At 47.2% G+C, this 288,358-nt stretch overlaps 2 protein-coding genes and 1 long non-coding RNA gene across 4 annotated transcripts; 1 reads left to right on the forward strand and 2 right to left on the reverse strand.

The window, feature by feature from the left end:
- The first annotated feature begins 14,842 nt into the window (after positions 1-14,842).
- ZNHIT2 (zinc finger HIT-type containing 2) lies at positions 14,843-17,037 on the forward strand. Its single transcript, XM_063944849.1, has one exon. The coding sequence runs from the start codon at positions 15,031-15,033 to the stop codon at positions 16,678-16,680; it is 1,650 nt and encodes a 549-aa protein (XP_063800919.1). The 5' UTR covers positions 14,843-15,030; the 3' UTR covers positions 16,681-17,037.
- A 48,205-nt stretch (positions 17,038-65,242) lies between these two features.
- On the reverse strand, positions 65,243-187,307 carry TM7SF2 (transmembrane 7 superfamily member 2). Of its 2 annotated transcripts, none has more exons than XM_063944851.1 (11): positions 187,157-187,307; positions 160,114-160,185; positions 159,836-160,032; positions 157,513-157,567; positions 156,248-156,442; positions 127,160-127,263; positions 120,504-120,623; positions 113,775-113,943; positions 113,102-113,182; positions 74,709-74,831; positions 65,243-65,460 (listed from the first exon to the last, which is right to left on the reverse strand). In XM_063944851.1, the coding sequence occupies exons 2-11, from the start codon at positions 160,169-160,171 to the stop codon at positions 65,300-65,302; spliced, it is 1,263 nt and encodes a 420-aa protein (XP_063800921.1). In that variant the 5' UTR covers positions 160,172-160,185; positions 187,157-187,307; the 3' UTR covers positions 65,243-65,299. The 2 variants fall into 2 exon arrangements, with proteins under 2 accessions (XP_063800921.1, XP_063800920.1); XM_063944850.1 differs by having other exon boundaries at positions 187,117-187,305.
- A 36,231-nt stretch (positions 187,308-223,538) lies between these two features.
- On the reverse strand, positions 223,539-226,793 carry LOC134970023 (uncharacterized). The gene is made up of 3 exons (XR_010189617.1): positions 226,714-226,793; positions 224,848-225,420; positions 223,539-223,718 (listed from the first exon to the last, which is right to left on the reverse strand). It is a non-coding gene; the product is annotated as an uncharacterized LOC134970023 (long non-coding RNA).
- Between the last annotated feature and the right edge of the window lie 61,565 nt (positions 226,794-288,358).

Raw genomic sequence — 288,358 nt, forward strand, 5'->3', positions numbered from 1 at the left:
ATCAACAAATCCAACTGTTCATCATACACAGAGTTTACATGACACCAGTGCGCTTGCGACATATGGGGGGTACCCACTCCTCCAGGTGTCCTAAGTGCGATAGCCTGGACGCAGACTTTTGGCACATTATCTGGCTATGCCCCAAGGTAGCCGTATTCTGGTCGGGTGTTATTGACGCCCTGGTGTCAACGGGTATTCCCTCGTCAATATGCTCCCCGACGACATGTGTGTTATCTGCTGTGGAGGAGGGTGCCCTGGACCCCCCTGCCAAAAGATATATAATCAATCTGTGCGGCCTGGCCAAGGTGTGTATCGCCAGGCTTTGGCTAGCCAAAGATGCGCCCACAATGCGATCTTGGGTCTCACTTGTAAATGATACGGCCTCTCATGAGAAATATGTATACTTAGCTAGAAAAGCGGGGGGAAAATATCAGGACCTGTGGGGTAGATGGCTTGAGTCTCCGCGCTCTGGAATCCACAATGTCTGAGCACCCGCTACTGAGGGCTCCGTGTCTGACTGAGTGGAAATTGTGACATGCATCGGGGGGTTAGACTGGGTGTGTGATTCTAGATCTACATCAGGTGAGCTGCCTCTCTTTGTATATGGGGTCCCCTGGCGCCCGCGGTCGGCCATTCCTTTGCCAATGTTACTGCTGTGTGATCTGATTATTGATTATGTTGTGTTGCCATAGACGACTATGTACAATATACATTGTTCTGTAAGATCCATGCTGACGTGCGATATTAATTCTAATTTATAATCTATGTCTCGGAATTTAAGCCTGCACTTGTTTTACTGTGTTAGTTGAACCCTAATTGAACTGGGAATCTGCGTATTCCCTGAATCGGGGTTGTGTTTTAGTTTGTTTTGTTTATGTTTGCTGTATGTTTTTGGTTTTGTTTTTTCGTATTTGTGTTTTAGTGAAAATCTGAAAACCAATAAAAAAGTATTGAATTTAAAAAAAAAAAGAGGGTGGGGGGCACAGAATTGGCGGATAAAGTATAATACAGCGCTGCTGGGCAAAAGCATTCTATGTTGGTCTCCAGGTTGTTGCGCTGGGGTGTGTGCTGGCATATTCTCTCTCTGTCTCTCCAAAGGGCCTTTCAGGGGATACTGTCTTCAGAAAAAGTTTCCCTGGGTGTGTGCAGTGTGTCGGTACGTGTGTGTCGACATGTTTGATGAGGAAGGCTCGCTTAATGTGGAGGGGGAGTGCTTGAATGTATCACCACAAATACCGTTTAGTACGTATACACAACCGCCCCACACCAACGCGTGTGGACAGGTGTGTATACCCTTAGGCGCTGGTATCTACCAGAAAGATGGAGATCAAATAATAGTGCGGACTGCTGCTCCTAATTAAAGGATAATTGCAATCCTTATATAGAACAAAGAAAAACACATTTACTACAGGGATATAACCTCCTGTAGAAAATCAGGAGCGCTGTCCGCACCAATTAAAGAGACAATTAAGAATACAATTGAAAATGATAATAATTAAAAAAGTATAAATAAAATTTATTAATCTACAATGCTGCAGCATAAATAGCATTCAATCAACACATGGTATGCATATTTGACAAACAATCCACATATACTGATATTTTTGGCTATACTTTACTAAGATTCTGAGGCTTGGACTTTGATATTTGATATATTTCACAGTGTCCACTCATTAATTGATGAACAGGCTATTAGTGGCTTTTCAAACACTCAATGTGTTCAGAAGTCCTTAGTTCCTTGGTGTTCCAATTAAACATGTGTGCACACATACAATAGATTAAAATGGGTAATTACCATCCACTCGTAGCATTTAGATCACCTCCAAAATTAAATATACTGAGACAGTCCCAATTCCGAAGCTCCCTCTGCTGGTACTTATCCGTTTATTGCAGAATATCTGGAGAAGATGTCATGGGGACTTGTCCACAGTGCTCCAGCTCCCTCTGCTGGTGGTTAGCCGTAATTGCAGATGCACTGATTAATGATCATACCACAAGGCGATGTTCATGTCAGTGAATGGAAGGTGAACGTCCTTGGTATCGGTCACTTCAAAAACGCGTTTCTCCGCCTTCTGGATACACTCAGCGGCTTCCTCAGTTTGAATGACCATACTCCCTGAGTTCAGTTTATATAGCCACCCTGATTTGTAATTCCCGCGGCCGTTCGCGCATGCGCACTCCGGCGTGCGTTCCAAGCCTCATTTTCACTCTGCATCTTAAATAGACTCCAGTGGCCATTTTGTAGCCTCATACCAAGCCTCTCTTTCATATGGAAATAGATGTTTCTACCATTCAATCCAAGCCTCGTTTTGAATCCAGGAAGTTTTATTAAGCTTCTCTTTCATAAGCTATACAATCTTACTAATAATATAACCAAGCCTCGTTTTTAACCCAATTTTTTGTCTTTAACATACATAATTACTAATATTGGACTCCAATAGCTATTTTCTCACATTATCCAGTATCACTTTATTAAAGGACTAATTATAAATATCAAACTATCTATACCTCATTTTTATTGCCGCATTATCAGTCGCAAAATTGCATACTCTCACATACTAATAAACCACACTTAATAAAAAACATTTTTATATGTACACATATCTATCCAAATGGTGGGGGGAAGGGATGGTTCCATTATCAAATGCCCTCATATTGTGGTCCATCTGCATATCCACAATCCCCTCCTATCACCATATAAAATACACATACATAGTCTCCATCTCCATCTCTCGGTATCACAAGGAACCGCGGTTGATCCCTATTTTTTGTCTATAAATATATATATATATAATTTAACATTTTTTCCAAAATATTAGATATTGTTTAACTCAACTGAATCGTTAAGGCCCTGAGGAATTAAGGTTTTGAGATTGAAAATCCAGAAGGCTTCCTTCTTACACAACCTCCTGAACCTATCCCCCCCCCCTATTGGTTAACGCCACCTGTTCGATGGCCATGATATTTATATTCTCACTCTTCCCCTCCCCACATTCCAACATATGGCGATAAAGGTGAGTACTTCCAGCTCTTTTATCTATCTGTCGTTTATGCTCCATAAACCTAATGTGGAGAGCCCGAGTGGTGCGCCCCACATATTGTGCTCCACATCCGCACTGCAATACATAAATAACGTATGTGGACCTGCAGTTCAAAAATTGGATGAAGTGTTGAATTCCAATTTAGAGCTCAGTGAACAGGTTATATTTCGAAAATCAGATAGTTTGAAATCTGCATTAGCACACAGTTTTTTTAATAGACCATGTGATAAATCCGCACCATTAGGGGCACAAGGGGGACAAATAAATACATGGTTACCCAAACCACCAATAGGATTTCATAAGTGTGGTAGAACTAATTGTGTATCATGTAAATATACAGTAAAGAAAATGACACAATTCTCCTCAACTGTATCAGGTGAAAATTTTAATATAAAAAGTTTTTTGAACTGCAGGTCCACATACGTTATTTATGTATTGCAGTGCGGATGTGGAGCACAATATGTGGGGCGCACCACTCGGGCTCTCCACATTAGGTTTATGGAGCATAAACGACAGATAGATAAAAGAGCTGGAAGTACTCACCTTTATCGCCATATGTTGGAATGTGGGGAGGGGAAGATTGAGAATATAAATATCATGGCCATCGAACAGGTGGCGTTAACCAATAGGGGGGGGGGATAGGTTCAGGAGGTTGTGTAAGAAGGAAGCCTTCTGGATTTTCAATCTCAAAACCTTGATTCCTCAGGGCCTTAACGATTCAGTTGAGTTAAACAATATCTAATATTTTGGAAAAAATGTTAAATTATATATATATATTTATAGACAAAAAATAGGGATCAACCACGGTTCCTTGTGATACCGAGAGATGGAGATGGAGACTATGTATGTGTATTTTATATGGTGATAGGAGGGGATTGTGGATATGCAGATGGACCACAATATGAGGGCATTTGATAATGGAACCATCCCTTCCCCCCACCATTTGGATAGATATGTGTATATATAAAAATGTTTTTTATTAAGTGTGGTTTATTAGTATGTGAGAGTATGCAATTTTGCGACTGATAATGCGGCAATAAAAATGAGGTATAGATAGTTTGATATTTATAATTAGTCCTTTAATAAAGTGATACTGGATAATGTGAGAAAATAGCTATTGGAGTCCAATATTAGTAATTATGTATGTTAAAGACAAAAAATTGGGTTAAAAACGAGACTTGGTTATATTATTAGTAAGATTGTATAGCTTATGAAAGAGAAGCTTAATAAAACTTCCTGGATTCAAAACGAGGCTTGGATTGAATGGTAGAAACATCTATTTCCATATGAAAGAGAGGCTTGGTATGAGGCTACAAAATGGCCACTGGAGTCTATTTAAGATGCAGAGTGAAAATGAGGCTTGGAACGCACGCCGGAGTGCGCATGCGCGAACGGCTGCGGGAATTACAAATCAGGGTGGCTATATAAACTGAACTCAGGGAGTATGGTCATTCAAACTGAGGAAGCCGCTGAGTGTATCCAGAAGGCGGAGAAACGCGTTTTTGAAGTGACCGATACCAAGGACGTTCACCTTCCATTCACTGACATGAACATCGCCTTGTGGTATGATCATTAATCAGTGCATCTGCAATTACGGCTAACCACCAGCAGAGGGAGCCGGAGCACTGTGGACAAGTCCCCATGACATCTTCTCCAGATATTCTGCAATAAACGGATAAGTACCAGCAGAGGGAGCTTCGGAATTGGGACTGTCTCAGTATATTTAATTTTGGAGGTGATCTAAATGCTACGAGTGGATGGTAATTACCCATTTTAATCTATTGTATGTGTGCACACATGTTTAATTGGAACACCAAGGAACTAAGGACTTCTGAACACATTGAGTGTTTGAAAAGCCACTAATAGCCTGTTCATCAATTAATGAGTGGACACTGTGAAATATATCAAATATCAAAGTCCAAGCCTCAGAATCTTAGTGAAGTATAGCCAAAAATATCAGTATATGTGGATTGTTTGTCAAATATGCATACCATGTGTTGATTGAATGTTATTTATGCTGCAGCATTGTAGATTAATAAATTTTATTTATACTTTTTTAATTATTATCATTTTCAATTGTATTCTTAATTGTCTCTTTAATTGGTGCGGACAGCGCTCCTGATTTTCTACAGGGGGTTATATCCCTGTAGTAAATGTGTTTTTCTGAGTGCTTGAATGTCAGGTCGCCGTCGGCAACGCCGACACCGGACTGGGTGGATATGCTGAATGTATTGAATGCAAATGTAAATCTCCTGCATAAAAGATTAGACAAGGCTGAAGCTAGGGATCAGTCAGGTAGCCAGTCCGTGCCTGTCCCTGTGGTGCCAGGACCTTCAGGGTCTCAAAAGCGCCCCATATCCCAGGTCGCTGACACAGATACCGAAACAGATACTGACTCTAGTGTCGACTATGAGGATGCAAAATTACAGCCGAATGTGGCAAAGGGTATTAGGTACATGATTATTGCCATAAAAGGTTTTGCATATCACGAGGGTTCACATGTATAAAGGGAAAAAGCCTAAGGTCACATTTCCGTCCTAATTTGAGCTAAGCGAATTATGCGAAAAGGCTTGGGAATCTCTGGATAGGAGGCTCCATGTTCCCAAAAGGATTCTCATGGCATATCCGTTTCCACAGAAGGATCGGATACGATGATAATCTCCACCTAAAGTAGACAAGGCGCTGACATGCTTATCCAAGAAGGTGGCACTGCCTTCTCCGGATACTGCTTCCCTCAAGGATCCTGCTGATCGCAAGCAGGAAATTACCATGAAGCACATTTACACACATTCAGGAACTATAGTTAGGCCGGCGATGGCGTTGGCCTGGGTTTGTAGTGCTGTCGTGGCATGGGTAGACTCATTATCTACGGAGAGGGACACCTTAGATAGGGATACCATTCTAATGACCATGGAGCAAATCAGAGATGCTGCCCTGTATATGAGGGATGCTCAGAGAGACATTTGTTTACTAAGCTCTAGAATAAACGCTATGTCTATTTCTGCTAGGCGGCTCTTGTGGACCCGACAGTGGACGGGAGACGCCGACTCGAAGCGGCAAATGGAGTCATTGCCTTATAAGGGGGAGGAGTTGTTTGGAGAACGCCTCTCGGACCTTGTCTCTACTGCTACGGCCGGTAAATCAAATTTTTTACCTTATGTTCCCCCGCAGCATTCTAAGAAGGTACCACATTATCAAATGCAGTCCTTTCGTTCCAATAAAAACAAGAAGGTACGAGGATCGTTCTTTGTTGCCAGAGGTAAAGGCAAGGGAAAAAAGCTGCACTCAGCTAGTTCCCAGGAGCAGAAGTCCTCCCCTACTTCCGCAAAGTCCACAGCATGACGCTGGGGCTTTCCGGGGGGTGGGGGGGGGCAGATCAATTGTTTCCCAGGGATACAGACTGGAATTCGAAGACATGCCCCCTCGCCGGTTTTTCAAATCTGCTCTGCCGGCTTCCCCGTCAGAGAGGGTGCTAGTGTTAGCGGCAATTCACAAATTGTACATTCAACAGGTGATAATCAAGGTTCCTCATTTCCAGCAAGGAGAGAGTTATTATTCATCCCTGTTTGTGGTACCGAAGCCGGACGGTTCGGTCAGACCCATTCTAAATCTAAAATCCCTGAACCTGTACTTGAAGAGGTTCAAGTTCAAAATGGAATCGCTCAGAAAGGTCATCGCCAGCCTGGAGGGAAGGGATTGAATGGTGTCCCTGGACATAATGGATGCGAACCTTCCATGTTCCGATTTCCCCCCCTCACCAGGCGTTTCTGAGATTTGCAGTAGAGGATTGTCACTACCAATTTCAGACGCCGTTTGGTCTTTCCACGGCCCCGAGGATTTTCACCAAGGTAATGGCGGAAATGATGGTGCTCCTGCGCAAGCAGGTAGTCACAATTATCCCGTACCTGGACGATCTCCTTATAAAGGCGAGATCTCGGGAGAAGTTACTGGACAGCGTGTCTCGGTCCGTGAAGACGTTGCAGATGCACGGCTTGATTCTCAATTTACCGAAATCCTAGCTAGTACCTGCAACACGTCTGACCTTTTTGGGCCTGATTCTAGACACAGACCAAAAAAGAGTTTTTCTTCCGGTGGAGAAGGCTCAGGAGCTCATAGCCCTGGTCAGGAACCTTTTAAAGCCAAAAAAGGTTTCAGTGCATCATTGCACAAAGGTTCTGGGGAAGAGGGTGGCTTCATACGAGGCCATCCCCTTCGGCAGGTTCCATGCAAGGACTTTCCAATGGGACCTATTGGACAAATGGTCCGGGTCCCATCTACATATAGTCAGAAACGGATCAGCCTGTTGATAAAGTCAAATCTATCCTTTAAACGTAAAGCTATGTACTGATACCGTGGAGCCGTTATGGCCGCTAGACCACGTGCACGTGCTGCGCACTTGGCACGCTATTTGCATACAGAGTACCGTACGTGGTACGCACGTTGCGTACACACACTGCGCTGAGTGTACGGAATACACACAGCGAGCGCACACACTGTCGATAACCTTTAAACCTTTTAAATAAACACAGTAAGAATATGCTTATACTGTAAACCTTGGCAATGTAATACCACAATGATGTAACGCTTAAACCTTTAACAATGTGAATACTGTATGAGCGGTTAATGCTAAGAGAGACCCTTTGTAGTAAATAGTGAATAGACAAGATCTAATATGGATCTAAAAACCACTCCGGCTCTAACATCTTCGTGGATGATTCTTTTAGTGTAAAAAGGGGAAAACAATACAGCTTATACACTACAAAACTAACATCAAAATCTAAACGGAATAACAAGGAATAATGTGAACAATAGCGAACGATCGCAATCACAAGCAAACAGAATGAGAATAAATGGCAAACACTAAGGATAACAAAATGGCTACAGAGAACTTACACACGTGGGAATGATTCGCAAGCGCGTCCTGGATCCAGCCCTCAGCCTTCAATGTGAAAACCTTGCAGAGAGTGAGTGACTGGCCCAGCAATGGTGGTCTTTATATAAACAGCATACAGTAACAATACAATGGTACCTATAATCTCATTGTTCATTGGACACAGGAATGTGTCTCTGCATTATAACAAAAGGTCATAGGTGGGTTCGAACAGGTGGGTTGTGTCTTTCTCCAACTGCTCAGGTGGGAGGTATCCTCAGGATTCCCGCCGCATGGATAATAAACAGCAAATACAGTAAATGTCTATAAACTACTTTTGTACATAACTATACGCAGGAGCGAGCAATCTCTTCCTAACCAACACCGAAATGTTACTATTAAAATACTCTACAGCTGGATACTAGACACCACCGTTCAACCTTTATCTGACCCTTCCTATCATGCAAAGAGGAATCACTCTGTCCACGAACCGTTTACACTAAACATACTTGCTGACATTGTTTATGGGAATATTATCTATAAAACACACTATTTAGGTTAAATATGTTATGAACGAGTCGCCCGCTACACGCTCACAAACTCTACCGTAAATGCGCATATCGCGTGTAATCGCCGGACTGGATCCTGTTGACCACGGACGCGAGCCTCCGAGGTTGGGGGGCTGTCGCACTGGGAGGAAATTTCCAAGGTATCTGGTCAAGCCTAGAGACTTGTCTCCACATCAATGTCCTGGAGTTAAGGGCCATTTACAACGCCCTACGTTGCTTCAGAACAAACCGGTTCTGATTCAGTCGGACAATATCACGGCAGTGGCTCATGTAAACCGCCAAGGCGGCACAATGAGCAGATTGGCCATGGCAGAGGCGACCAGGATTCTGCGCTGGGCGGAAGGCCATGTAAGCGCACTATCAGCAGTGTTCATCCCGGGGGTGGACAACTGGGAGGCGGACTTCCTCAGCAGGCACGACCTGCATATCCGGGAGAGTGGGGACTTCATCAAGAAGTCTTCACACAGATTGTGGATCGGTGGGGACTGCCTCAAATAGACATGATGGCGTCCCGTCTCAACAAAAAGCTAAAGAGGTATTGCGCCAGGTCAAGAGACCCTCAGGTGGTAGCGGTAGACGCTCTGGTGATACCATGGGTGTTCAGATCGGTCTATGTGTTTCCTCCTCTGCCTCTCATACCCAAGGTGTTGAGATTAATAAGACTAAGAAGGGTCAGAACAATTCTCATTGTTCCAGATTGGCCAAGGAGGACTTGGTATCCGGATCTGCAAGAGTTGCTCACAGAAGATCCGTGGCCTCTTCCTCTAAGGCAGGACCTGCTGCAGCAGGGGCCCTGTCTGTTCCAAGACTTACCGCGGCTGCGTTTGATGGCATGGCGGTTGAACGCCGGATCCTAGCTGGAAAAGGGATTCCGGAGGAGGTCATTCCTACCCTGATCAAGGCTAGAAAGGATGTGACATCGAAACATTATCACCGTATATGGCAGAAATATGTTTCTTGGTGTGAGGCCAGAGCTGCTCCTACGGAGGAGTTCCATTTGGGCCGTCTGCTTCACTTCCTTCAAACGGGAGTGAATTTGGGCCTAAAATTAGGATCCATAAAGGTCCAAATTTCGGCCTTATCCATTTTCTTTCAAAAAGAATTGGCTTCTCTTCCTGAAGTACAGACTTTTGTGAAGGGAGTGCTGCATATTCAGCCTCCCTTTGTACCTCCGGTGGTGCCTTGGGATCTTAACGTGGTATTAAGTTTCCTCAAGTCACCTTTGTTTGAACCACTCAAAACAGTGGAGTTGAAATACCTCACTTGGAAAGTGGTCATGTTGTTGGCCTTAGCTTCTGCAATGCGTGTTTCGGAATTAGCGGCTTTATCATATAAAAGCCCATACCTGATTTTTCACGTGGATGGGGCAGAGTTGAGGACTCGTCCTCAATTTCTGCCCAACGTGGTCTCATCTTTTCATATGAACCAACCTATTGTCGTGCCTGTGGCTACAAGGGACTTGGGGGACTCCGAGTCCCTGGATGGGGTCAGTGCTTTGAAGATTTACGTGACCAGAACAGCTAGGATCAGGGAGACTGAAGCTCTGTTTGTTCTGTATGCGGCCAACAAGGTTGGCGCTCCTGCTTCAAAGCAGACAATTGCTCGCTGGATCTGTAACACGATTCAGCAGGCACATTCTACGGCAGAATTGCCATTGCCTAAATCGGTTAAGGCCCATTCCACTAGGAAGGTGGGCTCTTCTTGGGCGGCTGCCCGAGGGGTCTCGGCACTACAAGTGTGCCGAGCTGCTACTTGGTCGGGGGTCAAACACCTTTGCAAAGTTCTATAAGTTTGATACCCTGGCTGAGGAGGCCCTCCTGTTTGCTCAATCGGTGCTGCAGAGTCATCCGCACTCTCCCGCCCGTTTGGGAGCTTTGGTATAATCCCCATGGTCCTTACGGAGTTCCCAGCATCCTCTAGGACGTTAGAGAAAATGGGATTTTACTTACCGGTAAATCTATTTCTCGTAGTGCGTAGAGGATGCTGGGCGCCCGTCCCAAGTGCGGACTTCTTCTGCAAGACTTGTATATAGTTATTGCTTACATAAGGGTTATGTTATAGTTGGTCGGTCTTGAACCGAGGCTATGTTACTTGTTCATACTGTTAACTGGGTAGTTTATCACAAGTTATACGGTGTGATTGGTGCGGCTGGTATGAATCTCGCCCTTAGGTTACATAAATCCTTTCCTCGTACTGTTCATATCCTCTGGGCACAGTTTCTCTAACTGAGGTCTGGAGGAGGGGCATAGAGGGAGGAGCCAGTGCACACCCAGAATCCAAAGCTTTCTTAAAGTGCCCTATCTCCCGCGGATCCCGTCTATTCCCCATGGTCCTTACGGAGTCCCCAGCATCCTCTACGGCACAGGTTCTCAAACTCGGTCCTCAGGACCCCACACGGTGCATGTTTTGCAGGTCTCCCCACAGAATCGCAAGTGAAATAATTAGCTCCACCTGTGGACCTTTTAAAGTGTGTCAGTGAGTAATTAATACACCTGTGAACCTGCTGGGTTACCTGCAAAACATGCACTGTGTGGGGTCCTGAGGACCGAGTTTGAGAACCCCTGGTTTAGAGCATAGGTTCTCAAACTCGGTCCTCAGGACCCCACACGGTGCATGTTTTGCAGGTCTCCTCACAGAATCACAAGTGACATAATTAACTCCACCTGTGGACCTTTTAAAATGTGTCAGTGATTAATTAATACACCTGCTGGGTTACCTGCAAAACATGCACTGTGTGGGGTCCTGAGGACCGAGTTTGAGAACCACTGGTTTAGAGCATTTGCTAAATATGTTCATTTTCTAATTTTATCATGCCATTGTGGGTGCGAGCGAGGATCTGGACAAGGGGTGTGAAGGTAAATAAGGCATGAGCATGTCACAGGAAAACAAAATAAAAATAAATTCCCAAACACATATTTTGTTGTACACTCAATTGATGCTCATCCAGGGCCGGTTCTAGCCCTTTTTGCGCCCCTGACGGAAATAGGGGCATGTCTTCATACAGGGGGCGCGGTCAGTTACGCCCCCTGTACAGTAGAGTAGCGCCGCTGAAATGCTGTGCAGTGCGCAATTACATCATCGCGCACCGCACAGCAAAAGTCCTCTCCACGAAGGGAAACTAGACGCGTAGCGTCTAGTTCCCTTCACAGTGGGACCAGCGCGGGGCACAGTGGGTAGCGGATCTTGCCATGGTGCGGCGCCCCGGGCAAAAGTCCTGCTTGCCCGTGGCAAGATCCGCTACTGTGCTCATCACGTGATCGGTCAGATACCACGCCGCTATAGGCAGGAGATGCAGAACTCTTTGTTCTAGGTGCAGACAGGGGTCACAGAAAGCTCCAACATTCTACATGAGATTTTCTGAGCATATGAACCATGTTCTGTTGTGGCCCTCACTCATTAATTATGAATGGTGCCACAGAACTGGATCTACTTGTAGCGCGGGATTTAGTGGCTGCCTAGCTGTGCCGTAGCGTTAGCGTCTAGTTACCAGTGGTTAAAGTGGGCCGGAACGGGACGGAACTGCGTTCCGTCACCTCTAATTGCAGGCGGAACCAGTTCCGCCTCCGCCCGGCCACAGCATCATGTCCCTGTTCCATTATAAAGGTGGCAGCAGCCGCCAGCCAATCACGGCTCGCGGACCGGCTGCAGCACCAATTAGAAGTAGATGAGGCTTTTTCAAAATCTGGCGTGAGCCAATCACGGCTCGCAGACCGCCAGCCAATGAAAAGCTGCCAAGTGGCAGCTTCTCATTAGCTGACGGTCCAGGAGCCGTGAATGGCGCTCAGCCGGCGCCAGGTTCAAAGTGCCCTCACTCCCCCCCTCTGCCACAGCCACAGCCGCCGGAGTGTGACTGAGCCGCGGGCTGTAACGCCCGATCCCCCTCCCGCAAATAGACTGTGCGGTGCGGCTGTCGGCAGCTGCCTCCACTAACTGAGGAGAGGACGGAGGCAGGCTGGCTGAATGTACGGGGAGCAACAGTAGCTGCAGAGAAAGTTGCAGCTCCTCCCAGGCAGACCTCCCATGTGACAGAGCTGGCCGGCCGGGTGAGGCAGGACGGAAATGTTTACAGTGAACTGTACTGCAGTTGAGCACAGGTATTTGTTTTAAGTGTAGGTGGGGGCTTAGTTGGCCGGGTGAGGAACCCACTGCCCTGGTGTTTGGAAGGAAGAGGGGGGGGTGCTATGTGTTTATAAGCTACGTGTGTATCATGTGCTGTGTGCATGTATCCTATGTGTGTATCATGTGCTGTGTGCATGTATCCTATGTGTGTATCATGTGCTGTGTGCATGTATCCTATGTGTGTATCATGTGCTGTGTTCATGTATCCTATGTGTGTATCATGTGCTGTGTGCATGTATCCAGTGTGTATCATGTGCTGTGTGTATGTATCCTGTATGTGTATCATGTGCTGTGTGTATGTATCCTGTATGTGTATCATGTGCTGTGTGTATGTATCCTGTATGTGTATCATGTGCTGTGTATGTATCCTGTGTGTGTATCATGTGCTGTGTGTATGTATCCTATGTGTGTATCATGTGCTGTGTTCATGTATCCTATGTGTGTATCATGTGCTGTGTTCATGTATCCTGTGTGTGTATCATGTGCTGTGTTCATATATCCTATGTGTGTATCATGTGCTGTGTTCATGTATCCTATGTGTGTATCATGTGCTGCGTTCATGTATCCTATGTGTGTATCATGTGCTGCGTTCATGTATCCTATGTGTGTATCATGTGCTGCGTTCATGTATCCTATGTGTGTATCATGTGCTGCGTTCATGTATCCTGTGTGTGTATCATGTGCTGCGTTCATGTATCCTGTGTGTGTATCATGGCCTTTGTTCATGTATCCTGTGTGTATCATGTGCTGTGTTCATGTATCCTGTGTGTATCATGTGCTGTGTTCATGTATCCTGTGTGTGTATCATGTGCTGTGTTCATGTATCCTGTGTGTGTATCATGTGCCGTGTGTATGTATCCTATGTGTGTGTATGTGCTGTGTGTGTATGCATGCTATGTGTGTATGTGTATATGCTGTGTGTATGTATGCTCTGTGTGTATATGTATGCATGCTCTGTGTGTATGCATGCATGTATGCTCCGTGTGTGTGTCTGCAGTGTGTATGTTTGATCCGAGTAGTTATATATTGTATATATGTTTTTGAAAGTACGCCATGAATGTATGTATGCTGTGTGTAAGTATGTATGTATATGTACAGAAGTGTATGTATGTGTGTGTATATATATATATCTATCACAACATATGTACATGCATACGTGAACGGAACCTCCCCCCCCCCCCCCAAGAAAATCCTGCGTTTGCCCCTGCCTGGGTGTCTGGTAGGAGAGTCAACTCTCCCTCCTCATGAAGACCTCCAGGTAACTGCTGCCACAATTCACAGCTCTGGGTGCCCAGTCTTTCTGCTGCTGATATTCTCTCTCTCTCCATGTCACTCTATTTTGCCATGTCTCCTCTTCATCTCTCTCTCTTTTGCCATGTCTCTCTCTCTCTCTTGCAATGTCTCTATCTCCATGTCTCTCTCACCCTCTCTTGCCATGTCACTCTTTTTGTCTGTTTTTGCACTTTCAAGACTCTGAGTATGTGTGTGTGTGTGTATATATATATATATATATATATATATATATATATAACACCCTCATAAAATCCTGCGTTTGCCCCTGGAAGGGGCTCTACCTGTCGTACTGTGTAAAAGGGGACGCTGTCTGCCGTACTGTGTAAAAGGGGGGACTCTGATAATTGTGGGCATTGTGTGTAAAGGGCACTAGTATGTGGGGCGGGCAATGTGAATAAGATTGTGCTACTGTGAAGCATTATTTTGAATTGGTGGTACTTTTGTGTGGCCACGCTCCTTCCTTGTGAGGCCACACCCTTTCTGTGGCATTGCAGGTGAGGTGAGTTCCCCCACCTCTCCAAGACCACTTTAAGCCCTGCTAGTTACCCTTTGTGAAGAGGACCCTTCTCATTAGCTCCTGGGTCAATGTCACAAACTATTTGGAATATTAACCTGTGGTGAGCGAAGCGAGACACCGAGCCCGAAGCGTGGCAAGCTAAGTGATCCCGCAAGGGGACAATGGTGCAGAGATAAAGCAAAATAACCTCAGATGAACGGAGAATGGATAAAATATTAAAAAAATAAAAATATTTAGGTGCTGTAAGGGCGGAAGTTATCTACTGCCCTCTCGTGCTATCACTTCCTGGTGAGATCACATAGACACAACCATCCTATAGCGCAGCGATTCAGTTGCTGGCACTTCCCCCTCAATCACCGGCCACGCTCACGTCTCATCATGTGACTAATAAATATTTGACAAAAAAAAGGTTATGTTGCATATGGCTTCCTGTTTCTATAGGGTGACGCCCATTCATCACGTGTCTATAGCAGGTCATCAACATCGTGGGTCAGAGGTCAGCAGAGCACGTGGTCAGCGCTCTGACTGTGATTGGACGAGGATTGGGGCCAGAGAGCGTCCAGTGTTTGGCTTTGTTTCGTACTTCCCGCATGCGGGTGGTTACTAGGGTAACACGGCAAGATGGAGGTACCGGGACAGCATGAGATCATCATCCCAGCCCGCAGCACATCCCCCACCCCTGCCATACAGCCGCCGCGGGGGAGAGAGGGATCGGGCTGCGTTCTGTGCTCTCTCTGCTTGTCCGGCCCCGGGAAATACACGTGCCCGCGGTGCAACGCTCCCTATTGCAGCCTGGCATGTTACACGGGGGCGCGGCACACCGCCTGCTCCGAGCTCTTCTACCGGGAGTCGGTGCTGCAAGCGCTGCGGGAGGAGAAGGCCGATCCCCGGGAGAGGAGGCAGATGGAGGAGATGCTGCTTACACTGCGGGAGAGAGTGGCTGCTGTGGAAACTGCGCCCGAGCTACGAGGGGTGATTGCTGGAGAGGAGGCAGACTTGTGGGATAGCCTCACCCCCCAGGAGAAGGAGGACTTCCGCCGGCTGGTACATAGCGGGGACATCGGCTGTCTGGTTCCTGAATGGAAGCCGTGGTGGGACAGTAAGGAGAGGCATGGGAAGATAACGGAGCTGCCAGAGCCTGCAGGGAGCCCACAGACGCCGATGGGAGACCAGATGGTCCCTAGTGATGCTGATATAGTTCAGGGCGATCAGCCAGTCTCCTCTCAGCAGCAGTGGGCCACTGATCATCGGCTCCGGAGGGGGCCCCTGAAACACGGGTTAGTGCCAAGCTGTGACCCTGAGAAGTCAGGCGCACCCACCTGTGCCGCTGAGCCCGCCACTGTCCCTCTGTCTAACCCAAATACAGGCTGCCCTGGTGCCCTCCATGTTACAGCGCTCCCTGAGCATGTGTCCTGTTACCTGGAGGATGCCCAGACTGGCTCTTCCAACCACACGGGCAGTGATAGTAATGATGCTACTAATAAGCCCTGCACCCATCAGCAGGGTGTCATTAAGAGTGGGGTTCCAGAACGGACCACAAATAGCGATAAGATACAAGATGTATCCGCAAGAGCGTGCCCAAGGGTTGTGGACCAGTCCAAAGTCTCTCGGGTTCCTCCTCTTTTACGCTCCATTCCACCACTGAGCTCGCTCAGTCGTAATCCTTCACCATTAGTGCGTTACAGCCTTGTCAATGTGTTATACAGCTATGCCTTTTCCCTTCTGCAGCACAATGGGGATCTGAGTGACAATAGTATTTTGTTAAATTTCACAGGAACCTTGCTGTGTGTGTCTGCTGCTCTCACCACCACCATTGTGTACAACTCCACAGCTCATGCTATAAAGAGCGCTGTGCGTGCTGCCTCAGACCCGCTATTGGGAGGGGATGAAAGTGGAGCCTGTCTAGCAATAGCAGCCACATCTAATATTCTACGAGGTGATGGGAGCAAAAGGTATTCACTTGCTGCTCTCTCCCACCTGTCCCGTCTGCTGGGAAAAACGCGCAAGCTTGAGGCGGAAGAGAAAGATATGAAGACAGCGTCATTTAATGCCAAGAAAAAATGTTTGTTTCTAGCAGCGTGGGTAAATGAGAATGAGACATATCTACCCAGTCTGTCTGCAGAGGTCATGACAGAGTCCAAACAGTATCTTAAAGACCTCAGTGAAGTGGCTGAGATATCAAAACAGCTTCAGAAGGCCTGGGGTGGAAAAAGACCACCAGAGAGAAAGAAACTCATACAAGTAGTTAACTCACCTGGAAGTGAACTCTGACTTGTCAATGCTAAGCCCTGAGTTATAGGCAGCTTTGTAACATCATAGTAAATGGTTATAAAGAATGGCTTGCCTGGTTGCCACGTAGACAAAAAAAAAAAATGCACACCCTTTTGCGTGTGTGTTTTTGTTTTTACAGTTAAGATGCTCCTGTATCCTGGATGTCACATTTTATAGTTGAACATTTAAATATTTCTTCCAGCTATACATATGTATATTTTCATTGATACTCTTCTCATATCATTTGTATCAGTTGATTTCTTATATCTTAATGGAATGGAAATCTGGCATTTGAAGGGTGAGTTCCCTTGTCACATTATGAAATTTTGTGCTCCTAATAAAATTATTCAAAACTTATTTTTCTACTTAAAATTTCCTTCGGTCCCTTCTTCATGTTTCTACTGGGTAACTAATAACTACCTTTTTAGTGCCTCCCTATGGTCACTTTACAGGTAGGCATGTACAGCTGTATTGTACAGGAGCAGTCATGTGGGACTCCACTACTGATGCCTTGCATAAGTACAAGGGCTTACCATCACAGTTTCTCTGACGTCCTAGTGGATGCTGGGACTTCCGTAAGGACCATGGGGAATAGCGGCTCCGCAGGAGACTGGGCACAAAAGTAAAAGCTTTAGACTAGCTGGTGTGCACTGGCTCCTCCCCCTATGACCCTCCTCCAAGCCTCAGTTAGATTTTTGTGCCCGAACGAGAAGGGTGCATGCTAGGTGGCTCTCCTGAGCTGCTTAGAAGTAAAAGTTTAAATAGGTTTTTTATTTTCAGTGAGTCCTGCTGGCAACAGGCTCACTGCATCGTGGGACTAAGGGGAGAAGAAGCGAACTCACCTGCGTGCAGAGTGGATTGGGCTTCTTGGCTACTGGACATTAGCTCCAGAGGGACGATCACAGGTTCAGCCTGGATGGGTCCCGGAGCCGCGCCGCCGGCCCCCTTACAGAGCCAGAAGAGCGAAGAGGTCCGGAGAAATCGGCGGCAGAAGACGTTCCTGTCTTCAGATAAGGTAGCGCACAGCACTGCAGCTGTGCGCCATTGCTCTCAGCACACTTCACACTCCGGTCACTGAGGGTGCAGGGCGCTGGGGGGGAGCGCCCTGAGACGCAATAAACCACTATAAAAACCTTATATGGCTAAAGAAATGCATCACATATAGCTCCTGGGCTATATGGATGCATTTAACCCCTGCCAGTTTTCCTGAAAAAAGCGGGAGAAAAGGCCGCCGTGAAGGGGGCGGAGCCTTTCTCCTCAGCACACAAGCGCCATTTCTCTGACGTCCTAGTGGATGCTGGGACTCCGTCAGGACCATGGGGAATAGCGGCTCCGCAGGAGACAGGGCACAAAATTTAAAAGTTTGACCACTAGGTGGTGTGTACTGGCTCCTCCCCCTATGACCCTCCTCCAAGCCTCAGTTAGGTTTTTGTGCCCGTCCGAGCAGGGTGCAATCTAAGTGGCTCTCCTAAAGAGCTGCTTAGAAAAAGTTTGTTAGGTTTTTTATTTTCAGTGAGTCCTGCTGGCAACAGGCTCACTGCAACGAGGGACTTAGGGGAGAAGAAGTGAACTCACCTGCGTGCAGGATGGATTTGCTTCTTAGGCTACTGGACACTAGCTCCAGAGGGACGATCACAGGTACAGCCTGGATGGGTCACCGGAGCCGCGCCGCCGACCCCCTTGCAGATGCCGAATAGAGAAGAGGTCCAGAAACCGGCGGCAGAAGACGTCTCAGTCTTCATGAGGTAGCGCACAGCACTGCAGCTGTGCGCCATTGCTCTCCGCACACTTCACACCAGCGGTCACTGAGGGTGCAGGGCGCTGGGGGGGGGCGCCCTGGGCAGCAATGTAATATACCTATTCTGGCTAAAATATATCACATATAGCCCCTGGGGCTATATGGATGTATTTAACCCCTGCCAGGTTCCAAAAAAACCGGGAGAAGAAGCCCGCCGAAAAGGGGGCGGGGCCTATTCTCCTCAGCACACAGCGCCATTTTCCTGCCCAGCTCCGCTGCGAGGAAGGCTCCCAGGACTCTCCCCTGCACTGCACTACAGAAACAGGGTAAAAACAGAGAGGGGGGGCACTTATTGGCGATATTTATAATATTTGAGCTGCTATAAAGGGAACACACTTATTAAGGTTGTCCCTATATATATTTATAGCGCTTGGGTGTGTGCTGGCAAACTCTCCCTCTGTCTCCCCAAAGGGCTAGTGGGGTCCTGTCTTCTATCAGAGCATTCCCTGTGTGTCTGCTGTGTGTCGGTACGTGTGTGTCGACATGTATGAGGACGATGTTGGCGTGGAGGCGGAGCAATTGCCTGTAATGGTGATGTCACCCCCTAGGGAGTCGACACCAGAATGGATGGCTTTGTTTATGGAATTACGGGATAGTGTCAGCACGCTACAAAAGTCTGTTGACGACATGAGACAGCCGGCAAACCAGTTAGTACCTGTCCAGGCGTCTCAGACACCGTCAGGGGCTGTAAAACGCCCTTTACCTCAGTCGGTCGACACAGACCCTGACACTGAATCCAGTGTCGACGGTGAAGAAACAAACGTATTTTCCAGTAGGGCCACACGTTATATGATCACGGCAATGAAGGAGGCTTTGCATATCTCTGATACTGCAAGTACCACAAAAAGGGGTATTATGTGGGGTGTGAAAAAACTACCGATAGTTTTTCCTGAATCAGAGGAACTGAATGAAGTGTGTGATGAAGCGTGGGTTACCCCAGATAGAAAACTGCTAATTTCAAAGAAGTTATTGGCATTATACCCTTTCCCGCCAGAGGTTAGGGCGCGCTGGGAAACACCTAGGGTGGATAAGGCGCTCACACGCTTATCAAAGCAAGTGGCGTTACCGTCTCCTGATACGGCCGCCCTCAAGGATCCAGCTGATAGGAGGCTGGAGAATACATTAAAAAGTATATACACACATACGGGTGTTATACTGAGACCAGCAATCGCCTCAGCCTGGATGTGCAGTGCTGGCGTGGCTTGGTCGGAGTCACTGTCTGAAAATATTGATACCCTGGATAGGGACAGTATTTTACTGACTATACCCGGCTTCTACAAAGGCGTCAGCATGACGCTGGGACCTTACAAGCAGACTCAGGGGCGGTGGGGGGTCGCCTCAAACATTTCAGCGCAGTGGGCTCACTTGCAGGTGGATCCCTGGATCCTGCAGGTAGTATCTCAGGGTTACAGGTTGGAATTCGAGAAGTCCCCTCCTCGCCGTTTCCTAAAGTCTGCTTTGCCAACGTCTCCCTCCGACAGGGCGACGGTATTGGAGGCCATTCAAAAGCTGTATTCTCAGCAGGTGATAGTCAAGGTACCCCTCCTACAACAGGGACAGGGGTATTACTCCACGCTATTTGTGGTACCGAAGCCGGACGGCTCGGTAAGACCGATTCTAAATCTAAAATCTCTGAACCTGTACATACAAAAATTCAAGTTCAAGATGGAGTCACTCAGAGCAGTGATAGCGAATCTGGAAGAAGGGGATTTTATGGTGTCCTTGGACATCAAGGATGCTTACCTTAAATGATGATCCTTCTTCGAAGAGAAGGCGTCTTAATTATCCCTTACTTGGACGATCTCCTGATAAGGGCAAGATCCAGAGAACAGCTGGAGGTCGGAGTAGCACTAACCCAAGTAGTGCTCCAACAACACGGGTGGATTCTGAATTTTCCAAAATCCCAACTGATCCTGACGACACGTCTGTTGTTCCTAGGGATGATTCTGGACACTGTTCAGAAAAAGGTATTTCTTCCGGAGGAGAAAGCCAGGGAGTTATCCGATCTAGTCAGGAACCTCCTAAAACCAGGAAAAGTATCTGTGCATCAATGCACAAGAGTCCTGGGAAAAATGGTAGCTTCTTACGAAGCGATTCCATTCGGCAGATTCCATGCACGAACTTTTCAGTGGGATCTGCTGGACAAATGGTCCGGATCGCATCTGCAGATGCATCAGCGAATAAAATTGTCCACAAGGACAAGAGTGTCTCTGCTATGGTGGTTGCAGAGTGCTCATCTGTTAGAGGGCCGCAGATTCGGCATACAGAACTGGGTCCTAGTGACCACGGATGCCAGCCTGAGAGGCTGGGGAGCGGTCACACAGGGAAGAAACTTCCAGGGCGTGTGGTCAAGCCTGGAGACGTCTCTTCACATAAATATACTGGAGCTAAGAGCAATCTACAATGCTCTAAGCCTGGCAAAACCTCTGCTTCAGGGTCAGCCGGTGTTGATTCAGTCGGACAACATCACGGCAGTCGCCCACGTAAACAGACAGGGCGGCACAAGAAGCAGGAGGGCAATGGCAGAAGCTGCAAGGATTCTCCGCTGGGCAGAAAATCATGTGTTAGCACTGTCAGCTGTGTTCATCCCGGGAGTGGACAACTGGGAAGCAGACTTCCTCAGCAGACACGATCTGCACCCGGGAGAGTGGGGACTTCATCCAGAAGTCTTCCACATGATTGTGGTCCATTGGGAAAGACCAAGGGTGGACATGATGGCGTCCCGCCTCAACAAAAAACTGGACAGGTATTGCGCCAGGTCAAGAGACCCTCAGGCAATAGCTGTAGACGCTCTGGTAACACCATGGGTGTACCAGTCAGTGTATGTGTTTCCTCCTCTGCCTCTCATACCAAAAGTACTGAGAATTATACGGCAAAGGGGAGTAAGAACGATACTCGTGGCTCCGGATTGGCCAAGAAGAACTTGGTACCCGGAACTTCAGGAGATGCTCAGGGAAGATCCGTGGCCTCTACCTCTAAGACGGGACCTGCTTCAGCAGGGACCGTGTCTACTCCAAGACTTACCGCGGCTGCGTTTGACGGCATGGCGGTTGAACGCCGAATCCTAAGGGAAAAAGGCATTCCGGAAGAGGTCATCCCTACCCTGGTAAAAGCCAGGAAGGAGGTGACTGCACAACATTATCACCGCATTTGGAGAAAATATGTTGCGTGGTGTGAGGTCAGGAAGGCCCCGACGGAGGAATTTTAACTGGGTCGATTCCTACATTTCCTGCAAACAGGATTGTCTATGGGCCTCAAATTAGGGTCCATTAAGGTTCAAATTTCGGCCCTGTCGATTTTCTTCCAGAAAGAATTGGCTTCAGTTCCTGAAGTCCAGACTTTTGTAAAAGGAGTACTACATATACAGCCCCCGGTTGTGCCCCCAGTGGCACCGTGGGATCTTAATGTAGTTTTGGATTTTCTCAAATCCCATTGGTTTGAGCCACTCAAATCGGTGGATTTGAAATATCTTACATGGAAAGTAACCATGCTACTGGCCCTGGCTTCAGCCAGGAGAGTGTCAGAATTGGCGGCTTTATCGTATAAAAGCCCATATCTGATTTTCCATTCGGACAGGGCAGAACTGCGGACGCGTCCTCACTTTCTGCCTAAGGTGGTTTCAGCGTTTCACCTGAACCAGCCTATTGTGGTGCCTGCGGCTACTAGCGATTTGGAGGATTCCAAGTTGCTGGACGTTGTCAGAGCATTGATAATATATATTTCAAGGACGGCTGGAGTCAGAAAATCTGACTCGCTGTTTATACTGTATGCACCCAACAAGCTGGGTGCTCCTGCTTCTAAGCAGACGATTGCTCGTTGGATTTGTAGCACAATTCAACTTGCACATTCTGTGGCAGGCCTGCCACAGCCTAAATCTGTCAAGGCCCATTCCACAAGGAAGGTGGGCTCATCTTGGGCGGCTGCCCGAGGGGTCTCGGCATTACAACTCTGCCGAGCAGCTACGTGGTCAGGGGAGAACACGTTTGTAAAATTCTACAAATTTGATACCCTGGCTAAGGAGGACCTGGAGTTCTCTCATTCGGTTCTGCAGAGTCATCCGCACTCTCCCGCCCGTTTGGGAGCTTTGGTATAATCCCCATGGTCCTGACGGAGTCCCAGCATCCACTAGGACGTCAGAGAAAATAAGATTTTACTTACCGATAAATCTATTTCTCGTAGTCCGTAGTGGATGCTGGGCGCCCATCCCAAGTGCGGATTGTCTGCAATACTTGTACATAGTTATTGTTACAAAAAAATCGGGTTGTTATTGTTGTGAGCCGTCTGTTCAGAGGCTCCTACGTTTGTCATACTGTTAACTGGGTTCAGATCACAAGTTGTACGTTGTGATTGGTGTGGCTGGTATGAGTCTTACCCGGGATTCAAAATCCTTCCTTATTGTGTACGCTCGTCCGGGCACAGTATCCTAACTGAGGCTTGGAGGAGGGTCATAGGGGGAGGAGCCAGTACACACCACCTAGTGGTCAAACTTTTAAATTTTGTGCCCTGTCTCCTGCGGAGTCGCTATTCCCCATGGTCCTGACGGAGTCCCAGCATCCACTACGGACTACGAGAAATAGATTTATCGGTAAGTAAAATCTTATTTTTCTTTCACAGCTCCGCTGGAAGGACGGCTCCCTGACTCTCCCCTGCAGTCCTGCTACAAGAATCGGGGTAAAACAAGAGAGGGGGGGGCACTATTGGCAGCTAATATAAAACAGCAGCTATAAAGGGAGAAACACTTACATAAGGTTATCCCTGTATATATATATATATAGCGCTCTGGTGTGTGCTGGCAAACTCTCCCTCTGTCTCCCCAAAGGGCTCGTGGGGTCCTGTCCTCTTTCAGAGCATTCCCTGTGTGTGCTGGGTGTCGGTACGATTGTGTCGACATGTATAAGGAGGAAAATGATGTTGAAGCAGAGCAATTGCCTGTGTTAGTGATGTCACCCCCTAGGGAGTCGACACCTGACTGGATGGTCGTATTTAAAGAATTACGTGACAATGTCAGCACTTTGCAAAAAACTGTTGACGACATGAGACAGCCGGCAAATCAATTAGTGCCTGTTCAGGCGTCTCAGACACCGTCAGGGGCGCTAAAACGCCCGTTACCTCAGATGGTCGACACAGACCCAGACACGGATACTGAATCCAGTGTCGACGGTGAGGAGACAAACGTAATGTCCAGTAGGGCCACACGTTACATGATCACGGCAATGAAGGAGGCATTGAATATTTCTGACACTACAAGTACCACAAAAAAGGGTATTATGTGGGGTGTGAAAAAACTACCAGTAGTTTTTCCTGAATCAGATGAATTAAATGAGGTGTGTGATAAAGCGTGGTTTTCCCCCGATAAAAAACTGCTGATTTCTAATAAATTATTGGCACTATACCCTTTCCTGCCAGAGGTTAGGGCACGTTGGGAAACACCTCCTAGGGTAGATAAGGCGCTCACACGCTTATCAAAACAAGTGGCGTTACCGTCTCCCGATACGGCTGCCCTCAAGGAACCAGCTGATAGAAGGCTGGAAAATATCCTAAAAGGTATATACACACATACTGGTGTTATACTGCGACCAGCAATCGCCTCAGCCTGGATGTGCAGCGCTGGAGTGGCTTGGTCGGGTTCCCTGACTGAAAATATTGATACCCTGGATAGGGACGGTATATTATTAACTATAGAGCATTTAAAGGATGCATTACTATATATGCGAGATGCACAGAGGGATATTTGCACCCTGGCATCTAGAGTGAGTGCGATGTCCATTTCTGCCAGAAGAGCGTTATGGACGCGACAGTGGTCAGGTGATGCGGATTCCAAACGACATATGGAAGTATTGCCGTATAAAGGGGAGGAGTTATTTGGGGTCGGTCTATCGGACCTGGTGGCCACGGCAACGGCTGGAAAATCCACCTTTTTACCCCAGCTCACCTCTCAGCAGAAAAAGACACCGTCTTTTCAAACTGTCCTTTCGTCCCCATAAGGGCAAGCGGGCAAAAGGCCACTCATTTCTGCCCCGGGGCAGAGGAAGGGGAAAAAGACTGCACCAGGCAGCCTCTTCCCAGGAGCAGAAGCCCTCCCCCGCTTCTGCCAAGTCTTCAGCATGACGCTGGGGCTCTACAAGCGGACTCAGGCACGGTGGGGGGCCGTCTCAAGAATTTCAGCGCGCAGTGGGCTCACTCGCAAGTGGACCCCTGGATCCTGCAGGTAGTATCACAGGGGTACAAATTGGAATTCGAGACGTCTCCCCCTCGCCGGTTCCTGAAGTCTGCTCTACCAACGTCTCCCTCCGACAGGGAGGCGGTAGTGGAAGCTATTCACAAGCTGTATTCCCAGCAGGTGATAATCAAGGTACCCCTCCTACAACAGGGAAAGGGGTATTATTCCACGCTGTTTGTGGTACCGAAGCCGGACGGCTCGGTGAGACCAATTTTAAATCTAAAATCCTTGAACACTTACATAAAAAGGTTCAAATTCAAGATGGAGTCACTCAGAGCAGTGATAGCGAACCTGGAAGAAGGGGACTATATGGTATCTCTAGACATCAAAGATGCTTATCTCCATGTCCCAATCTACCCTTCTCACCAAGGGTACCTCAGGTTTGTGGTACAAAACGGTCATTATCAGTTTCAGACGCTGCCGTTTGGATTGTCCACGGCACCACGGGTCTTTACCAAGGTAATGGCCGAAATGATGATTCTTCTTCGAAGAAAAGGCGTCTTAATTATCCCTTACTTGGACGATCTCCTGATAAGGGCAAGGTCCAGGGAACAGTTAGAGGTCGGAGTAGCACTATCTCAGGTAGTGCTACGTCAGCACGGGTGGATCCTAAATATCCCATAATCACAGCTGATTCCAACAACACGTCTACTGTTCCTGGGGATGATTCTGGACACAGTCCAGAAAAAGGTGTTTCTCCCGGAGGAGAAGGCCAGGGAGTTATCCGAGCTAGTCAGGAAACTCCTAAAACCAGGCCAAGTGTCAGTGCATCAATGCACGAGAGTCCTGGGAAAAATGGTGGCTTCTTACGAAGCGATTCCATTCGGAAGATTCCATGCAAGAACTTTTCAGTGGGATCTGCTGGACAAATGGTCCGGATCGCATCTTCAGATGCATCAGCGGATAACCCTATCTCCAAGGACAAGGGTGTCTCTCCTGTGGTGGTTACAGAGTGCTCATCTTCTAGAGGGCCGCAGATTCGGCATTCAGGATTGGATGCTGGTGACCACCGATGCCAGCCTGAGAGGCTGGGGAGCAGTCACACAGGGAAGAAATTTCCAGGGCTTGTGGTCAAGCATGGAAACGTCTCTTCACATAAATATCCTGGAACTAAGGGCCATTTACAATGCCCTAAGTCAAGCAAGGCCTCTGCTTCAGGGTCAGTCGGTATTGATCCAATCGGACAACATTACGGCAGTCGCCCACGTCAACAGACAGGGCGGCACAAGAAGCAGGAGGGCAATGGCAGAAGCTGCAAGGATTCTTCGCTGGGCGGAAAATCATGTGGTGACACTGTCAGCAGTGTTCATTCCGGGAGTGGACAACTGGGAAGCAGACTTTCTCAGCAGACACGACCTCCACCCGGGGGAGTGGGGACTTCACCCAGAAGTCTTTCAAGTGATTGTAAACCGTTGGGAAAAACCAAAAGGTGGACATGATGGCGTCCCGTCTCAACAAAAAACTGGACAGATATTGCGCCAGGTCAAGGGACCCTCAGGCAATAGAGGTGGACGCTCTGGTAACACCGTGGGTGTACCAGTCGGTGTATGTGTTCCCTCCTCTGCCTCTCATACCCAAAGTACTGAGAATCATAAGAAGGAGAGGAGTAAGAACTATACTCGTGGCTCCGGATTGGCCAAGAAGAACTTGGTACCTGGAACTGCAAGAGATGCTCACGGAGGACCCGTGGCCTCTACCTCTAAGAAAGGACCTGCTCCAGCAGGGACCTTGTCTGTTCCAAGACTTACCGCGGCTGCGTTTGACGGCATGGCGGTTGAACGCCGGATCCTGATGGAAAAAGGCATTCCAGATGAAGTCATCCCTACCCTGATCAAAGCCAGGAAGGATGTAACCGCGAAACATTATCACCGCATTTGGCGAAAATATGTTGCGTGGTGTGAGGCCAAGAAGGCCCCCACAGAGGAATTTTAACTGGGTCGTTTCCTGCATTTCCTGCAAGCAGGACTGTCTATGGGCCTAAAATTAGGATCCATTAAGGTTCAAATTTCGGCCCTGTCGATCTTCTTCCAGAAAGAACTGGCTTCAGTGCCTGAAGTTCAGACGTTTGTCAAGGGGGTACTGCATATACAGCCTCCTTTTGTGCCACCAGTGGCACCTTGGGATCTCAATGTAGTTTTAGGGTTCCTAAAATCACATTGGTTTGAACCACTCACCACTGTGGAATTAAAATATCTCACATGGAAGGTGGTCATGCTGTTAGCTCTGGCGTCAGCCAGGCGTGTCTCAGAATTGGCGGCTTTGTCATATAAAAGCCCTTACCTAATTTTTCATTCAGACAGGGCAGAATTGAGGACTCGTCCTCAATTTCTCCCTAAGGTGGTTTCAGCGTTTCACATGAACCAACCTATTGTGGTGCCTGCGGCTACTAGGGACTTGGAGGACTCCAAGTTGTTGGACGTAGTCAGGGCCCTGAAAATATATGTTTCCAGGACGGCTGGAGTCAGAAAATCTGACTCGCTGTTTATCCTGTATGCACCCAACAAGCTGGGTGCTCCTGCTTCTAAGCAGACGATTGCTCGTTGGATTTGTAGTACAATTCAGCTTGCACATTCTGTGGCAGGACTGCCACAGCCAAAATCTGTTAAAGCCCATTCCACAAGGAAAGTGGGCTCATCTTGGGCGGCTGCCCGAGGGGTCTCGGCTTTACAACTTTGCCGAGCAGCTACTTGGTCAGGGGCAAACACGTTTGCAAAATTTTACAAATTCGATACCCTGGCTGAGGAGGACCTGGAGTTCTCTCATTCGGTGCTGCAGAGTCATCCGCACTCTCCCGCCCGTTTGGGAGCTTTGGTATAATCCCCATGGTCCTTACGGAAGTCCCAGCATCCACTAGGACGTCAGAGAAAATAAGAATTTACTTACCGATAATTCTATTTCTCATAGTCCGTAGTGGATGCTGGGCGCCCATCCCAAGTGCGGATTGTCTGCAATACTTGTATATAGTTATTGTTACAAAAAAAAAAATCGGGTTGTTTATTGTTGTGAGCCATCTTTTCAGAGGCTCCTACGTTTATCATACTGTTAACTGGGTTCAGATCACAGGTTGTACAGTGTGATTGGTGTGGCTGGTATGAGTCTTACCCGGGATTCAAAATCCTTCCTTATTATGTACGCTCGTCCGGGCACAGTATCCTAACTGAGGCTTGGGGGAGGGTCATAGGGGGAGGAGCCAGTGCACACCAGCTAGTCTAAAGCTTTTACTTTTGTGCCCAGTCTCCTGCGGAGCCGCTATTCCCCATGGTCCTTACGGAAGTCCCAGCATCCACTACGGACTATGAGAAATAGAATTATCGGTAAGTAAATTCTTATTTTTACTTCATGAATTACTGACCTTTCTATATTTCTGCTCGTCTCACCCTTATTTATTTTATCAACTCATAGTTAGAGAATTGTTAGCTGCCTTATTTCAAGTGAGAAGTATCTGAAGTTATTTTTGTTAAAGGCATTGCTTTACACTGGGGCTATGTGACATCAGGACCATCTTCATAGGTCCAACCACATCCCTTCCCAGCAAACGGGCTTCCCCCCCCCCAAAAAAAAGAGGCACCAGTCAAAGTACTGAGTCACTGCGCAGTGAGGCCCCACATACAGTTAATATGGGCAGTGTTAGGATGAAGAGAAAACCCTCCTCCCTCACCACAGCTTCTCAGTCAGCCTCCAGGGTCCTACTCCCATACAGCACCCAGCTCCAACCCCTACAGTGTGTGGCTAGTTACTGTTGGCTGGCCCCTCCTCTGGGACTATGTGCCCTTCTTACCTCTCACTACATATGTTCCTCTCCTTCTTTCACAGCTCCCCTTTGTCCTCCCACCCCCCATTTCCAACCAGGTTCAGCTGAAAATATACCCTGTAACCTTCCATGCACAGGCAGTGTGAACTATGCGTGGATCCAGTCTCTGTTTTCTACATAAAGTCACTTACATGTTAGTTATGATTTGGAGGCATATTTAATATACATATTTTGGAAATGACACAAAAAAAAATCAGGATACCCTTAAAATGTAAGTATCCCTTAAAGTATTACAGGGGTTCTTCTGCGCTTTACCTGTTTATGGCATTGGCCATTGTAGTCCTTGTGCTACATATCTCACAATTTGTCCAGATGCCTCTCCGGTAACAGCCACTGGTGCATGTGCTGTCTAAATTCTATTGAGTCAAAATCTCGAACAGTAACTGGGCCCCTAAATGTTGTATTTATCTAGCATCCATAAGGGATATTGGGGACACATTAGTACAATGGGGTATAAACGAATCCAATGGAGCCAGTACACTTTTTAATTTCTTCAACTGGGTGTGCTGGCTCCTCCTCTCTATGCCTCCTTCCACTGGCAGTTAACGGTAAAACAGTGCCCGAAGGAGAAATTACATACTTGAGAGAGGGAACATAACAATAAGTGTGGCAAGATTTATGCTAGAGGGTTCCCCGATTCATGGTGCGATTGTCACACAGGTGAGGCATACGGGTCCCTCCTGGGGGGGACCCGCTATAGCCCCTGTGTAAAACAGGATAGCGGTGGGCTGAACTAAGCATTCATGTGAGGTTACAGCATGTTTTGGAGACATGGCCAGTATAAATATATTCAGTAGCTCTGGCGCCATTACGGAGGGCGGATCTACATCTGTGCGGGCTCAGCAGCATTTTGGCGCCTTCCTCTGCATAAGCAGCAGCATCAGCCTCATAGAGCTCCTCCGGACTCTGCAGTTTTCAGTGATATAAAAAAAAAACGCTGACAGCCTCACTGGGGTTCTTTAGTGTTGGTTGTGCTGGTGCCTTCTCCCTCTGTGTCTCTCACATGCACTAGGGCTGGCTTGCATTGAAAAACAGTCTGTGTTGTATGTGTATTGTGTTACTTTACATCCTGGTAAAACACAAGTTATACAGAATGTGTAACACCAGATTCTCCCCACTCTCATCTGGTTTCATTTCATGTGAGCAGTGTAGTCAGTCCTCACAAAATGTTGAGGAGAATGTGGGGGAGGTTCACGAGCCTTCCTGGCTGGGTGCAATCAAAACTATGATGTCTGATATGTCATCTCAGCTCAGTGCAAACACCCACAAAACACAAGAACTGCAACAAGCAGTAGCAGATCTAGCTGCCAGGGCTTATATTCCCCATCCCCCCTACTGCACTTCTATCAGATACTGATGATGACATACAGGATGATGGGGACAATGTGGATCCCATAGGTGGGGATTCCACTCCTTATAACTAAAATAAGCGGTATTGAACCCCTTATTTCTCTAACGTCCTAGTGGATGCTGGGGACTCCGTAAGGACCATGGGGAATAGACGGGCTACGCAGGAGACAGGGCACTTTAAGAAAGAATTAGGATACTGGTGTACACTGTCTCCTCCCTCTATGTCCCTCCTCCAGACCTCAGTTTGAATCTGGGCCCGGACAAGCTGGGTGCACCTTAGTGAGCTCTCCTGAGCTTGCTAGGAAAGAAAGTATTTTGTTAGAATTTTTTTATTTTCAGAGAGATCTGCTGGCAACAGACTCTCTGCTACGTGGGACTGAGGGGAGAGAAGCAGCCCTACTCACTAGAAGATAGGTCCTGCTTCTTAGGCTACTGGACACCATTAGCTCCAGAGGGATCGTACACTTGGTCGTCCGATCCCGGAGCCGCGCCGCCGGCCCCCTCGCAGAGCCAGAAGCCAGCGTGAGAAGCAAGAAGACTTCGAAATCGGCAGCAGAAGACTCCAGTCTTCGTATGAGGTAGCGCACTGCAGCTGTGCGCCATTGCTCCCACACTAAACCCACACACTCCGGTCACTGTAGGGTGCAAAAGCACAGGATACGGCCACCCTAAAAGATGCTGCAGATAGAAAGCAGGAGGGTATCCTGAAGTCCATTTATACACATTCAGGTACCCTACTAAGGCCGGCGATTGCGTCGGCCTGGATGTGTAGTGCTGTAGCAGCATGGACAGATACCTTATCTGAGGAACTTGATACCTTGGACAAGGATACTACAGTACTGACCCTGGGGCATATAAAAGACGCTGTCCTGTATATAAGAGATGCCCAAAGAGACATTAGCCTACTGGGCTCTAGAATAAATGCAATGTCGATTTCTGCCAGAAGGGTCCTGAGGACTCGGCAATGGACAGGCGATGCCGACTCAAAAAGGCACATGGAGGTTTTACCTTACAGGGGTAAGGAGTTGTTTGAGGACGGTCTCACGGACCTGGTCTCCACAGCTACGGCTGGAAAGTCAGATTTTTTGCCATATATTCCCTCACAACCTAAGAAAGCACCGTATTACCAAATGCAGTCCTTTCGATCACATAGAGGCAAGAAAGTCCGAGGTGCGTCCTTTCTTGCCAGAGGCAGGGGTAGAGGAAAGAAGCTGCACAATACAGCTAGTTCCCAGGAACAGAAGTCCTCCCCGGCTTCCTCTAAATCCGCTGCATGACGCTGGGGCTCCACAGGCGGAGCCAGGCACGGTGGGGGCGCGTCTCCGAAATTTCAGCCACAAGTGGGTTTACTCACAGGTGGATCCCTGGGCTATAGAGATTGTGTCTCAGGGATACAAGCTGGAATTCGAAGTGATGCCCCCTCACCGTTACCTCAAATCGGCCTGCCAGCTTCCCCCATAGAGAGGGAAAATAAGATTTTACTTACCGATAAATCTATTTCTCGTAGTCCGTAGTGGATGCTGGGACTCCGTTAGGACCATGGGGATTAGCGGCTCCGCAGGAGACAGGGCACAAAAATAAAGCTTTAGGATCAGGTGGTGTGCACTGGCTCCTCCCCCTATGACCCTCCTCCAAGCCTCAGTTAGGATACTGTGCCCGGACGAGCGTACACAATAAGGAAGGATTTTGAATCCCGGGTAAGACTCATACCAGCCACACCAATCACACCGTACAACTTGTGATCTGAACCCAGTTAACAGTATGACAAACGTAGGAGCCTCTGAACAGACGGCTCACAACAATAACAACCCGATTTTTTTGTAACAATAACTATGTACAAGTATTGCAGACAATCCGCACTTGGGATGGGCGCCCAGCATCCACTACGGACTACGAGAAATAGATTTATCGGTAAGTAAAATCTTATTTTCTCTGACGTCCTAGTGGATGCTGGGACTCCGTCAGGACCATGGGGATTATACCAAAGCTCCCAAACGGGCGGGAGAGTGCGGATGACTCTGCAGCACCGAATGAGAGAACTCCAGGTCCTCTTTAGCCAGGGTATCAAATTTGTAGAATTTTACAAACGTGTTCTCCCCCGACCACGTAGCTGCTCGGCAGAGTTGTAATGCCGAGACCCCTCGGGCAGCCGCCCAGGATGAGCCCACCTTCCTTGTGGAATGGGCCTTGACAGATTTAGGCTGTGGCAGGCCTGCCACAGAATGTGCAAGTTGAATTGTGCTACAAATCCAACGAGCAATCGTCTGCTTAGAAGCAGGAGCACCCAGCTTGTTGGGTGCATACAGTATAAACAGCGAGTCAGATTTTCTGACTCCAGCCGTCCTTGAAATATATATTTTCAATGCCCGGACAACGTCCAGCAACTTGGAATCCTCCAAATCGCTAGTAGCCGCAGGCACCACAATAGGCTGGTTCAGGTGAAACGCTGACACCACCTTAGGCAGAAAGTGAGGACGCGTCCGCAGTTCTGCCCTGTCCGAATGGAAAATCAGATATGGGCTTTTATACGATAAAGCCGCCAATTCTGATACTCTCCTGGCTGAAGCCAGGGCCAGTAGCATGGTTACTTTCCACGTAAGATATTTCAAATCCACCGATTTGAGTGGCTCAAACCAATGGGATTTGAGAAAATCCAAAACTACATTAAGGTCCCACGGAGCCACTGGGGGCACAACCGGGGGCTGTATATGTAGTACTCCTTTTACAAAAGTCTGGACTTCAGGAACTGAAGCCAATTCTTTCTGGAAGAAAATCGACAGGGCCGAAATTTGAACCTTAATGGACCCCAATTTGAGGCCCATAGACAATCCTGTTTGCAGGAAATGTAGGAATCGACCCAGTTGAAATTCCTCCGTGGGGGCCTTCCTGGCCTCACACCACGCAACATATTTTCTCCAAATGCGGTGATAATGTTGTGCAGTCACCTCCTTCCTGGCTTTTACCAGTGTAGGAATGACCTCTTCCGGAATGCCTTTTTCCCTTAGAATTCGGCGTTCAACCGCCATGCCGTCAAACGCAGCCGCGGTAAGTCTTGGAATAGACACGGTCCCTGCTGAAGCAGGTCCCGTCTTAGAGGTAGAGGCCACGGATCTTCCGTGAGCATCTACTGAAGTTCCGGGTACCAAGTTCTTCTTGGCCAATCCGGAGCCACGAGTATCGTTCTTACTCCCCTTTGCCGTATAATTCTCAGTACTTTTGGTATGAGAGGCAGAGGAGGAAACACATACACTGACTGGAACACCCACGGTGTTACCAGAGCGTCCACAGCTATTGCCTGAGGGTCTCTTGACCTGGCGCAATACCTGTTTAGTTTTTTGTTGAGGCGAGACGCCATCATATCCACCTTTGGTTTTTCCCAACGGTTCACAATCATGTGGAAGACTTCTGGATGAAGTCCCCACTCTCCCGGGTGTAGATCGTGTCTGCTGAGGAAGTCTGCTTCCCAGTTGTCCACTCCCGGAATGAACACTGCTGACAGTGCTATCACATGATCTTCCACCCAGCGAAGAATCCTTGCAGCTTCTGCCATTGCTCTCCTGCTTCTTGTGCCGCCCTGTCTGTTTACGTGGGCGACTGCCGTGATGTTGTCCGACTGGATCAACACCGGCTGACCCTGAAGCAGGGGTTTTGCCAGGTTTAGAGCATTGTAAATCGCTCTTAGCTCCAGTATATTTATGTGAAGAGACATCTCCAGGCTTGACCATACTCCCTGGAAGTTTCTTCCCTGTGTGACCGCTCCCCAGCCTCTCAGACTGGCATCCGTGGTCACCAGGACCCAGTCCTGTATGCCGAATCTGCGGCCCTCTAACAGATGAGCACTCTGCAACCACCACAGAAGAGACACCCTTGTCCGTGGCGATAAGGTTATCCGCTGATGCATCTGCAGATGCGATCCGGACCATTTGTCCAGCAGATCCCACTGAAAAGTTTGTGCGTGGAATCTGCCGAATGGAATCGCTTCGTAAGAAGCCACCATCTTTCCCAGGACTCTTGTGCATTGATGCACAGACACTTTTCCTGGTTTTAGGAGGTTCCTGACAAGTTCGGATAACTCCCTGGCTTTCTCCTCCGGAAGAAACACCTTTTTCTGAACCGTGTCCAGAATCATTCCCAGGAACAGCAGACGTGTCGTCGGGTTCAATTGAGATTTTGGAAAATTCAGAATCCACCCGTGCTGTTGCAGCACTACTTGGGTTAGTGCTACTACGTCTTCCAGCTGTTCTCTGGACCTTGCCCTTATCAGGAGATCGTCCAAGTAAGGGATAATTAATACGCCTTTTCTTCGCAGAAGAAACATCATCTCGGCCATTACCTTGGTAAAGACCCGAGGTGCCGTGGACAATCCAAACGGCAGCGTCTGAAACTGATAATGACAGTTTTGCACCACGAACCTGAGGTACCCTTGGTGTGAAGGGCAAATTGGGACATGCAGGTAAGCATCCTTGATGTCCAGGGACACCATAAAGTCCCCTTCTTCCAGATTCGCTATCACTGCTCTGAGTGACTCCATCTTGAACTTGAATTTTTGTATGTACAGGTTCAAAGATTTCAGATTTAGAATAGGTCTTACCGAGCCGTCCGGCTTCGGTACCACAAATAGCGTGGAGTAATACCCCTTTCCCTGTTGTAGGAGGGGGTACCTTGACTATCACCTGCTGAGAAACCAGCTTGTGAATGGCTTCCAATACCGTCGCCCTGTCTGAGGGAGACGTTGGCAAAGCAGACTTTAGGAACCGGCGAGGGGGAGACTTCTCGAATTCCAACCTGTAACCCTGCGATACTACCTGCAGGATCCAGGGGTCCACCTGTGAGCAAGCCCACTGCGCGCTGAAATTCTTGAGTCGACCCCCCACCGCTCCTGAGTCCGCTTGTAAAGCCCCAGCGTCATGCTGAGGGCTTTGCAGAACCCGGGGAGGGCTTCTGTTCCTGGGAAGGAGCTGCTTGCTGCCCTCTCTTACCCTTTCCTCTGCCTCGGGGCAGATATGACTGTCCTTTTGCCCGCTTGTTCTTATAGGACCGAAAGGACTGCGGCTGAAAAGACTGTCTTTTTCTGTTGGGAGGGGGTCTGAGGTAAAAAGGTGGATTTCCCGGCAGTTGCCGTGGCCACCAGATCCGATAGACCCACGCCAAATAATTCCTCCCCTTTATACGGCAATACTTCCATATGCCGTTTGGAATCCGCATCACCTGACCACTGTCGCGTCCATAAACTTCTTCTGGCAGATATGGACATCGCACTTACTCTCGATGCCAGAGTGCAAATATCCCTCTGAGCATCTCGCATATAAAGAAAAGCATCCTTTAATTGCTCTAAAGTCAATAAAATACTGTCCCTATCCAGGGTATCAATATTTTCAGTCAGGGAATCCGACCAGACCACCCCAGCACTGCACATCCAGGCTGAGGCGATGGCTGGTCGTAGTATAACACCAGTATGTGTGTATATACTTTTTAGGGTAGTTTCCAGCCTCCCATCAGCTGGATCCTTGAGGGCGGCCGTATCAGGAGACGGTAACGCCACTTGTTTTGATAAGCGTGTGAGCGCCTTATCCACCCTAGGGGGTGTTTCCCAGCGCGCCCTAACCTCTGGCGGGAAAGGGTATAATGCCAATAACTTTTTTGAAATTAGCACTTTTCTATCTGGGTTAACCCACGCTTCATCACATACATCATTCAATTCCTCTGATTCAGGAAAAACTACAGGTAGTTTTTTCACACCCCACATAATACCCCTTTTTGTGGTACTTGCAGTATCAGAGATATGTAAAGCCTCCTTCATTGCCGTGATCATATAACGTGTGGCCCTACTGGAAAATACGTTTGTTTCTTCACCGTCGACACTAGATTCAGTGTCCGTGTCTGGGTCTGTGTCGACCGACTGAGGTAAAGGGCGTTTTACAGCCCCTGACGGTGTCTGAGACGCCTGGGCAGGTACTAACTGGTTTGCCGGCCGTCTCATGTCGTCAACTGATTTTTGTAATGTGCTGACATTATCACGTAATTCCATAAACAAAGCCATCCATTCCGGTGTCGACTCCCTGGGGGGCGACATCACCATTACCGGCAATTGCTCTGCCTCCACACCAACATCGTCCTCATACATGTCGACACACACGTACCGACACACAGCAGACACACAGGGAATGCTCTATTGAAGACAGGACCCCACTAGCCCTTTGGGGAGACAGAGGGAGAGTTTGCCAGCACACACCCAAGCGCTATAATATATATGGGAACAACCCTATATAAGTGTTGTATCCTTATAGCAGCTTAAATATATAATATCGCCAAAAAAAGTGCCCCCCCTCTCTGTTTTACCCTGTTTCTGTAGTGCAGTGCAGGGGAGAGTCCTGGGAGCCTTCCTCACAGCGGAGCTGAGCAGGAAAATGGCGCTGTGTGCTGAGGAGAATAAGCCCCGCCCCCTATTTCGGCGGGCTCTTCTCCCGGAGTTTGTGAGATCTGGCAGGGGTTAAATACATCCATATAGCCTCAAGGGCTATATGTGATGTATTTTTAGCCATAAGAAAGGTATTATACATTGCTGCCCAGGGCGCCCCCCCCAGCGCCCTGCACCCTCAGTGACCGCTGTGTGAAGTGTGCTGACAACAATGGCGCACAGCTGCAGTGCTGTGCGCTACCTCATGAAGACTGAAAAGTCTTCTGCCGCCTGTTTCTGGACCTCTTCAATCTTCGGCATCTGCAAGGGGGGTCGGCGGCGCGGCTCCGGGACCGGACTCCATGGCTGGGCCTGTGTTCGATCCCTCTGGAGCTAATGGTGTCCAGTAGCCTAAGAAGCCAATCCATCCTGCACGCAGGTGAGTTCACTTCTCTCCCCTAAGTCCCTCGATGCAGTGAGCCTGTTGCCAGCAGGACTCACTGAAAATAAAAAACCTAAAAACTTTTTCTAAGCAGCTCTTTAGGAGAGCCACCTAGATTGCACCCTGCTCGGACGGGCACAAAAACCTAACTGAGGCTTGGAGGAGGGTCATAGGGGGAGGAGCCAGTGCACACCACCTGATCCTAAAGCTTTATTTTTGTGCCCTGTCTCCTGCGGAGCCGCTAATCCCCATGGTCCTGACGGAGTCCCAGCATCCACTAGGACGTCAGAGAAATAGTGTTAGCAGCAATTCACAAATTGTATCTCCAGCAGGTGGTGGTAAAGGTTCCCCTCCTTCAACAGGGAAGGGGTAACTATTCGACAATGTTTGTGGTAGCGAAACCGGACGGTTCGGTCAGACCCATATTGAATTTAAAATCCCTGAACATATACCTGAAAAGGTTCAAGTTCAAGATGGAATCGCTCAGAGCAGTTATCGCAAGTCTGGAGGAAGGGGATTTTATGGTGTCTCTGGACATAAAGGATGCTTACCTTCATGTCCCCGTTTATCCACCTCATCAGGAGTACCTCAGATTTGTGGTAGAGGATTGTCATTACCAATTCCAGACGTTGCCGTTTTGGTCCACGGCACCGAAAATATTTACCAAGGTAATGGCAGAAATGATGGTGCTCCTGCGAAAGCAGGTTGTCACAATTATCCCATTCTTGGACGATCTCCTCATAAAGGCGAGGTCCAGAGAGCAGTTGCTGATCAGCGTAGCACGCTCTCGAGAAGTGTTACAACAGCACGGCTGGATTCTGAATATTCCAAAGTCGCAGCTGATTCCTACGACGCGTCTGCCCTTCCTGGGCATGATTCTGGACACAGACCAGAAGAAGGTTTTTTCTCCCGACAGAGAAGGCTCAGGAACTCATGACACTGGTCAGAGACCTCTTAAAACCAAAACAGGTGTCGGTGCATCACTGCACGCGAGTCCTGGGAAAGATGGTGGCGTCATAAGAGGCCATTCCCTTCGGCAGGTTCCATGCGAGGACCTTTCAATGGGATCTGTTGGACAAGTGGTCCGGATCGCATCTACAGATGCATCGGTTGATCACCCTATCCCCCAGGGACAGGGCGTCTCTTCTGTGGTGTCTGCAGTATGCTCACCTTCTCGAGGGCCGCAGATTCAGCATTCAGGACTGGGTCCTGGTGACCACGGATGCAAGCCTCCGAGGGTGGGGGGCAGTTACACAGGGAAAAAATTTCCAGGGTCTGTGGTCAAGTCAGGAGACTTGCCTTCACATCAATATCCTGGAACTAATGGCCATATACAACGCCCTAAGTCAAGCGGAGACCCTGCTTCGCAACCAATCGGTGCTGATTCAATCAGACAACATCACCGCAGTGGCTCATGTAAACCGCCAAGGCGGCACAAGGAGCAGGGTGGCGATGGCGGAAGCCACCAGAATTATTCGATGGGCGGAGAATCACGTACGAGCACTGTCAGCAGTGTTCATTCCGGGAGTGGACAACTGGGAAGCAGACTTCCTCAGCAGGCACGACCTCCACCCGGGAGAGTGGGGACTTCATCAAGAAGTCTTCACGCAGATTGCAAGGCGATGGGAACTGCCACAGGTGGACATGATGGCATCCCGCATCAACAAAAAGCTACAGAGCTATTGCGCCAGGTCAAGAGACCCTCAGGCGATAGCTGTAGACGCACTAGTGACACCGTGGGTGTTCCAGTTGGTTTATGTGTTTCCTCCTCTTCCTCTCATACCCAAGGTGCTGAGAATCATAAGAAAGAGGAGTGAGAACAATACTCATTGTTCCGGATTGGCCAAGAAGGACTTGGTATCCAGAGCTACAAGAAATGCTCACAGAGGACCCATGGCCTCTACCTCTAAGACAGGATCTGTTACAACAGGGGCCCTGTCTATTCCAATACTTACCGCGGCTGCGTTTGACGGCATGGCGGTTGAACGCCGGATCCTAGCAGAAAAAGGCATTCCGGATGAGGTTATTCCTACGCTGATAAAGGCTAGGAAGGACGTGACGGCTAAACATTATCACCGTATATGGAGAAAATATGTTTCTTGGTGTGAGGCCAGGAATGCCCCTACAGAGGAATTCCAGCTGGGCCGTTTCCTTCACTTCCTACAGTCGGGAGTGACTTTGGGCCTAAAATTGGGATCCATTAAGGTCCAGATTTCGTCCCTATCCATTTTCTTTCAAAAAGAACTGGCTTCTCTTCCTGAAGTTCAGACGTTTGTAAAGGGAGTGCTGCATATTCAGCCCCCGTTTGTGCCTCCAGTGGCACCTTGGGATCTTAACGTGGTATTGAGTTTCCTGAAATCACACTGGTTTGAGCCACTTAAAACCGTGGAGTTAAAATATCTCACGTGGAAGGTGGTCATGCTATTAGCCTTGGCTTCGGCTAGGCGTGTGTCAGAATTGGCGGCTTTGTCACATAAAAGCCCCTATCTGGTTTTCCATATGGACAGGGCAGAATTGCGGACTCGTCCACAATTTCTGCCAAAAGTGGTGTCATCTTTTCATATGAACTAACCTATTGTGGTGCCTGTGGCTACTCGTGACTTGGAGGATTCAGAGTTACTGGATGTAGTCAGGGCTTTGAAGATTTATGTAGCCAGAACGGCTGGAGTTAGGAAAACTGACTCGCTGTTTATCCTGTATGCATCCAACAAGCTGGATGCTCCTGCTTCAAAGCAAACTATTGCTCGCTGGATCTGTAACACGATTCAGCAGGCTCATTCTGCGGCTGGATTGCCGCTTCCAAAATCAGTAAAAGCCCACTCCACAAGGAAGGTGGGCTCTTCTTGGGCGGCTGCCCGAGGGGTCTCGGCCTTACAGCTTTGCCGAGCGGCTACTTGGTCAGGTTCAAACACTTTTGCAAAGTTCTACAAGTTTGATACCCTGGCTGAGGAGGACCTTGTGTTTGCTCATTCGGTGCTGCAGAGTTATCCGCACTCTCCCGCCCGTTTGGGAGCTTTGGTATAATCCCCATGGTCCTTACGGAGTCCCCAGCATCCACTAGGACGTTAGAGAAAATAAGATTTTACTTACCGATAAATCTATTTCTTGTAGTCCGTAGTGGATGCTGGGCGCCCGTCCCAAGTGCAGACTTCTTCTGCAGTACTTGTATATAGTTATTGCTTAAAATAAGAATTTACTTACCGATAATTCTATTTCTCGGAGTCCGTAGTGGATGCTGGGGTTCCTGAAAGGACCATGGGGAATAGCGGCTCCGCAGGAGACAGGGCACAAAAAGTAAAGCTTTAGGATCAGGTGGTGTGCACTGGCTCCTCCCCCTATGACCCTCCTCCAAGCCTCAGTTAGGATACTGTGCCCGGACGAGCGTACACAATAAGGAAGGATTTTGAATCCCGGGTAAGACTCATACCAGCCACACCAATCACACTGTACAACCTGTGATCTGAACCCAGTTAACAGTATGATAACAGCGGAGCCTCTGAAAAGATGGCTCACAACAATAATAACCCGATTTTTGTAACTATGTACAAGTATTGCAGATAATCCGCACTTGGGATGGGCGCCCAGCATCCACTACGGACTCCGAGAAATAGAATTATCGGTAAGTAAATTCTTATTTTCTCTATCGTCCTAGTGGATGCTGGGGTTCCTGAAAGGACCATGGGGATTATACCAAAGCTCCCAAACGGGCGGGAGAGTGCGGATGACTCTGCAGCACCGAATGAGAGAACTCCAGGTCCTCCTCAGCCAGGGTATCAAATTTGTAGAATTTAGCAAACGTGTTTGCCCCTGACCAAGTAGCTGCTCGGCAAAGTTGTAAAGCCGAGACCCCTCGGGCAGCCGCCCAAGATGAGCCCACTTTCCTTGTGGAATGGGCTTTTACTGATTTTGGCTGTGGCAATCCTGCCACAGAAAGTGCAAGCTGAATTGTACTACAAATCCAACGAGCAATCGTCTGCTTAGAAGCAGGAACACCCAGCTTGTTGGGTGCATACAGGATAAACAGCGAGTCAGATTTTCTGACTCCAGCCGTCCTGGAAACATATATTTTCAAGGCCCTGACAACGTCAAGCAACTTAGAGTCCTCTAAGTCCCTGGTAGCCGCAGGTACCACAATAGGTTGGTTCATGTGAAATGCAGAAACCACCTTAGGTAGAAATTGAGGACGAGTCCTCAATTCCGCCCTGTCAGAATGAAAAATTAAGTAAGGGCTTTTATATGATAAAGCCGCCAATTCTGACACACGCCTGGCTGAAGCCAAGGCTAACAGCATCGACACCTTCCATGTGAGATATTTTAAGTCCACAGTGGAAAGTGGTTCAAACCAATGTGACTTTAGAAAACTCAACACCACATTGAGATCCCAAGGTGCCACTGGAGGCACAAAAGGAGGCTGTATGTGCAGGACCCCTTTTACAAATGTCTGAACTTCAGGTACTGAAGCCAGTTCTTTCTGGAAGAAAATCGACAAGGCCGAAATTTGAACCTTAATGGACCCTAATTTTAGGCCCATAGACAGTCCTGTTTGCAGGAAATGAAGGAAACGACCCAGTTGAAATTCCTCTGTAGGGGCCTTCTTGGCCTCACACCACGCAACATATTTACGCCAAATGCGGTGATAATGTTTTGCGGTTACGTCCTTCCTGGCTTTGACCAGAGTAGGGATGACTTCTTCTGGAATGCCTTTTTCCCTCAGGATCCGGCGTTCAACCGCCATGCCGTCAAACGCAGCCACGGTAAGTCTTGGAACAGACAAGGCTCCTGCAGTAGCAGGTCCTTTCTTAGAGGTAGAGGCCACGGTTCGTCCGTGAGCATCTCTTGAAGTTCCGGGTACCAAGTCCGTCTTGGTCAATCCGGAACCACGAGTATAGTTCTTACTCCTCTCCTTCTTATGATTCTCAGTACTTTTGGTATGAGAGGCAGAGGAGGGAACACATACACTGACTGGTACACCCACGGCGTTACCAGAGCGTCCACTGCTATTGCCTGAGGGTCCCTTGACCTGGCGCAATATCTGTCCAGTTTTTTGTTGAGGCGGGACGCCATCATGTCCACCTTTGGTTTTTCCCAACGGTTTACAATCAGGTGGAAGACTTCTGGGTGAAGTCCCCACTCTCCCGGGTGAAGGTCGTGTCTGCTGAGGAAGTCTGCTTCCCAGTTGTCCACTCCCGGAATGAATACTGCTGACAGTGCTATCACATGATTTTCCGCCCAGCGAAGAATCCTTGCAGCTTCTGCCATTGCCCTCCTGCTTCTCGTGCCGCCCTGTCTGTTTACGTGGGCGACTGACGTGATGTTGTCCGATTGGATCAACACCGCCTGACCCTGAAGCAGAGGTTTTGCTTGACTTAGGGCATTGTAAATGGCCCTTAGTTCCAGAATGTTTATATGAAGAGACGTTTCCAGGCTTGACCACAGGCCCTGGAAATTCCTTCCCTGTGTGACTGCTCCCCAGCCTCTCAGGCTGGCATCCGTGGTTACCAGGATCCAATCCTGAATGCCAAATCTGCGGCCCTCTAGTAGATGAGCACTCTGCAGCCACCACAGGAGAGACACCCTTGTCCTTGGCGACAGGGTTATCCGCTGATGCATCTGCAGATGCGATCCGGACCATTTGTCCAGTAGATCCCACTGAAATGTTCTTGCATGGAATCTTCCGAATGGAATCGCTTCGTAAGAAGCCACCATTTTCCCCAGGACCCTCGTGCACTGATGCACTGAGACCTGTCCTGGTTTTAGGAGGTTCCTGACTAGCTCAGATAACTCCCTGGCCTTCTCCTCCGGGAGAAACACCTTCTTCTGGACTGTGTCCAGAATCATTCCTAGGAACAGTAGACGTGTCGTTGGAATCAGCTGCGATTTTGGAATATTTAGAATCCACCCGTGCTGACGTAACACTACCTGAGATAGTGCTACTCCGACTTCTAACTGTTCCCTGGATCTTGCCCTTATCAGGAGATCGTCCAAGTAAGGGATAATTAAAATGTCTTTTCTTCTTAGAAGAATCATCATTTCGGCCATTACCTTGGTAAAGACCCGAGGTGCCGTGGACAATCCAAACGGCAGCGTCTGAAACTGATAATGACAGTTTTGTACTACAAACCTGAGGTACCCTTGGTGAGAAGGGTATATCGGGACGTGGAGATAAGCATCCTTGATGTCCAGAGACACCATATAGTCCCCTTCTTCCAGGTTTGCTATCACTGCTCTGAGTGACTCCATCTTGAATTTGAACCTTTTTATGTAAGTGTTCAAGGATTTCAGATTTAAAATTGGTCTCACCGAGCCGTCCGGCTTCGGTACCACAAACAGCGTGGAATAATACCCCTTTCCTTGTTGCAGGAGGGGTACCTTGATTATCACCTGCTGGGAATACAGCTTGTGAATGGCTGCCAAAACTGCCTCCCTGTCGGAGGGAGACTTTGGTAAAGCAGACTTCAGGAAACGACGAGGGGGAAACGCCTCGAATTCCAGTTTGTACCCCTGCGATACTACCTGTAGAATCCAGGGATCCACTTGCGAGTGAGCCCACTGCGCGTTGAAATTCTTGAGACGGGCCCCCACCATATCTGAGTCTGCTTGTAAAGCCCCAGCGTCATGCTGAAGACTTGGCAGAAGCAGGGGAGGGCTTCTGCTCTGTGAAGCGGCTGCATGGTGCAGTCTTTTTCCTCTTCCTCTGCCCCGGGGCAGAAAAGAGTGGCCTTTTGCTCGCTTGTACTTATGGGAACGAAAGGACTGAGTTTGAAAAGACGGTGTCTTTTTCTGCTGATGTGGAGTGACCTGGGGTAAAAAGGTGGATTTTCCAGCCGTTGCCGTGGCCACCAGGTCCGATAGACCAGCCCCAAATAACTCCTCCCCTTTATACGGCAATACTTCCATGTGCCGTTTGGAATCCGCATCCCCTGACCACTGTCGCGTCCATAACGCTCTTCTGGCAGAGATGGACATAGCACTTATTCTTGATGCCAGGGTGCAAATATCCCTCTGTGCATCACGCATATATAGTAGTGCATCCTTTAAATGTTCTATAGTTAACAAAATATTGTCCCTATCCAGGGTATCAATATTCTCGGTCAGGGAATCCGACCATGCGACTCCAGCACTGCACATCCAGGCTGAGGCGATTGCTGGTCGCAGTATAACACCAGTATGTGTGTATATACTTTTTAGGATATTTTCCAGCCTTCTATCAGCTGGTTCTTTGAGGGTAGCCCTATCAGGAGACGGTAACGCTACTTGTTTTGATAAACGTGTGAGCGCCTTATCTACCCTAGGGGGTGTTTCCCAACGCGCCCTAACCTCTGGCGGGAAAGGATATAATGCTAATAATTTTTTAGAAATTAGCTGTTTTTTATCGGGGGAAACCCACGCTTTTTCACACACCTCATTTATTTCCTCTGACTCAGGAAAAAATATTGGTAGTTTTTTCTCTCCCCACATAATACCCTTCTTTGTGGTACTTGTAGTGTCAGAAAGGTTCAATGCCTCTTTCATTGCCGTGATCATGTAACGTGTGGCCCTACTGGACATTACGTTTGTCTCGTCACCGTCGACACTAGACTCAGTATCTGTGTCAGGGTCTGTGTCGACCCACTGAGGTAACGGGCGTTTTAGCGCCCCTGACGGTGTCTGAGACGCCTGGACAGGCACTAATTGATTTGCCGGCTGTCTCATGTCGTCAACAGTTTTCTGCAAATTGCTGACATTATCACTTAATTCTTTAAATACAATCATCCAGTCAGGTGTCGACTCCCTAGGGGGTGACATCACCAACACAGGCAACTGCTCCGCCTCCACATAATTTTCCTCCTCATACATGTCGACACACGCGTACCGACACACAGCACACACACCGGGAATGCTCTGATAGAGGACAGGACCCCACTTAGCCCTTTGGAGAGACAGAGGGAGAGTCTGCCAGCACACACCCAGCGCTATATATATATATATATATATATATATATATATACAGGGATAACCTTATATAAGTGTTATTCCCTTATAGCTGCTGTTATTATCGTTATTTGCTGCCAAAAATGCCCCCCCTTCTCTTTTTTACCCTGATTCTGAAGCAGGACTGCAGGGGAGAGTCAGGGAGCCGTCCTTCCAGCGGAGCTGTGAGGGAAAATGGCGCTTGTGTGCTGAGGAGATAGGCTCCGCCCCTTCACGACGTCCTTATCTCCCGCTTTTCTGTGTAAAATGGCAGGGGATTAAAATACATCCATATAGCCCAGGAGCTATATGTGATGTATTCTGTTTTGCCACCTAAGGTATTCCGTTATATTGCGTCTCAGGGCGCTCCCCCCCCAGCGCCCTGCACCCTCAGTGACCGGAGTGTGAAGTGTGCTGAGAGCAATGGCGCACAGCTGCGGTGCTGTGCGCTACCTTAGTCTGAAGACAGGATGTCTTCTGCCGCCGATTTCACCGGACCTCTTCGTCTCTTCTGGCTCTGTAAGGGGGACGGCGGCGCGGCTCCGGTGACCCATCCAGGCTGAACCTGTGATCGTCCCTCTGGAGCTAGTGTCCAGTAGCCTAAGAAACCCGATCCACTCTGCACTCAGGTGAGTCCGTTTCTTCTCCCCTTAGTCCCACGATGCAGTGAGCCTGTTGCCAGCAGGACTCACTGAAAATAAAAAAACCTAACTAAACTTTTATTCTAAGCAGCTCAGGAGAGCCACCTAGATTGCACCCTTCTCGGCCGGGCACAAAAATCTAACTGAGGCTTGGAGGAGGGTCATAGGGGGAGGAGCCAGTGCACATCACCTGATCCTAAAGCTTTACTTTTTGTGCCCTGTCTCCTGCGGAGCCGCTATTCCCCATGGTCCTTTCAGGAACCCCAGCATCCACTAGGACGATAGAGAAATAAGGGTTATGTTATGGTTGCATCAGGGTTATCTGATGCTCTTTTGTTGTTCATACTGTTAACTGGGTAAGTTTATCACGAGTTGTACGGTGTGATTGTTGTGGCTGGTATGAGTCTTACCCAGGATTCCAAAATCCTTTCCTTGTACTGTCAGCTCTTCCGGGCACAGTTTCCTTAACTGAGGTCTGGAGGAGGGACATAGAGGGAGGAGCCAGTGCACACCAGTATCCTAATTCTTTCTTAAAGTGCCCTGTCCCCTGCGGAGCCCGTCTATTCCCCATGGTCCTTACAGAGTCCCCAGCATCCACTACAGACTACGAGAAATAGATTTACCGGTAAGTAAAATCTTATTTTTAGCTATAAGGGATCTGCTAAAGCTCCCCCTAGAGGACTCTGCAAATCAGCAATCTTTTTCCTCCCTCAAGACAAACTGTCACATTTCCTGATTCTAAAGAATTAGAGGATTTATTTAAGCTAGCCTGGAAAAATCCAGATAAGAAATATCAGGTGTCAAAACGGGTTTTGCATACATTCCCCTTTGCCCCTGAAGGCAGAAAGTTCTGGGACGAATCTCCAGCTGTAGACGTCTGAGTCTCTCGCCTCTCAAAGAAGGCAGTACTCCCGGCTCCTTTAGAGTAAAGGACCCGGAGGATAGAAAAATTGAGACCACACTGAAATCTATCTACATTGCTGCAGGTATATCTCAAAGACCGGTCATTGCAGGTTGCTGGATGACACATGCAATTCATTTCTGGGCTACTCAAATTCAGGAGGGTCTCTCGGGGGACATGACCCTGGTTACTACGGTAACTTTCCTAAAACACATTCAGGACACGGTAAGAGTCCTCTGTGACTCCCTAAAAGAGATTGGCAATATTAATGCTAGGACCACTGCTACAGAGCTATATGGTTGCGTCAGTGGATTGCTGACTCCAAACGCAATGTGGAATCTCTTCTCTTTACAGGTGAATGACTCTTCGGAGGCGAATTGGACGCATGGATCTCCAAAAGATACTGCTGGGAAATCCACGTTTCTTTCCTCGGGGGACTCCGCGTGCTAGACGTAGCGACCCGGGACCATCTACTCAGTCCTTTTTGGTCCACCACATTTCGATCTAGGGCCAGAGGTGCATCCAATGCAGCTAGAGGCACTGGAGGTAAACCTAAGAAACCAGCTGTTGCCGCCTCTCAGGAACAGAGCATTAGTTCAGCTTCTTCAAAAACCTCAGGATGACGGTGCCTGCCCACCCCGGGAGGATCTCAAGGTGGGAGCACAGTTATGGCACTTCAGCCACATCTGGCACAGTTCCTGCCAGGATGCCTAGGTAAGGGACTGTCACAACTGAGGGTCTGGGCTGACAGGAGGAAGCCTCAGTTGTAGGGGCTGAGATGAAAATAAACTTGGGAGGTTTAATCAGACCCCTAGACATTTCAGCAACATGTAAGAAGGTTGCCCGAAGGCGTGACCACAACAACCAAGATAAAAGTCAATGATGTTTATTTGACAAACTCCATGCAACACAGCAGTAATAAAGGAGAAACGTAAAATCAGCAGTAACATAACACAGTTCCTGGGTACTACAGGATGGCAATGGCCACAGGGCTCTGGTAGTATGAGACAGTTCTTATTATCTTCTAGTTGGAAAGTCCTTACCAGGCCCGACTGTAGTAATGGAGATAGCCCAGGGTCGTACCAGCTGGTGTTCCAGGAAAAGCTGGGCTGCTGTGGATAAAATGGCTGCTGTGAGTACTGGTTGGAACCAGACAGTTGTAGGCACGGAGTGGAAACTGGCTGGAACCAGTCAAATGATAAATGAAGCTTGAGAGCGATGAAATACAGATGGTAAATGAAGCTCGAGAGCGGTGAAATATTAGTACCGGTGGTAAATGGAAATCTGCAGAAAAGGTACCAGCACTTTAAGAAGAGCTGATCTCTGCTGGAAGCTAAATGCTGGAAGCAGGTGAATCTGTAGCTGGAAACAGATGAGTCCCAAAGGACTGGAGAGTCAGGCTGCACCGCAGGTGGTAGACTGGAGCGGGTCTCTTTAATGGAAGTTTGGAGATAGGAACTGGAACCTGGAAAACAACCACAGGAGAGAGACAAACTGGAACTAGGTTTGACAACCAAAGCACCGACGCCTTCCTTGCTCAGGCACAGAATACTTATACCTGCAGCAAGGAAGGGATTGGCTAGGCAATTATGCAGATTTCAGTGGAAACAACAGTTTGGTGGAAATTGAGCAGGTGACAGAATCCAACATGGCTGCGCCCATGCAGACACTTGGAGGGAAGGTTGGTTTGGTAATCCATGTGGGAACTTAGCAGCAATGGCGGCGCCGGCCACAGCAGACAGGAGACGCCAGACTGATGAGTGCACACTAGAACCACGCGGGCAACAGCGGAGGCCGCGGCTGATGTAAGCGCCACTCTGACATCCTGTATGCAGAAACTCAGGGACGGCGGCGGAGGCCGCGGGAGATGCCATTCAGGAGGTAAACATGGCGCCGCTGTGACAGCGTCTCAGAGTGACAGGAGAGGAGGCAGGAATGTGGACATCAGTATCACAGATGAGATCCGGTCCTGTAGCGCTGAGCCAGCCTTAGGAGGCATCTGAAATGCAAGTAATGGCGTCCGGATACCCGGATCGTGACAGGGACCTTATTTCTCAGGGTTACAAGCTGGAGTTAAACGGTGCTCCTCCCCAACGATTTTTAAAATCCAGCTTACCATCTTTGGAAAATGTGTGTTACGCTACTGCTGACCATCACAAAGTTGGTCCAGTCCCAAGTCATTGTTCCAGTACCCCTGCAACACCAAGGACCTGGTTACTACTCCAGTCTGTTCGTAGTGCCAAAACCAGACTTGTCTGTGAGGCCAATTTTGAATCTGAAGTCCTTGAATCCTTAAAAGGTTTTCAAAGTCACACTGGAATCTTTGACAGCAGTGATCGCAGGCCTGGAACAACAGGAATTCCTAGTGTCCCTGGATATCAAGGACGCCTACCTCCATATCCCAATTTGGCCACCTCCTCAGGCCTATGTGCTGTTCGCCCTGCTGAACGATCACTACCAGTTCTAAGCGTTACCCTTCAGCCTGTCTACAGCTCAGAGAGTGTTCACGAAGGTGATGGCGGAAATGATGTTCCAGCTCAGAGTCCAGGGGGTTAACGTAGTCCCTTACCTGGATGATCTCCTGATAAAAGCGAGTTCCAGGGAGCTTCTACTGCTCCATATAGATCACTCTATCCACCGTCTGTCATACCATGGATGGATCCTCAATCTACAGAAGTCCCACCTGGAGCCATCTCAGCAGCTTCTGTTTCTGGGAATGCTACTGGATATTGTAGCGCAGAAAGTATTCCTCCCAGAGGACAAAGTGAGAACTCTCCAGAAAATGAAAAAAAGGGGGGTGAAATCCTTAATGGCGCTTCTAGTGGACCGATTGCTGCCTTCTTAGTCCAACGGTGGACTTATCCCAGGTAGTCCAAAATATAGAGCAGAGAGAGTTGTGGTGGTGTGGACTAGATGGCGCTATCGCTCAAGCAGTGATGGTGAATATGAGAGTGCTAAACAAATACTTAGCTGTGCCGTATCCTGAAGAATAGTCAAAGATATTCTGTGTCCAATTTTTGATGGAGAGCTCAACCATATGCAAAAAATGAGAAATGAGACAGAAGTACACAATGTGTAGTAATGTCGCGTTGAACACATGAAAAAGTACGTGGTCTAGGGTCTTTTGCCGATATAAGCTGACGTATTTCACTAGGCAATGTGAGTGGCCAGAAAATACTTGTAAGGTGATCTTTTTAAACCAAAATATGGAAACAATATTCTCCTATGAACACACCTGACTTACACAAAGACAGGTGTTGACATGCCCATAAAGGTATCTTTTCAAGATGTGGCATGCTCTTTATCAATCAGTGGTGGAAGACCAGAATCTAATTGGTATCTGCTATCGTGAGAGAGGGACGTACCTAACACTCGCGTGAGAGACAGTAGATATCCTCATATAGCGGTTTCTTTTAAGGACATCGCTCCAAAGGGGTTACCAAAGTTCTACATCCGATGATAGAGGACTCGACCGTATATGAAATATGAGACAGAAGTACACAATGTGTAGTATAGTCGTATTCAAAGGAAAAACATGTGGTATCTTTACCACTGTTTGTGAGCGTATCTAATTTAAAAAATAAACGTTATGGTAAGAACTTACCGTTGATAACGTGATTTCTCTTATGTCCACAGGTATCCACAGGATAACATTGGGATATTGTTGAGCGACAGCGAAAATGGCACCAACACGGTCACAAGCTTTCTGGCCTCCCAGGATGCATTGGGGCCTCCACTGTATAGTCCCGCCCACTGACTCAGTCAGATCAGTTCTTTCCACAGCGATTATAGGCAGGAACATTAGGTAGAGACCTGTACAGGCGATAAGAACACACATGCACACCCTTCCATACAAGAAGGAAGAGGTTTTTAGTGTTTGTCTAGATCCTCAAATCAGATGCGTCCGGGTGGGATCCCTGTGGACATAAGAGAAATCACGTTATCAACGGTAAATTCTTACCATAACGTTCATTTCTCTGGCTGGGTCCACAGGATTATCCACAGGATAACATTGGGATTCCCAAAGCCATTTTAGTGGTGGGGACGCTCCTGATTGCACAGGAGGACCTTTCGCCCGAAGTCTGCGTCATGAGAGGCAAAAGTATCCAAGGCATAATGTCTGATGAATGTGTTTATGGAAGACCATGTGGCTGCCTTACATATCTGTTCTGCTGATGCACCCTGTTGTGCTGCCCAAGAAGGACCTACCTTACGTGTAGAGTGTGCAGAGACATTAGCCGGAATAGGGAGATCTGCATGAGAATAAGATTCAGATATTACCATTCGGAGCCATCTCGCCAGCGTCTGTTTACTAGCAGGCCAACCTCTCCTATGGAATCCGTAGAGGATGAAGAGGGAATCTGTTTTCCTGATGGCACTAGTACGATCTATGTAGATTTTTAAAGACCGGACCACGTCCAGTGACGCTTCTCCCGCAGATAGTCCCGATACCTGAAAAGCTGGGACTACAATCTCTTCATTCAGGTGAAACTTTGACACCACCTTTGGAAGATAACTAGATCTCGTTCTGAGAACTGCTCTGTCTGGAAAAAACTTAGGAAAGGAGACTTACATGATAATGCTCCTAAATCTGACACTCTTCTGGCTGACGCCATTGCCAGTAAAAAAAGAACTTTAACAGTTAACCACTTAAGATCTGCTCTCTCAAGTGGTTCAAACAAAGGACCCTGGAGAAATTTAAGAACTAAATTAAAATCCCAGGGAGCTGCAGGAGGAACAAATGGAGGTTGAATATGTACTACTCCTTGGAAAAACGTACGTACATCCTGTAGGTCAGCAATCTTCTGCTGAAACCATACAGTCAACGCTGAGACTTGCACCCTCAAGGAAGCAACCTTCAACCCCTTATCCAATCCTGCCTGCAGAAAATCCAAAATTCTAGCTACTTTAAAGGCTCTTGGATTGTCATTTTTTCCAGAACACCAATGAATATAGGCTTGCCATATTCTATGATATACACGGGCCGAAGAAGGCTTTCTTGCTCTAAGCATGGTTTGGATTACTTGCTTTGAAAATCCTTTAGCCTCTAAGATAGAGGTTTCAACAGCCACGCCGTCAAAGACAGGCGATCCAGATGACTGTGACAACAAGGACCCTGCATTAACAGATCTGGACGTTGAGGGAGCAGTATCGGTGCTTCCACTGACATTCTCAACAGATCTGTGTACCAATGCCTTCTTGGCCAAGCTGGAGCTATTAGAATGATTGCTGCTTTTGCCTAAAGATAAACTTTCTCACTACTCTGGGTAACAGAGATATTGGAGGGAACAGATATGCCAGCTGAAACCTCCATTCCACTGACAGTGCGTCTACCAGGACCGCTCCTGGGTCCCTTGTTCTTGATCCGTACCTCGGAACTTTGTTGTTTAGACGAGACGCCATAAGGTCTATCTCCGGTAGACCCCATCTGTTCACCAGTGTCTGAAACACTTCTGGGTGTAGTGCCCATTCGGTTTCCTGAATGGTGTGCCGACTGAGAAAATCCGCTTCTCAATTTAGTACACCCGGGACAAATGCTGCTGACAATGCTGGGAGATGGAGTTCCGCCCATTTTAGAATGGGAGTTACTTCTTCCATCAGACTCTTGCTGTGAGTTCCTCCTTGATGATTTAGGTATGCTACTGCCGTCGCATTGTCTGAGCGGATCTGGACTGGTCTTCCTTGTAGATTGTCCTTTGCCTGAACTAGGGCCAAGTAAATGGCTCTTATTTCTAACAGATTTATCGGCAGGCGACTTTCCCTTGCGGTCCATTTTCCCTGGAACCATAGGCTTCCGAGTACCGCCCCCCAGCCTTGCAGGCTGGCATCTGTCGTCAGGACTTGCCACTCTTTTATCCAAAAGGGTCTCCCCTTGTTTAAATGGTCTGTCTGTAGCCACCATGCTAGAGACCTTTCTACATTTACTGGAATCTTTATCATCTGCTTCTTTATTGTTTGATGATTTTCGTTCCATTATGTCAAAATGAGATGCTGCAACGGTCTGGAGTGGAATTGCGCATATTCCACCATGTCGAACGTTGATACCATCAGACCCAACAGTCGCATTGCTGCATGAACTGACATTGTCTGGGCTTGCAACGCTTCCTGAGCCATGACCTGCACCTTGACTATTTTCTTCTCTGGTAAGAGAACTCTCTGTAGGTCTGAATCCAATATGGCTCCCAAATGAACCATCCGCTGTGACGGATTCAGAGACGACTTCTCCCAATTTATGAGCCACCCGTGTCTCTGTAAACAAACTATCGTCTGTTGGAGATGGCTCAACAGTAAATCTTGCGACTGTGCTAAGATTAATAGGTCGTTAAGGTATGGGAATATCCTTATACCTTGTTTGCGCAGACAAGCTGCCATAACCACCATGATCTTGGTAAACACGCTGGGTGCTGTAGCTAGCCCGAAGGGCAGAGCTTGGAACTGGAAGTGTTCCTTGAGGATGGCAAACCTGAGGTAACACTGATGTGATAGTGCTATAGGCACATGTAGGTAAGCATCCCGTACATCCAGAGATACCATATAGTCTCCCGGTTCCATAGCCAACATTATGGAGCGTAACGTCTCCATGTGGAACTTCGGGACCCATATGTAATTGTTCAACATCTTCAGATTTAGAATTTGTCGATATGACCCATTTGGTTTCTGAATTAGAAACAGATTGGAGTAATACCCCTGTCCCTTTTGTGATGGAGGTACTGGGACAATCACACCTGACTGCAGTAATTTTTGAACTGCTTCTTGCAGGGCATTGGCCTTCGACTCTATACGAGACGGGCTGGTGCAAAAAAATCTTTGAGGAGGCTGCCTCCTGAATGGGAACCCATACCCCTGAGATACTACCTTCTGCACCCAGGCATCTGTTGTTGACTGTTGCCATGTGTGTGCAATTTGCAGGAGTCGGCCCCCAACCCTGGAATCCTCCAGGCGGAGGCCCGTCTCTTCAGGCTGAGGGCTTCTGTTCAGGTTTGGAAGCTGGCTTTTTGCTAGCCCACTGCTTCCTACCCCTGGATTTAAACTGGGGTTGTTTAGGCTCCTCTTTCCTTTCGCTTTGCCAGCGAAATGAGCGAAATTTTAAACCCTTGGATTTAGAGTTGTAGGTAGCCGGAAATCTGACCTTCTTCGATTCAGCCTCTGACTCTAGGATATCCGATTAAAGGTTTTCCAAATAATATATTACCCCCAAAAGGCAATGCTTCCAATTCCTTCTTGGACTCCGCATCTGCCTTCCAGGTCCGTAGCCAGACTGCTCTGCGAGCGACTACTGCCAGGGCTGAAGCTTTAGAAGCAACAGTGCCTACATCAATGGCTGCTTCTTCTAAATACTGGGCAGATTGTCTTAAACGGCAAAGACGATCCTCTTGCTCCCTAGTAGGAGAGGGGATGTCATTCTCTAGTTCCTCTATCCATTCGCCCATTGCCTTTGCTACCCAGGCCGAAGCCATAGCAGGTCTTACCACTGCACCCACAAGAGAAAAAATATTTTTCAATAGGCTCTCTACCCTCCTGTCTGTGACATCATTCAAAGAGGTAGATGACAGTGGCAAAGCAGATTTGTGCACGAGTCGCAGAACATGTGCATCTACTTTTGGAGGAACTTCTCTCTTCGAACAATCTCCAGCAGGAAATGGATAATAAGAATCCCATCTCCTAGGAATCTTATACTTTTTACCGGGCGCTGCCCAAGACTCATCCATCATTTCCGTCAACTCCTCTGACGCTGGAAATTCAGCTTTCACTGACTTTGTTCGTTTGAATACAGGTGCCTTTGCTTTTAACGCTGTCTTGGCTGGTTCTTCCAGAGAAAGCACAGCATTTACTGCATTAATGAGTTCAGCTACATCATCTAAACTAAAGCTCTGCGACTGATCATCATACGGAGTTGAATCTATTGTTTCCGCATCATCATCCGATGTATCCTCTTGTGTAGTCTGCCATACAGACGTATCTGTCTTAGTCTTACCTACCCCTTGGTTGCTTGTAGAGGCTACTGGAACCAAACCATAGGAAGGGAGCTGCATGTATGGGTTCATAGTGTAACCTAACCCTTGAGGTGGTGCTACTGGAGCTAACCTGTCCGCTATTGAAGACAGAGTCTTTGCGAACATATTCCATGGTGGCTCTACTGGAGGTTGAACTAACTCCTGTTTTTTACTTCGCTGAAAAGCGAAACAGTTTGCACACAAACCGTCATAAGTGACCAATTGAATCATATCAATTACCCCTGACTTACAAGATAAGCATGTTAGGGCTGTGGGAGTGCTTGACAAATTCTCCTCATCACTTTTGCCGCTCACAGACATTTTTTCTGATATTGACTACACAATTTTGTGACTGAACAACACCCTATAATCAGTATATAGAGGTGAAATCAATCTGACCACAGTGCACCTGATTTGAGGGTCAGAACAGGACTGACATTACACAGAAAAGTCAGCACACATACTAGCAGTCAGTCACATGTTAAAGCATTAGACATTGTCATATGAGAATACAACCTCCATAATAACTTATACATAAGTAGGAAAATTGTACTTCTGTTTAACTGGTTCTTTTTCAACATAACATGCAGAAAACACAGTAATATACAGGTCTCATATGCAATAGGTACTAAAAATTAACAGTGCACACTAAGAAGTAGAAAGAATTTTTAGTACTGTATACCCTGCCTCCAGGGAGCGGGATACAGGGAGACTCACCACACTTCCATATCCAAGCAAAGACGCTCGTAAGACGCTGAGTGGATTCAGACGCTACTGGTGTACACTGCCGCTCTTGGTAACTGATAACGGACACGGACGCTCACCAACGGCACGGATGCTGAGCGACTCCACGTGCATGCAGACACTAAAGGCCTGCGACTCGGTCTGGGCGGGTTTATATCCAGTGTACACAACCGCAGCGTCTAAGCTGCGACCGAGTACCCTCGTGGTTCATGAAACGAGAGACCCGCGGGAACTGACCATGAACTCGGAGGAGGGACGGCCAGGAGAGCGTCAGGATCCCCCTGTTGACTTAAACTCCCGGGATCGCGGCCTCTACCTAGTCCTGGCGCCTATGATCCCCGGAGCGTAGCGCTGTCACACTCGAGATGTTCGGCGCATCAACACGCTGTTTGTAGTCTCCACCAAATCAGCGTAGCTGTGTCCTGACCCCTCTAGTAAGAGGAAGTCCATATACTCACTGTCTCCCCATGCTCCGGCCACAGCCTGGTAACGTCTGCTGGACCTGCTAGAACATCCGACACAGACGCCCGTCGGGACAGCACTGTACCACGAAGGTAAGCGTTGTTGCGACCCGGTGGGGAGTTGTTGGAGCGACTCTTTCTAATATGCGTTTAAGACGCTGTTAAGAGAAGTCGCTCAAAAACCAAAACAGTAAGTCTATAAAAATATTAATGAAAACTTAAGGCTGCTTTCACAGCAGCCCTGTGACCATGCGGCTTCCTGCCGCACCAAGCAAAAAACTGATCTGACTGAGTCAGTGGACGGGACTATATAGTGGAGGCCCCAATGCATCCTGGGAGGCCAGAAAGCTTGTGACCGTGTTGGTGCCATTTTCGCTGTTGCTCGACAATATCCCAATGTTATCCTGTGGATAATCCTGTGGACTCAGCCAGAGAAAATATATGTATCTTTCTATGCTGTTGGTGAGACCATAGAATTCCTGTAAACACACCTGACTTACATAGAGACAGATGTCTGAACGCCCATAACTGTATCGGTCACAAAATAGTGTGTTCTCTATCAGTCAATGATGGATAGCCAAAACCTATAATGGTGAGGGAGGCGTACCTAACACTTGCGTGCAAAACGGTTGGTGTCCTCATGTAGTGGTTTCTTTCAAGGACCTCAATCCAGGAGTAGTAAAAAGTGAAGTTTATTCAGAGTGCATAACATAAAAAAACAGGCTGATCACAGCGTAAGAGTCCGGCTCTGATGGAAGTGAGAACTGTCTTGGAACAATAAGTGGCCAACTTTGCGGTTCCAAAAAAATAAGTAAGTATGACAAGGTCCTACCTTCCTTCAGAGTCCAAATAGACAGGTCCGCTGTTGAAGAGCCCCCTCTAAGCCAACGCGTTTCGAGTCAAAAGACTTTTGAAAAAGTCTTGACTCGAAACGCGTTGGAGTCTCGCCTCAACAAGAAACTTTGCTGCTATTGCTCGCAAACCAGAGACCTTCAGGCGTGCGCAGTGGATGCACTGACGTCGCCTTGGCCTTACCAGCTGATCTAGATATTTCCTCCAATTCCGTTGATCCCAAAGGTGCTCGAGGATCCGGCGTCAAGGTGTACAAGCAATTCTGCATGCCCCGGAGAGCGTTGTATGCAGATCTTCTGGGCATGTCCATACTAGACCCTTGGCTTCAGCCAGTAAGAAGGGATCTTCTTGAGCAAGGTCCGTTCGTCAACCTGGACTTACGGCGGCTTCGTTTGATGGCATGGCAGTTGAGCGGAACATCCTAGCTCACAAGGGACTTTCCAAAAAGGTCATTGTCACTATGGTGCAAGCCAGGAAACGTGACATTAAAACACTATCATAATATCTGGTGGAGATGTGTCTCCTGGTGTGAGGAACGCACATTTCCATCTGCCGAATTCCACTTGGGTAGATTCCTTCATTTCCTGCAGGCTGGAGTAGATAAAGGCTTACGTCTGGAATCAATTAAGGTCCAGATTTCAGCTCTTTCAATCTTCCAAAAGAAGTTGGCTATGCTGCCTGAAGTTCAGACCTTCTTGCAAGGGGTGCTTCACATAAAACCTTCATTTTTGCCGCCTACGGCACCTTGGGATTTGGATGTTGTGTTACGATTTCTGCAGTCCTCCTGGTTTGAACCATTGATGACGGTGGAAGACAAGTACCTCACATGGAAGTGCGGTGATGTTACTGGCCCTGGCTTCGGCTAGGTGTGTCTCGGAATTGGGGGCCTTACTTGGTCTTTTACAAGAACAGAGAGGAGCTCAGGACTGGACTGCCGAAGGTAGTCTCTGCATTTCATTTGAATCAACCTATTGTGATTCCGTCCAGTTCTGGCACTTCTGCTCCGGAGGAAGCATTGGATGCGGTGCGAGCCTTGAAGATTTATGTCAAGAGGACGGCTCAGATCAGAAAGACTGATTCCTTGTTCGTGCTGTATGATGCACAGAAAAAGGGTTGTCCTGCTTCAAAGCAGTTCATTGCTCGTTGGCTTCGGCTTACTATCCATCAGCTTATGTGTCAGCAGCCTTACTTGTTCCACAGTCTCTGAAGGCTCACTCTACAAGATCGGGGGGGTCTTCCTGGGCGGCTGCCCATGGTGTCTTCGGCCCTGCAACTGTGCCGAGCGGCTACGGGGAAGAACACCTTTGTGAAGTTCTACAAGTTTGATACCCTGACCAAAGAGGATACCCAGTTTGAGCAGGTGGTGCTGCAGATGTCTAGTATTCACTCTAGGCTGTTTTAAGCAGGGCGCCGAGCCCTGCCCGTTTTTTAGAAGGCAAAACCCGCCCTGCCCCTTTTGCGGCACCCTGCTATAACAGCTGCCCGCTTCCTGCCCTCCCAGCGTGTAAAGATGCTGTTCGCATGCGCGCGGCATCCATTCACGCATTGGGAGAGAGCTGGGGGAAGCCCAGCACCGACGGAGGTGCTGGGCACGCCCCCAAAAGTGACGTCGCCGGCCATAGATGCCCTCTATAGTAGTGTCTGTGGGCCGCACCGCCCACTAAAATGACAGGATGTGGCCACACACCCTAATTTGCATGAGCACCCCCCCGTTTTGGGCGCACACGCGCGCCAATGTGCCCCCGAACTCCGGCGCCCTGCCTCATCCTAGGGGGAACACTAGTTGCCTCCGCACGTTCCTGCCCGTTCTGGAAGCTTTGGGACATCCCCATAGTACTAATGTGTCCCCAGTATCCCTCATGGATGCTAGAGAAAATAGGATTTTAAATACCTACCGGTAAATCCTTTTCTCGTAGTCCATAAGGGATATTGGGCGCCCGCCTCTGTGCGGTGACTTTCTGCAGGTTCGCTGTTATGTGTTAACTGGGCCAGCAACAGCTAGCAACAGTTGAACAGGTAAGTTATTGTGTGGTGTGTAAATCTCACCACACTTCTTGTGGTTATGTTCCTTCTCTCAAGTATGTAATTACTCCTTCGGGCACTGTTTTACCTATTACTGCCTGTGGGAAGGGGCATAGAGGGGAGGAGCCAGCACACCCAGTTGAAGAAATTTAAAGTGCACTGGCTCCTTTGGACCCGGTCTATACCCCATCATACTAATGTGTCTCCAATATCTCGTATGGACTACGAGAAAAGGATTTACCGGTAGGTATTTAAAATCAAATTTTTACTTAAATTGCATTATCTGCATTTCCTATAGTGTTCTCTATGCTGTTTCTTTTACATAAATGTGTATGTATATTGGCCCTCATTCCGAGTTGATCGGTCGCAAGGCGAATTTAGCAGAGTTACACACGCTAAGCCGCCGCCTACTGGGAGTGAATCTTAGCTTCTTAAAATTGCGACCGATGTATTCGCAATAATGCGATTACTAACTACTTAGCAGTTTCAGAGTAGCTCCAGACTTACTCTGCCTGTGCGATCATTTCAGTGCTTGTCGTTCCTGGTTGACGTCACAAACACACCCAGCGTTCGCCCAGGCACTCCCACCGTTTCTCCGGCCACTCCTGCGTTTTTTCCGGAAACGGTAGCGTTTTCAGCCACACGCCCCTGAAACGCCGTGTTTCCGCCCAGTAACACCCATTTCCTGTCAATCACATTACGTTCGCCGGAGCGAAGAAAAAGCCGTGAGTAAAAATACTTTCTTCATAGTAAAGTTACTTGGCGCAGTCGCAGTGCGAACATTGCGCATGCGTACTAAGCGGATTTTCACTGCGATGCGATGAAAAATACCGAGCGAACAACTCGGAATGAGGGCCATAGAGAGGGATCTCCAAAAAGTTGGCAAAATAATCTCTCATCAGGTAGGAGATATGGTGGGTAAGTCCAGCTTCCCCTGACGGGGTGACATTCAGCTATTTAGGGGCACCAGAATGAAAATAAGAATTTACTCACCAGTAATTCTATTTCTCGTAGTCCGTAGTGGATGCTGGCAACTCCGTAAGGACCATGGGGAATAGCGGGCTCCGCAGGAGACTGGGCACTCTAAGAAAGAATTAGGACTACTGGTGTGCACTGGCTCCTCCCTCTATGCCCCTCCTCCAGACCTCAGTTAGGGAAACTGTGCCCGGAAGAGCTGACACAATAAGGAAGGGATTTGGAATCCCGGGTAAGACTCATACCAGCCACACCAATCACACCGTACAACTCGTGATACTATATCCAGTTAACAGTATGAACAACAACTGAGCCTCACGAACAGATGGCTCATAACAATAACCCTTTAGTTAAGCAATAACTATATACAAGTATTGCAGACAATCCGCACTTGGGATGGGCGCCCAGCATCCACTACGGACTACGAGAAATAGAATTACCGGTGAGTAAATTCTTATTTTCTCTGACGTCCTAGTGGATGCTGGGAACTCCGTAAGGACCATGGGGATTATACCAAAGCTCCCAAACGGGCGGGAGAGTGCGGATGACTCTGCAGCACCGAATGAGCAAACTCAAGGTCCTCCTCAGCCAGGGTATCAAACTTGTAGAATTTTGCAAACGTGTTTGAACCCGACCAGGTAGCAGCTCTGCAAAGTTGTAAAGCCGAGACCCCTCGGGCAGCCGCCCAAGAAGAGCCCACCTTCCTCGTGGAGTGGGCTTTTACTGATTTAGGATGCGGCAGTCCAGCCCCAGAATGTTCAAGTTGAATCGTGGAGCAGATCCAGCGAGCAATAGTCTGCTTAGAAGCAGGAGCACCCAACTTGTTGGGTGCATGCAGGATAAACAGCGAGTCAGTCTTTCTGACTCCAGCCGTCCTGGAAACATAGATTTTCAGGGCCCGGACCACGTCCAGCAACTTGGAAGCCTCCAAGTCCCGAGTAGCCGCAGGCACCACAATAGGTTGGTTCAAGTGAAACGCTGATACCACCTTAGGGAGGAATTGGGGACGCGTCCTCAATTCTGCTCTGTCCATATGGAAGATCAGATAGGGGCTTTTACAGGACAAAGCCGCCAATTCTGACACCCGCCTAGCCGAAGCCAAGGCCAAAAGCATGACCACTTTCCACGTGAGATATTTTAATTCCACGGTCTGAAGTGGCTCAAACCAATGTGATTTTAGGAAATCCAACGCAACGTTGAGATCCCAAGGTGCCACTGGGGGCACAAAAGGGGGCTGAATATGCAGCACTCCCTTAACAAACGTCTGAACTTCAGGCAGTGAAGTCAGTTCTTTTTGAAAGAAAATAGACAGGGCCGAAATCTGGACTTTAATGGATCCCAATTTTAGGCCCATAGTCACTCCTGACTGTAGGAAGTGCAGAAATCGACCCAGCTGAAATTCTTCTGCGGGGGCCTTCCTAGCCTCACACCACGCAACATATTTCCGCCATATGCGGTGATAATGTTTTGCTGTCACATCTTTCCTAGCCTTTATTAGCGTAGGAATGACCTCAACCGGAACGCCCTTTTCCATCAGGATCCGGCGTTCAACCGCCATGCCGTCAAACTCAGCCGCGGTAAGTCTTGGAACAGACAGGGCCCCTGCTGTAGCAGGTCCAGTCTGAGAGGTAGAGGCCAAGGGTCCTCTGAGATCATTTCTTGAAGTTACGGGTACCAAGTTCTTCTTGTCCAATCCGGAACAATGAGTATAGTTCTTACTCCTGTTTTTCTTATTATCCTCAGCACCTTCGGTATGAGAGGAAGAGGAGGGAACACATACACCGACTGGTACACCCACGGTGTCACTAGAGCATCCACAGCTATCGCCTGAGGGTCCCTTGACCTGGCGCAATATCTGTTTAGCTTTTTGTTTAGGCGGGACGCCGTTATGTCCACCTGTGGCTTTTCCCAACGGTTTACAATCATTTGGAAGACTTCTTGATGAAGTCCCCACTCTCCCGGGTGGAGGTCGTGCCTGCTGAGGAAGTCTGCTTCCCAGTTGTCCACTCCCGGAATGAACACTGCTGACAGTGCCAACACGTGATTTTCCGCCCATCGGAGAATCCTTGTGGCTTCTGCCATCGCCATCCTGCTTCTTGTGCCGCCCTGACGGTTTACATGGGCGACCGCCGTGATGTTGTCTGACTGAATCAGCACCGGCTGGTTTTGAAGCAGGGGTCTTGCCTGACCAAGGGCATTGTAAATGGCCCTTAGTTCCAGGATATTTATGTGTAGGGAAGTTTCCTGACTCGACCATTGTCCTTGGAAGTTTCTTCCCTGTGTGACTGACCCCCAACCTCGGAGGCTTGCATCCGTGGTCACCAGGACCCAGTCCTGTATGCCGAATCTGCGGCCCTCAAGAAGATGAGCACTCTGCAGCCACCACAGCAGAGACACCCTGGCCCTCGGGGACAGGGTGATCAGCCGATGCATCTGAAGATGCGATCCGGACCACTTGTCTAGCAGATCCCACTGAAAGATCCTTGCATTGAACCTGCCGAATGGAATTGCTTCGTAAGAAGCTACCATCTTTCCCAGGACTCGCGTGCAGTGATGCACTGACACCTGTTTTGGTTTTAGGAGGTCTCTGACCAGAGATGACAACTCCTTGGCCTTCTCCTCCGGGAGAAACACCTTCTTCTGTTCTGTATCCAGAATCATACCCAGGAACAGCAGACGTGTCGTAGGAACCAGCTGCAACTTTGGAATATTCAGAATCCAGCCGTGCTGTTGTAGCACTTCCTGAGATAGTGCTACTCCGACCAACAACTGCTCCCTGGACCTCGCCTTTATAAGGAGATCGTCCAAGTACGGGATAACTATAACTCCCTTTTTTCGAAGGAGTATCATCATTTCGGCCATTACCTTGGAAAAATACCCTCGGTGCCGTGGACAGACCAAACGGCAACGTCTGGAATTGGTAATGACAGTCCTGTACCACAAATCTGAGGTACTCCTGGTGAGGTGGGTAAATGGGGACATGCAGGTAAGCATCCTTGATGTCCAGTGATACCATGTAATCCCCTTCTTCCAGGCTTGCAATAACCGCCCTGAGCGATTCCATTTTGAACTTGAACCTTCTTATATATGTGTTCAAGGATTTTAAATTTAAAATGGGTCTCACCGAACCGTCCGGTTTCGGTACCACAAACATTGTGGAATAGTAACCCCGAAGGACGGGAACTTTTATTATCAGCTGCTGGAGGTACAGCTTGTGAATGGCCGCCAGCACTACCTCCCTGTGCGGAGAAGCAGCTGGCAAAGCCGATTTGAGGAAACGGCGAGGGGGAGACGTCTCGAATTCCAGCTTGTATCCCTGAGATACCACTTGTAGGACCCAGGGATCCACCTGTGAGCGAACCCACCGGTCGCTGAAGTTCCGGAGACGGGCCCCCACCATACCTGGCTCCACCAGTGGAGCCCCAGCGTCATGCGGTGGATTTAGTGGAAGCAGGGGTGGATTTCTGTTCTTGGGAACTGGCTGTATGGTGCAGCTTTTTCCCTCTACCCCTGCCTCTGGGCAGAAAGGACGCGCCTTTAACCCGCTTGCCTTTCTGGGACCGAAAGGACTGTACCTGATAATACGGTGCTTTCTTTGGCTGTGAGGGAACCTGGGTAAAAATGTCGACTTCCCAGCTGTCGCTGTGGAAACGAGGTCCGAGAGACCATCCCCAAACAATTCCTCACCCTTGTAAGGCAAAACCTCCATGTGCCTTTTAGAATCGGCATCACCTGTCCACTGCCGAGTCCATAATACTCTCCTGGCAGAAATGGACATTGCATTTATTCTAGATGCCAGCTGGCAAATATCCCTCTGTGCATCTCTCATGTATAAGACTACGTCTTTAATGTGCTCTATAGTTAGCAATATAGTGTCCCTGTCAAGGGTATCAATGTTATCAGACAGGGAATCAGACCACGCAGCTGCAGCACTGCACATCCATGCTGAAGCAATAGCTGGTCTCAGTATAGTACCCGAGTGTGTATATACAGACTTCAGGATAGCCTCCTGCTTTCTATCGGCAGGCTCCTTTAAGGCGGCCGTATCCTGAGACGGTAGTGCCACCTTTTTTGACAAGCGTGTGAGCGCTTTATCCACCCTAGGGGATGTCTCCCAACGTAGCCTGTCCTCTGGCGGGAAAGGGTACGCCATTAGTAATTTTTTTGAAATCACTAATTTTTTGTCAGGAGAAGCCCACGCTTCTTCACACACTTCATTTAACTCATCTGAAGGGGGAAAAACCACTGGTTGCTTTTTCTCCCCAAAACATAATACCCTTTTTTGTGGTACCTGGGTTAATGTCAGAAATGTGCAATACATTTTTCATTGCCGTAATCATGCAACGGGTGGCTCTATTTGAATGTACACTAGTCTCGTCGACACTGGAGTCAGTATCCGTGTCGACATCTGTGTCTGCCATCTGAGGTAGCGGGCGTTTTTGAGCCCCTGATGGCGTTTGAGACGCCTGAGCAGGCACTGGCTGAGAAGCCGGCTGTCCCACGGCTGTTATGTCAACGAACCTTTTATGTAAGGAGTTGACACTGTCGTGTAATACCTTCCACATACATATCCATCCACTCAGGTGTCGACCCCGCAGGGGGTGACATCACATTTATCGGCACCTGCTCTGCCTCCACATAAGCCTCCTCATCAGACATGTCGACACAGCCGTACCGACACACCGCACACACACAGGGAATGCTCTGACTGAGGACAGGACCCCACAAAGTCCTTTGGGGGGACAGAGAGAGTATGCCAGCACACACCACAGCGCTATATAAACAGGGACTTACACTACAAAGTGATTTTCCCTATAGCAGCTATAATACACAGTATTGCGCCTAAATTTAGTGCCCCCCCTCTCTTTTTTACCCTATTGAGCCTGGAAACTGCAGGGGAGAGCCTGGGGAGCGTCCTTCCAGCGGAGCTGTGAGAGGAAATGGCGCCAGTGTGCTGAGGGAGATAGCCCCGCCCCTTTCTCGGCGGGCTTCTCCCGCTCTTATATTAATACATTGGCAGGGGATTTTACACATATATAGCTTTTATTGCAGCCCAGGACGCCGCCCCCCCCCCGGCGCCCTGCACCCATCAGTGACCGGAGTATGTGGTGTGCATAGGGAGCAATGGCGCACAGCTGCAGTGCTGTGCGCTACCTTAATGAAGACCAGAGTCTTCAGCCGCCGATTTCCATGACGTTCTTTTTGCTTCTGGCTCTGCAAGGGGGACGGCGGCGCGGCTCCGGGACCGGACGACCGAGGCTGGGCCTGTGTTCGATCCCTCTGGAGCTAATGGTGTCCAGTAGCCTAGAAGCCCAAGCTAGCTGCAAGCAGGTAGGTTCGCTTCTCTCCCCTAAGTCCCTTGTAGCAGTGAGTCTGTTGCCAGCAGATCTCACTGAAAATAAAAAACCTAATAAATACTTTCTTTACTAGAAGCTCAGGAGAGCCCCTAGTGTGCAACCAGCTCGAGCCGGGCACAGATTCTAACTGAGGTCTGGAGGAGAGGCATAGAGGGAGGAGCCAGTGCACACCAGTAGTCCTAATTCTTTCTTAGAGTGCCCAGTCTCCTGCGGAGCCCGCTATTCCCCATGGTCCTTACGGAGTTCCCAGCATCCACTAGGACGTCAGAGAAATAATATTTTGTCATACACTGAGCTATGGTGATGTTATCTTCATGGCACCGAGGATCAAATTATGTCAATATTTGTAAGAGGTAAGATACAAACGCATTTTCTCACTGCTACAGATGCAACGGTGTTATATTGTGACAAACCCATCTACTTTCGTAATGTACGCCACTTAAAGGCACACCCCACAAGTGACCGTACTTTATAAGAATGCTGAAACGGACGATAATAATTTGTTGCAAAATAAGAGTTTCCCTTCTAGCAAATAAGACATTTTTTCTGGTTTCAAGTTTTTGTTTTTTTATTATTATTATTATTATTATTATAAAATGGTACAGTTTGCTCCTTGTTACTTCTCACCAAGGGGCATACTTTTCTTAAAAAAAAAAAAAAAAAAGCAGACTGCAACAGTTGGAAATGCGGCCAATATTGATGAATCAATAAATATATGGAAATATCCTGTAAGGAACCCTCTTACAATATTTCTGCCAAGCCAATCCATATTTCTTTAAACACTGGTGTTCGTCTCTTGCTTCGCGGTGAACCAGAAGAACGGTGAAATAGATAACGTAGAAATAGGGTAAGATGTGAAAGAGACCTGGTACAACAGAGATGAACATGTGATTAATGTAACAATGGCAATATAATGATTCTTCCCCTTTCCCTGGCTAGCAAAACGCTAGGATCCTACAGCTTTTTGGGAACACTGCACAGCAAGTGGAGTACATTCTATTAGACTGATTAACCTAGTTCCACAGCAACATCACTGACAGTTCTAATCTATTCAGATAAATCCATGTGCAGACATTCTCCATCCCCTTTCTGGAATTCATGTTGGCTCAGAAACAAGCCACAATTGACTTTCATCAGTCTAGAGCAGTAATGTCAAACTCAAAATCCCAACTGGGCCAAATTATCAAGGTCTATGTCTTGCTTGGGCCTCAAGAAAAAAAAAGATCTATATTTCTGCTGCGGGGTACACTGGGCTCCACAAGGATTAACATTGGGGTGTAGACTAGGATCTTGATCCGAGACACCAACAGGCTCATAGCTTTGACCTTCTTCCCAAGATGCATAGCGCCGCCTCCTATATCACCCCGCCTCCATGCACAGGAGCTCAGTTTGTAAGTTGGTGCCATGAAGTAAGCAGGCAAACAAGAGGGCTGCTCCTGCAGCCCATATTATAAGCTAATTTCAGAAGAAAAGAAGACATTTTGAAGACTTCAAGGGCTGCAGCTTTAATGAATGTCAGTCAGACATCCTCTGCTGCAACTCCATCACTACCCCAGCGGCGCTGTATACTCCCGCACCCTGGTTGCCGGGTAACTACAGAGGAGGCTCCGGTGTCTTTCTTGGTCAGTCACACACATTCGCCGCTGCCCTCCGGGATCGCGTGGCCGCAGGTACAAGGGGAGGTAAGGGGTCTCTATGTCCCGCTGTTATCGCGATCCGGTGCAGCCGTGGGAGGCGGCCCGCGCGCGCTGGCATGGACACTGTAAAGGGCAGCCGCTCCACTAGCCATCGGGACACAGGTGGGGGGTTTTCTCTCTATTAAAACCCATTTTTATTACAGCCCGCAGTGCCCGGTGGGGAAGCCAGCAGGGAGATAAGACCTAACCTGTAGCCCCTCCCCCAGCCCCAGGGCGCCATTTGGGTAAATGTTCCAGCCCTGGAGCTGCATGTCACTCCCTGTCAGCCGCTATTACACGTAGCAGCGCCATTCCTCAGACTGCTGGGGCAAATCCTCCTCTGTAAAGCCGCCTGCCCGCCAGCGCTGTGCATTTTACAGGACACTTAAGTATTCTACCTGTCAAGGGACAGTGTTAGTTAAGAAAGAGTGCATACATTAAGGGTTGTGGGGTACAAACACCCTGGGATATACATCCAGTACCTACTGTGTTATGTTATATCTACTATTTACATATATAGCTATGCTGAGTATTACTTTGTATTGCTAGTCCAGTGCAGTTTTATGGTCCCAGTATAATTTCTGCATTGTACACTTGTGACTATAGTGTGTGTGTGTGTCATCTCGTGTATTTCACTCTGCTTGCTACTCCTATATTCTGTAACCTGAGGGGGCTAAGTGCATCAGGTTTATTAACTGATATAGTTATTTCGCAATATATTCTTGCGGTGTATTTTTCTTTGTGATTTATAGTTACCATATATTTCTTGGATTCCCGGTTTGTGCAGACAGGAAAGTCACACTACACTGGGAGTTCTTGCTAAGTATATCGCTGCTAAGACTGTACTTGGTTGCCTGATATTGTGTTATCATTTTGTCAGCTACACGAGGCAACGGAACTGGGGCTTCTCCCACATTGCGTGGTGGTGATGCTGCAGTCACTTTTGAGGAAAACATGGCAGCAGAGAGTTCAGGTGGCCCCCCAGTGGGTCTGTAGCACCAGGGGCCTCTAATGACCCACCTTGGGCTACCTTCTCCACGTTATTAAATATGCTGGTAACAAAACTTACGCCCCCTGTGGGACCTCCTATGCCAGTGCAGCAGTGTATGGTCCCTACAGTCAATCTGCCAGGGGTGGATCAAATCTCATCACAGTTACAGCACTTGAACCGATCGCTGACTAAAAATAAGTCTCACTCTCGTCCACCTTTGACTAAGGCGTCTTCTAAACGGGCCGCTACTTCCTCACAATCCACCGCTGTTTCGGACACATCCTCTGAGGAGAATGGTGCATATACTGGCTCCACATACACCGAGGCCATCAGGCTCATTCTTCAGGTCTCTGATGAACCCGAGCCTGCGGCTGTCTCTAAAAATCCGGACAGATTTAAACGTAAGAAGGTGGTTAAACTAGTTTTACTTCATTCTCAACACCTGGCTGACATACGTCAGGAATCCTAAGAAAATTCGGGAACAAAATTCACACCGCCTAAGAGACTGTTGGCTCGCTATCCTCTCTCTGCGGAGCTAAAGAAAAATTGAGAAATTCCTCCGCCTGTAGTTTCTCATGTGGCACGCATGGTAGTTTTCTTCAGCTCTGCCAGTAACTACCATCACCTCTCTGAAGGAACCGACGGATAGACATGTGGAGGGTTGTTTGAAAGCGATTTACACCCTAATGGGGGCTGTGCATAGACCAACCTTTGCAGCAACATGGGCTGCTAAAACTGTTGGAGCATGGGCTCAGGAGCTGGAGGCGAATCTACCTTCCAACGCTTCTGATCATGCCAGACAATGTCTCTCATATATTGCCACGGCTTCTCTTTACCTTATGGACTTCCGATGCCAGGGTTCTGGCGGCCAAGGCTGCCACTACGTCCATCTTGGCTCGACGTATCCTTTGGTTGAGATCCTGGGCGGTGGATATGGATTCTAAGAAAACCCTGGAGGTGCTTCCTTTTAAAAGGGAGACATTCTTTTTGGCGATGACCTCAATAAGATTGTGGCTGACCTGGCTTCTACTAAACCAGCTTGCCTACCTAGTACGGCTCCTTCCGCACAGAAGGCTAAAAGTACTTTCTCTTGGGCAGGCGTACCCGAAGCAGGCTCGTACTTCCAAACCTACCAAGCCCAGACCAAAGCGGGCCTGGGCTGCCCGTCGGCCTGCTTCCAAATCTGACAAATGACGGGGCGGGCCTTCTTCTGGGGGATCCCAGGGTGGGGGGCCGGTTTCTAGGTTTTGCCCAGGAATGGTTGAAGACCACTTCCGATGCCTGGGTAAGGGAAGTTGTCACTCGTGGTTACGCCGTATCCTTCAAGAAACGTTCCCCTCATCGATTTTGCCTGACAAACGTCCCTTTGGACCCGGTGAAGGCAAACACTCTTCATTCGATGGTACAATCCCTCCTGACCACAGGAGTGGTAGTACAGGTGCCTCTGGCTCAGAGAGGCAAGGGGTACTATTCACTGCTGTTTCTAGTCCCAAAACTGAACGGGTCCTAGCGGCCCATTCTCAATCTCAAGTCCTTCAACAAGTATGTGAGGGTCTCCAAGTTTCGTATGGAAACTCTCCGCTCTATTGTTCTGGCCTTGGAGCCCGGGGCCTATATGATCTCCCTGGACATACAAGATGCCTACCTGCATATTCCTATGGCAGTGTCTCCTCAGCAGTACCTGAGGTTTGCAGTGGGCAATCTTCATTACCAATTTCGGGCGTTGCCTTTTTGGTTTGACATCAGCTCTGCGAGTTTACCAAAGTAATTGCGGTAATGACGGCTGTACTCCGCCGTCAAGGGGTCAGGATCCTACCGTACCTGGACGATTTGTTGATCCTGGCAAATTCCCCAGAAATTCTCCTGCGTCATCTAGATTTGACTGTCCAGTTCATGAAAGCCCACGGGTGGCTAGTCAACTGGAAGAATTCTTCCCTGGTTCCTGCTCAGAGCATGATGCGCCTGGGAGCGTTATTGGACACTCACAACCAGCAGTTGTTCTTGTTTCAGGAGAAAGTCCTGAAGCTTCAGGACAGGATTCGATGCTTCCTATCTCGTCCGCACGTATCGATACATTTGGCAATGCAAGTGCTAGGTCTCATGATGTCGGCTTTCGACATGGTGGAGTATGCTCAATTCCACTCTCGCCCTCTGCAGAAGTTAATTCTTGCCAAGTGGGACGGCCTGCCTCAACAGATCAGATCTCAAATGATCTTCTTGTCTGCAGAGGTCCGCCTGTCACTGAGCTGGTGGCTTCAGGACCATCGATTGAGTAGGGGTCGTCCCTTCTGGATATCCAACTGGGTTCTACCAACGACGGATGCCAGTCTGAGAGGTTGGGGCGCGGTGTTGGAACCACACTCCCTTCAGGGTCGGTGGACCGAGGAGGAGTCTCTACTCCCAATAAACATTCTGGTACTGCGGGCGGTGTTCAATGCACTGAACCTGGCCCAGCATTTGATACAGTACAGACCTGTTCAAGTACACTTGGACGACATCACCACGGCGGCGTACATCAATCATCACAGCGGCACTCTGTGCCGCATGGCAAGAGGGAAGTATCACGGATTCTTCAGTGGGCAGAACGCCATCTGCCGGCCATATTCGCAGTGTTCATTCCGGGAGTCCTAAACTAGGAAGCTGACTTTCTCAGTAGTCAGGATGCACACGCCGGAGAATGGAGCCTCCATCCAGAGGTGTTTCAACTTCTCATGGAAGAGTGGGGCCTTGCAGATGTGGCCTTGATGGCGTCTCGACACAATGATAAGGTTCCGGTCTTCGGAGCAAGGACAAGGGATTCTCGAGCAGCATCCGTGGACGCTCAGGCAATTCCATGGAACTTTCAGCTGCCGTATGTGTTCCCTCCGGTGTCACTCCTGCCCAGAGTAATACGGAAGTTCAAGCAAGTAGGAAGAAACCTACTTCTGATCGCTCCGGCGTGGCCTAGGCAGCACTGGTTTTCCGATCTACAGGGCCTCTCGCTGGATTGTCCCTTTCTACTTCCACAACAACCAGACTTCCTCATTCAGGGCCCTTGTGTTTACCAGGACTTGGCCCGTCTGGCTTTGACAACGTGGCTCTTGAAGCTTCCGTCTTGAGAGCCGTAAGCCGGCTTCTGCTCGGATTTACCATAGGGTCTGGAATGCTTACTTTACTTGGTGCGCATCTCATAATCATGACGTTTTCAAGTTTAGTACGGCCAAACTGTTGGCCTTCCTACAACAGCGCCTGGACTTAGGCCTTCGTCTGGCCTCCCTCAGGGTTCACATTTCTGCCTTGTCGGTTTGGTTTCAGAGAAAGATTGCTGCTCTACCTGATGTCCATACCTTCACTCAGGGCGTGTTGCGAATTCAGCCTCTTTATGTACCACCTGTGGCCCCTTGGGATCTGTTGGTGGCTATGGAGGCCTTGCAAGAGTCTCCGTTTGGACCTCTTGCGTCTGCAGTCCTTAAGTGGCTTTCCCTTAAGGTTTTGTTTTTGCTGGCTATCGCTTCAGCTAGAAGGGTCTCGGACTTGGGTGCCTTATCCTGTAAGTCCCCCTATCTGAATTTTCACAGTGACCGGGCGGTTCTTAGAACGCGCCCGGGTTATTTACCCAAGGTGGTGTCTCCCTTCCACCTTAATCAGGAGATTGTGGTTCCGGCCTTTAATTCTCCTGAGGCATCATCTAAAGAGTGGTCTTTGGATGTGGTACGGGCTCTCCGTATCTATGTGAAGAGAATCTCCTCCATTCAGATATCTGATTCTCTTTTTGTACGGTTTGGTTTTCACAAACGTGGCTGGCCTGCTAACCAGCAGACCTTGGCCAGATGGATTAGAATGGTGTTTGCACATGCTTATGTACAGGCTGGCCTTCCAGCTCCTGCTACAATTAAAGCCGTTCTACTCGGTCTGTAGGACCTTCTTGGGCGGCCCGCCAAAGTGTGACCCTTGATCAATTCTGCAAGGCGGCTACGTGGTCCTCAGTGAACACATTCATAAGGTTCTATGTCTTCGATACTTCCGCCTCCCAGGATGCTTCCTTTGGACGCCGGGTTCTTGAGCCCGCTACAGTGCGTCCCCTCCCATAAGGAACTGCTTTAGGACATCCCCAATGTTAATCCTTGTGGAGCCCAGTGTACCCGCAGCAGAAAACGAGATTTATGTAAGAACTTACCATTGTTAAATCTGTTCTGCGAGGTACACTGGGCGATAAAGCGCCCACCCTGACGCACTTGGCTTCTTTGGGTTGGTATGGCATTAGCCGCTGACACCCTCTCCTGTGGGGAGTGTGTGGTGTATGTGGCTACGAACGATTGTTGTCTCTGGTACCTGATACTGCATTGGGCTGGTTGACAAAACTGAGCTCCTGTGCACGGAGGCAGGGTGATATAGGAGGTGGAGCTATGCATCTTGGGAAGGTCAAAGCTTTGAGCCTGTTGGTGCCTTGGATCAAGATCCTACTCTACACCCCGATGTTAATCCTTGTGGAGCCCAGTGTACCTCGCAGAAAGAGACTTAACAACTAAGTTTTTACCATAAATCTCATTTTTTTATATATTATATATAATTTTTTTTTTTTTTTTATTAGTCCAAAATTATTGGGACCAGAATAATTTTGGATAATGGATTATTCCGTATTTTGGAATATTTTTTTCACCCACTATAGTGCCACATAGTGTTCATTCTAGCACCCTGCACCTTTCAAAATTCGTGCAGTTCCTCTTTCCTGCCTGGGGTGTCGCTCTTTGCTGTGATGCTTCTCAGCACACTCTGATCTGTTACTCAGTGCTGTGATACAGACCTGTGTGTGCTGAGAAGCACCAGAGCAGAGAGCGACACCACAGGCAGGAAAGAGGAACTGCACAGGATTTGAAAGGTGCAGGGTGCTAGAATGAACACTAGTGCCACACATAATGCCCCCAGTATTGTGCCAGTTACACGTCTCCCAGTGTAGTGCCAGTTACACATACTGTCCCCCAGCATAGTGCCTGATACACATAATTCTCCCTTTGCACCCCCATCCCCTGTGCAGCATGCCCCAGAGACTTACATTTGCAGGATGCTCCTTTGTGAGCATGCTGCTTCAGGGGTCTAGGCTCAGCCTGTGAGGGTTGTGGCTTTAATGGCTGCAGCTGGCTGCGAGGGCTCAGCGGCTCCTTAATCGCTGCTTCACACCACCATTGGCCATGATTGTGCCGGTGGGCGGTGCAGACACTGAGGCAACGTCATTGTGAGTGGACAGAAGCGGAACGCCAGAGATGCAGTTCCGCCCCAAGTTAACCCCTGCCAACGTGGCCGCAAAAGGTACCCTGTCCTTGGGCCCGAAAAGGATGTGGTAGGGGCCGCATGCGACCCGCGAGTTTGACACCCCAGGTCTAGAGCAGTAGTTCTCAATTATTTTCCACCAGGGTACCCACTAGCAGCCCACCTGCATTATTTGAATCCCCCAAATGTACAGAGCATTACATTTGTAATGACTATAAATTGACAGTAGATACAATGTTTAGGTGCTGCTATATATCTGAAAGCAATATATGTGCAATCAATCGTACGTAAATGTATTTCTCACATTACATTTTATTTATTTCAAAATTTTCATATACCGTATATACTCGAGTATAAGTCGACCCGAATATAAGCCGAGGCACCTAATTTTACCACAAAAAACTGGTAAAAATTACTGACTCGAGTATAAGCCTAGGGTGGGAAATGCACGGTGCCAGGGGTTTTCATGCTCAGGGTGTCATGCTCGTTGCCAGGGGTTTCATGCGGTAGGTGTTATGCTTGTTGCCAGGGGGTAATGCTTGTTGCTAGGGTTGTGCCCCCAGTGACAGATATCCCCCCCCAGTGCCAGATAAAAACATGCCCCCGTTGTTTTGCCCCCAGTAGTTATGCCCCTTCTTTGCCCCCAGTAGTTGTGTCCCCTCCTTCTTTGCCCCCAGTAGTTGTGCCCCCTCTCATTGCCCCCAGTCGTTGTGCCCCCTTTCTTTGCCCCCAGTAGTTATGCCCCCTTTCTTTGCCCCCAGTAGTTGTGCCCCCTTTCTTTGCCCCCAGTAGTTGTGCCCCCTTTCTTTGCCCCCAGTAGCTGTGCCCCCTCTTTCTTTGCCCCCTGTTGCTGTGCCCCCGTCGCCGCTTACAAACACACACAAACACAATACTTACCACTGCCCCGCTCCTGCTTCCCGACCGCTTCTTCTGCTGCTGCGCTGCTCTGCTCCGTCTGTCCGCCCGCTCTGTCTGGCCGCCCGCTCCGGCGCCCGCTTCCCGGCACCCGATCATCTCTATGGGAGAGACGACATGACGTCTCTCCCATAGCAACGCCGCACAGACACTAGAGGTCAATAATGACCTCTAGTGTCTGTCCCTGGAGCCGGCTGCAGCGGACGCCCACAAAGCCCACGGCGTCCGCTGCAGCCGTTGACTCGAGTATAAGCCGAGGGGGGCTTTTTCAGCATAGAAAAATGAGCTGAAAAAGTCGGCTTATGCTCGAGTATATACGGTATTCCACATTTGCTGTCTTGTACAGGGATATACTTTTTCATTTTGTCATTAGGGTTCCAATTTGATGCATGGGGCCAGAAATTCATAGAACACTATCAGGGGATATTTATTAAAGTTTGGTGAGAGATAAAGTATAAACCAATCACCTACTGTTGTTTTTTAAACAGAGCTTGTAAAATTACAGTTAGCCGAAGTTGATTGGTTAGTGCTTTCTCTCTTTCACATCTTTCTCCAGGTTTTAATAAATTTTCCCTTGCTCTTCCTACAGTATGGAGAGAATTCAATTAAGTGCATGAAATAAAAATAAAATAAAAAAAACCCTGCAGCGCGGGATTTTCCAGAGACTTTTTTTCCACACACCTCCACCTTGAAGTTTCCAATTAACTAGTAATTACTCACCTTTAGAAGTGGTGTCCTCTCCTCCAGAGTCGGGATGTGGACTCCTGCAGCAGCGGTGAGTGTCATGTATGTGGGTGAGTGTGTGTCCAGTGACAGTAACTGGCAGAACTATATCTCCTAGTAGCCACCTCGCCAGTGCAAAGATGGATGGGAGACGACCGGTCAGTTGAGTATTATTATTTTTTTTCACATGCAGCAGGGTTTTCAGAGCTGAAAACCCAGCATTTTTTTTTTACATTTTAATTGGCTACTGTGGGTATTAAGAGCGCGCATACCCGCAGTATTCCAAAATTGGGCGCGGGGTCCACAAGATTTTTTGCAGGCTAAACTTCGCACCCAATTGAATTCCCTCATATGTATCTAGTTGTCACCTGGATTCCCTGCCATTACAGAAAGTGTTTCATGTACCCCTACACAGAGAGTTCCCTGGGAGTACTAGTACACCAAGATGGGAACCACTGGTCTAGGTGAAGTTAGATAATAAATGCAAAAGTTTTATTTAATTTGTAAAATTGAATAAAATAAGTAGTCTCTAAAAATAAATTAAAACAATGACCAACTTACCACACGGTAGGGACCAGGCAAGAGCCATAATTAAATCTCCTAGGTAGTTTGGATGGCGAACAAGACCCCACCAGCCAGATACAAGAAGACATTTTCCTGTTGCTGTTGGGATTGTTTCAAGACCTTATTCAAGAGAAGAACATATTAATCAGACACAAATGAAAAAGAAAATCATACAATGTTGGGTTTTAATAGACAAATCACTACACCAGGTAAACAATTGAACAGATTGCGTATCCCACTTTTCCACACCAAGACTGCATGTAAAAAATAAGCAAAGTCCAAGACTTATTACAGAGACTCCCAGAAGCTCATGCTAATGGCATACATGGGGTCACACTAATAAAACAAAGACACGGACATATTTGTTTGATAATTATTAGCTTTGCAACATTAGTTAAAGAAAGAAATATCCTTCTAAAGCTGTTGTGTACTTATGGACACAGCTGATCTCCTATAGTAAGTAGCAGATGCCTGACCTAAGCAGTCTGAGTGCCCCACATGACTTCAGAAGTAAAGGTGCAGCCAGTAAGGTGGGGAAGATTAGACAGGAGTTGCAAATCCAGAAAGCTATTAGCCGTGGTGTTTACAACCCAGACATTTCTGGATAATGATGTTACATGGAAGACATTTGTTAAAACTTGCTCCTTTAGTTAAAAGTGCTTTGCATAGAGCCCATTGTAAACAGTTAGCAGAGAGGATGTCATTTCTTTAGTGTTCTGGCTTTGTAAGAAGAGGACCCTTTTCGCCAAGCTTCACAGAACTATTATGGATTGATACAGCCATTCGGATTCTTCAACAAAGGATCACTTTTGGGTCCGGATGGGAGAAAGGACTTTTTTTGTGATAATATGACACTGTGAATGTGGGTATTTTATATTAATGTATTATTTATTTTTTGGTTTGGTTTTATTTGGTTGCCTCTATTTTTTAGATAAGTTGGTAGGTACCATAACAAAAATGGCGACCACCTTACTTCTGAGCACTAGGTCTGATCACGTGACACACCCGTGGGAGTATACATAATAGATAACTGAAAGAAGGAAGTAGGGAGGAAGCCTTTTGAGATCGGATCATGTCACTGAGATACACATTTACTTGGGGAATAGTAAGTTATACCCTGACGGGTCCGATCATGTGACCGGAACAGGCACAGTGAACATGGCCGCGGGAGGACTTCCAGAGGGCATAGATGCACCATTATTATTGGGGATATAGGGACAGAACCAATATTAGAGAACTATCGGGGAAGGAGTTAGGTGATGCACCGTAAACATAATACATTTCCGGTCTCCGATTATTTTAGTTTTCCAAGGATTTTCCATGGATTCGTGTATCATTTTTTAATATTACTAGGAGGTACTAATTGGAACTATGCATATTATTATTATGAAATGATTGTTATAAAGGTTTTTTAATTGTTTTATATTAATTTGTAAATGAGAGTGGCTCCTCTCAGTAATTAAGGGAGACTACCTGAGAGGTACAAATATCTGGGAAAGGAGGCACTTGTACACGTGCCTTGACAAAGATCAGAGTTACTGATTAAAACGCGTTGGCTGACTAGAGGGACAGAATGGCGACCAGACGAGGAGAAGACGGGGTACCCATTCTTGGAGCTAATACCTTCCCCGAGGCTCTTTTTGGAACATCAATCGGTTCCTTTTATGTGTACCTTAAACTCCGTAAATCTGGTAGGAAGCCACCCTCCTAAGTGTTCATGTGGATGTAACACCTGTGAGTTATTTTATATATCATTGCACGGATATTTATTACTATGAAATTTTTTATTAAAATTATTGTTTTTACGAAAAAGGGATAAATTTGCATTTTTTTGGATATTTGGATTTACTGTTTATACCCACAGGTTTGTCTGATTTTCCTACTAGTGGGAAGCGGCATATATGCCTAATAAAGCTTTGAAGTGAAAATAAGATTTTACTTACCGATAAATCTATTTCTCGTAGTCCGTAGTGGATGCTGGGACTCCGTAAGGACCATGGGGAATAGCGGCTCCGCAGGAGACAGGGCACAAGAATAAAAGCTTTAGGATCAGGTGGTGTGCACTGGCTCCTCCCCCTATGACCCTCCTCCAAGCCTCAGTTAGGATACTGTGCCCGGACGAGCGTACATAATCAGGAAGGATATTGAATCCCGGGTAAGACTCATACCAGCCACACCAATCACACCGTACAACTTGTGATCTGAACCCAGTTAACAGTATGATAACAACGAAGGAGCCTCTGAAAAGATGGCTCACAACAACAATAACCCGATTTAGTTAACAATAACTATGTACAAGTATTGCAGACAATCCGCACTTGGGATGGGCGCCCAGCATCCACTACGGACTACGAGAAATAGATTTATCGGTAAGTAAAATCTTATTTTCTCTGACGTCCTAGTGGATGCTGGGACTCCGTAAGGACCATGGGGATTATACCAAAGCTCCCAAACGGGCGGGAGAGTGCGGATGACTCTGCAGCACCGAATGAGAGAACTCCAGGTCCTCCTCAGCCAGGGTATCAAATTTGTAGAATTTAGCAAACGTGTTTGCCCCTGACCAAGTAGCTGCTCGGCAAAGTTGTAAAGCCGAGACCCCTCGGGCAGCCGCCCAAGATGAGCCCACTTTCCTTGTGGAATGGGCTTTTACAGATTTTGGCTGTGGCAGGCCTGCCACAGAATGTGCAAGCTGAATTGTACTACAAATCCAACGAGCAATAGTCTGCTTAGAAGCAGGAGCACCCAGCTTGTTGGGTGCATACAGGATAAACAGCGAGTCAGACTTTCTGACTCCAGCCGTCCTGGAAACATATATTTTCAGGGCCCTGACAACGTCAAGTAACTTGGAGTCCTCCAAGTCCCTAGTAGCCGCAGGCACCACAATAGGTTGGTTCATGTGAAAAGCAGAAACCACCTTAGGGAGAAATTGAAGACGAGTCCTCAATTCTGCCCTGTCAGAATGAAAAATTAAGTAAGGGCTTTTATATGATAAAGCCGCCAATTCTGACACACGCCTGGCTGAAGCCAGGGCTAACAGCAACGTCACCTTCCATGTGAGATATTTTAAGTCCACAGTGGTGAGTGGTTCAAACCAATGTGACTTAAGGAACCTCAAAACAACATTGAGATCCCAAGGTGCCACTGGAGGCACAAAAGGAGGTTGTATATGCAGTACCCCTTTTACAAATGTCTGAACTTCAGGTACTGAAGCCAGTTCTTTCTGGAAGAAAATCGACAGGGCCGAAATTTGAACCTTAATGGACCCTAATTTTAGGCCCATAGACAGTCCTGTTTGCAGGAAATGGAGGAAACGACCCAGTTGAAATTCCTCTGTAGGGGCCTTCTTGGCCTCACACCACGCAACATATTTTCGCCAAATGCGGTGATAATGTTTTGCGGTTACATCCTTCCTGGCTTTGACCAGGGTAGGGATGACTTCATCTGGAATGCCTTTTTCCTTCAGGATCCGGCGTTCAACCGCCATGCCGTCAAACGCAGCCGCGGTAAGTCTTGGAACAGACAAGGCCTCTGCTGGAGCAGGTCCTTTCTTAGAGGTAGAGGCCACGGGTCTTCCGTGAGCATCTCTTGAAGTTCCGGGTACCAAGTCCTTCTTGGCCAATCCGGAACCACGAGTATCGTTCTTACTCCTCTCCTTCTTATGATTCTCAGTACTTTTGGTATGAGAGGCAGAGGAGGGAACACATACACTGACTGGTACACCCACGGTGTCACCAGAGCGTCCACCGCTATTGCCTGAGGGTCCCTTGACCTGGCGCAATATCTGTCTAGTTTTTTGTTTAGACGTGACGCCATCATGTCCACCTTTGGTTTTTCCCAACGGTTTACAATCAGGTGGAAGACTTCTGGGTGAAGTCCCCACTCTCCCGGGTGAAGGTCGTATCTGCTGAGGAAGTCTGCTTCCCAGTTGTCCACTCCCGGAATGAACACTGCTGACAGAGCTATCACATGATTTTCCGCCCAGCGAAGAATCCTTGCAGCTTCTGAAGAGATGTTTCCATGCTTGACCACAAGCCCTGGAAATTTTTTCCCTGTGTGACTGCCCCCCAGCCTCTCAGGCTGGCGTCCGTGGTCACCAGGACCCAATCCTGAATGCCAAATCTGCGGCCCTCTAGTAGATGAGCACTCTGCAGCCACCACAGAAGAGACACCCTTGTCCTTGTCGACAGGGTTATCCGCTGATGCATCTGAAGATGCGATCCGGACCATTTGTCCAGTAGATCCCACTGAAACGTTCTTGCATGGAATCTTCCGAATGGAATTGCTTCGTAAGAAGCCACCATTTTTCCCAGGACCCTCGTGCACTGATGCACTGACACCTGGCCTGGTTTTAGGAGGTTCCTGACTAGCTCGGATAACTCCCTGGCCTTCTCCTCCGGGAGAAACACCTTTTTCTGGACTGTGTCCAGAATCATTCCTAGGAACAGTAGACGTGTCGTTGGAATCAGCTGCGATTTTGGAATATTTAGGATCCACCCGTGCTGACGTAACACTACCTGAGATAGTGCTACTCCGACTTCTAACTGTTCCCTGGACCTTGCCCTTATCAGGAGATCGTCCAAGTAAGGGATAATTAAGACGCCTTTTCTTCGAAGAAGAATCATCATTTCGGCCATTACCTTGGTAAAGACCCGAGGTGCCGTGGACAACCCAAACGGCAGCGTCTGAAAACTGATAATGACAGTTTTGTACTACAAACCTTAGGTACCCTTGGTGAGACGGGTAGATTGGGACGTGGAGATAAGCATCCTTGATGTCCAGAGACACCATATAGTCCCCTTCTTCCAGGTTTGCTATCACCGCTCTGAGTGATTCCATCTTGAATTTGAACCTCTTTATGTAAGTGTTCAGGGATTTCAGATTTAAAATTGGTCTCACCGAGCCGTCCGGCTTCGGTACCACAAACAGCGTGGAATAATACCCCTTTCCCTGTTGTAGGAGGGGTACCTTGATTATCACCTGCTGGGAATACAGCTTGTGAATGGCTTCCAAAACTGCCTCCCTGTCGGAGGGAGACTTTGGTAGAGCAGACTTCAGGAACCGGCGAGGGGGAAACGCCTCGAATTCCAGTTTGTACCCCTGCGATACCACCTGTAGAATCCAGGGGTCCACTTGCGAGTGAGCCCACTGCGCGTTGAAATTCTTGAGACGGGCCCCCACCATGTCTGAGTCTGCTTGTAAAGCCCCAGCGTCATGCTGAAGACTTGGCAGAAGCAGGGGAGGGCTTCTGCTCCTGGGAAGCGGCTGCATGGTGCAGTCTTTTTCCCCTTCCTCTGCCCCGGGGCAGGAAGGAATGGCCTTTAGCTCGCTTGTACTTATGGGAACGAAAGGACTGAGTTTGAAAAGACGGTGTCTTTTTCTGCTGATGTGAAGTGACCTGGGGTAAAAAGGTGGATTTTCCAGCCGTTGCCGTGGCCACCAGGTCCGATAGACCAGCCCCAAATAACTCCTCCCCTTTATACGGCAATACTTCCATATGTCGTTTGGAATCCGCATCGCCTGACCACTGTCGCGTCCATAACGCTCTTCTGGCAGAAATGGACATAGCACTTACTCTTGATGCCAGGGTGCAAATATCCCTCTGTGCATCACGCATATATAGTAATGCATCCTTCAAATGCTCTATAGTTAACAGTATATTGTCCCTATCCAGGGTATCAATATTTTCAGTCAGGGAATCCGACCACGCGACGCCAGCACTGCACATCCAGGCTGAAGCGATTGCTGGTCGCAGTATAACACCAGTATGTGTGTATATACTTTTAAGAATATTTTCCAGCCTTCTATCTGCTGGTTCTTTGAGGGTGGCCGTATCAGGAGACGGTAACGCTACTTGTTTAGATAAACGTGTGAGCGCCTTATCTACCCTAGGGGGTGTTTCCCAACGTGTCCTAACCTCTAACGGGAAAGGATATAGTGCCAATAATTTTTTAGAAATTAGCAGTTTTTTGTCGGGGGAAACCCACGCTTTATCACACACCTCATTTAACTCATCTGACTCAGGGAAAACTATTGGTAGTTTTTTCACACCCCACATAATACCCTTCTTTGTGGTACTTGTAGTGTCAGAAATGTTCAATGCTTCTTTCATTGCCGTGATCATGTAACGTGTGGCCCTACTGGACATTACGTTTGTCTCCTCACCGTCGACACTAGACTCAGTATCTGTGTCTGGGTCTGTGTCGACCCACTGAGGTAACGGGCGTTTTAGGGCCCCTGACGGTGTCTGAGACGCCTGGACAGGCACTAATTGATTTGCCGGCTGTCTCATGTCATCAACCGTTCTTTGCAAAGTGCTGACATTATCACTTAATTCTTTAAATACGATCATCCAGTCAGGTGTCGACTCCCTAGGAGGTGACATCACTAACCCAGGCAATTGCTCCGCCTCCACATCATTTTCCTCCTCATACATGTCGACACACACGTACCGACACACAGCACACAAACCGGGAATGCTCTGATAGAGGACAGGACCCCACGAGCCCTTTGGAGAGACAGAGGGAGAGTCTGCCAGCACACACCAAGCGCTATATATATATACAGGGATAACCTTATATAAGTGTTATTCCCTTATAGCTGCTGTTTATATAGTTTTTAGCTGCCAATAGTGCCCCCCCTTCTCTTTTTTACCCTGATTCAGTAGCAAGTCTGCAGGGGAGAGTCAGGGAGCCGTCCTTCCAGCGGAGCTGTGAGGGAAAATGGCGCTTGTGTGCGGAGGAGATAGGCTCCGCCCCTTCACGACGTCCTTATCTCCCGCTTTTTCTGTAAAAAATGGCAGGGGTTAAAATACATCCATATAGCCCAAGAGCTATATGTGATGTATTCTTTAGCCAACCTAAGGTATTATCTGTTATATTGCGTCTCAGGGCGCTCCCCCCCAGCGCCCTGCACCCTCAGTGACCGGAGTGTGAAGTGTGCTGAGAGCAATGGCGCACAGCTGCGGTGCTGTGCGCTACCTTAGTCTGAAGACAGGATCGTCTTCTGCCGCCGATTTCACCGGACCTCTTCGCTCTTCTGGCTCTGTAAGGGGGCCGGCGGCGCGGCTCCGGGACCCATCCAGGCTGAACCTGTGATCGTCCCTCTGGAGCTAATGTCCAGTAGCCTAAGAAACCCGATCCACTCTGCACGCAGGTGAGTCCGTTTCTTCTCCCCTTAGTCCCACGATGCAGTGAGCCTGTTGCCAGCAGGACTCACTGAAAATAAAAAACCTAAAATATACTTTTATTCTAAGCAGCTCAGGAGAGCCACCTAGCCTGCACCCTTCTCGTTCGGGCACAAAAATCTAACTGAGGCTTGGAGGAGGGTCATAGGGGGAGGAGCCAGTGCACACCACCTGATCCTAAAGCTTTTATTCTTGTGCCCTGTCTCCTGCGGAGCCGCTATTCCCCATGGTCCTTACGGAGTCCCAGCATCCACTAGGACGTCAGAGAAACTGCTTTTACGTTTATTAGTGGAATATATGCTGGCAAAAACATATAAGTGATATTGCGTGTGAATATGCTGCACTAGATTGTTTTTCTGTGTGTTTCATATGTCTTACTGCCTGGACAATATCTTTCAAAATACTTGAGAAGAACCAAGCAGATTGAGAAAGTCCAAACCACTCAGAAGTTAAGTGAAAATATATGTTGTGATATTGGCTCATTAGGAGGCGCAGAGAAAGAGCCACCCCATTTTTTTTCTATATTAGTTAGCAGAGAGGAGCTGTCATGTATAATTTAGTACAGTTTTAAAGCAACAATTAATAGCATATAGGAATTTATACCCTATGTTAAGTGCACCTGTTCATTAATGCAAATATCTAATAAGCCAATCATGTGACAACAACTCGATGAATGAAAGCGTGAAGGTATGGGCAAGAGGTTCAGTTATTGTTCAGACCAGAAACCAGAATGGTGTAAAAAAAAAATAATAAGATTTTACTCACCGGTAAATCTATTTCTCGTAGTCCGTAGTGGATGCTGGGGACTCCGTAAGGACCATGGGGAATAGACGGGCACCGCAGGAGACAGGGCACTCTAAGAAAGAATTAGGACTACTGGTGTGCACTGGCTCCTCCCTCTATGTCCCTCCTCCAGACCTCAGTTAAGGAAACTGTGCCCGGAAGAGCTGACAGTACAAGGAAAGGATTTTGGAATCCAGGGTAAGACTCATACCAGCCACACCGTATAACTTGTGATAACTTACCCAGTTAACAGTATGAACAACAACAGAGCATCAGACAACCTGATGCAAACATAACATAACCCTTAGTTAAGCAATAACTATATACAAGTATAGCAGAAGAAGTCCGCACTTGGGACGGGCGCCCAGCATCCACTACGGACTACGAGAAATAGATTTACCGGTGAGTAAAATATTATTTTCTCTAACGTCCTAGTGGATGCTGGGGACTCCGTAAAGACCATGGGGATTATACCAAAGCTCCCAAACGGGCGGGAGAGTGCGGATGACTCTGCAGCACCGAATGAGCAAACACAAGGTCCTCCTCAGCCAGGGTATCAAATTTGTAGAATTTTGCAAACGTGTTTGAACCCGACCAAGTAGCTGCTCGGCAAAGCTGTAATGCCGAGACCCCTCAAGCAGCCGCCCAAGAAGAGCCCACCTTCCTTGTGGAATGGGCTTTTACAGATTTTGGATGCGGCAATCCAGCCGCAGAATGAGCCTGCTGAATCGTGTTACAGATCCAGAGAGCAATAGTTTGCTTTGAAGCAGGAGCACCCAGCTTGTTGGATGCATACAGGATAAACAGCGAGTCAGTTTCCTGACTCCAGCCGTTCTGGCTACATAAATCTTCAAAGCCCTGACTACATCTAGTAACTTGGAATCCTCCAAGTCACGAGTAGCCGCAGGCACCACAATAGGTTGGTTCAAATGAAAAGATGACACTACCTTCGGCAGAAATTGCGGACGAGTCCGTAATTCTGCCCTGTCCATATGGAAAACCAGATAGGGGCTTTTACATGACAAAGCCGCCAATTCTGACACACACCTAGCCGAAGCTAAGGCTAAGGCCAATAGCATGACCACTTTCCACGTGAGATACTTTAACTCCACGGTCTTAAGTGGCTCAAACCAGTGAGATTTCAGGAAACTCAACACCACGTTAAGATCCCAAGGTGCCACTGGTGGCACAAAATGGGGCTGAATATGCAGCACGTCTGAACCTCAGGAAGAGAAGCCAGTTCCTTTTGAAAGAAAATGGATAGGGCCGAAATCTGGACCTTTATGGACCCTAATTTTAAGCCCATAGTCACTCCCGACTGTAGGAAGTGAAGGAACCGGCCCAGCTGGAATTCCTCTGTAGGGGCCTTCCTGGCCTCACACCAAGCAACATATTTTCGCCATATACGGTGATAATGTTTTGCTGTCACGTCCTTCCTAGCCTTTATCAGCGTAGGAATAACTTCATCCGGAATGCCTTTTTCCGCTAGGATCCGGCGTTAAACCGCCATGCCGTCAAACGCAGCCGCGGTAAGTCTTGGAACAGGCAGGGCCCCTGTTGCAACATATCCTGTCTGAACAATGAGTATTGTTCTCACTCCTTTTTTTCTTACGATTCTCAGCACCTTGGGTATGAGAGGAAGAGGAGGAAAGACATAGACCGTCTGGAACACCCACGGTGTTACTAGTGCATCCACAGCTATCACCTGAGGGTCTCTTGACCTGGCGCAATACATTTGTAGCTTTTTGTTGAGACGGGATGCCATCATGTCCACTTGTGGCAGTTCCCATCGATTTGTAATCTGTGTGAAGACTTCTTGATGAAGTCCCCACTCTCCCGGGTGGAGGTCGTGCCTGCTGAGGAAGTCTGCTTCCCAGTTGTCCACTCCCGGAATGAACACTGCTGACAGTGCTTGCACGTGATTCTCCGCCCAACGAAGACTTCTGGTGGCTTCCGCCATCGCTACCCTGCTTCTTGTGCCGCCCTGGCGGTTTACATGAGCCACTGCGGTGATGTTGTCTGACTGAATCAGCACCGGTTGGTTGCGAAGCAGAGGCTCCGCTTGACTCAGGGCGTTGTATATGGCCCTTAGTTCCAGGATATTGATGTGCAGACAAGCCTCCTGACTTGACCACAGCCCTTGGAAGTTTCTTCCCTAAGAGACTACCCCCCACCCTCGGAGGCTTGCATCCGTGGTCACCAGGACCCAGTCCTGTATGCCGTACCTGCGGCCCTCGAGAAGGTGAGCACTCTGCAGCCACCACAGAAGAGACACCCTGGCCCTGGGGGATAGGGTGATCAGCAGATGCATCTGAAGATGCGATCCGGACCACTTGTCCAACAGATCCCACTGAAAATTTCTCGCATGGAACCTGCCGAAGGGAATGGCTTCGTATGACGCCACCATCTTACCCAGGACTCGCGTGCATTGATGCACCGACACCTGTTTTGGTTTTAAGAGGTCTCTGACCAGAGTCACGAGCTCCTGGGCCTTCTCCTCCGGGAGAAACACCTTCTTCTGGTCTGTGTCCAGAATCATGCCCAGGAAGGGCAGACGCGTCGTAGGAATCAGCTGCGACTTTGGAATATTCAGAATCCAGCCGTGCTGTTGCAACACTTCCTGAGAGTGTGCTACGCTGATCAGCAACTGCTCTCTGGACCTCGCATTTATGAGGAGATCGTCCAAGTATGGGATAATTGTGACTTCTTGCTTTCGTAGGAGCACCATCATTTCCGCCATTACCTTGGTAAATATTCTCGGTGCCGTGAACAGACCAAACAGCAACGTCTGGAATTGGTAATGACAGTCCTGTACCACAAATATGAGGTACTCCTGATGAGGTGGATAAATGGGGACATGCAGGTAAGCATCCTTTATGTCCAGAGACACCATAAAATCCCCCTCTTCCAGGCTCGCAATAACCGCCCTGAGCGATTCCATCTTGAACTTGAACCTTTTCAGGTAAATGCTCAGGGATTTTAAACTCAATATGGGTCTGACCGAACCGTCCGGTTTCGGAACCACAAACATTGTGGAATAGTAACCCCTTCCCTGTTGAGGAAGGGGAACCTGTACCACCACCTGCTGGAGATATAATTTGTGAATTGCCGCTAACGCTACTTCCCTTTCTATGGGGGAAGCTGGCAGGGCCGATTTGAGGTAACGGTGAGGGGGCATCACTTCAAATTCCAGCTTGTATCCCTGAGACACAATCTGTATAGCCCAGGGATCCACCTGTGAGCGAACCCACTGGTGGCTGAAACTTCGGAGACGCGCCCCCACCACTCCTGGCTCCACCTGTGGAGCCCCAGCGTCATGCGGTGGATTTAGTGGAAGCCGGGGAGGACTTCTGTTCCTGGGAACTAGCTGTATTGTGCAGCTTCTTTCCTCTACCCCTGCCTCTGGCAAGAAAGGACGCACCCTCTGACTTTCTTGCCTCTTTGAGATCGAAAGGACTGCATTTGGTAATACGGTGCTTTCTTAGGCTGTGAGGGAATGTATGGCAAAAAATTTGACTTCCCAGCCGTAGCTGTGGAAACTAGGTCCGAGAGACCATCCCCAAACAATTCCTCACCCATATAAGGTAAAACCTCCATGTGCTTTTTTGAGTCGGCATCACCTGTCCATTGCCGAGTCCACAGGACCCTTCTGGCAGAAATTGACATTGCATTTATTCTAGAGCCCAGTAGGCAAATGTCTCTCTGGGCATCCCTCATATATAGGACAGCGTCTTTTATATGCCCCAGGGTCAGTAATATAGTATCCTTGTCCAAGGTATCAAGTTCCTCAGACAGAGTATCTGTCCATGCTGCTACAGCACTACACATACAGGCCGACGCAATTGCCGGCCTCAGTATGGTACCGGAATGTGTATAAACGGACTTCAGGATACCTTCCTGCTTCCTATCCGCAGGATCCTTTAGGGAGGCCGTATCCTGTGACGGCAGGGCCACCTTCTTAGATAAGAGTGTCAAAGCTTTGTCTACCCTAGGGGAGGATTCCCAGCGTAACCTGTCCGTTGGCGGGAAAGGATACGCCATAAGTAATCGTTTGGAAATCTGCACTTTCCTATCAGGAGAATCCCAAGCTTTTTCACATAACTCATTTAACTCATGTGAAGGGGGAAAAGTCACTTCTTGCCTTTTTTCCCCAAACATATAAACCCTCTGGTCAGGGACAGGGTTTACCTCTGAAATGTGCAATACATCCTTCATTGCTATAATCATGTAGCGCATGGGTCTTCATCCTGTGGCCCTCCAGCTGCTGTGAAACTACACATCCCAGCATGCCCTGCCACAGTTTTGCTATTAAGGTATGCTAAAACTGAGGCAGGGCATGCTGGGATGTGTAGTTCCACGGCAGCTGGAGGGTCGCAGGTTGAAGACCCATGACGTAGCGGATGGCTTTAGCCATTTTAGGCTGCAACTTTGCATCATCGCCATCGACACTGGAGTCAGAATCCGTGTCGATATCTGTGTCAACAATCTGGGATAGTGGGCGCTTCTGAGACCCTGACGGCCTCTGCGCTGTAGGATCAGGCATGGGTTGAGACCCTGACTGTCCCAAGGCTTCAGCTTTATCCAACCTTTTATGCAAGGAGTTTACATTATCATTTAACACCTTCCACATATCCATCCAATCAGGTGTCGGCGGAGACACCACATTCATCTGCACCTGCTCTGCTTCCACATAGCCTTCCTCGTCAAACATGTCGACACACACGTACCGACACACCACACACACAGGGGATGCTCTATTTGAGGACAGAACCCCCACAAGGCCTTTTGGAGAGACAGAGAGAGAGTATGCCAGCACACACCCCAGCGCTATATAACCCAGGAATTACACAGTAACTTAGTGTTTACCCAGTAGCTGCTGTATTACTGATTTTTGAGCTAAATTTATGTGCCCCCCCTCTCTTTTTACCCTCTTTCTACCGTGATTCTGCAGGGGAGAGCCTGGGGAGCTTCCTCTCAGCGGAGCTGTGAAGAGAAAATGGCGCTGGTGAGTGCTGAGGAAGAAGCCCCGCCCCCTCAGCGGCGGGCTTCTGTCCCGCGATCTTGTGTAAAATAATGGCGGGGGCTCATGCATATATACAGTGGCCAGCTGTATATATGCTCTATTATGCCAGGAGGTACTCAATTGCTGCCCAGGGCGCCCCCCCCCCCCCCCTGCGCCCTGCACCCTACAGTGACCGGAGTGTGCGGGTTTAATGTGGGAGCAATGGCACACAGCTGCAGTGCTGTGCGCTACCTCATATGAAGACAGGAGTCTTCTGCCGCCGATTTTGAAGTTTTCTTGCTTCTCTCGCCGGCTTCTGTATTCTGGCTCTGCGAGGGGGACGGCGGCGCGGCTCCGGGATCGGACGACCAAGGGTGAGTTCCTGTGTTCGATCCCTCTGGAGCTAATGGTGTCCAGTAGCTTAAGAAGCACGACCTATCCGCAGTTAGTAGGTTTGCTTCTCTCCCCTCAGTCCCACGTAGCAGAGAGTCTGTTGCCAGCAGATCTCTCTGAAAATAAAAAATCCTAACTAAAATACTTTCTTATTAGCAAGCTCAGGAGAGCTCACTAAAATGCACCCAGCTCTGTCCGGGCACAGATTCTAACTGAGGTCTGGAGGAGGGACATAGAGGGAGGAGCCAGTGCACACCAGTAGTCCTAATTCTTTCTTAGAGTGCCCCGTCTCCTGCGGAGCCCGTCTATTCCCCATGGTCATTACGGAGTCCCCAGCATCCACTAGGACGTTAGAGAAAAAAAAATGTGATCTCAAAGATTTTGACCATGGAATGATACTCAATGATACTGGTGTAGCATATTCTAAATAAATGCTTACAGTATAAGAAGTTCCAGTTTACTTTCTAATACATACAGGTGTCTTATTATTGGAATATAAAAGCTTAGGCTGAAGTTTGGAAATGTGTTTAATCGGTATGAAAACAAAGCATATCAGGGCATATAAACTACTGCTTATTACTACAGATGGGTCATGTTAAAGACATAAAGGGGGGTATGCAATTATCTCAGTTTTTTCACCTAGGTGAAAAATATACGTTATGATAAGAACTTACCGTTGATAACGGTATTTCTCCTAAGTCCCCAGGATCCACAGGATAACAATGGGATATGATGAAGTGACAGCAGATTTGCACCAATCGATCAAAGCTTTTCCGGCCTCCCAGCATGCAACGGGCCCGTCTATATATCCCCGCCTCCTTGCTCAGGCAAATCGGTTGTATTCCAAAGCTCAAGACAGGAGCATCATAGATAGCCCTAATCAGGCGATACGAACACACATGTACACCCTTCCGTACAAGAAGGAAGAGGTTAGTGAGTAAAAGGATCCTCAAATCAGGTGCGTCAGGGTGGGATCCCTGTGGATCCTGTGGACTTAGGAGAAAATAAGAATTTACTTACCGATAATTCTATTTCTCGTAGTCCGTAGTGGATGCTGGGAACTCCGTAAGGACCATGGGGAATAGCGGCTCCGCAGGAGACTGGGCACAAAAAGTAAAAGCTTTAGACTAGCTGGTGTTCACTGGCTCCTCCCCCTATGACCCTCCTCCAAGCCTCAGTTAAGATACTGTGCCCGGACGAGCGTACATAATAAGGAAGGATCTTGAATCCCGGGTAAGACTCATACCAGCCACACCAATCACACCGTACAACTCGTGATCTGAACCCAGTTAACAGTATGATAACCGTATGGAGCCTCTGAAAAGAAGGCTTCCAACAATAAACAACCCGATTTGTTTGTAACAATAACTATATACAAGTATTGCAGACAATCCGCACTTGGGATGGGCGCCCAGCATCCACTACGGACTACGAGAAAATAAGATTTTACTTACCGATAAATCTATTTCTCGGAGTCCGTAGTGGATGCTGGGGTTCCTGAAAGGACCATGGGGAATAGCGGCTCCGCAGGAGACAGGGCACAAAAAGTAAAGCTTTTTCCGATCAGGTGGTGTGCACTGGCTCCTCCCCCTATGACCCTCCTCCAGACTCCAGTTAGGTACTGTGCCCGGACGAGCGTACACAATAAGGGAGGATTTTGAATCCCGGGTAAGACTCATACCAGCCACACCAATCACACCGTACAACTTGTGATCTAAACCCAGTTAACAGTATGATAACAGCGGAGCCTCTGAAAGATGGCTTCCTTCAACAATAACCCGAATTAGTTAACAATAACTATGTACAATTTATGCAGATAATCCGCACTTGGGATGGGCGCCCAGCATCCACTACGGACTCCGAGAAATAGATTTATCGGTAAGTAAAATCTTATTTTCTCTATCGTCCTAGTGGATGCTGGGGTTCCTGAAAGGACCATGGGGATTATACCAAAGCTCCCAAACGGGCGGGAGAGTGCGGATGACTCTGCAGCACCGAATGAGAGAACTCCAGGTCCTCCTTAGCCAGAGTATCAAATTTGTAAAATTTTACAAACGTGTTCTCCCCTGACCACGTAGCTGCTCGGCAAAGTTGTAATGCCGAGACCCCTCGGGCAGCCGCCCAAGATGAGCCCACCTTCCTTGTGGAGTGGGCCTTTACAGATTTAGGCTGTGGCAGGCCTGCCACAGAATGTGCAAGTTGGATTGTGCTACAGATCCAACGAGCAATCGTCTGCTTAGACGCCGGAGCACCCATCTTGTTGGGTGCATACAATATAAACAACGAGTCAGATTTTCTGACTCCAGCTGTCCTTGCAATATATATTTTTAATGCTCTGACAACGTCCAGTAACTTGGAGTCCTCCAAGTCACTTGTAGCCGCAGGCACTACAATAGGCTGGTTCAGATGAAATGCTGACACCACCTTAGGGAGAAAATGCGGACGAGTCCGCAGTTCTGCCCTGTCCGAATGGAAAATCAGATATGGGCTTTTGTAAGATAAAGCTGCCAATTCTGACACTCTCCTGGCAGAAGCCAGGGCTAGAAGCATGGTCACTTTCCATGTGAGATATTTCAAATCCACCTTTTTTAGTGGTTCAAACCAATGAGATTTTAGGAAATCCAAAACCACATTGAGATCCCACGGTGCCACTGGAGGCACCACAGGAGGCTGTATATGCAGCACTCCCTTAACAAAGGTCTGGACTTCAGGGACTGAAGCCAATTCTTTTTGAAAGAAAATCGACAGGGCCGAAATTTGAACCTTAATAGATCCCAATTTGAGACCCATTGACAATCCTGATTGCAGGAAATGTAGGAATCGACCCAGTTGAAATTCCTCCGTCGGAGCACTCCGATCTTCGCACCACGCAACATATTTTCGCCAAATTCGGTGATAATGTTGCACGGTTACTTCCTTCCTTGCTTTAATCAAAGTAGGAATGACTTCTTCCGGCATGCCTTTTTCCTTTAGGATCCGGCGTTCAACCGCCATGCCGTCAAACGCAGCCGCGGTAAGTCTTGAAACAGACAGGGACCCTGCTGAAGCAAGTCCCTCCTTAGAGGTAGAGGCCACGGATCTTCCGTGATCATCTCTTGAAGTTCCGGGTACCAAGTCCTTCTTGGCCAATCCGGAACCACTAGTATCGTTCTTACGCCTCTTTGCCGTATAATTCTCAATACTTTTGGTATGAGAGGCAGAGGAGGAAACACATACACCGACTGGTACACCCAAGGCGTTACCAGCGCGTCCACAGCTATTGCCTGCGGATCTCTTGACCTGGCGCAATACCTGTCCAGTTTTTTGTTGAGGCGAGACGCCATCATGTCCACCATTGGTCTTTCCCAACGGGTTACCAGCATGTGGAAGACTTCTGGATGAAGTCCCCACTCTCCCGGGTGAAGATCGTGTCTGCTGAGGAAGTCTGCTTCCCAGTTGTCCACTCCCGGGATGAACACTGCTGACAGTGCTATCACATGATTCTCTGCCCAGCGAAGAATCCTTGCAGCTTCTGCCATTGCACTCCTGCTTCTTGTGCCGCCCTGTCTGTTCACATGGGCGACTGCCGTGATGTTGTCCGACTGGATCAACACCGGTTTTCCCTGAAGCAGAGGTTCTGCCTGGCTTAGAGCATTGTATATTGCTCTTAGTTCCAGAATGTTTATGTGAAGAGACGTTTCCAGGCTCGTCCATACTCCCTGGAAGTTTCTTCCTTGTGTGACTGCTCCCCAGCCTCTCAGGCTGGCGTCCGTGGTCACCAGGATCCAATCCTGTATGCCGAATCTGCGGCCCTCCAATAGATGAGCACTCTGCAACCACCACAGAAGAGACACCCTTGTCCTTGGAGACAGGGTTATCCGCAGGTGCATCTGAAGATGCGACCCTGACCATTTGTTCAACAGATCCCTTTGGAAAATTCTTGCGTGGAATCTGCCGAATGGAATTGCTTCGTAAGAAGCCACCATTTTTCCCAGGACTCTTGTGCATTGATGTACAGACACCTTTCCTGGTTTTAGGAGGTTCCTGACAAGCTCGGATAACTCCTTGGCTTTTTCCTCCGGGAGAAAAACCTTTTTCTGAACCGTGTCCAGAATCATCCCTAGGAACAGCAGACGAGTTGTCGGCATTAACTGGGATTTTGGAATATTCAGAATCCACCCGTGCTGTTTTAGCACTTCCTGAGACAGTGCTAATCCCATCTCTAGCTGTTCTCTGGACCTCGCCCTTATTAGGAGATCGTCCAAGTATGGGATAATTAATACGCCTTTTCTTCGAAGAAGAATCATCATCTCGGCCATTACCTTTGTAAAGATCCGAGGTGCCGTGGACAATCCGAACGGCAGCGTCTGAAACTGATAGTGACAGTTTTGTACAACGAACCTGAGGTACCCCTGGTGTGAGGGGTAAATTGGAACGTGGAGATACGCATCCTTGATGTCCAAGGATACCATAAAGTCCCCCTCTTCCAGGTTCGCTATCACTGCTCTGAGTGACTCCATTTTGAACTTGAACTTCTTTATGTACAGGTTCAAGGACTTCAGATTTAGAATAGGCCTTACCGAGCCATCCGGCTTCGGTACCACAAAAAGAGTGGAATAATACCCCTTCCCTTGTTGCAGAAGAGGTACCTTGACTATCACCTGCTGAGAGTACAGCTTGTGAATGGCTTCCAACACCGTCTCCCTTTCGGAGGGGGACGTTGGTAAAGCAGACTTCAGGAAACGGCGAGGTGGATCTGTCTCTAATTCCAACCTGTATCCCTGAGATATTATCTGCAGGATCCAGGGATCTACTTGCGAGTGAGCCCACTGCGCGCTGTAATTTTTGAGACGACCCCCCACGGTCCCCGAGTCCGCTTGAGAAGCCCCAGCGTCATGCTGAGGCTTTTGTAGAAGCCGGGGAGGGCTTCTGATCCTGGGAAGGAGCTGCGTGTTGCTGTCTCTTCCCTCGACCTTTGCCTCGTGGCAGATATGAATAGCCCTTTGCTCTCTTATTTTTAAAGGAACGAAAGGGCTGCGGTTGAAAAGTCGGTGCCTTTTTCTGTTGGGGAGTGACTTGAGGTAGAAAGGTGGATTTCCCGGCTGTAGCCGTGGCCACCAAATCTGATAGACCGACTCCAAATAACTCCTCCCCTTTATACGGCAAAACTTCCATATGCCGTTTTGAATCCGCATCGCCTGTCCACTGTCGCGTCCATAAAGCTCTTCTGGCCGAAATGGACATAGCACTTACCCGTGATGCCAGTGTGCATATATCCCTCTGTGCATCACGCATATAAAGAAATGCATCCTTTATTTGTTCTAACGACAGTAAAATATTGTCCCTGTCCAGGGTATCAATATTTTCAATCAGGGATTCTGACCAAACTACCCCCGCACTGCCCATCCAGGCAGTCGCTACAGCTGGTCGTAGTATAACACCTGCATGTGTGTATATACTTTTTTGGATATTTTCCATCCTCCTATCTGATGGATCTTTAAGTGCGGCCGTCTCAGGAGAGGGTAACGCCACTTGTTTAGATAAGCGTGTTAGCGCCTTGTCCACCCTAGGAGGTGTTTCCCAGCGCTCCCTAACCTCTGGCGGGAAAGGGTATAATGCCAATAATTTCTTTGAAATTATCAGCTTTTTATCAGGGGCAACCCACGCTTCATTACACACGTCATTTAGTTCTTCTGATTCAGGAAAAACTATAGGTAGTTTTTTCATACCCCACATAATACCCTGTTTAGTGGTACCTGTAGTATCAGCTAAATGTAACGCCTCCTTCATTGCCAAAATCATATAACGTGTGGCCCTACTGGAAAATACGGTTGATTCGTCACCGTCACCACTGGAGTCATCGCCTGTGTCTGGGTCTGTGTCGACCGACTGAGGCAAAGGGCGTTTCACAGCCCCTGACGGTGTTTGAGTCGCCTGGACAGGCACTAATTGATTGTCCGGCCGTCTCATGTCGTCAAACGACTGCTTTAGCGTGTTGACACTATCCCGTAGTTCCATAAATAAAGGCATCCATTCTGGTGTCGACTCCCTAGGGGGTGACATCCTCATATTTGGCAATTGCTCCGCCTCCACACCAATATCGTCCTCATACATGTCGACACACACGTACCGACACACAGCAGACACACAGGGAATGCTCCTAACGAAGACAGGACCCACTAGCCCTTTGGGGAGACAGAGGGAGAGTTTGCCAGCACACACCAAAAACGCTATATATATATATCAGGGATAGCCTTATAATAAGTGCTCCCTTATAGCTGCTTTGTTATATCAAAATATCGCCATAAATGTGCCCCCCCCTCTCTGTTTTACCCTGTTTCTGTAGTGTAGTGCAGGGGAGAGACTTGGGAGCCGTCCTGACCAGCGGAGCTGTGAGAGGAAATGGCGCCGTGTGCTGAGGAGATAGGCCCCGCCCCTTTTCCGGCGGGCTCGTCTCCCGCTATTTAGAAAAATTAGGCAGGGGTTAAATATCTCCATATAGCCTCTAGGGCTATATGTGAGGTATTTTTAGCCTTTATAGGTACTCATTTGCCTCCCAGGGCGCCCCCCTCCCAGCGCCCTGCACCCTCAGTGACTGCCGTGTGAAGTGTGCTGAGAGGAAAATGGCGCACAGCTGCAGTGCTGTGCGCTACCTTTAGAAGACTGCAGGAGTCTTCAGCCGCCGATTCTGGACCTCTTCTGATTTCAGCATCTGCAAGGGGGCCGGCGGCGTGGCTCCGGTGACCATCCAGGCTGTACCTGTGATCGTCCCTCTGGAGCTTGATGTCCAGTAGCCAAGAAACCAATCCATCCTGCACGCAGGTGAGTTGACTCCTTCTCCCCTCAGTCCCTCGCTGCAGTGATCCTGTTGCCAGCAGGAATCACTGTAAAATAAAAAACCTAGCTAAACTTTCTCTAAGCAGCTCTTTAGGAGAGCCACCTAGATTGCACCCTTCTCGGCCGGGCACAAAAATCTAACTGGAGTCTGGAGGAGGGTCATAGGGGGAGGAGCCAGTGCACACCACCTGATCGGAAAAAGCTTTACTTTTTGTGCCCTGTCTCCTGCGGAGCCGCTATTCCCCATGGTCCTTTCAGGAACCCCAGCATCCACTAGGACGATAGAGAAATAGAATTATCGGTAAGTAAATTCTTATTTTCTCTGACGTCCTAGTGGATGCTGGGAACTCCGTAAGGACCATGGGGATTATACCAAAGCTCCCAAACGGGCGGGAGAGTGCGGATGACTCTGCAGCACCGAATGAGAGAACTCCAGGTCCTCCTCAGCCAGGGTATCAAATTTGTAGAATTTAGCAAACGTGTTTGCCCCTGACCAAGTAGCTGCTCGGCAAAGTTGTAAAGCCGAGACCCCTCGGGCAGCCGCCCAAGATGAGCCCACCTTCCTTGTGGAATGGGCTTTTACAGATTTTGGCTGTGGCAGGCCTGCCACAGAATGTGCAAGTTGAATTGTACCACAAATCCAACGAGCAACCGTCTGCTCAGAAGCAGGAGCACCCAGCTTGTTGGGTGCATACAGTATAAACAGCGAGTCAGATTTTCTGACTCCAGCCGTCCTGGAAACATATTTTCAGGGCCCTGACCACGTCCAGCAACTTGGAGTCCTCCAAGTCCCTAGTAGCCACAGGCACCACAATAGGTTGATTCATGTGAAATGCTGAAACCACCTTAGGGAGAAATTGAGGACGAGTCCTCAATTCCGCCCTATCCGAATGAAATATCAGGTAAGGGCTTTTATAGGATAAAGCCGCCAATTCTGATACGCGCCTGGCTGAAGCCAGGGCCAACAGCATTACCACTTTCCATGTGAGATATTTCAAATCCACTGTGGCAAGTGGTTCAAACCAATGTGATTTTAGGAACCCTAAAACTACATTGAGATCCCAAGGTGCCACTGGAGGCACAAAAGGAGGCTGTATATGCAGTACCCCTTTGACAAACGTCTGAACTTCAGGCACTGAAGCCAGTTCTTTCTGGAAGAAGATCGACAGGGCCGAAATTTGAACCTTAATGGATCCTAATTTTAGGCCCATAGACAATCCTGCTTGCAGGAAATGTAGGAAACGACCCAGTTGAAATTCCTCCGTAGGGGCCTTCTTGGCCTCACACCACGCAACATATTTTCGCCAAATGCGATGATAATGTTTTGCAGTTACATCCTTCCTGGCCTTGATCAGGGTAGGGATGACTTCATCTGGAATGCCTTTTTCCTTCAGGATCCGGCGTTCAACCGCCATGCCGTCAAACGCAGCCGCGGTAAGTCTTGGAACAGACAAGGTCCCTGCTGGAGCAGGTCCTTCCTCAGAGGTAGAGGCCACGGGTCCTCCGTGAGCATCTCTTGCAGCTCCGGGTACCAAGTTCTTCTTGGCCAATCCGGAGCCACGAGTATCGTTCTTACTCCTCTCCTTCTTATGATTCTCAGTACTTTTGGTATGAGAGGAAGAGGAGGGAACACATATACCGACTGGAACACCCACGGAGTTACCAGAGCGTCCACCGCTATTGCCTGAGGGTCCCTTGACCTGGCGCAATATCTGTCCAGTTTCTTGTTGAGACGGGACGCCATCATGTCTACCTTTGGTTTTCCCAACGGTTTACAATCACTTGGAAGACTTCTGGATGAAGTCCCCACTCCCCCGGGTGGAGGTCGTGTCTGCTGAGGAAGTCTGCTTCCCAGTTGTCCACTCCCGGAATGAACACTGCTGACAGTGCTATCACATGATTTTCCGCCCAGCGGAGAATCCTTGCAGCTTCTGCCATTGCCCTCCTGCTTCTTGTGCCGCCCTGTCTGTTTACGTGGGCGACAGCCGTGATGTTGTCCGACTGGATCAATACCGGTTGACCCTGAAGCAGAGGCCTTGCTTGACTTAGGGCATTGTAAATGGCCCTTAGCTCTAGGATATTTATGTGAAGAGACGTTTCCATGCTTGACAATAAGCCCTGGAAATTTCTTCCCTGTGTGACTGCTCCCCAGCCTCTCAGGCTGGCATCCGTGGTTACCAGCATCCAATCCTGAATGCCGAATCTGCGGCCCTCTAGAAGATGAGCCTTCTGTAACCACCACAGGAGAGATACCCTTGTCCTTGGAGATAGGGTTATCCGCTGATGCATCTTTAGATGCGATCCGGACCATTTGTCCAGCAGATCCCACTGAAAAGTTCTTGCATGGAATCTTCTGAATGGAATCGCTTCGTAAGAAGCCACCATTTTTCCCAGGACTCTCGTGCACTGATACTTGTCCTGGTTTTAGGAGGTTCCTGACTAGCTCGGATAACTCCCTGGCCTTCTCCTCCGGGAGAAACACCTTTTTCTGGACTGTGTCCAGAATCATCCCTAGGAACAGTAGACGTGTTGTTGGAATCAGCTGTGATTTTGGGATATTTAGAATCCACCCGTGCTGACGTAGCACTACCTAAGATAGTGCTACTCCGACCTCTAACTGTTCCCTGGACCTTGCCCTTATCAGGAGATCGTCCAAGTAAGGGATAATTAATACGCCTTTTCTTCGAAGAAGAATCATAATTTCGGCCATTACCTTGGTAAAGACCCGTGGTGCCGTGGACAATCCAAACGGCAGCGTCTGAAACTGATAATGACAGTTTTGTATCACAAACCTGAGGTACCCTTGGTGAGAAGGGTAGATTGGGACATGGAGATAAGCATCCTTGATGTCTAGAGATACCATATAGTCCCCTTCTTCCAGGTTCGCTATCACTGCTCTGAGTGACTCCATCTTGAATTTGAACCTTTTTATGTAAGTGTTCAAAGATTTTAGATTTAAAATTGGTCTCACCGAGCCGTCCGGCTTCGGTACCACAAACAGCGTGGAATAATACCCCTTTCCCTGTTGTAGGAGGGGTACCTTGATTATCACCTGCTGGGAATCCAGCTTGTGAATAGCTTCCAATACTGCCTCCCTGTCGGAGGGAGACGTTGGTAGAGCAGACTTCAGGAACCGGCGAGGGGGAGACGTCTCGAATTCCAATTTGTACCCCTGTGATACTACCTGCAGGATCCAGGGGTCCACTTGCGAGTGAGCCCACTGCGCGCTGAAATTCTTGAGACGGCCCCCCACCGTGCCCGAGACTGCTTGCAGAGCCCCAGCGTCATGCTGAGGACTTGGCAGAAGCGGGGGAGGGCTTCTGCTCCTGGGAAGAGGCTGCATGGTGCAGTCTTTTTCCCCTTCCTCTGCCCCGGGGCAGGAACGAGCGGCCTTTTTCCCTCTTGCCCTTATAGGGACGAAAGGACTGGGTTTGAAAAGACGGTGTCTTTTTCTGCTGAGAGGTGACCTGGGGTAAAAAGGTGGATTTTCCAGCCGTTGCTGTGGCCACCAGGTCCCATAGACCGACCCCAAATAACTCCTCCCCTTTATACGGCAATACTTGCCTATGTCGTTTGGAATCCGCATCACCTGACCACTGTCGCGTCCATAACGTTCTTCTGGCAGAAATGGACATCGCACTTACTCTAGATGCCAGGGTGCAAATATCCCTCTGTGCATCTCGCATATATAGTAATGCATCCTTTAAATGCTCTATAGTTAATAATATACTGTCCCTATCCAGGGTATCAATATTTTCAGTCAGGGAATCCGACCAAGCCACTCCAGCGCTGCACATCCAGGCTGAGGCGATCGCTGGTCGCAGTATAACACCGGTATGTGTGTATATACCTTTTAGGATATGTTCCAGCCTTCTATCAGCTGGTTCCTTGAGGGCGGCCGTATCAGGAGACGGTAACGCCACTTGTTTTGATAAGCGTGTGAGCGCCTTATCTACCCTAGGGGGTGTTTCCCAACGTGCCCTAACCTCTGGCGGGAAAGGGTATAGTGCCAATAATTTATTAGAAATCAGCAGTTTTTTATCGGGGGAAACCCACGCTTTATCACACACCTCATTTAATTCATCTGACTCAGGAAAAACCACTGGTAGTTTTTTCACACCCCACATAATACCCTTTTTTGTGGTACTTGTAGTGTCAGAAATGTTCAATGCCTCCTTCATTGCCGTGATCATGTAACGTGTGGCCCTACTGGACATTACGTTTGTCTCGTCACCGTCTTGCAAAGTGCTGACATTGTCACGTAATTCTTTAATTACTACCATCCAGTCAGGTGTCGACTCCCTAGGGGGTGACATCACTAACACAGGCAATTGCTCTGCTTCCACATAATTTTCCTCCTCATACATGTCGACACAATCGTACCGACACCCAGCACACACACAGGGAATGCTCTGATAGAGGACAGGACCCCACTAGCCCTTTGGGGAGACAGAGGGAGAGTTTGCCAGCACACACCAGAGCGCTATATATATACAGGGATAACCTTATATAAGTGTTACTCCCTGTTATAGCTGCTGTATTTATATATTAGCTGCCAATAGTGCCCCCCTCTCTGTTTTACCCTGTTTCTGTAGTGCAGGACTGCAGGGGAGAGTCAGGGAGCCGTCCTTCCAGCGGAGCTGTGAAAGAAAATGGCGCTTGTGTGCTGAGGAGAAAGGCTCCGCCCCCTTCACGGCGGCCTTTTCTCCCGCTTTTTTCAGGAAACTGGCAGGGGATAAATGCATCCATATAGCCCAGGAGCTATATGTGATGCATTTTTTTTTAGCCATATAAGGTTTTTATATCGTTTTTATTGCGTCTCAGGGCGCTCCCCCCCAGCGCCCTGCACCATCAGTGACCGGAGTGTGAAGTGTGCTGAGAGCAATGGCGCACAGCTGCAGTGCTGTGCGCTACCTTATTTGAAGACAGGAACGTCTTCTGCCGCCGCTTTCTCCGGACCTCTTCGCTCTTCTGGCTCTGTAAGGGGGCCGGCGGCGCGGCTCCGGGACCCATCCAGGCTGAACCTGTGATCGTCCCTCTGGAGCTAATGTCCAGTAGCCAAGAAGCCCAATCCACTCTGCAGTCAGGTGAGTTCGCTTCTTCTCCCCTTAGTCCCACGATGCAGTGAGCCTGTTGCCAGCAGGACTCACTGAAAATAAAAAACCTATTTAAACTTTTACTTCTAAGCAGCTCAGGAGAGCCACCTAGCTTGCACCCTTCTCGTTCGGGCACAAAAATCTAACTGAGGCTTGGAGGAGGGTCATAGGGGGAGGAGCCAGTGCACACCAGCTAGTCTAAAGCTTTTACTTTTTGTGCCCAGTCTCCTGCGGAGCCGCTATTCCCCATGGTCCTTACGGAGTTCCCAGCATCCACTAGGACGTCAGAGAAATACAGTTATCAACGGTAAGTTCTTACCATAACGTATATTTCTCCAGCAGGGTCCACAGGTTATCCACAGGATAACAATGGGATTTCCCAAAGCAATTTAGTGGTGGGGACACTCCTGATTGGACAGGAGAATCCTTCGCCCAAATTCAGCGTCATGAGAGGCAAAGGTATCCAAGGCTTAATGTCTAATGAATGTGTTAATGGAAGACCATGTGGCTGCCTTACATATCTGTTCTGCTGAAGCACCACGTTGTGCTGCCCATAATGGACCTACCTTACGAGTAGAGTGAGACATTAGCCGGAACAGGGAGATCAGCTTGAGAATATGCTTCTGAAATAGTCATCCGAAGCCATCTTGCCAGTGTCTGCTTATCAGAAGGCCATCCTCTCTTGTGAAATCCGTAGAGAATGAAGAGAGAATCTGTCTTTCTGATGGCACTGGTACGATCCACGTAGATCCTTAATGCACGGAACACGTCCAGCGATGCATCTCGCGCAGAAAGGCCCTGTACCTGGAAAGCCGGGACTACAATTTCTTTATTAAGGTGGAATTTAGACACCACCTTCGGAAGATACCAAGATCTAGTTCTGAGAACTGCTTTATCTGGATAAAAAAAAAAAAATCAGAAATGGGAAACGACATGATAATGCCCCTAAATCTGATACTCTTCTAGCTGACGCCATAGCCAGTAGAAAGAGAACTTTAGCTGTCAACCATTTAAGATCCACTTTATTAAGTGGTTCAAATGGGGCAACTTGAAGTGCTTTCAGGACTAGACTTAAGTCCCAAGGCACTGTAGAAGGAAAAAAAGGAGGTTGAATGCGCAGCATTCCCTGGAAAAAAGTACACACATCCTGTAAATTGGCAATTTTCTTTTGGAACCATACAGTCAATGCAGACACTTGCACTCTCAAGGTAGCCAACTTCAAACCTTTATCCATTCCTGCCTGAAGGAATGCTAAGAGCCTGGAAACTTTGAAAGCCTTTGGGTCCATTTTCCGTTCACTGCACCAATGAATATAGGTTTGCTATATTCGGTGATAAATGCGAGCTGAGGAAGGTTTCCTGCTCTGAGCATAGTTTGAATTATCTGTTGTGAGAATCCTCTCGACTTCAAGATAGAGATTTCAAGAGCCACGCCGTCAAAGACAGTCGATCCAGATGTCTGTGATAACAAGGGCCCTGCATCAGTAGATCTGGACGTTGAGGGAGCAGTGTCACAACTGAGGGTTTAGGCTGACGGGAGGAAGCCTCAGTTGTAGGGGCTGAGTTGAAATTAAACCTGGGAGGTTTAATCAGACCCCTGGACATGTAAGTGCAGAAAGATTACCCGAAGGTGTGACCATGACAACCAGTTTAAAATTCAAAATAAAAGTTTATTAACAAACTCCGTGTGATAACAAGCAGTATTCAAGTTTAGCAAAGACAGTGGCAAATAACACAGTTCCTGGAATACATAACCATAGGAGGTATCTCAGAGCACTGGTAGGTTTAGAACAGATGTAAAAGTCCTTTGATGGAATCACCTTACCAGGCCTGGTTGTAGTTGTAGAAATAGCCGAGGAACATGCCAGTAGTTGTAGCAGGTGAATCTGTAACTTGAGTATGCGGCTGTATCAGCTGGATGGAACCAGCCAGGTGGTAAGACACGGAGTGGATGCTGAGTGGAATCAGCCAGGTGATGAAATGCAGAGTGGATGCTGAATGGAATCAGCCAGGTACTAAAGTCACGGAGTGGATGCTGGATGGAACCAGCCAGGTGATAAAACACAGAGTGGATGATGTGAGATGCTAGGGAGCGTAGAAACAGAATAGCTGAAAGATGATTACCGGTGGTAGTGGATACTGCTGGTAAGATAGGATCCGCTGGATCAGCACCGGTGTTTGATAGAAGCTGGAATCAGTTGAAAGCTGGCTGCTTGGAAGCAGATAGTAGATAGCTGGAAACTGGACAGCCACGGAAGGCTGTAGAGTCAGGCTGCACTGCAAGATGGAAAGCAGGTGCGGGTCTCTTTGTGGATGCTGGAGACAGGAACTGGAACCTGAAAAACAAGCCACAGGAGAGAGAGACTGGAACAAGGTATGACATTCAAAGCACTGACATCTATCTGGCCCAGACACAGGATACTTATACCTGCTGCTGTGCAGGCATTGGCTGGGCAATTATGCAGATTCCAGAGACGGTGGATTGGAGGAATTGGAGCATGTGATCAAATCCAACATGGCTGCGCCCATGCTGGAACCTGGAGGGAAAACTGGTTTGAAATGAAATGTGCAAACATAATGATAATGGCGGCGCCGGCCACGGAGGACAGGAGACGCCAGATGACTGTTATATGCTGAGACACTTGGAGGGCAGCAGAGGCCGCGGCAGGCATGATACATGATTCTGAGAACCTGCAGCAATAACACAGTAACGGCGGCGGAGGCCGTGGAGGACGGGAGACGCCATGTTGGATTCAAACATGGCGCCGCTGTGGTAGTGTCTCAGAATGACAGGAGGGATGCGCAGAGTGTTGATACAGATGAGATCCGGATTTGGAACGCTGGGCCAGTCTCAGAAGACACCTAAACGGCAGGTAATGGCGTCCAGATACCCGGATCGTGACAAGCAGAAGTGGAACATCCATCGACATCCTCTGCAGATATGTGTACCAATGTCTTCTGGGCCAAGCCGGAGCTATTAGTATCACGGCACCTTTCCCTTGCTTTATCTTTCTCACCACCCTGGGTAATAGGTTGATTTGAGGAAACGCATAAGCCAGATGAAAGTCCCATCTCACCAACAGGGCATCCACAAAGATCGCTCTGGGATCCTTTGTTCTTGACCCGTATGCGAGAATTTTGTAGTTCAGACGGGACGCCATGAGATCCATCTCTAGCAACCCCCACTTGTCTACTAGAGTATGGAAGACCTCCAGGTGTATAGACCATTCGCTTGCCTGAATGGCGTGTTGACTGAGAAAGTTCGCGTCCCAGTTTAGGACTCCCGGAACGAACACTGCGGACAAAGCTGGATGATGAAGTTCTGCCCACTTTAGTATGTGACTTACCTCCTTCATCGCTTTTCGGCTGCGAGTTTCTCCCTGATGGTGGAGGTACGCTACTGCCGTCGCATTGTCCGAGCGGATCTGGACTGGTTTTCCCCGAAGAATGTCCTTTGCCTGAATCAGTGCCATGTATATGGCCCGAAGTTCCAATATGTTTCTTGGCAGGCAACTTTCTTTCTTGGTCCATTGCCCCTGAAAACACAACCTTCCTTATACTGCTCCCCAGCCCTGGAGACTGGCGTCTGTCGTCAGAATTTCCCAATCTGATATCCAAAGGGATCACCCCTTGTCCAGATGGGATGTCTGTAGCCACCAGGCTAATGACCTTCTTACTTCAATCGTAAGAGACATGGTCTGTGTTTTTATCATCTGATGCAACCCATTCCATTTGGCAAGAATCAGACGCTGCAGAGGGAATTGTGCATACTCCACCATGTCGAATGTTGACACCATCAAACCCATCACGCGCATTGCTGTGTGAATGGACACCTTTTGACTGTGTAACAAGTTCTGAATCCTTGACTGGACCTTGGATATCTTGTTCAGAGGTAAAATTACTTTACTCTGAAGACCTGAATCCAGTACAGCCCTCAAGGGAGTCATCCATTGTAACGGAACCAGAGGCTATTTTGCCCAGTTTATGAGCCACCCGTGGTTCTGCAGACATGTTATTGTCTATTGCAGATGACATAACAGCAAATCCTGCGTCTATGCCAGGATTAAAAGATCGTTGAGGTATGGAAAAACTCTTATCCCCTGCTGGCGGAGATAAGCTGCCATTACCACCATAATCTTGGGGAATACTCTGGGAGCTGTGGCTAACCCAAAAGGTAGGGCCTGGAACTGAAAATGCTGTTGGAGGATAGCGAACCTGAGATAGCACTGATGGGACAGTGCTATAGGAACATGTAGGTAAGAATCCTGTATATCCAGGGATACCATATAATCCCCTGGTTCCATGGCCAAAATTATGGAATGTAACGTCTCCATGTGAAAACGAGGTACTCAAATATATTTGTTCAGTACTTTGAGATTGAGACTGGGCCAAAAAGACCCATTTGGCTTCTGAACTAAAAATAAGATTTTACTCACCAGTAAATCTATTTCTCGTAGTCCGTAGTGGATGCTGGGGACTCCGTAAGGACCATGGGGAACAGCGGCTCCGCAGGAGACTGGGCACAGCTAAGCAAGAATTAGGACTACCTGGTGTGCACTGGCTCCTCCCACTATGACCCTCCTCCAGACTTCAGTAAGGATACTGTGCCCGGAAGAGCTGACACAATAAGGAAAGGATTTTGAATCCCGGGTAAGACTCATACCAGCCACACCAATCACACCGTATTACTCGTGATATTATACCCAGTTAACAGTATGAACATAACAGAGCCTCTCAACAGATGGCTCAACAATAACCCTTTTAGTTAACAATAACTATATACAAGTATTGCAGACAGTCCGCACTTGGGACGGGCGCCCAGCATCCACTACGGACTACGAGAAATAGATTTACCGGTGAGTAAAATCTTATTTTCTCTAACGTCCTAGTGGATGCTGGGGACTCCGTAAGGACCATGGGGATTATACCAAAGCTCCCAAATGGGCGGGAGAGTGCGGATGACTCTGCAGCACCGAATGAGAGAACTCAAGGTCCTCCTCAGCCAGGGTATCAAATTTGTAGAATTTTGCAAACGTGTTTGCCCCTGACCAAGTAGCAGCTCGGCAAAGTTGTAAAGCCGAGACCCCTCGGGCAGCCGCCCAAGAAGAGCCCACTTTCCTCGTGGAATGGGCTTTTACAGATTTAGGCTGTGGCAGGCCAGCCACAGAATGTGCAAGCTGAATTGTGCTACAAATCCAGCGAGCAATAGTCTGCTTTGAAGCAGGAGCACCCATCTTGTTTGGTGCATACAGGATAAATAGCGAGTCAGTTTTCCTGACTCCAGCCGTCCTGGAAACATACATTTTCAAGGCCCTGACTACGTCCAGTAACTTGGAGTCCTCCAAGTCCCTAGTAGCCGCAGGCACCACGATAGGTTGGTTCAAGTGAAAAGCGGATACCACCTTAGGAAGAAATTGGGGACGAGTCCTCAATTCTGCCCTATCCATATGGAAAATCAAATAGGGGCTTTTACATGACAAAGCCGCCAATTCTGACACCCGCCTTGCCGAAGCCAAGGCCAAAAGCATGACCACTTTCCACGTGAGATATTTTAAATCCACGGTTTTGAGTGGCTCAAACCAATGTGACTTTATGAAACCCAACACCCCGTTGAGGTCCCACGGTGCCACTGGGGGCACAAAAGGAGGCTGAATATGCAGCACTCCCTTGACAAATGTCTGAACTTCAGGCAGTGAAGCCAGTTCTTTTTGGAAGAAAAATCGACAGAGCCGAAATCTGGACCTTAATGGAACCCAATTTTAGGCCCATAGTCACCCCTGACTGTAGAAAGTGCAGAAATCGACCTAACTGGAATTCCTCCGTTGGGGCCTTCCTGGCCTCACACCACGCAACATATTTTCGCCATATGCGGTGATAATGTTGTACGGTTACATCTTTCCTAGCTTTAATAAGCGTAGGAATGACTTCCTCCGGAATACCCTTTTCTTTTAGGATCCGGCGTTCAACCGCCATGCCGTCAAACGCAGCCGCGGTAAATCTTGGAACAGACAGGGCCCCTGCAGCAGCAGGTCCTGTCTGAGCGGCAGAGGCCATGGGTCCTCTGAGATCATTTCTTGAAGTTCCGGGTACCAAGCTCTTCTTGGCCAATCCGGAACAATGAGTATAGTTCTTACGCCTCTTCTCCTTATTATCCTCAGTACCTTGGGTATGAGAGGAAGAGGAGGGAACACATAAACCGACCGGTACACCCACGGTGTCACTAGAGCGTCCACAGCTATCGCCGGAGGGTCTCTTGACCTGGCGCAATATTTTTCCAGCTTTTTGTTCAAGCGGGACGCCATCATGTCCACCTGTGGCCTTTCCCAACGGTTTACAATCAGTTGGAAGACTTCTGGATGAAGTCCCCACTCTCCCGGGTGGAGGTCGTGCCTGCTGAGGAAGTCTGCTTCCCAGTTGTCTACTCCCGGAATGAACACTGCTGACAGTGCTAACACGTGATTTTCCGCCCAACGGAGAATCCTTGTGGCTTCTGCCATCGCCGCCCTGCTTCTTGTGCCGCCTTGTCGATTTACATGGGCGACCGCCGTGATGTTGTCTGACTGGATCAGAACCGGCCGGTTTTGAAGCAGGGGCTTTGCTTGACTTAGGGCATTGTAAATGGCCCTCAGTTCCAGAACATTTATGTGTAGGGAAGTCTCCTGACTCGACCAAAGTCCTTGGAAGTTTCTTCCCTGAGTGACTGCCCCCCAGCCCCGAAGGCTGGCATCCGTGGTCACCAGGACCCAGTCCTGTATGCCGAATCTGCGGCCCCCTAGAAGATGAGCACTCTGCAGCCACCACAGCAGAGACACCCTGGTCCTTGGAGACAGGGTTATCAACCGATGCATTTGAAGATGCGATCCGGACCATTGGTCCAACAGGTCCCACTGAAAAGTTCTGGCATGGAACCTGCCGAATGGAATCGCTTCGTAGGAAGCTACCATCTTTCCCAGGACTCGCTTGCAATGATGCACCGACACCTGTTTTGGTTTCAGGAGGCCTCTCACTAGAGACGACAGCTCCTCGGCTTTCTCCTCTGGGAGAAACACTTTTTTCTGGACCGTGTCCAGAATCATCATTTCGGCCATTACCTTGGTAAATACCCTCGGTGCCGTGGACAGGCCGAACGGCAACGTCTGGAATTGGTAATGACAATCCTGTACCACAAATCTGAGGTACTCCTGGTGAGGATGGAAAATGGGGACATGCAGGTAAGCATCCTTGATGTCCAGAGATACCATGTAATCTCCCTCTTCCAGGCTTGCAATAACCGCCCTGAGCGATTCCATCTTGAACTTGAATTTTTATTTTTTTTAAATATGTGTTCAAGGATTTAAAATTTAAAATGGGTCTCACCGAACCGTCCGGTTTCGGTACCACAAACATTGTGGAATAGTAACCCCGTCCTTGTTGAAGTAGGGGCACCTTGACAATCACCTGCTGGGAATACAGCTTGTGAATTGCCTCTAACACAGCCTCCCTTTCTGAAGGAGTCGTTGGTAAGGCAGATTTGAGGAAACGGCGGGTGGGGGATGTCTCGAATTCCAGCCTGTACCCCTGAGATACCACTTGAAGGATCCAGGGATCTACCTGTGAGCGAGCCCACTGATTGCTGAAGTTTTTGAGACGGCCCCCCACCGTACCTGGCTCCGCCTGCTGAGCCCCAGCGTCATGCGGCGGACTTAGCAGAAGAAGCGGGGGAGGACTTTTGTTCCTGGGAAGTGGCTGTATGCTGCAGCTTTTTTCCTTACCTCTGCCTCTGGGCAGAAAGGACGCGCCTCTACCCCGTCTGCTCTTTTGGGGGCGAAAGGACTGCACCTGATAATACGGTGCTCTCTTTGGTTGTGAGGGGACATGTGGCAAAAATGCCGACTTCCCAGCTGTTGCTGTGGAAACTAAGTCTGAAAGACCATCCCCGAACAACTCCTCACCCTTATAAGGCAAAACTTCCATGTGCCTTTTGGAATCTGCATCCCCTGTCCACTGCCGGGTCCATAACCCTCTCCTGGCACAAATGGACAGTGCACTTATTTTTGATGCCAGCCGGCAAATATCCCTCTGTGCATCTCTTATGTAAAAGACAGCGTCTTTAATATGCTCTACGTTTAGCAATATAGTGTCCCTGTCTAGGGTGTCAATGTTCTCTGACAGGGAGTCTGACCATGCAGCTGCCGCACTGCACATCCATGCTGAGGCAATAGCTGGTTTCAGTATAATACCAGTGTGGGTATATATAGCTTTTTGGAGAGTCTCCTGCTTTCTGTCAGCAGGTTCCTTTAGGGCGGCCGTATCTTGGGACGGCAGTGCCACCTTTTTTGATAAGCGCGTAAGTGCTTTATCCACCTTAGGGGGTGTTTCCCAACGTGACCTATCCTCTGGCGGGAAAGGGTACGCCATTAGTAATTTTTTTGAAATTACAAATTTTTTATCAGGGGAAGCCCACGCTAGTTCACACACGTCATTTAATTCTTCAGAAGGGGGAAAAACTACTGGTAGTTTTTTCTCCCCAAACATAATACCCTTTTTTGTGGTACCTGGGGTATCATCAGAAATGTGTAAAACATTTTTCATTGCCTCAATCATATAACGAGTGGCCCTATTGGACATTACATTAGTCTCTTCGTCGTCGACACTGGTATCAGTATCCGTGTCGACATCTGTGTCTGTCACCTGAGGTAGCGGGCGTTTTAGAGCCCCTGATGACTTTTGAGACGTTTGGGCAGGCACGGACTGAGAAGCCTGCTGGCCCACATTTGGCATGTCGTCAAATTTTTTATGTAAGGAGTCGACACTTTCGCGTAATTCCTTCCACAAGTCCATCCACTCCGGTGTCTGCCCCGCAGGGGGTGACAACACATTTATAGGCACCTGCTCCTCCTCCACATAAAAGTCTCCTCATCAAACATGTCGACACAGCCGTACCGACACACCGCACACACACAGGGAATGCTCTGACAGAAGACGGGACCCCACAAAGCCCTTTGGGGAGACAGAGAGAGAGTATGCCAGCACACACCAGAGCGCTATATAATACAGGGATTAACTAAATTATATCCCCTATAGCTGCTATATATGTATTTTGCGCCTAAATTTAGTGCCCCCCTCTCTTTTTTACCCTTTTCTGTAGTGTAGACTGCAGGGGAGAGTCAGGGAGCTTCCTTCCAGCGGAACTGTGAGGGAAAAATGGCGCCAGTGTGCAGAGGGAGATAGCTCCGCCCCTTTTTCGCTGACTTTTCTCCCGCTTTTTTATGGATTCTGGCAGGGGTATTTATCACATATATAGCCTCTGGGGCTATATATTGTGATATATTTGCCAGCCAAGGTGTATTTATTGCTGCTCAGGGCGCCCCCCCCCCAGCGCCCTGCACCCTCAGTGACCGGAGTGTGAAGTGTGTATGAGGAGCAATGGCGCACAGCTGCAGTGCTGTGCGCTACCTTGGTGAAGACTGATGTCTTCTGCCGCCGATTTTCCAGATTCTTCTTGCTTCTGGCTCTGTAAGGGGGGCGGCGGCGCGGCTCCGGGACCGAACACCAATGGCCGGTTCCATGCGGTCGATCCCTCTGGAGCTAATGGTGTCCAGTAGCCTAAGAAGCCCAAGCTACCACCAGTTAGGTAGGTTCGCTTCTTCTCCCCTTAGTCCCTCGCTGCAGTGAGTCTGTTGCCAGCAGATCTCACTGTAAAATAAAAAACCTAACATATACTTTCTTTCTAGGAGCTCAGGAGAGCCCCTAGTGTGCATCCAGCTCGGCCGGGCACAGGATTCTAACTGAAGTCTGGAGGAGGGTCATAGTGGGAGGAGCCAGTGCACACCAGGTAGTCCTAATTCTTTCTTAGCTGTGCCCAGTCTCCTGCGGAGCCGCTATTCCCCATGGTCCTTACGGAGTCCCCAGCATCCACTAGGACGTTAGAGAAAACAGGTTAGAGTAAAAACCCTGTCCCCATTGTGCAGGAGGAACTGGAATGACTACTCCTGACTGAAGCAATTTCTGAACTGCCTCTAACAAAGCCCTGGCCTTTGTCTCTACCTGAGACAGGCTGGTACAAAAAAACCTTCGAGGAGGGTGCTTCTTGAAGGCAAAAGCATAACCTAGAGATACCGCTTCCTGCACCCACGCATCAGTTGTAGACTGCTGCCAGATCTGTGCAAACTGAAAAAGTCGTTCCCCAACCCTGTGGTCCCCCAGGTGGAGGCCCGCACCATCAGGCTGATGGCTTATTATCCGTCTTCCCATCTGGTCCTCTGGTAGCCCAATGCTTGTTAGTCTTACCAGACCTGTTGTATTGGGCCTGCTTGCCATCACCTTTTCCTTTAGGCTTTTCCTTGAGACCGAAAGGGCCGAAAAGCCAAGACTTCAGGTTTGAAATTGTATCTGAATCAGCTTTCCACATACGTAGCCAAACTGCGCTGCGAGCAGCTATTGTTGAAGCTGATGCCCTGGAGGCAATAGTACCCATATCCAATGCTGCTTCTTCCAGGAACATTGCAGCCTGTTTTATATGAGCTATATGGGATTTTTGCTCTATAGAAGCTATAAAAAATCCCCCTCCAATGCATCAGCCCAGGCAGCAACTGCCTTTGCCATTCAAGCAGAAGCCATGGCTGGCCTTATGACTGCCCCAGACAGGGAATTTTTTTTATTTTATTTAGAAAACCATTCACTCTCCTATCCGTGACATCATTTATTGATGTTGAAGGCAAAAGTAATTTAGATTTTTGCACTAATCGAATTACGAGCCACCTCCCTTTTAAAACAATCCCCAGCAGGAAGAGGATAATTGGAATTCCATTTCTTAGGAATTCTAAACTTCTTACTGAGCGTAGCCCAAGCCTCTTCCATAATTTTCGTCAGCTCATCTGACCCTGGAAACTCAGTCTTAACTGTTTTGGGACGTTTAAACACAGGTGCCTTGGTTTTTAACACAGGCTCTGCTGAATCCTCTAAGGATAGAATGGCTTTCATTGCTTTAATTAACTTAGCTATATCCACTGAGCTGAGACCTTCCTCCTCCTCTTCGTATGCTGAAGTAGAATTGAGCTTTCATCTTCCGATGAATCCTCATCTGAATCATGTGTAGCCTGTGAAGGTGAAGATTTACTTACTACCGGTTTATCAGCTTTGTTTCTTTTGAGAAGCTGCTGCTGGAAGTGATACACCATAGGTGGGGAGCTGCATGTAAGGGTTAATAGTGTAACCTATCCCTGGTACAGGAGTTGGAGGAATTATCCATTCAGCTATACTGGATACAGTCTGTGCAAACAGCTATACTGGATACAGTCTGTGCAAACATAGCCCAAGGTGGATCCATCTGCACCTGAATCTGCCTTGTATTTTTCATTAACCCCGGATGAAAGCTAAAACAATTTGCACACAAACCATCCTGAACCAGATCCTGAGAGGATAACACATGATATTAATGTTGGTGTTGCTGCGAGTGTACCTTCCTCACCTTTGCCGCTTTTAGACATGATAAATAATCAACACTTCCACAGTGTACTACACAAGTTGTGACTGTAATCACTTTACATTTCTTAAAGTGATATGCAATCCGACCCTACCCATGCACCGGCATTGATGATCGGAATGAACAAACTGACAGAAATATAGTAAAGTCCGCAATCACACTAGAAGACAGTCACATGTTATACATTAGTATATTAAGCAATATGAGCACATCATCAACTACAACAAAATTTTAAGTATGTAGGAGAACGTATTACTGCATCATGTTTAAACAGATCTAACGTATTCAGACGCAAATGCGAAAGAAACAGTAAATGTATACAGACTCACATGCAATAAGCACTTATCTAACTATTCGTATTCAAAAGGTAGATAGAGACTTTAGTGCTGTATAACCCATACTCAGTAGAGTGGGATACAGGGAGACTCACCTCGCTTCCAGGACCAATCAATACATTAGCGAACGCTGAGTGGATCCAGACGCTACTAGTGTACACTGCCGCTCCATGAACCTATATTGAACATAGACGCTCAGTGAACATGGACACACCAGTCACACAGCCGCCTATGCTGCGACTGGATCCCCTACGTATACAGCGTTTGAGACGGAAGCGGGAAACAGTTCATGGCGGGAGATTCGGAGGAAGCTTGTCATAAACCGGGGGGAGGGGCGACCAGGAGAGAGTCCGACTCCCCACTGCTGACATCAAACCAAGGGATCGCGGCCTCATACTTATCCTGGAGCCTCTGATCCCTAAGGCCTAGCGCTGGTGCACCCAAGGTGGCAGCAGCGTCAGCGACTGTTTGGTGGTCTCCTCCCAAAACAGTGCGGCTGCGTCCGTATTCCCCTTCTAAGCAGAACCAATGCCTTACCTTCTCCCCGTGCCCCGGCCACAGCTTGGCAACGTCTGCTGGACCTGCTAATATATCCGACACAGACGCCCCGCCGAAACCGCACTGTACTCGTGGGTAAGCGTTGACGCAACCATACGGAGAGTTGTTGGAGCGACTCTTTCTAAGGTACATATAAGACGTTGTTTAGAAAGATCACTCAAAAAAATAGTAAGACTATAAAAACAAAATAAGAAAGCTTAGGGCTGCTAAAAACCAGCAGTCCTCTGACCATGGTCCGGCTCCTGCTGCACCAAACAAAACACAGATTTGCCTGAGCAAGGTGGCAGGGATATATGGACAGGCCCGTTGCATGCTGGGAGGCCGGAAAAGCTTTGACCGATTGGTGCAAATCCGCTGTCGCTTCATCATATCCCATTGTGGACTGTGGACCCTGCTGGAGAAAACGGAACTTCTCTGCTATTTTTAGTGCGAATGGAGTATCGCCCTATGCAATAGCAGGGCTGGATTTTCGCCTAGGTGAAAAATGTGGCAGGGGCAGAAAACAAGTGGACTGGTGAATCCACTTGTTTTTCATCTAAAATGCGGGCCATTTTCGCAGATTTTGAGGCATTTTAATACTCATGTGCAGCGAATTCATTAGCTCCGAAATGATCGGAACGGATTGCATACCCCCCAAAGACTTTGTTTAATGGTTCCAAAATAAATATTTATGTTATTATATTTTTAGATTACTTTTTAAAAATAATAAAATCACTTTTAAAATAGATTAGTGGTAATTTTCCACCACAGTCACGTCTTACCAGCCACGCTTGGATCTAATGGATTTCTACGGAATGCATTTTTCTGCGAGTTAGAGCCTCGGAAAATAATGTACCCTAGAGCTGTGAGAGTAAAGGGAAATTAATTAGGCAAAGCTCTAAGCAAAGATGAAAAGATATCAAAAATAATCCCAAAACTGAAGAAAAAGCAGAGTCCACATATTTGTTTCCCCACATTAAGGGGGTCATTCTGACCCGATCGCACGCTGCAGTTTATCGCAGCGGTGCGATCGGGTCAGAACTGCGCTGGCGCCACAGTGCACTGGCGCATGCCAGACGACCGAAGGTCGACGCTGTACGACGATCGCCTCATCCTGATTGACAGGCAGAGGCAGTCGCTGGGCGGTGTGAAACGGCGGTGTGGCCGGACCGTGCGGGGGGCGGGCCGCAGCGGCTGCGTGACGTCACATGCAGCCTCTGCAGGCCGGGGAGTGACAAGTAGCTAAAGCTTTTGCACTTCTGCGGGGGAGGTGGAGGGTGGGTACTGACATGGGGGGGGCGGGATAGCCCTGTGCTGGGCATCCCCCCGCATGTATATGGTCATGATCGTAGCCCTGAAAAATTTTGCAGGGCTACGATCAACTCGGAATCACCCCCTAAATCAGTTCAAATTAAGAAATAAATAAATAAGAATGAACAAATGGGGAAATCGCACCATTGAGAAGGACAATGGCGATAGCAGCCGTAGTGCTCAGGTCCTGTGGGTGGCGGACTAGGAAGTAGGCCTGTAGTGAGTATGTGAATGGGACCCAACACAAGTCACCAAAAGCCAACATGAAGCCAAATCCATCATGTACAATGTCCATGGTAGTGAGGATCGCTTCCTATGGAGACAGAGAAAGAAAGACACATACGTTATGTAGAAATGCCACTCTGTGTTGTCAGTAGCACATATAGCATTTCCAACCATACAACAAAGGCAGTCATCATTCATCTTGACACCACACTAGTTGGCAAGAGTATTTTATCTCTCTGGCAACATACAGTAAGTTTTCCCTGTACTGTTTCTGCTGTTCTTTACTTTCTTTTTCTTACATTAGGTATAAAAATAATGTTTTTACTTAAACATTCATATACATTGATTAATTAATCAATCTAAGCCTCAGTAAACATGCCCAACATGAATCATAACTTGTACTATTCCCATTTATGCTGCACAAAAACGTATTTCAACCTTTAAAAGCCGAGACTGGATGCTAATATAGAGTTGTTGGCAAAAGGAGCATAAATAAAAAAATAAAATAGGATATTAATACCTACTGCTAAATCCTTTTCTCTTAGTCCGTAGAGGATGCTGGGGACACTTCAAGAACCATGGGGTATAGACGGGATCCGCAGGAGACATGGGCACTTTAAGACTTTCAAATGGTGTGACCTGGCTCCTCCCTCTATGCCCCTCCTCCAGACTCCAGTTTAAGGAACTGTGCCCAGGGAGACGGACATTTCGAGGAAAGAATTTATTGTTAAACCACAGTAAGCATCTTACCAGCTCACACCTCAAGCATGCCGCAGAACGTGGCATTCAACAGAACACAAGCCAACAGCATGTAGAATTTGCAGCAATATGCTGACAAAAATCGTAACACAACCTATAACTGCAGATACAGTACGCACTGAGACGGGCACCCAGCATCCACTACGGACTATGAGAAAAGGATTTACCGGTAGGTATTAAAATCCTATTTTCTCATACGTCCTAGAGGATGCTGGGGACACTTCAAGAACCATGGGGTTTATACCAAAGCTCTAGAACGGGCGGGAGAGCACGGATGACTCTGCAGCACCTATTGACCAAACATGAGGTCCTCAGCGGGGGTTCACTACGGCTGGCTGGCGGTCGGGCTCCCGGCGACCAGCATCCCGGCGCCGGGAGCCCGACCGCCGGCTTACCGACAGCTTGGCGAGCGCAAATGAGCCCCTTGCGGGCTCGCTGCGCTCGCCACGCTACGGGCACTGTGGCGCGCTACGCACGCCACACTATTTTATTCTCCCTCTATGGGGGTCGTGGACCCCCACGAGGGAAAATAAGTGTCGGTATGCCGGCTGTCGGGCTCCCGGCGCCGGTATACTGAGCGCCGGGAGCCCGACCGCCGGCAAACAGAAGACCACCCCCTCAGCGGCCAGGGTATCAAACTTGCAAAACATTTCAAAAGTGCTTGAACCCGACCAAACCGCTGCTCGGCCAAGTTGTAATGCCGAGAACCCCTGGGCAGCAGCCCAGGACAAGCCCACCTTTCTAGTAGAATGGGCCTTCACCGATTTCGGTAACGGCAATCCAGCCGTGGAATGAGTATGCTGAATCGCACTACAGATCCAGCGCGCAATGGTCTGCTTGGAAGCAGGACACCCAATGTTGTTGGAACATACAGGACAAACAGCCTCTGTTTCCCTAATCTGAGCCATCCAGGCGACATAACTTTCAAAGCTCTAACCACATCCAGAGACTTTGACTCAGCGAAGACGTCAGTAGCCACAGGCACCTCAATAGGTCGGTTCCTGTAGAAAGAGGACAACCCCTTCAGTAGAAAATGCTGACGTGTCCTCAATTCAGTTCTATCTTCATGGAAGATCACATGAGGGCTCTTGTGAGATAAGGCCCCCAACTCAGACACCCGCCTAGCAGATGCCAAAGCCAACAGGATGACCACTTTTCAAGTGAGAAACAGCAACTTCACCTTCTGTAAAAGGTTCAAACCCACGTGATTGAAGGAACTGCAACACCACATTAAGAACCCAAGGTGCCATTGGAGGCACAAATGGAAGGTAGATGCGCAACACACCTTTCACGAAAGACTGAACTTCCGGAAGGGAAGCCAATAGTTTTTCGAAAGAAAATTGCCAATGCAGAAAACTGGACCTTAATGGAGTCCAATTACATGTAGCATTCCCTCCAGCCCATAGGAAATGGAGAAAACACCCTAACTGAAAACTCTGCCGTTGAAGCTATCTTGAATTTACGCGAAGACACATATTTTCACCAAAGATGGTGGTAACGTCTAGACGTTACTACTTTCCTGGCCTGAATAAGAGTGGGGATGACTCCCTTGGGAATACCCTTTCGGGCTAGAATCCGGCGCTCAACAGTCATGCAGTCAAACGTAGCCGCGGTAAATCCAGGTACACGCACGGCACCTACTGTAGTAGGTCCTTGCGAAGAGGAAGAGGTCCAGGATCCTCTTTTTTTTTTTTTTTTTTAAATAATCAGGGCACCAAGCCCTCCTTGGCCAGTCTGAGCCATGAAATTTCGCCCGAAACCTCGTTCTTCCTATGATCCCGAGAACTTTTGGGAACAGTGGAAGTGGAGGGAATACATACACTGACCGGAATAGCCACTGGGTCACCAGTGCATCTAATGCTATTGTTCGAGGGTCTTTTGACCAGGAACAATATTTCTGAAGCTTCTCGTTGAGACGAGATGACAACATGTCTATTTGAGAAACTCCGCAAAGACTTGTCACCTCTGCGAAGCCTTCTTGGTGGAAGTTCCATTCACCTGGCTGGAGATCGACTCCTGGAATGAAAATTACAGACGGAGCCCTTACACGTTTTCCTGCCCAGAGGAGAACCTTCGTCACCTCTGCTATTTCCGCTCTGCTTTCCATTCCGCCCTGCTGTTACATTATCCAACTGGATCTGCACGGGATGATCTTGAAGAAGATGTACCGTTTGTTGAAGACCTTTGTAAATGGCTCTCAATATCAGCATGTTCCTCTGAAGGCAGGCTTCCTGACTTTAGCATTTTCCATGGCAGTTTTTCCTTGAGTGACAGCTCCTCAGCCTCGGAGACTTGTATCCGTGGTTACCAGGACCCAGTCCTGAATTCCAAACTTGCGTCCCTCTAATACAGGCATGTCCAAACGGCGGCCCTCCAGCTGTTGAGAAACTACACATCCCAGCATGCCCTGACACAGCTTTAGCATTCTCTGACAGCAAAACTGTGTCAGGGTATGCTGGGATATGTAGTTTCACGACAGCTGGAGGGCCGCAGTTTGGACATGCCTGCTCTAATAGGTGCGATCTGTGTAGCCACCACAGGAGTGAACTCCTGGCTTTCGACAACAGGACTATCTTCTGGTGCATGTGTAGGTGGGATCCACTTTACCAACAGGTCCCCCATGAATACCCAGACATGAAACCTGCCAACCTGTATGGCCTCGTAGGCAGTCACCATATTTGCACTGATGGATTGACACTGTTGATGGTTTCAAAACTAGTATTACCATTTTCTGGATTTCCAGAGCCTTTTCCACCGGAAGAAAAACTCTCTGAACTACCCTGTCCATAATCGTCCCGAAAGACAAAATAATCTTTCCTGTAAAATGTATAATCCAACCGTGTTGTTGGAGTATGGACAGGGAGAGTGCGATGTTTCGTACCACGCGCTCACTGGATCTCACCTATATCAGGAGATCTTCTAGATACGGAATTATATTGACCCCTTCTTGAGGTGGGAGAACCATCATTTCCACCAACACCTTGGTGAAAACCCTCGGCGCCGTGGAGAAACCGAAAAGTAACGTCTGGATTGGTAATGGCAATCCTGAACCGCGAAACTCAGCTAAGCCTGGTAAGGAGGATAAATGGGAACGTGTAGGTAAGCATCCTTTACGTCAACTGACCCCCTGTAATCCCCCTCCTCTAGACTGGAAAAACACTGCCCCCAGTGATTCCATCTTGAACTTGAAACGTTTCAAGTAGAGATTCAGATTTTAGGTTCAGGATCGGTCAGACTGAGCCTTCCGTTTTCGGAACTACAAAGAGGCTTGAATAAACCCCTCCCTTTGTTGTGACCCAGGCACCAGGACTATGTCCTGGTCCTGGACTAAAATGTGAATTACCGTTATAAGTGCTTATCTCTATGAAAGAGATGTTGGCAAGGTCACTTTTAAAAAATCGGCATGGGGAAACGTCTTGAAACCCCAGTTTGTATTCCTGGGACACTATTTGTAACACCCAGGGATCCAGGTCAGATTGACTCCAATCCTGACTGAGCAGTTTTTAGACGTGCCCCCACCCAAGCTACCTCCCACGAGGGATCCCCAGCGTCATGCTGTAGACTTGGCAGAAGCAGGGGTAGACTACTGTTCTTGGAATCTGAAGCCGTTGTAGACATCTTTTCATCTCTTCCCCATCCTGCGAATAAGGGGAAACGTCTCTTTGTACTTACTGGGTAGAAAAAGGACTGCATGTGAGGGTGATCTTTTTTGCCAGTGCAGGTGGCAAAAATGTTGACTTACCTTCGGTAGCCGCCGAGACTAATGCATCCAGTCCATAGCCAAATAAGGCGTCCCCTTATATGGGAGAGCCTCCATATTTCTCTTTAGAATCTGCATCCGCGTTCCACTGGCGAATTCCCAACGCCCGCTGAGCCGATACTGCTATGGTAGCGGCTTGTGAACTCAAGAGTCCAATATCTTTCATCGCTTCTAGCATATAGGCGGCAGCGTCTTTGATATTCCCTAACTTAAGGAGCATCTTATCTTTATCAATCGTGTCAAACTCTGAGGACACACATTCTGACCATTTTTCAATAGCACGACTCACCCACGCGCAGGCAATAGTGGGTCTGAGCAGTGTATCATTAGCAACATAAATGGATTTTAATGTAGTTTTGATCTTATGGTCTGCCGGATCTTTTAGTGAAGCCGTGCCAGGAGCAGGGAGAATTACCTTCTTTGTCAACCTGGACCGTGCACTGTCTAACACAGGGGGTGACTGCCGGGAAAGAATATATTACGCACGTCGGAGGGAGTTGATCTATTTCCCTGGAGTCCCCATCGTCGATACAGGACTCACTCAGAGTCTGTGTCGGTAGCAGTAGCCATAACATTTAAATGGACTTCATGTGACCCAGAGAGGGTCGCCTTCAGATGGAAGAACAGAATGCTGACCAACATATCTTCTACATATTCAGCATGCAGCATTAGATACAGCTTTATATAATCTCTTAATGATATGATGCATACCACCACGTATTTCATGCATCCATGCAGGCTCTTGGTGTGCCGGTAGCGTCACCACCTTACAACTCTGTGTCCCCAAACGGTTTCCTCCGTGAAGGAATTCCTTGCCTCAGATGTGTCACCCACGTATATCACACACACCTACACAGACACACTGGGACTGATAGGGGACAGACCTCTGTCAGGGGAACACAAAAAGGATTAGCCAGCTCACACCCCAGTGTAAACACACAAATCTGCGAAATATAACATAAACAGACCTGCAGCGCTTTATAATATAACATATACCTCGCCCCCCACCCCCCTTTTATATGCACCCTGATACAAATCAGTAGTGAAGGGAGGACCAGCGTTTCTCTTGAGGAGAAAATGGTGCTGAGAAGTGTGCTGGCTTAGTGAGGAAGAAGCCCCGCCCCCATAATGGCGCACTTCTCCCGCTCCTAATTAAATAATTAATTTCACTGGCAGGGGTAGGACAGAGTGTGTTTATGCCCATTTTGCCAAAAACAAGTGTATTAACTGCCCAGGGCACCCCCCCTGCACCCTGCCTATGTCTAGCAGTGTATTGTGTGGCTGTGAGGAGGAAGCTCCGGCCCCTCAATGGCGCGCTTCATCCCGCTATTTTCCAACGTATATTTATACTGGCGGGGGTTATGACCGTGCCTTGGCACTTATGTCCCCTCTTGCCAGTGCCTTTTTGAGGATTTATATGCTGCCCAGGGCCCCCCCCCCCCCCTGCACCCTACAGTGCCGCTGTGTGTGGGAGCATGGCGCGCAGCGCGATCGCTGTGCGGCACCTCAGAAGCCGTCACTGAAGTCTTCTTTTCTTCTTCTACTCACCTGTCTTCTGACTTCTGGCTCTGCAAGGGGGGTGACGACGGGCTCTGGGAATGAACCCCCCTGAAAATAAAAACCTAACAAAGTCTTTTCAGAGAAACTCAGAAGAGCTCCTCAGAGTGCATCCAGTCTGCCTGGGCACAGATCTAAAGTGGAGTCTGGAGGAGGGGCATAGAGGGAGGAGCCAGGTCACACCATTTGAAAGTCTTAAAGTGCCCATGTCTCCTGCGGATCCAGTCTATACCCTATGGTTCTTGAAGTGTCCCCAGCATCCTCTAGGACGTATGAGAAAAAAAGATACAAGTTCTCCTAACAGGATTATATGCGTGTTTCTGCAGGTCTGCAAGACACACATTTCTGCAAACATGTCTTTCTCGTACTATGCTCATGTTAGGCCACCCTTCTTTCCCCTCTACTACCTTTACAGGTACTGGCCGGCCTGCATAGGCGCATGTGTGTGCGCTCTCTGGGTGTGCAGACACAAACTACGCTACACAAACTGGCATACATCCAACATGACAAAATATACGTACTGTAGACAACTAATAATAATAATAATAATGATGATGATGACAAATATCTACCTCATGCCATAAAGCATCAATGACATAAAGGCCCTGGAATCCACACACTAAGATCATCGACAGGGAGGGGGAACCACGGAGCTCAACCTCCTTCATCATGAAGCACAGATTTACCAAACACTGGAATGTAACGGATTATATGTCAGAGAGGAAAACACAATTCACGTTGTTATATCTTTCAGATCCTTATCAGCTGCAGTTTAGCGAGAGGCAGGGGTGTGTCTGGATTATGCTGCCTGAGGCGGGCATTGGCCGCTCCTCCTCCTCCCATCTCATACACAAAATACAAATGTTTGCACAGAATGTGTGTGCACCTTAGGGGACAATTCTTGGCATGTTTCAGCTTTATGATTAGATTGAGAAACAAAAATGTCACCAATTTATTCAACTGCATCAATGGGATATTAAAATAAGATTTTACTCACCGGTAAATCTATTTCTCGTAGTCCGTAGTGGATGCTGGGGACTCCGTAAGGACCATGGGGAATAGCGGCTCCGCAGGAGACTGGGCACAGCTAAGAAAGATTTAGGACTACCTGGTGTGCACTGGCTCCTCCCACTATGACCCTCCTCCAGACTTCAGTAAGGATACTGTGCCCGGAAGAGCTGACACAATAAGGAAGGATTTTGAATCCCGGGTAAGACTCATACCAGCCACACCAATCACACCGTATAACTCGTGATAATATACCCAGTTAACAGTATGAACACAACAGAGCCTCTCAAAAGATGGCTCAACAATAACCCTTGTAGTTAACAATAACTATATACAAGTATTGCAGACAGTCCGCACTTGGGACGGGCGCCCAGCATCCACTACGGACTACGAGAAATAGATTTACCGGTGAGTAAAATCTTATTTTCTCTGACGTCCTAGGGGATGCTGGGGACTCCGTAAGGACCATGGGGATTATACCAAAGCTCCCAAACGGGCGGGAGAGTGCGGATGACTCTGCAGCACCGAATGAGAGAACTCAAGGTCCTCCTCAGCCAGGGTATCAAATTTGTAGAATTTTGCAAACGTGTTTGCCCCTGACCAAGTAGCAGCTCGGCAAAGTTGTAAAGCCGAGACCCCTCGGGCAGCCGCCCAAGAAGAGCTCACTTTCCTCGTGGAATGGGCTTTTACAGATTTAGGATGCGGCAGGCCAGCCACAGAATGCGCAAGCTGAATTGTGCTACAAATCCAGCGAGCAATAGTCTGCTTTGAAGCAGGAGCACCCATCTTGTTTGGTGCATACAGGATAAATAGCGAGTCAGTCTTCCTGACTCCAGCCGTCCTGGAAACATAAATTTTCAAGGCCCTGACTACGTCCAGTAACTTGGAGTACTCCAAGTCCCTAGTAGCCGCAGGCACCACGATAAGTTGGTTCAAGTGAAAAGCTGATACCACCTTAGGAAGAAACTGGGGACGAGTCCTCAATTCTGCCCTATCCATATGGAAAATCAAATAGGGGCTTTTGCATGACAAAGCCGCCAATTCTGACACCCGCCTTGCCGAAGCCAAGGCCAAAAGCATGACCACTTTCCACGTGAGATATTTTAAATCCACGGTTTTGAGTGGCTCAAACCAATGTGACTTTAGGAAACCCAACACCACGTTGAGGTCCCACGGTGCCACTGGAGGCACAAAAGGAGGCTGAATATGCAGCACTCCCTTGACAAATGTCTGAACTTCAGGCAGTGAAGCCAGTTCCATTTTGGAAGAAAATCGATAGAGCCGAAATCTGGACCTTAATGGAACCCAATTGTGGGCCCATAGTCACCTCTGACTGTAGGAAGTGCAGAAATCGACCTAGCTGAAATTTCTCCTTTGGGGCCTTCCTGGCCTCACAGTACGCAACATATTTCCGCCATATGCGTTGATAATGGTTAGCGTTCACTTCTTTCCTAGCTTTAAATAGCGTAGGGATAACTTCCTCCGGAATTCCCTTTTCCTTCAGGATCCAGCGTTCAACCGCCATGCCGTCAACGCAGCCGCGGTACGTCTTGAAACAGACAGGCCCTTGCCATAGGTCCTCTGAGATAATTTCTTGGAGTTCTGGTTACCAAGCTCTTCTTGGCCAACCCGGAACAATGAGTATAGTTCTTACTCCTCTCCTTCTTATTATTCTCATTACCCTGGGTAAGAGAGGCAGAGAAGGGAACACATACACCGACTGGTACACCCACGGTGTTACCAGAGCGTCCACAGCTATCGCCTGAGGGTCCTTGACCTGGCGCAATATCTTTGTAACTTTTAGTTGAGGCGGGACGCCATCATGTCCACCTGTGGCCTTTCCTAACGGTGTACAATCATTTGGAAGACTTCAGGATGAAGTCCCCACTCTCCCGGGTGGAAGTCGTGTCTTCTGAGAAAGTCTGCTTCTCAGTTGTCCACTCCGGGAATGAACACTGCTGACAGTGCTAACACATGATTTTCCGCCCATCGGAGAATCCTTGTGGCTTCTGCCATCGCCATCCTGCTTCTTGCGCCGCCCTGTCGTGTACATGAGCGACCGCCGTGATGTTGTCTGACTGGATCAGCACCGGCCGGTGTTGAAGCAGGAGTCTAGCCTGACTTAGGGCATTGTAAATGGCCCTTAGTTCCAAAATATTTATGTGTAGGGAAGTCTCCTGACTTTTCCATAGCCTTGGAAGTTTCTTCCCTGTGTGACTGCCCCCCAGCCTCGAAGGCTGGCATCCGTGGTCACCAGGACCCAGTCCTGTATGCCGAATCTGCGGCCCCCTAGAAGATGAGCACTCTGCAACCACCACAACAACGACACCCTGGCCCTTGGAGACAGGGTTATCCGCCGATGCATCTGAAGATGCGACCCGGACCACATGTCCAACCGATCCCACTGGAAAATCCTTGAATGGGACCTGGCGAATGGAATTTCTTTGTAAGAAGCTACCATCCTTCCCAGGGCTCGCGTGCATTGATGCACCGACACCTGTATACGTATTAGGAGGTCTCTGTCTAGAGACGACAACTCCTTGGACTTCTCCTCCGGGAGAAACCCTTTTTATCCTGTTCTGTGTCCAGAACTATACTCAGGAACAGTAGACGCGTCGTAGGAACCAGCTGCGACTTTGGAATATTCAGAATTCAGCCGTGCTGTTGTAGCACTTCCCGAGATAGTGCTACTCCGCCGAACAACTGCTCCCTGGACCTCGCCTTTATAAGGAGATCGTCCAAGTACGGGATAATTATTTCGGCCATTACCTTGGTAAATACCTCGGTGCCGGGGACAGACCAACGGCAACGTCTGGAATTGGTAATGACAATCCTGTACCACAATTTTGAGGTACTCCTGGTGAAGAGGGTAAATAGGGACATGCAGGTAAGCATCCTTGATGTCCAGTGATACCATCCAGGCTCGCAATAATCGCCCTGAGCGATTCCATTTCGAACTTGAACCTTCGTATATAGGTGTTCAAGGCTTTCAATTTTAGAATGGGTCTCACCGAACCGTCTGGTTTCGGTACCACAACATTTTGGAATAGTAACCCCGGCCTTGTTGAAGAAGGGGTACCTAGATTTCACCTGCTGGAAGTGCAGCTTGTGAATTGCCGCCAGTACTACCTTTCTCCGAGGGCAGCAGGCAAGGCTGAGGTGAGGTAACGGCAAGGGGGAGTCGCCTCGAACTCCAGCCTGTATCCCTGTGATACTATTTGCAGAACCTAGGGATCCACCTGTGGGCAAACCCACTGGTCCCTGAAGTTCCCGAGACGCGCCCCTACCGCACCTGTGTGGAGCCCCAACGTCAAGCGGTGGACTCAGAGGAAGCGGGGGAAGATTTTTGATCCTGGGAACTGGCTGCTGGTGCAGCTTTTTCCTTCTTCCCTTGTCTCTGCAGAAAGGAAGCGCCTTTGACCCGCTTGCTTTTCTGAAGCCGAAAGGATTGTACCTGAAAATACGGTGCTTTCTTAGGCTTAGGAAACCTGAGGTAAAAAATGTTTTGTTTTTTTCTTCCCAGCTGTTGCTGTGGATACGAGGTCCCAGAGACCATCCCCAAACAATTCCTTACCCTTATAAGGCAGAATCTCCATGTACCTTTTATAGGCATCATCACCTGTCCACTGCCGGGTTTCTAATACCCTCCTGGCAGAATGGACATTGCATTCATTCTGGATGCCAGCCGGCAAATATCCCTCTGTGCATCCTTTATATATAAGACGACGTCTTTAATATGCTCTATGTTAGCAAACTATTTTCCCTGTCTTAGAGTATTAATATTATCTGACAGGGTATCAGACCACGATGCAGCAGCACTATTTATGCTGAGGCGATTGCAGGTCTCAGTATATAACCTGAGTGTGTATATACAGACTTCAGGATAGTCTCCTGCTTTTTATCAGCAGGCTCCTTCAAGGTGGCCGTATCCTAAGACGGCAGTGCCACCTTTTTTGACAAACGTGTGAGCGCCTTATCCACCCTAAGGGATATCTCCCAACGTGACCTATCCTCTGGCGGGAAAGGGTACGCCATCAGTAACTTTTTAGAAATTACCAGTTTCTTATTGGGGGAACCCACGCTACTTTACACACTTCATTCATTCATCTGATGGGGGAACAAAACACTGGCTGCTTTTTCTCCCCAAAAATAAAACCCATTTTATGTGGTACTTAGGTTCATGTCAGAAATGTGTAACCCCTTTTTTATTGCCGAGATCATGTAACGGATGTTCCTAGTGGATTGTGTATATGTCTCAACCTCGTCGACACTGGAGTCAGACTCCGTGTCGACATCTGTGTCTGCCATCTGAGGTAACGGGCGCTTTTTTGAGCCCCTGATGGCCTTTGAGACGCCTGGGCAGGCGCGGGCTGAGAAGCCGGCTGTCCCACAGCTGTTTTACGTCATCCAGCCTTGTAAGGAGTTGACATTGTCGTTTAATACCTTCCACCTATCCATCCACTCTGGTGTCGGCCCCACAGGGGACGACATCCCATTTATCGGCCTCTGCTCCACCTCCACGTAACCTTCCTCATCCCACATGTCGACACAGCCGTACCGACACACAGCACACACACAGGGAATGCTCTGACTGAGGACAGGACCCCACAAAGTCCTTTGGGGAGACAGAGAGAGAGTATGCCAGCACACACCAGAGCGCTATATAATGCAGGGATTAACACTATAACTGAGTGATTTTTCCCCCCAATAGCTGCTTGTATAAACAATATTGCGCCTAAATTTAGTGCCCCCCCCTCTCTTTTTAACCCTTTGAGCCTGAAAACTACAGGGGAGAGCCTGGGGAGCTGTCTTCCAGCTGCACTGTGAAGAGAAAATGGCGCCAGTGTGCTGAGGGAGATAGCTCCGCCCCTTTTTCGCAGACTTTTCTACCGCTTTTTTATGGATTCTGGCAGGGGTATTTATCACATATATAGCCTCTGGGGCTATATATTGTGATATATTTGCCAGCCAAGGTGTATTTATTGCTTCTCAGGGCACCCCCCCCCCAGCGCCCTGCACCCTCAGTGACCGGAGTGTGAAGTGTGTATGAGGAGCAATGGCGCACAGCTGCAGTGCTGTGCGCTACCTTGGTGAAGACTGATGTCTTCTGCCGCCGATTTTCCGGATTCTTCTTGCTTCTGGCTCTGTAAGGGGGCCGGCGGCGCGGCTCCGGGACCGAACACCAATGGCCGGTTCCATGCGGTCGATCCCTCTGGAGCTAATGGTGTCCAGTAGCCTAAGAAGCCCAAGCTACCACCAGTTAGGTATGTTCGCTTCTTCTCCCCTTAGTCCCTCGCTGCAGTGAGTCTGTTGCCAGCAGATCTCACTGTAAAATAAAAAACCTAAAATATACTTTCTCTCTAGGAGCTCAGGAGAGCCCCTAGTGTGCATCCAGCTCAGCCGGGCACAGGATTCTAACTGAAGTCTGGAGGAGGGTCATAGTGGGAGGAGCCAGTGCACACCAGGTAGTCCTAAATCTTTCTTAGCTGTGCCCAGTCTCCTGCGGAGCCGCTATTCCCCATGGTCCTTACGGAGTCCCCAGCATCCACTAGGACGTCAGAGAAAAATAATTCCAAGAATGCCGCTGACTCCAAAAACCTTCTGCATGGTACAGTTGTCCTATTTTAAGACCACCACTATTGACCGGTTCTTTCTAAAGGGCCCATTTATCATTAATACTTGTGGCTTATTACCTGAGAACACCGATTTTTGGGGGGTACCGCAAATATTTAGTGTCACCCTAATGTATAACAGAGGGACCACAGCAGATATCTCCAACAACTACCGTGGGATGAACTACAGGGGTTGCGGCGATGTTGCCAGATTTATGAATGTGAAGCATACCAGAGCTTGGCCCCACAGCTATCGCCATAAGAAGATGCCATTAGCCTGCTGTAGCCTATTGGTTACACTTTGCAAACTTAGCAATGGCCGCTGCGCATGTGTGGTCAGTGGGACTGTGCATGCGCAGGAGTCCCAGTTCCACTCCAAGCACATCGCTGGGAAGGGCTCCTTTCAGAGCCCCTGTCCCTGCGGGTGCTCCTGAATACATTTGCTCAGTTAAATCTCATACTGCAATGCGATTCTGGGCACTAATATCGCGGGCCGATCGCATCGATTAGTGATAAATATACCCCTAAAAGACATCATGTAAGTTCTCCAATAAGCATACAACACATGAATCAGGATTCAGAGAGTATGAGTGTATGGAAAGCCTCACCCAACCAATGAGTCCTGGACGAAGTTCACAAAAGTACTTCAGATCAAAGGAGCCAATCCGAGGGTTCAATTCATGTCCGATGAAAAAATCATAAAGGGGATTGCCTTAGTCAGGGAGCAGAATAAACAATATTGAGTAAAAGGAAATCTAGGTAACAGGTGAAAATGTACTATAATTACTGTCATTAATACATGATATTATTATACTCCCTACTGTAAATTATATAGATATTAGGCATCAATGATATGTGGCAATGCAAACTGTGGTTGGCCAACAGGTCACAATATTCCAAGGTGGCTTCTAATACCCATATTAAAGCTGGCCACCATCAGGATGAATCACTGATACCCAAGGTCTCTTCTATCATCTGTAACAGCTTACACTAGGGATTGAATTAGTAACTTTATTAACATTTCCAGAATAAACACTGAAGACATCAAAACTCACCATCAAGTTATCATTTGTTCTGATTTTATGTTAGAGGAGCTTATTGGCAATTCCACTATCAAGTTTTAACATATCAATTTTTGTTAAAATTTAACATAAGGACTTTTTTTTTTTTTTTTTTAAAGGATGGATATAATATTAGAGTGCTTTTTATTTTTTTAGGTAGATTTTTTTTCCTCTCCACTATACCCAACAGAAAATGTACTTGTGACATATGGGACAAGCCAAGTCCACCATCGTTTTGTAAATTCAATGTCTACTTGATAATTCCCCTCAGCTCCAAATTAAGAATCTGTGTGTTTGTTTGTTTTTTGTTTTATGGAAACCTATAGAGAAAGAGCTATAATTTACTTGTCAACCTATGTTGAAAAGTTAAACGATACACTGCATCAGATTTTATTTTACAGTGTCACGCATGGGACATTTTTACTAATTTTCACGGAATGGCCCTTATACGGTGGCTCTAATTCCCCAAATTTGTCAATTTTTTTTACAATCTGTTTCTTTATTTCAGGGAATAAAATTGGATTTATTTGAGAATTACCACTGATTTTCTAAAAATTTTATGGATTGTAGTAACAAATAAAAAGCAAATCGCATGATTCAGAGTTACACGCAATTCCAAATGCGGACGAACTGAGCAATTTCTATCAAACTATGGGGCTCATTCCGACCAGATCGCTCGCTGCAGTTTATCGCAGCGCAGCGATCGGGTCGGAACTGCGCATGCGCCAGCGCCACAGTGCGCATGTCAGGGAAGATGATCATAGCTGTGCTAAATTTAGCACAGCTACAATCAACTCGGAATGACCCCCTACGTCTGCATCGTAGGCTTGTCATGCAAGTTACATTTCTTACAAGCAATTCTAACCTGGCGGTATCTTGGCTGGCTCTCACATACAGATAACTAGGCATTACTGGATGGCGATGGGGCATTCGCACGTAGGAAGAGAGTTTTGTGGGCAAGTGCAAACAGTACTGTGTGAATCTCTATGGGGTGAATTTACTAAGATGGGGAGTATTTTAGATGGGATGTTGCCCATAGCAACCAATCAGATTCTACTTCATTTATCTAGCATCTTCTAGAAGGTAATACTTGGAATCTGATTGGTTGCTATGGGCAATATCCCATCTTAGTAAATTTACCCCTATGTGAGAATTCCTAAATAAACAATATATTAATTTTTGAAAAAGCCAAAGAAAAAGAACACTGAACATTTTTCGCACATGGAAACCAAGAGTGTTTTCAATTTTTTTTTATTTTACATTTTGTTTGTAGCTGCAATTTCTTTTTCAGGCTATTCTAGCAATCCCTGTTTTTCTGGCCAAAATATTTTAAATTTTCATGCAAAAACAAAGGATTCGCGAAAAGTCGCAGACCTATGTGTTTTCGTGGCCGCGATTGGGAAAAAAGGGCATGCTTATCGCGGATTTGGTTTCGCCTGCAACAAAATACCCTTTGGTGACAATTGGATAGCCCCGGGTGGGTAAATTACTTCAGCTACTTAGATACCACCTTAGATATGGAATAATGCACTCCATGTATTATATGGATATTAGAAGTCACCAAGGAGTTCTGTAATAAAAATACAAGGTTATACAAGAAAGACTCATATACAGGTTAAGAAAATTAGCATTACATATAATGGATATATACAATAATCATTACTAAAAAATGGGTTTGTAATGCAGAGTGCAAACAGACAAGCAGCAAAAAGGTGACTGACCAAAGTCTTCTAAACAAACTAACAAAATATTCAAAGGAGTGACAAATACTAACACCATCTCTATAGAATCTTCTCCTTGTAGAGCATCATTTCAGCACATGTTCAAGAGAAAATAACAGCGAACATCTGTTTAGGTTTTAAAACAAAAATAGGATTTTACTTACCGGTAAATCTATTTCTCGTAGTCTGTGGAGGATGCTGGGGACTCCGTAAGGACCATGGGGAATAGACGGGCTCCGCAGGAGATAGGGCACTTTAAGAAAGCTTTGGATTCTGGGTGTGCACTGGCTCCTCCCTCTATGTCCCTCCTCCAGACCTCAGTTAGAGAAACTGTGCCCAGAGGATATGAACAGTACGAGGAAAGGATTTATGTAACCTAAGGGTGAGATTCATACCAGCCACACCAATCACACTGTATAACTTGTGATAAACTACCCAGTTAACAGTATGAACAAGTAACATAGCCTCGGTTCAAGACCGACCACCTATATCATAACCCTTATGTAAGCAATAACTATATACAAGTCTTGCAGAAGAAGTCCGCACTTGGGACAGGCGCCCAGCATCCTCTACGGACTACGAGAAATAGATTTACCGGTAAGTAAAATCCTATTTTCTCCAACGTCCTTGAGTATGCTGGGGACTCCGTAAGGACCATGGGGATTATACCAAAGCTCCCAAACGGGCGGGAGAGTGCGAATGACTCTGCAGCAAAGACTGAGCAAACAGGAGGTCCTCCTCAGCCAGGGTATCAAACTTATAGAACTTTGCAAAGGTGTTTGACCCCGACCAAGTAGCAGCTCGGCACAGTTGTAGTGCCGAGACCGCTCGGGGAGCCGCCCAAGAAGAGCCCACCTTCCTAGTGAAATGGGCCTTAACCGATTTAGGCAATGGCAATCCTGCCGTAGAATGCGCCTGCTGAATAGTGTTACAGATCCAGCGAGCAATTGTCTGCTTTGAAGCAGGAGCGCCAACCTTGTTGGCCGCATACAGAACAAACAGCTTCAGTCTTCCTGATCCTAGCTGTTCTGGTCACGTAAATCTTAAAAAGCCCTGACCACATCCAGGGACTCGGAGTCCTCCAAGTCCCGTGTAGCCACAGGCACGACAATAGGTTGGTTCATATGAAAAGATGAGACCACCTTGGGCAGAAATTGAGGACGAGTCCTCAACTCTGCCCTATCCACGTGAAAAATCAGGTATGGGCTTTTATATGATAAAGCCGCTAATTCCGAAACACGCCTTGCAGAAGCTAAGGCCAACAACATGACCACTTTCCAAGTGAGGTATTTCAACTCCACTGTTTTGAGTGGTTCAAACCAAGGTGACTTGAGGAAACTTAATACCACGTTAAGATCCCAAGGCGCCACCGGAGGTACAAAGGGAGGCTGAATATGCAGCACTCCCTTCACAAAAGTCTGTACTTCAGGAAGAGAAGCCAATTCTCTTTGAAAGAAAATGGATAAGGCCGAAATTTGGACCTTTATGGACCCTAAGTTTAGGCCCAAATTCACTCCCGTTTGAAGGAAGGGAAGCAGACGGCCCAAATGGAACTCCTCCGTAGGAGCAGCTCTGGCCTCACACCAAGAAACATATTTCCGCCATATACGGTGATAATGTTTCGATGTCACATCCTTCCTAGCCTTGATCAGGGTAGGAATGACCTCCTCCGAAATCCCTTTTTCAGCTAGGATCCGGCGTTCAACTGCCATGCCGTCAAACGCAGCCGCGGTAAGTCTTGGAACAGACAGGGCCCCTGCTGCAGCAGGTCCTGCCTTAGAGGAAGAGGCCACGGATCTTCTGTGAGCAACTCTTGCAGATCCGGATACCAAGTCCTCCTTGGCCAATCTGGAACAATGAGGATTGTTCTGACCCTTCTTAGTCTTATTAATCTCAACACCTTGGATATGAGAGGCAGAGGAGGAAACACATAGACCGATCTGAACACCCATGGTGTCACAAGAGCGTCTACCACTACAGCCTTGTGACAACACAGCCGGCGCGTTGTGTCACACAGTGGTAAAAGACACGCAGCTACTTCCCTAGCCCTGGTCTGACCCATGGACTACACTGATTGTTGATTTGTATTTGGCTATGTACTAGGCAATATTGTATTATATTGTATGATGTTATTGTTACAAGGGTACAGTTATGTGTTCGATGTATATATATGAATGTATTGGTTATTGTGTTATAGTTTGTAAAATAATGTTCCCCTCCCCCATGTGACTGCTCAGATAACCTGTGTGTTTGCTGTTGGGTAGATACAGCCAGTCTCAGATGTCAGGCCATACACCCCCCTCATTCTTCCCCACACAATGGATTCCAGGCCACACAATCAGATTAAGTAAGGTTACTTTAGTTAACATCTATTGTGGCCTAGGGGACATGCCTGGGCATGTGAAAGTAGGTTTGCTCTGAATCTGTTCTGGGGGTGTCGCCTTATTGTAGGAAAGACAAAGGTTTGATAATAGCAAAGAGGGGCGATTGAAAGAGATCTGGGAGAGAAGGTGAGAGAGTGGCAGGAGACTGACCTTGAAGTAATGTTCTGTCAGGAGTTCCAGGAGGGAATTGTCGTGTAGAATTGGATCACAGAAGTGTGCTGAGCTGTTTATAACCCATTCTGTTCAATAAACCACTGTTAGTTTTTCATCTACCACCGTGACTGAGTGATTTTGAACCCAGTATCCTCACAAGCCTGAAGGTCTCTTGACCTGGCGCAATACCTCTTTAGCTTTTTGTTGAGACGGGACGCCATCATGTCTATTTGAGGCAGTCCCCACCGATCCACGATCTGTGTGAAGACTTCTTGATGAAGTCCCCACTCTCCCGGATGCAGGTCGTGCCTGCTGAGGAAGTCCGCCTCCCAGGTGTCCACCCCCGGGATGAACACTGCTGATGGTGCGCTTACATGGCCTTCCGCCCAGCGCAGAATCCTGGTCGCCTCTGCCATGGCCACTCTGCTCCTTGTGCCGCCTTGGCGGTTTACATGAGCCACTGCCGTGATATTGTACGACTGAATCAGAACCGGTTTGTTCTGAAGCCACTCCTCCGCCTGGCGTAGGGCGTTGTAAATGGCCCTTAGCTCCAGGACATTGATGTGGAGACAAGTCTCTAGGCTTGACCAGAGACCTTGGAAATTTCTTCCCAGTGCGACAGCTCCCCAACCTCGGAGGCTCGCGTCCGTGGTCACCAGGATCCAGTCCTGAATGCCGAACCTGCGACCCTCTAGGAGGTGAGCACTGTGCAGTCACCACAGGAGAGATACCCTGGCCCTGGGAGACAGGGTGATCCGTTCCTGCATATGTAGATGGGACCCGGACCATTTGTCCAATAGGTCCCATTGGAAAGTCCTCGCATGGAACCTGCCGAAGGGGATGGCCTCGTATGAAGCCACCATCTTCCCCAGAACCTTTGTGCAATGATGCACCGAAACCTTTTTTGGCTTTAAAAGGTTCCTGACCAGGGCTATGAGCTCCTGAGCCCTCTCCACTGGAAGAAAAACTCTTTTTTGGTCTGTGTCTAGAATCAGGCCCAAAAAGGTCAGACGCGTTGCAGGTACTAGCTGGGATTTCGGTAAATTGAGAATCCAGCCGTACATCTGCAACGTCTTCACGGACAGAGACACGCTGTCCAGCAACTTCTCCCGAGATCTCACCTTTATAAGGAGATCGTCCAAGTACGGGATAATTGTGACTCCTTGCTTGCGCAGGAGCACCATCATTTCCGCCATTACCTTGGTGAAAATTCTCGGGGCCGTGGAAAGACCAAACGGCAACGTCTGAAATTGGTAGTGACAATCCTGTACTGCAAATCTCAGAAACGCCTGGTGAGGGGGGAAAACCGGAACATGAAGGTACGCATCCTTTATGTCCAGGGACACCATCCAATCCCCTCCCTCCAGGCTGGCGATGACCATTCTGAGCGAATCCATTTTGAACTTGAACCTCTTCAAGTACAGGTTCAGGGATTTTAGATTTAGAATGGGTCTGACCGAACCGTTCTGGGTTCGGTACCACAAACAGGGATAAATAATAACCCTCTCCTTGCTGGAGATGAGGAACCTTGATTATCACCTGTTGAATGTACAATTTGTGAATTGCCGCTAACACTAGCTCCCTCTCTGACGGGGAAGCCGTCAGAGCAGATTTTAAAAAACCGGCGAGGGGGCATGTCTTCGAATTCCAGTCTGTATCCCTGGGAAACAATCTCTATTGCCCAGGGATCCACCTGTGATTGAACCCAGACGTGGCTGAAAAGACGAAGACGTGCCCCCACTTGATCTGACACCCCCCCCCCCCCCCCCCCCCCGGAAAGCCCCAGCGTCATGCTGTGGACTTTGCGGAAGTAGGGGAGGACTTCTGCTCCTGGGAACTAGCTGAGTGCAGCTTTTTTCCCTTGCCTTTACCTCTGGCAACGAAGGACGATCCTCGTACCTTCTTGTTTTTACTGGAACGAAAGGACTGCATTTGATAGTGAGGTACCTTCTTAGAATGCTGCGGGGGAACATAAGGTAAAAAATATTCGATTTACCGGCCGTAGCAGTAGAGACTAGGTCCGAGAGGCCTTCTCCAAACAACTCCTCCCCCTTGTAATGCAATGACTCCATATGCCGCTTTGAGTTGGCGTCTCCCGTCCACTGTCGGGTCCACAAGAGCCGCCTAGCAGAAATAGACATAGAGTTTATTCTAGAGCTTAGTAAACAAATGTCTCTCTGAGCATCCCTCATATACAAGGCAGCATCTCTGATATGCTCCATGGTCATTAGAATGGTATCCCTATCTAAGGTGTCCATCTCCGTAGATAAGGAGTCTGCCCATGCCACGACAGCACTACAAACCCAGGCCGACGCCATGGCCGGCCTAACTATAGTTCCTGAATGTGTGTAAATGTGCTTCATGGTAATTTCCTGCTTGCGATCAGCAGGATCCTTGAGGGAAGCAGTATCCGGTGAAGGCAGTGCCACCTTCTTGGATAAGCGTGTCAGCGCTTTGTCTACTTTAGGCGCAGATTCCCATCGTATCCGATCCTTCTGTGGAAAAGGATACGCCATGAGAATCCTTTTGGGAACATGGAGTCTCCTATCCGGAGATTCCCAAGCCTTTTCGCATAATTTGCTTAGCTCAAATGAGGACGGAAACGTGACCTCAGGCTCTTTCCCTTTATACATGTGAACCCTCGTGACAGGGGGTTCCTCCGTGATATGCAAAACCTCTTTTATGGCAATAATCATGTACCGAATACCTTTTGCCACCTTCGGCTGTAATTTTGCATCCTCATAGTCGACACTAGAGTCAGTATCTGTGTCGGTATCTGTGTCAGCGACCTGGGATATGGGGCGCTATTGAGACCCTGAAGGTCCTGGCACCACAGGGACAGGCACGGACTGGCTACCTGACTGATCCCTAGCTTCAGCCTTGTCTAATCTTTTATGCAGGAGATTTACATTTGCATTCAAGACATTCAGCATATCCACCCAGTCCGGTGTCGGCGTTGCCGACGGCGACCTGACATTCAAGCACTTTCCCTCCACATTAAGTGAGCCTTCCTCATCAAACATGTCGACACACACGTACAGACACACTGCACACACCCAGGGAAACTTTTCCTGAAGACAGTAACCCCTGAAAGGCCCTTTGGAGAGACAGAGAGAGAGAGTATGCCAGCACACACCCCAGCACAACAACCTGGAGACCAACACAGAATGCTTTTCCCCAGCAGCGCTGTATTATACTTTATCCGCCAATTATGTGCCCCCCCTCTTTTTAAACTCTCTTCACCGTGTGTAAGCAGGGTAGAGTCCGGGGAGCTTCCTCTCAGCGTTCTGTGGAGAGAGAAATGGCGCTGGTGAGTGCTGAGGGAGAAGCCCCCCCCGGCGGCGGGCTTCTGTCCCGCTCAAAATAGTGTAAAATGGCGGGGGCTCAATTATATACATGTATATACCTATTTGCCATCTAAGAGGTGTTATTATTGCTGCCCAGGGCGCCACCCCTCCTGCGCCCTGCACCCATACAGTGACCAGAGTGTGTGAGGTGATGTGGAGCAATGACGCACAGCTGCAGTGCTGTGCGTTACCTCTGTGAAGCTGAAGGCTTCTGCCGCCTGAGACATCTTATTGCTTCTGTTCTTCTCCTCACAGAGCCAGACCGGCGGCGTGGCTCCGGGGGTGGACGCCCAGGACGAACCTGTGTTCACCCCCTCTGAAGCTAATGGTGTCCAGTAGCCGAGGAAGCAGATCCTATCAGTTAAGTAGGTCTGCCCCTCTCTCCTCAGTCCCTCGATGCAGGGAGCCTGTTGCCAGCAGTGCTCCCTGTGAAAAAAGTAAAAATCCAAACAAAAATGCTTTCTGTAGCAAAGAACTCAAGAGAGCTCCCTGCAGTGCGCCCTTCATCCTCTGGGCACAGTGTAAAACTGAGGTCTGGAGGAGGGACATAGAGGGAGGAGCCAGTGCACACCCAGAATCCAAAGCTTTCTTAAAGTGCCCTATCTCCTGCGGAGCCAGTCTATTCCCCATGGTCCTTACGGAGTCCCAAGCATCCTCTAGGACGTTAGAGAAAATAGAAATAGGTGTTTGTATAGATAATAAAACATTCACCAGTATGTCCTTTTTGTTGATCTTTACAAGACAATGAGAAGCAGAGTTATCATTAGTTTTTTCAGCCTGACGAAAGGTGCTAATAAAATGCACCTGAAACATTGATAGCAAGCTGTGGTGTGTCAAAGTCAGAAAAATATCTCTATGCACACTACCATATTTGCACCTCATACAGGTCCGTGCTGCGCATGCGTACGCTCTCCCGTACGTGCGCATACTCACAGTCGCGGGCACCCGCAGGCGCACGGTATGCGTATTTACGGTAGAGTTTATGTGATCGTAGCGTGCGACTCAATCATTACATATTTTCACTATATAATGTATTTTGTAGATCATGGTCCCTTTGATAGATTCTGAAAGTTTAGTTAACATAGCATGTTCCTGAACAGAGAGATCCCTCTTTGTATTGTACGAAGGGTCTAACAGGGGTCATACAGTGGTGTTTGGTACCCATCGGAAGAGTATTTAAATAGCAATATTCCGGTGTTGGTTTGGAGCGGATTAATCGCTCGTGCGAATAGTTATGGACATAAGAAGTTTATGTCCATTTACTATTATTTGTTCTTATTTAGTCATGCGGCGGGAAACCCAGTATCCCACCCACCTGAACAGTTGGAAGCAGTCACAGCCCACCTGTATGAATCAACCTATGACCTTTTGTTATAATGCGAAGCCGAATTCCTGTGTCCAATGAACAATGAGATTGTAGGGACCATTGAATTGTATTGTGTGTGGGGCATAAATAGGCAGGCCGACCATATCCAGTTCACTCTCTTCAACGGTTCTCATTGCTGATAATCGGGAGCTGGATATCGAGGCGCATGCAATCGTTTCCCCTTGTGCGTAAGTGTTTCTCCGCAACTATATTGATCTTCTTGTTATTGTGGGCCAATTTCTCTCTCTCTCTCTCTTCTCCTCTTTCTCTCTTATTTTCTCTTAAATAGTAATTGTATTATATTTCCTGTGTAGTTATCTGGTTAGGTAGTCTATGTTATATTGTAGTGTATGATTTGTATTTGTATTAATTCTTTTGCAAGTATATCATTCATAATATATATATATTAGGCGTTGGACCCTAAGCCCAGGTATCTGTGTATTTCTTATAGTGTTAAGTATTCTCAGAGCGTCGGTGACGCTCATACAGCTTTTGAGTTAATAAGGTTACACTGTGTTGCATTTACACTCTATCTATACACTAAGGTTTTACAGCATATTACATTGTTTATGGTTTAGATTTAAAGGTTTAACATTGTTAGCGTCAGCGCCGCTGGTGATCTCCTCGTGGTCCCGAGCGTCCGCTACGCTATAGCGAATCATTACGTTAGTCAGCAGCCAATAGCGTGCCTGCCTGTGATCTCTTGGCCGTGAGCGAACGTGACGCTTGAGCGTCTCGACTACGGCTAAGTGATTGTTACGCAACGTGCGTACCCTTACGGTACTTCATACGTAGATAGCGTACAGTGTTCTTAGACCTCATAAAGGGTATTATATAAGATAAATATTTAGCTTTATCAATTGCGGGCTCGTCCTGTCCTTCACACATCTGCACTAGGTAATTTCAGCAGACATTATCCAGCAGCAAAGGGCGGGAGATCATATTCCTCGTAGTGCTGTTTGGATAAGCGTCTGCTTCTCTTAGTAAAGGGTGCTGAAGGAATCCGGGAACCGGAGGTAAGAACAACACGCTAGTCTCTTTTAAAACTGTTTATTTTTCTGTCTTGCGTACACACGCACGCACACATATATATCTGCATTTCTTTTTTTCATTTGTGTATTTTTCGTATATCACTCTCCTGTTTGCCAGTTTTATAGTTCATAAACGTGCTAAGAGAGATTTGCCGCTATTTCATAGTTTAAGAGTAAAAAGGTAATATAGTTAAAGTATAGACAAACACAGCTGTGCCTGAGAGACAAGGCGAAGTCAGTGTGGTGCGCAGTAGATGATAAAGGATCATCTACATTGATAAACGTATAAATTGTGTTACGGTGGATCTTTGCTTTGCGTACACGTGTCTCTAACAAAGGACTGAGACTTGCGTACGCAACCCAAGGGCCGACGCACACAGCGTATATTACGCAACGGAGCGTACGGGTACGCCCACGTAACTCAAATCACAAGTGTTAATTTTTTTCAACGCGATAAATAGCGCAACGCGGTAAATAACGCAAGGCGATAAATCGCGCAAATCTATTTTAACATTCGAAATTTAAATTAACAGATCCTTCTCCTAATTTGTAACACATCTGGTCTAAAGAGAAATTTCTGCGCAGAAATAGAAATAGAAACAAAAGTGTATATGTGGTGAGTGAGTGTTTGTTTTTACAATTTTTGAGGTTGAACCACAAGAAAAGTCGAGTTCTCGTGAGGTACATGCGTGTAAGTGACGTACATGGTGGCTAGGGAGGCATCCCTGGTTAAAACATACAATTTGAGCATTAGAGTGTAGCAGACCAGGAGGTCATACTGTAACAGACCAGGAGGTCATAGCAGACCAGCAGGTTTAGGTACAGCAGACAAGGAAGTCCGCTATACAGTCCACAGGCACAACACCAAGAAAGGGTTGGTGCAACACCCATATAGGCCATACAAGCTCTGGCTGAAGGAATTCGCAGCCGTAATTTTCGATTCCACTGGTCGCTCCGTACATAAGATTAGTTGCTTATGTGCTGAACGATTGTACCGCACGTAATTGTGTACATTAGTAAACCTGACCGGTACTATTTGTGTACGAAGGTCATAAACGCTATTTGTACATTCTAACGTGATTTGTGTAATTTTTTTATTTTAAGGGAGGTTCGCTGCTCACTCAGGAACTATCCAACAACCAATAGTTACTGGAAAGAGTAAGTGTTCTTCGGATCACCCTCACAGGTTCCAGTAAATAGAGGTTCAGGTCGCAGGGGCCCTGGGTCGAGTACGCCAGCACCATATCGGTGTGATCAGGTCGTATTGGTCGGCGTGGGCGAGTGAGTGGGGTACTCGGTAAACCGCCACCGTCAGCCTATTTTGAACATTTTGGTTTGCGTAAGGGTTGGCTGAATAAAGCAACACCTTCGAACTATGGGGGCCACTTGTTCAGGTAGGGGGCGATCAACCTCGGTTCGGGTTGATTCAGTGAACCGACCAGTCGGGTCGGCAAGGTACGTAATGTGTGAGAAATACGGAAGTCACACAGAAGCTTTATGTGATGAATGGGAGAGAATGACGGTACATGACGGGGAGAAATTCCCAAGAGTAGGTAGCTTCAGCACAGAAGTGTTAACGAATTTAAGGAGAAGGATATGTCTTATTAAATCAGCAAAGAGACGAATCAAGCATTATGATTATTTACAGTTGTGGCAACAGGAGGGTGACATACAGAGAGGATTGGCTCAGGCGGCGGGATCTGGCTCGATCAGAAAACTGATAGCCACGGCCCCACCGCCACCATATATATCGAGAGAAAAATTGGTTGCGGAGAATGACGCACTAAGGTGTAACACACAAACACTTAGCAACTGTGTAAATGTTAAAGATAATGTTAACCAATTAACCAATGCAAGTATTAACCCGTGCAAGTTGTACCCTGTTTTGAACTTTCCTCAGGAGTGTGATCAAGAGGACGAATCGGCAACAATTTCAGCGCTCTCTCTAGCAGCCACCATAGCAGAGACCACAGTAGGCACAGCTCCACCCCCGAGATTAGTAACAAAGGCCCCTAGCGGAGGGATAGGTGAGGTCGTATCAACGGGTAAGTACGGCACCATACACTATGCTGAAACTATTTCACCACAGCCTGTAGAATCTACACAGAATGAGGTTGTTAGAGTTAATCCTGTTAAGGTAATAGTAGTTCCAAATGGGAAAACAGACACTTCAGGAGTCACTCCTGTTAGGAACATTGCCATGTACAGCCCATTTTCCCGAATGGAATTAAGGACCATAGTGTCGGAATTCCCTGACCCTAGAAAAGACTTAGTAGCCAGCCAAAAATACATCAGAGACCTAGGTAACACTGTAGAGCCCAACAATAAAGACTGGCAGATATTGCTGAGAGCATGTTTACCCTCCAATGTCGACGCAGCTCAATTTTTAGCTGACTGTGGATTAGATCAGGATGTACCTCTTACAGAAGTATACAACAAAGACAATGTAAAAAGAATAAGTTTACAGTTAAAGGAGTATTTCCCAGCCGTAGTTAAATGGAACAAAATATTCTCCATTAAACAGAAGGAGTCAGAAACAGCTGCAGAGTATTTTCACAGAGCATTATCAGAAATGGCAAAATACACAGGCATAGAGGACATTAAAACAAACATAAACCATCGAGAAGTAGCAGTATCGGTACTGATGGATGGTTTAAAAGAGTCATTGAAGACTAGGGTACAGACCACACAACCATGTTGGCGAGGTCTGTCTGTGGCTACTTTGAGAGAGGCTGCTATTGATCACGATAGGAACATCACCAGACACAGGGAACAACAAGGTGATAAGTTAATGGCAGTAAGTATACAGGCCCTGACCACAAGGCAGCCTTTGTTTATATCACCAAACCCTGTGGGTAAGTCAAATGTGGTTACTTGTTATTCTTGTCATAAACAGGGACACATGGCACGAGATTGTAGAGTGAAGAATTCACGAAACTCATACCAACCCCCTAGACAACGACACGACACACGACATTGGGATCAGGGTCCGCAGAAACGGAGTTATGAGCCACATACAGGGGAAACAAAAAGATATCCCCCGAACAGAGACTGGCAAGCCTCTGGTAGCTCCCAATTAACTCCATCACAAGTAGTTGCTGCCAGCGGGATTCAGGGAGGTCACCATACCCAATAGGGGTGTGGCCATACCTGTAATCTGCAGCCAGTAAAATTGATTGCAAGCCTTGGAAGTGAACCAGAAATTGCAATCAATGTAGCTGGTAAATCATTAAACTTTCTTGTAGACACAGGGGCGGCCAAATCAGTGATAAATTCGACAGTGGGCATGAGAACCACTGGTAAGACAATTCCAGCCATAGGGGTAACGGGAGTAGTCCAGCACTACCCTGTTAGCAAACCAGCCGAGATTACAGTAGGGCCTTTACATACCAAGCATTCCTTTTTGCTGGCTGCATCGGCACCGACTAATCTCCTGGGAAGAGACTTACTGTGTAAAATGGGGTGCGTCATTTATTGTACTCCTGAAGGTGTATTCTTGGACATACCTGAGAATCACGCTCAGGAAGTGCGAGACATGTTAGACTCCCCGTCAAAATTAATGTCACATACCATTATGACAAATAGGACTCCCTCCCAAGTAGAAGAAATGACATCTCAGATACCAGAGTCACTTTGGACTAAAGATGGACAGGACACTGGATTAATGGCAAACGTAGCTCCGGTAGTTGTACAAGTAAAAGATGGTAGGATAGCTCCAAAAATCCCACAGTACCCTCTGAAGCCAGAGGTGGAGTTAGGAGTGTATCCCGTAATAGAGCGCTTGCTACAACAGGGCATTCTGGTAAGAACGTCCAGCACTGCCAATAGTCCCATCTTCCCTGTTAAAAAGAGTGGGGGGAGGGGTTACCGGCTAGTGCAGGATCTAAGGGGGATTAACAAAATAGTTGAGAGTCAGTTCCCCGTAGTGCCAAATCCAGCTGTCATCCTAATGCAAATCCCTCCCACTGCGAAATTTTTCACTGTTATTGACCTCTGCTCCGCTTTCTTTTCGGTACCTCTGCACCCTGACAGTCAATATTTGTTTGCATTTACATACAGAGGAGTCCAATACACATGGACTCGATTACCACAAGGATTCATAGATAGCCCAAGTATATTTTCCCAGGCTTTGCATGATTGTTTACAGTCTTTCCAACCAGTGAGTGGATCAGTATTAATACAGTACGTGGATGATCTACTACTGTGTTCTGATTCATTGGAAGCATCCCTGAAGGATACGAAACAGCTCCTGTTTCATCTTTCAGACACAGGACACAAGGTTTCCAAAGACAAGTTGCAATTATGCCAAACTAAGGTAAAATATTTGGGACACTGTCTAACACAAGGACTGAGACACCTGACCGCTGATAGAATTCAAGCAATTAGAGACATGACTCTGCCACAAACCCAGCAGCAGATCAGAACATTTTTAGGAATGTGTGGGTATTGCCGTAACTGGATCCCAGGGTTTTCCATTCTAGCGTTACCCTTGCAGGAGATGGTCTCCTCAAACAAACCTGATCGGATTTCGCATACAGACGAGTCTGAGACAGCATTTGAGAGACTTAAACAGTGCCTAACGCAGGCACCAGCATTGGGTATGCCAGACTATGGGAAACCCTTTGAACTATACGGAACAGAAAGTGCTGGTTGCGCGGCAGGCGTACTAACCCAAAAGCACGGTGATGCCAGCAGGCCGGTAGCATATTACAGCGCTCAGCTAGATACGGTAGCGCGATCCCTCCCCACATGCTTGCGAAGCGTTGCTGCGATAGCATTGCTAGTAACGAAAAGCGAAGACGTCGTGCTAGGTCACAACCTCACAATTCATACACCACATGCAGTGTCAGCCTTGTTAAATTCTGCCCAAACCAGACACGTCTCATCAGCGCGGTTTACAAGATGGGAATTGGCACTAATGGCCCCCGTAAACATCACCATAAGGAGATGCAGTGCATTAAATCCTGCAACATATCTCCCAGGTGTGCCTGGACAGGCACAAAGGGTGGAGGATGAGAGTGGTGGGGAAGGAGAATTTAATACAAAGGAAGACACACATGATTGTATGGAATATTTGACCCAAAATTTTACCGCAAGGCCTGACATCAGTGACAACCCACTGGAAGATGTAGAACTTACGTTCTACACGGACGGTAGTTGTCATAGACAGTCAGACTCGGGAGACTTGTGTACTGGATACGCAGTCGTAGATGACCAAGGCACCATAGAAGCGGAACCGCTAGGCCCACCTCACTCAGCCCAGGTTGCTGAACTGGTCGCCCTAACCAGAGCATGTGAATTGGCTAAGGGCAAATCAGCCAATATCTACACCGATTCTAGATACGCATTCAGGGTAGTCCATGATTTCGAAGCCCTATGGCGCCTCAGAAATTTCATGACGGCAGCTGGTACACCGGTAGCGCATGCAGCTCACATAAAAAGGCTTCTAACAGCAATACAGGAACCCGACAGAGTGGCTGTTATCAAATGTAAAGCACACACATATAGCCAAGACCCAGTATCACTTGGTAACAGCCGAGCAGACGAAGCTGCTAAATTAGCAGCTGCTACCCCCAGACAGACAGACACCACACAACTGATGGTATTTAATACCATCAACACACAGAAGTTGTGTGAGATGCAAAATTTGTGTTCCACACAGGAAAAGGCAGTCTGGAAGGCAAAAGGATATGGTCAGGAGTCCTCAGGACTCTGGACGGATGGACACGGTAAACCAGTGGCCCCCAGAGCATACCTTCCATGTTTAGCTGAGGCAGCTCACGGGCTGACTCATCTGGGCAAGGAAGGGATGTGCAAGTTGGTAAGAGCATATTGGTGTGCCCCAGGATTTTCATCTCATGCGAGTAAAAGGGCAATGTCATGCCTTACCTGTCTGAGAAAGAACATTGGAAAGGCAATACCTACAGAACCATCTCATATCCCACCTGCCGGCGGCCCTTTCCAGGTAATACAGATTGACTTTATTCAATTACCCCCTTGTCGAAATTTGAAATATATACTTGTTTGTATAGATGTTTTCTCAAATTGGGTCGAAGCATTTCCAGCGGCCACAAATACCGCTATGTTTACTGCTAAGAAAATTGTGCAGGAATTTGTATGTAGATATGGTATCCCTAGAATTATCGAAAGTGATAGGGGTACCCATTTTACAGGTGATGTCTTCCAAGGAATGTGTAAATTGATGGGAATTGATAGCAAGCTGCACACTCCATACCGTCCACAGGCGAGTGCGAAAGTGGAAAGAGTGAACAGCACTATTAAAAATAAACTGAGTAAAGTGATGGCAGAGACAGGATTGACATGGCCAGAAGCTTTACCCATTGTACTGTACAGCATCAGAACCACTCCCAGGTCCCCTCTTAATCTGTCTCCCTTTGAAATCTTGTTTGGTCGACAACCGCATGTTATGATTAACCCTCAGGATGATTTGAAGTGTAACAATGAAGTGACTGTAAAATACTTGATTAACATGAGTAAACAGTTGAGGAATCAAAATGATAATTTGAAGTTGGTGATTCCTGATTTACCAGATAGTAATTGTCATGACATTGAACCTGGGGATTATGTAATGATACGGAATTTTCTACGCTCAGGTTGCCTTATTGACAGATGGGAAGGACCATACCAGGTCTTATTGACTAGCACTACAGCATTGAAGGTTGCTGAGAGAGAGACTTGGGTTCATTCGTCCCACTGTAAAAAGGTTGCTGATCCAGAGAGGCCCCGTGATAAGGAACAGACGGTAGAGGTTGTATCACTGGAGTGTCTGTTCCAGGAGGATTGAGGCGGCACCTGAGCATTGAAAATCACAAGACCAAAAGCAGTTGTCGATCCCCTGTTCCCTTTTATTGTTTTTCTCCAACTTCCCATCCCCTCTCCCTCAAATTATTTTTCCCCCTTCTCATTCTTCTCCGTTTCCTCCTACAAGATGGACTTGCCCCAAGAGACTGTGATCCGGATTTTCCTGTTGACCATGATGTTGACCAGAGCAGTCTGTTCCGGCGAGAGTACCATGGAGGTCGAGAGAGGTTCTGGAATGGGTTCTGATGACAGAGATGGAGGCGTAGTTTTCCAAGAACAACATAATCAACAAGCAAAGGCGAGTATCAGAAAACGATCCGATAGCATTGACCATAGAAGGAATTGTGAAGGATTGTTAGCTGAAGAAAACTGTATCTGTCGGCTCTGTAACAATGTCATTGAGGATGGGTGCATAAAGAAATGCCAATCCAGTTTTAATATCCATATGGACCGGCATCCATTGAGTGACTATCACTCCTTAGTGGGTAGTGTGTTAAATAAAACAGATTGTTGGGTATGCTCTCAAGTACCTCAAGGTCATAGCAAATCAGGGCTAGTACCATTTCCTTTAACGTTAGGGGAGGTACTTGAGTTAAGTGGTGGGAGACCGGTGGACAGGAGGTTTAATATATCCAGCCCTCCTAGTTTGAAGCTCCACCAATACCATGTGGATAGGTCCCTATTATGTTTTAACATCTCCAATCCCCGAAAGCCGGGAAATTGGGAAGTGTCATGGAGTAATCAAACCATGACCTTTTCGCATAGAGCAGATAGAATGCCTACAGATACAGAGCTTATACGCCACATAGCCAGTAGAGGAAAATCTTTCCGGTATAGGTATACCTTAGGAAATAGGATTACGAGAGTTGGAGAGGTATCACCAGGATACTGTGCACATATCGTACAACCTGATACGTGTACTAAGCAGATGGAAGAATTAGGGTTAGGAGATTTCACATGGAAGGTGTGTAATATGGTTATGTCCTACTCCGTCCCATATGTTCTCCCCGATGATGCATATTTCATATGCGGGAGAAAGGCGTATAAGTGGCTTGCCCCAAACTCTGAAGGATTGTGTTATATTGGAAAAGTACTGCCTGAAGTAATGACTGTATCACATGACAAAATGAAAGACATACACCGTGTTGCCCAAACTCCTTATACTCACACCCATTACGAGCACGTAGTTAAACGGCACCTGATAGAAAGAACAGAGCATCCGGCCTCTGACATGATCCATGAATCCACCGGGATTCAGTTTCTAATCGCGTTAGATATCACTCGCACCGCCAGAGGAGTGTTGAATTATAAATACATATCTGCGCTCGCCAATTTGTTAGATAATATCACTGAAATGTATGATGACACGTTTAGGTATACTGGAAGAGAACTTCAGGCTTATAAAACAGAACTGGTACAGCATAGAATGGTTCTTAATTACCTCACAGCAGTGACAGGCGGATATTGTGTCACACTGGCAACACAATACGGCGTGAAATGTTGCACATATATTACGAATAGCACCGAGGACCCGGTCGAGGTCATAGACCAAAAGATGGACGATATTCTCCAACTGAAGTGGGAATTTCGCAGGAGACACAATCTCACTCTTGCTGCTGTAGGTAATGAGCTGACTGGTTGGGTGTCATGGTTGAACCCGCAAAATTGGTTCTCTGGTTTGGGAGACTGGGCTCAAGGAGTCATAATGGATGTTGGGAAGTTTCTCCTATGTATCTTAGGTGTTATCATAACGATTGGTTTGATATTTAGATGCGGTCAGGCTTTAATGAGGTGCAATCGTCGTACTAGGGTAATGAGTTTAAGGAGTGAGGAAACTGTAATTCCAATGGATTTGATTTATGACCCAAATGTAGAAACAATGATGTGATGAAAATGCGATTTCTACGGTCCGTTTCTTTCACCTGTTTTTCCGTTTCCTCCAAGGTAAAAAGACCCACTTGGACGAGGAATTTGGTGAGCCGATATACAGACAACAGATGGATTAAAGAAGAAGTTTTGACAACTTGATACACAGATTTTTGATGAACTATGCCATGGATCCCCAGTTTCCCTAGAAATTTTAAAATTACGCTAGCCCAACACTTCTGTAAATCTATGGACATTGACAGCTTTTGCTCGCACCTTATGGGCAAAAGCACAAAGAAGACTGCATTCAACAGACACCAAACAAGACCTCAATCGACGAATGTACATTTATCTGACATAGAATACCACCGCATTTACCGTAATTATGTCTTTTCTTCATTTCTACAACCCTCAGGTAATGACACACATAGTCGATAGGGAATACAGGCACAGATATCAGCAATCACATATCTCCCCCATTCATGTATCATCAACTAAAATGTGCTCCCCCATTTTGTTACAACCAAAGCCGAAAAGAGCTCGGTAAAGTTTGACAGCCCATCCACAGACCCGTACCACGGGATAAGAAGGAATTCAAATGTATACTTCGCAATACCTCGAAGCTTGATGTACCACACGTACGGCACGATGATACATGACCCCCAAGCACGGATTCATACACACATGCTTCTGCTATCTCACTAGGTCATACCCTCTTCACACCTTCTCCTCTCTCCTCCCTTACCCAACCATGGAAATGTATTAACCCCTGACATATATTTTTCTCTTTTTGAAATGTTTTAGAAGGTGGCAGTTATTGTTGACTGCCAAAGGGTGGACTGTCAAAGTCAGAAAAATATCTCTATGCACACTACCATATTTGCACCTCACACAGGTCCGTGCTGCGCATGCGTACGCTCTCCCGTACGTGCGCATACTCACAGTCGCGGGCACCCGCAGGCGCACGGTATGCGTATTTACGGTAGAGTTTATGTGATCGTAGCGTGCGACTCAATCATTACATATTTTCACTATATAATGTATTTTGTAGATCATGGTCCCTTTGATAGATTCTGAAAGTTTAGTTAACATAGCATGTTCCTGAACAGAAAGATCCCTCTTTGTATTGTACGAAGGGTCTAACAGGGGTCATACAGTGGTGTTTGGAACCCATCGGAAGAGTATTTAAATAGCAATATTCCGGTGTTGGTTTGGAGCGGATTAATCGCTCGTGCGAATAGTTATGGACATAAGAAGTTTATGTCCATTTACTATTATTTGTTCTTATTTAGTCATGCGGCGGGAAACCCAGTATCCCACCCACCTGAACAGTTGGAAGCAGTCACAGCCCACCTGTATGAATCAACCTATGACCTTTTGTTATAATGCGAAGCCGAATTCCTGTGTCCAATGAACAATGAGATTGTAAGGACCATTGAATTGTATTGTGTGTGGGGCATAAATAGGCAGGCCGACCATATCCAGTTCACTCTCTTCAACGGTTCTCATTGCTGATAATCGGGAGCTGGATATCGAGGCGCATGCGATCGTTTCCCCTTGTGCGTAAGTGTTTCTCCGCAACTATATTGATCTACTTGTTATTGTGGGCCAATTTCTCTCTCTCTCTCTCTTCTCCTCTTTCTCTCTTATTTTCTCTTAAATAGTAATTGTATTATATTTCCTGTGTAGTTATCTGGTTAGGTAGTCTATGTTATATTGTAGTGTATGATTTGTATTTGTATTAATTCTTTTGCAAGTATATCATTCATAATATATATATATTAGGCGTTGGACCCTAAGCCCAGGTATCTGTGTATTTCTTATAGTGTTAAGTATTCTCAGAGCGTCGGTGACGCTCATACAGCTTTTGAGTTAAGGTTACACTGTGTTGCATTTACACTCTATCTATACACTAAGGTTTTACAGCATATTACATTGTTTATGGTTTAGATTTAAAGGTTTAACATTGTTAGCGTCAGCGCCGCTGGTGATCTCCTCGTGGTCCCGAGCGTCCGCTACGCTATAGCGAATCATTACGTTAGTCAGCAGCCAATAGCGTGCCTGCCTGTGATCTCTTGGCCGTGAGCGAACGTGACGCTTGAGCGTCTCGACTACGGCTAAGCGATTGTTACGCAACGTGCGTACCCTTACGGTACTTCATACGTAGATAGCGTACAGTGTTCTTAGACCTCATAAAGGGTATTATATAAGATAAATATTTAGCTTTATCAGGTGGCTGTGAAATTCTTTCAGAAAACCGAGGAGTGCCTCTCAAAGTCGTGTTTCTGTGCATTGTGCCCTTGAGGTTCGTGAGTGGGCACCCAGGTACTAGCTACTATTTATGGAGTGCTGGTCAATACTGTTGAGATATATATATATATATATATATATATATATATATATATATAGATAGATAAATAGATAGATAGAGAGATATATATATATATATATATATATATATATATATATATATATTATATATATATATATATATATTTACGCGGTCAGCGACTGGGAGATATCAGAATACTCGTACAATATATTCTGTAAAGTACACTTTTTCTCAACTAACGCGGTCTCAAGACATGTAGGATCCTCAAGTGTTTGTAAAGTCTCAGCGCTGTATACAGGCAGCTTTATAAGGGAGACCTTGCCTTGCAATCCCAGAGACCTGCTGCAGCTATGCTGTGCAGATGGTGCACAGTTAGGGAGTGAGGGAGAGTGTGAGGCAGCTCCAGGGCGGGAAATCTGTGTTGAGATGGCGCCCTGGGCCAGGGGAGGGGCTACAGGTCAAGCTCCGCCTCCCCTATGCTGGACTTCACTCCAGGTACTCTGAGCCTTACTAACTGGGGTGTTAGTACACCCGATCTGTGCTCAAATGCCCTGGTGGTCTAGTAGGTCCCTGCCCAGTGACAGTGTCCACGCCAGTGCCGCGGTCTGTATACCCAGACCACGGTCGCAACGCTATTTAACGGAGGGTCCCGCCTGGGGGACCCGCTTACTTCCTCCCTGTAGCAGCCACACGAACCAGGAGAACGGTCTGCGACTCTGTGCCTAAGCCGTGACTTCTCCGCCGCAAGTACCCGGGAACCAGGCTGCGGAGTATGCAACGCCGCTTGGCAGGTGATGGAGCTGCAGCGCTAAATGTCACACTTACATACAGCGCTGACAGCCCAGCCAGAGATATGGAAATCTTCTTTTAAAAAAAGCTTTTCAGGACTGACCAGTGCAGCCCTCCTATTAGGTGACCTGCTGCTGCAGGTACCAACTCGAAACTGAGCTCTCAGTGCCTGGAGACGGGGTTATAGAGGAGGCCCCAATGCATCCTGGGATAGCTAAAGCTTTAGACTGTTGGTGCCTATGGATCATGATCCACTCTAAACCTCGATGTTTCCCTGTGGAAACCTGTGTACCCTGCTGCAGAAATGATATATATAAGCTCATTAAGGGCTCTTTTATGTTGATATCCTAGTTGTAGCAACACCCTAAATGGATTATTATTTTTTTCTCTAAGGTATATCACCAAGAAGGAGAATAGAGAAAATAATAAGATTTTACTCACCGGTAAATCTATTTCTCGTAGTCCGTAGTGGATGCTGGGGACTCCGTAAGGACCATGGGGAATAGACGGGCTCTGCAGGAGACTGGGCACTCTAAGAAAGATTTAGTACTACTGGTGTGCACTGGCTCCTCCCTCTATGCCCCTCCTCCAGACCTCAGTTAAGGAAACTGTGCCCGGAAGAGCTGACATTACAAGGAAAGGAATTTGGAATCCAGGGTAAGACTCATACCAGCCACACCAATCACACCGTACAACTTGTGATAACATACCCAGTTAACACTATGAACAACAATCGAGCATCACTCAACGGATGCCACATAACATAACCCTTTATTAAGCAATAACTATATACACGTATTGCAGAAAATCCGCACTTGGGACGGGCGCCCAGCATCCACTACGGACTACGAGAAATAGATTTACCGGTGAGTAAAATCTTATTTTCTCTAACGTCCTAGTGGATGCTGGGGACTCCGTAAGGACCATGGGGATTATACCAAAGCTCCCAAAACGGGCGGGAGAGTGCGGATGACTCTGCAGCACCGAATGGGCAAACACCAGGTCCTCCTCAGCCAGGGTATCAAACTTGTAGAATTTTGCAAAGGTGTTTGAACCTGACCAAGTACAGCTTTGCCGAGCAGCTAATGCCGAGACCCCTCGGGCAGCCGCCCAAGAAGAGCCCACTTTCCTTGTGGAATGGGCTTTTACTGATTTTGGATGCGGCAATCCCGCCGCAGAATGAGCCTGCTGAATCGTGCTACAGATCCAGCGAGCAATGGTTTGCTTTGAAGCAGGAGCACCCAGCTTGTTGGATGCATACAGGATAAACAACGAGTCAGTTTTCCTGACTCCAGCCGTTCTGGTCACATAAATCTTCAAAGCCCTGACTACATCAAGTAACTTGGAATCCTCCAAGTCACGAGTAGCCGCAGGCACCACAATAGGTTGGTTCAAATGAAAAGATAACACCACCTTCGGCAGAAATTGTGGACGAGTCCGTAATTCTGCCCTGTCCATATGAATAACCAGATAGGGGCTTTTACATGACAAAGCCGCCAATTCTGACACACGCCTAGCCGAAGCTAAGGCCAATAGCATTACCACTTTCACGTGAGATACTTTAGCTCCACGGTTTTAAGTGGCTCAAACCAGTGGGATTTCAGGAAACCCAACACCACGTTGAGATCCCAAGGTGCCACTGGTGGCACAAAAGGGGGCTGAATATGCAGCACTCCCTTAACAAATGTCTGAACCTCAGGAAGAGAAGCCAGTTCTTTCTGAAAGAAAATGGATAGGGCTGAAATCTGGACCTTTATGGACCCCAATTTCAAGCCCATAGTCACTCCTGACTGTAGGAAGTGCAGGAACCGGCCCAGCTGGAATTCTTCTGTTGGGGCCTTCCTGGCCTCACACCAAGCAACATATTTTCGCCATATACGGTGATAATGTTTAGCCGTCACGTCCTTCCTAGCCTTTATCAGCGTAGGAATAACTTAATCCGGAATGCCTTTTTCCGCTAGGATCCGGCGTTCAATCGCCATGCCGTCAAACGCAGCCGCGGTAAGTCTTGGAACAGACAGGGCCCCTGTTGTAACAGGTCCTGTCTGAGAGGCAGAGGCCATGGGTCCTCTGTGAGCATTTCTTGCAGTTCCGGGTACCAAGTCCTTCTTGGCCAATCCGGAACAATGAGTATTGTTCTCACTCTTCTTTTTCTTACGATTCTCAGTACCTTGGGTATGAGAGGAAGAGGAGGAAATACATAGACCGACTGGAACACCCACGGTGTCACTAGTGCGTCCACAGCTATCGCCTGAGGGTCCCTTGACCTGGCGCAATACCTTTGTAGCCTTTTGTTGAGGCGGGATGCCATCATGTCCACCTGTGGCAGTTCCCATCGATCTGTAATCTGCGTGAAGACTTCTTGATGAAGTCCCCACTCTCCCGGGTGGAGGTCGTGTCTGCTGAGGAAGTCTGCTTCCCAGTTGTCCACTCCCGAAATTAACACTGCCGACAGTGCTTGCACGTGATTCTCCGCCCAACGAAGAATCCTGGTGGCTTCCACCATCGCCACCCTGCTTCTTGTGCCGCCCTGGCGGTTTACGTGAGCCACTGCGGTGATGTTGTCTGACTGAATCAGCACCGGTTGGTTGCGAAGCAGAGGCTCCGCTTGACTCAGGGCGTTGTATATGGCCCTTAGTTCCAGGATACTGATGTGCAGACAAGCCTCCTGCCTTGACCACAACCCTTGGAAGTTTCTTCCCTGAGTGACTGCCCCCCATCCTCGGAGGCTTGCATCCGTGGTCACCAGGACCCAGTCCTGTATGCCGAACCTGCGGCCCTCGAGAAGGTGAGCACTCTGCAGCCACCACAGAAGAGACACCCTGGTCCTGGGGGATAGGGTGATCAGCCGATGCATCTGAAGATGCGATCCGGACCACTTGTCCAACAGATCCCACTGAAAGATCCTCGCATGGAACCTGCCGAAGGGAATGGCCTCGTATGACGCCACCATCTTTCCCAGGACTCGCGTGCAGTGATGCACCGACACCTGTTTTGGTTTTAAGAGGTTTCTGACGAGAGTCACAAGCTCCTGAGCCTTCTAAGCCAGGAGAAACACCCTTTTCTGATCTGTGTCCAGAATCATGCCCAGAAAGGGCAGACGCGTCGTAGGAATCAGCTGCGACTTTGGGATATTCAGAATCCAGCCGTGCTGTTGCAACACTACCTGAGAGTGTGCTACGCTGATCAGCAACTGCTCTCTGGACCTCACCTTTATGAGGAGATCGTCCAAGTATGGGATAATTGTGACTCCTTGCTTTCGAAGGAGCACCATCATTTCCGCCATTACCTTGGTAAATATTCTCGGTGCCGTGGACAGGCCAAATGGCAACGTCTGGAATTGGTAATGACAGTCCTGTACCACAAACCTGAGGTACTCCTGATGAGGTGGATAAATGGGGACATGCAAGTAAGCGTCCTTGATGTCTAGAGACACCATAAAATCCCCCTCTTCCAGGCTTGCAATGACCGCTCTGAGCGATTCCATTTTGAACTTTAATTTCTTCAGATAAATGTTCAGGGATTTTAAATTCAAAATGGGTCTGACCGAACCGTCCGGTTTCGGTACCACAAACATTGTGGAATAGTAACCCCTTCCCTGTTGAAGGAGGGGAACCTTTACCACCACCTGCTGGAGCTATAACTTGTGAATTGCCGCTAACACTACCTCCCTTTCCATGGGGGAAGCTGGCAGGGCCGATTTTAGGTAACGGTGAGGGGGCATCACTTCGGATTCCAGCTTGTATCCCTGAGACACAATCTGTAAGGCCCAGGGATCCACCTGTGAGCGAACCCACTGGTGGCTGAAATTTCGGAGACGCGCCCCCACCGCTCCCGGCTCCACCTGTGGAGCCCCAGCGTCATGCGGTGGATTTAGTGGAAGCCGGGGAGGACTTCTGTTCCTGGGAACTAGCTGTATGGTGCAGCTTCTTTCCTCTACCCCTGCCTCTGGCAAGAAAGGATGCACCTCTGACTTTCTTGCCTTTTTGTGATCGAAAGGACTGCATTTGGTAATACGGTGCTTTCTTAGGTTGTGAGGAAATATATGGCAAAAAATTTGACTTCCCAGCCGTAGCTGTGGAAACTAGGTCCGAGAGACCGTCCCCAAACAATTCCTCACCCTTATAAGGTAAAACCTCCATGTGCTTTTTTGAATCGGCATCACCTGTCCACTGCCGAGTCCACAGGACCCTTCTGGCAGAAATCGACATTGCATTAATTCTTGAGCCCAGTAGGCAAATGTCCCTCTGGGCATCCCTCATATATAGGACAGCGTCTTTTATATGCCCCAGGGTCAGTAAAATAGTATCCTTGTCCAAGGTATCCAGTTCCTCAGACAGAGTATCTGTCCATGCTGCTACAGCACTACACATACAGGCCGACGCAATTGCCGGCCTCAGTATGGTACCGGAATGTGTATAAACAGACTTCAGAATACCTTCCTGCTTCCTATCCGCCGGATCCTTTAGGTAAGCCGTATCCTGTGACGGTAGGGCCACCTTCTTAGATAAGCGCGTCAGAGCCTTGTCTACCCTAGGGAGGATTCCCAGCGCAACCTGTCTGTTGGCGGGAAAGGGTACGCCATAAGTAACCTTTTGGAAATCAGCACTTTCTTATCAGGAGAATCCCACGCTTTTTCACATAACTCATTTAACTCATGTGAAGGGGGAAAAGTCACCTCTTGCTTTTTCTCCCCAAACATATAAACCCTCTTGTCAGGGACAGGGTTTACCTCTGATATGTGCAATACATCCTTCATTGCTATAATCATGTAGCGGATGGCTTTAGCCATTTTAGGCTGCAACTTTGCATCATCGCCATCGACACTGGAGTCAGAGTCCGTGTCGATATCTGTGTCAACAATCTGGGATAGTGGGCGCTTCTGAGACCCTGACAGCCTCTGCGCTGTAGGATCAGGCATGGGTTGAGACCCTGACTGTCCCAAGGCTTTAGCTTTATCCAACCTTTTATGCAAGGAGTTTACATTATCATTTAACACCTTCCACATATCCATCCAATCAGGTGTCGGCGCCGTTGGCGGAGACACCTCATCCATCTGCACCTGCTCTGCCTCCACATAGCTCTCCTCGTCAAACATGTCGACACACGCGTACCGACACACCACACACACAGGGGATGCTCTATATGAGGACAGGACCCCCACCAGGCCTTTTGGAGAGACAGAGAGAGAGTATGCCAGCACACACCCCAGCGCTATATAACCCAGGAATTACACAGTAACTTAGTGTTTACCCAGTAGCTGCTGTATATATGATAAATGCGCCTACATTCATGTGCCCCCCTCTTTTTAACCTCTTTCTACCTTGAGACTGCAGGGGAGAGCCTGGGGAGCTTCCTCTCAGCGGAGCTGTGGAGAGAAAATGGCGCTTGTAAGTGCTGAGGAAGAAGCCCCTCCCCCTCAGCGGCGGGCTTCTGTCCCGCTTTCTGTGTAAAAATAATGGCGGGGGCTCATACATATATACAGTGCCCAGCTGTATATATGTTACTTTTGCCAAGAGGTATCATAATTGCTGCCCAGGGCGCCCCCCCCTGCGCCCTGCACCCTACAGTGACCGGAGTGTGTGGGTAGTGTGGAAGCAATGGCGCACAGCTGCAGTGCTGTGCGCTACCTCATATGAAGACAGGAGTCTTCTGCCGCCGATTTGGATGTCTTCTTGCTTCACCCGCCGGCTTCCGTCTTCTGGCTCTGCGAGGGGGACGGCGGCGCGGCTCCCGGAACGGACGACCAAGGTTAAGATCCTGTGTTCGAACCCTCTGGAGCTAATGGTGTCCAGTAGCCTAAGAAGCGCAACCTAGCAGCAGTTAGTAGGTTTGCTTCTCTCCCCTCAGTCCCACGTAGCAGAGAGTCTGTTGCCAGCAGAAGCTCTCTGAAAATAAAAAAACCTAACTAAAATACTTTCTTATTAGCAAGCTCAGGAGAGCTCACTAAAATGCACCCAGCTCCATCCGGGCACAGATTCTAACTGAGGTCTGGAGGAGGGGCATAGAGGGAGGAGCCAGTGCACACCAGTAGTACTAAATCTTTCTTAGAGTGCCCAGTCTCCTGCAGAGCCCGTCTATTCCCCATGGTCCTTACGGAGTCCCCAGCATCCACTAGGACGTTAGAGAAAACAGTGTGACAGTTTAAAGACCATACAAGAAATGTATTACAAGTTACACTCAAGTAGTATAGTAAAATCACAATGTCACTAGAATCATCAGCAATACACCAATGAACCTACCAGATGGGGAGAGAAAAAAAAAGCTCCACATAAGGCAGGTATTAATCCCAGACACTCAATTCGCTATAGGATTCTTCTTTTTGCCTCTAGGTACACACGGAGTACCTATTCGGGGTGTATACTTTACATAGTCCACACACTGGATAGGTACTCCTTGTGTGTTACACTGATACTCTCTAAAGGGTGAATCCCTTATATTTTCTTTTACATGTACTGAAATTATGTTCTAGAAGGAGAAGACCACAGTGATGGGGAACCTTTGGCACTCCAGCTGTTGTTGAACTACACATCCCAGAATACCCTGCTACAGTTTTGCTATTTGGCCATGCTAAAACTGTGGCAGGGCATGCTGGGATGTGTAGCTCAACAACAGCTGGAGTGCCAAAGGTTCCCCACCCCTGTTCTATTGAGATAGCACTCATTTTAATATTCTATATACAGTAACCAGTATGTTACGAAATTAAGGCACAGGATTACCTGGCCACTCAATTGACTAAACAAAGTTGTAGAGTTATCTGGAGGTCAACAGTTATCAAAATGTTATCAGCCTATGCAAAAGTAGTATCGCCCCAGTGGTGATACCTGAATTCCCACCAGGGGCCAGTGCAGACTCTGGAGCAGCCAGAGATTTGATGTAGAGGAAGATGCTGAGAGTCAGAGATAAGAGTCCAGAAGCCGCAGCAAACTGCAGGAAGTGGTCATAGACATAAGAAAGGGGTAACTGGACCATCACTGCCACTCCTGCCAGCAGGCCACTCACCAGGAAGGCATAGAAAGCTGCAGAGACACAAAGTTGTTACTTGTATCACAAACCACACACACATTGCAATTGTTCTTTTACAATCTAAACATATCCTTAGTAAATATATTTATCCATCAGCCTAAATAGCCTATTCCAATGTTCAGCTAAATGTAAAGTATGTAAGAGACCTCTGAGGCCCAATAAAGCCTGTCCCTCTCTTGGGTCGATGGCTGGGACCAGCCAATCAGCCAGCTCTAGTCAGTTAATAGAAGGGTCACTGGGCAAGAATCCTATTGATCTGCTACACTAAGACTGCGTACACACTTGAATGATACACTTGAATGATATATCATTCTTTCGAGCAACAAATAATATATCGGTAGTTGGTTGGCGGGTGTGTACACCAGATGTCCGTTAACTACATCATTCACAGACATAAAGAATTTGACGGATTTGTAGAGTTTGTGCATCTGCAGAGAGTGTTTAGTCGTCTGGTGGTCAGCGTGTGCAGGTAACAAACCCCCGGCTTACAGCAGCATCAGGAAGATTGTGAGGCAGAATCTCATGGCCAGCTCACCAAGGTCTAGCTGGAGAGAGTGTCCAGGATAGAGTACAGGAGCCATAGGGGAAAGACCTGCATGAGGTCAGGCCTGCAGCACAGCTGATGCTGACATATCTACAAGATACAGTATATCTGCATGTCTGGTTGGGTGTACAGCCAACCATCCCATATGCCAGCCACAGGAACCACAACAATGATGTCACACCTCAGCGGGCAAGTTCAAATACCCACCCAGTTGTGATGACGGGCCAGACATATAGAGTTGCCGACTGGTGAGTGTGTTTGCTTACCAAATCGCCTGCTCTGTTGGCGTATCCATCAGCATAGGATGTACCCAGCCTTAGTGGGACAGATTCCAAACAGTACGGCTTTAGTGACCAGCTCCTTAAAATACTATTTAAACACAAACAATGATAGGCTTTGTTCCTGGTATTATGTATACTGTGACAATAATCTATAACGGATAGTGGCCCTGCTTGATGTGTGCTAGTGATGTCTATAACACCAGCTTGTGTAGTACAGCAAGTGTGAACGTTAACTTACCATTTATCTTGTACTTCAAACGGGTGTTATCTCTCAAAGTGATTCCCTCGGTTATCTGTAAGAAACAGAAATCATAAAAATGTATATATCCAATAAATGGGAACATCATGCAAGTTACTTAAATGGGAAATGAAGTAAGAGAAACACAAAAAACACTGTACCCCCTCCTAAATACCTGCTGAATCTTTCAGTAAACCAAACCTGATATGATACAAGGGGTGGGGGTAGCTTCATATTTTGATGCTTGGATTCATTTTTTTATGGACTTACTTACCTGTATTTTTGCGATACCATCAAGAATTGTGTGCATGATAACTGTTCGCACTCTGGATAACGTGTGTGGAACAACACCCTCCCTTTTTAATATGTTTGTCTATATACTTTTATGTGCTTTATTAAATCTTTTCTTTTTGGATTGGAATACTTGGTTTATTATATGCACTCAATAAGAACAGAGTTTTTGAGTGGAGAAAGAAACCCAGCACAAAGATACCTTGATAAAATTCTAATCACCTGATACAATGTGAATTGGGGTACGCATTTACACATACTGCTAGAAGATTTTTTGTCATTTGATACAGTGGGGAGGTGGAGTACACATCTACACCCAGGGTCTAAATATACCTTGGTAGGAACTACACTACTTGACACAGTGCGACTTGGAGTCAAAGATACCTTTATGTTATTTACTACTTTGCTGTGAGATTTGTAGTACGCCCACACATGTACTTCATAGTACATCAAGAAACCATTATGTGTTCATATTAACACTCCCAAGTGTGACCTGGGCACACACACTTTCTCTGATCCTTACCTTGGATTGAATTTCAAAGATACCTTTATGTGTTTATGACTCTCACTAATCTTACGCGTTTGGTACGCTGTACTATTACATGCATCTAGGAATTCCCTCCTCTTAGTTTCTGCATATGCTCTAGAGTCTAGTGGAATGAACATACTACACATTGTTTTTCTTTATGCTTATGTCTTATATATCCACTGAGTGAATACTACTTCAAGACTTCTGTCAGAGGAGGATCACCCATACATATGATTTCTGGATGATGAACTTTGTCCACTAGCAAGGGATGCATCATTGCTGTATTTAACTTGTTCATCTTTTATTTACCAGCGCCGTGGGTAGTACTTTTTCCGCCTTCTTGTTCTATGTACTTTTTTTAATGTGGTGACATTTATTCAGGAAAGGGACGACATCGTGGCAGTGGGAAACAGTCGATATCCTGGCTGTCGGGAACCCAGCGCTTGGCATACCGGAGCCAGGATCCTGACCGCCAGGATACCGACAACTGTTCTCCCTCTTGGGGTGTCCACGACACCCCTGGAGGGAGAATAAATAGCATGACCCTCTTAGCATGCCACCGTGCCAGCAGCGAGCCCACAAGGGGCTCTTTTGCAATCACCCCATTGCTGGCATTCCAGCGGTCGGGATCCCCACTCTGGTATGCTGGGCGCCGGGATCCCGACAGCCAGGATATTGTAGTACACCAGTGGCCGCTCAGGTGACCATTAAGAGAATCTTCCTAATTTTTTCCATCCCAAACTCTGCCTTAGAAATACAGGAATCTGCATGTAACACTTATTGTGTTTATAAGGGGTGAATCAGACCCGATTGCTGCTATGCATTTTTGCACAGCGGGCGATCGGGTAGTAACTGTGCATGCACCGCAATGCGCACACGCGTCGGACAACAACAAAGGGCATCGCCGGTCAGCAACGGGATGGTGCGTAAAATCTGATCACATGGGCGTTCGCAATGTGATGGACAGGAGGCGATCCCACACTCAGCTGCAATGACTCCGTAGTCTTACTGCATGCGACTGATATGCAACAGACGCGGTGTCTCTGGACACAGCCGCTGGGACTCGCAAAGCCACCTGCAGCCATCTGAATACAAATCCAGACGGCTGCAGTATTTGCATATTTTCCTAGTCTTCACACTAGGCTTTTATCAGAGGGGCGCTACGCCCTGCTCGATTTTAAATGGACAAAATGTACCCTGTTCTTATCCCGGCTCCCCGCTGGAACAGCCTGCCCCTCTGCTGTCCCCACCTGCAAGCCGCAGTCCTGCGGGTGGGAAAAGTTATAGTGCGTAATCACTGCACATCTATTCACAGTTAGGGGAAGGCTTGGGGGCAGCCCAGCATCTCCGTAAGTGCTGGGCACGCTCTCAAGTCAAAAAGTTGATTGGAGTAGGTACACTGGATAAGGATTCACCCACACAGAACTTGAGCCCTATCTAGAAGATGCACATTATAGACAGACATTGGATATAATAGAGAGTTTTCTATATAAAGTTTGGTACCGTTCCGAGAGGCAGAATGTACAGCACTGCCTGCAGTGACACCCAGCCCAGTAGCAAAATCAGAGCATATGGGTTCCACAGAGACTGCAGCGGTGGAAGTGGGCCTGGCACACGCAACACACTGGCATCATCCGTGTTACACGTCAGCAGGAGGAAGAGGACGGTTCCAGGCATGACAAACATAAGCAGGAAGGCACCTACATATAGGAATAATAACACTGTCAGAATACCTGTCATGTAAGACTGACGACCATTCCCCCCCACACATGTATTCTTACCTAGAGATCCCCCAAATTCCACTTCCTTTGTCCGTGGGGTTTTAATCTTGTCCGCCATCTCTATTTGCACCACTGCAATATAAATTAGAAACATAAGTAAATACTCATTAGAATAAAAAAATAAATACTTAGCTACAGTAAATGCACCCTGGTGTGTTTGCGTGTATGGTTGTATGTTAGGGAATTTAGACTGGTTGTTCTAACGAGAATGGCAAATATTGTCAGTACAGCGCTGTGTAAAATGGTGACCCTATATAAACATATAATAATAATAATAATAATAATTATATTTTGCCTACAGGAATAGCGCAGCAGAGTGAAGCCTCTCTGACAAATCTGGACATGTAGGAGTTACATTGGACACTGATCAGTAAAATAATAAGATTTTACTTACCGGTTAATCTATTTCTCGTAGTCCGTAGTGGATGCTGGGGACTCCGTAAGGACCATGGGGAATAGACGGGCTCCGCAGGAGACAGGGCACTTTAAGAAAGAATTTGGATTCTGGTGTGCTCTGGCTCCTCCCTCTATGTCCCTCCTCCAGACCTCAGTTAGAGAAACTGTGCCCGGAAGAGCTGACAGTACAAGGAAAGGATTTTGTGAATCCAGGGTAAGACTCATACCAGCCACACCAATCACACCGTATAACTTGTGATAACTTTACCCAGTTATCAGTATGAACAACAACAGAGCATCAGATCAACCCTGATGCAACTATACATAACCCTTATTTACGCAGTAACTATATACAAGCATTGCATAAGTCCGCACTTGGGACGGGCGCCCAGCATCCACTACGGACTACGAGAAATAGATTTACCGGTAAGTAAAATCTTATTTTCTCTAACGTCCTAGTGGATGCTGGGGACTCCGTAAGGACCATGGGGATTATACCAAAGCTCCCAAACGGGCGGGAGAGTGCTGATGACTCTGCAGCACCGAATGAGCAAACACAAGGTCCTCCTCAGCCAGGGTATCAAACTTGTAGAATTTTGCAGAGGTGTTTGAACCTGACCAAGTAGCCGCTCGGCAAAGCTGTAATGCCGAGACCCCTCGGGCAGCCGCCCAAGAAGAGCCCACCTTCCTTGTGGAATGGGCAGCGGCAACCCTGCCGCAGAATGAGCCTGCTGAATCGTGTTACAGATCCAGCGAGCAATAGTTTGCTTTGAAGCAGGCGCACCAAGCTTGTTGGAAGCATACAGGATAAACAAAGATTCTGTTTTCCTGACCTTAGCCGTTCTGGCTACATAAACCTTCAAAGCCCTGACCACATCCAGTGACTCGGAATCCTCCAAGTCAGTAGTAGCCACAGGCACCACGATAGGTTGGTTTATATGAAAGGATGAAACCACTTTCAGCAGAAATTGTGCGCGGGTCCGCAATTCTGCTCTATCCGCATGGAAAACCAGATAAGGGCTTTTATGTGACAAAGCCGCCAATTCTGACACACGCCTAGCCGAAGCCAAGTCTAATAGCATGATCACCTTCCACGTGAGATATTTCAATTCCACCGTTTTGAGTGGTTCAAACCAGTGTGATTTCAGGAAACTCAACACCACGTTAAGATCCCAAGGTGCCACTGGAGGCACAAAGGGGGGCTGAATATGCAGCACTCCCTTTACAAACGTCTGAACTTCAGGCAGAGAAGCCAGTTCTTTTTGAAAGAAAATGGATAAGGCCGAAATCTGAACCTTAATGGAACCCAATTGAAGGCCCAAAGTCACTCCCGCCTGTAGGAAGTGAAGGAAACGGCCCAGCTGGAAATGCTCCGTAGGGGCATTCCTGGCCTCACACCAAGCCACATATTTTCGCCATATACGGTGATAATGTTGAGCTGTCACATCCTTCCTAGCCTTTATCAGGGTAGGAATAACTTCATCCGGAATGCCTTTTTCTGCTAGGATCCGGCGTTCAACCGCCATGCCGTCAAACGCAGCCGCGGTAAGTCTTGGAACAGACAGGGCCCCTGTTGCAACAAGTCCTGTCTTAGAGGCAGAGGCCACGGGTCCTCTGTGAGCATTTCTTGCAGATCTGGATACCAAGTCCTTCTTGGCCAATCCGGAACAATGAGTATTGTTTTCACTCCTCTTTTTCTTATGATTCTCAGCACCTTGGGTATGAGAGGAAGAGGAGGAAATATATAGACTGACTGGAACACCCACGGTGTCACCAGTGCGTCCACAGCTATCGCCTGAGGGTCTCTTGACCTGGCGCAATATCTCTGTAGCTTTTTGTTGAGGCGGGATGCCATCATGATCACCTGTGGCAGTTCCCACCGACTTGCAATCTGCGTGAAGACTTCTTGATGAAGTCCCCACTCTCCCGGGTGGAAGTCGTGCCTGCTGAGGAAGTCTGCTTCCCAGTTGTCCACTCCCGGAAGGAACACTGCTGACAGTGCGCTTACGTGATTCTCCGCCCAGCGAAGAATTCTGGTGGCTTCTACCATCGCCACCCTACTCCATGTGCCGCCTTGGCGATTTACATGAGCCACTGCGGTGATGTTGTCTGACTGAATCAGAACCGGCTGGTCGCGAAGCAGGGACTCCGCTTGATGTAGGGCGTTGTATATGGCCCTTAGCTCCAGGATGTTGATGTGAAGGCAAGTCTCCTGACTAGACCACAGCCCTTGGAAATTTCTTCCGTGTGACTGCCCCCCACCCTCGGAGGCTTGCATCCGTGGTCACCAGGACCCAGTCCTGAATGCCGAATCTGCGACCTTCGAGAAGGTGAGCACTCTGCAGCCACCACAGGAGAGACACCCTGGCCCTGGGGGATAGGGTGATCAACCGATGCATCTGAAGATGTGATCCGGACCACTTGTCCAACAGATCCCACTGAAAGGTCCTCGCATGGAACCTGCCGAAGGGAATGGCCTCGTATGATGCCACCATCTTTCCCAGAACTCGCGTGCAGTGATGCACCGACACCTGTTTTAGGAGGCCTCTGACTAGAGATGACAGCTCCTTGGCCTTCTCCTCCGGGAGAAACACTTTTTTCTGTTCTGTGTCCAGAACCATCCCCAGGAACAGTAGACGTGTCGTAGGGATCAGCTGTGACTTTGGAATATTTAGAATCCAGCCGTGCTGTTGTAGCACCTCTCGAGATAGTGCTACCCCGACCAACAACTGCTCCCTGGACCTCGCCTTTATCAGGAGATCGTCCAAGTACGGGATAATTAAAACTCCCTTCTTTCGAAGGAGTATCATCATTTCGGCCATTACCTTGGTAAAGACCCTCGGAGCCGTGGATAGACCGAACGGCAACGTCTGGAATTGGTAATGACAATCCTGTACCACAAATCTGAGGTACTCCTGGTGAGGATGGTAAATGGGGACATGCAGGTAAGCATCCTTGATGTCCAGTGATACCATGTAATCCCCCTCGTCCAGGCTTGCAATAACCGCCCTGAGCGATTCCATCTTGAACTTTAATTTTTTTATATACGTGTTCAAGGATTTCAAATTTAAAATGGGTCTCACCGAACCGTCCGGTTTCGGTACCACAAACATTGTGGAATAGTAACCCCATCCTTGTTGAAGTAGGGGCACCTTTACTATCACCTGTTGTGAATACAGCTTGTGAATTGCCTGTAACACTGCCTCCCTGTCTGAGGGAGTTGTTGGTAAGGCAGATTTGAGGAAACGGCGGGGGGGGAGACGTCTCGAATTCCAGCTTGTACCCCTGAGATACTACTTGAAAGATCCAGGGATCCACCCGTGAGCGAGCCCACTGATTGCTGAAATTTTTGAGACGGGCCCCCACCGTACCTGGCTCCGCCTGTGGAGCCCCAGCGTCATGCTGTGGACTTAGAGGAAGCGGGGGAGGACTTTTGCTCCTGGGAACTGGCTGTATGCTGCAGCTTTTTCCCTCTACCTCTGCCTCTGGGCAGAAAGGACGCGCCCCTAACCCGCTTGCCCTTATTGGGCCGAAAGGACTGTACCTGATAATACGGTACTTTCTTTGGCTGTGAGGGAACATGGGGTAAAAATGTAGACTTCCCAGCCGTTGCTGTGGAAACGAGGTCCGAGAGACCATCCCCGAACAACTCCTCACCCTTATAAGGCAAAACTTCCATGTGCCTTTTAGAATCTGCATCTCCTGTCCACTGCCGAGTCCATAACCCTCTCCTGGCAGAAATGGACATTGTACTTATTTTAGATGCCAGCCGGCAAATATCCCTCTGTGCATCCCTCATGTAGAAGAGTGCGTCTTTAATATGCTCTACGGTTAGCAATATAGTGTCCCTGTCTAGGGTATCAATATTTACCGACAGGGAATCTGACCACGCAGCTGCAGCACTGCACATCCATGCTGAAGCAATAGCAGGTCTCAGTATAACACCTGTGTGTGTATATATAGACTTCAGGATAGCCTCCTGCTTTCTATCAGCAGATTCCTTCAGGGCGGCCGTATCCGGAGACGGTAGTGCCACCTTCTTTGACAAGCGTTTGAGCGCTTTATCCACCCTAGGGGATGTTTCCCAACGTGACCTATCCTCTGGCGGGAAAGGGTACGCCATTAGTAACCTCTTAGAAATTACCAGTTTCTTATCAGGGGAAGCCCACGCTTCTTCACACACTTCATTTAATTCCTCAGATGGAGGAAAAACCACTGGTAGTTTTTTCTCTCCAAACATAATACCCTTTTTTGTGGTACCCGGGGTAACATCAGAAATGTGTAACACATTTTTCATTGCCTCAATCATGTAACGTGTGGCCCTATTGGAAGTTACATTAGTCTCATCGTCGTCGACACTGGAGTCAGTATCCGTGTCGACATCTGTGTCTGCCATCTGAGGTAGCGGGCGTTTTAGAGCCCCTGATGGCTTTTGAGACGCCTGGGCAGGCACAGGCTGAGAAGCCGGCTGTCCCACATTTGGTATGTCGTCAAACCTTTTATGCAAGGAGTCGACACTGTCGCGTAATTCCTTCCACAGCACCATCCACTCAGGTGTCGACCCCGCAGGGGGTGACATCACATTTATCGGCATCTGCTCCGCCTCCACATAAGCCTCCTCATCAAACATGTCGACACAGCCGTACCGACACACCGCATACACACAGGGAATGCTCTGACAGAGGACAGGACCCCACAAAGCCCTTTGGGGAGACAGAGAGAGAGTATGCCAGCACACACCAGAGCGCTATATAACACAGGGATCCCACTATTAATGAGTGTTTTTCCCTTATAGCTGCTTATATTATATATACTGCGCCTAAATTTAGTGCCCCCCCTCTCTTTTTTACCCTTATGTAGCTTGACACTGCAGGGGAGAGCCAGGGAGCGTCCTTCCAGCGGAGCGGTGAGGGAAAAATGGAGCCAGTGTGCTGAGGGAGATGGCCCCGCCCCTTTTCCGGCGGACTTCTCCCGCTTTTTCTGGAATTCTGGCAGGGGTATTTTTACACCTATATAGCCTTCCTGACTATATATGGTGTAGATTTGCCAGCCAAGGTGTCTTATTTTGCCCTCAGGGCGCCCCCCCCAGCGCCCTGCACCCATCAGTGACCGGAGTGTGAGGTGTGCATGAGGAGCAATGGCGCACAGCTGCAGTGCTGTGCGCTACCTTGTTGAAGACAGAAGTCTTCTGCCGCCGATTTTCAGGAACACTTCTTGCTTCTGGCTCTGTAAGGGGCAGGCGGCGCGGCTCCGGGACCGAACAGCGAGGTCGGGTCCTGTGGTCGATCCCTCTGGAGCTAATGGTGTCCAGTAGCCTAAGAAGCCCAAGCTACCACCAGTTAGGTAGGTTCGCTTCTTCTCCCCTTAGTCCCTCGCTGCAGTGAGTCTGTTGCAATGCAGATCTCACTGTAAAATAAAAAACCTAAAATATACTTTCTTTCTAGGAGCTCAGGAGAGCCCCTAGTGTGCATCCAGCTCAGCCGGGCACAAGATTCTAACTGAAGTCTGGAGGAGGGTCATAGTGGGAGGAGCCAGTGCACACCAGTAGTCTAAAGCTTTCTTTTAGTTGTGCCCAGTCTCCTGCGGAGCCGCTATTCCCCATGGTCCTTACGGAGTCCCAGCATCCACTTAGGACGTCAGAGAAATTGGTAATGACAATCCTGTACCACAAATCTGAGGTACGCCTGATGAGGTGGATAAATGGGGACATGAAGGTATGCATCCTTTATGTCCAGAGACACCATAAAATCCCCCCCTTCCAGGCTTGCGATGACTGCTCTGAGCGATTCCATCTTGAACTTGAACCTTTTCAGGTATATGTTCAGGGATTTTAAATTCAATATGGGTCTGACCGAACCGTCCGGTTTCGGTACCACAAACATGGTCGAATAATAACCCTTTCCTTGTTGAAGGAGGGGAACCTTGACCACCACCTGTTGAAGATACAATTTGTGAATTGCAGCTAACACTATTTCCCTCTCTAAGGGGGAAGCTGGCAGGGCCGATTTGAGGTATCGGTGAGGGGCATCTCTTCGAATTCCAGCTTGTATCCCTGAGACACAATCTCTATCGCCCAGGGATCCACCTGGGATTGAACCCACTTGTGGCTGAAATTTCGGAGACGCGCCCCCACCGGGCCTAGCTCCGCCTGTGGAGCCCCAGCGTCATGCGGTGGATTTAGTGGAAGCCGGGGAGGACTTCTGTTCCAGGGAACTAGCTGTATTGTGCAGCTTCCTTCCTCTGCCCCTGCCTCTGGCAAGAAAGGACGCACCTCGGACTTTCTTGCCTTTTTGTGATCGAAAGGACTGCATTTGGTAATACGGTGCTTTCTTAGTGTCACAACTGAGGGCCTGAGCTGACGGGAGGCAGCCTCAGTTGTAGGGGCTGAGGTGTAGAGAAACCTGGGAGGTTGTATCAGACCCCTGGACATGTAAGTTACACGTAGGAAGATTGCCCGAAGGCGTGACCACGACAACCAAGATAAAAGTCAATGATGTTTATTTGACAAACTCCATGCAACACAGCAGTAATAAAAGAGAAACGTAAAATCAGCAGTTATATAACACAGTTCCTGGGTACTACAGGATGGCACTGGCCACAGGGCTCTGGTAATATGGGTACAGTTCTCATTGTCCTCTAGGTGGAAAGTCCTTACCAGGCCCGACTGTAGTAATGGAGATAGCCCAGGATCATACCAGCTGATGTTCCATGGGAAGCTGGGCTGCTGTAGATAAAGTGGCTGCTGTGGATACTGGTTGGAACCAGACAGATGTAGACACGGAGTGGATACTGGATGGAATCAGCCAAATAATAAATGAAGCTTGAGAGCGATGAAATACAAATGATATATGGAGCTTGAGAGCGGTGAAATACAAATGATATATGGAGCTTGAGAGCGGTGAAATATTAGTACCGGTGGTAAATGGAAATCTGCAGAAATGGTACCGGCACTTTAAGAGGAGCTGATCTCTGCTGGAAGCTAAGTGCTGGAAGCAGGTGAATCTGTAGCTGGAAACGGATAAGTCCCAGAGGACTGGAGAGTCAGGCTGCACCGCAGGTGGTAGACTGGAGCGGGTCTCTTTAGTGGAAGCTTGGAGACAGGAACTGGAACCAGGAAATCAACCACAGGAGAGAGACAGACTGGAACTAGGTTTGACAACCAAAGCACTGACGCCTTCCTTGCTCAGGCACAGAATACTTATACCTGCAGCAAGGAAGGGATTGGCTAGGCAATTATGCAGACTTCAGTGGAGCAGCGGATTGGTGGAATTTGAACAGGTGACAGAATCCAACATGGCTGCGCCCATGTAGGTACTTGGAGGGAAAGTTGGTTTGGTAATCCATGTGGAAACCCAGCAGCAGTGGCGGCGCCGGCCACAGAGGACAGGAGACGCCAGACTGATGACTGCACACTAGAACCACGCGGATGACAGCGGAGGCCGCGGCTGGCATGAGGCGCCACTCCGATATCCTGTACACTGAAACACAGGAATGGCGGAGGCCGCGAGACGCCATTCAGGAAGTAAACATGGCGCCGCTGTGACAGCGTCCCAGGGTGACAGGAGAGGGAAGCAGAATGTGGACATCAGTACCACAGTTGAAATCCGGCCCTGGAACGCTGAGCCAGCCTCAGGAGACATCCAAAAGGCAAGTAATGGCGTCCAGATACCCGGATCGTGACAGCACCCCCCCCTTTAGGAGTGGCCCCAGGACACTTCTTCGGCTTTTGAGGAAACTTAGAGTGGAAATTCCGGACCAAGGTAGGAGCATGGACATCTGAAGCATTGGTCCAAGAGCGTTCCTCAGGACCATAGCCCTTCCACTCAATAAGATACTGTAATTGACCGTAACGGTGACGTGAGTCCAGAATCTTGGCAACTTCATACTCAACTCCCCGTTGAGTCTGGACTTTCGGAGCCGAAGGAAGTGTAGAATGAAACCGATTCAGAATCAGCGGTTTCAAAAGGGAAACATGGAATGTTCTAGGTATTTTCAAGAAAGGAGGTAACTGAAGTCTGTAAGCAACAGGATTGATGACTTGTTCAATTTTGAAAGGACCGATGTAACGAGGTGCAAACTTCATGCTGGGAACTCTTAACCTCAAATTCTTCATGGACAAACACACACGATCACCCACCTTGAGAGCAGGAACCGCTTTACGCTTCTTATCAGCAAACTTCTTGTACCTGAACGATGCTTTGAGCAGAGCCGCTCGTACATTCTTCCAGTTGTTTGCAAACTGACGCAAGGTGATATCCACTGCTGGAACAGAAGTTGCTGGAAGCGGTTGGAATTCTGGAACTTTAGGGTGGAATCCATAGTTAGTGAAGAATGGTGTTGAAGAAGATGAGGAATGATATTGGTTGTTATGGCAGATCTTGGCCCAGGGAAGTAGTTGAACCCAGTCATCTTGAGAGGAAGACACATAGATGCGGAGGAAGGCCTCCAAGTCCTGATTCACCCTCTCAGTTTGATCATTGGTCTGAGGATGGTAAACTGAGGAAAACTTTAGTTTGACTTGGAGGGCTTGACACAAACTTCGCCAGAATTTGGCTACGAATTGTACTCCTCGATCTGAGATGATCTCTTCAGGAAGACCGTGGAGTCGGAAGATCTCTTGTATGAACACTTGAGCCAACTTGGAAGCTGACGGAAGACCGGTGAGAGGAATGAAATGTGCCATCTTGGTGAACCGGTCAACTACCACCCAGATGGTATTGAACTTGTTGCACATAGGCAGGTCTGTAACAAAGTCCATCGACAAATGAGTCCACGGTCGATGGGGAACAGATAATGGAACCAGATGCCCCGCAGGAGACTGGCGGGATACTTTGTGTTGGGCACACTTTGGGCAAGATGCAATAAACTCCATGACGTCCTTCTTCAGAGTTGGCCACCAATAGGACCTAGAGATAAACTCAAGGGCTTTTTGAATGCCTGTATGTCCGGCAAAACGGGAAGCATGGGCCCAAAGCATGAGCTTCTTCCTCAACACCGGCTTCACAAAACTTTTCCCTGGTGGGGGCGTAGAGTCCATCACTACCGTGGAGAATGCCAACGGATTAATAATAGGATGCTTGTCTGAAGACTCTGACTCATTTTCTTGCTCCCAAGAGCGGGAAAGGGCATCGGCCTTGCGATTCTGAGAGCCCGGACAGAACTGGAGTTTAAAGTCGAACCTGGAAAAGAAAAGTGCCCATCTGGCCTGACGAGGGTTAAGACATTGTGCGCTTTTCAGATATAAAAGTGTGGTCGGTAAGTATAGTAATTGAATGAGAAGCTCCCTCCAACAGATATCTCCACTCCTCTAGAGCGAGCTTGATGGCTAGCAACTCCTGGTCGCCAATGGCATAGTTGCGCTCAGCTGGGTAGAACTTCCGGGAGAAGAAACTGCAAGGATGTAGATGGCCATCTTTAGCCCTCTGGGATAACACCGCTCCTACTCCATCCACCTCTAAGATGAAAGGAGAGTCGATGTCGGGCTGTTTCAGAACTGGTGCAGAGATGAACCGTTGTTTTAATAGATGAAAAGCTCGCGTAGCTTCTTCAGACCACTTGGACGGATTAGCACCCTTCTTAGTCAACGCAGTGATAGGCGCCACAATGGTGGAAAAGTCTCGTATAAACTTTCTGTAGTAATTGGCAAACCCTAAGAACCTCTGGACCCCTTTGAGGGATAAGGGTATCGGCCAATTCTGGATTGCTTGTAGTTTCTCAGGATCCATCTCTAGTCCGGAACCGGACACAATGTAACCTAGAAACGGAATGGATTTAACTTCAAAGACACATTTCTCTAATTTGCAATAGAGATGATTGACACGGAAACGGAACAGAACCTCCTTTACCCAGAAACGATGTTCCTCTAGATTATTGGCAAAGATAAGGATATCATCTAGATAAACCACGACATGGCGGTATAAGATGTCTCTGAAGATCTCATTCACGAAATGCTGGAAGACAGCTGGAGCGTTGCTCAATCCGAAGGGCATGACGAGGTACTCATAATGTCCATCACGGGTGTTAAAGGCGGTCTTCCACTCGTCACCCTCACGGATCCGGATGAGATTGTAGGCAACCCTCAAATCCAACTTTGTAAAGATGGTTGCTCCGCTAACTCTATCGAAGAGCTCTGTAATCAGGGGTAAAGGATATCGGTTCTTGATGGTAATGTCGTTCAAACCTCTGTAGTCGATGCACGGCCGCAGGCCACCGTCTTTTTTCTTTACGAAAAAGAAGCCTGCGCCAGCTGGAGAAGAGGAAGGTCGAATAAAACACTTCGCAAGATTCTCTTTGATTTACTCCTCCATGGAATGCGTCTCTGGTAAGGACAACGGATAAGTTCGGCCTCGAGGTGGAACCTTCCCTGGGATGAGATCAATTGGACAGTCCCATTCCCTATGAGGAGGAAGGACATCAGCAGAAGCTTTACTGAACACGTCCGTGTAGTCTTGATATGGAGGAGGTGGAACATCAGACGACCTGGAGGAGGAACAAACAGGAAGTACTTTAAACAAACATGTCTCAGCACAGGAGGACCCCATGCCAGTATTTCCGTAGTCGTCCAGTCAATCGATGGATTGTGGAGATGGAGCCATGGAAGGCCCAAAACCACTGGATGTGTGGCTCTTGGAATCACTAGAAAAGAAATAAATTCTGAATGAAGAACTCCCACTCTCAGACAAACTGGTAGAGTCCTTAGAGAAATAACTGCGTCAAAAATCTTACTGCCATCCACGGCAGTCAAGGAAATGGACGAGGGAAGTCTCTCGGTGGGTAGGGACCACTGTTTAACATATGCTTCAGTCATGAAATTCCCAGCTGCTCCGGAATCTAGGAGGGCAATGACGTTCCTGTAACGTTGAGCAATTTGAAGCGAGACTGGGAGGTTACAATCATGAGGAGATGGAGAGGAGATCATTACTCCTAGCCGGCCCTCTTGGCGAGCTAGGATCTGGAGTTTCCCGAACGTTTGAGACAGGCATTGATGGTGTGAGACGGAGCTGCACAATAGAGACAGAGAGACTCAGAAAGACGTCTTCGGCGCTCAGCAGGAGATAGACGGGAACAACCAATTTGCATGGGCTCATCTTTGGATGGAGACGGTTGACGAGGAGGAGGAGCAGAAGATTTTGGAGCAGATGATCTTCCTCGCTCAGTTGCTCTTTCTCTGAACCGTAGATCAACTTTCGTGCATAGTGAGATTAGCTCATCCAACTTAGAGGGCAAGTCTCTGGTAGCTTACTCATCCTTGATGCGCTCTGATAAGCCATGCCAGAATGCAGCATACAGGGCCTCGTCGTTCCATGCCAGTTCAGATGCCAGGATCTTGAACTGTATAAGATACTGTCCCACAGTACGCGATCCCTGGCGTAAACTGAGAATCTCAGATGAAGCTGAAGTTACCCGGCATGGCTCGTCGAAGATGCACCTGAATGTTGTTACAAAATCAGTATAGGAGGACAGCAGGGTATCAGACTTCTCTCATAACGGTGATGCCCAGTCAAGGGCTGAGCCACTGAGAAGAGAAATAATGTAGGCAATTTTAGTACGATCACTGGGGAAATTGCCAGGTTGTAGCTCAAAAAGGATTTCACACTGGTTGAGAAATCCCCTGCAGAATCTTGGAGATCCGTCAAATTTTGCTGGCGTTGGAAGATGAAGACGTGGAGCAGAAATGGGTAAGGTGGGTGGGGTTACAGCTGGAGTCACTGTGGGTGACGCACCGGACGCGCCTGATCCACGGAGGGTTGTCTGAATCCCATCCAGCCGAGTAGAGAGATCCTGGAGACAGCGGATGATGTGGCCCTGTGTGTTACGATCCTGATGCTCAGGACAGGGGAGATCTTATGTAGTGAGTCCTGAGCACCAAGACGGAATGCTGGGATAGGGAAATGGGAAGGAAATAGCCCCTAGCACCCTACCTCCGTTGTCTTACCCGTGTTATCAATTCACGCCTGAACGACTATGGTTTCTTGGGCCCATGGCAGCCGCGTTTGAAGGGCGGATTAGGTCTGCCCAACTACGATGCCCCCTCAGGTCTTAAAGAGCGACAAGGCGTGAACTGAGACAGGGTAATAACAAGGGGACCTCTAACTGAAACAACCACGCTAGGGGCTATAAACTACCTAAAAACTAAACGTATGTGCGGCACGCCGCCAAAGGAAAAGAACTACAAAGAAACCACTGTCCACTTTCCCACACGGCACCGCCGAGTTCCGGGGAGGACAGTGAAAGCGGAAACCTCCGCAAATGCATCAATTCACAGAGAAGTAAACACTAAGCGGCATAGGCCGCAACACGCGGCAGTAGCCGCTACTCACAAAACCGGGCGAGAACCCCAGATGACAGAAACAGGTTCGCAAGGACTAGAAGGATTCCCAGGACCGGCTTCGGACCTCCAAGGTACCAGAGGGCAGGGAACAAGATCCACCAAACACGGCTGACAGGAACAGAGTTCTGCAAGGCAGGTACAGCATACAAGAAGCTATCACCGGCGGGGCTGCAGTGTGCTGGCTCACATAAAAAGGCCCTGCTGGCCAATAACAGGAGGGCCAGCAGGACCAGCCCCCAGACCCTAATTACTAGTTGCCGTGCAGCTTCCCTGCTGCACGAGCAACCTAATTAACTATTCTTAGCAACGGGGAACGCGGTCCACCTGTGGCGTCCCCGTTGCTATGCACCCGGCGGCCCTGCATGCACGGCGTCCTGCGTTGCCAGGGACCCGGCGGCTATCGTGCGCACGGCGTCCTGGCGTTGCTAGGCGCCGTGCGGGGGACAGGGAAGGAGAGAGGCGCGGCGGCCGTGACCGCTGCTCAGTCAGGGCACGGCCGAAGACCGCCGCGCCTAACACTGTGCAGCCTCCTGATGTTCGAGTCTGGCTGCCAGTTCTTGCATCGGCCTGGCCGCTTAACCCTGGTCTCCGGCTGGATTCATATGGTCAGTGCTTACTGTCACAACTGAGGGCCTGAGATGACGGGAGGCAGCCTCAGTTGTAGGGGCTGAGGTGTAGAGAAACCTGGGAGGTTGTATCAGACCCCTGGACATGTAAGTTACACGTAGGAAGATTGCCCGAAGGCGTGACCACGACAACCAAGATAAAAAAGTCAATGATGTTTATTTGACAAACTCCATGCAACACAGCAGTAAAAAAAGAGAAACGTAAAATCAGCAGTTATATAACACAGTTCCTGGGTACTACAGGATGGCACTGGCCACAGGGCTCTGGTAATATGGGTACAGTTCTTATTGTCCTCTAGGTGGAAAGTCCTTACCAGGCCCGACTGTAGTAATGGAGATAGCCCAGGATCATACCAGCTGATGTTCCATGGGAAGCTGGGCTGCTGTAGATAAAGTGGCTGCTGTGGATACTGGTTGGAACCAGACAGATGTAGACACGGAGTGGATACTGGATGGAACCAGCCAAATAATAAATGAAGCTTGAGAGCGATGAAATACCAATGATATATGGAGCTTGAGAGCGGTGAAATACAAATGATATATGGAGCTTGAGAGCGGTGAAATATTAGTACCGGTGGTAAATGGAAATCTACAGAAATGGTACCGGCACTTTAAGAGGAGCTGGTCTCTGCTGGAAGCTAAGTGCTGGAAGCAGGTGAATCTGTAGCTGGAAACGGATAAGTCCCAGAGGACTGGAGAGTCAGGCTGCACCGCAGGTGGTAGACTGGAGCGGGTCTCTTTAGTGGAAGCTTGGAGACAGGAACTGGAACCTGGAAAACAACCACAGGAGAGAGACAGACTGGAACTAGGTTTGACAACCAAAGCACTGACGCCTTCCTTGCTCAGGCACAGAATACTTATACCTGCAGCAAGGAAGGGATTGGCTAGGCAATTATGCAGATTTCAGTGGAGCAGCGGATTGGTGGAATTTGAACAGGTGACAGAATCCAACATGGCTGCGCCCATGTAGGTACTTGGAGGGAAAGTTGATTTGGTAATCCATGTGGAAACCCAGCAACAGTGGCGGCACCGGCCACAGAGGACAGGAGACGCCAGACTGATGACTGCACACTAGAACCACGCGGACAACAGCGGAGGCTGCGGCTGGCATGAGGCGCCACTCTGATATCCTGTACACTGTAACACAGGAACGGCGGCGGAGGCCGCGGAGGCCAGGAGACGCCATTCAGGAAGTAAACATGGCGCCGCTGTGACAGCGTCCCAGGGTGACAGGAGAGGGAAGCAGAATGTGGACATCAGTACCACAGATGAAATACGGCCCTGGAACGCTGAGCCAGCCTCAGGAGACATCCAAAAGGCAAGTAATGGCGTCCAGATACCCGGATCGTGACACTTAGGTTGTGAGGAAACATATGGCAAAAAGTTTGACTTTCCAGCAGTAGCTGTGGAGACCAGGTCCGAGAGACCCTCCCCAAACAATTCCTCACCCTTGTAAGGTAAAACCTCCATATGCCTTTTTGAGTCTGCATCACCTGTCCAATGCCGAGTCCACAGGACCCTTCTGGCAGAAATCGACATTGCATTTATTCTAGAGCCCAGTAGGCCAATGTCCCTTTGAGCATCTCTCATATATAGGATAGCGTCTTTTATATGCCCCAGGGTCATTAATATAGTATCCTTGTCTAAGGTATCCAGTCCCTCAGATAAGGTATCCGTCCATGCTGCTACAGCACTACACACCCAGGCCGACGCAATTGCCGGCCTTAGTAAGGTACCTTGAATGTGTATAAATGGACTTCAGGGTACCCTCTTGCTTTCTATCCGCAGCATCTTTTAGGGTGGCCGTATCCTGTGACGGTAGGGCTCTTGGATAAGCGTGTTAAAGCTTTGTCCACCCTAGGGGAGTATTCCCAGCGTAACCTGTCCATTGGCGGGAAAGGATACACCATAAGCATCCGTTTGGAAATCTGCAGTTTTTTATCTGGAGATTCCCAAGCCTTTTCACATAACTCATTTAGCTCGTGTGAAGGGGGAAAGGTCACCACCTGCCTTTTTTCCCCATACATATGAACCCTCTTGCCAGGGACTGGGGTTTCCTCTGTGATGTGCAACACATCCTTAATTGCTATAATCATATAACGGATGGATTTTGCCAATTTAGGCTGTAACTTTGCATCATCGTAATCGACACTGGAGTCAGAATCCATGTCGGTATCTGTGTCAACAATTTGGGATAGTGGGTGCTTCTGAGACCCTGACGGCCTCTGCGACATAGGATCAGGCATGGGCTGAGACCCCGACTGTCCTAAGGTTTCAGCTTTATCCAACCTTTTATGCAAGGAATTAACATTATCATTTAAAAACCTTCCACATATCCATCCAATCAGGTGTCGGCGCCGTCGGTGGAGACACCACATTCATTTGCTCCCGCTCTGCTTCCACATAGCCTTCCTCGTCAAACATGTCGACACAAGCGTACCGACACACCACACACACAGGGGATGCTCTTTTTGAAGACAGTTCCACCACAAGGCCCTTTGGAGAGACAGAGAGAGAGTATGCCAGCACACACCCCAGCGCTATATGTCCCAGGAATCACACAGTAACTTAGTGGTAACCCAGTAGCTGCTGTATATTATGTTTTTGCGCCTAATTTATGTGCCCCCCCCCCTCTCTTTTTACCCTCTTCTACCGTGAATCTGCAGGGGAAAGCCTGGGGAGCTTCCTCTCTGTCAACGTCCGGTGTCTTACCGGTACGCTGGGGCCGCGGGGCTGGCTTCCTTGGCGTTGTGCGGGCAGCGGCGGAGGTGGGCTGCTGCGCCGGATCCGTGGGCAGCAGTAGCGGAGGTGAGGGGGTCCGCTCGTGGCGGCGGGACGCCGCTACAGCGGGTCGCTCTTGCTGAACCGTTGCTTGGAGACCAGGGGCAGTGAGCAATGTGGCTTTGCAAAAAGGTCTGCATTACTGGGCGCCGCCATGTTGGAGACCAAGTTTTAAGCATAGTTCCTGTTTCCTGTTTCTTCCAGCCAATCCAGGGGAAGCTCTCCCTATAAAGGGGGGCTAGTTTAGGACAGGGATGCCAGTGCTTCAAGTTACAACCCTGTTGCAGGTGCTTTAGCCTGTGCTCCCAGGATTCCTGCTGTATCTTGGTTCCTCCTGATTCTGCTTTGTCGGTTCTCTGTTGCTGCTGCAGCCCTGCCGTTTCTTGCCTGCTACTGCCTGTGGAAGCGCTCCTGGAAAACCCGGTCCAGTAAGACTCTTTGGGCACAGTCGGCCCCGGGTCTTCTGCCTCGTCTTTCAAGCCACACTCCACAGATCTCCTTCATCAGCCACGCCTTTGTACCACTGACCACAGCCTGCAGATTATTATCTTCAAGCCTCGTTTTCCAAACCACAGTCCACAGTCCTTGTCTCCAGCCACGTTTTCAACTACCATCCACAGTTCCACAGTTCATCATCTACAGTCTCGTCTTTCTAATCACAGTCCGCAGTTCTTCACCTCCAGCCACGTCTTTAACCATTGTGCTTCAGTCACAGTTCCCTACCTCAGCCCTGTACATAATAAATACTTTCCATTGACTCTCAAACCCCGCCTACGTTCTTCATTGCTCCGTGTCCCATGCGAAGGAACTATATCCAGCCCCCTCATCTGGTTCATTCACAGCCTGCTACCTCCTCGGGCAAATCTCAGCTGCCGGATCCTCAAACCCTGCCAGACGTGACACTCTCAGCGGAGCTGTGGAGAAAAAATGGCGCTGGTGAGTGCTGAGGAAGAAGCCCCGCCCCCCTCAGCGGCGGGCTTCTGTCCCGCGATTTTGTACTATATTATGGCGGGGGCTCATACACATATACAGTGCCCAACTGTATATGTGTCCAACTTTTGCCAAGAGGTCCTAATTGCTGCCCAGGGCGCCCCCCCCCCCCCTGCGCCCTACAGTGACCGGAGTATGTGGGTGTAGTGTGGGAGCAATGGCGCACAGCTGCAGTGCTGTGCGCTACCTCAGTGAAGATGGAGTCTTCTGCCGCCGATTTCGAAGTCTTCTTGCTTCTTTCACCCGGCTTCTGTCTTCTGGCTCTGCGAGGGGGACGGCGGCGCGGCTCCGGGATCGGACGACAAAGGGTGAGATCCTGTGTACGATCCCTCTGGAGCCAATGGTGTCCAGTAGCCTTAGAAGCAGGACCTATCTTCAGAGAGTAGGGCTGCTTCTCTCCCCTCAGTCCCACGATGCAGGGAGTCTGTTGCCAGCAGAGCTCCCTGAAAATAAAAAAACCTAACAAAATACTTTCTTATAGCAAGCTCAGGAGAGCTCACTAAACAGCACCCAGCTCGTCCGGCCACAGATTCAAACTGAGGTCTGGAGGAGGGACATAGAGGGAGGAGCCAGAGCACACCAGAATCCAAATTCTTTCTTAAAGTGCCCATGTCTCCTGCGGAGCCCGTCTATTCCCCATGGTCCTTACAGAGTCCCCAGCATCCACTAGGACATTAGAGAAAATTTATACTTAAAGAGTCCATAGTTTGCTAAACCTGTTATCATATACTCAGATGGTTTTACTTGAAAGGGAAAAGTTTATCTGATCGTCTTGAATTGTGCCACTGGATTCTAATGCAGAAGACTGCAGTGTAATCACCTTGTTTTTGGATTTATCTATCATTTTTCCATCCGACTAAAACCTTGCCCCGCTCATTGTGCCTCTATAGATAACAAGCACTACAACCTTTGTGCCTCAGGCTAAGGTATGTGGACAGATAAAGACTTACCAGTTTTGTGCTACACAAAAGTATGACTTGCTTCCATAATACATAACATAACATTATGCTCGATAAATACAAAGGAAGGTGCATAAAGTAGAACCAAACGTAAAATATTCTGAAGCAGAGAAGACTGAATGCCACAAGCCTACACATACAGGACTGGAAGTCACGCTGGCTTATATTATGCAAAGGAAAGGAGATCAGGGTTATGTGGAAAATAAAATGGGAGTGTGGACTTTGTGTTGGTATTAAGAGAAGAGGGGTACGGGGTGTTTTTGGTGTGGTTACATCTAAAGAACTCATGGGAGGGTGGATTTTGTGTGAGTAATGTCAGAACAGGAGGGGAGTTTGTGTAGGTGTGGATAGAGTTGGGGTAGGTGTAAAGAGAACAGAGGAAGAAACAAATACGGGAAACATGAAACATATTTTGTTTCTTTTACTAGTAAATAGTAGTAGTAATTAGTAAGTTAAAAGTAAACTGAAACAGTAATAAGTGTAATATAGGGGGGGAGGGGGGCTCAATTGGGTGCAAGGGTTTCACCACAAAACCAACTCAAGCCTATTGTGCCCAATTTAGATTACCGCGGGTATCCAATTTTAAAAAAGTGGTCACAGGGTTTTCAACTTTGAAAACCCTGGAGAGAGAAAAAAAAAAAATATGCGGTGGGATGTAAAACAGTCCGAGATCACCGAAGGTGCGGGTTGCCGGCCGATTGCGGACATTTTTTAAAGGGACAATCACTTTCAAGGTATGGTTTTGCCTTGTAAGTGATTGTCCCTTTAAAAAAAACCTCAGAGATCAGCTGGTAACCCGCACCTCCGGCGATCTCGGACTGTATTACATCCCACCGCATATATCTATGTCTATCTATCGTTGGAAAGTGAGTAATTACTGACTAATGAAGCTAACTGGAATCTTCCAATTTCTTAATTAGTCCTTAGGGGAGTTGCCGGGCGGGTACCAGAGCAAGTCCTGTTGATTTTTCCTATTAACAACATTAGAAAAAAGGAAAAAAAAAAAATCAACTTGCTTTGGAGGTGCGTGAAAAGACAGTGATTTCTATGGAATTTCTAAATAGCTAAACCCCGCACCGCAGGGATTTTTACATTTCTCGCTTTTAATTGAATTCACCCCATAGTGTTGACAGGGTGCCACGGCACACAGTTTAAGAAGCACTAGGCTAGGGGGAGGGTTAGGGTTAGGCACTGGAGGGATGGGGGATAAAATACTTACCGGGATCAGTCAGGATTTTCACCATCAGGATACCGCTGTCAGCATCTTGACCATCGGGATATGTACTGCGGATTTGTACCTAACCCGCTGTGGCCATCTTGTGTAAGTTTACTGGCAACACTTTTAGGACTACATATACATCATGCATAGGGGGTGAATCAGACCTGATCACTGGACTGTTAAATTTGTTGTGCTGCGTTCAGATAGTAGCCGCGCAAGGGGAGTTTATAGTCGCTGAGCATGTGTGCAATCGCATGTGTACGCCAAGCTGCTAAAAATCCCTATGTCAGCGGACAGCTGCAAATCCGTTTGCACCTCCCTCACCATCTAATGATTTTTCCACTGTGTGCAGTCTGTGCGCATCCCAGGACTTACTACTACAGTGCAATGAGAACAGGCTGATCGGGTCCGGAGCTGACCTCACATACCCTTCCTGGAGACGCTTGGGAAAGCCTGCATTTTCCATGACACTCCCAGAAAACGGTCAGATACCACCCACAAACGGCCTCTTCCTGTCACTCAACAAGCGAATGGCTGTGCGATTGCATTTTATTTTGCACAAGCATTTCACTGACTGTTGTTGTTTGCGGACGCGCAAGCACATTGCGGTGCATACGCAGTCTATTGCTGATCGACCGATGTGCAAAAACGCACAACAGCAGTCAGATCTGAATCACCCCCATATTCCAGAGAGGGACAGAACAGATCACACACTTATACTGACAGTTACACACACATCAGACTATCACACATAAACTAGTACAACATACACAACTACCTATAACACAACACATATTATATTATAGCGGATGGACTCTACTATACACTCAGAAGCCAAACAGACACTTTTAGTACAACCCCTTGTGTGAGCAAATTAATGAATTTATATACAGAGAGAGCTATTACTCAAATCAAAAAAGAGGGGATCATAAGAAAATAAGAATTTACTTACCGATAATTCTATTTCTCGGAGTCCGTAGTGGATGCTGGGGTTCCTGAAAGGACCATGGGGGATAGCGGCTCCGCAGGAGACAGGGCACAAAAGTAAAGCTTTTACAGGTCAGGTGGTGTGTACTGGCCCCTCCCCCTATGACCCTCCTCCAGACTCCAGTTAGGTACTGTGCCCGGACGAGCGTACACAATAAGGGAGGATTTTGAATCCCGGGTAAGACTCATACCAGCCACACCAATCCCACCGTACAACTTGTGATCTAAACCCAGTTAACAGTATGATAACAGAGAAGCCTCTGAAAGATGGCTTCCTAAACAATAACCCGAATTAGTTAACAATAACTATGTACAAGTATTGCAGATAATCCGCACTTGGGATGGGCGCCCAGCATCCACTACGGACTCCGAGAAATAGAATTATCGGTAAGTAAATTCTTATTTTCTCTATCGTCCTAAGTGGATGCTGGGGTTCCTGAAAGGACCATGGGGATTATACCAAAGCTCCCAAACGGGCGGGAGAGTGCGGATGACTCTGCAGCACCGAATGAGAGAACTCCAGGTCCTCCTTTGCCAGGGTATCAAATTTGTAAAAATTTACAAACGTGTTCTCCCCTGACCACGTAGCTGCTCGGCAGAGTTGTAATGCCGAGACCCCTCGGGCAGCCGCCCAAGATGAGCCCACCTTCCTTGCGGAATGGGCCTTAACAGATTTAGGCTGTGGCAGGCCTGCCACAGAATGTACAAGTTGAATTTTGTTACAAATCCAACGAGCAATCGACTGCTTAGAAGCAGGTGCACCCAACTTGTTGGGTGCATACAGTATAAACAGCGAGTCAGATTTTCTGACTCCAGCCGTCCTTTAAATGTATATTTTTTAAGGCTCTGACAACGTCCAACAACTTGGAGTCCTTCAAGTCGTCTGTAGCCGCAGGCACTACAATAGGCTGGTTCAGGTGAAACGCTGATACCACCTTAGGGAGAAAATGCGGACGCGTCCGCAGCTCTGCCCTATGTCGAATGGAAAATTAAATAAGGGCTTTTATAAAACAAAGCCGCCAGTTCAGATACTCTCCCGGCCGAAGCCAGGGCCAGTAACATAGTCACTTTCCATGTGAGATATTTCAAATCCACATTCTTTAGTGGTTCAAACCAATTGGATTTGAGGAAATCTAAAACTACATTTAGATCCCACGGTGCCACCTTAGGCACCACAGGAGGCTGTATATGCAGTACTCCTTTGATAAAATCTGGACCTCAGGGACTGAGGCCAATTCTTTTTGGAAGAATATTGATAGGGCCGAAATTTGAACCTTAATAGATCCCAATTTGAGACCCATAGACAATCCTGATTGCAGGAAATGTAGGAAAACGACCCAGTTGAAATTCCTCCATCGGAGCACTCCGCTGCTCGCACCACGCAACATATTTTCGCCAAATACGGCGATAATGCTTCGCGGTGACTTCCTTCCTTGCCTTTATCAAGGTAGGAATGACTTCTTCTGGAATGCCTTGTCCTTTTAGGATCTGGCATTCAAACGCCATGCCGTCAAACGCAGCCGCGGTAAGTCTTGAAAAAGACAAGGACCCTGCTGAAGCAGGTCCCTTCTCAGAAGTAGAGGCCACGGATCGTCCGTGACCATCTCTTGAAGTTCCGGGTACCAAGTCCTTCTTGGCCAATCCGGAGCCACTAGTCTTACTCCTCTTTGCCGTATAATCCTCAATACCTTTGGTATGAGAGGCAGAGGAGGAAACACATATACCGACTGGTACACCCAAGGTGTTACCAGCGCGTCCACAGCTATTGCCTGCGGATCTCTTGACCTGGCGCAATACCTGTCCAGTGTTTTGTTGAGGCGAGACGCCATCATGTCCACCATTGGTTTTACCCAACGGTTTAATAGCATGTGGAAAACTTCTGGATGAAGTCCCCACTCTCCCGGGTGAAGGTCGTGTCTGCTGAGGAAGTCTGCTTCCCAGTTGTCCACGCCCGGGATGAATACTGCTGACAGTGCTATCACGTGATTCTCCGCCCAGCGAAGGATCCTGGCAGCTTCTGCCATTGCCCTCCTGCTTCTTGTGCCGCCCTGTCTGTTTACATGGGCGACTGCCGTGATGTTGTCCGACTGGATCAACACCGGTCTTCCTTGAAGCAGAGGTTCCGCCTGGCTTAGAGCATTGTAGATTGCTCTTAGTTCCAGAATGCTTATGTGAAGAGACTTTTTCAGGCTCGACCACACTCCCTGGAAATTTCTTCCCTGTGTGACTGCTCCCCAGCCTCTCAGGCTGGCATCCGTGGTCACCAGGATCCAATCCTGCATGCCGAATCTGCGGCCCTCCAATAGATGAGCCTCCTGCAACCACCACAGAAGGGATACCCTTGTCCTCGGCGACAGGGTTATCCGCAGGTGCATCTGAAGATGCGACCCTGACCATTTGTCCAACAGATCCCTTTGCATGGAATCTGCCGAAAGGGATTGCTTCGTAAGAAGCTACCATTTTTTCCCAGGACTCTTGTGCATTGATGTACAGACACCTTTCCTGGTTTTAGGAGGTTCCTGACCAGGTCAGATAACTCCTTGCTTTTTCTTCGGGAAGAAAACCTTTTTCTGAACTGTGTCCAGAATCATCCCCAGGAACAGCAGACGAGTTGTCGGCATTAATTGGGATTTTGGAATATTCAGAATCCATCCGTGCTGCTTTAGCACCTCTTGAGATAGTGCTAAACCCATCTCTAGCTGTTCTCTGGACCTTGCCCTTATTAGGAGATCGTCCAAGTATGGGATAATTAATACGCCTTTTCTTCGAAGAAGAAATATTATCTCGGCCATTACCTTTGTAAAGACCCGAGGTGCCGTGGACAAACCAAACGGCAGCGTCTGAAACTGATAGTGACAGTTTTGTACAACGAACCTGAGGTACCCCTGGTGTGAGGGGTAATTGGAACGTGGAGATACGCATCCTTGATGTCCAAGGATACCATAAAGTCCCCTTCTTCCAGGTTCGCTATCACTGCTCTGAGTGACTCCATCTTGAACTTGAACTTCTTTATGTACAGGTTCAAGGACTTCAGATTTAGAATAGGCCTTACCGAGCCATCCGGCTTCGGTACCACAAAAAGAGTGGAATAATACCCCTTCCCTTGTTGTAGAAGAGGTACCTTGACTATCACCTGCTGAGAATACAGCTTGTGAATGGCTTCCAAAACCGTCTCCCTTTCTGAGGGGGACGTTGGTAAAGCAGACTTCAGGAAACGGCGAGGTGGCTCTGTCTCTAATTTCAACCTGTACCCCTGAGATATTATCTGCAGGATCCAGGGATTTACCTGCGAGTGAGCCCACTGCGCGCTGTAATTCTTGAGACGACCGCCTACCGCCCCCGAGTCCGCTTGCGAAGCCCCAGCGTCATGCTGAGGCTTTTGTAGAAGCCGGGGAGGGCTTCTGTTCCTGGGAAGGAGCTGCGTGTTGCTGTCTCTTCCCTCGTCCTCTGCCTCGTGGCAGATATGAATAGCCCTTTGCTCTCTTATTTTTAAAGGAACGAAAGGGCTGCGGTTGAAAGGTCGGTGCCTTTTTCTGTTGGGGAGTGACTTGAGGTAGAAAGGTGGATTTCCCGGCCGTAGCCGTGGCCACCAAATCCGATAGACCGACCCCAAATAACTCCTCTACGCATCGCCTGTCCACTGTCGTGTCCATAAAGCTCTTCTGGCCGAAATGGACATAGCACTTACCCGTGATGCCAGTGTGCAGATATCTCTCTGTGCATCACGCATATAAAGAAATGCATCCTTTATTTGTTCTAACGACAGTAAAATATTGTCCCTGTCCAGGGTATCAATATTTTCGATCAGGGACTCTGACCAAACTACCCCAGCACTGCACATCCAGGCAGTCGCAATAGCTGGTCGTAGTATAACACCTGCATGTGTGTATATACCTTTTTGGATATTTTCCATCCTCCTATCTGATGGATCTTTAAGTGCGGCCGTCTCAGGAGAGGGTAACGCCACTTGTTTTGATAAGCGTGTTAGCGCTTTGTCCACCCTAGGAGGTGTTTCCCAGCGCTCCCTAACCTCTGGCGGGAAAGGGTATAAAGCCAATAACTTCTTTGAAATTAGCAGTTTTTTATCGGGGCACCCCACGCTTCATCACACACGTCATTTAATTCTTCGGATTCGGTAAAAACTACTGGTAGTTTTTTCACACCCCACATAATACCCTGTTTAGTGGTACCTGTAGTATCAGCTAAATGTAACATCTCCTTTATTGCCAAAATCATATAACGTGTGGCCCTACTGGAAAATACGGTTGATTCGTCACCTTCACCACCGGAATCAGTGCCTGTGTCTGGGTCTGTGTCGACCGACTGAGGCAAGGGGCGTTTTACAGCCCCTGACGGTGTTTGAGGCGCCTGGACAGGCACTAATTGAGTGTCCGGCCGCCTCATGTCGGCAAACGACTGCTTAAGCGAGTTGACGCTATCCCGTAATTCCACAAATAAAGGCATCCATTCTGGTGTCGACCCCCTAGGAGGTGACATCCTCATATTTGGCAATTGCTCCGCCTCCACACCAATAACGTCCTCATACATGTCGACACACACGTACCGACACACAGCAGACACACAGGGAATGCTCTATACGAAGACAGGACCCACTAGCCCTTTGGGGAGACAGAGGGAGAGTCTGCCAGCACACACCAAAAAGCGCTATATATGACAGGGATAGCCTTATGATTAAGTGCTCCCTTATAGCTGCTTTTATATTAATATATTGCCATTTATTTTGCCCCCCCTCTCTGTTATACCCTGTTTCTGTAGTGCAGTGCAGGGGAGAGACCTGGGAGCCTTCCTGACCAGCGGAGCTGTGACAGAAAATGGCGCCGTGTGCTGAGGAGATAGGCCCCGCCCCTTTTTCGGCGGGCTCGTCTCCCGCTATTTAGTACATTTAGGCAGGGGTAAATATCTCCATATAGCCTCTGGGGCTATATGTGAGGTATTTTTAGCCTTTTTAAAGGTTTTCATTTGCCTCCCAGGGCGCCCCCCCCCCAGCGCCCTGCACCCTCAGTGACTGCCGTGTGAAGTGTGCTGAGAGGAAAATGGCGCACAGCTGCAGTGCTGTGCGCTACCTTAAGAAGACTGCAGGAGTCTTCAGCCGCCGATTCTGGACCTCTTCTTGCTTCAGCATCTGTGAGGGGGCCGGCGGCGTGGCTCCGGTGACCATCCAGGCTGTACCTGTGATCGTCCCTCTGGAGCTTCATGTCCAGTAGCCAAGAAGCCAATCCATCCTGCACGCAGGTGAGTTCACTTCTTCTCCCCTCTGTCCCTCGTTGCAGTGATCCTGTTGCCAGCAGGAATCACTGTAAAATAAAAAACCTAAGCTAAACTCTCTAAGCAGCTCTTTAGGAGAGCCACCTAGAATTGCACCCTTCTCGGCCGGGCACAAAAATCTAACTGGAGTCTGGAGGAGGGTCATAGGGGGAGGGGCCAGTACACACCACCTGACCTGTAAAAGCTTTACTTTTGTGCCCTGTCTCCTGCGGAGCCGCTATCCCCCATGGTCCTTTCAGGAACCCCAGCATCCACTTAGGACGATAGAGAAAATGGGGCAAAATAGCAGACACGCATGCACCATAGCCACCAAGAGTTAAATACCATTTGCAGGTAGACTTAGCACTGTGTATGTCATGCTTGCCTACCTGACCCTCTCCATGAGGGAGAAAATGCTCTGTTCCTGGACTTTCCTGGTAATGTATGATTGCCATCACCTGTGGTGAAACACCTTTCTTATCAATTACCTAGCTCACCACAGGTGATGGCAATCATACATTACCAGGAAAGTCCAGGAACAGAGCATTTTCTCCCTCATGGAGAGGGTCAGGTAGGCAAGTATGGTGTATGTACACGTAAAGTACCCCACAAAGATATGACTATTGTGTGTCATCATACTGATTTACATTGTAATATTACTCATAGACACAGAATAAGACCGGACATTGGGGGTAATTCCAAGTTAATCGCAGCAGGAATTTTTTTTTTTAGCAGTTGGGCAAAACCATGTGCACTGCAGGGGAGGCAGATATAACATGTGCAGAAAGAGTTAGATTTGGGTGGGTTATTTTATTTCTGTGCAGGGTAAATACTGGCTGCTTTATTTTTACACTGCAAATTAGATTGCAGATTGAACACACCACACCCAAATCTAACTCTCTCTGCACATGTTATATCTGCCTCCCTGCAGTGCACATGGTTTTGCCCAACTGCTAAAAAAAATTCCTGCTGCGATCAACTTGGAATTACCCCCATTGAGAACTATATCATCCAGCATAGCATACCTCCCAACATGACCCTCTCCAGGAGGGACACAATGCTCTGCTTCAGGACTTTCTCTTAATTTACGATTGCCGGCACCTGTGTTGAACAGGTTAATGGCTAAGAAAGGTGTTTCAGCACAGGTGATGATAATCATAAACTATAAGCGATGTCCAGGAGCAGAGTATTCTGTCCCTCCTGGAGAGGGTCATGTTGGGAGGTATGAGCATAGTACCAAGAAAAACTGTACAATGTAAGGGAATATTAGAAAACGGGCATATCCTGGGACTAAGGCACAAGGGGAATAGCCCACTCCTGTAATAGAGATGCAAATGGGAAACCACCAGTGACTTTATGCACATGATATATCAGGGTTTAAGACCACAGCACTGAGTTGTGCATAAATCCTGCACAACCTCTTATGCTGTATTACCCAGCAGCACGTACCTGCTGGCCGGACTCCTGCTCCCTACCACCCGTCTGTTACCTTACTGTCCCTTTAAACCCTGACATCTCCTCATGTCTTCTCTTCCTATAGTCACTACGAACAGGAGCCTATCAGGGGGTAGATGGCTGAGCAACACTTTCCCTCAGCCAATGGGTTGCTGAGGACGCTCGGGCCATGCTTGTGCACTGAGGGTTATTGGGCGGCTGCAATGGTAAACATGGTAACGGAAGTTTCCTCCCATATGGGTGAACTGTGAAATATGTTGTAGTGCAACACCTGTCAGTGTCCTCCTAGAACATGCTATGCTGCGTGGATGTACCGTCTCACTAGCAGCACACTGTACTATAACGGGTTACTTATTACCCTGCTCAGCGGGCGTTCTGTTTGTAGAAGAGTGGCTTAAAATATGTAGAATTTACTAGAGGAGATCTGAAATCTTCTATAATAATTATCTGTTACTAGTGTTTTAAAGCCCCATAGGGATAACTACACTAACACTGCAAAAGTGTTAATGCACCCCGAGGATACCTTACATACAGCAGACATACAACACACACTTCTACAATGACAAAAAGAACTCCCGTCCTGGCACTTTACATATTTGCCTACTCTCTCAAGACATGAGCGGTATCCTTTTAGCCCCAATCGCTTTTCAGCCAATCAAAACAGTTGGCTATCACAATTACTGACCAATGGTCATTAGCGCGGTATCCATTTTGAAGCCGTTTCGATCGTCCGAAATTGGATACCGCGATGACATGAAAACATATGGGATCAGATAGGTTCCGTATCCCATGTGTTATCGCAGCGCCGGCGGACCATTTTCGCAGATTATGCTTCAGGTGACTGAGGCATCCGATTCATAATCCCCGATAAGTGCCGGCATCTGGGGAAAAGGATAGCCCCGGTGATCCTATTAGCAGCGTAAAAGCACCACTGCTAATAGGATACCGCCCATAGGCGACAAATGAGTTTTAGATGTAAGTTTACTTTTGTTTGATATTAAAAATCAATGCCGTGTTTCAGGGACTGAATCACACATTACAGTACTAACATGATTTCTCTTACGTCCTAGAGGATGCTGGGGTCCACATTAGTACCATGGGGTATAGACGGGTCCACTAGGAGCCATGGGCACTTTAAGAGTTTGATAGTGTGGGCTGGCTCCTCCCTCTATGCCTCTCCTACCAGACGCAGTTTAGAAAATGTGCCCGGTGGAGCCGGTCACAGCTAGGGAAGCTCCTAGAGCTTTTCTAGTTTTTATTTTTAAGAAGTTAGGCACAGGGAGGCTGCTGGCAACAGCCTCCCTGCTTTGTGGAACATAGGGGGGGAGTAGTGTCCAACCCTCTGAGGTTAATGGCCACTATCTCCGCTGACAGGACACTGAGCTCCTGATGGTGATGATCGTTAGCCCCAGAGGCGACCGCTCACTCCCGCAGCATGCCACCACCCCCTAACAGAGCCAGAAGATCGAGGTGGTGAGTAGAGCACCGGTGACCCGACAAGCGGGGAACCGGTGAGAATGGCGGCATCAGGGTGGGAGCACAGCGCTGAAGCTGCGCTCCGGAAAGCTCAGCGGTGAGGAGCGCCCTGGGCCAGCACAATACCCTTACACTGGTCAGATCGCTTTCAGGGACTCTGTCTACTGCCAGCACACAATCCTCAGGCCAGTATGAAAAATTCAAATGTGCGGGAAGACGCGCCATCTTAGGGGGCAGAGCTTCTTCTCAGAGCGGACTCAGCAGCTCACCAGCGCCATTTTCTCCCTGCAGATCATCATCACAGAGACGTTGCAAGTAGCGCTGATCCTTCTCATAACTCCAGCTATCCAGTGCGGTACCAGGGGGTTGTGGGGGGGGGGGGGGGGGTGAGTGTTTTATTCACAACTGTGTAGCCTATTAATGTTGCACAGTCAGCGCCAGGCACTTATTTCTCACATTACCATGTCCAGGGACTCTGTAAGCTGTGCTGCAGAATTTGTATCTTCACCAGAGGAATCCATTCCATGTACTCAGGAATGTAATTTACTGTCTCAGCCTTCTGAATCTGAACCACAGTGGGTGGCTTCCATTAAGGGAATGATATCCCAGATTTGTACTAGGATAGCCCATAATGAGACTGAAACACAGGTTTTTAGGGGTGAGGCCTCCCTTGCAAGAGGAGAGCAGCTCATGATTGAGGCCATTAGGGATGTGTTACACATTACCAGTGCCAGATTAAGGTCTTAATGGGCCTGGAGCTGAAATTTTTGAAGGGCCTGTTGTGTGCTTCTGCAGGGGGTGTGGGGCTGTGATGGGAGCTACGGATATGGGTGCGTGACCAGTGCTGTATTTAAATATATATATGCGTGGGTGTATGCGTGTTTGAAAAATACAAAACTCTATCTACATATCTTTCTCTCTATATATATCTATTTATCTATCTATCCAGCAAGAGACAGAGAAAGGAGAGAGTCACTGGGGGAATTTATTTTTTGGGTGCCCATAAGTAATGGGCGCACAACGGAACTATTCAATTGTTTTGTCATGACTGCATGATTTCTGCTCGCAGTCTCTTGAGGTGGTGAGCAGAAATCTGTGAACAATTGGCTGTTGGAGCGCCCAAACTGCTGTTTTGGCAGCATGGCCAATAGTTTAGACTGGTTTAGCCACTTTACACAGTTTAACCAAGGGCTTTTGAGTGATAAGCAATAGGCGCCTGCGGAACTCACTTCCATTTGCATTACAATTGAATAGCTCTGTCGAGCTGCCATTACTTATGGGCATGCAAGAAACAATTGGATTCAACTCACTATGTCAAAGATCAGACAGGAAGGGCAGGGTGGTACCCTCTGTGGGGTACCTTGTTCTAAAGCTATTCAATTCTGCTCAGCATCCAGGAGCTGTTCCCGGATCCAGTCCCGCAAGCTAAATCTAACATCACCCCTTAGTGCCTGAGCCTAACCACCCCCCAGAAGTGCAGCTGGCAAGCGTACATGCAGCAAGATTGAGGCTGCCATGTGGTCCCTGCAATCTCCCCCCTCACAGCACCACTCACCCTGATGGGCAGGTCCTCTGGTCCTCGCTCAGTGGCATGGGTCATGGTCCCGAAGATCTCCTCAGCAGTGCAGGGGTCTTTGGAAGCTCAGAGGATCAAGCCAGGCTGCAGTGCAGGGTCTCCAGGTCAACAAGCATCCGGTAACATAGCGGCAGCTCAGCACATTGCGGGTGGAAAGTCAGCCGCCGGAACGAGGACACCAAGAGAATGAGACCAGCGGGCAGGAGTGTGCAAGCGATGTCGGGGCTGGTGAGCGCTGGGAGGTGGCGGGTGCCGCAGCGCAGCTCCCGGACCTAGAAAGCAGCAAGACACATGGGAAGGAGAGGAGGGAGGAACAGTACACTGACACATTGGAGGGGGGGGGCTGTACACTGACATTGGAGGGAGAGGTGGAGGGACAGTACACTGACACATTTGAGGGAGGGGGGGAGTACACTGACACATTGGAGGGGGACTGTACACTGACATTGGAGGGAGAGGTAGAGGGACAGTACACTGACACATTGGAGGGGGGGCAGCACATTGACACATGGGAGGGAGAGGGGGCAGTACACTGACACACTGCGGGTGGAAAGTCAGCCGCTCAGACGCTGGAAAGAGGCTCTCAGGAGGAGGAGACCAGCGGGCGGGAGTGTGCAGGCGATGCAGGGCTGGTGAGCGCTGGAAGGTGGCGGGGGCCGCAGCGAAACTCCTGTACCCTGAAGCAGCTAGACATTGCTGCAGCCGGCTGCCCATTCACCCCACCACGACACTAAACCGGCCATTCCTTGCCAGTATCAATGTGAGGCTCCGCCCCCGGGTCCGCCCGAAGCTCCACCTCCATTTGATCCGAGGCTCCGCCCCCTATCAATCCAACATTCATGCTTATACAGTATAAGCATGCATTTTGGATTGGTAGGAGGCGGAGCCATTGGTCAAATGGGGCGGAGCTTTGGCACAGACTCGGGGGCGGAGCCTCACATCGATACTGGCAAAGAAAGGCAGGTTTAGTGTTGTGGCGAGGTGAATGGGCAGCCGGAGGTGAGGGCGCTGCTGTGTGTGATGACAGGAAATATATTTTTTCCTGTCAGCACTGGCCGCACTGCAGGGACTCTGTGGGCCTATTTTCAATGGGGGCTTGGAGCTGCAGCTCCATCCACCCCATTGTTAATCCAGCCCTGCACATTACTGACAAACCACCTGAGCAGGTTGAGGAGGCTTATTTTACAGACAATAAGAAAGCCTCCCTGACCTTCCCTGCGTCTAAATAATTACAGCATTATTTGAAAAATCCTGGGAAAACCCAGAGAAAAAAATCCAGATCCAAAAAAGGGTTCTCGTTGCTTTTCCTTTCCCTGAGGATGATAGGAAAAAGTTGGGAAACCCACCTATAGTTGACGCTTCTGTACCTAGACTGCCAAAAAAGGTGGTTTTACCTTTCCCTGGGTCTACCGCTTTGAAAGAGCCTTCAGACCGCAAGATTGAAACTACGTTCAAATCCATATACACTGCTTCAGGCGTGGCGTTGAGGCCCACTATTGCCTGTGCATGGATATCTAAAGCCATAGTAAAGTGGTCAGGCACATTACCAGAGGAATTAGATTCTATGGATAGAAGTGACATTGAATTGTTTTTACGTAACATACAGGATTCTGCGTGTTTCATGGTGGAGGCCATGAAGGACCTGGGTCATCTGAATGCAAGGACATCTTCCATGGCTGTCTCAGAACGCAGGGGACTCTGGCTGCGCCAATGGTCGGCAGACGCGGAATCCAGGTGAAGTGTGGAGAACCTACCCTTCACAGGTCAGGCTCTATTTGGGGAAGCATTGGATGCGTGGATCTCCACGGCAACTGCTGGTAAGTCAACCTTTCTTCCCTCAGCCACTCAGACAACGAAGAAACCCTTTTCTATGTCCACAATGCAGTACTTTCGGACCGCAAAAGCTAAAAGGTCTAAGCCTCCTACCACTTTCTTCAGAGGTGGTCGGGCTAAATCCAAAAGACCTGCACCTGCAGGTTTCCAGGAACAGAAGCCTGCCTCTGTTTCCTCAAAATCCTCAGCTTGACGATGGACCTCACAGCCTGGAGAATGAGCAGGTGGGAGCGAGACTCAGATGTTTCAGTCATGTTTGGGTGTCATCCGGTCTGGATCCCTGGGTACAGGATATTGTGTCCCAGGGGTACAGACTGGAGTTTCAAGAGCTCCCATCTCACAGATTCTTCAAATCAGGCTTACTAGCTTTGCTGACAGAAAGGGCTATCCTACAGGAAGCCATTCAAAAATTGGAAAGGTCAGATGTCATTGTTCCAGTTCCACCTCATCTGGAAAAGAAGGGTTACTATTCAAACTTATTTGTGGTACCGAAACCAGATGGTTCGGTCAGACCGATTTTGAACCTGAAGTCGTTAAACCCTTATCTGAGGGAATTCAAGTTCAAAATGGAGTCTCTGAGAGCAGTGATCTCAAGTCTGGAGGAGAGAGAATTTCTGGTATCCCTGGATATCAAGGATGCGTACCTCCACATTCCGATTTGACCGCCACACCAGGCTTATCTCAGATTTGCGCTGTTGGACTGTCACTATGAGTTCCAGGCACTGCCGTTCGGCCTCTCCACGGCACTGAGGATGTTCACCAATGTAATGGCAGAGATGATGATTCTCCTCCGCAGGCAAGGAGTGAATATTATTCCATATCTGGACGATCTGCTGATAAAAGCATCCTCCAGGGAGTAGTTGTTGCAGAGCATTGCTCTCATGACTCGATAGCTCAGGGATCATGGATGGATCCTTAATCTTCCAAAGTCACATTTGGAGCCGACAAGGAGATTGTCTTTCTTAGGTATGATCCTCGACACGCAAGTGCAGAAGGTGTTTCTACTGGTGGAGAAAGCGTTGGTGATACAATCAATGGTCCGGGATGTCTTGAAGCCTGCCCGGGTATCGGTTCATCAGTGCATTCGCCTTCTGGAGAAGATGGTTGCTTCCTACAAGGCTCTACAGTACGGAAGATTTCATGCACGGTCCTTCCAACTGCATCTCCGAGACAAGTGGTCGGGATCTCACCTACACATGCACCAGAGGATACGTCTGTCGCCGAAAGCCAGGATCTCACTTCTATGGTGGCTACAACTGCCTCACCTTCTAGAGGGCCACAGGTTCGGGGTTCAGAACTGGATCCTTCTAACCACGTATGCAAGTCTCAGAGGTTTCAAGGAAGGTGTTCAAGTCTGGAATCCATTCTTCCAATAAACATCCTGGAGCTAAGAGCCGTGTACAAAGGTCTTCTACAAGCAGAGCAACTTCTGCAAGATCAGGCCATTCAGGTGCAGTCGGACAATGTGACGACGGTAGCCTACATAAACCGAGTGGGCGGAACGAAGAGCAGAGCTGCAATGTCAGATGCATGTAACAAGGATCATCCTCTGGGCGGAAAAGCACGCAGTGGCACTGTCAGCAATCTTCATTCTGGGAGTGGACAACTGGGAAGCGGACTTCCTCAGCAGACACGATCTCCATCCGGGAGAGTGGGGCCTCCACCCAGAAGTGTTTGCAGAGGTTACAAGTCTTTGAGGTGTACCTCAAATAGACATGACGGCCTCACGCCTCAACAAAAAGCTTCGGAGGTATTGTTCCAGGTCGAGGGATCCACAGGCAGTGGCGGTGGACGCCCTGGTAACTCCGTGGGTGTTCAAGTCAGTGTACGTGTTCCCTCCACTTCCACTCATTCCAAGGATTCTAAAGCTCATGTAGAGAACAAGAGTTCAGGCTATCCTCATTGCTCCGGACTGGCCAAGAAGGGCTTGGTACGTGGATCTTCTGGAATTACTGCTGGAAGATCCGAGGCCTCTTCCTCTTCGAGAGGACCTTCTGCAACATGGGCCGTTCACTTATCAAGACTTAGCATGGCTACGTTTGACGGCATGGAGGTTGAACGCCAGATCTTAGCTCGGAAAGGCATTCCGAACAGGGTGATTCCTTCCCTGATACAGGCTCGGAAAGGAGTAACGTCTAAACATTACCATCGGATTTAGAAATAGTATGTGTCTTGATGTGAATCCAAGAAGTTTCCTACGGTGGAGTTTCAACTTGTACGGTTTCTCCTCTTCCTGCAGGCAGGTGTGGATATGGGCCTGAGTTTGGGATCCTTAAAGGTCCAGATTTCGGCCTTATCCATTTTCTTCCAGAAACAACTGGGTTCAGACGTTCTTGAAAGGGGTTCTGCACATCCAGCATCCCTTTGTGCCTCCTACAGCTCACTGGGATCTTAACGTGGTGTTGCAGTTCCTGCAATCGGATTGGTTTGAGCCTTTACAGGAGGTGGAGGTCAAGTTTCTCACTTGGAAGGCGGTCACACTGTTGGCATTAGCATCTGCTAGGCATGTGTCTGAATTGGGGCTTTGTCCTGCAATAGCCCCTACTTAATTTACCATGAAGATAGAGCTGAGCTCAGGACGCGTCAGAAATTTCTTTCGAAGGTTGTGTCGGCTTTTCATATCAACCAACCTATTGTGGTGCCAGTTGCTACTGACTCCTCAATTCCATCTAAGTCCTTGGATGTTGTAAGGGCTCTGAAGATCTATGTAAAGAGGACTGCTCGTCACAGAAAGTGGGACTCTCTGTTTGTCCTGTATGATCCCAGGAAAATGGGGTGTCCTGCTTCTAAACAGATGATTTCTCCCTCCCCATGCGTATTCTATGGCAGGATTGCCGTGTCCAAAATCTGTTAAGGCTCACTCTACTCGTAAGGTGAGTTCTTCCTGGGTGGCTGCCCGGGGTGTCTCGGCTTTACAACTTTGCCGATCGGCTACTTGGTCAGGGTCAAACACGTTTGCTAAGTTCTACAAGTTCGATACTTTGGCCTCTGAGGACCTAAAGTTTGGTCAATCAGTTCTGCAGGAACCTCTGCGCTCTCCCTCCCGTTCAGGGAACTTTGGTACATCCCCATGATACTAATGTGGACCCCATAATTCTCTAGGACGTAAGAGAAAATAGGATTTTAATTACCTACCGGTAAATCCTTTTCTCGTAGTCCGTAGAGGATGCTGGGCGCCCGCCCAGCGCTTCATTATCCTGCAGTGGATACTTGGTTCAGTACTGCTTTGTTCCTAGTTCAGTACTGTGTTGTTACTTGGTTAAGTACGGTTGTTCAGCTGTTGCTGGTTAGCTTGCTTTGCCTAGTATGTGTAAGCTGGTGTGAATCTCGCCACTATCTGTGTAAAATCCTTCTCTCGAAGTTGTCCATCTCCTTGGGCACAGTTTCTACACTGAGTCTTGTAGGAGGGCCATAGAGGGAGGAGCCAGCCCACACTATCAAACTTTTAAAGTGCCCATGGCTCCTAGTGGACCCGTCTATACCCCATGGTGCTAATGTGGACCCCAGTATCCTCTACGGACTACGAGAAAAGGATCTACCGGTAGGTAATTAAAATCCTCTTTTTGGACATCGTTTTTTAAACTGATGTAAAAAAAATAGGATTTTAATACCTACCGGTAAATCCTTTTCTCCTAGTTCGTAGAGGATGCTGGGGTTCACTTCAGTACCATGGGGTATAGACGGTTCCGCAGGAGCCATGGGCACTTTAAGACTTTTCAAGGGTGTGAACTGGCTCCTCCCACTATGCCCCTCCTCCAGACCTCAGTTATAGGAACTGTGCCCAGGGAGACGGACATTTCGGGGAAAGGATTTACTTTTATACTAATGGTGAGATTCATACCAGCTCACACCTCAACCATGCCATACAACATGGCATTCAACATTACACACGCCAACAGGCATGAACCATTTACAGCAACATGCTGAAAACAAATGTAACTCAACTTGTGTAACTATAATGAACAAACTGCAGGTAAAATACGCACTGGGTCGGGTGCCCAGCATCCTCTACGGACTAGGAGAAAAGGATTTACCGGTAGGTATTAAAATCCTATTTTCTCATACAACCTAGAGGATGCTGGGGTCCACTTCAATACCATGGGGTTATACAAAAGCTCCAGTACGGGCGGGAGAGTGCGGATGACCCTGCAGCACCGATTGACCAAACTTGAGGGCCAAACATGGGCCAAAGTGTCAAACTTATCAAATTTAGCAAATGAGTTTTGCCCTGACCAAGTAGCTGCTCGGCAAAGTTGTAAAGCCGAGACGCCCCGGGCAGCCGCCCAGGATGAGCCCACTTTCCTAGTAGAATGGGCCTTCACCGACTTTGGTACCGGCAAGCCTGCCGTAGAATCAGTAGCGGATCTTGCCATGGGCAAGCAGGACTTTTGCCCGTGGCGCCGCCTTCCGCAGGGCGCCGGCGCCATCCGGAGGGTGCCGGCACCATCCAGAAGGCGCCGCACCATGGCAAGATCCGCTACTGCTGTGCCCCCCGCTACCCCTGCCCGCTGTCACTGCCCGCTGTGAAGGGAACTAGACACGTAGCGTATAGTTTCCCTTCGTGGAGAGGACCTTTACTGTGCGGTGCACGATGACGTCATCGCGCACCGCACAGCGTCTAGTTTCCCTTCGTGGAGAGGACCTTTGCTGTGCGGTGCGCGATGACGTCTTCGCGCACTGCACAGCATTTCAGCGGCGCTACTACTATAAAGGGGGCATAACTGACCACGCCCCCTGTATGAAGCCACGCCCCTATTTCCCGCCCGGGCCCCAAAAAGCCCTAGAACCGGCCCTGCGTAGAATGAGCGTGCTGAATTGTCCCTCTGATCCAGCGCGCAATACTCTGCTTAGAAGCAGGACACCCAATCTTGCTGGGAGCATACAGGACAAACAGAGCCTCTTTTTTCCGTAACCGAGCTGTTCTTGCGACATAAATCTTCAAAGCTCTAACCACATCCAGAGACTGTGACTCAGTGAAAGGGTCAGTAGCTACTGGCACCACAATAGGTTGGTTTATGTGGAAGGACGAAACCACCGTTGGAAGAAATTGTTGACGAGTTCTTAACTCTGCCCTATCTTCATGGAAGATCAGGTAAGGGCTCTTGTGAGACAAGGCCCCCCAACTCAGACACCCGCCTTGCGGATGCCAAGGCCAAAAGCATCACCACTTTTCAAGTGAGAAACTTAAATTCTCATCTCCTGCAGAGGCTTCAAACCAATCTGATTGAAGGATCTGCAACACCACATTAAGGTCCCATGGTGCCACTGGAGGCACAAATGGAGGCTGGATGTGCAGAACCCCTTTCACGAACGTCTGAACTTCTGGAAAGGAGGCCAATTGTTTTTGAAAGAAAACTGATAAGGCCGAAATCTGGATACCAAGCCCTCCTTGGCCAGTCTGGGGCAATGAAGATTGCTTGAACTCTTGTTCTTCTTATTATTTTGAGAACTTTTGGAATCAGTGGAAGTGGAGGGAAAACATATACCGACCAAAACACCCGCTGGGTCACCAGTGCATCCACTGCTATTTCTTGAGGGTCTCTCGACCTGAAACAATATCTCTGAAGCTTCTTGTTTAGACGAGATGCCATCATGTCTACTTGAGGAACTCCCCAAAGACTTGTCACCTCTGTGAAGACTTCTTGGTGGAGGCCCCACTCTCCTGGATGGAGATCGTGTCTGCTGAGGAAGTCTGCTTCCCAGTTGTCCACTCCCGGAATGAAAATTGCTGACAGAGCTCTTACATGTCTTTCTGCCCAGAGGAGAATCCTTGTCACCTCTACCATTGCCGCTCTGCTTTTTGTTCCGCCTTGCCTGTTTATGTACACGACTGCTGTTACATTGTCCGACTGGATCTGCACGGGATGATCTTGAAGAAGATATACCGCTTGTAGAAGGCCTTTGTAAATGGCACTCAATTCCAGAACGTTTATGTGAAGGCAGGCTTCCTGACTTGACCATTTTCCTTGGAAGCTTTCCCCCTGTGTGACAGCTCCCTGTCACAACTGAGGGCCTGAGCTGACGGGAGGCAGCCTCAGTTGTAGGGGCTGAGATGTACCGGAACCTGGGAGGTTGTATCAGACCCCTGGACATGTAAGTAACATGAATAATAACTGCCCGAAGGCGTGACCACGACAACTTGGATAAAAGTCAATGATGTTTATTATGACAACTCCGCAACACAGCAGCAGTAAAAGAAAACGTAAAAGTCAGCAAAGAATAAATACAGTTCCTGGGTACTACAGGATGGCAGGAGCCACAGGGCACTGGTAGTGTGAGATAGTTCTTATGATCTTCTAGATGGAAAGTCCTTACCAGGCCCGACTGTAGCAATGGAGGTAACCCAGGATTGTGCCAGCTGGTGTTCCAGGAAAAACTTTCGGAGTTGGAGGAAGTGAGGAATGAAACCGATTCAAGATCAGCGGTTTCAACAGGGAAACATGGAATGTCCTGGGTATTTTTAAGAAGGGAGGCAACTGGAGTCTGTAAGCAACAGGATTGATGACTTGTTCAATCTTGAAAGGACCGATATAGCGAGGTGCAAACTTCATACTGGGAACTCTTAACCTCAAATTCTTCGTGGATAACCATACCCGATCACCCACCTTGAGAGCAGGAACTGCTCGACGCTTCTTATCCGCAAACTTCTTGTACCTGAACGATGCCTTGAGCAGAGCTGATCGTACGCTCTTCCAGATATTGGCAAACTGATGCAAGGTGATATCCACTGCGGGAACAGAAGTTGCTGGAAGCGGTTGGAACTCAGGTACTTTAGGGTGGAATCCAAAGTTAGTGAAGAATGGTGTTGAAGCAGATGAAGAATGATACTGGTTGTTATGACAGAACTCGGCCCAGGGAAGTAATTGAACCCAGTCATCTTGAGAGGAGGACACATAGATGCGGAGGAAGGCCTCCAAGTCCTGATTCACCCTCTCGGTTTGACCATTGGTCTGAGGATGGTAAGCCGTGGAAAACTTTAGCTTGACTTGGAGGACTTGACATAAACTTCGCCAGAATTTGGCTGTGAATTGAACTCCTCGATCTGAGATAATTTCTTCAGGAAGACCGTGGAGTCGGAAGATCTCTTGTATGAATACTTGAGCCAACTTGGAAGCTGACGGAAGACCGGTGAGAGGAATGAAGTGTGCCATCTTGGTGAACCGGTCAACTACCACCCAGATGGTATTGAACTTGTTGCACATGGGTAAGTCTGTAATGAAATCCATCGACAAGTGGGTCCATGGTCGACGGGGAACGGATAGTGGAACCAGTTGCCCCGCAGGCGACTGGCGGGATACTTTATGTTGGGCACACTTTGGGCAAGATGCAATAAACTCCAAGACGTCCTTTTTCAGAGTTGGCCACCAATAGGACCTAGAGATAAACTCCCGACTGTAGCAATGGAGATAACCCAGGATTGTGCCAGCTGGTGTTCCAGGAAAAGCTGGGTTGCTGAAGATAAAACAGCTGCTGTGGATACTGGCTGGAACCAGACTGTTGTTAGCACGGAGTGGATACTGGCTGGAACCAGTTAAATAATAAATGAACTTGGGAGCGATGAAATATGAACTGAAATGTAGAACTTGAGAGCGGAGAAATAATAATACCGGTGGAGAGTGGTAAAGTGTAGAAAGGACACCGGCCCTTTAAGGGAAGCTGTACTCTGCTGGAAGCTGAGCTGGAAGCAGGTAATGTTGTAGCTGGAAACAGATGAATCCACAATGGATTGGAGAGTCAGGCTACACCGCAGGTGGAATGCTGGTGCGGGTCTCTATGGTGGAAGTCTTGAGACAGGAGCTGGAACCTGGAAGACAATCACAGGAGAGAGACAAACAGGAACTAGGTTTGCCAACCAAAGCACTGACGCCTTCCTTGCTCAGGCACAGTGTATTTATACCTGCAGCAAGGAAGGGATTGGCTAGGCAATTATGCAGATTAACAATACTGACAACAGATTGGAGGAAATGATCAGCTGACAGAATCCAAGATGGCTGCGCCCATGCAGACACTTGGAGGGAAGTTTGGTTTGTAATCCATGTGGTAATGAAAACAGTAATGGCGGCGCCGGCCACTGGAGACAGGAGACGCCAGGCTGACAAGTGCACATCCAACCACGCGGACACAGCGGAGGCCGCGGCTGACGTAATCGCCACTCTGACACTCTGCATGCAGAAGCTCAGGGACGGCGGCGGAGGCCGCGGGAGACGCCATGCCAGATGTAATAAGGCGTTACTGTGACAGCGTCTCAGAGAGACAGGAGAGGATGCAGGAATGTGAGCATTAGGATAACAGATGGGATCCGGTCCTGGAGCGCTGAGCCAGCCTTAGGAGGCATCTGATGGGTAAGAAATGGCGTCCAGATACCCGGATCGTGACACTCCCCAGCCTTGGAGACTTGCATCCGTGGTTATTAGGACCCAGTCGTGAATCCCAGACCTGCGTCCCTCTAGTAGGTGAGAACTGTGTAGCCACCACAGGAGCGAAATCCTGGCTTTGGGGGACAGGATTATTCCGGTGCATGTGTAGGTGGGATCCGGACCACTTGTCCAACAGTTCCCACTGGAATACTCTGGCATGACATCGGCCAAACTGTATGGCCTCGTAGGCCGATACCATTTTCCCCAGCACCCGAATGCATTGATGGATCGACACGCTTGTTGGTTTCAATATTTGTTTGACCATTTTCTGGATTTCCAGAGCCTTTTCCACTGGAAGAAAGACGCTCCGTACTTCTGGCAAGGTCGATTTGAAAAATCGGCATGGGGGGACGTCTTGAAACTCTAGTTTGTACCCATGGGACACTATTTGTAAGACCCATGGGTCCAGGCCAGATTGAATCCAGATTTAACTGAAAAGTTTCAGACGTGCTCCCACCCGAGCGGACTCCCGCAAGGGAGCCCCAGCGTCATGCTGCAGATTTGGCAGAAGCAGGGGTGGACTTCTGCTCCTGCGATCCGGAAGACGCTGCAGATTTCTTTCCTTTTCCATTTACTCTACCTGCAAAAAAGGGGGAACCTTTGGCCTTTTTGTATTTGTTGGGCTGAAAGGACTGCATGTGAGAGTGATGTGTCTTTTTCGCCGGTGTTGGAGCATAAAGCAAGAATGTCGACTTACCTGCGGTAGCCGTCGAGACTAACGCATCCAGCCCATCACCAAACAAGGCCTCACCTTTATACGGGAGAGCCTCCATATTTCTTTTGGAATCTGCATCAACATTCCACTGGCGAATCCACAACGCCCTCCGAGCCGATACTGCCATGGTAGCGGTTCTTGATCCCAAGAGACCAATATATTTCATGGTTTCTAGTACGTACGCAGCAGCGTCTTTGATATGACCTAACTTTAGAAGTATCTCGTCTCCATCTATTGAGCCAATGTCTAATGACAAGTTTTCTGACCACTTCTCAATAGCACTACTCACCCACGCACAGTCAATGGTAGGCCTGAGTAGTGTCCCATTGGCCACATCAATAGATCACCTCACTCACAAGTTAAACCATTCCAGGCGCAGGGAGAAACACCTTTTCTCTTTTATGACAAGGCCCTGTCTAAAATAGGGGTGACTCCCACCTTTTGGAAAAGGTAAGCTGCCTGAATTCCTTTTGGGAATCTGAAATTTCTTCTGACTTCTGGCTCTGTGAGGGGGGTGACGGCGTGCTGTGGGAGTGAGCATCTAGGCACGGCTAGCGTTCAGTTCCCTTCAGGAGCTAATGGTGTCCTGTCAGCCAGAAGCAGAGCCATAAAACTCTTTAGGAAGTTGGTTCCTACTTCTGCCCCCTCAGTCCCACGAAGCAGGGAGACTGTTGCCAGCAGTTCTCCCTGAAAATAAAAAACCTAACATAAGTCTTTTCAGAGAAACTCAGTAGAGCTCCTCTGGAGTGCATCCAGTCTGCCTGGGCACATTTCTAAAACTGAAGTCTGGAGGAGGGGCATAGAGGGAGGAGCCAGTTCACACCCTTGAAAAGTCTTAAAGTGCCCATGGCTCCTGTGGAACCGTCTATACCCCATGGTACTGAAGTGGACCCCAGCATCCTCTAGGACGTATGAGAAATTGTCAGTAAATGTGTGATTTAGACCCTGATACATGGCATCATGGTTTTAAAATCAATCAAAACTGATTTTTAATATGAGGGGTCATTGAGGCGGTTGCCCTGATGTACACAGTGGCAGATGTCACTTTGCTGCAGTTTTGTCTGCTGACCGAGACCTTACGTTATACGATTCTTCAATATATCAAACTTCAAATTGGGCCAATGTACGGGAATTAGTGACATTTGCTTAGTATGATGTTCACAGTTTTAAACTCAGTAAGTGTATTATATATACTGACATCCATTCTATCCAGCGTCAGTTATCAATTAGACCAGGGCTGCCATCAGAATTTATGGGGCCCGGGACAAAAAAAATAGAAGCTCCCATACTGACACAGTCTGCATGCCGACACCAGCATCTAGGAAGGGAGCAACATCCCGACACCGGAATCCCGACAACCGGGATCCTGAACAAGGAAACACTGCGGGTTAAGCTGGTGTAAGCCACGCGCAGGGAGGGGGGGGGGGGGGGTTAGGTTTAGGATGCGTCCTGGGTGGTTAGGGTTAGGCTGCGTCCCGGGAGGTTAGGGAAGGCTGTGGGAGGAAGGGGGGTTGGGGTTAGGCACCCCCCTCGGAGGGAGAGGGTTAGTCTACAGGATGGGAGGGTTAGGTTTAGGCAGCAGGGATGGGGGAGTTAGGTTTAGGCACCTCCGGGGGGTGGTTAGGGTTAGGCACAAAGGGGGGAGGTTAGGGTTAGGCTGCGGGTAGGGGGGTGGGGAGAGGGTAGAACACCCTTAACTCACCTCAGTTGGCATTTTCAACTTCGGTATCATTGCGTCTGTATTTTGAACGCCGGGATACCATACGCCGGGATCTCATACTGCCCCATAACCACACACACACACACACACACACACACACTGCCCCATAACCACACAAACTTACTCCTCATAGCCCCCCACACACACAGACATACTCACTCACTCTGCAGTGACACACACACACACACACACACACACACACACACACACACTCTGCAGCCACACACACACACTCAATCACTTGGCAGCCATGCAGACACACTCACTCTGCAGCCATACACACACACACACACACACACACACACACACACACACACACACACACACTCACTTGGCAGCCATGCATACACAGACACTCACTCACTTGGCAGCCATGCACACACACTCACTCTGCAGCCATACACACACACTCAGTCACTTGGCAGCCATGCACACAATCACCCTGCAGCCATGTACACACTCACTCTGCAGCCATGCACACACACACAGTTACTCTGCAGCCATGCACATGCACACACACACTCTGCAGCCATGCACACACACACAGTCACTCTGCAGCCATGCACACGCACTCACTCACGCGGTGACTGGGAGATGGCTAGAAGTTCACGCACACATGGTCCATCTCATGGGCATATAAAAGGTGACTGCTACTGTGCTTACCCATGCACAGCCATATGAGGCCAGATTCAGACGGAGAAACTGCAGCTTCCATAGGGCTAGTGTAAGTGTTGATTGTGTCACCTAAAGAAACACTGGCGGTATTACAGCGGGCAGAAATGCTGAAAGTGAGCGCCTCAATCCTTGCACATTCAGTCGCCACTCCGGCAACAGGTGCAAGAGTGAACACAGCTGCCTCCATCTCTGAATCATGGTCATGGTATCTTAACGCTCAACCTTTTTACGATTATTACATTATATACATTGGCAACACAATGGGGTCTTTTGAGAATATTTTCCAGCAAGATTACCTGCTTGCCCTGTTTAATTTTTTCCACACATTTTTATATACCCCAATCCTTGTTTGCATCTCCTGGTCTATTTTCTTATAATCACTATTCCCCTCTGGTTCACATATTCTGTATCGCTAACAGTGGTAGATTTTACTTAGGGGCCCCCCAAGTAAAATCCACCACCCTCAGTGACAAAGTGATAATAAATATATAAATGAGAACAGCGTTAATAGGACTGGTATGAAACTATGAATATGATTACCTAGAAATAACTTAATATAGTATAAAATCACACTTTAACTTTATACAGCTTGACTGAGATCAAAAACTTAGAATTTTATTACTATGTAAAAGAAATTAACAACAGTTAATGGGGGTGATTCAGACCTGATCGTAGCTGTGCAAAATTTAGCACAGCTACGATCATCCACACTGACATGTGGGGGGACGCCCAGCACAGGGCTAGTCCGCCCCGCGTGTCAGGCTCGGCCCCACCGCACAAGTACAAAAGCATCGCACAGCAGCGATGCTTTTGTACTTGAAGAGTAACTCCCTACCAGCGCAGCTCTTGTGTGCTGGCAGGGAGCTACTCGTTGTTACTGATCCCAGCAGGTGAGGTAAGTACTGACACCAGGCTTGAGTCCAAAGGAGTCTATATCAAGTGTATGAACACTATCAGGGATGGACTGGGGCTGTTATTCAGCCCTGGCATTTAAGCACGCTATTGCACGGATAGGAGGCGGTGCCACAGCTCAGCCAGTCCCAGTCTATGAGAGCGAAGCAGCCAAGCACAGTGTTCGGCCAGCCCGGTCTCTCTATAGCAGACTGGCCCATCAGCCCTTCTGGCATTTGCCAGAAGTGCCAGATGGTCAGTCCAGCCCTGAACACTATTGTAGTTCCATATTTAGGACCAGTTAAAGTCAATCCAGATTGTATACAATTAATTGGATATCCGGCACAGTAGTCAGCAAAGACGGTTATTACCCACTTGGAGGTTGATGTCTGTACAGTCCATAAGTAAGAAACTTGCGATGTCTGACTGCTCAGGCAGGCTAACATGAAGTAATTCACAAAAGACTGGTTCAGATCAGGTCCAGTGTTGGTGGAACTCGGACTCCTGTCATCACCTGGTGAATGGCTTGACGCGCTTCATCATGGAATAGCTGCACAACTTCCTCAAGAGTATGTAGCTAAAAAAAACTATTTAGGGCACGCCGAAGATGCACACGTTCCCTGAGAGTGGGCATGGTCTCACTAAAATGGGTGTGGTCCCACTAAATGGGCATGGTCTCGCAGGGAAAGACTGCCCCAGTTTTTGACCCTGCAACAACAGACCTTGGCCACCACAGGAATAAAAAAACATTCCAGCATATTAAGCCCCACACGGTAATGCCACCTTGCACCATATTATGCCCCCTGCACCATATTATGCCATACACCACAATGTCCGTGATAAATTATGCCCTATGTTTTGTTCATGTGTTTGTAAATCCAGTCATAAGGATACAGAAACACGTGAGTTCACTGCTGTGCTGTTTATTCCATCACCAACTCCAGACACACTGCACACTGGACCACCCCCTTCCCAGCATCCCCCTAGTCCTAGGGACCATCACTGAAGATTCAGGCTTACACAGATTAGTAAGGGAGTGTCTACAAATATTAAGCATTCTAATACACTAACATAACATCCTCTTTTCTTTAAAGATAAGCCCTGTACGCTTCAATGCAACAATTAACAATGTCATATTAAGAACATCATCTAACACGTTTCAATGAGTCTCTCAAGTCTGCGTATTTCCCTTTTGGGCCTTTCATACACAGTCTGTGTTTCATCGACCATGTTGGACCTTTCTAGAATCGTGGTTGGTTCACCATTATCAGGATCATCATACATGTCAGATGAATGGTATTCTTCAGTCATGTTGTCTTCATTATGGTTAGGATGAGATCTTAAATCCACCCGATTTCTTCTTACTTCCATTCCACGCTCTGTACATATAGTATAAGATCTTGGTGCTACTTGTGCTTGCACAATACCTTACTGCACCCAAATACCTTTCTCGTGATCTCTGAGATGGACTTGGTCACCCGATTTTAGATCAGATAAGCTTTTTGTTCGTCTGTCATGGAACAGTTTCTGTTTCGCCTTTTGACGTTCCTTGCTCAGTCTGACCAACGCTGAGTTATGTGTATTAAGCAGTTCATGTATCAGGAGATTTACTCTAATCCTCCTTCCCATCAGCATTTGTGCAGGAGAAAGTCCATTCTGTAAAGGTGTACTGCGGTAGATTAAAACACTTTTGTAGAAATCTTCTTTACCTTCTTCAGCTTTTTTCATGAGACTCTTTACAGTTTTTACTGAACTTTCCACCAAACCATTTGAGCGTGGATAGTGGGGACTTGACGTAGTATGGACAAATTCCCACTCATCAGCAAATTGTCTAAATTCAGCACTGGAAATCTGAGGACCATTGACAGTGAACACTTCCATAGGAACACCATGCCTTGCAAAGATTGACTTCATGCAATTGATTATGGCTATACTGGTAATAGTATGTAGTGTCTTCACCTCAGGTTAGTTAGAGTAATAATCAGTCACGACAATGTACGTTTTCCCATTACAATCAAACAAATCTGCGCCAACTTTCTGGTACGGTCTCTCTGGCACTGCATGAAGACTCAGTGGCACGACTTGTTGTTTCGGTCTATACTCAAGACATAATTCACATGTAGCTGTAGTCTGTGCTATGTCTTAGTTCATTCTTGGCCAATACATAAATTCACGCACTCTCCGCTTACATTTTTCTTCTCCTAAGTGGCCTTCATGTATCTTGCACAGCATAGTTTTTCTTTGTCATACAGGTATTACAAACCTATTGCCTTTGTAAATAATACCATCGACAACTGTAAGGTCACTGCGGTACATCCAATAATCATGGATAGACAGCGGGCACGCATGTTTTTCTGCTGGCCAACCTTTCAGAATGATATCTTTCAACACTTTCATTGTGTCATCTGTCTCAGTTTCTTTCCTAATCTGTTCTTGTCTTGCAAGAGACACTGGTAGAGAAGCTACGATCAAATTAACATAGGCTTCTATCTCTTCATCCATCAGACTTTTGGAACCTTCACTTTTGTCCACTGCACGAGAAAGTGTATCAGCAATGTACATGTATTTGCCGGGACAGTACAGCAAGTGTACATCATATTTCTGTAGTCTGATAAGCATTTGTGGAATTCTCATGGGACAGTCATGTAATGATTTAGTCATGATAGCTACCAATGGCTTGTGGTCAGTTTCCACTGAAAATGTTTGACCATACACAAACTGATGAAATCGCTCACATGCATATGTGATCGCTAGAAGTTCTTTTTCTATCTGAGCATACCTTGTTTCAGCACTTCTCAGTGCTCTTGATGCATAGATTACTGGTTGCCATGTATCCTCATGTTCTTGTAACAGCACTGAGCCTAGGCCAAATTGCGAAGCATCTGCTATAATTCTTATTCTTTTCGCAGGATCAAAGGATTTTAGCACTAGTTGCTCTGTAATGATCTGTTTCAAGTTTTGCCAACTTTCTTCTTGTTCATGTGAACACATCCAATCGTTATCTTTGTCCAACAACCATCTAAGAGAGGCTGTTCGTTCAGAGAGTTGAGAAATAAACTTTCCTAAGTAAGTAATCATTCCTAGGAATCTTCGGACGTCGTCTTTGTTGTTAGGACGTTCCGTGTTCACTATGGCTAATATTTTCCTTGGGTCTGGTTTTACACCTTGATCCGAGACCACGTCGCCCATAAAGGTAAGTGTATTCACGCCAAATTCACATTTGTCCTTGTTTAGCTTTAGATTCACTTTCTTGACGAGTTCCATTACTTGTCTCAATCTAGTATCATGTTCTTCCTTTGTAGATCCCCAGACAATAATGTCATCCATCATTGTTTCATCACCTGGAATATGTTAAAAAATCATGTGTATCTTTTTGTGATATACTTCTGGAGCAGACAATATTCCATATGGTAGTCGAAGAAATCTGTATCGACCTTCTGGTGTATTAAATGTACAAAGCTTTGAGCTGGCCTCATCTAGCTTCATTTGCCAGAATCCTGAAGATGCGTCCAATTTACTGAACCATTTTGCTCCCGCAAATTGCGACATGATTTCATCTCTGGTTGGTAGTTTGAAATGTTCTCGTTTAATAGCTTTGTTTAAATCTCTGGGGTCTAGACATATTCTGAGTTGTCCATTTTTCTTTTCAACAATTACTAAGGAGCTTACCCATTCAGTAGGCTCATCAACTTTCTGTATCACACCCAAGGCTTCCATGCGATTTAACTCTTGTTTCAGTTTTTCTCTCGGCGCAAACGGCACTTTTCTACAGGGGTGTATCACTGTAGAAACTTGCGTGTCTATATTTATTTTATGCTCTCCAGGCAAACAACCTAGACCTTCAAACAAGTTTCTGTATTCTGTAAACATCGATTTGCAGTCATCTTCTACTTGTGATGTCAGCATAAAAACTTTCTTTAGCAAGCCTAGTTTCTCACAGGAACTTAATCCTAGAATCAGTTGCACATTTTTATCCACAATCAGTAGAGATGTTTTAAACTGTTGTCCCTTATATTTCAGTGTCACTAAGCATGTACCTTTCACAGGAATTTACTCCCCAGTGTACCCTGTAACTTTCACTTTGGCTGGATGAATTTTAGGTTTTACTCTAAAAGTCTTATAGTCTTTAAACGATATTAAATTCACCTGCGCGCCAGTATCAAGCTTAAAGGGAATGACAATCTCGTTCACAGTTAAAGGGACAATCCATTCTTTCTTATCTGCACTGCAAAGTTCAATGCAATCCACAAAGAATTCCTCTGTTTGTTTAACAGCATGCACATTGGTTGTTTCCCTTTTCATTTTACAACATTTGGCAAAGTGATTAAGTCTACCACATTTCATGCAGGTTTTACCATAAGCAGGGCACATTTTAGGATTGTGAGCATTTTCACATCTACTACACATTTCCTTATTAGACTGTGGCTTAGACTGCTTCATTCTTGAGAATGGAGGTTTGCTTAGCTCTGTTTTCTGCACTACATGGACAGCAGAATCAACTTCCTTGTGTAACTTTTTGGCTTGAAATCTAGTTATTTCTGCAGATCTGCACATAGTCACTGCCTTTTCTAGTGTTAGGTCTTGCTCTCTCAGCAGTCTCTCTCTGAGTCCATTATCAGGTATTCCACAGACAATAAGATCTCTAATCAGTGAATCCTTTAAATCACCAAACCACAGGTTTTACTGAGTGATTGCAGCTCTGTAACATACTGATCAAATCCATCTCCAGACTTCTGATCACATGTGAATAACTTATATCTTTCATATGTCACATTTTTCCTTGGCACAAAGTAATCTTCAAACTTTTGCATTATAGAAGATAGCACCATATTCTGCCCCTCATCAAACTGAAAACTATTATAAATGTCCAGCACATCCTCTCCTATCACATGGAGGAAAATGGATGCCTTCGTTTTGTCAGCCTCTGTATCAGCTCCACATGCAGCAAGATATATATTAAACCTTTGCTTAAATCTTTTCCAGTTTTCAGACAAGTTACCAGACATCAGCATGCCGGTTGGAGGAGCTAGCTTATCCATGGTTACTCACTGTTTGAAGAGAGGAGCACACGGCAGGCTTTGCAGACACTGAGTATCACAGCCTTACAGACTGCTGCAGGATTCTTTCACACTCTGAGAGCACTAGCAGTCCAAGTTAAACTTCTTCTGACACCATGTTTTGTTCATGTGTTTGTAAATCCAGTCATAAGGATACAGAAACATGTGAGTTCACTGCTGTGCTGTTTATTCAATCACCAACTCCAGACACACTGCACACTGGACCACCCACTTCCCAGCATACCCCTGGTCCTAGGGACAATCACTGAAGATTCAGGCTTAAACAGATTAGTAAGCGGGTGTCTACAAATGTTAAGCATTCTAATACACTAACATCACACCCTACAGTAAAGCTTTGAATTAGTTATAAATTACCTGCTCGATGCCAGCAGTTTTACGCACTGGGTGTCATGCTCATTGCCAGGGGTTTCATGCACTGGGTGTCATAGTCATTGCCAGGTGTTTCATGTGCTGGGTGTCATGCTTGTTGCCAGGGGTTCCATGCGCTGGGTGTCAAGCTCGTTGCCAGGGATTTCATGCGCTGGGTGTCATACTTGTTGCCAGGTGTTTCATGTGCTGGGTGTCATGCTTGTTGCCAGGGGTTCCATGCGCTGGGTGTTATGCTCATTGCCAGGGGTTTCATGCACTGGGTGTCATACTTTTTGCCAGGCATTTCATGTGCTGGGTGTCATGCTCATTGCCAGGGGTTTCATGCGCTGGGTGTCATGCTCATTGCCAGGGGTTCCATGCGCTGGGTGTCATGCTCGTTGCCAGGGGTTTCAAGCGCTGGGTGTCATGCTTGTTGCCAGAGGTTTCATGAGCCGAGTGTCATGCTTGTTACCAATGGTTTTATGCTCTGAGATCCATGCCCATTGCCAAGGGGAATACTCGTTGGGAAGGGGAATGCTGGCATAGCTTTAATATTCAAATGGGCTGAAGCACAGAGCATCGCACCTTTTGCTGTTCTACTTGATGTTCATTATTGCTTCTTATTCTTTCTAATCTATGTAGTAATAGCAGAAGGATGACTTTTATGAGTGACATATTTCTATGATGCTGTTGTCTGAGCATGGCACATTATATACTAGGGATGTGCGCCAGGCTATTTTTTAAGGATTTGGATTTGGTTCTGATTTGTCGGACGATTTTGGATTTGTTTGTTTTTTTCAAAAATTGTCAAAATATGCTAAAATCACTTAATGTGGGCCTTTGTTTGTCCTAGAGTATTATTAATCTCAATAACATTAATTTCCAGTCATTTCCACTGAATTTTAACCACCTCACAGTTCACCAATATTGGCCAAAGACTGGCTGGCTAAACAGTGTGGGTTGGATACAGTGTGGGATACATAACAGGTTGGATACAGTGCAGGATACTGTGTGGGTTGGATACATTGCGGGATACAGTGCAGATTGGATACTGTGTGGGTTGGATACAGTGCTGGTTGGATACTGTGTGGGTTGGATACATTGCGGGATACAGTGCAGGTTGGATACAGTGTGGGTTGGATTCAGTGTGGGTTGGATACAGTGCAGGTTGGATACAGTGTGGGTTGGATACAGTGCAGGTTGGATACAGTGTGGGTTGGATACAGTGCTGGTTGGATACTGTGTGGGTTGGATACAGTGCGGGTCAGATGCAGTGTGGGATAAATTACTGGTTGGATACAGTGTGGAATACAATGCGGGTTGGAAACAGTGTAGGCTGGATACATTGGTGTTAGCCATTAACACGGTCCATTTCTTTTTATTTTCTAAATACATTTTATTTCTTTATATATTATTGTATATTGTTTCACTTGTGTATGTGCACATGCATATTAGATTATAGTATACCAGTTATTTATATAGCGCACACATATACCGCAGCGCTTTACAGAGAATATTTTGGCCATTCACATCAGTCCCTGCCGCAGTGGAACTTACAATCCATGGGGTCTATTTACTAAGCCTTGGATGGAGATAAAGAACCAGCCAACCAATTCCTGTCATTTTTCAAACCCAGTCTGTAACACTGCAGTTAGGAGCTGATTGGCTGGTCATTTATCTCCGTCCACTTTATCTCCATCCAAGGCTTAGTAAATAGACCCCTATATTCCCTACCACATTTACACGCACACATATTCACGCTAGGGTTAATTTTGTTGGGAGCTAATCAGTGGTGCAAGTGTGCGGGTATTGGTTGGTACGGCGTACCCTTAAGAATTTAGCCGTGGGTACGCCGTACCCACGCCAACGGGTCGCCGACGCTCCGTCCCTCCCTCCGCTGCTGACCGCCGCTGATGTGAGGAGAAGAGAGCGCAGCCTGCGCCTCTCCTGCCCCTCAGTGTCTTCGTACAATTCAGCACCACCCGTGAGCCAATCAGAGCTCGCGGACCGAAGGCTGCCAGACTGCGAGCTTTGATTGACTCAAGGATCAGCGCTGAATTGAACTAAGACACCTGCACCCGCCGGAGACTGAGGGGCAGGAGAGGCGCAGGCTGCGCTCTCATCCCCACACACACACACACACACACACACACACACACACACACACAACAGCAGCAACGGTGAGCAGCAGGGGGAGGGGGGCTTGTATACCTGGCACTGGGAGCATATCTGGCACTGGGGGCATATCTGGCTCTGGGGGGACATGTGTATCTGGCACTGGGGGCATATCTGGCACTGGGGACATATCTGGCACTGGGGGGACATGTGTATCTGGCACTGGGGGCGTATCTGGCACTGCGGCGGACATGTGTATCTGGCACTGGGGGCATATCTGACACTGAGGGCATATCTGGCACTGGGGGACATGTGTATCTGGCACCGGGGGGCATATCTGGCACTGGGGGAGGGGCATGTGTATCTGGCACTGGTGGCATATCTGGCACTGGGGGTACATGTGTACCTAGCACTGGGGGCATATCTGGCACTGGTGAGGGCATGTGTATCTGGCACTGGGGGCATATCTGGCACTGGGGGGGGGACATGTGTATCTGGCACTGATGGCATATCTGGCAATGGGGGACATGTGTATCTGGCACTGTGGCCATATCTGGCACTGCGGGGACATGTGTATCTGGCACTGGGGGCATATCTGACACTGAGGGCATATCTGGCACTTGGGGGACATGTGTATCTGGCACTGGGGGCATTTCTGTATCTGGCACTGGGGGCATATCTGGCACTGGGGGCACATTTCTGTATCTGGCACTGGGGGTCAATGTATATCTGACACAGTGGGGGGAATTTGTATATCTGGCACTGTGAGGCAATGTATATCTGACACTCTGGGGGCATTTGTGTATCTGGCACTGTGAGGTAATGTGTATCTGGCACTCTGGGGGCATTTGTGTATCTGGCACTGTGAGGCAATGTATATCTGACACTCTGGGGGCATTTGTGTATCTGGCACTGTGAGGCAATATATATCTGGCACTCTGTGGGCATTTGTGTATCTGGCACAGTGAAGCAATGTGTATCTGGCACTGGGGGCAACGTGTATCTGGCACTATTGGGGTCATATTTGTATCTGCCCCTCCCCCATATGTGTATCTTGCCCCCATTTTCATTGACCACGCCCCATGTGGCATTTGGACACACCCATTTTTTGGCACGCACACCTTGCACACAGTACCTCTAAGACATTTTTTCTACTTGCACCACTAGAGCCAATTAACCTACCAGTATATTTTTGGATTGTGGGAGAAAACCGGAGTACCCAGAGGAAACCCACACAAGTACGGGGAGAATATATAACTCCACACAGGGCAATGGTGGTAATCAAACCCATGACCTCAGTGCTGTGAGGCAGTAATGCTAACCATTACACCATCCGTGCTGCCTGTAAAAGTATACACTAAAAAACTATAGTGAAGTGTCAAATTATAATTTTATGCTTCAAATGTTCAAAACATCAAAAATTGGAGTGCCAGTTATGTGCATAGGACAATACACATGTAAGGGAGGGCAAATCTAATCACCATATTTTACACTAAGAAGAACTTCCACAGTTTCTGAAAAATAGATGAGACAAGGGCGCCCCCTAGTGTAGTAACAAGTGAAAACACCAGTTGAGAAAAATAAATAAAAATGAACCTGTTCCAAAATATGAGAAAATTGAGTTTCACTGATTTCCAATAGGATTTCACAAGTAGTCACAGGAATTTATGCCTTTTTATTTATGGCTCCATATCATAAATTGAATTAAATATAAACAAGAACACATAGCGTAATGCTGCTTACAAATATATCAGTAAAAACATACAATATTGCATGTACAATGAATAAAAGCTGGATACCTTATCTGAACTGATAACAGCTAACCAGCAGATAACATCTAATGCGTTTCATCACGACGGAGCTATGTCCTGTCATTCACACTCATTTTGTTAGAATCTGGAAGAAGCGCAGTTCAGCAGCTCCTGTGGGGATAGCTATAATGGCGGTAATCAGTCTCGTGGCCATGGCCACAGGATCGTTAAGCAGGGCTGCAGATAATAAATAATATGCAAATGATTACATTATAAATTAGGGGCCTATGGATTAGTACAGCAGTGGCCAACCAGTGGCTCTTGAGCCGCATGCGGCTCTTTCTTTATTCAAATGTGGTTCCCCAAAACTCAAAATCACATGACCACAATAGATCCAGAAACCTCTGCACTCCAGCCAGACACACAGCAGCACTACAGGCACTGAGAACTGAGGAAGCCAGATACTAGAGGTGAGACACACACTGGCAAACATAGGACACATAAGGGGCTGCTGCAATGGCATGAGTTGTGGGGGCTTTAGCGACACATGAGGATGGGCTGGAGTGACAAGGGTGAGCTGGCTGGAGTGACACACGGGGTAGCTGACTGGAGTGACACAGGAGGGTACTGGCAGTAGTGAGACATGGGAGAGCTGACTGGAGTGACACAGGAGGGTACTGGCAGTAGTGCATAGTTGCCGACTTTTGGGCTGCTCTCCCCGGGAGAGAGCAGCCGGTCGGCTCAGCAGGGGGGCGGGCAGTGAGATGGGCAGTGAGGTGAAGTAATGAGGGGGGCGGGCTGGAGGTGGGACAGGGGTGGACCAGAGGCGGGATGGGGGCAGACCAGAGGTGGGACAGGGGCGTGGCTGCTGGATTGCTTCATGTAAGCCACGCCCCCCACTGTGTAATGCAGCAATTACTGGCATTATACAGCGGGGGGGGGGGGGGGGGGGGTGACTATGCAGCCGAGCAGGGGGTGACCCCTGAGGTCGGGAGACTTGCCTGCTCTTCCGGGGGGCCGGGAGGGTCACCCGATTTTCGGGAGCCTCCCGACCATTCCGGGAGGGTAGGCAAGTATGCAGTAGTGAGACATGGGAGAGCTGACTGGAGTGACACAGGAGCGTACTGGCAGGAGTGATTCATGGGAATCTGGCTAGAGTTACATAGAAGGGCTGTAGCGGGAGTGACACATGAGTGAGCTAGCTGGAGTAACACAGGAGGGTGCTGGCAGGAGTGACAGGAGGGTGTTGGCTGGAGTGACACATGGGGCAGCTGAATGGTGTTTTGTGTAAACTACCTAATGGGAAGAAGAAAGAAATGTGGACCAATTTTTAAATGGTTTACCACCTATTAAATTCTATTAATTGATCCTGAGAAATAACATACCTTAAAACTAGTGAGACATAGGTGGTCATTCCGAGTTGTTCGCTCGTTATTATTTTTTCGCAACGGAGCGATTAGCCACTAATGCGCATGCGCAATGTCCGCAGTGCGACTGCGCCAAGTAAATTTGCTTTGCAGTTAGGTAATTTACTCACGGCATTACGAGGTTTTTTCTTTGTTCTGGTGATCGTAATGTGATTGACAGGAAGTGGGTGTTTCTGGGCGGAAACAGGCCGTTTTATGGGTGTGTGCGAAAAAACGCTACCGTTTCTGGGAAAAACGCGGGAGTGGCTGGAGAAACGGAGGAGTGTCTGGGCGAACGCTGGGTGTGTTTGTGACGTCAAACCAGGAACGACAAGCACTGAACTGATCGCAGATGCCGAGTAAGTTTGGAGCTACTCAGAAACTGCTAAGAAGTGTCTAATCTTTCGTTCGCATTTTTAGTATGCTAAGATTCACTCCCAGTAGGCGGCGGCTTAGCGTGTGCAAAGCTGCTAAAAGCAGCTTGCGAGCGAACAACTCGGAATGAGGGCCATAGTTCCTTGTAGAGCCGCCTAAGGAAACTATTGATTATAGTCTTTCTTAGGAGTGCTGACAACCATATGTCGGCGTTTTTGCAAACTGCCTAAAAACAAAAAATGATGTTGTTTATGTAAAAATACCTGTTTATGTGATTTAATAATCATATGGTCAAGCCGAGTCTGCAATAATCATACCTAAAGTGTGGTGTCCAACTCTTATAATCAAGACTATTTCTGATGCAGATGTTGACTCATGTAAAATGATCAATTTTAGGGGGTCATTCCGAGTTGTTCGCTCGCAAGCCGTTTTTAGCAGCTTTGCACACGCTAAGCCTACGCCTACTGGGAGTGAATCTTAGCATAGTAAAATTGCGAACGAAAGATTCGCAATATTGCGAAAAGACATCTCTGTGCAGTTTCTGAGTAGCTCCAGACTTACTCGGCATCTGCGGTCAGTTCAGAGCTTGTCGTTCCTGGTTTGACGTCACAAACACACCCAGCGTTCGCCCAGCCACTCCTCCGTTTCTCCAGCCACTCCCGCGTTTTTCCCAGAAACGGTAGCGTTTTTTCTCACACGCCCATAAAACGGCCTGTTTCCGCCCAGAAACACCCACTTCCTGTCAATCACATTACGATCGCCTGAACGAAGAAAAAGCCGTGAGTAAAATACCTAACTTCATAGCAAATTTACTTGGCGCAGTCGCAGTGCGAACATTGCGCATGCGCACTAAGCGGAAAATCGCTGCGATGCGATGAAATTTACAGAGCGAACAACTCGGAATGACCCCCTTAATTTTTAGTGGAAGGTGTCAGTCACTGAAAATCACTTACAAATATATATAAGTGTACATACCAAGAATTATGTGGCTGGTTTGACAATCACAAAGATATAAATGATACGACTTCATCAATAGGTCTCACAGAATAAATCTTTTCAGAAAAATGAAAACATTGTCATTGTTTACAAAAAGCACAGTTCTAGCAACAAGAATAATAACAGCTTACAATAAGTCTCACAAAATAAATCCTTTAAAAAAATAGAAACATCACTATTTGCAAGAAACACAGTTCCAGCAGTAAGAATAGTAACTATGGCCCTCATTCCGAGTTGTTCGCTCGCAAACTGCTTTTAGCAGCTTTGCACACGCTAAGCTGCCGCCTACTGGGAGTGAATCTTAGCTTCTTAAAATTGCGAACGAAAGATTCTCAAAATTGCGATTACACACCTCTTAGCAGTTTCAGAGTAGCTCCAGACTTACTCGGCATCTGCGATCAGTTCAGTGCTTGTCGTTCCTGGTTTGACGTCACAAACACACCCAGCGTTCGTCCAGACACTCCTCCGTTTCTCCAGCCACTCCCGCGTTTTTCCCAGAAACGGTAGCGCTTTTTCACACACACCCATAAAACGGCCTGTTTCCGCCCAGAAACACCCACTTCCTGTCAATCACATTCCGATCGCCTGAACGAAGAAAAAGCCGTGAGTAAAATACCTAACTGCATAGCAAATTTACTTGGCGCAGTCGCAGTGCAAACATTGCGCATGCGCACTAAGCGGAAAATCGCTGCGATGCGAAAAAATTTACAGAGCGAACAACTCGGAATGACCACCTATATCCAATAAGTTTCACGGAGTAGGTCTTTTAAAAAAATAGAAACATTATTACTGTTTATAAGAAACACAGTTCTAGCAGTAAAGTTGATAACAACAGCCATAACGTTTATAGGTGATAAACCAGCAAGAGAATTACATTCATAATTACTAATTAAAGCCTTAAAAAAATGAAACAAACAGAAATGATGTGTGAACTCACCCTGGGAGAGATTTAGCTGTATGTGGAAGTCACAAAATGAGGCAGTGATTGCTGCAGCTGCTATATAAGCTACTTGCACACCTACATCACTTCCTTTAATTAAAAGTGACTCTGAAAATCATATCAACCTGAATGAAGATACGAACTATATTAAAAGTCCACACTTTTCCTCTATAGGGATCTTTAGGTGGAAGTGTCTGCTTGAAGTATATTTAACACTTAATTTATAAACTAGATGGACTTTTATCCACATTGAAAGGGGCTAAATTGCTTACACCTGACCGGAAGAGCATGCTCCCGGTATGCGTTCCAATATGCGTTCCACCTACTTATTCATTAACTCCACCTACTTATTAATTTACTCCGTGGGTAGCGTCAGAGAGAAGGCTGCCTTATTGGCGCAAGTTCTCCCGCGGGCCGCACCTCCCCTCTGACGCACAACGCGTCATGGGGCACATAGTTTTCACTCTGACGCGTAACGCGTCACTAATACTGGGTGGGCCGGCTCAGATTGAATCTCTGTGCGTGGCGCATCATGGGCACATGACGCGACACGTACACCCTGATGCGCACCCCCACGTGGTCTCCATTGTCTGTTTGCCTATGGCGCAAAGCGTGTCATGGTCTCCTAGCAACCTCTAGTATCAGCCAGCCGAGCCCACAGACAAAACATCGTCTGTAGGCTTCCCTCCGCACTAGTACTCTTTGTAAAAACTGAGGTCCAATATTCTGTCATTTAAACAGTATATTCACAATTGGAAATTTAATATATACGTATCTACTTATCTGCCATTCAGAGAGCATTAAAGGAAATTAATTAAGTGACAAGAATTTTTATAATTTAATTTATAGTGTGTCTACTTATCTGCCATTCAGAGAGCATTATGAGAAACATACTTTACTTTAATATAAACTCATTTAGTGGCATGAAGTTTATAATGAAATCACTTATTTACCCTCTAAGGAGCATTTTTGATGGCCAGGAACTTTATTAATTGATCACTCCTAAGTTCTTAAATTATGTATTAATGTGTATATGTGACTAATAGAGTTATATTGATTTTTGTGATGAATGTGTGTGTTTTTTTAGTTTGATAGGGTGAAAAAAAATATGTTTATTTAATTAATAACTACCATATTAAGCTTTAAAATATGATGGAGAGTAAAATATGAATTATAACAAGCCCCATAATAGGGACCGTGAGTTACTGTGATTAAACTAGTGTGAAAAATTGTGCGTCTTTAAAGTTACCTACTTACAGTGTGCAATGTATTAAATTATGTCCCATGATACGGACCGTGAACTATTGTGGTTTAACTATGTATCAAACTGTGATGGAATATATATGTGTGTTGAATTAATTGTATTATACTCTATGTTGAATAAAGAGTGAAGTGAATTATGTATTAGATTGGAGGTACACTATATTAAGACCTATTATAAAGATTATGGGGAATATACTGTAGACATATAGTTGTTTCCAAACTTCCTATAAGGGGAGGATACATGATGGTACCTTGAACTTTCTATTATCTATTCAATATGATCCCAAAAAACATATATAGAGAAACATGCCAATAAATCTCTAGAAAGACACATAACAGCATGCTCGGTGTAGACTAGTCTTGATAATAAGAGTTGGACACCACACTTTAGGTATGCTTATAGCAGACTCGGCTTGCCTTGACCATATGATTATTAAATCACATAAACAGGTATTTTTACATAAACATAATTTTTTGTTTTTAGGCAGTTTGCAAAAACGCCGACATATGGTTGTCAGCACTCCTAAGAAAGACTATAATCAATAGTTTCCTTAGGCGTCTCTACAAGGAACTATGTCTCACTAGTTTTAAGGTATGTTATTTCTCAGGATTAATTAATAGAATTTAATAGGTGGTAAACCATTTAAAAATTGGTCCACATTTCTTTCTTCTTCCCATTAGGTAGTTTACACAAAACACCATTTTTTTTAACAGATTATACATCTAAGAAGGAACATCATTCAAGCTCCAGTCAGGAGCCCTGATATAAGAGCTCCATCTACTAAGTCCCAATATAGGAGATTTTGATTAGTTTTAGATTTGAGGTATGTCCCGCTACCATCTGTAACAATAATAATATTAATAATAATGTTTTAGTAGTTCCACCTAATAAACACATCTAAGAATGTGTTATTTATATTCATATTTTAGGTCATTATCTTTTACATAAATTCATCGAGAGCAAATTAGCCCTTTTTTCTATATTCGGTAGGTACTTTTTACATACCACATATATATAATATCCCTATTTGACAATAGCAGTTTTTCTCAAATAGAACATTATTTTGATTTTTCCCCAATCAAGTTACCCCTGATGAAGTCGATAAGATGAAACGCGTTGGGTTTGTCAGTCAGAAAATCGCACCCTAGTTTGTGAAGATACTCCCTTTCGAGCTCGCACCTTGTAAAAGGTGAGGGAGTATCTAGAATCCATCTTACAAATGTGTTGGTTGTGTATTTTTTTGGTTGTATTTTATTTACACAATTTTATACTTTGAACTGTATAAAAATTCATATGTTCAATCATACGTTATTAAAATAACTTTTTACTAATTGGCCTGTTGGCCTCTTGTTTGGGTGACTATTTGGTGAGGGGTATCTGTTACAGGTCCCCAGATTCAAACATCCTCCAGTCTACATTCCGACGAAATTAACGCTGGAAGAATTGTGTAATTACATTCCACTTTAGCGCACTTGGGAATTTATGTTTTTCATATATATATATATATATATATATATATATATAGTTTGCTCCGGGGTCTGGCACTCCATAGTGATATGAACAAAAGGCGCCGGTGCCCTCGCTAGTATTAGATAAACGAACATGGAGGCGCGGCACTCAGCTTCTCAGCAAGAAAAGAGACGGACAAAAATTGCCAATGTCAACGTTTTAATGTGCATTCACATTTTCGTCAGGACAAAGAATAAAACAAAATCACATACCTTTATAGCCAAACACCATGTGCACTGCAGCCATGGGGAACGGGGCCAAACACCCGCCCCCTAGTCGCCTGATGCTGACGTCATCCATAGATGACTGTTCAGACGTGATTACCATCTCACCATCACCATAGTTACCAAAAAACAAAGCACGTAATACAATGACTAGACTGTGATATGTAGATTCAGAGTAATTTTGGGATATCTATTACTTCAAGCTAGTACCGTTAATAAGCGATCATATAATGCAAAAATAAGTAATAAAATAAACAGGTAATGAGATAAAAAACTGTCACGGGCAAACGAATGAGGGACATGCATGCTGCCGATAAAGAACTTAGTTATCTTAGGGCCGCATAAGCGATGTTCTCATTCAAACCTCTAGGGCTAATAACATCTAACCGGTGTATCCACTCAGCTTCTCGCCTCAATAGTTTTAACCCCCTGTTGCCACCTCGGATATCAGCTGGGATCATGTCTATCATCCTATAACGTAAATTAGCCAGCGTCAACTTATGCCCTGTTACAAAAGAGGACGTAACCTCAGAGACATCCTTGTTAAAACAAATTCCAATTTCCCAAAAAAAGGTATACTTTCCACCTTCATGGATAATAACAGAATGGGTTGTTTTAGATGCACCTGTGTCACCTGCCAATTTATGCTGACAGGTGACACGTTTTCTCATCCACATTCAGGCAAAATTTATAAAATTAGATATTACTTTAACTGTAATTCTACTTATGTAATTTATCAGATATTATGCCCTTGTGGCCTTTGCTATATTGGCAAAACCATTTGTAAATTCAAAGTTCGGATGGGACAGCATCGGGCAGCCATTAGAGCTGCCCTTCTCACTGGTAAAAGCGACCAGCCTGTCGCGAGACATTTTTTGGAATACAAGCATCAGCTGAATACTTTACGTTATAGGATGATAGACATGATCCCAGCTGATATCCGAGGTGGCAACAGGGGGTTAAAACTATTGAGGCGAGAAGCTGAGTGGATACACCGGTTAGATGTTATTAGCCCTAGAGGTTTGAATGAGAACATCGCTTACGCGGCCCTAAGATAACTAAGTTCTTTATCGGCAGCATGCATGTCCCTCATTAGTTTGCCCGTGACAGTTTTTTATCTCATTACCTGTTTATTTTATTACTTATTTTTGCATTATATGATCGCTTATTAGCGGTACTAGCTTGAAGTAATAGATATCCCAAAATTACTCTGAATCTACATATCACAGTCTAGTCATTGTATTACGTGCTTTGTTTTCTAGTAACTATGGTGATGGTGAGATGGTAATCACGTCTGAACAGTCATCTATGGATGACGTCAGCATCAGGCGACTAGGGGGCGGGTGTTTGGTCCCGTTCCCCATGGCTGCAGTGCACATGGTGTTTGGCTATAAAGGTATGTGATTTTGTTTTATTCTTTGTCCTGACGAAAATGTGAATACACATTGAAACGTTGACATTGGCAATTTTTGTCCGTCTCTTTTCTTGCTGAGAAGCTGAGTGCCGCGCCTCCATGTTCGTATATATATATATATATATATATATATTAAAGGAACTGAGTAATAACAACAATCTCATTATAAGATCAGCAGATAAAGGGGGGGGGGGTGTAGTTGTGATGGATATAGATAAATAAACGAATGAGATATATTCACAACTAAAAGTGGCGACTGTATATGAATTGTTGTCAAGAGATCCAACTGATAAATTTAAGTAGAAATTGATAACATTTTGGATAAAGCAGTAACAGAAGGTGTTATTGATGTGGATATGTGTGCATTTTTGAAAATGAATGAACCAAGGGTAAATTTGTTTTACACACTGCCTAAGATCCACAAAGATATGTGTAACCCACCTGGGAGATCGATAGTCTCGGGCAGAGAGTCTTTATATTGTAACATCTCAAAATTATTAGTCTTCCACTGACAACCATGTGTGCAGGCGGGAGACACATACTGTATCTTAAGGATACTACGGATCTGCTAATTAACCTTAAGTCATTAGGGGAGGTACCAGATGGTGTTTGGATGTGTACACTGGATATATCCAGTTTGTACACAAGCATACCCCATGATGGAGGTCTCAAGGCAGTGAATTTGTTGGTGAATGATAACATCCTATATAAGGGAACAGATGTGAATTTTTTTCTGACTTTATTACAATTGGTACTTGAACGTAATTATTTTTATGGGATCACACGTAGCTTCAATGTATGCTAATGCTTACATGATGATTGAAAGGAATCTTTTCTTCTCTTTTTTATAAATCTGTTTTATTGAGGGTTTTCAGTATAACAGAATAACAGGTACAAAGGTACAAGAAGCATAAAAGGTAAGTAGTATTCGTATAAAAGTCAATCAATCATGGTGCACGGTGAATCAGCATAAACTGTCAAAGCAATCAGGATTGACAATGAGACAGTAAACACAAACAGTCGAGAAATAATGGCCCTCATTCCGAGTTGATCGCTAAGTTTTTCGGACGCACAACATATTCGCAAAGTTGCGTTAATGTAGTAATTTTGCGAACTTCCGCCCTCAACGTATTTTTGCAAATTCGCACGCAGTATTACACAAAGTGGGCGTACGCCAAATGACATCGCAGTAATGCAAAACCATCGCAGCATTGCGAAATCATCGCAATAACACATACTTAATCGTAAAAATACTAAGTTTGAGTATATTTACAAAGTTTGGCGTAAAAGTGCACACTTTTAAGGTAAAACGCACAAAAATGTTTTTTTGGACTATTAAGTGCAATTACACCTTTCCTTTTAAAGACCACAAGCCCTTTTCAATTACGAACCCAATTAGTGTTTTGATTGTTAATGTTCAAAAACAATTAAGTCTGTGAACAAAACCAGATTAACACTTTGTTGCCATAATTGCCCATCAACATGTCAAAGTGTAAATTTTTTTTTTTTTTCTTCACTTTTTTAATTTTTAAAGGTGTTGTTTGTGAATGAAGGTGTTTACATGTTTCTTAACACAATATTATCCTTTTTTTTTGGGTCAAAATGTAACGTTAGATGTGTGTAATTTTTTTGTCATAAAAATTCTACCTGCAAATCTGCTGATCCTTTTTTGCATTAAGAAACACAACACCCGGTTAACTTTAAACAACTTTTTTTTTATTTTTTTTTGTTTTTTTTTGTTTTTTTGGTAAATCAAATATTCTAAATTATGCAAATTTTTCCAAATGGTCCACACAATCCAGCATTGCTTGCAGGTGTTGGCGCATGGTGTTTAGAATCCCTGCAAAACTTGTGGGATCTCCAACTGCAACATCTGAAATTAAGATGCAACACAAACATTAATAACTTAATTACATTACTTATTAGCCAAGCAAGGCGCAAAGCACACTTAAATGCTGGCATGTACAAACTGCTGGACTCCAGCTGTTGTGAAACTACATATACCAGCATGCCTTTACACAGTTTTGTGGTCAGGGAATGGCAAAGCTGTGTGAGGGCATGCTGGGATGTGTAGTTTCTCAACAGTTGGAGTGCCGCAGTTTGGACAGGTCTGCTTTAATGGCAAAGTTACTACATCCTGGCTGTTTTATGGTACAATCATTAGCAGAACACACAAGCCTGCTCAGCCTTTTTTTCAGATTTTAAAGTGTTCCAGACCATGTGTTACATTTACTACTATGTGAGTTATATTTAAGATGGAACGTTGCCCATATCAATCAAGCCAAAATATGATTATTATATTGTAGAAGTGGCTCCCAATTTTTTAAGTATAATCTTATTGGTTGCTATGTCCGACATCCCATGTTAAAGATAACTACCATCTTCGTCAATGTGACACCATGTTGGCATTCATTCCCATTTGTTGTTTATTTTTTTTTTAATTTTTAGGGGGTTGGTCCTGCATCATCACACTGCATAAACACATCTTCAGCAGCCCAACATATCATAGCATTCCCACACTCCCTGAAAGCTGCCCTTACTAAATAAGTGGAAACATGTTTGACTCGAACAATTATTAATTTTGAGAATGTAACTTTCACACAAAAAAACAGTGTGTCATTAGCCTGCATAACAAAGTGAAGCATGTGATTTGTAAGTGTAAATATTCAGACTACACAGGCCCAAGTGTAAAAGGCAAACAACATACTAAACTCCACTCAGGTCTAACTGTTTCACTGAAAAAGTAACACATATAAACCCTGTTGTCCTGGCAACCCTGGCTACCTAATGAGTGTCAACCTAGAGTGGACACACAAAACATTGCACACATACACACTGTACATATAATGACACTCACAAATATGTAAAGGCAACATGTACACCATGATGAAATGTTTAAATATTTTTCCAGGGTCCAAGAATTCAAACAGTACAACACTGCATGTTTTGGCATTGTAAGTGTAAGTGGGTAATCTTATTGTAGAAAATTTAAATAAACTTACTTTCCTCGGAAACATCCAGACTCCCGGAATGTTCTGCAGGGGCTTCCTCTGCCCATTCACTTGGTGGGGATGTTGCCTGGATGGGGGAAGGCGGCTGGATGGGGGAAGGAGGAGGGATTGGGGAAGGAGGAGGGATTGGGGAAGGAGGAGGGATTGGGGCAGGAGGCTGGATGGGGGAAGGAGGCTGGATTAGTGCCGCAATTTCAGAGGGGGGGTCTGATTGAGAGGGCGAGGGGGGCGGAGAGAAATTTAAAGCAATAGAGGGTGAGGGGGGTTCAGATGGGGATGTCGAAGTGGAAGGAGAAGGGGTATGGGAAGGAGGAGAAGGGGTCCCAGAAAGAGATGGAGAGGTGTGGTGAGAAGGGGAATGGAAAGTGGAGTGGGCCAGGGAAGCTGAGGGGGACTGGGAAGCTGAGGGGGACTGTGAAGATGAGGGGGACTGGAAAGCTGAGGGGGAGTGTGAAGGGGAGGGGGAGTGAGAAGGGGAGGGGGAGTGAGAAGGGGAGGGGGAGTGAGAAGGGGAGGGGGAGTGGGAAGGGGAAGGGGGTGGGGAGTTGTGCCGTTGTTGTTGTCCTAGAATGAAAATATTGTCCACATTTTTTAATCATGCCAAATTACATAGTATTGATTTTTAAATATAAATGTTATGTTACATGTTTTTTTTTAAAAAAATTTAAAATAGAAAATCAAACATGTTAAGATCCTCTTCATGTTGGCCATAGCAAACAAAATGAAGCCAAACTTTAACTTTGAAGCTCATTCCTTAATCTAGTCCATTGAGTCATAGTGATTTGTCTAGGCAACATCACCAGATTACTATTCAAGGGCCCTTATTATATAGCCAGCACTTATCAAGTATTTTGGACCAGTTTCCTGGCTGCTTCTTATTTCTTGGAAACATGCACTTGTTTCGTGTCACTTTACTACAGTCAGTACTGTTTCCCCTAACCACACACACTGACCTAATTTCCTAAAAAGGAGACTGAAGGTTGCAATTAGCCTACCACTTACTGTAAAATGTAGGTAATTCAAAGGGGATTACAGCTGGAATTTAGTTTGCAATTGTCCAAAAGCATGTGCTCTGCAGGGGTTGCATATATAACATGTGCAGAGAGAGTTAGATTTGGTGGACTTTTTCAATTATGGGCATGGAAAATACAGGCTGTTTAATTTAAACACAGCAAATTATTGAGATGCTTTAACACACCCCACCCAAATCTTACTCACTCTGCACATGTTACATATGCTTCCCCTGCAGTGCACATGGTTTTGCACAATGGTTTACAAAAAACCTTTTGTTCAAAATTGGGAAGATCAAGCATTATCACATTTTAAGCAAAAAATCTTATGTAATGTAACTTACTTCGGGTATGGAGAGCACGGATTTGCTGGCGGATCTCCGCCAACAAATCTGGAGTCCGCCTGCGGAGATCACTCCATCGCCTCTCGAGCTGGATGATTGTCCGCCTGCTGCGGACGCGAGTCCGCAGCAGGCGGCGGACCTCCGCGTAGGCCTCGCGCTTCACCCGATTGGGGATGAAGCGCCCAACGCGGCCTACGCGGCGGTCCATCACCGCTACCAGCACGCGGAGCTCCCGCCTGGAGAACGGTGCTGCACGCATCATGGCAATGGCGTTTTCCTTATTTGGGCATATATTTATAGTGTCTGTTAGCATGTGATTGGCCAAAAATATGTCATTTCTAATAACTTTATTGATCTTTGCAATGCTGTGAAGAGCAGAGTGTTATTTTGCACGAGCGGAAATTCGCCTTAGCAGAAGCGAAAATGTTTGTTAGAAACAATTAGAATAAACACACAGAGACACAGACTTTACTGAAAATTACTAAACATATCTGTGTACTCACCACAGGTCGTGTGATCATTCAGCTGGACAGTCACAAAGTGTCAAACATTGAGGATCATTTGTTTGTGTGTTTGTTTACATAATCAGGATTTGAGGATATAAAATAAATAAGGACACTATTTATTATCATTACAGTATTTAAATTATTACATAAACATTGTCAGCTTAACGTGTTTTTGTTTTTTGTGTTTAAAAAGAAAAAACCATTCCAACACAACAACAGCATTACCCAATCACTTTACAAGAACATACTAAATGCAATCATGTTTAAAAATACATAAGCATACTGGGTTGTATTATTTGTGCAAATATAAATGTTAAAAACACTATACCTGAAATGTTCTGCTACAATTCTTGCCCTCACTTGGCTCCCCCTCCGTGTCACACTCCCCCCACCGAAGCGTGGCACAACCCCTGGCTCCTCATCAGGCAATTCCTCTGCCTGAGGAAGCTCGACACTACTCCTTACCGCGATATTATGGAGTATTGCGCACAGGACCACTATTTTACTTGCCATCTCCGGCGAATACATGATGTCGCCACCCGTGCGGTGGAGCACACGAAAGCGCCCTTTCAGGACACCAATTGTGCGCTCCACCAGCTGCCTAGTGGCAGTAAGCGCGGAGTTAAATGCCATCTGTGGTCCTGGCCTGGGATTACGGTAAGGAGTCATGAGCCAGGGGGTGCAAGGATATCCACGGTCTCCTGTTGGAATAAAAGCAAAATTTTAGATCACAAATTTCATATATTTTTGTAAGTTTGTAACTAAAATATTTGAGCAACAACTCACCCAATAACCACATGTCTGGTCGTTGACTTGATCTTAATCTCTGCCATATCCCTGATTGTCTAATGACATACGCATCATGGGAACTTCCTGTAAACTTTGCGTTCAGGGAAAGGATCTGGAGGGATGGCCCACAAACAACCATTACATTCAGAGAATGAAACAGTTTCCTGTTTCTATAAATTTCTTCATTATGTCTTGGTGGCTGAATAGCAACATGTGTGCCATCCACAACCCCAATAACATGTGGGAAGCGACTACCACCTTCCGCAAATTGCCGCTTCACCACATCTAGGGCACCAACATCCAAAGGCATAGCAATAAATTGCTTAACACGCTTGATGAAAGCCTGGCAGACACGTCGCAGGACCTTACTGAACTGGCCCTGCGACATGCCAACCAGGTCTCCAACAACATGCTGGAATGATCCTGTGGCCAAAAAATGTAACACTGCAAGGAATTGTGTCAATGGTGGTATTGCTGTAGGATACCGAATTTCAGACTCCAGATCACTCTCTATTATGGAGAGAGTGTCTAGGATTAGATGTGGTGGCAGCCGGTATCTACGCACCACCACATCATCTGGCATCCCAAAAAGTATGACACGGGTTCTGAAAATTGGTGGCCTAGCACGCCTCCGTTGCCTTGGTTGATGAGGAGCCGGCTGTGGTTGTGGGGCTGGCGGTTGGGGTGGGAGTGCTGGCGTGGGTTGGGGAGGTAGGGCTTCTGCCGCAATATGTATTGACATCACACACTTTTTGGAGAGAATGTTAAGAAATGTAAAAAAAAAATAATTCAAAGTTTTCCAAAATTTTACACAATAACTGTTTTTACAATTGTGGTGTCAACTTACTGCAGGAGCGTACATTTTTTCTGTGTTGAATTCATGTCCAAAATGCAAAAATAAAAAGCAAATAAAACTAAATTTAATATTTGGATATAAAAAACATATATTAATGCAAAAAAACTTTATAAAAAAAAAAACCAAAAAAATAAGAAATTTAGTACCTAGTCCAGGAAAGACAAACACTACTTTGCAGATCAATCCTGGAAAACCCAAACACTTTGTTTAGCAAACTTTACAAAAAAAAAAAAAAAAAAAATTTAACAAACACAAACAAGCACCAACACAGGCCAAGGACACTTACCTGCTCCTAAAGAAATAAAGTCTTGTTTTTGTGGACCACACCCAAAAATGAAGACAAAATTGGTTTTTCTCACCAAAAAAAAAAATCCTACAAGAGAACACAAATGACAGTCAAAAACAGCATACAGACACTTCCAACAAACAAGCTCCAACACAGGCCAACGACACTTACCTGCTCCTAAAGAAATAAAGTCTTGTTTTTGTGGACCACACCCAAAAATGAAGACAAAATTGGTTTTTCTCACCAAAAAAAAAAATCCTACAAGAGAACACAAATGACAGTCAAAAACAGCATACAGACACTTCCAACAAACAAGCTCCAACACAGGCCAACGACACTTACCTGCTCCTAAAGAAATAAAGTCTTGTTTTTGTGGACCACACCCAAAAATGAAGACAAAATTGGTTTTTCTCACCAAAAAGTAAATTCCTACAAGAGAACACAAATGACAGTCAAAAACAGCATACAGACACTTCCAACAAACAAGCTCCAACACAGGCCAACGACACTTACCTGCTCCTAAAGAAATAAAGTCTTGTTTTTGTGGACCACACCCAAAAATGAAGACAAAATTGGTTTTTCTCACCAAAAAGTAAATTCCTACAAGAGAACACTAATGACAGTCAAAACAAAGAAGCACGGGAATATTTTCACAAATGGACTTGCAAAATATATATGTGTTATAAAAATTAAAATATTAAAATGTATTAAAAAAACTTGCCAACACAAAAAAAAAAAAAAAAACAGAATACTCACAAACGAAAATACCCACAAAAAATGCCACTGTCTATATTCAAAACGCAAAGAAAAGGACAAAGGTATGCTTGACAATTACTCACTCTGCCAATTCCACTATCACCTTCCCGCACAAGCCAACAACTCAAACGCCAAACTACCAACACTTACAGCATGCACAGTAGGCCCTTAAATAAGCAGTGCAATCATTCAACAGAATAACAGTGTACACCTGTGTGAATTAACGAGTCGCACGTAGGTATATAAGCGCACACACCTCGGCGTACACACGTCATCACAAACATGGCTTCTCGTGAGCAAATCGCAGCAGAGATAGACCGCATTGCAGAGCAGCAGATGGCATTGCAGAAACAACGGATAGAGTGTCAAAGGCGCTTGTTAGAATACGCCTCTGCGGAGGTTAATGCAGGACCTAGTACTCTGCAAATTTCTGCTTCTGAACCTCAACAATTGAGTGTGGATACCCTGCCACACACACATAGTGAGCAAACTGAGGGAGAATTGACTTTAGCCACACAAACACAGCAGACAGAAGCTGCTAGTGAGGAGGAAGATGGAGATGACCAACCTGAAGAAACCTCACAGGCTACCTCCAGACGGAAAAAAAGACAGCCTGCATTCACTAAGAGGGAGTTGCGTGTCTTGGTCACGCAGGCCATGTCCAAAATACATAGGGGCCCCAAAAACATGGGGGCTGCTTCCAAAGAACGCATCTGGAGAGACATCACAAAATCTGTGAATGAAGTTGGCTCTGTCGTCAGAACATCACAGGAAGTGAGACGACGGTAAGTGCATCTTGACAATCCTTTTTCTGTGCTAAGTTGCATAAAAAATGTAGTTACATGTCATGTTATGTCTAGCAAACACAAGCAGAACATGTGTGCTATATATTTACTTTGAACAATAAGAAGACTCAACTTTTTCCCTCTTTCACAATATTTATGTAGGTGGGCCGACTTCAAATCCCGCCTGAAGGCAAAGAGGGCTGCGGAGTGGAATGCCTCAAGGGCAACAGGGGGGGGACCACCTGTCGCTGTGGAGTTTACTGACTTGGAGGAGATGGCGATGGCCTGTGTGAGTTATGAGGAGGGCCAAGGGGTGTCTCATATGGACACGGACCTGCCTGAGATTCTGACGGGACATGACTTGGAAGGTAAGTTTACACATGTATTTGTCTGAAATTTGAACTGTATTAATAATCTTAAACTAATTTTGACTCCAACTTTTCCCCCACACATTCTTCTATTTGCTTGCCACAAAACACAGCACAGGGGGGTGAACAGTTTGAGTCACAGGCCGGTTATGTGGTTGAGGCTGAGGTGGAGGGACCTAGTGGGTCTGCCAGTGTGGGCCAACAAAACCCACCTATGCAGGTTCCTACTGGCCCCCCCACCCAACCCTCTGCTATCCCGGAGATCCTGCTTGAAATTGCTAGGTATGGTGAGAGCCTAAACACATTTCAAGACGGGGTCATCCGGGAGGTAAGCCAGATAACTGTCCGGCTCACTGAGATCCGAACCTGTGTTGAGCAAGGTGTTGCTCAACTCTGCCAAAGTCTGGCAGAGATCAGGCAGGCCCAAGAACAACTGGCCTCCTCAAACCAAAGCCTTGCAACTAACATCTTGCAAGGGCTCCAGGCCATCGCTGTCTCCCTTGCCCACAGTGGCAGAGAGCCAACCACATCGGCTCCCTCCCCTGCCCCTGCCCAGGAAGAACAGGACACTGGGCAGGCCCAACGAAGGTCACTCCGCAGACCAAGCAAAGAAGATCAGCCTCAGGCGGGGCGAAAAAGAAGAAAGTGATGTCTCTCCAGATGGGCAGCACCCATGTTTTTGTAGTTGCCTCTATGTTATTTTGGACTTGGCTTGTGTGGCCAGAATGGATCACTCCCTCTTAGTGAAATGTCTTTTTTCTGTTTGGAGGAATTGTAGCCTGTGAGTTTCTTTTAAAAAACAACAGAGCCATCTTCCTCTCACTAGTGTGCTGTGTATTGTTGTGTTTGTGTGGTGGATACTAATTATTTCTCAGTTTGTGTCACATTTTTGTGTGGCAGGGTGTGAAATATGTTGAATTTATGAATTTATAAGATACTTTTGTCAGAAGCAGAAATTTGCAGAGTACTGAGTTCTGCAATATAATTTTTGTCAGTGCCATCTGCTTGGTGCTTGGTCTATCTCTGCCTGTGAGACTCATGTGGAGCCATGTTTAAATGTTGGATCATATTATTTCTGAAATAAAAAATATAAATTCAAAATGTGTGCAATTTCTTGAAGGTAATGCATTAGCAAAATCTTACTTACAAAAAGATTATGTCAACATATAGACACTTGGTGACCAATCTGCTAATTCTCCTTCAAATTTAAAAAAAAAAAAAAAAAAAAGGTATGTTTTGCACCACACTTTAATGTCCATATTAATAAAACAGACACGACAACTTGATAAAATATCTTTGGACAACATGACATCATTGAAAACATTGACAGATGTTAAAAACATATATTATTGTGACTTTTAAAAATAAATCATAGTGTATGCGGCATTATGTGGGTGTTGGTTAATTGATCAGAATGTTGCAGAATTATATAACTTTAAATAAAAATGTAACTTGTTTGTATTTAGTAGTCTAACACACATTCAAACATTTCTGCACAATGCTTACACACCAAGTTAAACACAAATAACAACCTTATTTAACAGTGTGTGAGATTAATATGTGAGTAGAATAAACATGTAATGTGTGTTCAGTCAATTGCTGGTTGGTAACTTTCATGGGCTCAGTAATTAACAAGTAATTGAACATCAGATGAATGTGCTCTCCAATTAACTGCTAATTACTGCATACACACTTGTACCAGTACTTCGCAAATGTAGAGTAACTGCAGACCTACTCTGCTGCTGCGTGAATGTTGCTACGGTTTCCTATGTTAGTTTTAACAGCGACAAAGTTTATGTGCGAAAAACACGCCCATTGCAAGTTGCATACTCCCACACAGTACGCCCACTTTCACGCCCATGTCGGAGCATTGCGAAGTCTCGCCTCCGCCACGCCCACGCCACTCCTTGTTTTCGTTTGGCAGTTACGGCTTTTTTTGTCCAAAGTAATTTTGCACAGTTGTCGTACGTATGTCTTCGCGCATGCGTAATCACGCATTTGCGCATGCGCAGATACTTACATTTCGGACATTTGCGATGCGATGACTCTTAGCGATCAACTCGGAATGAGGGCCAATGTCCGAAGACCAGGAGGGAGGAGTCCGTCAGGGCCTCCTTGAGCTTTGAGTAATACAATAAGAATACCAAAAACCTTCTATAATAAAAAAAAAAATAACAGGGGGGGGGGGGTGACACAAGAGGAGAGAATGGGGAGGGGAGGGGGGGGGTAACAGAGTATACAGACAAGCAATCATAGTGATGAAGACTACATGGAGATCTGTCGAAGCAGGTACCATTCGGTTGATTCAAATACCTTAAATATGCAAGCTTAGGTGGAAAGTGGGAGTGAGTTAATATACTTTCTCTAACGTCCTAGTGGATGCTGGGAACTCCGTAAGGACCATGGGGAATAGCGGGCTCCGAAGGAGGCTGGGCACTCTAGAAAGATTTATGACTACCTGATGTGCACTGGCTCCTCCCACTATGACCCTCCTCCAAGCCTCAGTTAGATCTTGTGCCCGGCCGAGGTTGGATGCACACTAGGGGCTCTCCTGAGCTCTTAGAAAGAAAGTATAGATTTAGGTTTTTTATTTTCAGTGAGACCTGCTGGCAACAGGCTCACTGCAGCGAGGGACTAAGGGGAGAAGAAGCGAACTCGCCTGCTTGCAGCCGGATTGGGCTTCTTAGGCTACTGGACACCATTAGCTCCAGAGGGATCGACTGCAGGCCCAGTCCTTGGTGTTCGGTCCCGGAGCCGCGCCGCCGTCCCCCTTACAGAGCCAGAAGCAAGAAGAGGTCCGGAAAAACGGCGGCAGAAGACATCAGTCTTCACCAAGGTAGCGCACAGCACTGCAGCTGTGCGCCATTGCTCCTCATGCACACCACACACTCCGGTCACTGATGGGTGCAGGGCGCTGGGGGGGGGCGCCCTGAGCAGCAATATAAACACCTTGGCTGGCAAAAATACATCACATATAACCCACAGGGCTATATGGATGTATATTAACCCCTGCCAGATTCCATAAAAATGCGGGAGAAAAGTCCGCGAAAAAGGGGCGGAGCCTATCTCCTCAGCACACTGGCGCCATTTTTTCCTCACAGCTCCGTTGGAGGGAAGCTCCCTGGCTCTCCCCTGCAGTCTACACTACAGAACAGGGTTAAAACAGAGAGGGGGGGCACTAAATTTAGGCGCAGTATAAATTATATAAAAGCAGCTATAGGGGACATAACTCAGTTAGTCCCTGCATTATATAGCGCTCTGGTGTGTGCTGGCATACTCTCACTCTGTCCCCCCAAAGGGCTTTTGTGGGTCCTGTCCTCATTGGAGCATTCCTTGTGTGTGTGCGGTGTGTCGGTACGGCTGTGTCGACATGTTTGATGAGGAGACTTATGTGGAGGCGGAGCAGATGCCTATAAATGAGATGTCGCCCCTGTGGGCCGACACCAGAGTGGATGGATAGGTGGAAGGTATTAACCGACAGTGTCAACTCCTTACATAAAAGGCTGGATGACGTAACAGCTATGGGACAGCCGGCTTCTCAGCCCGCGCCTGCCCAGACGTCTCAAAGGCCATCAACGCTCCCTCAGATGGCAGACACAGATGTCGACACGGAGTCTGACTCCAGTGTCGACGAGGTTGAGACATATACACAATCCACTAGGAACATCCGTTACATGATCCCGGCAATATAAAATGTGTTACACATTTCTGACAGTAACCCAAGTACCACTAAAAACAAAGGGTTTTATGTGTGGGGAGAAAAAGCAGGCAGTGTTTTGTTCCCCCATCAAATGAGTGAATGAAGTGTGAAAAAGCGTGGGTTTCCCCGATAAGAAACTGGTAATTTCTAACAAGTTACTGATGGCGTACCCTTTCCCGCCAGAGGATAAGTTACGCTGGGAGATATCCCCTAGGGTGGATAAGGCGCTCACACGTTTGTCAAGGTGGCACTGCCGTCTTAGGATACGGCCACTTTGAAGGTACCTGCTGATAAATAGCAGGAGGCTATCCTGAAGTCTGTAATTACACACTCAGGTACTAGACTGAGACCTGCAGACTGCTGCAGCGTGGTCTGTACCCCTTTCAAACAGGGATACTATTTTGCGAACATAAGACGTCGTCTTATATATGAGGGATGCACAGAGGAATATTTTGCCGGCTGGCATCCTGAATTATTGCAATGTCCATTCTGTCAGGAGGGTATTGGAGACCCGACACTGGACAGGTGATGCTGACTTTAAAAGGCACATAGAGCCTTATAAGGGTGAGGAATTGGTTGGGGATGGTCTCTGGGACCTCGTATCCACAGCAACAGCTGGGATGAAAATATTTTACCTCAGGTTTCCTCACAGCCTAAGAAAAGCACTGTATTATCAGGTACAGTCCTTTCGGCTTCAAAAAAGCAGGCAGGTCAAACGAGGGAAGAGGGAAAAAGCTGCACCAGCAGCCAGTTCCCAGAATCAAAATTCTTCCCCTGCTTCCTCTGAGTCCACCGCATGACGCGGGGGCTCCACAGGCGTAGCCAGGTACGGTGGGGGGGCACCTCAAAAATTTCAGCCATCAGTGGGCTCGCTCACAGGTGGATCCCTGGATCCTTCAAGTAGTATCTCAGGGGTACAAGCTGGAAGTCGAGGCGTCTCCCCCCCGCCGTTTACTCAAATCTGCCTTGCCGACAACTCCCTCAGGCAGGGAGGCTGTGCTAGAGGCAATTCACAAGCTGTATTCCCAGCAGGTGATAGTCAAGGTGCCCCTACTTCAACAAGGACGGGGTTACTATTCCACACTGTTTGTGGTACCGAAACCAGCCGGTTCGGTGAGACCCATTTTAAAATGGAAATCCTTGAACACTTACATAACAAAGTTCAAGATGGAATCGCTCAGGGCGGTTATTGCAAGCCTGGACGAGGGGGATTACATGGTATCCCTGGACATCAAGGATGCTTACCTGCATGTCCCTATTTACCTTCCTCACCAGGAGTACCTCAGATTGTGGTACAGGATTGCCATTACCAATTCCAGACACTACCGTTTGGACTGTCCACGGCACCGAGGGTGTTTACCAAGGTAATGGCAGAAATGATGATACTCCTTCAAAAAAAAGGGAGTTTTTATTTATCCCATACTTGGATGATCTCCTTATAAAGGCAAGGTCCAGGGAGCAGTTACTGGTCGGAGTAGCACTATCTCAGGAGGTGCTACAACAGCATGGCTGGATTCTGAACATTCCAAAGTCACAGCTGGTTCCTTCCACTCGCTTACTGTTCCTGGGGATGATTTTGGACACAGAACAGAAAAAAGTGTTTCTCCCGCAGGAGAAAGCCAAGGAGCTGTCATCTCTAGTCAGAGACCTCCTAAAACCAAAAAGGGTATCGGTGCATCGTTGCACACGAGTCCTGGGAAAAATGGTGGCTTCATACGAAGCAATTCCATTCGGCAGGCTCCATGCGAGGACCTTCCCGTGAGATCTCTTAGATAAGTGGTCGGGATCGCATCTTCAGATGCATCAAATGATAACCCTGTATCCAAGGACCAGGGTGTCTCTGCTGTGGTGGATGCAGGGTGCTCATCTTCTAGAGGGCCGCAGTTTCGGCATACAGGACTGGGTCCTGGTGACCACGGATGCCAGCCTTCAAGGCTGGGGAGCAGTCACACAGGGAAGAAACTTCCAGGGCCTATGGTCAAGTCAGGAGACTTCCCTACATATAAATTCTGGAACTGAGGGCCATTTACAATGCCCTAAGTCAGGCAAGACCCCTGCTTCAAAACCAGCCGGTACTGATACAGTCAGACAACATCACGGCAGTCGCCCATGTGACCCGACAGGGCGGCACAAGCAGCAGGATGGCAATGGCAGAAGCCACAAGGATTCTCCGATGGGCGGAAAATCACGTACTAGCACTGTCAGCAGTGTTCATTCCGGGAGTGGACAACTGGGAAGCAGACTTCCTCAGCAGACACGACCTACACCCGGGAGAGTGGGGACTTCATCCAGAAGTCTTCCTGCTGTTGGTAAACCGTTGGGAAAGGCCACAGGTGGACATGATGGCGTCCCGCCTCAACAAAAAGCTAAAGAGATATTGCGCCAGGTCAAGGGACCCTCAGGCGATAGCTGTGGACGCTCTAGTGACACCGTGGGTGTACCAGTCGGTTTATGTGTTCCCTACTCTGCCTCTCATACCAAAGGTACTGAGAATAATAAGATGGCGAGGAGTAAGAACGATACTCGTGGTTCCGGATTGGCCAAGAAGGGCTTGGTACCCGGAATTTCAGGAAATGATATCAGAGGACCCATGGCCTCTGCCGCTCAGACAGGACCTGCTTCAGCAGGGGCCCTGTCTGTTCCAAGACTTACCGCGGCTGCGTTTGACGGCATGGCGATTGAGCGGCGGATCCTGAAGGAAAAGGGTATTCCGGAAGAAGTCATTCCTGCGCTTATTAAAGCCAGGAAAGATGTTACGGCAAAGCATTATCACCGCATGTGGCGGAAATATGTTGCATGGTGCGAGGCCAAAAAGGCCCCAACAGAGGAATTTCCACTAGGTCGATTTCTACATTTCCTGCAAGCAGGAGTGAATATGGGCCTAAGTCTAGGCTCCATTAAAGTACAGATCTCGGCTCTGTCGATTTTCTTTCAAAAAGAATTAGCTTCAGTACCTGAAGTTCAGGCATTGTGAAAGGAGTGCTGCATATTCAGCCCCCGTTTGTGCCCCCTGTGGCACCTTGGGATCTCAACGTGGTGTTGAGTTTTCTTAAAATCACATTGGTTTGAGCCACTAAAAACCGTGGATCTAAAATATCTCACGTGGAAAGTGGTCATGTTATTGGCCTTGGCTTCAGCCAGGCGAGTGTCAGAATTGGCGGCTTTATCATGTAAAAGCCCTTATCTGATTTTCCATATGGATAGGGCAGAATTGAGGACTCGTCCCCAATTTCTTCCTAAGGTGGTGTCAGCGTTTCACCTGAACCAGCCTATTGTGGTGCCGGCGGCTACTAGTGAATTGGAGGACTCCAAGTTGCTAGACGTTGTCAGGGCCCTGAAAATATATGTTTCCAGGACGGCTGGAGTCAGAAACTCTGACTCGCTGTTTATCCTGTATGCACCCAACAAGCTGGGTGCTCCTGCTTCTAAGCAGTCTATTGCTCGCTGGATTTGTAGTACAATTCAGCTTGCACATTCTGTGGCAGGCATACCACAGCCAAAATCTGTAAATGCCCATTCCACAAGGAAGGTGGGCTCATCTTGGGCGGCTGCCCGAGGGGTCTCGGCTTTACAACTTTGCCGAGCAGCTACTTGGTCAGGGGCAAACACGTTTGCAAAATTCTACAAATTTGATACCCTGGCTGAGGAGGACCTGGAGTTCTCTCATTCGGTGCTACAGAGTCATCCGCACTCTCCCGCCCGTTTGGGAGCTTTGGTATAATCCCCATGGTCCTTACGGAGTTCCCAGCATCCACTAGGACGTTAGAGAAAATAAGAATTTACTCACCGGTAATTCTATTTCTCGTAGTCCGTAGTGGATGCTGGGCGCCCATCCCAAGTGCGGATTGTCTGCAATACTTGTAAATAGTTATTGTTAACTAAAGGGTTATTGTTGAGCCATCTGTTGAGAGGCTCAGTTGTTTTCATACTGTCAAACTGGATATAGTATCACGAGTTGTACGGTGTGATTGGTGTGGCTGGTAAGAGTCTTACCCGGGATTCTAAATCCTTCCTTATTATGTCTGCTCGTCCGGGCACAGTGTCCTAACTGAGGCTTGGAGGAGGGTCATAGTGGGAGGAGCCAGTGCACACCAGGTAGTCATAAATCTTTCTAGAGTGCCCAGCCTCCTTCGGAGCCCGCTATTCCCCATGGTCCTTACGGAGTTCCCAGCATCCACTACGGACTACGAGAAATAGAATTACCGGTGAGTAAATTCTTATTTTTCCCATCTAGTAGAAAATTTAATGACACCAGATTCAATGTTTACCAGAGCAGTTCTACGATCAAAGTACAATATCTGTAATAATTTCCTTTGCACTTCCAGTAATGAGGGCTTGGATTTGGAAACCCAGTATGTGACAATTATTTTCTGAGATACCGTGACTAATATGGTCAGAAATAGTATGATCATGGTATGATCACACATCCATGTGCACCCAGGTCCCAGTGGGAGAAATTCGCACATAGGCAGGCTAGGGGATCAGCAGTGACATGGGTGTGAAGGAGAGAGTTGATGAAGGACAGCACTTTACACCAAAACCTAATATGGCCACATTCCCAAAAGTTATGGAAGAAGGTGGCCGAATGATGACGACACTTAGGCATTCACCTGATACCAATGGGTTGTAGCGTGCGTGTTGAATTTGGGGAACATAGGCCCTCTGCAAAGTTCAGAGATGTACTTCTTGTAGGTAAGCCGAGGATAAGACCTTCATGGTGGAGCAGTAATATGTGCTAAGAGCTGAGGAGTCGGTAAGTGAGGTGATATCTTTTTGCCATTGTACCAGTAGTGTGGACCACCTAGAGGCCGTGGGTATGTCAGTTAGGAGATTGTACAACATCCTAGTGCGAAAGGGTATACGTTTACATAGGGAAATCACCGATTGTAATGGATCAGGAGGGCCAGAAGGGAGTGGCGAATGGAATGTAGTGACGGACCTGTAAATACATGTAGAAATGTGATTGTGGGATGCTATATTTTTCTTGAAGGAAAGAAAATAGTAGTAGTATGCCTCCCGGATTAAAGACCTTGGAGGAATGTGACAGTCCTTTACATTTCCAGATCTTGAAAGCAGAATATGTGAGGGAGGGGGGAACGCAGGATTAGCCCAAAAACGAATTTGCAGTGTGAACATATCAGACCTATGGAACAGTTTGTTAAGTTTGAGCCATGCATAGTAGATGTCATGAAATAACGAGGCACGGAGGATAAGAGGAGGGACAGCCTTTGGTGTGGAATGTAGGAGAGTGCTAGGAGAAAATGGGGAGAACATAGCCTCATCCAGAGCAGGGTCCGTGTAAGAATGTCCATCAGTCAGCCAATCAGCAATCCAACGAAAGAGCGCAGACAAAGAATAAGAAAGGAAGTCAGGCAAACCAACACCTCCAGCAGTGCGTGGAGCAGCTAGCTTTTTAAAAGCTATGAGCGATTTCTTGCCCTTCCAGAGGAATTTAGTAAGGAGTTTATGAAGGTGCAACAAGTCTTTTGTATAAAGACGGATAGGTAGCATTTGCATTAGATAGTACAGCCGGGGAAAGAACACACTTTGAAGAACTGCCACTTAGCCCAGGATCGGGAGAGGCAACAACTTCCAAGAATCTAGAGTAGTAGTGAGTAGTAGTAGTAGTGAGTTTGGCTAACATAGGCGTGAAATTAATCTCATACAAAGTGGACAGGTCAGATGGGATCTGTATTCCCAAGTAGGTCATTTTATCCGTGACAGTTTTGAATGCCAGTGGATATAGAAGCACGTGAGGTTCCCAGGGATAACAATTCAGACTTGGCAACGTTGATGCGATAGCCCGCGACTGCTCCAAAAGAAGATATCAGACCAAGAATCTCCGGGAGGGAGGTGTCAGGGTCAGACATAAAAAGGAGCATATCGTCGTCGAAAAAGAGCCACCTTTAGTTCCACATCGCCAATCCGAATCCCCCTAAAATTCGTGGATGCACGGAGCGCAATCGCTAGTGGTTCGAGCGCTATGTCAAACAGTAATGGGGACAATGGGCAACCCTGTCTAGTGCCTCTACCGATATCAAAGGGGATGGACAGAATGCCATTACATGAAACCTGAGTTTGAGGGTGTAGGTAAAGCAGTTTGATCCAATTGATGAAAGCTGGTGGGAAGCCAAAACGGGCTAGGGAGCGATATAGATGGGGCCATTCAACCAGATCAAACGCTTTTTCTGCGTCGACGGAAAGGATATAGGTGAGCAGAGGCAAGGTGGAGGAGGCGTGTACCGCTGCTAGGACACGACGAACATTAACTTCCGAATGCCTGCCCCAAACAAAACCCGTTTGATCTGGATGAATGATATGGGGTAGGAGTAATTTAACTCGATCAGCCAAGATCTTAGTCAGTAGCTTATAGTCAAGATTGAGTAGGGAAATGGGATGGTAGGATCCCGGGAGGGTGAGATCCCTGCCAGGTTTTAGCAATACTTTAAGTATGGTCGTATTAAAATGCAAGGGGAGAGATCCTGACGTAAGCATAGCATTAAGCGCATGTAGCAGGGGAGTCTTAATTTTAGGCAGTAGCAGCTTGTACAAATCGGCAGAGAAGCCATCTGGTCCCGGGGCTTTATCATGTTTAAAATGACCAATGGTCATGCGAATTTCTTCTAGAGTAATCGGGGCCGTGAGGGGTTGGCAAAGTTCTGAAGATAGGATGGGATTCAGCAGGGTCTCCCAAGAGTTGAGAGATGTGGGTTCCTCAAGAAATGCAGGTGGGAGGGGGAGGGGTGCTGTGGGGGAATAGAGATCCAAGTAAAAGGAGCGCATAACGTCGGCGATTTCTGCATTGGTACTAATCAACTTTCCTGAGTCAGACACTAAGGGTTGCGTAGTTAATGGAAGATGAGAGCCCCGCAGTAGATTGGATAATAATTTACCTGTTTTGTTTCCAAATTTGTGAAATCTGTAATTAACATTAAACATATACTTGTCGCCTAATGTTTGCAAGAATTCGTCAAAGTGTGTCTTCACCAAAAAGTAGTTGTGTTTAGTAGTGTCAGTTGGGTCAGTCTTGAATAGCTGAAAGGCTGAGGTCAGAAGAGACTGAAATTCCAGATATTGCGCCGTGTATCTTTACCGAGAATTGCCCACATATGATAATATCTTACCGCGTAACACGGCCTTAGCGGATAACCAAAAGAGCATGGGGTCAGAGTCTGCATGTGAGGCATTGTCCATGGCAAACGTCTCCCATGCTGCCTCGAGTTTGTTGCGGAACTTTAAGGACTTGGACAAATAAGAGGAGAATTTCCACAGTTTGGGGGAATCCTGCGACCCTGAAATTTGTATGGAGGATGTCACAAGAGCATGATCAGGCAGGAAAATTGGGGAAATGTGAGCATCTACCACGTTAGGGAAGAGAGTGTGAGAAGTGAATATGTAATCAATTCGGGATAGGGTGTGATGGGCTGAGGACAAACAGGTATAATCTCTGTCGGTGGGGTGGAGGGCCCACCACACATCCACCACAGAGAGTCTGTCTGTTAGCAAAGGTATTCCTAGCATGGGGAGAGTCAGGCCTTTAGGGGGTGTAGAATATCTATCCAGGAGAAGGGAGGATACTAAATTAAAATCTCTGCACAGTATAATAGAGGAGGAGAGGTGCGGGGTCAATAAGGCAAGTAATGACTGTAGAAATCTCTTGGCATAGGTGGAGGGAGCGTATACATTACAGAGTGTCAGTGGCAGGCCATATAATTTGAGTGTAAATAACACTGTTCTAGGGAATATGTCTTTTGATTAGGATGATGACACCTCTGGCTTTAGAATTGTAAGAACTAGAACCCAAAACAGCCCAGTAAAGTATTCAGTTTAACCACTTCGGCAGGTACTAGATGGGATTCTTGCAGGAATGCAATGTCAATATTTTGCTTATTAAGGTAGATGAGAATTTTCCTACGTTTCGCCGACGAGTTGAACCCGCCCACATACCACGAGCCTATTGTCAGAGTAGGCATATCAGGGCGGGAGGGGAGTTACCATTACTACAGCTGCTATTGTCAAAGAAATACAATGGTCTATAATGCAATGGAGGGGGTGGGGGGGGGGGGAAGGAGGGAGAGGGAAGGGGGAAGGGAGACAGACAGGAAACAGAACACGCTAAACATACTAATTGAGTCCAAAAAATCAATGGTGTGGTCAGAGGAGACATAACAGTATAAAAGGACTCAGAACTTCCGAAAAGGAAAAATGACAGGGACATACATAGAAACCACATGAACGGTAAAACCAGTAGTGGAGTGTGAGGGAGAAGCTCCGTTCGTCCCTCCACAGGTAATAAGAGGAGAAAATAAGATGCATTGCCCTATATAGTAGGAGTGGGCGGGGAGCTTAGCATCAGGAGCCGAAGCCCCATAAGGCAGTAGCTCGGGGCTAGAGGCAGGCTGGTAAACGAATCGTGACATCATAAAAAACAAGTAATCATAACAAGCATAACATAATTATTAGAGGGGTGTGCTCATTGGGGAGCAGCAACCAGTATGGAAAAAAGAAACATCAGAAAGAGAGCATGTGCAGTAAAACAAAACATTAAATATGAAACATGAAGCATGAAAACAGTGTCGAAGTTGGATACTACCGAGGTAGCACTAATTACAGATAGGCGACCAGCAAAGAAAAACCTTCAGGTAGACGCGGTGGGTGGAGGATCTCTGATGTCAGCATCCGAGGGCCGAAGGGAGGTCTTTGATAAAAGCATGGGCGTCTGCAGGGGAGAGGAAGTCCTTATAGGAGGTGCCATCATAGATGCGTAAACGGGCTGGATAAAGCAAGCCAAACTTGCGGTCCTCTGAGTCAAGTTGGGAGCAAATTGGAGAGAAAGCTTTCCGGGCCCAAGTCAATTCCACGGAGTAATCCTGGAAAATAAAAAGTTTGAAGATCCTTGATATGACGGGACGCAGACCAAAAGGCAGTCTTATGGAGGTAATTCAAGCAGCGAAATAGCGTGACTCTCGGACGAGGCTTATTAGGGGTCGGGGCAGGTCCCACTTGGTGCACCCTTTCAATTACCAAGTCACGACAGTCTTGCTCAATATCCAGGAGGTTGGGCAATGAGAAGTTCGATAGACTTCTTGGAAAGCAGCCACTAACCCCTATTGCACACTGTAACAGAAGCCGCTGCGGCCGCTGTAATAAATCCTTTACCTACGTACTCTGTCCCCAGTTAGCGTACACAGTCCCGTACTGTGCACGCACTTTGCGTACACACGCCGGAATAGCCGTGCAGCTTACACTCAGTGCATGCACACAGACCGACACGCTGAGAGCACGAGGCAGCTCTAGGTGTGGCAATTATACTATACAAACGCTCAACAGAAACTGAATGCAACACCAGTATTTGATTGTATGTTGTGGTCCAAAGCAGCAACAAGTAATAATATATTTGTAAAAGGGGATTACAATAAGTTAAAATATAAATGGTACAACACAATGCAATTCAATCACAGAGAGAGAGTCACACCCAATGATACGTACGTTTGTTCGCCTGCGCAACCCGGATCCGGTCCTCTAGTCGATCTGGCAAGATGACCTTAGAGCAAGAGAGAGAGAGTGACCGGCCCAGGTGCAAGGTTTATATACCCTTGCCCAAAATACAATACAATTGGGTTGTATGCTCTCCACCGATTGGTTGGAGGGATGGTCGTTTACAGTACAGGAGAGGTCATTGGTCGGTTTGAAGAAATGGGCGATGCCTTGATCCAGGGGTGTGTACTGCTGGTCAGCTCTGGATTCCCACCGCATACCAAGTACATAATAAACACAAATATACCTTTAATCTGCCTTTGCGAATAACTATTTGCAACAACATGCGATCTTCTCCAAACCAACACCGGACTATTACTCATAATTATCCGAACACGTAGATACCATGCATGATGCTCTGATCAGTTACTGTCCCCTCGCATACTGTAAAGGTGTATAATTCCCTTGTTGTGCCTTGCAAATAAGTAAAAGTTGCATGAGGGGAAAGGGGAGACTATGTGTAATGTGTGTAATAAGTTTGGGAAATATGTAATGTGTAACAGATATTTCCATGTTCATTAGGTTACTTTGTTATGTTATCTCCAAGCAACATGATCCTACACATGAAATGACCAACCATTCTCAAGATGCACATAAAAAAAAATATATATATATATATATATATATATTTATAAGTGTCTCCCTGCTATTATATCTATAGGTTTTCTAGACTGCATGCTGCCTGTAGTTAATAATTTGAAAACGCAGGCTTGTGTGTATCTATTGGGATATTTGTCTCTCATTGTTCTGGCCCCTACCAAACGATGACTTGTTCGGTTTGTGTTTGTCTTTCTTCATAGACCAGGGGGTCTGTTCAAACATTGGAGTGAACAAGACATTGTGTTGGAAGGATGTGCATGTTTGGTTAGATTAGTGTGTGTGTGAACAGTGACTCGACACAGGCTGGGCACTGTGGCATGTGTCTGTAGATAATTTCCATTGCAAATAAGAATCTTTCTGTAATTGCTCATACCACGCCCGTACGCGCACTCCCGTGGGAGGCGATTGTACGCAATTTGCGAGTATGCGCACGCACGGCAGACTGAGTACATGCATGGATGCCATCTGTGTGGTGTTTGCATGTAGTGTGTGTATTGCAATATTTTTCGACTTCGACAGTCCACCCTTTGGTAGTCAACAATAACTGCCATAATTAATATGCAGAAAATATTTACATAATACATAGATACAGTGTTTAGAGTATGCACCTTGAAGTGAGAGAAAAAGTCATAGGTGAGAAAATGTGTGGCCTATTGTGATAGGAAAAAGCGTGTATGTATGAGTAAATGCTTGAGGGGAATGTATCATCGTGCAGTGTAAGCTTCTAGGTTTTGCGAAGTATTCATTATATTCCTTCTCATCCTGTATTAAGGGTCTGTACATGGTCCAACAAACTCCACCGAGCTATATGATAAATGGGGAGCACATTTATCTGATGATACATCGTGGGGATCCATTTGTGGGATCAATTGTGTCCCTATTATCTAATGACTATGTGTGTTTCACTAACCTAGCCCTACAGAGATGAACAGAAGACATGTAACGGTACATACAACAATAAAATTACATTTTTTGGTGATTGATGAGTTGGGTTCCGGTTTGTGGATTTCCTTTTTCTGATGCTAGCCTTGGTGAAAGTGATACGCTGATCCTGGGGCCCTACCAACCCGTACTCTCCATCAGAACTCACTCCAGATCCTTGCTCCACCTCTCTGGGACCCTCACAAAAACAAGTTGTCCTTATTAAAACCAAAGTCACTAACAGAACCCGAAACGCAGTCTCTTGTAACCGATCCATTTCGTTAGGGGAAAGGAGGAAAATAAGAAGGCGAAAAGAAAGGAAAAATGCAGGGTGAGGTGAAAAAAAAGAAAAACTGGTGCGACAACCTTCCTTGATCTTTGTTAACCGTCTCTGGCTGCACCAGTCGTCTTTGCTCTTTCCGCTCCCTACGCTCGGGTGCCGCTCAACAGTCTTGCCTTTTTAGTTCTCCCGGAATAGCTGCTCCAGCGATACAAGGTTCTCTTCATCTTTCTCCTTATCACGAGCTGTCTCCGGGTCTGTAACTTTCTTGCAATGGGACGAGTGGACCGAAGTCTCTCTTTCGCCGACCTTTAGTGCTGTTGTACTGGTCAATAAAATTGGTACGGTCCTTCCCACCTGTCAATGAGGCAACCTGAGCGTAGAAAATTTCGAATCATCACAAAGTCCCCAGGTTCAATGTCATGACAATTACTGTTTGGTAGGTCAGGAATCACCAGCTTTAGATTTCTTTGTTGATTTCTGAGCTGCTGGCTCTTCCTAACCAAATATTGCACAGTCACTTCATTATTACATTTCAAATCATCCTGGGGGTCAATCATTACGTGAGGTTGTCGCCCAAAAAGAACTTCAAAGGGTGATAGGTTAAGTGGTGACCTGGGAGTGGTTCTGATGCTGTACAACACTAGTGGCAATGCCTCTGGCCACAACAATCCAGTTTCAACCATCACTTTGCTAAGCTTGTTCTTAATAGTGCTATTCATTCTCTCCACCTTTGCGCTCGCCTGTGGCCGGTACGGAGTACGTAGCTTGCTATTAATACCCATCAGTTTGCACATGACCTGAAAGATTTCACCTGTAAAATGGGTACCCCTATCACCTTCAATTATTCTAGGGATACCATATCTACACACAAATTCCTGCACAATTTTCTTAGCAGTGAACGTAGCAGTATTTGTGGCAGTGGGAAATGCTTCTACCCAATTTGAAAAGACATCTGTACACACTAGGACATATTTCAGATTCCTACAGGGTGGTAACTGTATGAAGTCTATTTGTATTACCTGGAAGGGTCCGTCCGTAGGAGGGATATGGGATGGCTCCGTCGGTATTGTCTTCCCAACATTCTTTCTCATGCAGGTAATACAAGCCATTGCCCTCCTACCTGCATGAGATGAGAACCCTGGTGCACTCCAGTATGCCCTGACCAGTTTGCACATACCTTCCTTGCCCAAGTGGGTCAGGCCATGAGCTGCTTCCGCTAGGGCTGGAAGATATGCCTTGGGGGCCACTGGCTTACCGTGCCCATCTGTCCAGAGGCCCGAAGACTCTCTTCCATATCCCTTCGCCTTCCAGACGGACTTCTCCTGCAGGGAACTCAAATCTTGCATTTCAATGAGTTGTTGTGTGCTTATTGTGTTAAATGTAATCAGTGGTGTGATGTTGGTTAGTGTGGCTGAACTTGCTGCTGCCTTGGCAGCTTCGTCTGCCCGGCTGTTACCAAGTGACACTGGGTCTTGACTGTAAGTGTGGGCTTTGCACTTGATAAAAGCCACTCTGTCGGGGTCTTGTATTGCTGATAGCAATCTTTTGATGTGGGTCGCATGCGCCACGGGTGTGCCAGCTGCTGTCATGAAATTTCTGAGGCGCCATATGGCCCCGAAATCATGCACCACTCCAAAGGCGTACCTAGAATCTGTGTATATATTAGCTGACTTACCCTTGGCCAGTTCACACGCTCTGGTTAGGGCGACCAGCTCAGCAACTTGTGCTGAGTGCGGTGGGCCCAGGGGCTCAGCTTCTATGATACTTCTGTCGTCTACAACTACGTACCCAGTGCACAGGTCTCCCGAGTCCGTCTGTCTGTGGCAACTACCGTCAGTGTAGAAGGTAAAATCTACGTCATCTGATGTCAGGTCTTCAGTGAAAGTTTGGTTGAGGTATTCCATACAGTCATGCGTGTCAGTGTCTGCACTAAATCCTCCTTCACCATCATTCTCATCCTCCACCCTTTGTGTCTGTCCAGGCACACTTGGCAGATAAGTTGCAGGATTTAGTGTGCTGCATCTCTTAATGGTGATGTTTACAGGGGCAATTAGTGATAATTCCCGCCTTGTAAACCGGCCAGATGAGACATGTCTGGTTTGGGCAGAGTTCAGTAAGGCTGATACTGCATGAGGTGTATGGACGGTCAGGTTGTGTCCTAACACTACGTTTTCACTCTTACTCACTAGCAAAGCTATCAATGCAACACTTCGCAAGCATGTGGGGAGAGACTGTGCTACAGTGTCCTACTGTGCACTGTAGTATGCTACTAGTCTGCTGGCATCACCATGTTTCTGTGTTAAAACACCTACCGCACACCCAGCACTCTCAGTTCCGTACAATTCAAAGGGTTTCTCATAATCTGGTATTCCCAATGCTGGTGCTTGTGACAAGCACTCTTTTAGTCTCTCAAACGCCATCTCGGAGTCCTCAGTGTGGGAGACCCGGTCTGGCTTGTTTGACGAGACCATTTCTTGCAAAGGTAGTGCCAAAATAGAGTATCCTGGAATCCAGTTCCGACAGTACCCGCACATTCCTAGAAAAGTACGGATTTGTTGCTGGGTTTGTGGCAGAGTCATGTTGCGAATCGCTTCTATCCTATCAGCAGTGAGGTGTCGTTGTCCTTGTGTCAAGCAATGCCCCAAATACCTCACCCTTTTACTGCACAACTGTAATTTATCCTTTGAAACCTTGTGTTCTGTCTGGGAGAGGTTAAGCAGAAGCTGCTTCGTACCTGCCAAGGACGTTTCAAATGAGTCAGAGCACAACAATAAGTCATCAACATACTGTATTAGCACTGAGCCACTTTCAGGTTGAAAGGATTGCAAACAGTCATGCAGTGCTTGGGAGAAGATACTTGGGCTGTCAATGAAGCCTTAGGGAAGTCGAGTCCAGGTGTACTGTACTCCCCTGTAAGAGAAGGCGAAAAGGTACTGACTGTCGGGGTGGAGAGGGACAGAAAAGAAGGCAGAACAGAGATCAATGACAGTGAAGTATAAAGAGGTTGCGGGGATCTGCATCAAGATGACAGCTGGATTTGGCACTACGGGGAATTGACTCTCAACTATTTTGTTCACCCCTCTTAAATCCTGCACTAGCCGGTAACCCCTCCCCCCACTCTTTTTCACAGGGAAGATGGGACTATTGGCAGTGCTGGACGTCCTGACTAGGATGCCCTGTTGTAGCAAGCGCTCTATGACGGGGTACACTCCTAATTCCACCTCTGGCTTCAGAGGATACTGAGGGATTTTTGGAGCTATCCTACCATCTTTTACTTGTACTACTACTGGGGCTACATTCGCCATCAATCCAGTGTCTTGTCCATCTTTGGTCCAAAGGGAACCCGGTATTCGTGAGATCATTTCCTCTACCTTTGATGGACACTTGTCTATAACAGCAGAATGCGACATTAGCCTTTGAGGGGTGTCTAATATATCTTACACTTCTTGAACGTGATTCTCAGGTATATCTAAGAAGACACCCTCAGGAGTACAATATATGACACACCGCATTTTACACAATAAATCTCTTCCAAGCAGGTTAGTCGGAGCCGATGCAGCTAGCAAAAAGGAATGCTTGGTCTGCAAGGGCCCTATCGTAATCTCTGCAGGTCTACTCAAAGGGTATTGTTGCACTGTTCCTGTTACTCCCATTGCCGAAATTGTTTTGCCCGTGGTCAGTAAATTGGTTGGAGCTTTGAGTACAGATCTGGCCGCCCCTGTATCTACAAGAAATGGTTGTAGTGTTCCTGCTACTTTGACCAAGACCTCAGGTTCATTCCCAGGGCCAGCGATCAGCTTCACAGGCTGCAGACTACAGGTGTGGCCTAACCTCTATTGGGGCCGTGGACCCACCCTTTGGGCGTTGGCGGCTATGATATGTGAGGGGGATAACGGTAAGTCTTCGGGGGCTCGCCAGTGCTCCCGTGGTGGGTACCTCCTTGTTTCCCCTCTATGCGGCCCGTACTCTCTCCTGTATGATCCCTGATCTCTTCTATGTGTATAATTACTTTGCTCGTGTTCTTGTCTAGGGGATCTGAATTTTTGTGTGCTGTTACAATTTCTGGCATAATGCCCTTCTCTTTTACACAGGTAACAAACTCTTGGCTTTTTCCATGTGTCAGGGGCCTGGGGTTTTGGTCGAGTTGGTGCTCCTTCCAGTGCTTGGATGCTCATCGCCATCAACCGCTCCCCTTGTGCCTCTCTGGTTTTCTGGATATTACGGTCGTGCTCCAGTGTTGATTCCCTAAGTGCAGTCACCGTAATACCCCTCCAGTTTGGCAGAGAAGTTTGCACCCTGGTTTTCAGTGCCTCCTTCAATCCCTCCATTAATACAGAGACCGCTACTTCCCTGTGGTTGACATTGTCTCTAATATCCTCAACCCCAGTGAATTTAGCCATTTCCATCAAAGCTCTGTGGAAATATTCGGATGCCAGTTCATTCTCTTTCTGTCTTATGGAAAAAATCTTATTCCATCTAACTACGGCTGGGAAATACAAACCTAGTTGTATATTGATTTGCCTGACATTCTCCTGATTGTAAGCATCAGTGAGTGGCACTTCTGCATCTAGGTTGCAGTCTGTAATAAATTTTGGGATGCCAATGTTAGTGGGGAGACTCGCTCACAACACCGTCTGCCAATCTTTCTTTGTGGGTTCTTGGGAAAGTCCTAAATCTCTTATTGTTATGCACACCAGTGCCTGCAGGAATGTACTGGTGTTTGAACTGTTATACACACCAGTGCCTGCAGGAATGTACTGGTGTCTGAACAGAGAGGGATGCAAAACAAATGAACTCACAGACAGACTGGGAAATATGACATAACGTACACAGAAGGTGATAGGGTAACAAAACCAACACAGAGTGAACAGAGAAGCCCAGAGGCTAAGAAACTGGGTGTCTCCCTAGTATTAGAAATGCTCAGATGGAAAAAGCAAGATGTTGTGTTTTAATACGTAGAGAACCCGAAATGCTGTTGCTAAGGGCAACAGCAAAACCCTAAAGGGTTACTAACGGGTGTGGCAGTAAACTCCTTGGTCAGAGATGGAATAATAGACACAAGGAGAGTCTCCACAATCCTAATTCTCACTTGCAGGGCCCAGGTTCAGCTTACTGCCACTAAACTGACACATGGACGCCCTGCACAGTGAGAGAGGATTATGCAGGCAGGTCTAAAAGTACAGCCACAAACCTGCTGGGTTCACAGAATAGCAAAAGAACCTCAGCAGGCTAAACGACTGACTCCAGTCTTACTGCTAGGTCTGGATTGGCAGAGTGTAGTACCAAATGCCCAGGCCTATTTGCAGTAAGCAACAACAAAATACAAAGCTACACAGTACTGGCTAACTTTCAGGAACTGACTAACCAACAAAGATTCAGCAGCATCTGCTTAACCTGAGAAGAGGCCTTATAAAGCAGGTGCTGTCCACGCCCCCCTCAGACCTCACAGACTGTGAGCACAAAAACCAGCACCGGATCCCATGCCTGTAACCACTGCACAGCAAAAGACCCGAACCGGAGTATCAGCTGCGCTCAGGTTACTCCGCTAGCACTTGTCTCCCGGTTGCCATGACGACGTGGCAGCACAGGGCAGGAGACCCTAACAGTACCCCCCCTCTGACGAGGGGTCAAAGAACCCCTACCACCGGGTTTATCGGGGAACTGCGAGAAGAAAGAGCATATCAGTCTGGGGGCATGAAGATCACAACTGCGCACCCACGACCGCTCCTCCGGGCCATACCCCTTCCAGTGCACCAAAAATGACAGCCGACCCCGAACCATCTTGGAGTCAAGAATCCTTTCAACAACAAACTCCCTCTGGCCACGTATCAGAAGAGGGGAAGGTCTTCCTCTGGAAGAAGGATTACTAATCGCCCGTTTTAAAAGGGAACAATGAAATGTTTTATTGATACCCAAAGAACGGGGCAGATCTAACTGAAATGCCACCGGATTGATAACCCTGGTGATCTTATAAGGGCCGATGAACCGGGGGCCTAACTTATGAGATGGCTGTTTCAACTTCAAATTCTTGGTAGACAACCAGACGAAGTCTCCTAATTTGAAGCTGCAGGGTCTTTTCCGCTTATCAAAAACCCTTTTGGTCACTAATGACACAGACACAAGGGCTTTCTTCACTTTCCTCCAAATACCTCTAAGGACCGAAACGACAGAGGAACCACCAGGCGTGGAGTCCAGGGGGTCAAAAGAATTGGCCTTAGGATGATGCCCATACACACAAAGGAAGGGAGAGATCCCTGTAGCAGAGTGAGCCGCGTTGTTATAGGCAAACTCCGCCATTGACAGATGAGCAACCCAGTCAGTCTGACACTTGGAGACATAACACCTGAGGAACTGCTCCAAGGTCTGGTTCACCCTTTCAGTCTGCCCATTAGACTGCGGATGGTAGCCTGACGACAAGCTGACAGAAATCTGGAGATCGGAACAAAATGCCCTCCAGAATTTGGCCACAAACTGGGATCCGCGGTCAGAGACCACATCAAGTGGCAACCCGTGGAGACGCACAACATGCAGCATAAATAATTCAGACAGGCGTCTGGCCGATGGCAGCCCAACCAGTGGAACGAAGTGCGCCATCTTCGAAAACCTGTCAACGACAACCCAGATGGCTGTCATCCCAGAGGATTTGGGCAAGTCCACACCAAAATCCATTGAAATGTGGGTCCATGGCTTAGATGGAATAGAGAGTGGATGTAATGGGCCAACAGGAACCCCTCTAGGAGTCTTATTTCGGGCACAGATGTCACATGCCCGAACCCACTGATCCACATCCTTAGCCACCGAGGGCCACCACACCGCCCTAGATAGCAACTCCCGAGTTCTGGCAATACCCGGGTGACCTGCCGACTTCTTGGCATGGAATTCCAGGAACACTCGCTGTCTTAACCTAGGAGGCACAAACAAAAGACCTGCCGGAAGGTCTGGAGGAGCCTGCTCCTGTGCTCTAAGGACTAATGACAAGAGGTCCTGGGTAATGCCCACTTTAATACATGATGGGGACACAATGGGCAACGGCTCCTCGGTGGTCTCCTGGATTGGAGCAAAACTCCGCGAGAGCGCATCAGCCTTGATGTTTTTTGACCCAGGGCGATATGTTATCAAAAAATTAAAGCGAGCAAAAAACAAAGCCCATCGTGCCTGCCTGGCATTGAGACGCTTCGCTGACTCTAAATATGCCAAATTCTTATGGTCGGTGAGAATTGAGACCACAAACTTAGCCCCCTCAAGCCAGTGTCTCCACTCCTCGAGTGCATCCTTAATAGCCGACAATTCCCGGTTACCCACGTCATAATTCATCTCGGCAGGCGAAAATTTACGGGAAAAGTAAGCACAGGGATGAAGGCGATTATCAGACACTCCCATCTGAGAGAGCACTGCCCCAATACCCATCTCAGAGGCATCCACCTCCACCACAAAAGGACGCTCTGGATCTGGGTGTCACAGCACCTTGGCCGAGACAAATGCCCTTTTGAGACGGGCAAAAGCCGCTTTGGCCTCACGAGACCAGTGAGCAACATCCGCCCCTTTCTTAGTGAGTGCCACCAAGGGCGCCACTATAGACGAAAATCCAGCGATAAATCGTCTATAAAAATTTGCAAAGCCCAGGAAACGCTGAAGCGCCTTCAAACTAGTGGGCTGCACCCAATCCAGGACTGCCTGTACCTTGGAACCCTCCATTTGGAAACCTTCTGGGGAGATAATATATCCTAGAAATGCGATTTGCTGAACTTCAAATTCGCACTTCTCCAGCTTCGCCCCAAGCTGGTGGTCTCTGAGTTTCTGGAGGACTAAGCGTACATGCTTCCGATGTTCCTCCAGGGAATGGGAGAAGATTAGGATGTCATCTAAGTATACAACTAAGAATCTATCCAAATATTCCCTGAGCACATCGTTCATGAAATCCTGGAATACTGCCGGGGCATTACAGAGCCCAAAAGGCATCACCAAATATTCATAATGCCCTGAGTGGGTATTAAAGGCAGTCTTCCATTCATCCCCCTCTCTTATTCGGATTAGATTGTACGCACCGCGTAGGTCAATCTTAGAAAAAATGGTGGCAGTACGAAGCTGGTCAAACAAGACCGAAATGAGAGGCAGTGGGTATGAGTTTTTAATCGTGATACGGTTCAATTCTCTGAAGTCGATGCAGGGTCGCAACGAACCGTCCTTTTTACCCACGAAGAAGAACCCCGACCCAACTGGAGACTGTGAAGGTCTGATAAATCCTTTAGCCAAGTTCTCCTGAATGTACTCTGCCATAGCCTGAGTCTCAGGACGTGACAGGGAGTACAACCTGCTCTTGGGAAGCTTAGCATTCGGCAACAAATCAATGGCACAGTCATAGGGGCGATGGGGAGGTAGTACCTCTGCAACTTTTTTGGAGAACACATCCGCAAAATCTGCATAACACCCTGGCAATCCTGGCAAACTTAGCTGCGAGAGCCTGACTGGAAGGCTCAAGCAACTCCTGAAACAATCAGTACCCCAACTAAGAATCTCCCCAGAGACCCAGTCAAATTGAGGATTGTGGGCCCTTAACCAGGGTAACCCCAACACCAATGGGGCAAAAGTACAGACAGTCACATAAAAGGACAATTTTTCAGAGTGTGTGGCTCCAATAAACAAAGAAATCTGGCTAGTGCAAGAGGTAATTTTACCCTGGGATAATGGTTCCCCGTTTAAAACACAAATCTCAATTTCCGACGCCAAGGGTACTAAGGAAACAGAGTGTTTCAGGGCGAATTGGCGGTCCATAAAAACCCCGTCGGCCCCACTGTCCACAAAGGCCTCAGTCTTGACAGTTTGACCGAGGATCTTCAAGGTCACCGGAATGATAAAAGTCTTCTTGGGAAATTCTGACTTCTGGCCTGACAGGATATTTCCCATCACCCTCAGGCCCTGAAGTTTTCCGGCTTTTCTGGGCATGATACTACCACATGACCCTTATTCCCACAGTACAAACACAACCCCTGCTGTCTCCTCCGCGTCTTCTCACGCGAGGAGAGGCGGGTAGCCCCAATCTGCATAGGCTCCTCGGAAAATTCCTCAGAGTCTGAGGTTCCCTTGGGAAAGAAGGAAACCTCGGTCTCCCTTTCAAGCCTACGCTCTCTCAGCCGTCTATCCACCCGGATGGATAACTGCATGAGCTGATCCAAGCTATCAGGCAAGGGATATTGTACCAGTTGGTCTTTTATCTGGTTAGAAAGACCTCTTCGGTACTGGTGTCTCAGGGCTGGGTCATTCCACTGGGTATCATGGGCCAACCTCCGAAACTCCGTACAGTAAACCTCAACTGGCCTTCGCCCTTGCTTAAGGATCGAAATCTGAGCCTCGGCTGAGGCCGTCTTGTCAGGGTCATCATACAACATGCCCAGTGCCGTAAAAAAAAGCATCAACACTTTTAAGCGACGGACAGTCAGGCTGCAACCCATATGCCCAGACCTGTGGGTCTCCTTGTAGCAAGGAAATCACTATGCCCACCCGCTGAATCTCTGACCCAGAACACTGAGGCCTAAGCTGGAAATATAACTTGCAGCTCTCCTTGAAACAAAAGAACTGCGAGCGATCTCCAGAAAAACGATCCGGAAGATTTACTTTCGGCTCCTTAACCCCTGAAGGTGGTGCTGCTGCTGCGGGAGCTCCGCCAGCGGCCCGGGAGGTGTGCATTTTAATGGACAAATCATTAAATTGACGAGTCAGGACCTGCACCAGATCGACCACCTGTTGCAATGTATTTTGAGGGGTATGCTCCATATTCCCACAAAATTTCAACAGGAGTGTTGGGCTGCTGAATATGTTATGCACACCAGTGCCTGCAGGAATGTACTGGTGTTTGAACTGTTATACACACCAGTGCCTGCAGGAATGTACTGGTGTCTGAACAGAGAGGGATGCAAAACAAATGAACTCACAGACAGACTGGGAAATATGACATAACGTACACAGAAGGTGATAGGGTAACAAAACCAACACAGAGTGAACAGAGAAGCCCAGAGGCTAAGAAACTGGGTGTCTCCCTAGTATTAGAAATGCTCAGATGGAAAAAGCAAGATGTTGTGTTTTAATACGTAGAGAACCCGAAATGCTGTTGCTAAGGGCAACAGCAAAACCCTAAAGGGTTACCAACGGGTGTGGCAGTAAACTCCTTGGTCAGAGATGGAATAATAGACACAAGGAGAGTCTCCACAATCCTAATTCTCACTTGCAGGGCCCAGGTTCAGCTTACTGCCACTAAACTGACACATGGACGCCCTGCACAGTGAGAGAGGATTATGCAGGCAGGTCTAAAAGTACAGCCACAAACCTGCTGGGTTCACAGAATAGCAAAAGAACCTCAGCAGGCTAAACGACTGACTCCAGTCTTACTGCTAGGTCTGGATTGGCAGAGTGTAGTACCAAATGCCCAGGCCTATTTGCAGTAAGCAACAACAAAATACAAAGCTACACAGTACTGGCTAACTTTCAGGAACTGACTAACCAACAAAGATTCAGCAGCATCTGCTTAACCTGAGAAGAGGCCTTATAAAGCAGGTGCTGTCCACGCCCCCCTCAGACCTCACAGACTGTGAGCACAAAAACCAGCACCGGATCCCATGCCTGTAACCACTGCACAGCAAAAGACCCGAACCGGAGTATCAGCTGCGCTCAGGTTACTCCGCTAGCACTTGTCTCCCGGTTGCCATGACGACGTGGCAGCACAGGGCAGGAGACCCTAACACTTATATATTTCTGGCATCCGACTAAATCCTTTCTGGGGTCAGGGAATTCTGCCATAATTGACCTCAGCTCCATACGGGACCAGGGACAGTACATTGCAATGTTCCTGATTGGGGTCACCCCCTGAGTGTCAGTTCTCCCGTTAGGGACTGCAATCACCCTAACTGGATGCAACTCAACCACATCTTTCTTGTTTGTCTCTACAATACGGGGAGTCACTGTTTCTGCATAATGGACGGTACCATACTTACCAGTTGCCACGATCTCATCTGCCCCCTCACTGGCTGATGCGGCCACTGCCCTTGGTGGTTGGGCAATGCCCACCCTTGTGTCGTGTATGGTGGCAGCCAGGGCAAGGGCTGAGATCATGCTAGGCTCATCCTCTACGTTGCTGTAATCTTGGGGAGAAGGTAAAACAGGGTACAAGTTACAAGCGTTAGTTTTAATACATTCGCTGCGCATTTCCCTGACCTCTACCTTTGTATCATTGGTGGTGACACTCTTCTCTCCATCAACATATGGTGGTGGTGGTGCTGTCGCATTCACGCTTCTGCCTGGTTTGGAACTTGCTGTGCGAGCAAGCTCCCTTTGCACATCCCCCTCTTGTTGCCACAAGTTTAAACAATCTGTATGCCTTACCCTTTGCTTTCTGGATTTGAGCAGGCATATTCTAATCCTTACATTGTGTAGTACCTCTGGATCAAAACTACCTATCCCAGGAAATGATGCTTTATCCCCCACAGTCATTCGTGTCCATTCATCACAAAAGGTCTCAGTGTGGGGACCATACTTCCCCCACATTACCAACCGAGCTGACCCCCTGGGTCTCAATTCTGCTGTCTGAACCCTGACTGAGGAACGTCCCTGTGTTGTGCACTTGGCTCCCATTGTGGACCCTTTTAACACTGGAAAATTTCCTAAAATACTCCAAACACAGTAGTCTAACGGTGGAAGTCCTCAAAGTTCTTCCACTAACTTCTTCTGCTCCGAGTACCACGGATCCGCCCTATTTAGCAGACACGCGTAGCCAGTGCAGGCCCTACTTCGGCCTATATCCCCTGGGCCTTTAGGAGTAACTTACCGTACCCAGTGAATATCTGCCTAAAAGACAATTTTTACACAAATCACGCTTGCATGTGCTTTACACAACGCGTATGATGACGAGATTTACGCACAAATATGCAAAACTTCGTATCACGTTGCGCCACGTATTGCTCACACAACCGTGCGGTCCAATCGTACCGCTTATAGACACTTGCTATCTATAAGTTGTAGGATCACTGGAGTCTTCACACTGTGCTCCAAAACAGCCGGAGTGTAATACCAAGAAAAAAAACCTTTAAAACAACAACTTCACAAAGCTTTTTCACACTCCGTTGCACGTGTTCACCTAGACCGTGCTCACCAAGTTCACCGAGTTTCACCGAGTTCAACGAGTTCACCAAGTTCACCAAGCGGGGTTCAATACATTCACACCTTTTTCAGCCCACACTAACACTCTATAGTTTTCTGATCAGAAAAATATCCTTTCCTGTTAACTGATAGCTTTCCCCAGAGGTAACACACTTTATCAATGTTATTCTAATCTGCGTTTGAAACCGGATAGTTATGTGCTATTTGTAGATAAACATCTACTACTCCACTTTAAATTGAACTATTGTGTGGTTTGTCCTTGGCGTTAGCGATCTTATACAACTTGCGTAATTACGCAACCGCACGTGCCTTTTCACGCTTGTGCGCGCTCACGTACTTTGTCCGGGCCACGTGTACAAAAGTGCGCCCGCACTAAAACAAATCAGACAGTATATATGTGAGCGATATAAACTATTGTCGCTCACGAACACACCCCACAATTGCTCTGTTTAACCTAAAAGACTAGGCCAGAGCTGTGTTTTGTGTTCTTACAACTATATCATTAACACAGTTACTTCAAATGTATATAGCAACACAGATGTGTACGGTTTCACACAAACCTATAAATGACCGTTATAACCTAGGGCAACAATATGTGGGATGGATGCAAAGTATGGGTACGCTGTGTGTGCCTTTATGCAAGGTTACATGTGCAAAAGAAAAAACAAAACAAAAAAAACTTTTAAATGGCTTTTTTTTTTGTCCTTGCGGTTCACGCCAGCATCCCTAACCAATGCAGTACAGGCACGGTTCAGCAGCACAAGATAGCTCAACACAATATAATAATGCTAATCCACCCTTTGCTGTTGGCAAGCGCCTGCAATGTTGTGCAAGAGCCGGGTATGAGACGATCCCGGACGAGCCCCCAACTGAGAAGTTCGATAGACTTCTTGGAAAGCAGCCACTAACCCCTGTTGCACACTGTAATTGAAGCCGCTGTGGCCGCTGTAATAAATCCTTTACCTACGTACTCTGTCCCCAGTTAGCGTACACAGTCCCGTACTGTGCACGCACTTTGCGTACACACGCCGGAATTGCTGTGCAGCTTACACTCAGTGCATACACACAGACCGACACGCTGAGAGCACGAGGCAGCTCTAGGTGTGGCAATTACACTATACAAATGCTCAACAGAAACTGAATGCGACACCAGTATTTGATTGTATGTTGTGGTCCAAAGCAGCAACAAGTAATAATATATTTGTAAAAGGGGATTACAATAAGTTAAAATATAAATGGTACAACACAATACAATTCAATCACAGAGAGAGAGTCACACCCAATGATACGTATGTTTTGTTCGCCTGCGCAACCCGGATCCGGTCCTCTAGTCGATCTGGCAAGATGACCTTAGAGCAAGAGAGAGATAGTGACCGGCCCAGGTGCAAGGTTTATATACCCTTGCCCAAAATACAATACAATGGGGTTGTATGCTCTCCACCGATTGATTGGAGGGATGGTCGTTTACAGTACAGGAGAGGTCATTGGTCGGTTTGAAGAGATGGGCGATGCCTTGATCCAGGGGTGTGTACTACTGGTCAGCTCTGGATTCCCACCGCATACCAAGTACATAATAAACACAAATATACCTTTAATCTGCCTTTGCGAATAACTATTTGCAACGACATGCGATCTTCTCCAAACCAACACCGGATTATTACTCATAATTATCCGAACACGTAGATACCATGCATGATGCTCTGATCAGTTACTGTCCCCATGCATACTGTAAAGGTGTATAATTCCCTTGTTGTGCCTTGCAAATAAGTAAAAGATGCATGAGGGGAAAGGGGAGACTATGTGTAATGTGTGTACTAAGTTTGGGAAATATGTAATGTGTGACAGATATTTCCATGTTCATTAGGTTACTTTATTATGTTATCTCCAAGCAACATGATCCTACACATGAAATGACCAACCATTCTCAAGACACACATAAATATATATATATATATTTATAAGTGTTTCCCTGCTATTATATCTATAGGTTTTCTAGACTGCAGGCTGCCTGTAGTTAATAATACGAAAATGCAGGCTGTATCTGTTGGGTGTGTATCTATTGGGATATTTGTCTCCCATTGTTCTGGCCCCTACCAAACGATGACTTGTTCGGTTTGTGTTTGTCTTTCTTCACAGACCAGGGGGTCTGTTCAAACATTGGAGTGAACAAGACATTGTGTTGGTAGGATGTGCATGTTTGGTTAGATTAGTGTGTGTGGGTGAACAGTGACTCGACACAGGCTGGGTACTGTGGCATGTGTCTGTAGATCATGTCCATTGCAAGTAAGAATCTTTCTGTAATTGCTCATACCACGCCCGTACGCGCACTCCCGTGGGAGGCGATTGTATGCAATTTGTGAGTATGCGCATGCACGGCAGACTGAGTACATGCATGGATGCCATCTGTGTGGTGTTTGCATGTAGTGTGTGTATTGCAATATTTTTCGACTTCGACAGCAACGTAGTGCGGACAAAGTGAGAAAGTGCAGGACCCTTGACGGATTCAGGAAGGTCCACTAGCCTAATATTATTTCTGCGCCACCTGTTCTCGATATCATTGAGCTTGTTCCATATATGGTAGTTGTCTGAAGTCAGGGTTTTCACAGACTGCTGCAGCTCATCAACATTATGCATGGCAGCTTCCAATTGATTTTCTGTACGGGATACACGTTGTTATAAGTGCTGCAGCTGCATCGTTATGTCAGAGACAGCTTGAGTGAGGAGGGGGGTCATGGTGGACCAGGTTGCGTCCACCACGTCGGCATATGAAACCGGAGCATCTGCAGCGTGCTCCGACGGGGGGACAGTAACTGCCAGCACTTTCTTTGGGGCAGGGGAGACAGGATCAGGACCCACCTCCGGCGTCATAGTCCCCGCCTTACAGCGTTTTTCTTGGCGCTGCGGCTGCACGCCAACCGCGGCTGCGAGCATCACAAAGTGGTCCATCAGGGTCACGGATGCAGGCGGGGAGTAGTGAAGGGCAATTGGAGGGCTGGAAGGGCCGTTAAAAGGTGTCTGCAGAGGGATTGTGGCGGAGCTCCGGGACCTGCTGCCTCACGCTATAAACCCGGAACCGGAAGCTCCAGGAATCTGTTCTTTAACCAAGAGGTGAGAGATCAGATTTTCTTCTATAAAAGGTTAATTGACGATGTGATCCTATTTTGGAAAGGAAGCTATGATGACTTCCATAAATTAATGGAAGAAATCAACGACTTAGATTGTCCAATAAAATTCTCCTACCACATGAGCTTAGAAGAAATAATATGTCTTGATGTAAGGATCAAATTAATTGACAATAAAATACATACCAGTATCTATACCAAAACGATGGATAGAAACACATTACTAAGAGCAGATAGTTATCACCCACAGGCTACCATCAATGGACTCCCTTTCTCCCAATTACTCATGGTCACCAAGTTTTAGGAAAGGGGTTACAGAGACAGTACACTGAAGACAGCGAGGGATAACGTAGAACAGATCCCACGAGCACTTACCTTAAAGAAAGTGGAGAATACTGAGAATAGGGATGTATTTAATTGTGTGCATAGATTTAACACAGCGCATCAAAAAATACGTGAAGTGAGTACCAACCTTTGGCCAGTTGTTCAGAGTGAAATAAAGAGTCTAAAACACAAGAAAATTAGACACTGTTTTGTCGAAGTCGAAAATATTATATCCACACGCATCACGTGCAAAACTGCAAACACCACACAGAGTGGCCTCCGTGCGTGTGCTTGTTCTGCCGTGCGTGCGCATGCCTGCAGGTTGCGTATATTAGCTCACGAAGTCCTGTGTATTAACACGTGGTATGAGTAAATACGGTAGCATACGCAGTCGCATGGAAAAGCCACAAAGACATAACTGATATTTAATCCACATAGTGCATAATTTACACATAGCCTACACGCACCACACCAGCAAGTTACATTTACTTTGGAAGTATAACAACAGAGGGATTCAACTTTACAGGATATGAGGGGACAGAATTAGGGTAGGATGAGGTATTTGGTATCCAGCTGTACAGCCTTTTCTCTTGTATTGTTGTATTTCTCTGTGAACCCCTTTTTAAGCAAATATTTGTTGCTGCGTTGGACCACAACATAACATATACAATTGGTGTTGCATTCCTTTCCTGTTAGGGATTAAAGTGTATTCGGCCGCACGTGTAGCTACTTTGTGCTTACAGCATGACGGCGTGCTTACGCAACGTGTACACATTTCATAGAGGTTTAACACACACACGCTTAGAGGTCGCAGCGGTCTGAACATTTCTGTATTAAGGTAGTGCTTTTTCTTCCTGTATGTTAAACGAACTTAACAATTGGGGACTCGCCCGGTTCACCACATACTTACAGACTTGCAGGCCATAACAGACTTTGATCTATCAACAAAGGGTGGAGATGCATCTTAAGTAACCTTGCATTGTGTTTAAAACCATCCTGTGTTGTTAGACCACGTCTGTTCTGTATAGTCTTAGAGGTGCTGGTGTAACCCGAGGGACAAACAGGAAAAAAGCAGTTTATTATTTGTGTTTAACTTTTGGCGCGAAAGCGTACACAAAGTATACCGCGCGAAAGTGTACACAAAGTGTATCGATACTTTGCATACATTCTCACATATTGTTGCCATATGTTATAATAGTCATTATAGATCTGTGTGAAATCAGATGCTTTCATTTGCTATATATATATTTGAATTAGTGTGTTAAGGGAGTAATTATAAAAACATGAAACGCAGTTCCAGCCCAAACGTTTAGGTATACACTCAAAAGAGGATTATCTTTGTGGGTGACTTCAGGCGAGTGTAAGGAACAATTGTGTGTTGTGTTAGTGAGCAGTAGTATTTTGTTGCTCACATTTATCGTGATATAGTGTGGATTAGTGAGTTGCGAACGCACATTGTACACGTGGTACGGTACGAGAGGAAAGTGTACAGTAGCGCGCACGTAGCGCAGGGACATGCACGGTCACGTGAAGTTGCGAGCGCAAGTTATAACTGCACAATAGCAGTTCAATGTAAGGCGGGATAGAAGACATTCATACAGTAGCAAATAACTATCCGATTGTAAAAAGCAGATTATTATAATACATTGTTTAAACTGTACTACCTCTGGGATAGGCTATCAATCAAAGGGAGTGATATATTTCTGTACAGAAAACAAAACATTGTGTATTTGTTCAGGCTGAAAGTAGGAGTAGACATATTGAACCTCGAAAAACAGGATCCCGTGGACAAAACGCCTGAGCTAGAAGGGGCTCAGCTGCGAGAAAGGGTCGCAACCTAGCGCATTTAACAAAGTTTGGCACGTACTAAAACGTGTTGGAGGAGCGTAAAAGTTTGTGATTTGTGAAGTGTTTTAGTGTTACACTCCGGCTGAGGAGCGCGGCTTAAAATCGACTCCCGTGATCGTAGGGCATATAGATAACTAGTATCTATAGGCCGTGCGATTGCACCGCACGTCCGTGTGTTATGCGCAGCGCAACGTGATACCATTTGCGTTATTTTGCGCAGGTGTGTCATAGGCGCTTTGTAAAGCATACGCAGATGTGATTGTGTAAACAAGAGGTTTCTCTTACTTCCTAGAGGATGCTGGGGACTCCAAAAGGACCATGGGGGGTATAGACGGGATCCGCAGGAGACATGGGCACACTATAAGACTTTGAATGGGTGTGAACTGGCTCCTCCCTCTATGCCCCTCCTCCAGACCTCAGTTAGATTCTGTGCCCAGAGAGACTGGACACACACTAGGGGAGCTCTCCTGAGTTTCTCTGAAAAAACTTTGTTAGGTTTTATATTTTCAGGGAGACCTGCTGGCTACAGGCTCCCTGCTTCGTGGGAGTGAGGGGAGAGAAGCAGACCTACTTCTTCTGAGTTCAAAGGCTCTGCTTCTTAGGTTACTGGACACCATTAGCTCCAGAGGGTTCGATAACTTGGTGCGGCTAGCTGCTTGTTCCCGGAGCCGCGCCGTCACCCCCCTCACAGAAGCCAGAAGAAAGAAGCCGGATGAGTATAAAGAAGTACAGAAGACTTCAGTGACGGCAGAATACTTCAGTAACGAGGTACCGCGCAGCGGTCACGCTGCGCGCCATGCTCCCACACACACTTATACTGGCACTTGCAGGGTGCAGGGGGGGCGCCCTGGGCAGCATGTTACTGAGGTGAAAACTGGCACAAATATATATATTATAAGTGCCTAGGCACTAAGTATAGCCCCCGCCAGTATAAAGATTTACATTTTGAGCAGGACTACAGCACGCCGATGAGGGGGCGTGGCTTAGCCCTCACAGCTTACCAGCGCCATTTTCTCTTCACAGGCTGCAGAGACGCTGGCCCGGACCTCCACTCTCCTGATCAAGTAACAGGGAGCAAAGGGGGGGCACAGTAATTTGGTGCTATTAACCCTTTTTGGGAATAGCGCAGACATCTGATATTTGATCTCAGTAATAAGCGCTGGGGTGTGAGCTGGTAACTCCCTCTGTGTTTCTCTAACAGGCTTCCCTGTGGGTCTGTCCCCTATAGCCAGTGTGTGTGTGCGTGTCGGTATGTGTGTGTCGACATGTCTGAGGCTGAGTGCTCCTCCCCAGAGGAAGTTGCTGGGGGCGCCTATAAGGAGTTGGGGGTGACTCTGTCGGCACCACCGACTGCTGATTGGGTGAATATGTTGAGTACATTGAATGCAAATGTGGCGTTATTGACTAAAAGACTGGATAAATCTGATTCTCAGACACAAACATGGAGAAAATCCATGGAGGACGCCTTGTCTCAGGTACAGGCCCCTTCAGGGTCACAAAAGTGTTCATTTACCCAGATGGCGGATACGGATACCGACACGGACTCTGATTCCAGTGTCGACTATAGTGAGGCCAGTTTACATCCAAAATTGGTTAAGAGTATTCAGTACAGGATTGTGGCAATTAAAGATGTTTTACATATTTCTGAAGTGCCTGCTGTTCCAGATACAAGGGTTTGTTTGTATAAGGGAAAGAAGCCTGAGGTGACGTTTCCTCCTTCTCATGAACTAAACGCTCTTTGTGAAAAAGCTTGGGAATCTCCTGATAAAAGTTGGCAGATTCCCAAGAGAATTCTAATGGCTTATCCTTTCCCCTCTGGCCATAGGGAAAAGTGGGAGTCATCTCCCAATGTGGACAAGGCTCTATCACGACTGTCCAAGAAGGTGGCGCTTCCGTCTCCCGACACTGCTGCCCTTAAGGACCCTGCGGATCGTAAGCAAGAAACGACCTTAAAGTCCATTTATGTCAATACGGGTGCACTGCTCAGACCTGCCGTGGCGTCGGCATGGGTGAGTAGTGCTATTGGTAAGTGGGCTGATAATTTGGCATCTGACATGGATACCCTGTATAGGGATAACATTCTTTTGACTCTTAGTTATATCAGGGACGCTGCAGCTTACCTAAAGGATGCGGAGAGGGATATTGGCCTCTTGGGATCAAGGGCCAATGCCATGGCAGTCTCGGCCAGGAGAGCGCTGTGGATTCATCAATGGAATGCTGATGCCGACTCCAAGAAAGCTATGGAAGCTCTCCCTTTTAAAGGTGGTGTCCTGTTTGGTGACGGCCTTGCTGACCTGGTGTCTACCTCTACTGCGGGTAAGTCATCCTTTCTTCCTTGTTCCTGCACAACAGAAAAAGGCACCCCATTATCAGATGCAGTCCTTTTGGCCTAATAAATACAAAAAAGGAAGAGGGTCGTCCTTCCTTGCCTCTAAAGGTAGAGGAAGGGGAAAAAGGTCGCCTGCTAGGCCGGGCTCCCAGTACCAGAGGTCCTCCCCGGCTTCTGCCAAGTCCACCGCATGACGCTGGGGCTCCGGTCTTCAGTCAGGTCTGGTTTCACTCGGGCCTGGATCCTTGGGTGTTAGACACAGTGTCCCAAGGGTACAAACTGGAGTTTCAGGAGGTGCCCCCCCACCGATTTTTCAAATCAGCCTTACCAGTTTCTATCCCAGAAAGGGAAGTAGTGTGTGCTGCGATACAAAAGCTGTGTCAACAGCGTGTCATTGTCACGGTACCCCCATCTTAACGGGGAGAAGGGTTTTATTCGAGCCTCTTTGTCTTACCAAAGCCGGACGGCTCAGTCAGACCGATCCTGAACCTAAAATCCCTCAATCTGTATTTGAAAACTTTCAAGTTCAAGATGGAATCTCTTCGAGCAGTGATCTCCAGTCTGGAAGGGGGGGATTATATGGCTTCAGTCGACATAAAAGATGCCTACTTGCATGTCCCAATATATCCTCCACATCAAGCTTTCCTGAGGATTGCGGTGCAGGATTGTCATTACCAATTTCAGACGTTGCCGTTTGGTCTTTCCACGGCCTGAGGGTCTTCACCAAAGTAATGGCGGAAATGATGGTACTCCTACGCAAGCAGGGTGTCACAATTATCCCGTACTTGGACGATCTCCTGATAAAACAACACAAAATAAAACAAATGGTGTGGTTACCTAGACACAGCCGAAACTGTACAATGTCCTTAATAAACAGAGGCCCAGAGTCCAGGAACTTCTTAAGAGTGGTTCTCATGAATATCCAAAGCCATAGGGTTATATGCAAAAAAACACAAATTGCATACACCAGTTCAGAAAGCAGTCTCAGATAGATATTTCTAATGAAAGAGGCTTCTTCCAGGATTCCTTGTACTATGGTGTCTACGGGAGGTGTTGTTCTAGCTGTACAGGTTCACCTCGGTGTGGAAGGTAATAGGAGCTCCTCACGTGTGCTTACTTTCATATACTCCCAACAAAACCTATAAAGGTTTCTTTAGAGCCTTTACGTAAAAATTTCCTATGCCCAAGTAGCAGGTATTATCGTAAAATCCTTAAAAGTGAATGTTCACATTCGTGCTTACTTTGAAAGACGCCGTTCTTCCATGTAGCGGTTTCTTTATAGGTAAGCCATCTTGTCGTCCTCATATACTTCCTCACTTCGTATTAGGCTCGGTAATAAGCATATAAACGAAGGGACGTATGAGGATTCTTATAAATTTATTATAAAATTATTAAAAATGGTTCAGGAAATTAACAAAGAAGTTGAATTACCACAATCAAGAAACCAGAGATACAGATCTTATACAGCACAGTCCAACAGTGAAAAAAAGATATTACCCCGGGAAATCTCACCGCTTTCTGGCTGGAAAAACTGGTAACCGTGGTAATCCAATTTGTCACATGCTCCACTAACGCATTTCTACTAATAAGTCTTTATCAAGGTGCATGTGAAATGTGCCATACCTTCTATTTATACCTGGTATGGTGTAAAACATACGCCCCTTCCTGGGCGGGTCCTATTCAGTTAATTACTGTATAACGTTTTATATGTTCTAAACTAGGGAGAATGACCTTATGGTTGCTGATGTTCTAAGGTTAAGGTTCTTAATTACAAAATCAAAAGAGAGAGAAGGAGTTTAAAAGTGTTATATTGTACTGTGCGTTCCATTACATATGGAACGCACTCTACTTCCGCCGGATTTCTGGCGGAAGTACCCTTATGTCCACTAGGATACTGTGTTGTGATAGGAATGGTTGCCATGGTCCCGCTCTGGGACGTGTCCCATACGGGACGTGGTTGCCATGGTCCCGCTTTGGGACGTGCCGCATACGGGACGTGGTTGCCATGGTCCCGCTTTGGGACGTGCCGCCAACTTGTGACGTCATGACGTGAGGCGGTGGCGTGACCCGTCACATGGTGTATCGCGTCATGCGGGTCGCCCCCACGCTGTGTTCTAACCTACTTCTTCCTGTTTCCTGCGTTCCAACTGCAATGGAATGCAGGTGTGCCTGAACAAAACGTAATGGGAGTTGAATACTGGGTTGATAGAAATAGTATAACCCCATTATAGTGAAATATGTATGAATTGGTGCATACCCAATAGTGGGCCATTTAAAACCACAAAAGTGAATATAAAACACATTTTAAACGATCCAGTTGTATTGGGTAAATCCTAAAATTTCCTGTGAGAAAGTCCAGGGAATAATCTCCATTACAAGGACAATTAATGGATTACATTACTTTACAAAAATATGGGATTAGGATAGGGATTAAAGTGGTAACATTGAATAATATACTTCTCTCCTAAAAATGAGGGAGGATGATAACCTCATATGCAAGACTTTAAATTGGCTCTTGATTATTTAAATATGAGAGTCATGGTGTCTTATAAGGAATGATAGGTAATTACTCTTATGGAATCAAGCAATAAATCATAATACATCTCTTAATAAATGAGTTGGATTTGACACAAAACCATAAATGAAAGCAATGCTTAACACATAGTATACGTTTTGAATGATATATGGTATACAGAACTTAAAACACCCCATTAGATTTTATTAGATATTCAAATTAAAAAGAGTGTGTAGGCCACCCGGAGTGATGGAAACATAGGGTGTTGCATTCAAATCATTATCATCCCTACTTGTGATTAATTTTACCCTATCCCTCTCCGAAATTCTTTAATTTCTCTAGTAGGTAAAATAAGAGGAGCTGATGATCAATCACAAGAACCATTTTGTCTCGAAGTCCAGGTTAAGACCTGCTGGGTGTAAAGTGCCCATTTCAAAAATACTTCGCATTTCTCTCTTGGCAAGTTCTTCCTCCATATTATTTTTCCTCCAATTTCCCTTTATAATATGGATTCCGCAAAAAGAGATCAAGTCTGTGGGCTGGCACTGATGATGATCCTTAAAGTGTGCTGAAACCCCATGTGAAATGACTCCTTTCTTAATGTTACGAACATGCTCGGCCATCCGTTCTTTCAACTTTCTGCTAGTCCTTCCAATGTATTGCTTTTTGCATGAACAGGTGATGAAATATACCACGTTATTGCTATTGCAGGTAATGAAATGTTGAATTTGTCCCACTCTTCCATTGGAAGTTGAGGTGTATTCTGTAATTGTAGATATAGGGCTAGAACCTAGTGAAGAGTGTAATACAGGATAAAAGGAAACCCGGTACCATTATGACCAAGGGCTTTCACAGATGTGGCACTTGTAGCATGTGCAGAAACTGTAAAAGCCCTATATCTAAAATTACAGAATACACCTCCTCAATTCCTGAACCATTTTTAATAATTTTATAATAAATTTATACGAATCCTCATACGTCCCTTCGTTTATATGCTTATTACCGAGCCTAATACGAAGTGAGGAAGTATATGAGGACGACAAGATGGCTTGCCTATAAAGAAACCGCTACATGGAAGAACGGCGTCTTTCAAAGTAAGCACGAATGTGAACATTCACTTTTAAGGATTTTACGATAATACCTGCTACTTGGGCAAAGGAAGTTTTTACGTAAAGGCTCTAAAGAAACCTTTATAGGTTTTGTTGGGAGTATATGAAAGTAAGCACACATGTGAGGAGCTCCTATTACCTTCCACACCGAGGTGAACCTGTACAGCTAGAACAACACCTCCCGTAGACACCATAGTACAAGGAATCCTGGAAGAAGCCTCTTTCATTAGAAATATCTATCTGAGACTACTTTCTGAACTGGTGTATACAATTTGTGTTTTTTTGCATATAACCCTATGGCTTTGGATATTCATGAGAACCACTCTTAAGAAGTTCCTGGACTCTGGGCCTCTGTTTATTAAGGACATTGTACAGTTTCGGCTGTGTCTAGGTAACCACACCATTTGTTTTATTTTGTGTTGTTTTTTGCGCCGCCAGCTGGTTCCCATCCCATTGTTTTTATTGTGTATATTTCCTTAGGTGTGTGTGGTGACACATCAGGGTAAGGCACCACTAAAGGCTGCAATTAGAGTGCGCAGGAGTTTACCTTTTGTAGATCTCCTGATAAAGGCAAGCTCAAAGGAGCAGTTGCTAAGAAACGTGGCACTCTCCCAGGCGATTCTGCAACAACATGGTTGGATTCTAAATTTGCCAAAATCACAGTTGATTCCGACAACTCGGCTGTCTTTCCTGGGCATGATTCTGGACACGGAACTGCAGAAAATATTTCTCCCAGCGGAAAAAGCTCTGGAAATCCAGACCATGGTCAAGGAGATTCTGAAACCGACAAGGGTATCGATTCATCAATGCACTCGGGTGCTGGGCAAGATGGTGGCAGCTTACGAAGCCATTACGTTTGGCAGGTTTCATGCCCGGGTATTTCAGGAGGACCTGTTGGACAAGTGGTCCGGGTCTCACCTGCACATGCACCGGAAAATAAGTCTATCTTCCAGGACCAGAATATCTCTGCTGTGGTGGCTTCAAAGTTCTCACCTCCTAGAGGGACGCAGGTTCGGGATCCAGGATTGGGTCCTGCTGACCACGGATGCAAGTCTCCGAGGCTGGGGAGCAGTCACACAAGGAAAACATTTCCAGGGAAAATGGTCAAGCCAGGAAGCTTGTCTGCACATAAACGTTCTGGAATTGAGAACCATTTACAACGGCCTTCTGTAAGCGGAACACTTTCTTCGAGGTCTACCTGTCCTGATTCAGTCGGACAACGTAACAGCGGTGGCGTACATAAACCACCAGGGCGGAATAAAGAGCAGAGCGGCGATGGCGGAGGCCACAAAAGTTCGCCGCTGAGTGGAAAAGCACGTGAGCGCTCTGTCAGCGGTCTTCCTTCTGGGCGTGGACAACTGGGAAGCAGACTTTCTCAGCAGGCATGATCTCCATCCAGGAGAGTGGGGTCTTCATCAAGAGGTTTTTGCAGAAGTGACAAGTCGTTGGGGAATTTCTCAAATAGACATGATGGCGTCTCGCCTCAACAAGAAGCTTCCGAGATATTGTTCCAGGTCAAGGGACCCTCAAGCCAGTGCAGTGGACGCCCTGGCAACTCCGTAGGTGTTTCAGTCGGTATATGTGTTCCCTCCACTTCCACTCATTCCAAAAGTGTTGAGGATCATAAGAAGAACAAGGGTTCAGGCGGTACTCATCGTTCCAGATTGGCCACGGAGGGCCTGGTATCCAGATCTTCAGGAATTGCTCATAGAAGATCCCTGGCCTCTTCCTCTCAGAGAGGATCTGTTACTGCAGGGGCCATGCATCTTCCAGGACTTACCGCGGCTGCGTTTGATGGCATTGAGGTTAAACGCCAAATTCTAGCTCAAAAGGGTATTCCCGGGGAAGTCATCCCCACTCTCCTTAAGGCTAGAAAGGAGGTCACGGTGAAGCATTATCACCGTATTTGGAGAAAGTATGTGTCTTGGTGTGAAGCCAAGAAAGCTCCTACGGAGGAGTTTCAGCTGAGTCGTTTCCTCCATTTTTTGCAGGCAGGCGTGGATGCAGGCCTGAAATTAGGCTCCATTAAAGTGCAGATTTCGGCTTTATCTATTTTCTTTCAAAAGGAATTGGCCGCCCTTCCAGAGGTCCAGACTTTCGTGAAGGGAGTGCTGCACATCCATCCTCCGTTTGTGCCACCCGTGGCACCGTGGGATCTTGACGTGATGTTACAATTTCTTATGTCTCACTGGTTTGAACCTTTGCGAAAGGTTGAGTTGAAATTTCTCACTTGGAAAGTGGTCATACTTTTGGCCTTGGCGTCCGCAAGACAGGTGTCGGAATTGGCGGCTTTGTCTCACAAGAGACCCTATTTGATTTTCCATGTGGATAGAGTGGAATTGAGGACTCGTCAACAATTTCTGCCGAAGGTGGTTTCTTTGTTTCACATAAATCAACCTATTGTGGTGCCTGTGGCTACGGATGCCATGGGGGTGCCAAAATCTCTCGATGTCGTAAGAGCTTTGAAAATTTATGTCGCCAGGACGGCTCAAATTAGGACACAGGTTCTCAAACTCGGTCCTCAGGACCCCACACAGTGCATGTTTTGCAGGTCTCCTCACAGAATCACAAGTGAAATAATTAACTCCACCTGCGGACCTTTTAAAATGTGTCAGTGAGTAATTAATACACCTGTGCACCTGCTGGGTTACCTGCAAAACATGCACTGTGTGGGGTCCTGAGGACCGAGTTTGAGAACCACTGAATTAGGAAATCAGAGGCTCTGTTTGTCCTATATGCTCCCAACAAAATGGGGGCTTCTGCTTCCAAGTAGACTATTGCACGCTGGATCTGTAATACGGTTCAGCATGCTCATTCTATGGCTGGTTTGCCGTTGCCGAAGTCAGTGAAGGCCCATTCTACCAGGAAGGTGGGCTCATCTTGGGTGTCTGCCCGAGGAGTCTCAGCGCTTCAACTTTGCCGAGCAGCTACATGGTCGGGTTCAAACACTTTTGCTAAGTTCTACAAGTTTGATACCCTGGCTGATGAGGACCTCATGTTCGCTCAATCGGTGCTACAGAGTCGTCCGCACTCTCCCACCCGGTCTGGAGTTTTGGTATAGACCCCATGGTCCTTTTGGAGTCCCCAGCATCCTCTAGGACGTAAGAGAAAATAGGATTTTAATACCTACTGGTAAATCCTTTTCTCCTAGTCCGTAGAGGATGGTGGGCGCCCGTCCCAGTGCGGACTGTTACTTGCAGTTGTATTGATGGTTATTGGTTTCTGTTACACGAAGGTTGTGTATTGGTTATATTCAGCTTGTTGCTGTTTTTAGTTCATACTGTTAACTGGTGTTGCTTGTAAACCATGTTCTACGGTGTGTTGTGGTGTGAGCTGGTGTGTTTCTCACCCTTGGTTAACAAAAATGCTTTTCCTCGAAATGTCCGTCTCCCTGGGCACAGTTCCTATAACTGATGTCTGGAGGAGGGGCATAGAGGGAGGAGCCAGTTCACACCCATTCAAAGTCTTATAGTGTGCCCATGTCCCCTGCGGATCCCATCTATACCCCCCATGGTCCTTTTGGAGTCCCCAGCATCCTCTACGGACTAGGAGAAAAGGATTTACCGGTAGGTATTAAAAATCCTATTTTTTCACTGATGTTCTTCAGGAAATCTCCCTGGTAGACATTCACTGGAAAGGGTGATCGATAGTATGTTTCTCACCCTATAAAAATTCCAGTGGAAAGATGCCGAAAGGAATTTTTCGCTGGCCCTCTCAGGAAAATATTCCAACAGAACCTCCACCGAAAGAAATTACGGTGCTGAAGGGTCTGATAGCAGTCTGAAGGTTGGGTACATTGCGATCCCACTATTTACAGTGGGTCGTAGTACAGGCCAGCAGGGACTGGGGTGAGTGAAAGCACTCAATAAGTACTTTCACCGTCTGCTTGCATTGTTCATTTGGTGTTTGTGCAAAAAAGGCCCACAATGGGAGCCAAGTGGACATGCGAGAGATGTTCAGCAGCCAGGGTTCAGGCTGAAGAAGAGATAGGGTCTAAACGGGTCCGCAAGGTTAGTAATGTGTGGTAAGTATGGTCCGCACGTAGAGGCTTTTTGTGATGAATGGAGATATATGACTGCGGGGGATAAGGCATCATTTCCTAGGATGGGTAGTTTTAAACCAGAGGTACTGCAGAATGTAAGGAATAGAATATGTCTGATCGAGCCTAAGGAACAAAGGAACAGACCTAATGACTGTTTAAATATATGGCAACAAGAGGGAGATGTGCAAAGGGAGCTGGCTTGCACAGCAAGTTCCAAACCTGACAGGAATGTGATTGCGAGCACACCATCACTGACACATGTCGATGGGGAGGAAACAGCTACAACCAATGGCACATCGGCAAAGGATAGGAACATTCATGTAAATTGTATTAACCCTAACCCATGCATATTGTACCCTGTCTTAAGTTCTCTCCAAGGTCATAGGTCGAAGGAAAATGATGGATCCAGCCTAATCTCAGCCCTCATCCAGGCAGCCACCTTGCAGGAAACTCAGGTGGGCACGGCCCAACCAGTAAGAACAGTGACAGTGTCTCCCACTGAAGGGACGGGTGAGATCATAGCCTCCAGTAAGTGTGAGACTGTTCATTACGCATAAACAGTAACACCTCACAGTGAGCCAATTAGGAATGGAATGGTTGGGTTACATCCTGTCTTGGTAATAGCAATTCCCAATGGGAGAACAGATAGCCAGGGAGTAACCCTCACCAGGAATACTGCAATGTATTGCCCGTGGACCAGATCAGAACTGCGGTCAATCATTTCAGAATTCCCTGATCCGCGGAGACATTTAGCTAGATGTCAGAAGCTTATTAAGGATCTGGGTAATGCCCACGAACCTACAAATAAAGATTGCCGGAGACTTTTGAAAGCGTGCCCAAAAATGTATCACGGATTGTAAGATAGAGTCAGACGATCCTCTGACTGACGAATACAATCAGGAGAATGTGGAACGAATTAACATACAACTAGGATTGTATTTCCCCACAATTGTAAAATGAAGCAAAATGTTCACAATCAAGCAGAGAGAAAATGAAATGACATCTGAGTATTTCCATAAGGCCTTACAAATAATGGCTAGATACACTGGGGTATCGGATATAAGACGCGATGCAAATTACAGGGAAGTGGCTGTCTCTGTGCTAATGGACGGGCTCAATGAGGCATTGAAGGTCAGGGTACAGACTTCTTTGCCTAATTGGAGAGGGGTCACAGTAGATACTCTCAGAGAGTGCGCTATCGAGCATGACAGGAATATCTCCAAACACAGAGAACAGCAGTAGAAGAGGCTGAGGACGGTAAGCATACAGGCACTTAAAGGGATGTCTAATCAACCAAGATCCGAGGCCCCTAAAGACTGTAAACGAGCAAGAATATGTTATGTTTGTAGAAAGGAGGGGCATTTTGCCAGGGATTGTAGGCGTCATGGGACACATAGTAAATATAGACCCCCTAGACAAAGAACACGAGCCACATTATTAAACACATAGGACAATATTTACTAATATTCGTGTTTGAGTCGGTTTGTGTAGTGTTTAAACTTGTTTTGTATCGGGTGCATTTTCATGCAACTTTTTGAATCCATGGGGGTCATTCCGAGTTGTTCGCTCGGTAAAAATCTTCGCATCGCAGCGATTTTCCGCTTAATGTGCATGCGCAATGTCCGCACTGCGACTGCGCCAAGTAAATTTGCTATGCAGTTAGGAATTTTACTCACGGCTTTTTCATCGTTCTGGCGATCGTAATGTGATTGACAGGAAATGGGTGTTACTGGGCGGAAACAGGTGGTTTTATGGGCGTGTGGGAAAAAACGCTACCGTTTCCGGAAAAAACGCAGGAGTGGCCGGAGAAACGGGGGAGTGTCTGGGCGAACGCTGGGTGTGTTTGTGACGTCAAACCAGGAACGACAAGCACTGAAATGATCGCAGATGCCGAGTAAGTCTGGAGCTACTCAGAAACTGCTACGAGGTGTGTAATCACAATATTGCGAATACATCGTTCGCAATTTTAAGATGCTAAGATTCACTCCCAGTAGGCGGCGGCTTAGCATGAGCAAATCTGCTAAAATCCGCTTGCGAGCGAACAACTCGGAATGACCCCCCATATACGCAAAGTTACGAAGCAGTCGACTTTATGGTTTTCGTGTTTTCCGATGTCGATGCCAGTCGTTTTTTTTTGGCACATTTACGGCCGTCATTGTCGTTTGCGTACGTGTTTTTGTTGTATTTGCTGTTTTTTTCCCTAAGTTAAACGCGGCAGGGTTTTTTTTCCCCCCACGGCCGCATTTTCACTTTCAGTTTCGATTTTCATCCCCGTTCGTGATTGGTTGTGTTTCAGATGGTAGGAGTGTCTGGCGCAACCATATAAATACCCCCCAAACCGTCCGCACCTCGTGGGTTTATTTAGTGGTGAGGAGGAGGGAGGTTGTGCTGTGGAGGTAGGTGAATTTGTGGTTTGAAGAGGAGTGGTGGTAGCGATTTCTGACTGTGCTATTGTGTTTGAAAGTCGTCTTGTCATTCTTGTTGTCTTGTATTTTGTGGTTTTGTCTCATTTTTAGTCCAAGTTATTTTTCTTTATAGTCCCTTGTAAGTGTGTGTGTGTGTGTGTGTGTGTGTGTGTGTGTGTGTGGGTGTGTGTGTGTGAGTTGTGTAGTGGTAGTGGATGAGTGTGTTGTTTGTCTTTTTTTCCCTGTGTTAACTGTTTAGACCCACAATTATGTGTGACTCAGAGGTGGAGGGTGTGAGTGAGGGGGAGGAGGTTGGTCAGGTGGAGGAGGTGAGTGTTAGTGAGGTTAGTGAGGTGGAGGAGGTGGGTGAGGTTGCTGCAGCAGCCTCAAGTGATAGTGACAGTCAGAGTGCTCCGCAGCCACGCACCACTACTAAGACTGGGCGGAATGTTAAGTTTAGTTTTGCAGAAAATGTGGCATTGGTGCGTGAGCCGATGAAGTATCAGAGGCAGCTATTTGGCCCTGAGTCCGCCAAGGTGCCAACACGGAGGAAGACGGTGTTGTGGGCGAAAGTAGTTGCTGCTGTCAATAGTGAGGGGGTGGTCAATAGTGATGAGCGGGTTCGGTTCCTCGGAATCCGAACCCCCCCGAACTTCAGCCTTTTTACACGGATCCGAGGCAGACTCGGATCTTTCCGCCTTGCTCGGCTAACCCGAGCGCGCCCGAACGTCATCATCCCGCTGTCGGATTCTCGCGAGGCTCGTATTCTATCGCGAGACTCGGATTCTATATAAGGAGCCGCGCGTCGCCGCCATTTATACACGTGCATTGAGATTCATAGGGAGAGGACGTGGCTGGCGTCCTCTCCATTTAGATTAGAAGAGAGAGAGTGAGAGTGAGACACTTGATTTACTGGAGCTTAGGAGTACTCAGAGAGTGCAGAGTTTACTAGTGACTGACCAGTGACCACCAGTGCAGTTTTATTATATTATTATTTAATATAATCCGTTCTCTGCCTGAAAAAAACGATACACAGTGACACAGTAACAGTATACCATATCTGTGCTCAGCCTCAGTGTGCTGCATCATCTATGTATATCTGACTGTGCTGAGTGCTCAGTGCTCACACAGCTTAATTGTGGGGGAGACTGGGGAGCAGTAGCAGGAGTACATATTATTTAACAGTGCACACTTTTGCTGCCAGAGTGCCACTGCCAGTGTGACTGACCAGTGACCACTGTCTGACCACCAGTATATTGTGATTGTCTGCCTGAAAAAGTTAAACACTCGTCGTGTGGTGTTTTTATTCTATAAACGCATTCTGCTGACAGTGTCCAGCAGGTCCGTCATTAATTATATAATATATACCTGTCCGGCTGCAGTAGTGATATATATATATATATTTTTTATATCATTATCATCCAGTCTATATTAGCAGCAGATGCAGTACGGTAGTCCACGGCTGTAGCTACCTCTGTGTCGGCAGTCGCTCGTCCATCCATAATTGTATACCACCTACCTGTGGTGTTTTTTTCTTTTTCTATCTTCTTGATACTAGTAGCTTACTTTAGGAGTCTGCAGTGCTGACAGTGTCCAGCAGGTCCGTCATTATAATATATACCTGTCCGGCTGCAGTAGTGATATATATATATTTTTTATATCATTATCATCCAGTCTATATTAGCAGCAGACGCAGTACGGTAGTCCACGGCTGTAGCTACCTCTGTGTCGGCAGTCGCTCGTCCATCCATAATTGTATACCACCTACCTGTGGTGTTTTTTTTTTTTTCTATCTTCTTGATACTACTAGTAGCTTACTTTAGGAGTCTGCAGTGCTGCTGACAGTGTCCAGCAGGTCCGTCATTATATAATATATACCTGTCCGGCTGCAGTAGTGATATATATATATTTTTTATATCATTATCATCCAGTCTATATTAGCAGCAGACGCAGTACGGTAGTCCACGGTTTTAGCTACCTCTGTGTCGGCAGTCGCTCGTCCATCCATAATTGTATACCACCTACCTGTGGTGTTTTTTTTTCTCTATCTTCTTGATACTAGTAGCTTACTTTAGGAGTCTGCAGTGCTGACAGTGTCCAGCAGGTCCGTCATTATATAATATATACCTGTCCGGCTGCAGTAGTGATATATATATATTTTTTATATCATTATCATCCAGTCTATATTAGCAGCAGACGCAGTACGGTAGTCCACGGCTGTAGCTACCTCTGTGTCGGCAGTCGCTCGTCCATCCATAATTGTATACCACCTACCTGTGGTGTTTTTTTTTTTTCTATCTTCTTGATACTAGTAGCTTACTTTAGGAGTCTGCAGTGCTGACAGTGTCCAGCAGGTTCGTCATTATATAATATATACCTGTCCGGCTGCAGTAGTGATATATATATATTTTTTATATCATTATCATCCAGTCTATATTAGCAGCAGACGCAGTATGGTAGTCCACGGCTGTAGCTACCTCTGTGTCGGCAGTCGCTCGTCCATCCATAAGTATACTAGTATCCATCCATCTCCATTGTTTACCTGAGGTGCCTTTTAGTTGTGCCTATTAAAATATGGAGAACAAAAATGTTGAGGTTCCAAAAATAGGGAAAGATCAAGATCGACTTCCACCTCGTGCTGAAGCTGCTGCCACTAGTCATGGCCAAGACGATGAAATGCCAGCAACGTCGTCTGCCAAGGCCGATGCCCAATGTCATAGTACAGAGCATGTAAAAAACAAAACACCAAATATCAGTAAAAAAAGGACTCAAAAATCTAAAATAAAATTGTCGGAGGAGAAGCGTAAACTTGCCAATATGCCATTTACCACACGGAGTGGCAAGGAACGGCTGAGGCCCTGGCCTATGTTCATGGCTAGTGGTTCAGCTTCACATGAGGATGGAAGCACTCAGCCTCTCGCTAGAAAAATGAAAAGACTCAAGCTGGCAAAAGCACAGCAAAGAACTGTGCGTTCTTCGAAATCACAAATCCACAGGGAGAGTCCAATTGTGTCGTTTGCGATGCCTGACCTTCCCAACACTGGACGTGAAGAGCATGCGCTTTCCACCATTTGCACGCCCCCTGCAAGTGCTGGAAGGAGCACCCGCAGTCCAGTTCCTGATAGTCAGATTGAAGATGTCAGTGTTGAAGTACACCAGGATAAGGAGGATATGGGTGTTGCTGGCGCTGGGGAGGAAATTGACCAGGAGGATTCTGATGGTTAGTTGGTTTGTTTAAGTCAGGCACCCGGGGAGACACCTGTTGTCCGTGGGAGGAATAGGGCCATTGACATGCCTGGTGAAAATACCAAAAAAATCAGCTCTTCGGTGTGGAAGTATTTCAACAGAAATGCGGACAACATTTGTCAAGCCGTGTGTTGCCTTTGTCAAGCTGTAATAAGTAGGGGTAAGGACGTTAACCACCTCGGAACATCCTCCCTTATACGTCACCTGCAGCGCATTCATCATAAGTCAGTGACAAGTTCAAAAACTTTGGGCGACAGCGGAAGCAGTCCACTGACCAGTAAATCCCTTCCTCTTGTAACCAAGCTCACGCAAACCACCCCTCCAACTCCCTCAGTGTCAATTTCCTCCTTCCCCAGGAATGCCAATAGTCCTGCAGGCCATGTCACTGGCAATTCTGACGAGTCCTCTCCTGCCTGGGATTCCTCCGATGCATCCTTGCGTGTAACGCCTACTGCTGCTGGCGCTGCTGTTGTTGCTGCTGGGAGTCGATGGTCATCCCAGAGGGGAAGTCGTACTCGTAAGACCACTTTTACTACTTCCACCAAGCAATTGACTGTCCAACAGTCCTTTGCGAGGAAGATGAAATATCACAGCAGTCATCCTGCTGCAAAGCGGATAACTGAGGCCTTGGCATCCTGGGCGGTGAGAAATGTGGTTCCGGTATCCATCATTACTGCAGAGCCAACTAGAGACTTGTTGGAGGTACTGTGTCCCCGTTACCAAATACCATCTAGGTTCCATTTCTCTAGGCAGGCGATACCGAAAATGTACACAGACCTCAGAAAAAGACTCACCAGTGTCCTAAAAAATGCAGTTGTACCCAATGTCCACTTAACCACGGACATGTGGACAAGTGGAGCAGGGCAGGCTCAGGACTATATGACTGTGACAGCCCACTGGGTAGATGTATGGACTCCCGCCGCCAGAACAGCAGCGGCGGCACCAGTAGCAGCATCTCGCAAACGCCAACTCTTTCCTAGGCAGGCTACGCTTTGTATCACCGCTTTCCAGAATACGCACACAGCTAAAAACCTCTTACGGCAACTGAGGAAGATCATCGCAGAATGGCTTACCCCAATTGGACTCTCCTGTGGATTTGTGGCATCGGACAACGCCAGCAATATTGTGTGTGCATTAAATCTGGGCAAATTCCAGCACGTCCCATGTTTTGCACATACCTTGAATTTGGTGGTGCAGAATTATTTAAAAAACGAGAGGGGCGTGCAAGAGATGCTGTCGGTGGCCAGAAGAATTGCGGGACACTTTCGGCGTACAGGCTCCACGTACAGAAGACTGGAGCACCACCAAAAACGCCTGAATCTGCCCTGCCATCATCTGAAGCAAGAAGTGGTAACGAGGTGGAATTCAACCCTCTATATGCTTCAGAGGTTGGAGGAGCAGCAAAAGGCCATTCAAGCCTATACAACTGAGCACGATATAGGAGGTGGAATGCACCTGTCTCAAGCGCAGTGGAGAATGATTTCAACGTTGTGCAAGGTTCTGCAACCTTTTGAACTTGCCACACGTGAAGTCAGTTCAGACACTGCCAGCCTGAGTCAGGTCATTCCCCTCATCAGGCTTTTGCAGAAGAAGCTGGAGACATTGAAGGAGGAGCTAACACAGAGCGATTCCGCTAGGCATGTGGGACTTGTGGATGGAGCCCTTAATTCGCTTAACAAGGATTCACGGGTGGTCAATCTGTTGAAATCAGAGCACTACATTTTGGCCACCGTGCTCGATCCTAGATTTAAAACCTACCTTGGATCTCTCTTTCCGGCAGACACAAGTCTGCTGGGGTTCAAAGAACTGCTGGTGACAAAATTGTCAAGTCAAGCGGAACGCGACCTGTCAACATCTCCTCCTTCACATTCTCCCGCAACTGGGGGTGCGAGGAAAAGGCTCAGAATTCCGAGCCCACCCGCTGGCGGTGATGCAGGGCAGTCTGGAGCGACTGCTGATGCTGACATCTGGTCCGGACTGAAGGACCTGACAACGATTACGGACATGTCGTCTACTGTCACTGCATATGATTCTCTCCCCATTGAAAGAATGGTGGAGGATTATATGAGTGACCGCATCCAAGTAGGCACGTCAGACAGTCCGTACTTATACTGGCAGGAAAAAGAGGCAATTTGGAGGCCCTTGCACAAACTGGCTTTATTCTACCTAAGTTGCCCTCCCACAAGTGTGTACTCCGAAAGAGTGTTTAGTGCCGCCGCTCACCTTGTCAGCAATTGGCGTACGAGGTTACATCCAGAAAATGTGGAGAAGATGATGTTCATTAAAATGAATTATAATCAATTCCTCCGTGGAGACATTGACCAGCAGCAATTGCCTCCACAAAGTACACAGGGAGCTGAGATGGTGGATTCCAGTGGGGACGAATTGATAATCTGTGAGGAGGGGGATGTACACGGTGATATATCGGAGGATGATGATGAGGTGGACATCTTGCCTCTGTAGAGCCAGTTTGTGCAAGGAGAGATTAATTGCTTCTTTTTTGGTGGGGGTCCAAACCAACCCGTCATTTCAGTCACAGTTGTGTGGCAGACCCTGTCACTGAAATGATGGGTTGGTTAAAGTGTGCATGTCCTGTTTATACAACATAAGGGTGGGTGGGAGGGCCCAAGGACAATTCCATCTTGCACCTCTTTTTTCTTTCATTTTTCTTTGCATCATGTGCTGTTTGGGGGGTGTTTTTTGGAAGGGACATCCTGCGTGACACTGCAGTGCCACTCCTAGATGGGCCAGGTGTTTGTGTCGGCCACTTGGGTCGCTTATCTTACTCACACAGCTACCTCATTGCGCCTCTTTTTTTCTTTGCGTCATGTGCTGTTTGGGGAGTGTTTTTTGGAAGGGCCATCCTGCGTGACACTGCAGTGCCACTCCTAGATGGGCCAGGTGTTTGTGTCGGCCACTTGGGTCGCTGAGCTTAGTCATCCAGCGACCTCGGTGCAAATTTTAGGACTAAAAATAATATTGTGAGGTGTTCAGAATAGACTGAAAATGAGTGGAAATAATGGTTATTGTGGTTAATAATACTTTGGGATCAAAATTACCCCCAAATTCTATGATTTAAGCTGTTTTTTAGGGTTTTTTGAAAAAAAAACAAAACGAATCCAAAACACACCCGAATCCGACAAAAAAAAATTCGGTGAGGTTTTGCCAAAACGCGTTCGAACCCAAAACACGGCCGCGGAACCGAACCCAAAACCAAAACACAAAACCCGAAAAATTTCCGGTGCTCATCACTAGTGGTCAAGCGGACGGAGGACACGTGCCGTAAACGGTACTATGACATAAAGCGACGTGTCAAGTCCAAAATGGCCAAGGAGGCCAAGGAGGCTCGGAAAACCGGTGGTGGGCAGCCCTATATTGCAAGTTATCTGGAGTATGAGGAGCCCATGCGGAGTGTAATACCTCCAGAAGTTGTCTCTGCAACCCATGTCCGGGATTCAGATAGGCCCAGGAAGAATGGTGAGCATGTGTATTTGCATTTACATTCTTTTTTTTTTTTTTTTTTGTAATGTGTGTCATGTGACGTTGCATATTACTCCCATCTTCAAGTGTGTGTCAGCAAATACATTGTTTTGGTTAATGTTTTATATAAAAGCCAATGTAACATCTTACTTTATTGTATGTCATGTGTTTTTCAGACAGCTATTTTGCATGTGTAGTTTGGACTTGGTGTGTCTCTGAATTGTCCTGCAATAATGTTTTCCTTTTGGGCGTTTTTTTTTTTTAATTGTGACTATGTTTTATATTTAAGTGATCCATGTGGAATTTTTTCAAAAAAGTGGTTGTCATGTTAGAGGCTGGAGTACTGGAAAGTGGTTTGGAAACCACTTACATGTGTAATGTCATCATTAGATAATGTTATTTATTTAATTTTTAAAAAAATATATATATTTTTTTTGCTTGTATTTGTACCGTGACACCACACTGCAGTGTAATTTTTTTTTAGAAATTGCTGCATTTTGTTTTTGCTCATATAGTGGTAATGTGTCTTTGGAGTGCCACATCACAGAGCAAATTATACATTGCATCTGTAATATTTTTCCTTCCAATACAAAATGAAGTTGTGTGTGTGTTTTTTTAAACCTTTTCTTGAACTTGTGGCCTATGTCAGTGTCCTGTACATGTTTTCCTGTGTTGATGTTGCCATAGTGCATATGTGTTTTGGTCATTGTTTTTTTATTTTTTTTATTTCTGGTCCTTATGTTTGTTTTAAATAAAAACCAAACATTTCTAAAAGAAAAAATGTTTCTAAGCATAATGGGTGGATGTATACACAATAGCATGATTTTTTAATATAATTAATTTTATACAGTGTCTGAAAAAAGCAGTACTACTCGTCGGCCAGTAACTCCTATCACATCTGATGATGATGACGCTGCGGAAGCAGGTAAAGTGTCCATTGTAGTATAGGGTATGCTTGTAAAGGAATGGGCATAACAAAATTGCACTTTCATTAAAAGGTCCATCAAAAGAAGTATGGAGCAGTAGAAGTGGCACTTCTGTAAGACATCACCACAAAAAACCTGTGGCCGAAAAGAAAGCAAGGTCGTATGTCCCGGCACAAACACAGCAGGCTACCCCGCCACGAAGATTATTGTCCGTATGTTCTGTACCCCCACTCCAAATTTTGGACACACCTCCAAGACGTCATCCACACTCCCCTCATCTTGATTGTGAGTATCAAACTGAAAAAAATGTGTAAAATGTCAGAACATAATCAAAATCAGTCATAACCGCATTAAGTCAAAACACATCCAAAACTAAAATACTTACCGCAGTAAGTAAAAGCTGAAATGGAATCCAAAATAAATGGCCTTGTCCACATCCAGTAAAGATATGTATGTCAACTTGAGCCATACAGTATGACATTGGGTATAAGATGCTGCAACAAAAAAACATGTTGGTTTGTTTGCAAAAAGTAAGGTTGTTTTTCCAAAATTCACATGTGTGCTTGAGGTAACATTGCAAAATACATATAAAAACATTACTATGTTTGTTTGAACAAAGCTATAAGGTAACACATTATGTATTCCAATGTGTTTTTATGGTGGAGTATGTGTGAGCTACAATAAAACTAAAGTGTTTGCTTTCACAATTAAGTAACCAGACACATTTGCCTCAAACAGGCATATGTATGTATTTCAAAAAATAGGGGAGAGTTTATTGCGCCACTTGTGTACAACACCAAATAATCTAAAATCCACTTAAGAATTAACGACACTCCCTAGGAATTAGCACAGGGCGTCAGCTGTCCCCCAGAAAACACAGGGATGGTAGTTCCCTGAAACAGCGAGTAATGCACACAGGGGGGTGGGGGATATAGCGACCGTCGGTGTCTTAAAAATAGTTCAGAAATTGTGGATTTAAAATCGTATCTAAAATGAGTAACCAGATCTAGAAATTGTTTAAAAAAGGGGGGTGATGTTTATTTAAACACTAAAACAGACAAATCGATTACATAAAATCTATAAAATTTAAGCAGCAACAATTCTTAAAAAATGGGATAAAAACAATAAACACAATGCTATAAATACCAGTTAAAAGATATAAAACAATTTAACTTAACTTGGTATGAGGTCACTGCCAGGTAGCCCAACGCGTTTCGTCACTTAGACTTAGACTTCATCAATGTCACTTAGACTTCATCAATGTATGTATTTAAGCTATGAGTAATGATGTTGCTAGCCAGAATAGTTGAAAGCAACAGTGAATGACATGTGTTCCATGTGTAGTGATTTTTTAACATTTCACAAACATATGGATAGCTAATGGAGATTTGTTTAACATTTCAGCTTCGAGTCCTGGGAACAGCATCCCTCCACAACAACACCAACACAGTGACATGGAGGAGACAAACATCTTAGAAATGCAGCCATTAATGCAAGGAATGAGCCCCCCAGCACCTGTGAGTACACCACCACAGCAAAGCACACCACCACCACAACACAGCCCAACAACACCAGGAACACAAGGCCCTGATCAGGTGTTTTGGACTATTTGGGCTAGACAGCAGGCCACTAATGAAGATTGCCTGTGTAAGCAGACACAAATGTTTGCAAGCCTACCATCTCACCTCAGAAGAATATCAAGAAATCTGAGTAGACAAAATGAACAAACAACCAGAATAGGCAATACCATGGAACTCATGCGTACATACATTACACAGGTCATGGGCAACTTACAGCGCATAATGGAAGAACAGCACAGACAACAGCAAAGTTATATGAGCATTTTTCAAAACAATCAAAAGATTAGTGAAAGTTTATTCCGAATAGTAGACAATCAAAATGCTGCTACACGTGAACTCAATGCCACCCTCACTAACCTGAATGAAACACTCAGATGCATGCACCAACAGCAAACAAGCAGCAGTTCTGGTACGACTACTCCAAATATCACGCCAGTCTCATCACCACCAAGACGGTCCACCAGAGCACGACAACATGACAGTGCTAAAGGCAAAGGGCAGGACAAGCAGCCACCCAAAAATACGTGAAAAAAAACAAGTTAGACATTTGTGATAAGTAACTCAAAATAGTTAGCAAGTGTTTTTGTTGCTAAAAAAATATAACACTTAGCTCCTTGACCCTTATTTCAACATCATTAATTATAAGTGGGCAAAAAAAACACATAAATTTAGTACGCACATTTATTCATTAACATTTTTTTTTGGTATTGGAGGAGGGAAATGTTGATGGAGCCACACATACATGTTAGCAGGAAGTAAACTGACCACTTGATTTTTTTCTAATCATTACTCTTTCTAGATTCCAATCATTCTCTTTGCCTGCAGATACAATAATTGCCAGCCAGGCATAATGTCTTTAGCAGGAAGTAAACTGACCACTTGATTTTTTTTCTAATCATTACTCTTTCTAGATTCCAATCATTCTCTTTGCCTGCAGACAATCCAAATTACAATGTTAGTGATACATATCTTAGCTATCTTATCTATACAACATTACAAGAAGAACACAATTGAGTTGCGTAAAAAGCTTGTAATATGTTGCCTTTGTTTTGTTTGAAAAACATTGTCCAAATGAATGTCAGTATTGTTGGGACATGTTTGTGTGTGTAAAAAATTATTAAGCATGTTTTTACACATGATGCTGAAACAAACAAATATGTACTTTTACAACAAAAAACTAAAACTGTGTATAATAATGTATATGTGTGGCAAACTGTGTATTTACTTACACATCATCAAGTTTACAGCATCAAACATTAGGAAATAAATTATTCCTGATTTCAGTAAGTTTGTGAGTCTTAAATATGATGGTGCATCACACATAGGGACACATGTATTCCTCAAGGCTAACATATTATATGTTGAGGAGTGTTTTTTGGGAACACAGGTTCTCAAACTCGGCCCTCAGGAACCCACACAGTGCATGTTTTGCAGGTCTACTCACAGAATCACAAGTGACATAATTAGCTCCACCTGTGAACCTTTCAACATATGTCTGTGAGTAATTCATACACCTGTGCTTCTACTGGGTTACGAGAAAAACATGCACTGTGTGTGGTCCTGAGGGCCGAGTTTGTGAACCTGTGCATTAGGACGTTACACACAATGATAAAGTGAATACTAAATGGATGATGTGGGCTTGTAAGAAATTAGCACTGCAAGTTTTTGATCACTTATCCAGACTTAATGCATGCCACTCATAATCTGTTGTTTTGAGATTAAAAATACACACAATACACATGCGACATTTGTTTTTCATATAGCGAGGGTATGTTTGTATGTGTCAAGGAGGCAGACACATTCTGAGTAATGGATTTTGGTAAAAAAGGCAAAACATCTATTTATGAATACACAACAAATAAAATAAGCAAACCAAGCTTACCTTAGAAATAGCGATTGATGATCTGTTGCCTAACCTGCCTCCCTACATCAGTACTCCAAGTATCACCAGATGTCTCTAATTCCTCTGCTTGCTGGCTGCTTTCTTCCTCCTCCTCCTCCTCCTCCTCCTCCTCAACATTTGGCAGATGTTGTTGCAAACACATGTTATGAAGAAAGCAGCAGCAGAACACAATTTGAGACACCTTGGAGGGACTATACAACAAAAGGCCACCAGACTTATCCAGACACCGAAACCTAGATTTCAGCACACCAAAACATCTTTCTATCACATTCCGCGTGGACTTATGTGCATTATTGTAATTGTGTTCAGCAGGGGTATCAGGTCGGGACAATGGAGTTAGAAGCCAAGAGAAACAGCCATATCCTCCATCACCTAAAAGACAGATATAGTAACATGATTCATGTTAAGATACAGCAACACATAAGTAACACACTGTGGGGCAGATGTATTAACCTGTAGAAGGCATAAGGAAGTGAAAAACCAGTGATATGTGCAAGGTAATAAAGGCAGCAGACAATCTGTTCCTAAATGTTAATTTACATATTGGAGCAGATTGGCTGGTGCCTTTATCACCTTGCACAGATCACTGGTTTCTCACTTCCTTATGCCTTCTACAGGTTAATACATCTGCACCTGTATTTGGACAAAGTATACGCAGGCCTACACATATCAAATTACATACCCAGCAGCCATCCATCTGGCATTTGTCCGTCCTCAAACTTATCAAAGAGGGATGACTGACTGAGGATGAAGGAGTCATGGTAGCCCCTAGGGTAACCAGCAACAACACTCATTATTTTGAGATTTGCATCACAAACCACCTGCACATTTGTGGAGTGTTCGAAATGGCGGTTTGTATATATGTGCTGCCTGTCCCTAGGTGGTCTCAGCTGAATGTGTGTGCAATCTATGGCTCCAAGCACATTGGGCATGCCAGCCAGCTCATAGAAATCTACCCTGACGGCATGCCACTGAGACTCCTGGGTAGGGAAGCAGATTGAGGCCTCGATGTGGGGCTGCAAAACAGCCAACACCTGTGTGAACATTTTAAAGAACAATAAACATGAGATTTTAGGACAGAACTGGCCACCGAGAAATTAAAACAAACACAAAACAGAAGAGGTCGTTAGGTATACATCACCTGTGTTAAGATTCTTGAAAATGAGGGCTGTGAGATTCCTATGACATCCCCAGACACAGCCTGAAAGCTGCCAGTAGCCATAAAGTGCAACACAGCCAGGAGTTTGTGCAGGCCTGAGACAGGGCGAGAGCGTGCTGTCTCAGGGTCTAGGCCCAGTTTGACAAGGTCATACAGACGGAAAATGTTGTTACGATTTAGACGGAACATCTGTATGACCTTATCATCGGACAATGCGTTCAAGTTTAAACGCCCCCTAAAAAACGAGGCCTGCGCAGCCTCCGCGGAACCTGTACAACCTGCTGACCATGTTCAGTTTCTTGGCCCTGGGTACTTACAGGCTGATGTCTGAGTCTGAGGAATCCCACAGCACACAAAAGATCACTGGCCCACAGTCCTGCTGCCATTTCTGAGTGTAGGTGTATTGAAATGGGCCTAACATCCTTTTATAGGCATCCTAATTCAGGTGTGAGTGATTTTTTATTTGCAACACATGTAAACACGACTGAAAAAAGCAGGTCTATTTTTTTGCCGCTTTTTTTAACGAATCGCAAAAAAATACGACCGCATTTGAGCACTCAGAGACTAACACCCAAATACGAATGAATAGTGAATTCCCGTATTCTATGAAATAACAGCCGCGTTTG

Source organism: Pseudophryne corroboree, chromosome 11, assembly GCF_028390025.1.
Source record: "Pseudophryne corroboree isolate aPseCor3 chromosome 11, aPseCor3.hap2, whole genome shotgun sequence".
NCBI classification, from domain to species: Eukaryota; Metazoa; Chordata; class Amphibia; order Anura; family Myobatrachidae; genus Pseudophryne; species Pseudophryne corroboree.

Bases quoted from the DNA above. Each gene is read 5' to 3' on its own strand.
- TM7SF2 (XM_063944851.1), bottom strand. From the start codon at position 160,171: ATGGCGGACAAGATTAAAACCCCACGGACAAAGGAAGTGGAATTTGGG. The intron at 113,944-120,503 runs GTAGATATTTGT...CTGTCTCCATAG, and splicing joins TTGATGCTTTATGGCATGAG to GAAGCGATCCTCACTACCAT. The intron at 74,832-113,101 runs GTAAGACGTGAC...CTCTTGAATAAG, and splicing joins ATTAGATCCAAGCGTGGCTG to GTCTTGAAACAATCCCAACA.
- ZNHIT2 (XM_063944849.1), top strand. From the start codon at position 15,031: ATGGAGGTACCGGGACAGCATGAGATCATCATCCCAGCCCGCAGCACA.